Source organism: Danaus plexippus, chromosome 14 (assembly GCF_018135715.1).
Source record: "Danaus plexippus chromosome 14, MEX_DaPlex, whole genome shotgun sequence".
NCBI lineage: Eukaryota > Metazoa > Arthropoda > Insecta > Lepidoptera > Nymphalidae > Danaus > Danaus plexippus.
Genome location: NC_083546.1, coordinates 642,422 through 930,779, shown reverse-complemented (window position 1 = coordinate 930,779; position 288,358 = coordinate 642,422). Strand labels below are relative to the sequence as shown.

Here is a 288,358-nt window from a genome sequence, read left to right as displayed (position 1 = left end):
AATAAACCTTTACTCTCATAAAGATCTAACAGTTTGTTATGATAAGCACGATTTATGTTATAAGTATACATAAATGCACACTCAACTCAACTTCCGGTTTCTAAACTATATAATGTTAGAAGCGATAAGTAAGAACTAATATTGTATTACGTTAAAAAATGCGTTGAAAACTATCATAATGTTACCTTATTTAATAATGCTAACTTAAGCATCTTCATTCTCAACATTTCTTAAATAATAACTCATTATTTGCTCCTAATTGCGTACTTTATATTCCGTGTCATTTCCCCGGAATGGAATCGGCTCCTTTACCTGACATTACCATATTCTCGACTTGAATTTGTTACGAATACAACGAAATCAGTGAGACAGAGACTTGATTTATAACTAACACAAATGAACCACGCAACTGTCTACGTGTCAGTTAATTTGCAATTATAATTTGTTTGTGCAAAGGAAACTTTATGTAATCTTAAAAATTTCGTTGCGTAATATTCCTTTTTAAATTCTATGCGTGGAGATTTTTTGTTATATAAAAGTTTAAGGAATTTTTTTTTATGCTATGGCTAATGTCAACGTTTTTATTTGTTGGACGAGTTGTAATCTTGAGTACTGTGTGGAGGAAACACGAAGGAGTTTGTTTAAGGAATTTTATAAGCATCCGTTTTTTGGGACCACAAATCCATATAAATCAAATTGCATCAATTAAACACCTTTTCCCATGTGTTCAGAATTCATTAACTATTACTGTATCATGCAATTATTATTATTATTCAATAATTACCTAATACCGACTACCGACTTTCTCCGCGTTTATTGGTACATTACAGAGTTTTTGTACGTAAGAAAACAGAAGGCTTAGCTCGAGTTTGCATCAATACATTACATAGGAAGCCTTTCCTGTTTCTCATTCAATACTACCTTAGTACTATAATGTGTACTGTATAGAATAATGAATGATAAACTGTTACTGCTGCGTATTTAGTGACGATCCGTTCATACGGTCAGTCTGATCGCGCGACACATAATGCTTATATTGTTTTCTCTAACAACTTCATAACGAAATCGAACGTAGTAAGTCACTTAGAAATGATATCATAATACCTATATATATTTATTAGGTTATAACCTAAATACATCGCGTAGTTTTAACGTGATACAAAAACAAACTTCATTTATTTAGGTATATACAGATATGATACATTAAACAAAATTAAATTCAAATATCAATATCAATGTTAATGTTACTGAATCGAAATTAATGCAACTCATTCATTGAAACCAACAGCTAATTAGGATTCTGAATTGTATGCCGCGTGAATATTCAACGTTGAAATACGCGGAGAAAGTTTTAATATTTATGTATGTATATATTATACATGAACCTCGTAAACTCATAAATAATTATAAGAATATCTCAAATTCAGTATAGCAAAGCAGAATTTAAAAAAGAAGGAAAATATATACATATGCTGTACCTATTTAAATTTACCTATTAAAATGTAATAAATATATATACGTATTATAAAACAAAGTCCCCCGCGGCGTCTGTCTGTCTGTTCGCGATAAACGGAAAAACTACTGCACCGATTATCAAACAGTTATCACCACTCGATAGCATGCTTCTCGAGGAAAGTTTTAGTATATAATTTGTTAAGTTTTTGTATTTACTTGTGTGTACATTAACGATATTTGTTGAAGATGTCGGAAAAACATCAGCCGTCTGAGAGCTTTAAACGATAACGCTGCCAAAAGTCTTTGAGATATAACAAAATAATATATGGTGGAATTGTGTATCTTGTATAGGTCTACAGAAAAGTCCAGGTTGGCATATATCTATACTTTAAGGATAACATACTATAACCATTTTACAAATTACATACTAATTACTTTTAAAAATTGTCATTCCTAAAGCGTTTATTGGAAAGCTATTTACATAAATACGGTATGAAGTCTTATCAAAATAAATTACTTTATTTTCAAGCCTACATCACTATCTGTAAATTACTTTTTAAATCATTTAAATCAGGCATACCCATTTTAAAGTTATCATAATATATGTAAGTTAATATTTCTCAAACTTTAATAGGCTATTTTATATTTCTTGTAAAGCGCCCGTGCGAAGCCGGGGCTGGCACCTAGTTAGAATTATAATATAAAAGCCTGTACCAAGATCTGATCTTAACAAAAAATATCGATAGGAAAACGATAAGATATGTTAAATCTTATCATAAGTGGGTCAGTACAAATCACACGTCACATGTCATCGAGCAATACGTCGATGTAAGTCGTTCTTGCAGTACTTTCTCCTTTGTTCTCAGTACAATAAAAACTATGAGACATGAATCTCTATGTGTCATATTTATAAATATACTAGGATTTACAAATAGATCTCTTTTGTTCGACTAGAACCTACATTAAGAGTTATGAAATATGCATATGCTTTTCCTGCGACTTCGTTCGCAGAAACTACGGCATTAGGCTTAGAGAGTGTGTTTACTAAAACTGTGTGTTAAAACCACCCTTTATGGTCACCCTCCTATAGACATGTTTATAGCCTATGTCACAGGACTTAATATTTTATATAACTGGTACAATCCAAAATAATTATTTAAAAAAAATCTATGTAGCGGATGTCCATGGGCGACGGTACTACCTCCACCAGGTAGGCCGTCTGCTTGTTTGTCTCCTTTGTCATAAAAAAAAAGTGCTGATTAATGTTTAGCCTGTAGTGTTGTGAATCAACGAAATTACCGAAACTACCGATTATTTGGAAACATTTTTCTGATGTATGCATCATATATTAAGATCCATAAAGCTTCCTGGAAAAGTTTACTATCCCTTCCGTTAATATCCGTCATCCACTGATTCAATACTTGGTTTTATGCCAAGTGTGTTACGTTACTCATTCATACCACTTCAAAACAGCGTTGGTCTGGAGAAAAACGATCTAAAATGTACGTTACCTTTTATATTTATATATGTATATTTTCTATGATATGATACCACAGCTATATCCCTAAGTTTCGTCAATATAATCTACATACTATTTTCATAAGTAGGTGTAACCATAAAGCTGATCTCTCTGAACATTTATACAGCCAACCTTTTATATTTCAAATCGTAATATTAATTGCGAAACATATTTATAAAGTCTACTATTAAATAAATAATAAAATATTTCTTATAAGGTGAGTCCAGTTAAAATAAATTGACATTTAAACGTCAGTCAATTGTTGACAGATGTAGGATCCATCTGCCGGACTCGTGCCATAACTCGTTTAAAGTGGCGATTAATAATTTTTGAAGTATTTTATTACAATTCCACATATTTGCAAAATTTACTCCATATAATGGAAACTGCATAATTGACCCTATTTTTATTATACGTTTGTAATATTTTTAGCATTCAGGTTAATTTAAATAGATCTCGCATGAAAGAGAAATATACAAACACATTTTGATTGAATGGTAAACTAGTATAATTATACAATATTAATAATATTCTTTGAGTTTTTTGTTGTAGCGTTATTAATCATGGGCTTTATATTTTACAAGACTCATTATTATCGTCGGTGCTTCTGTGTTAAAACACCAATTAAAAATACACAACAAGCTCAATATTCGCGTTTCCCGTTAGCGCGACTTTTAACGCTAAATATAACACAGGTGATTGAACCCGTTATTTCGTCTATAAACAACACGAATATTTGTAAAATAGGTTTTTAGTTGTGTCAAAAATTTTGACATAAATTCATATTTGAAGTTTATCGTTACAAACTTGCCATTTCTGACCTCCTAACGGTTATAAAGTATAGTTAAAATGTAAATGTCTTCAGAAATATAAAAAATTGTCAATAAAATAGGGACTGATATTAATTTCATTTCTTAAATATAATGATATAATGTCGCAAGTGATTATGCAATTGAATTCCGTAGTGACTTTACGATATTTGACAGCCTTGCATCCACGGCCGATATTAATAAAAAAAAAATAAAATTGTAAATTACAACGTAACCTTAACTCAGTAGTTTATTATATTTATAAAATATAATTTTAGTTCTTGACGAAAGAGCTCGTATTTTATATTAATAAAAGTTGCCAGCAAAAAAATTATATATTTTCATCATAGGAAGTAAAATGCCAGAGTAATATTTTAACGGTTAACGTATTAACTGTGACCTACTTGGTATATGTGCAATTGGAGTGTTAATGTATGTTTGCTTGCGGTTACCTGGCACTATTTACCAAACTTGTTTTGGTAGAACGGAACTAAGAAGAAAGATTATTTAGTTAGAATGAGTCACTGAATTTAAAAATGAATGAATTTAGAAGTCTGAATGATATGATTTAATATTATAATTATAGTACGTCTGCGTGCAGTCTATATTGTTCATTACCCGGTCATTCACTCAATACCTTCATTCAATGTTTCAATTGTTATTTATGAGTCGACGGGACCCGCAGCGCAACAAACTGCCCGACCAAGCGTCCCTTGTAAATTGTAATTAATTAGAGACGACTTAAACAATTGCTAATAATTTAAAATGTTACAAACACAAAATTACTCGTAAAATTATTTAAAATTTGCTTACATCGACGTGATTAAAATCAAGAAAATATTAAAATAAATCGTAAAGAAAAAATATCGTTTTCACGCCAAAGGGAGGAATAATCTTAATTTCATATAATAATAATATTTAAAATAAACTTTCCCAGGAGATTTCCGTCGTCATCTCATGGCCCGTCTGCTCTCCACATGGTCACGCAGACGTCATTCAAAACAATTGTCACAAACAAGGTTTTCAATTCACAAGCACAAAAAGACACTTAATACGAGCAATTTTTAAAGTGAACTTTACAAATAACATTTCACGGAAAGTATTAAAATTTTTTACAAACAATCTATGTGTTGGTGTCAGATTTGTTAATTTTTTTGTCGAAAGCAAGTCAACTGGGTGCATTTAAAATTTATTAATCTTTTACTTTCAAGAACATACTATTATTGTACTAATTACATTTTCGCTTCAATCAGATACTCAGTATTTGTAAACATACATAAAAGAATACTTTACAATTGCCACTAAAATGTAGGGTTGCAAGGCAAAGAAAATAGTCTGAGTCTAAATTAAAAGTTATTTGTATTAGAAAAGAAAGTTCTCAGCAGGTACCGGACACATTGCAGGGAGAGGAACTTTAAGAGTGCCTGAGACTTGCGACCCAGGTGTAGAGTAAGGCTTGCTGTTTGATTTTATAGCCCTAGTGCCTTCTCTCATTAAACCTATTGTTCGCTCGTTTGTGGCTATTTCTTTTTACGCTCTAGCTACCGAAAGACTAACCGCTTCACGTATGATTTCTAGAACCGTAACGTGGCCACAAGAGTATTGACTTCTATCTAAGAGTACCCTACATTCCACCAGCAAACGCTTAGCAGTTCCAACCGCGTTCCCGCAGACATAACAAGTTATTTCGGTATCTTCACCCCACCTTACTAAATTACTCTTACCTATCTGGTAGAGTCGTTTGGAACGCATTGAGCTAACATTTTAGCAGTGCTGGTTATCAACCATGAATTAAAGTGCTCCATTTTAGTGCTAATTGCACTTAAATATCTTCTATGTCCAACCACTCGTTCTGCATATCTAAACTCATTGCATGGTTTTTATATTTAATATACGTGTCTTGAGCCTTTTTACTTGATCCTAACCCTACTCTGGTAGGTGATAGTATACTAATGGTAGGTAAAATTACGTAATTGTATACTGTATGGGAACGGAAAAGAAAATTTGGTATGTTAAAGACCAAAGAAATTCTGCTTTTACTTCCGCTATTTATATTCAATGTAAAAGTAATTATGTCCTAAAAGTTAAAAGTACAATTAATTAAGTGACGAGACTATCTGACTGTATGCTTCACACGTGTTAAGCCAAGCGTAACTTCCTATACTTGTAACGATATCAATACTAGCCGAATACAAATTGTTATACATCCTAATGTATATGTAATTTTATTGTAAAATCACTAATTGCTTTATTCAGCTTACAATCTAATGTAAAAAAAATACATTATATATGAAATCTTCAAAAATAATCTTCCCATAACAACATAGAGTGAAAACGACTGATATTTAAATCTAAGAAATCTTTAAAAAGCAACAGAATACAATAAACGTAAAATATAGACAAAAAAACTTTAAATTCGTCCAAGTTAGAGTTTAATTTACAGGATCAAACAAAGGTAAAAGTGTTTTAAATTTGATTGTACATTTGCAACAACTAGTAGACTGCTTCATTTGAACCGGCAGACCCGACAGAATTCACCAGAACGTTTAAGAAATCTATAATATTGCTTTGATATCTTAAACAAACGTCTGTCGTATGAGATAAAGCCAGCGTCTGTTTCTAAGCTAACGGTAAGCCAAACGTGATTCTCGATACAATCTCCTTAAGCGACCAATTGCTTTAAATAAAAAATATTTCCGCATTTATGGGTCTTAAATTCTTATCTTGTTTCAATTAATTGACTTTCAAATGTGTTGAAATTTGTACTACATTTCATACAAAGGAAATTAAAAATCATTTGTTATATTTAGACATTAATAAAAAAAAAATTTGATATAATATGTAGAACATAAATTAATGATGACTTACGAAATATATATATTTTTTTAATTCTCTACCTAATACAACACGACAGCTACGTTGTTTCAGCCAACACACTATATTTTATTATGGCAACATATTTTATATGACTAATAGACTACATCCTATTACAACCAATTAAGTCTGTAAAAAAATATATGTATATGCAAAAGCGTTGAATTATCAGCGGCAATGATAGTAATAATAATATTAAATCAACGTTCCAGGGGTTACCTTTTGGAGGGCATATCTAATGTAATAATGTCTGGTCATTCATAGATGTGGGAGTGGAAAGAGAGAAGCCATGTCCGACAGAGCGAGCGAGATTGCATTCCTATATAACACATATAATGCAACGACTGCCACTGCGCCTCTTATAACCTTACGACCTTAACATTATCCTCATAAAGCGTCACTAAAGGGCCAGCAATTTAAGCAATAAAATTACACAATAACCACAATAGTCATAATAATTTTGTGATTAAAATATCTATGTAATACTTTATTAATTTAATTCTTCTAATATAGAAATCATCTCAGGTAACACAAATATTTCATAAACCAGTTTTAAGTTTTAGGTGTCCATAGCTAGCCACTCTGCTAGCGGCGCCGCTCACTTGCGTACGCGCAGCGTTGGCGTGCGGACGTGTATATAATTACGGTGGCAACGTTCCCGTACACAAGACAACAAATAATTAAATGTGACGTCACCGCAACGAAATAAGTTCTCGTGAACCCGTGTCAGTGGAGTGTAGTGTAGTGGAGAAACGCCGAGGGTACTTTCACTGGTCTGAAAGTTTTTAAACATTCATTCGGAGCTTCTTATTATAAGGATACAAGGAATGCGGACGTAATAGAGGTGATTATTTAGGTCATTATTATCGTAACATAATATATAAATTTTTAGTAAAACACGAAGCTTTGAATAAACAAATAATTATGACTAAAAAGGTCTCAAATTAATTGCGTGTAATAATATGTACATACCAAGATTAAATGGCATTAATTACAAGTGAAACGCGAATGAAAGTTATATAAGCTGAGACGATCTCTGTGATAACAGATTTAATAAATGTATGAAAAACATATTAAAAATGTACATTACCATGCGATATCACGTTATTTCACACAACGGTGTAGTTCACGTGCCTCACGACACTCTAGCCTTAGTACGAGTTGGGATAGCAAACTTGATGCTGCAGGTTCCAAAGAAAAAACTCCACTTAAATTAATTTTATTGTATCGCTAAATTGCATTGATTCTGTCAAATTTTTTTTATTGTTCGATAAGTAATAAATGTTATACGATAAAATATGGTTGAAATGTGATAAAGGAGATTTATCTAACAAAAATATTATCAGCTGTCACGTATTGAATGGCACAGCAACACTTCTTAAATCAAACAATTCCCACTGACAGACGATCGATACATACAAACATACATTAAATAAATTCATATAAAAAACATACAATCTACATAATTCTTGAAAGCAAAAAATATATACTTAGAATTAACATCGAAATCGATATCATAAAGGCTTTGGTAAACAACGAAACCCATAATGTTTGCTTTATAATTTTCTACGTGCAAAGCGTGTGATATCGCTAACGAGAAGCTAATAACTATTGAATTATACATCAAAATGAAATCAGTTCCATATGAGGTATGCTTTGAGTCATATACAAACCAATAGCATTCTGTTTCTTATAGATTCAATACGTATATATGCGAGCCGTACAGATGTACGTTTGTTACTTATTTGCGTGGAAATTACTTAACGGATATTGTCTAAACTTTACGGTTATATAGTTTAGATATCAGAGTAAGGCATAAGCTGTAGTTTATCTAGAATTTTACTTCAATTACCGCAAGATCAAGTCGATTACAATATCTATTGTTTTGATACACTGTGCATGTCTCTTTATACTTAATTCCGAAGTCCACGCGAACGAAGTCGCAGGCAAAACCTAGCTTTTTATTAAAACACGATCGATACTGAGTCGCATGTATATATCGAAATAATTTTTTCTGAGTGTCCTCTTAAAATCACTCATCGAATCCGTGTCAAGATACTATTTAATTAAATAAACAAATATAATATTTTTCCAACCTATTAATCTAGTTTTTTTTTTACAATACAACGGAAAATATTAAATGACGTCATGACATTAACGTCAAGAATTCAACTTTATTGGTACATAAACATTTATACCGTTATCACATTTACCCCATGTTACGAAATTGTATGCTGTGTTTCAACACAAACGTTTCCTGTTTTAAAGATCACTTGTCCTAAGTTCAGTTTAGTTACAATCAATGAGAATAAAGGAATAATATGATAATACCAAACAAAGGGTGAACGGATTTATAACAAAGAAGTGTTGGTTTTTAAATTACGACATAATTTAGTTTCAATCAAAAATCTGTCTGAAATGAATCCAATAGGTACACTTGAACTAGGTTGTCCGTCTATTCTTATTTGTATATCATCGTACAATATAGTAACATAGGGTACTGAGTGAGAAACGGGAAACTGTTCGTATGTATTGCGTCGATGAACACTTGTGGTCAGCATACTGTTCACTTTATCGACCGTCGTGTGATTAAGTTACGAAGTTGATTCACAACGCATTAGATGAGATAATCGTACAATAAATGTCTGTTTTAATAGTCACAGATAAATATATTAAAATAATGGTTCATAAAATTAATTAAGATCATTTTAAGGTATAGATTTTATTTAATATCAGCTCTCTGTCTAAGGAATTTTATTAGATTAAGTATACAAAAAGATTGCAACGTAACAATACATACGGATGACGCCCGTTTTTCATATAATAACCTAAGTTAATAAAATATGCGATGTTTTATGAATGAAAAAGTGTAAACGCTAGGTGTGTAGTGTGACGATGAAAACTTATAGTAGGTATATACAACAAAGAATCGACAATCAATAAAGGTATCAATCAATAACTCTCAGTCTACGTTTCAGTCTAATTGACAAGTTAAAACTGGCATTTTTTAAACACGAACTCACAAAAGTTTCAAATATGTTAACTCTACCTTTCATAGCACTTATTTTGTTAATATTAAACAGTCCAAGTGTTGAGAATGTTACTTCGTTTGTAACGTGTGAAACTTTAAGCTTGGACATAAATAAATCACAAAGGGTCTGTTTTGTTAGCGACATGTGTCGTGAGGAACGCTCGGCGGAGCGTCGATTCGGTTTTTTTCTTGCGAGATCTATTCACAGTTTAGAAAGTCTTAAAAAATGTACATTTCCTTTTGATGTCGCAGAGAAAAAAAATCAGCAATTGTACAAAATCTCTGTGGTCTCACGTAAATAACTTTTGTTATTTAATTTCTAAAATATTTTATATATTTATAAGATTCCGGACCATTGTTAGCCGCCATTGTCCATTCACAAGGCCCTTAATGGTCGATGTATTGTTCGGAGCCACACAGAATCGCACGTTCGTTTTGCTTAAAACTAAGTTCAAGACCACCATATGATAATGTAGAATATATTGCATTGAAATTACTCTTATATAAAGATGGTTTTTGTTCGTTTTCGAATACTATTTCGGTAAACCGTTACGAATATGAAGTAACGTTTACTAAAGAAGACTTGTAAATAATATTTTCGGATGTACTATAGGGCTTTTAATTACTTTAAAACAAAATACTCCAGACGTTACTTTGCGGCAACACGTGAATTTTGATCTCTTCTCTTCTCGTCTCCTCGTAGTATATACGATAATATTAGTTTTATTTAAATGAATGCTTGTGAAAGTCTTCGATATCATTATAAAGAACACTTCATTAAGAAATAGGATTCGGTAATAAAATATTCTGTGTTTCGTAAGTCGTTTACGAGAGGATGTTAATAAAACGAGGATCTATATCGCATCCAGCTACAGAGGGGTCAGTAACATTAACTAACTAATTATAGTTTGAGCACATAAATAGCTCGCACTTTGGGTGCATATCTACTGTTATTTGTTGAATGTAATAAATCATTGTTTATTTAATCGTCATTGCGTAATAACGTTGTTAGTCGGAAATACGTCACCATAAAAAAATATTGATCACTCACAGGAAACTGTAAATTGACATCGATGACTAATTCATGACGGCTAAGTGAACCTGCGATAATACGGACAATATCGATGTTTCTTAGTCATCAAGCACTACATTTATCGATAAATTTCAATGAAAATTAAAATCTCCTAATCTTATCCGGTGATCTTGCTTGCAGCGTGCAATAACTTGGTAATAATTTATATATGATCATTAGTTATAATATGAATATAAAATAAAACAGATTAAAAAATACCTTGATTAAAAATAATCTTGGAAAGTAGAAAGAGACACTGACCTCTTTATTTTTGTCTACTTTAGTGCCATTTCTAAAAATACTTTTATATATATATATAATGAGATCTAAGATTTTCGAGAGTATTCATTTAAATGAAACTAGTATTATTCGGATTTACTACGCGGATTTTATTATTTAAAAACTACGTAATCCCGACGTTTCGGTTACTTTGCAGCAACCGTGATCACGGGCAGACGAGGTGTATATATATATTTTGAAATATCTTTATCATGTTACTTATTAATATATATTTTGGAGCAATATCGTGACAATCAAATCAACTTTTAATAAAGTTATCAAAGATTATATCACTAAACGGTTTCATAAGGTCCTCGGAGAGTTACACACAAAGACGTAAACCATAGATTCATAAAGTAATATATTTTAATAAATTAATCATTTAATTGCGTAAACTGGCAACACTATTTATGTATAAGCGGAGATATGCTTATTACAAGTTTCTCGTCCAATAATCAACGCAATACGTTAACGTGTAAAGATTTTTGAATGAAGAACCGTTAAAACTTCGTATGCAGCGTGATATATTCACATGCAGTAAGCATGTTGTTAATGATAAATAGTTACTATTTATTTGTAGAAAAAAAATCGTGACAACTGTTATGTCAGATGAATAAAGAAAACGTGTTTTTTCAAAGGAAACACAATCATTGTTACAGACTGATTCATTGTCGCAATGCTTAATGAAATAATTACAAAACAGTACTATTAATTTAAATTACTTCATTTAAATATAATTAACAAGTAATTTATTTGCATATGAAGAATCGTTTGAAATGACTCAAATACTGTTGTAATGTTAACTAACATCGAAATCCAATATATTTCTCACAATTTGTTCGTCTTTACAAAGCGAAGATTCCGTTAACTTGAAATATAAACCGTCTTATTTACTCCGAGATCTCTGTTTCATACTTATGAGAGATTATTTTGTAATTTTATATTTAGGAAGTGTACCTACATGTTTTATAAAATGTTATTCGTACTGATTGACATAATTGTGAACTTAATTTATTATTTATTAAATCTCCCTTAGATTAGTTATATCAAATTAAATATTAATAATTTCGAATATGCTTTGAACCTAAGTCTTCTATGATATCTAACGATTCACTTTAGCCAATTATCCATCGCTCCCTTACGCTACTATATTTATAATTATACTGTACAGAATCATTTCACAAACAATAATGTTCAAAGAATTGTGTAAAAATTATAAAATATATCTAAGGAATCTCAAACGAAATCGCAGCTTTATAAGAAAAAAAAAATACATTTTTAATGTCAGCCCGATCAGGTAGTTGTTATTAAAGACCTTGTCGCCAACTTTTTATTAAGTGACGTCATTTCGGCTCAAGTTTATAAATATTCAGCCTAAGTTTTTATATATCGTAGTTATAACCTTTGAATATGCACTCATTCGATTACTTAAAACGTTTATAAAATGTAAACCAATAACGCTAAGTCGATTATAATTTTTATTAGCTCTTAGTCAAATTCAATATCCGTAGCAATAATAGTGTGTATTTTTTTTTTTTATAATCTACAAACTGTAATTAAATGGCGCGGTTATTCGATTAAACGAGGTCCATGTTCTTAGACTACACCTGCCTAACAATGGCGTACGGTCATAACAATTGGAAGTCATTAAAGATTCAGATTGTTCTCTTTTATGAAACATACTTTATTAATTCGTAAATACATTATGTAATGGCCATGTTTATTATTTTAATTGAATTAAACGAATCGAATGGTAGAATATTTGCTTTCTTATTTTAAACTTTCTAAAGTTTCGTAACATTCGCCCAGCCATCGTTATATAACAAATAAAGGTCAAGCAACAATAACAATTGTAGATGAAATAACAAAAGATCTTAGTAGTTATATGAAATAAAAAAAAATAAGAGAAACAATATTTTTTTAATTTATTTAAAATTTAATCATGGATTTATAACGTTCCATATTTTTTATTTAAAGAATAAATTTCTTTAAAGAGGAATTGATGTGAATCATGATATTTTTCTGATAGACGGACATATTGGGAAAACAAAAAAGGTTTTATGAGTTCAGACGACTGAGGACGGTTCTTCGGCGACATGTTTACGTTATACAGAAAAAAAAACCCTTTTTATAATACCCGCAGCTAATAAAAAAGCTACTTCTACACTGATTTAGGGTTATAAAGATATTTTTGGATTTCCGTCTCTTACTTAACTTCTGTATTGATGATTCCTTATCCTTATATATAAAAAATAATGCTGCTACATTTTTTCCACGAATTCCTAGTTATTATAGAATATTCTTTTAATACGTTTTCAATGTTCGTTGTTAAAAAAACTAATTGGTCTCTTCTTACAAACGAAATCGTAAATAGGAAATGGCTTTTATATTTTTTAATTTCCACTTCTTTTGTAATAAACTTACCCTTAACTAAATGTATGTTATAGCAACACATACAACATATAGATGTACTATATGGAAATTAATGAAAAATATTGTTTTTTATTTGTTAAAACGTTTTACTATTATTAAAATTTATTTAAATTAAAAAAATGTTGTTGAAACTTTTTAATATATAAGATGAAAGAATACTACTTGTAGCACATGTTTTTTTTTAAATTCTACAGAATTTCCCATTTGTGTCAACTAATTTGCGGATTTCTTTAATTATAGAAAATCACTTTCGAAATTGACATATATATGAATGTCGTCCAAATTCGCAAAACTACATATTATAAACTAACTATATATGTTTTTATTAATATAAATAAGTATATCTGCCTTCCACACCAATCAATCAAACTGGAAAGTCTCATGAAAGCGATCTGTCAATGCAACTATATGTACACATGTTATACCGATCTTGCCATACCAAAGGTAAGAGAATTATTTTTCCAACCATAAATATGAAGGTTTCCCTTCAACAATCCGGTTTTTCCGCATAACATGAATGCATCCGGAGCAGAATTCAACTTGCATCTATATGAGAAATTAGAAATGTTTTGAAACACACCTCACCTCACGTGTCTTGAATAAAAATTAGGAAAAAAACTTACAATTCCAAATAATAAACGCTTTTACTTAAATCTATCCTGAGCGTTAAGAATTTTAACTTAACTTCATGCAGAACCATTTCTACATTCACTTATTTGAGAGCTATTATGAGTTTTGGCAGCTTGAACTCAATTATCAATTAATAAAATTATAAAGACTGCATTTAATTATGTATGAAATACCCTTTAACGATCGTTTTAAGTAACTTAACTAAAACCGCAATACCAAATGCACTAATTTTAGTCGAAAATCCATTAATGTATTCACTTAACCGTGTATGTAGTATTAGTGAGAAAAACTCCTAAAAAAACTATCATTCATACTGTACTATTGTTATGGATACCAAAACACAAATAACTAAAAAATTTTTTTATTCCTCAATTCATATTTTCGCCTCAAATAAGTATAACTTTGTTTTTTTTTTTTCACAGCAATTAAATAATAAAATAAGTATAATAAAGACATCCCGTCATTCAAAACGTAATACGTGTAATATTTAAGTTAGTTGGAATCTACATTAATTTGGATTGTTACTAAGGAGAAAGTAGACAGGCTCAAGCAATTATTCTTCGCCGAGAGAAATGTTGCCCTTACAAATAAAAAATATAATGACCACTTAAGAATATACTGAGTTTTTTACGTAGAATCATATTTGATGGGACATATCTTATTACATTTGAATGTGTTTTTTATAAATTGGTTTAATATCCGATGATTTTTCATGTTTTTTTTTTATGATATTCTCATAACAAACGTTAGTGTACCAATAACAATCTATTTTGAATTCGCGTAACATATTACAAAAGTAAACAGAAAGGTGTTAAAAACAAGCGTAGAGACGGACCGACATGTATATATTTTATATTAACCGCTTATTTTTGAAAGTCGAACATCATTTTAAGAATGTACACTTCTTGTATGATTAAAAAAAAAAAACACTGGCCAGGTTAGGTTTTAAATGTGCTGTATAGCAACTTTAAATGTTAAATTCTAAATTCAAAACCGGTTAAATGATTTCATCAAATTGCATATGATGTGATGGCATCACACATATTTGAATATATAATTTTTTCTGATTTTAATATTTCATAACTTAATTATATTTCTATTATTTAATAAATGAATATTAAACGCGTCGTGTGTGGGATGAATCTGAAACTTTAAGCCGCTTACTAAAAACCATGAACTGTTGACATTAAAAATGACATCATTTTCTTATGTCAATATCCTTTTTTAATCCAAAACAAGAATATTTTTAATATAAGGATCTTGTCAGACGCGGTCAGTGACAACAAAAATGATTTTATATTCTGTCATTATTTATTAATATTATAAAATATACTTATATTAAGGATTATGGTTATTTATATTTAATAAACTGACACGATGTCTTGAATTTAAATAAAAAATATGTACAAACGAATATTTTTTTATAATTATTCGGCTGTCTCAAATTGAAACATTTATCTCAATAGTATTATTAATAAAAACATTACCTTATTATCAATCAACATAAAAGCAGACTAAGCATACATTAATGTCATTGACCGAATTCATATAACATGTGTGATCTACTTTATCACAATGGCTTTTATGCCGGCTAAATTTCTCCGCCAATCCCAGGTGTGACGACCCAAATACCTTGGGCTCTTATAAATAATTTAACCATACAGTATTTAATTATATATATATTTTTTTATTAAAATTCATTTACTGTTATCCTTTGTAAATATGAAAGGAAATTTAACCGGTCAATATCGGCCCCTCCAACTTCGACCTCAAATGAATCGGGTTGTAAATCGTACACACTTTTATACTTTTCCGTCAATCTTTTTGTAATGCCGGCCAAGGATGTGGTGCGTTGACCTCCATACAACACAAAGAGCTATGTATGAGCGTCTACTTACATTTATACAATTATGTACAAACATAAACGACCTTGCAATAAATATTGTGGATATGTTACAATATATTCCGTACGGTAAAGCTGAAATGATTATTCTCGGCTAGTATACACGATTCTCGGTTGTGGCAAAAACAATATTAGAAGCTGGTATTTTCTTGCTATTTATTAAAAAAAACAAGTAATCGGACGTTTTAGAAGGCTTCTGTTATCAAAAAAAACCAGCAAAAAGTTAGGTATTTTATTTTCAACTTCTTAACTTTATATGGTTTAACAGCTTTATCCTATATTAAATTCATAAATTTTTCTTTTTGGGTTGGCTCAGACCAAGTTTTTTAACGTTAAGCTAAAGTCAACACTTTTCCAAATATCATTTGATCTTTAAGGTTTCGTCGTTATAGGGGTTTTTTTACATAGGTAAAGGTAAAGGTAGTATACTTACTCCATACAGACTTTCGAAAATTTCACAACAGACTCAAGGAATAATTACAAATGAAAATTCAAACATTTCTTTCAGACCTTTTAAATTTTTCATCCGTTCTTCATTATTATTAAATTTCAATTAAAGTAACAATAATCAAAAAAGTACTAGATAGCCGAATTTTCGAAGAATTTACTAACAATGGATAAAATATCAAGTCAGATATCTAATACTGAATTAAAATAGAAAAACGTGTTTAATAACAACTGTTTAGTTGTAAGATGAGTTTCTAAACGTTACAATTATTTGAAGTAGTTTAAATTAAATTTTCAAAACTTGTATTATTTAAAAAAAAAACTCTCACAGCTGCGAATAAGTAATTAATTTTTTTTGATATTATATAATGTACTTAATATTCTTACTTTTCATTCAAAACCCACACTCACATCTTTACAATGACAGATGTGTCAATTTCACTTCAGACAAACAAACGTCAAATGTGAACCTTAGTCATGTTTTATTTGAAAGTTTTTCACTTCTTATAACAGCAGACAGATAACAATTTTAACTAATAACAAAACCCTGTAATAAATGTCTGCAATTTTCATATTTTCCCTTGTAAATTACAACTGCAATTAAAATGCAAAATCTTTAGATAAAATCTCGGTAAAATGTTCAGTGCATACATTCCCACGGTTAAAAGATATTAAATAGCTTCATATGGCTCTACATAGATGGCGTTGCATAACTGTTAGGCACTGACCTTGAAATATCGAAAGATGCATTGCACAAACACCCAACCAACATAATATAATAATATATATATATATGATTATGGTATAAATTAATATATATAAAAAAATACTTCCTAGAATCTTAATCTGTTAGAATTGACAATAGTTATTTAATAAACACGGTTTTGACAAGAAAAATTGTCTACAAAAAAGGAACAAAAAAATATATAACTCAATATAAGGTCAAATATTTAAGGTTGAAACGATTGAATAAACATTCTTTTTTTACAATCGCATAAAAAGTCTATGAATTATGCTAAATAATATTGGTTTCGAAATGCTCGACCAACCCAAATACCGCAAAACTATCACAGTGTCGTGAGAACAGAACGGAGTCGTTTAGCCACAGATGCAATAAGCAAATCACATTTTACAGTACACTATAAATCCTAACTGACTACTATCAAGTAAAATTTAAACAAAAATATGTATTTGGATGCGCCAGAGTCGTTATCTGGTACGTGAGTGAATCATTTTGACTAGAAGGTTCCTCGCATTCATCGCGTAAACCGTTACAAAAGACTTGCAGAATTTATATGTAAATAAACCAGCACGAAAATCAAGCATTCGCTTAAAACTTATATACGTTTTCATCCTCAAGTAAATACAATCACCATATCAAGATATACGCTCGCCAAAAAATGCCCTTATAACAATAAAAAAACTATCAATATTTATTAGTTTATTTCATGACGTAAAATATCTTCCTTCTAACAATCATTGCATATTAGAATCTTATAGGACCTGTTTAACAAAAAACCAAAAAATTGTCGAATAATACTTAAAATCGAATGTAAAATATAATCATAACATGAATAGGGCTCTTCCTCTTTTAAAATTGATTAGAGTCATTATATATAATGTGATTAATTACCAGTTTTTAGGGTACTTCAATTACGCCTGACTGCATGTCTTTTTACTACGGACTATTGGCTTAACACTGGCCGTTATGTTACTGCAATTTAATGCTACAGATTAAAATCACGAATTATTTGCATGTCGGGTGATGTAATCGTTTCTTGTTGAATAAGTTTCTACATACGTGATGTATTATTACGTCGCTGTTGCATTGTAATAAAATCTTCTCTTGTTTGATAACGGTTTTGTACATTCCGTAGAAGTTTATTCTCCAATCAAAACACGAAGCCGATCACGTTATAACAGTTTATGTAACAGTCACTATCCGTTTTGTTAATTACGACGTCTTGTTGGTTGTGAACCGAATTACTTCTTATTTTCTGTTTACTGGAGAACACATCAATTTTCTAATTTTAAAACATTTCCATTCCAGAATGCCGGTTATGTAATCAACAGACGCTACACCAAGAGCAAGATGTCACCGGTTTGTCACAATTTCGTACAAAATGCGTGGAAAAAAGATTTCTGTTCGAATTGTTTCAAATCACGCGAGGAACACGCCAAACAGGAAAAATCTACAGAAGGTAGTAAATATTTAGCGACACCCTTCCAAAATAGAGGTGCGTTCTTCAAGAAGAATCCTCAGAGCATCCTTAAAATACATCCAAAGAAAAAGGGAAAGAGAAACGTTCGTTTTCCCGAAGAAGTATGTAGTGTTATAGGTTACGGTGGAGACGACTGGTCGGACGACGAAGAATTTGAAGTTTCAGAAGATAATGGCGAGGATGACACATTCCCAGACACAGAAGAAGAGAGAGAACTACATCGAATAACGAAATCTAACACAGATTTTAACACAGTCAAAGCTAATTTATTGGGCGATTCAATTGCAAAGTCCTATACTTCTCTACTATTGGGAAAAGTTCAGACAGATTCCGATGGTAAAAAGAAAACGTTAATGGTGTCCGTGACACCTTTCGGTTCAGATAACAAAAGTCCAGCTGTAAAAACACACACGAGAAAACCTGCCCTAATAAATTTAGCTGAGCAAACCAATGAAACGGCTAATGGATACAAAACTAACATAATCCTTTCAACATATATCAAAGAATCAGAAACTATAATAACATCAGAGGGGTCAAAACAATCAGATGGCATATTATGTACTGAAAAATCGTTACTCGAAGAAATATCAGAGACGTTACAACAAAACAGAATAGGGGGAGGTGATTTTAATTTCGCTCAGACTGATTGTAATAAACCTTCTATAGTAGAAAGTAAAGTGAAACAAAGTATGCAGGATGAGTTTGACAAAAAAGAGATGACGGAAACGAAAAAGAACACGATTGTACGTAAATCTCCTTTGATAAAAACTCAAGAGAGACCTAAAGTTAACCTGAGTCGATCAGAATTTAAGTTTTGTAAAATAAATATTGAAAATAGCAGCGTCGATTCTGCTGTTGATACGTTAAACTCTACAGCTAATAACTCTCTTAACTCAGACGACGAAAGTTTCAGTGGGCGGACTGATTCCGATAATGATGACAGTGGTCATTTTTCTGAATTTAATAAAATCGAGGAAACAGTAAAAATTAAAGTGTTTAATGAGGACAAAAATATCAAAATGTCTCCTATTGGACAAACGAGGAAAGTTGAGGGAAAATCTAGCAATGGTTACTCCACATTCCAAACTCCTATTATGGACATGCCTCCTATAATTCCGAAGGAGCCAGAAACTATATTCTCGGCAGAAGCAAGTCGGGAATTAGCAGGAGAACCTGACGGTAGAGCAGATCCAGATGATATGAGTGAAGCACCTGCATTACCTAGCAGTCCAGTGCCAACTATGGACCCTAGACCATCATTCTTGCACGGCATGATAACTGACATAATGCAAGGAAAACCGGTCCCACCAGAAAAACCTAAGTTACCTGTCAAACCTCTTATGAAACAATCTAAAAAGAGCGTTACAACACAACAACAGGTTATTATGCACGTTCAGGCTATAAAAAGGGAGGACGAAGAAAATTCTATGAGTAGGTTTACAAACGATCACGATAATAGCGAAATTGCTGACAATAAGTCGGATTCGGTTTATTACGCGAAACCTGTTCTTACCAAACAAGATAGCGACACGTCTTTAAGTAGTTTATGCAAGCGTAAAGCACCAACTCCTCCATTATCGCCAACTGAAGAATACTCCAGCAACATTTATCAAAGAAATCCAAACGGCTTTATGAAATCTGACTCGCCAGTTGTAAGAGAAATGGAGAAACGTGAAAGAGCTGTTATGTCTTCTTTGCCAAGGGTAAAGACCACAGATGACGAAGCCAAAACATCAGAACATTTTCCCGAACCCGCTCCGAGAAGAAACATATCACTATCACACGACAACCTCCTATTAGACGAAAAGCGGAAAGGGAAACTAAAATTTTCAATCAAAAAATTACTTCGTATTGGCTCTTCGAAAGATTTAGACAAAAAAGAGTTGAATGTGGCAGCTGTCGCTAAAGTCGCGAGCAAACCGGAGGAAATATACGATTTGACGCCCAAACCGAAACCACGACTCGTCATCATACATCCGTTGGACATTAACGGATCAAACGTGGAAGTCGTGAAAACGAATTGCGATGTATCTGATCTGCGTCGTTTGAGCCACGATGATGTGTCTATATACAGTGGAAGCAGTTCGACAGATGACACGCAACAGAGAGTCGTCAACAAACCTCCTCCGCCTCCAAGAACATCAAGTGAAGATTATAAAACTTCTTCGAATTTCCCAAAACCAGCGAGGCCACCGCCACCGAAATCCATCGCTTTACAAAAGAAACAAAAACAACAAATTTGGACGCCTGTCCCAAAACAAGATGACAACATTTACGCTAATTTAGGTAAATACATATTTTTTTTATATATTTAAAATGACAGTCGATGAAATTTCTTTTACTATTCAGTGAAACATTACATATGGCGCATATTCCATGGAAGGTTATACAAAATTATATATTATATATTTTAAGGCGATTAAAACAATTATTTTGCTTTCAGGTGAGATAAGATCAGCGCTTGCACCGCGGAAACCAGAACGTACAGCTAGTATGAGAGAACGTGAATCACATTTGGAGCTCATAAAGAGGAGAAACGAAATCGATGATGAGAAAGATGATGATGAACACCAGGAACTAGTGCAGGCGACGAATGATACAGTTATACATAATTACGATGATGTTTACAACAACGCCAAATACGACGAAGAAACTTGCGAGTCAGCCAAAAATAGTGACAGCGATTACGAGTACGTCCACCACGCTAGATCCAGCTCGCCAGAATGCGATTCCAACATCAAACACGAAGCCGATAGATCTGAGAGAAAGACTGAATCGAACGTCGAATTCACAAAGTATTCCAACGGTTTTAGAACATCTCTACCTTACTGTGGCAGCGAAACTGAATCGGAAATATATTCTCCCTACAGCTTCTATAGCTCGAACGACAATATGGACAGCCCTTCAAATGACGATTACCAAAACGACATGACACCTAAAAACACAACGAACAAACTGCGTGTCAGAAAAGGAAGAAGTGTGGTTCACAAAAATCTTGAAGATAATTACGGGGCGGTCGTCATCGCTAACCACGAAGCGTTAGCCCAGGTTTTAGAACAGGTAATGTATTAATACTCTAATCACTTCCATTTTCATAATCTTGCGTAATTTACACGTTAATATAAACTAGTAACTTACTCCATAGAAGTCCAGTTACACGAAACTTTAGTTCATGTTTTAAAACAGACTATACTCTGAATATTCTCCGTCTTGAGTTATATATTGCTTGACTTTTATGTTTATAAATTAATTTATATATAAATTTAAATGTTTGTTATTAACTTCACAGTTTTTTATTTCGCTAAAGAATTTAGCCACTTTAATGACATAATGTTTAGACAGAGTCCAATGTTAGTAACATTATTAACTTCGTAATTGTGGAATAATGGCGAAATCAAATACCGTTTTAGGATAGAATTCTAACTGAAATTTATCTTCATGTATATTACAGGTCCAACAGAGCGTTACTATGCAGCCTTCTCTGCGTGGTTTGAAGACGTCAACAAACCTTCGCTTTAAAGACTTCTCCATACAGAACAAAAGTTTCAGTAAAGCCGGCAAGCGATTCTTCTATCCGGCGTTGTGGAACTCCAATCAGGGGCCAGTCAACGTGACTCTGATGCTGTCCAAGGAACAAATGGCCTCGCAGATAATCTGTCAGTCCGTACATCCCCAGTTGAGCCTGAACGCGATCACTGAATTTAGTGATTTAGTACCTCTTCAACAGTTTGGGGAAAATGGTGAAGATTTAGTGCAAGGTTAGCCTATCTTTGATACTCCAATAACCAATCTACGTTTCGTTAAGTCTAGATTTTTTTTGCATAGAAATAATAACTTTATAAACATCCATATCAATAAATTCTAGTGTTCTATTGAGTAGAGACAAGAATTTAAATTGAACTATAATTTTCAGCAACAATCGTAGTATTAGGTCCTGCTAATATAAACACCATACAGTCCTACGAAGACCAACTGCTAGCAACCGAAGAAAGTGCACAGGACAATCAGATACAATCAGATCAAACTCACGAAGCGATATTCTTGATGCTGCAAATCATAAACGGCTTAAAATGTCTCCAAGCCAGAGGAATCGAGGAAATACCAGAATCTTTGACGTCCTTTGTCATAATGAAGGAGGTTCAGATTGGAACCACGACCACTGAGGATAGGTTGAGTTCGTTGTCGGCGCCTAAAACCAATTGTTATGGAAGATTATGTATATTACAAGGGTGAGATTTCAAATTAACGATTATATTCTTTTAAGATATGAAAAAATGTAAGTCAATACAATAATAAAACATTTTATCAATCATAATTCCCTAAACTTGAAAATAACAGAAATGGCGTCATCGTTATTACTTAAATTCAAATATAAATAACACTTTTCGTAAATAAACGTCGAAGAAAAACTAAGACACATCTGCGGTATATTCGTCTAGCCAACAAAAATTTCAAAACAATAATGTATTCACTCAACCCAGATTTATTGTATATTTTTCATTTAAATCTATACATTTTTCAGTTTAACTGACGACATGAACAGCAAATCTACCGAAGAGGATCTGACATCGCTTTGCAAATGCGCGATTAGAGCTACAGAGATATTGTTACCGAGAGAGAAACTGACGCCATTGCTGAAGGAAATATTGCAGGAGGAACGCGCCGTGACCTTGAACCAGGCGAAATCCGTGCTAGAATTCATGTTATGGGGCCCACTGGACGTGGTGCAAGGGGTCCCCGTCGATGAGAGAGAATTATCATTACAAAGATGGTTGGACTTAGAGCGAGCTACGGTCCTTCACGGCCTCGTACGAACGAGGGTCCAGTTAAATGTTTTCGAACAGCTGCACCTAACTTTCTTAGTAAGATCTACGGCCAAGGCCATGTGTGATGCTTCAGTGCTATTAGAAAAGGCGAACGTATATTGAGTGTGACATATAACGCTATATTATAGATAAAGACGAAGACATTTTATGATTTTTTTATCTGTATTATACCCTCGAATATTTTTAACATTTTTAATCTGTGTTATTCACGTAAACCATACGTACATTCTGACTAATGCAAAATCACAAGCGCATTAGTTAAATAATAATTTTAATATATTAATATTTTGATATTATATAGGCACCGCTAATAATAAAACGAACTACGTAATATTCAACTAAAATGTTTGGAAACTATTATTATTTTTTTATTATTATTATTTACAATCAAAATTTTCTTGCCGCTGAGCTGATCGTTTCCTGTGTGACTGTTAAAGTGTGTATATTTACACTGCCAGCGGGTGCCTCGTGTATAATACACTAACAAATGTACATTAACACTGTAATTTATATTATATATAATTAGTTATTAAGCTCTAATCTACAGTTCAAACGAGTCTGTTTATAAGAATACCATTCATTGTATATGAATAAACAAATTACTTATGAAATATGGCCTTTTCTTTTTTAAATTACTTGAGTATTCATAAAAACTCCTTTAATTGTATATTTATTTGGAATATGAATAAAAATTTGTATCGAAAGTTTTTAATTCCATTAGTATAGATGAAAAAAAAATTACACCAAAATGTACTTTTGGACCATAATTCGATAAGAAATATATGAGTTGGGCACTATACCGCGGTTTGTATTAGTCCAACAATCAAAACTGTGATGCCGAAAAGGGATAAAGCAATAAAAAATTCAGAAAGGATCAGTGTATTGATAGCCACGTTGCCTAATTTCCAAAAAGCTGCGTGTACTCCGTAATGGACAGAAAGGAACGGAACCCGTCGCTTTATTTTTTTCCTTTATTTGCAAAACTTCAAGGTCAAGGTCAAGGTCACAAATGTCCACTTTCTTAAAATCAGTAGGTGTCGGTAACTATTCGTATAGTACCTTTCTAAATGTTAAATTAAATTCATGGAATAAACACTCCTCTATCCTCCGCTGATCGCGCTCTCATTCCGTAAGACGAATACCTTCAAGAAAGTAACAAACACGTCCATACCTAACTGAGTTTTAATTTTCCGATATACGAAAGCAGATATTGGGAAATCTCTTTTATCCATTTCTTCCAGAACTGTAGGATTTCTTGATCATTATTGAGCTTCTGTACCATTCTTTAACAATGTCTTGCCTGTAATGACTCACCTAAGAAGCATTTCTTACAGCCTGGACGTTTGCTTACATTATCCAGTTTCCTGAACCGGGTAACCCACCATCACCATCCAGCTATAGACCTATCTCTATTCTCTCTATAATTTCTAAAGTTCTTGAAAACATTATTCACAAAAAACTTTCTGCCCACATCTACCACAATAATCACATATTTTCTCTGATTGTGAGCGAGCTCTCTGATTGGATGGACACATCCACGTGGTTTAAACAAGGCTGTGTTTTATTGCCAGAAGAATAAAGGATACTATTTTTTTATGTTTTTCTCCCCACCATCTCTATGCAGATAATTTTCAGCTCTACAAGTATGCCCGTCCATGCGAAGTAACGACTGCAATCGAAGCTATTTCTATACATGAATGTGTTAATGTTAACGGTCTGCTAGTTAATGCCATTAAATCATAAGCAATAATATTTGAAAGTAGGCAATTTTATAATCAAATTAATTTCAATATTTTGCCCTGTTCCGTAAACAACGGTGTTACAAATCCATTTCTATATAAGAACAAAATAGGTTTATTAATGTATTGTTAATTGTCTCGGATGGCTCACGTGATGAAAGTAATCAAGTATATTTCTTACACTCTCTTAAACGTCTATAAAACTTCCTTCCTTTCAAAACAAAAACTATTCCCGTGCAATCTCTTCTTTTCTTACTCTACTCTACTTTCTACTACTTACTTACTTACTTACTTACGACTACGGTAATGTTTGCTGCTGTTGAGCTACCGAATAAATATATCGGCTCCAGAATTTATTCATTCATTAAATATATTGCTTGCGTATATCTTTTTTTCTTGGAGATACATTATACGTACCAACACCACAATATCTGCACCCGTTTCATTCATAAAAGAGATAAATGATGGTTGGTTAATTTCTTTTTTATAATATTATCATTATTTTTTAGTATAGAAAAAAAAAAGTTGTCATGATTGGAAGAGAAGTAAATAGCTAATAACTTTTTTTTTTATTTCACTCTACACTCATTATTCATTGCAAAATTATTTTTTTTTTAATTTTTATCTATATGCAGGTTTTTATTTTTATTCTACTCTATACTTATTACGAAAAAAATATTTTTTATTTCCATTTATATGCAGGTGTTTTAAATAAGTATAATATATATTTCATCGTTAATACAGACAAACAAACTCATCAAAAAACTGTATTAACTTAAAGATAGAGTTAAATAACTTCATATCATATACTTTGTTGATGTTTGAGATACAATTATTATGAGAATCCTTTTATAATTATAATCACATTCATAAAGTGTTCATTAAACAAACTGATATATATTGATGTATAAAACTAGTTTTATACCTCGGCTTACCCTGAACTAGATTATGGCATTATTGTTTTACTATCACAACAATGCAAAAATATTATAAACACAAAAGTTTGTGTGGATAAATATTTTACGCTACTTTTTCACGCAAAAACTATTGAACTGATTTAAATTAAACTTTTAGTGTAATTTAAATAACAGAATAGGACATAAACTGTGATTATCCCTTGTTAAGTTACTGTTTAATAAACGCATGACGGATGTGTTGTGTATGACGTCACGTGACGCGCAATGTACTGTCACTTGTCAGTGTCGTTTGTTTGCCGCCAACAGTCAACGTGGAAGGTTGCTGAAGTTATCGACGAAATTCCTAAAACGTCGAAATCCCTGGACTTTGTTTAGTTTGTCATTCATAGCTAATAATATCTATATTAGATTAAACTCACTCTAAGTGAAAACGGCAATTAATTTTTTTTTCCGTTGCCAAAATAACAAAACCAGCGTAATATCGCAATAGATTTCAATAATCTTTAGGCAACTTACAACCAGAAATTTCTGTGTACATTTTTTTCATGTCTAAACTCGATCGCACGCACAATATAGACTTTTATTGTAGGATTTTACTAAGAGAATAAACAAAAAACGCAATGACAGATGTTTTTTTCAGTATAAGACATTTAATGATAGTGTGAAAAATTTTAATAAAAATTTTTCACATCACATTTTAAAACTTCTTCTTATGTCACTAACGTTGCACTGAAATTATTTTTTTCTAATGAGACCTTTCTTCTCTCGTTTAAGGAGTAACTTAAGTGATGTTCCAGTAAACATGCATACATTTTGAACACGCTGTATACATTTCTCTCTGAGACAAACACCGAAGTCACGAGAAAGAGCTAGCATCAAAAACAGGATCGATCAATAATTAAATAAGAACAAAACATACAAAAAACTACAATTTATTGTCTTTTTAAGCGATAAATAAAATAAATATATAATTAAATAATTTCAAACGCATTGTCTCATAACAAAGTTGGCGCAGCGACTTTTATATCACATCTCTAATACAGATCACAAACAAATTATTATTATACAGAGTATACAAAAAAATCACAGCAATCCATTAAAAAAAAAAGTAAAAAATTTAAAGCAATTTAATTTTATAACAAAAGCATTTTGATATAATAACCTTAAAAGAAAATAAATATTTAATGATTTTTTTAACATGTATATGTATATATATAAACTATTTACTTAATATATGTATATAAAGATCATTAATTTGACAGAAAAATGTAAGAAAAACATAATTGAAATCGGAATGTTACAAAAAAAAATGCTCACAAAAAATCTGCAATAAACATCATACAAAAAAACACTCTTAAACCTAATTCATAGTATTGGTGGCATTTATACAAAATGCTGAAAAATACTGACACGATGACAACAAAAGAGATTAATGAGGAAAATTATTAATGAGAAACAATATAATTGATGACTACAGAAATTAAAATAATCAATAATATAAGAAAAAATAATTATATATAAAAAATTAAGCTTAGGAAAATTAGATTTCTATGGATTTTATATAAAAAAAAGCGAAAGTGAATATATGTATATGTATGACCTAACAGCTATCATCGGTTCGACTTATCATGTATTTATTTAATTCCTAAATCTAAAGGCCTTTGTTGAAATAAACGTATTCTGGCGGCTTGCCGTCTGTGTTCTTCAAAATTTCTTCATATCTGTCCTTTTCAAAGCGCTTTATTGTATCAATTGAGAGTTTACTGGAAATGAAAATAAATTTTAATCAATTTATAATTATAATTCATTTACGGCTAGATTGTGGCTAACGATAGTGAAACTGTGGCTAATGATGGTGAAACTGTGGCTAGATTAAGTCGAATATTTTTTGTAAGCTTACCATTTCTGTGGGAATATTGCACAAGCGGTTGGCACCATGAAAGTTAAGCTGAAATAAAAATGTTTAGAATTTATATTACGTTTTAACATCGATAATTTTTTATTTCGAACCAAAATCTAAATAAAAAGATATTATTAAGTGATTTTCCATGATTCGCTCAGTCGCTTATTGTTATTCCCGTACAAGATATAGACATATAGTCAGTAATTTTTCTATTCATTGAGTTATATGTTATTTTAACGATAATAATACTTACAACATTCCAACGATTCCTGTTTGTATGCCGATGTGAGCCCACTTAATTCTCTGCATCCAGGCTTTGGGTTCTATTTTCTCCATTATAACAGGCAGTAACAGCATGCCGGGCGCGCACATTATTATCCTAATAAATAATTAGTAATGGTGCCTAAGATTTCCGTGTACAGATTTAAATGAATTCAACCTTATCTGATACTGCGACGTTTTGTATTATATTATATATATATGATCACGATATTTCGGTTCCTTTACAGCAACCGTGATCACGTCTCGTCTGTCCGTGATCACGGTTGCTGAAAAGTAACCGAAACGTCGGGATTATGTAGTTTTTTTTTAATAGTAAAAATCCGCGTAATTTATCCAAAAAATATTAGTTTCATTTAAATAAATCGAATTAAAATTGAAAACTGAATGAAAATATCATATAAACGAGAAGGATTTGAGACTAGAACCGAAATATTTCGTTATAGTCTCTTTAACAACTCAGCTATTATAACAGTACTGAAGTGGAACGTAAAAACACATTACATGAAATCTTCTTTCAATCAATATAATATTCTCATCTTGTTATTCAAATATGTAATTGAAACAAATAAAGATATATTATCACTTAATATACATGAACGCCTTGATTGATATAAATATTTTAATTACAGCCGTAATCATTAATTTTCCACATACCTTGAAGTTACAACTTGTGATATTCCCTTGACGGGGGCTATTTGGGATTTTCCAATTATTTTACCGTTTTCATCGGTCACATCCAACCCTATAACGTGACAATTCATTAATATAGCGGACTATTATTTATGGTCAAATACTGTAGAATACATATACAGGATTACCTAAAACTATTTCATTTTGTCTCATTAAGGGTATATTGACCCAGTTGGCTGCTGCGACCGCAGCGAATGGCACGAATCTCTAAAAAACATTATATATAACACTATAAACGCTACTCGTTGGATTTATACTAGATAAAATATTTAAATTTGAGTGTTTTATGAATTTGTGGCTAGATCGTAGATTAATAATTAAATTGTGGCTAGATTGTTCACTTGTAATTAAACTGTGGCTAATATGAATGACTTTAAATTAAAGAGTAATTATAAGTCGACAAATAATTAAAGCATATTTAATATTTCAATAGCTTGAAATTTCATTAATAATAAAACTGTGACCAGATAGCTGACTTATAATAAAAATATGGGTAGTTGACTGCATATATCTTACAGCGAGTATTGGATTCTTGGCACGTTTCTGTATGCCGTATTTGAATGTTAGTGCCGTGGCCATAGCGGCCGATGTCGCTGAGATGTAAGCTACACCCATCTGTGTCGTTGATAGAGGAGAGTTGGCGTTTCTGTTCGTGTAGTTGACCAGAGCGTTGAACGACTGGTTCACCCACTGCCAGAACACTACCGCGGTTGCTGTTCTGGTTACATGTATAATATGTTTAAATTCGTCTTACTCTATATGCATTGGACTTAAAATAACATTTTATTAATATAAGTATCATCATCAGCCTATCGGTGTCCGCTGAATTAAGCCTCTTCTCACATGGAGAAGGTTAGAGCATTAATCACCAAGCATGTTGAAGGCGGATTGACGATTTTGAACTTATAGTTTGAAATTTTTTGAAAAGTCCAGGTTTCAACATTATGTTTTCCTTCACCGTCTGCTAGTGGTGTTTAGATATTCTTAAAGAATACACATGACTCGTAAAAATCACATCGGTACTTGCCAGGATTCGAACCCAGGCCCTCATGCACGAAAGACCAGCCTTTAACGTCTAGGCCACCACGAAATTTTATTATAAAGTTAAGTAACATTTCTGTTGTATGTATCCGATAATATATGTAAAGATATTTGAATTGATTAATGTATATAGTTTTTGCATCCGGTTTCGCTTGCACGTTCTATCAAATCTTATATGTATTTTTGTAAGATATGTATATAAATAACGTATAAAATTTTATTGAATATATTTGAAATTTTATTGATATAAATTGTCTAGAGTTGAGACGATAAAAATAATATGTTTTAACGTAAAAATTACTTATTATTGAATTCGATACGAATTGAAAAAAAAAAACACAAAAGTTTTACACAAAAATAAGATTAAATTTATCTTACTTTAACAATTTCTAGATATGCAAAAATTTTATTGTCTGTTACCAAATCAACTTGTAAGTTTTCGATGAGCCGACCTGATTTAGTGACTTGAATTAAATACTCCGCTATAAAACTCTGAGCTAGATCGTCAATTTCATTAAATAGTGATGCGGCAATATAATTATATCATTGATATATACGACGATAATTTATCGACATGCTTTTTGGCTACGACATTACAACTTGGAAGCCCTCACTAATAACTTCGCCTGGGATCATGTGAGACAGAAAATAGATAATTTAGTACACAAGCGGAATAAACTCAAGGTCATTTTAAAATCATCGTCGACCTTCCTCAAAATATATCGTTCAGAATTTTAAGTAGTTAGTTCAAGTCAAAATTGTTTATTTGACACCGTCAGTGTGACGAACACAAAAGCACAATCGAGTGTTGCCTCGTACAAATAATAACAATGTCTGTAACACAATACATACACAACAAGACAAACTGACACTCTTAATAGAAGCCAATTAACAACAGACGGAAACAGATACAGAATAGTTTAATATATATATACATATATATATATATATATATATTTCATTTCATTCAAATCAAAGATCGTGAAACTTTTATTTCGTAGTCATTTTTTTGTTCATCTATCGCATGTCGGATTACTGATGACTGAAGAGGGGTTACTATAAGTGGAACGCTAGTAACAACTAAAGTTAATATTTGTATAACTTTCCCGCAATATTTGTAATTTTATCTTAATTATTCTATATATAATATGTATAATCTGCTTTAATATATTGAGTGAAATTAAAATTTGTGTATGTACATAATAGATTATATTAATTCTCAATATCATACTAATACCATAATAATTTCTATAAAACCTTTTCTATCTTTGTCTTCTTCTTTATCATTTATTTTAAAAAACGTCACAGGAGTGCTTAGTCTACAATAATTTCCAATAAAAACAGAGGAAGTGAATCAATTATCATATTATTAACTGATGTCAAAACAAAAATTGACTTAACAATTAAATATCTTCATTCTTCATACCATACTTGACCAGTAATCATTACATAATTTAAAATAGAAGTTCTGTGTTGTAACGACTCACCTATACCATTGCAGCATAGCCCCAGTTATTAAACAACCTCCGGGCATTTGAAACGACATCCTGCCGAACACATTCTGTAATTCACCGCTGTCAGGGTGGAAAGCCGATTCATATAGCTGCTTCGCTCTCACAACTTGAGTCAACTGAGTATTCGGAGGTTCCTTACCTTCCCTGTGCGAATTACAAGAATTTACTAACAAAAAAACCATAAATATATACATAAGTCACAAAATAATTTTCAATAATATCATTTGGCACTTGTAATTAGTTTATTTTTAATATGTATATTCAGGTGAGAAATAACGAATCATACTTAAAAGATTTTTTACATATGATTAAAAATTTTGTTGAAACCATAAACAAAATTTATTATATTTTTCACATATATATGCTATTTAGACCATAAATCATTGTTAAATGACATATATAATAATCACATGTAAATATAATTAGTATATATTTTTTTGTTTTATTTTAGTACACACTTATATTTAAAATATAATTCCTTGGCTTCATAAAGTTCTTTTTCCGATGCCATAGACAATAATGGGTTTGATATGAAAGCAAAGTGTCGGAATCTTCCGACAAAGGTGCTCTGATCCCACAGGGGTTCTGTTATATCAATTCTTTTCTCTGTCATGATCTGCAACAAAAAATACACTATTTATGAAAGCCATAACACTGGAATATGAGTTTTATCACTAAGAAATAAAGTCTATAGTCAAATACAGTCAAATTGTTATGTACACAAATTAAATCTAAAAGAACAACATTGCTATCATAAAAACACATACATTTAACAATGTACAAAAATATCTCCCATTCGAAAAGTAATTACTATTTAAATATAAAATGTGTAGATTCAAATATAAGTAAATTAATGTTGAATAAATTAATACATAAATGGCATTTTGTTAACGAAAATTGTTATCAGGTGAAAAAAAAAAGTGATAAAACATGGGATTTCCATATTCAGTAAGTTTTGCTACATATACAGTGTAATGGCTACAATACAGAGATAGTGGGATATTAAGAGGTTTTTTTAAATCAATTATGTAACATAAGTACGAAATAAAATATATCCACAATAAATAATTACTTATATTTGACAGAGACAAGTTAAGAGGAAATAGCAAATAGTGTTATTCCTTAAATATATAGAATACAATAATCCTATACGAAATAATAATTAAATATATAAAATTAAACATAAAATATTTCAGAGATTAAATTATGATATTAAAAATTAAAGCCATCTATGATACATTAGATGTAAGAATTACCTCTAGAAATATTATTTACTAGAAATCTTTTATCCTCTAAAGCATTTATCATGTATTGATGTGACATTTACTGTGTGTTAAAAACCTGTGCAAGGATAATGCTTTGACGAATATAAGCTTCTGAGACCTTGACAATAAGACAAACTTGTTAAATAAAACAAAAAGCGTAATAATTATACGTAATAGATTATGTAAGAAGCATAAAGAAATTTTAAATACAAATATTTTTTAATAAAACAGGAATATCATGAGGATACTTACGATTTGTTTTGTTGATGTTCAATTTGATTTTAACTGACAATAGTAGTTTTTATATGCAAAAATTATCTTACTACTGTGATAATGGATATTTACTGCTGATAGGAGTTGCTCGTCATACAACTGTCAGCGACACGCCGTAGCGGAATTTATTCGAATACTGACATAAGACTTTGTCAAAATGTACACTGGATATCATACTTTTGAAATAACTCTGAGAAACCTATACATTAATAAATAACACTATTTTTGCTATTAAATATGGTTTTCCAATGATTAAATAAAGATCTGATTTGATTACTATACCATAGTACTTTATTTATATTTGAAAAAGTATAATCCTATCCTTAATTTAGGAACACGATCGTTAAAATATTGTATTTTATATGTTGACAGACCCTTTCATTATAATGTTTGTTTCCTTTGTTTTTATTAAAATGTAGAAAAATTGTTACAAAAACCTATTAGAAATATATATTTTTTTAATCAAATTGTCTGCCTATGGTACTTGAGTCTGTAAAGAATATGGCGGCTGTCCTTACAACAGCCGATATGACCATTCAAAAGAATTCTAAGATTTTAGTAAATGTTGAAGAAGCATTAGAAGATTTAATTGTAGTATCCTATACAGACGTAAACAAAAAGTTTCAAGGTGTACTACTAGATTCTAATAAAGGGTATGTATTATATAAATAAATATAAAAAATACTATTGATTATTTGTTATATATTCAATATTTAACAATTTTATTTATAGAAATTTACCTTTCGGAGTATATAGTCTCCATCCATCGTTTACCAAGCAAGTTGAACAGGCAGACAGTAAAGATGAAAAGTTACATTCCGTTAGTCAAAGGTTTACTTATCAAGATCCTGAATATGAAGACGTCCAAAAGTCAAAAAAGCAGGGTTCAAAATCCAAATCCCAGGCGCGACAAAAGATGACAGTGAGATTACGCCCTAGGAAGGTGTTGTGTTCTAATTGCCAAGGTATTTGTAACGAGAATAGTGAAAACGTCGACGTGTCCAAGAAGCGAAAACATGACTTGGATGACGATTCACAGAGGGATAGTTCTGAGTCATCGAAGTTAGAGAAGAAGTACCTCATGGGTGGCATGTTGATGCCTAAACTATCTAAATTACAGCCTAATGATATTACGACTGCTACTAAAGCGAAAAATACGTCCAAATCTAGTGACAAAGGTAGAAGCTTAAAGAGATCTCACAATGATGATGGACCAACGAGGGAGCTTGCGTTTGTTAGTGTTTCGGACAATAGTGATAAAGAAGACGTGAAGGATGGCGAAAATGCATTTAGTAATTTATTTTCTAATGCCAGGACACTCAAAATAAGTTTCGGTGAGGGTGAAGGCACTGTAGTTAAAATACCACCACTGGCTGGTGATTTCAACGAAGACTCTGGTGTATCCTGTGATATGGCGAAACCAGATTCTAAAGCAGTTAAGAAAGCTTTGAAAAAGGCAAGGAAACAAGCCAAAAAGGGCAACACTTTAGAGAAAACTGTTAATCTGTGGATAGAAAAATCTCCAAAGCATATAGGGGCTCTGTCCCCACGAAACAGTGTTTGTAATAGTCCACCATCACTGGATTCCTTGGAGAAGAAGCATAAACACAAAGTCAAACATAAAAAGAAACATAAAATACAAAAGAAACGAGACGAAAACACAAGTAAAAGTGATGCCGATTCCTTGGATTGTTTCAGCAATGCTCAGGAGGAATGTTTGAAACAGAAGTTATCCATCAACCTACGTAGGCTTAGTAGCAATTCATATGAACATAGGACTGAAGAAAACGAGCTATCCGAAGACTGTGAAAGTGAAACTGTGCCGGATTTCCCAGCCAGTATAGAGAGTGTTGGGGGTAAATTGCTTAGGGTATCCGTGGGTGACATAGTGTGGGGTAAAATTGTTGGTTTTCCTTGGTGGCCGGGTAAAGTTATGAGTGTGACTCCTTCTTCTAGGGCCCATGTATCGTGGTTTGCTTCTACCACATCATCGTTTATGCCCTGCGAAAGTTTGAGCCCTTTCCTGCAGGATTACAAGGTAAGATAATTTAATTACCACAAAACACTATATTTAACTTTATATTCGAAAAAACAGTTTTTTTGATAAATCAAACAGCAATTTGTTAGAGTGGACTGCAAAAATTGTTACCAAACATTTAAATATCTCTTAACTTATATATTATTAATATATTTTTTAGCCTTCCTTACATGACAATATTAACGAAACATATATTATTTTACTAATTATACAGATACGATTCAACAAAAAGAAAAGAGGTCCATACAAAGAGGCCGTCAAACAAGCTACAATAGAAGCGAGAAGAATTGAATCTCTGAATGATCCGCTAGCAAGTCCAACCCATATGTCCGACCCCGCCCCACATACAATAGACGTGTTCTCGTAATTGTGATTAAAATAAACAGCCGAATTAAAAATAATGTGATATTAAAGTTTGCACAAACTATTCGACCATTAGTTGTAAGGATTCGTTTAGACACATTACCCTAGTGTTAGCATAAGCAAATGTGTATTAGTTAATAAAAGATAAACATTAAAAGGTAAGAGATAAGCATGTTTATGTTAATCTCAATTATCAAAGATGTAAAGATAAAATAAAGAGTTGAAAATAATTAAGGCCTAAAAAATTAAGTATCTGTCAGTTTCATATAAAGCTGAAGAGGTTTTTGTTTTGGCTATATAATTTTTGAGTCAATTAATTCGACAGTCCTAGTAGGTCACGGTATTCAATTGTTGTACTGAACCTTATAAATTAATTAATGTGCAATATAAAGAAAAATTATTAAAAAAAAAAACTTGCAATCCCATACAATTTTATTAAATAAACATAGCATAGCTTTATAAGATGAATCATAAAAACGTTAGCCTTTATAAAATTTTCAATGTTAATATATTAGGGTTAATTGTTGCCATTCCCATTAATTGATTATTTTTTTTTTTTTGTAAATTAGTTTATGGTATTTTTTTCTCTTTTATTCGTCACCAAATTAGTTGATTGTTATTTATTTCTAAGAAACATTGATTTAATATTATAATTTGTTGTTATATTACCTTTGTTGTGCATCATTATTATTTATTATATGCATCGATTATGAAACTCATTGTACTTACATTAATACTATTTATATAACAAACATGTTATTTAGACAATATACGGTCCCATAGAGATATTTTACTGTGACTAAATGTGATTCATAAATAAACTGCCAATTTGCGAGATATATCCCGAACGTTATATTGTTATACTTCATTAACTAGTGAAAAATGTTTTAAAATAGTAATTAAAAAAAAAAAAAAGTAAAAATGAAGCTATGGTTGAATTTCTCAAGTATTATAACATTCTGAGCTTAGTTCTCAATCTATTATGCCAAAGGTTAATGATCTTTGTCTTTGACATAATTTAATAAATATATATTTTATTAGATGCGGTTATATGTAAGCTCTAACATTCTGCTGTGTAATCAGTACAGGAATTGTATTTTTAATAGACGTGTATAGGCATTGCGTTGTTTGATTTATTTCATTTAAAACACTCATTAAGTGTCGGTAGCCCTGACAGATTGTGTCCACATCTTAAAACGGACTATCGCTACACCTTAAGACCTACCTTATACCTCAAAACCTTAATTATAGGGCGTTGTTTATAGTACAAATAGAGGTTTCGCACCCGGACGAATTTTCTAATCTCGTGATAAAAAAAGGATTTCGGGATTATCCTCAGATAAACACGAGATCTCTATATAGTCCCCGTATTGTGTTAGTAAAGGAGAGTAGAGTATGGTAACAGATATATTAAAACACACCTCTAACAATTTATCAAAATAAATCTTTTATTTATCTTTTAAATTTATGATGACATTGAATATTTAAGTTTTCAGTCTTAAGAAAGGTGGTTGAACAAATTGTGGTCTCTTATACAGTAGACAGACGAATAATTTTTCATAAATAATAAAAATCAAAAAATCAACTTGTCTAGACTACTTTAGATTACTATAAAAAAGTATATGCTAAAGAGATCAATATCTATAAATATTCATATTCTAAAATTAATTATAGATAGAGACATATAAATTTTTTAACGTATTTAAAACTTGTATTGAGCCGGTAATAGCCTGGAATTGTTCGTACCTATGATTTTTTTACACATTATACAATTTCACTAGCGACCCGCCCCGGCTTCGCACGGCTGCGATACTGATACTAAATACACTACAGAAACACTGAAAGTTGTATATAAAAACATAGCGGCCCGCTCCGATTTTGCGCGGGTACCAAATTTAAATCATATGCTGTAAAGGGCCATGTAGATCTGTATTAAATCAACAAGGTATTTAATTCGATAAGGATTAATGCTATATTGGTTAAAATCGCTTAGAAAAACCATTATTTGTAGCAAAAAGTCAATGACAAAAAAATGTTAATTTGTGATATCCATAAGAGATAGTCATTACCATCAAGGAGTTGTCTGTGTGTACAATAGGTACTTGGTAAATTATTTTGATCAATCTCGTAGGTCCAGCCTGCGTTTGCAATGTAAGCGGAAAAAGGTAATTATTTACGACATCACATTAGAAACCTCAAAAGCAACAGTATTTTTCCACTATTTAATGGATATTATTGTACATATAAAGCTACCTCTTCAATCACTCTATTTATTTAAAAAAACTGCATCAAAATCCGTTGCGAAGTTCTAAAGATTTAAGCATACATAGGGATAAAGGGACAGAGAAAGCGACTTTGTTTTATACTGTGTAGTGATGATATATATTACGCCTTCCGAAGGGGATGTTGGCTCCCTTTAAAAGTTGTGCAGCGCAAACACCCGATACCTAGTGACTAACATTTTGTCGAAACATTTTTTTATTAAATTTAAAACTAAGAATTATGATTATGTTATTAAAAAAAATAATAACAGATCGTATCTACCTTTTTTTAGTATTATCAATAGTCTTTAGTCAATAGTAAGTACACTTCAATTACTTGCATACTACAATAAAATATTCACTACAATGGTTATTAGGTTACTATTGAAATAAAGATTTAGAAATTGTCAGCGATATATATCCATTTAAGTCTGTTCTGGATACAAATGAAATAGTCTGCAGAGAATTGTTACATCTGCAGGTTTCCTCCTACGTTACACGATTGCTTTTGATAAGAGAGTAATTAAGAACGTAGCACAGAAAGATTTAATAATAAAAAATCTTTTATGATAAAAATCCTCTGCTATATGATTGAATCATAATTAATTGAGATAGTATGAAGTACTAATACGAGAAGTCAACGTTGAATTCTTAATCAATAAAATATTCTCTAGATAAAAAGTGGTTGTGTGCTGATGTTTAAAAATTGGGCACCAAGTCTCGCACTATAACATTTATTAGTGATATCAATGGTAGTATGAGGTGGTCAGACCACTGTATAGTGACAGTGGCAGCGTGGAACACTATTTTAAATGTTAGAATTGATAGTGATGTGCACTGGTCTGACCACCTCCCGCTTATAATAGAATATAATTTAAATTTAATGATTTCAAAAGTTCAAACGCCAGATTATATATGTAATAAAACATTGTGGCACTCTAGGTCTGATACACAAATTGAGCGTGACATATGCGTCATGACATATGCCGCGAGCAGCTCGGAAAAGTCGATTTTATATAGAGCTACTCTTTCAAAACTTGTACAGGTGGAATGTATCGTGATGTCGATCATATGCATCTATTGGTTGATTTGTACTCTCAAATTGTTGCTACTCTTAGCGGAGCAGTTGAACCTACATATGAGGCCCCTTTAATAATAAAAAAAACGCGTAATCGGCTGCAATAAACATGTACGTGAGCCATATGAGAATGCACGTAGTATCTTCCGTGATTGGTTGCTCATGAACAAACCAAGACACGGCCGGGCTTGGGACGACATGCGTGAGAGTAGAAAGATTTTTAAAAGTAAATCAAAATGGAGTCTAAAAGATGAAGGCCAAGTTAGAATAGACATTATTGCCTCACACAGGTCGTCTCATAGTTTTGTTCAATTTTGGAAAGCAACAAACAATTAAATGTGAGGACAGGTCGACCTGCGAATATAGGAGGTTACAGTGAGCTAGAAGGAATCGCCACGATGTTCAGAAGTCAATTTCAAGTAACTTCTCCCTTGGGCCCCGCGTCACCATTGAATGATGCGGAGACCAGTACGGCCACACCTTTGAGTTTTACTGCTGCTCAGGTAGCAGCGACTATTAAAACACGACGCGCAATTTGGATTTAGACCTGAACTCTCAACAGAAAATGTGTCTAAAACAGACTGTCAAATACTACACGAGCAGGAGAACACCGTTGTATGCCTGCTTTTTGAACCTCTCAAAAGCTTTCGATTTAGTATCTTAAGATTTGTTATTGACGAAACTTAGAGAAGCGGGTTTACGGCCGGAAGTTTTTTTTTTGGTACCTAAACGAGGGAAACCATGTAAAGTGGGGTGAAACTATGTCAGACTGAATCGTATCGGTTGAAATGCGGGGTGAGGCAGAGGGGTATAACCTCGCCTAAGCTGTTCCACCTTTACGTAAACGAACTAATCGTGGGATTCAGCAGCAAGCCAGTCGGATGCTGGATAGACGGTGGTTGTATCAATAACCTTAGTTACGCAGACGACATGGTTCTGTTGGGTAGTACGGCTGGTTATATTCGGTGTCTCTTAAAGATGTGTGACAAATATGCATTAAAACCTGGTCTTACGTACAATGTCAAAAAAAGTGAGTACATGGGTGAGTTGCTCGTTGTAGTAAAGAGGTTAAAATAGCTTTGTTTAAGTCGTATTGCCAAACATTTTATACGTGTGCCCTGTGGAACTGTTGCACCAAGAAAGCCCTAGACGCACTGAGAGTGCAATATAATAATGGACTCAGAGTTTTGTTGGCACTTGGACGCTTCCGTAGCGCGTCCGCCATCTTAGCAGAGGCGGGTACAGATGACTTCTTTGCTATAATAAGAAATAGAACTGCATCTCTACTTAACAGAATGCGAACGAGTACCAACAGGATTCTGAAAATGTTCAGTGCCAAGCTGGCCGAGCCTGCGCTTCAGCACTTTGTCAACGTGCTGGTCAGGCAGGGTAGGCTAAGCAAATAATCTTTTTTTATTATGTTAATTTTTCGTCTAATTATTATTAATTATTTTACTAACATTGTGGTAAGGGTTCTTTTTTGTAACTAACAAATGGACTGTAAATTATCTGAAATAAATAAATTATTATACTTATTAATCGAATCTAGAAAAACCTAAAGATTCAAAGATTATCTGCACTAGATAAGATATAATTCTGGAAACTTAAATTGTAAATCTTCTTGTTATTCATATAGTAACCGGATACTATATATTTAAAAGAGTTGAAATAATTAACAAAGCGTTGTTTGGTAATGCTAAATTTATGCTATGTATAAAATAAGACAAATTCATTACTGCGAGGTTGATGCTTATATTATTATCTTTTGTTTCTTACAACTTACACAAAATTAACCATGATTGATATAAAATTTTATAATTAAAAGAAATTAGAATTTTTCTGTTATAAAATTTTTTATATCAACTAATTATACTATATTAAATTAATTTCACTATACGTTCCAAGTAAATGTTGTTTGCCATTAATCAAGTGATTTTTTTTATTATGTCCTCAAATAATCTTTTTGTTGTGCCCCGGCTTAACGCTAAACGCCAGTTACAAATGTTAGGAACTTAAGCCTGCTATTTATATAGTAACATGAGAATCTAAAACATTTTGCGACATTTTCTCAGAAGGATGTCATCATAATAACATAACTAAATTATATTATAAGGCTATAAATATATTACTGATACATTCTTGATCGGGTATTGAATGTATTTTCAACATTTTTAAACCTTTCTCGCTGTTTTATAATCTATGCAACAAACTATTTTTCAAAAGTCAATTTCAACAATATTTTATCTGTAGTAAATCCGATTGTCGATTTGAATCGTTTGTTTTTAAATGTTATGATTTGTTATAAAATGCAAGTATTAGAAATAATAATTAAAAATATATACTAAGCTGTTCAAGATGAGACGAACATATAGATCTAAAAAGGAAACCGCGGGTGCCATAGATCCCCGAGATGTCTTGTTTACGATCGACGCAAAAAGTTCTGTTTTCGATGCCTTTTATATTCAAAATATCAAACAAACTAAAAGAGATATGTCTGTCGGAAGTACAATGCAGTTTGCTGCTTCAAATAAAGTACGTAAAAGGAAATACGTTAAACGACTCAAGGAACAAGAAACATTGTGTCGGACAAGGGAATCAACTTCGAGCTCAGCGTTTTTAACCCCGGATAAGTCTTTCCGAGTCAATAAACCACCAGATTTATTCGATCAGTTACTTAATTCTTCTAATAACACACCAGAACCTGTACCGTTATATAATAAACCAACATTGTAAGTTATTTGATTAAGAATATCATGTTTTAGTGGCTTAATGTTTTCAACTCAATTTATCATTTCAGCCAAAGAAGGACTTATATTAAAAAGCAAATAAATAAAAATAACATAAATTACTCTAGCAGCGAAAGCACAGGTATTTATTATTTAATTAATTTAAAATACCTATTAAATATTTTATTTAACAAAAACCCTACTTTTTACAGATTCCGATAAAGAAAACTCGTGCAGTTCAGAAGTTAACAAAACAGCTAATTCGTCAGACATTAAAAGTCACAAATTATTAATTGAAAGGGAAATCAAAAATAGTCCCGAATATAATGACAAGTCCATAAATGACGTAGTAAATAATATCTCAATATTTTCACATCTGAGAAATCCAACACAAACCCCCAACACTAAACAAAAACATCTTATGCCATATAATAAAATTACCCAAAACTCACCTTTATGCAGCACACCGTTCCATGATAAATATAGGGGTGCATCCATATATAGATTTTCACCTATATCAATAAACTTAGATGACAGCCCTAAAGAAAAAACTGCCATCAAGAATAATGAAGAGCAAAATGATTTTTCATACAAAGAGGAAAATGTAGACAATATTGAACAAGATACAGAGGCTGTAAAAATTGAAAATCCAGAATCTCGCAGTTGTCAAGATAGTATCAATGAAAGAGATGATACTAAAACAAATACATTAAATGAATCCCAATATAAAAGTATATGTCCGACAGATAATCATTCACCAATATTGTCCAACCCGACCATAACTAAGAGAAATCGAATAAAAACTATAAAAAATTCATTAAGTTTCCAAACCACCGAAATTGAATCATTCCACGGTTTCGGTGACAGCGACATACATTGTAATGATTTAGATGCTATCCGTGAGAAATATAAGGAAATAGAAAATATATTAACGGAAGATAATTCTCATAACGAAACATCTGAAACATTACAAGAAGATGAAAACAGTCATGCAAATGGTTCCACAAATTCAGATTCCGATGCAAGTTTTATTTCCGGATCGGAATCCAATTATGATACTTGCAATAGTGAAGACGATTTCAATGAGTTCAAACAACTCGGTCAACCTGTAGTTGTTGTCGAAAGACTGAACGATTCCATATTTAACAAATATTATGAATTAATGCCGAAATCCGAAAGCCTTAATTCAGATTATAGTACAGATTTTAACGATAGTTACAATAATTCTAACATTACAGACTCTTTAAGTGTATCCGACAATTGTGATGATATAGATTTAGTTGAAAATGTACCTGATATGACTAGCATTAATTTATCAGATTGTTCGAATACATGTAACGATAATAAGATGGACGAAGAGGTTTGTGTTAGTTTTGTGACAACCAGAAGAAGGATCCTACCAAATGATTCAATTATTTTAGATGTAGATAGTTCTGTCACTGATTCAAGCGGCAGTGATGCTGATAAGACTGTACTTAGAAAGAGTGTAGATGATAGTAGTAATTTACAATTAAAATCTGAACATGCAGAGAATATGTTAGATAATAATAAAGAAATAGAACGAGATGGTGCCGTTAGTTTAAATTCAGAATTACATACTGAAGATGTTGATCAATTAAAAACATTGCCGGAACCTCCAAGAATGGTTACCAGGAAAAGTGCTCGGATGATTCTTAAAACAGATACAACCTCCATTAACTGCGCAAGAAACATTGAGAGAAATTCGAGAATTGATGGAAATATAAAGGATATGAGCGAGACCGAGACAAATATACTAAACATATCCAAAGAAAAACCGTCCATAGTCCTACAGCCGGGGAAGAGGTGGGAGCGGTCATTAAGCATATACAGAAGAATGACAACAATGGAAAACTTCGACAAAACGATCTTAGACGAAGAACAGTTGCAGAATAAAGGCAGGAAATACAGGCAGAGCGTCATAGCCACCATGGAATTGCAGGAAAAGGGTATATATATATTTTTTTACATTCCAAATAAAACCTCTTTGGTTGCGACTAAACCTCCTTATATAAAAAAAAAATAACCGTTTGACACCGATTAAAGTCTCAGTGTAATGTCAGGTTTATATATTTTTTTAATTCTTTTTATTTGTTAGTATCGATAGTGAATTTTTGTTAAACTATTTAATTTCAGGTTCACTACACAATGATTCGATTAAAAGTCGCAGGAGTACGTTCGTTTCAAAACCAAGCCGGTCAACCATTAAAATTGTAAGAGTGAGTATATACAGACATAGTTTTACATAGAAAAATATAATAAGTAATACATACTAATGAACATAATGCAAATAATAGCAAATTGCTGGTATGTTTGTAGGACAGCACACTAAATATTTATATCTAACTTTTTTTTAATATGGCCTTCATCTGTGCAAAGACGTGCACAGTATATTCTGCCAGTGTCGTGTAGAATGGAGGAGACACGATCTTTATAAAGCAAATAATTATTGAAATATGACTTGTCTTTCATAGAAATATATTATTATATACTTTGAAGATAATCCAATTAATTTATTAATTGGTCATTAGCTAATTTAATACATTATATGAAAGTCAGTATTAATATATAGTTTTGTTGTAAATTAATTGTTTTAAAATTATTTTGCTCCTAATGATTACAAATTCTAATGCCATAACTGCGCCGAAATAGTCTCGTCAGACTCGACACGGACAGTTATAAGTTTTTCGTTAATATATCTCACGTATGATTAACTGTTTTTTGACGATGCAAACTAGTGTTAAGGCCGATGTCGAAGTTATTTCGAATTGTACGACTATTAAGGTATTTACTTATATTTTATTTCATTAGATTAGCGGTTTATTATAAACGAAGAGTAGTTATTTCATTGCATTTTATTTAAAAAAAAATGGCTTCGTGTTACAGGAGCACTATATTTTATGTATAGTGCCCAAACGATATTTTATATATTAGACAGTTGTAAATCTATTTAAAAATATTAATTTATCAGCATATATATTTATGTTTTTTTTTTATTATTCCTTTAGTTAGTATACCGGGAAAAATCTCTCATCTGTACAAATAAGAAATTTGAAAGGGTGTTGGACTAGAAACGATATTAACCTCAAAAATAGTTACATAAATTTTTTTTCGAAAAAATATGTGCATACAGACGAATTAGGAGTATTATTTTTTTAATCATTTAAACACTGCAAAAAATACGTATATTGAATAATTTTATTTATAAATATTTATGTGTAACAATTTTGACCTGGACAGTTTTGATATAGTTCTCTGGAATTATTTTTGTTTTTATATTTGCCACAGTTCATGAATATCTTGTTTTACTCTTTCGGTTTTTAGGCTTAATTTTAATTTTTATATTGGACGAAACCTCATGAAGCCTATTTCCATTCTGGTCGGAGTATTATCTTCACCTTTGAACCTGTCCGAGCTTATTTCATATACTTTTGTCTCTTTTTTATACTGGAATTGATCAAAAAATAAATATTATTTGACTGTGAGAAAATAATAGCAAACGTGTTTAACGTTTTTAGTGATTTTTCTTTTATTTTAGGAATCTGATCTTTCCCGGGATAGTTTGTGTTCGACCATAGTATGCGAAGATTTACAAGGTATTTGTTTATATATGATTTTTATTAACTATACTTATTATTGAATAATATTATTTGATTACTATTCATTATAATGTTTCATAATTGTTGGAATAAAAAGTAAAATTAAATAAAAGTATCACGAAAACATCTTTTCAAAACGGGGTGTAACAATAGGAAAAAAGTTATTTTTTTAATAGTTTAGTATTAAGAACTACCACATATTAATTTTTCATTCTTTATTTCAATATGGTAGTAATTATTATAGTTTAGTTTTATATTTTTATTTTAAATAAAGTTTTTAAACCTATAAATTGTATGTATACGTTTAAAATGAAATTATCATAATATTTGCTACTAAATGTAGGAATGAAGTAGTAGTTTTTTAAAAAGAGTACATGGCAACACTGAAGAAGGTTTGACTATTTAATTTTATCATCTGTCTCAAAGGCGACATTCGTTCGCGAAAGCAAACGCTGTGGTGTCGTTACTGTTCATAAAGTTAATTTTTATTTTTTTGTTCTTAACAAATTAGTAGTGTAACATTTACGTTTCGTAGTGTTTTTAATTGCTGCTATTGTTAAACAATAGCGGGACATTTTATAACGTGATAAACATTGTTATTGACTCGGACATTTTGACTGCCATTTGTTATCCGTAACGGGATAATAGCTTGGTCTCCGCCTTTGTTCAACTAAAGTGTCTAAAGCAGAGTGCATGCATCTTTCCCTGCAATACACAGGTAAAAAAATAACATGTGTTTAAAAAAAAATAGAAAGCTGTGTTCGTTTTACATTGATAGCGTGGTTTCACGATTCTACGTAACAAATTACTCATAGGGGAAAGTTCGTCCATCGTCATCTACTTCCTAGTATATGTCAAGTCGTTAGCATTAGTCGTCATATCTTTTTCAGGATTTTTGGGCGAAGACTGTGATGATACGATTGTTGAGTTATCAAAACTGTCGATTGCCGATTCGGAACACGAGGTCACTCTCATAGAGAAGTTTCATGATACTTCTAACCGTATAGCGACCGCTCGCGATTACGTCCTGCGACGGTGCAACCAGACAGATGTGTTACTCTTCGACGAATGCTATCCCGATCCGTGAGTTGACTTGTATTTGTTAGTCTTTAATTATACAGTATTAGTGGGTCAAGTAAAACAAAGATGGTGGATTTCGTTTAAAAGATACCCGTTTTGAGCGTGTTGTATTTTATGTTTACATATCATTTTAAATCTATGAATTTATCATCAGTGTAGTTGTTAACATTAAGTATAAATTAATAATATCGTAACGAGTAAAATACATTTGTGTAAATAATTTTAACGCGTCCTAACATTTTTTTTTATTTATACACGGCAAGGCATTGTGAAGTAATCCTTGGCCTAGAAATATTTTTAAGATTTTATTGGATAAATACCGCCAAAGTTTTCTTCTAAATTTTACTCTGAAAAATTTCTTACCAAGATGTTGGTTTACTGTGATTCACATCATAATTAACGATAATTGTATTATAATAATTTGTGTTCCTAACTTTTTAAATATCAGGCTTTTGAAGAACTGCCGCAAAATCGGTGAAGGTGTTTATGGGGAAGTGTTTCTGTGGCGAGCTCGTGACGGAAGGGCTCGTGTCTTAAAGGTTATACCAATCGCTGGGGACATCAAAGTCAATGGGGAAGAACAGAAGGGCTTCCATGAAATTCTCTCGGAGATTGTGATTGCTATGTTAGTATTGATCTTGATGATAAGTTTTCCAATTCATTAATAATATTATATCATCATATGTAGATGCGAAAATTTGTGCAAATGCTTTTCTTTACCAGTCATTTACAATATTTTGATAAAAAGTAGTAAAAGTTCTGCCTTATCTATAACAGTAACAAGAAAAACGTAGAATATCCTTACTTCTAAGTTTTTTTTTCAACAAAATGTTACATTTGTATACATAATACCTTTCAATATTTCCGATTCATACTAATTGCAACAGTTTTTGTTACTTGTTATGCAAGAAAGACATTGTCCCAGCTTATGTAAAGTGTTTTTCAGTTCATTGTTTCAAGCCGTTATGTAACTGTGAAAGTGGTTCCGTTTTATTCTCGACTGCAGCCATTGAGTTGATTGACTTATTAATACTATTAATTTGGCTATATTTTTAAGAAAATTTTTGATAAAAATATAATTGGTAAACAAGTAATTATGTGACATTGTTTTTAATTACACAGGACAATGAACTGGCTCGCTTTGTCGTCTGGTCTTAGATAAAATTTTACAATATCAATTTAATGTCGTTCTTAACTTTACACATATTATATGTATAATAACTTGCATGCTACTGACTAACTCATTGTTGCTGGTGTGAGTCAGGCTTTACACGGAATTTTAATGACATTCTTATCATGTGACATTGAGATATCTTCTTCATTCTGAAAATTCAGATGTTATTAATTTTGTGCAATGTTTTTGAGTGTAAAGTAATGGTTTTTTGTATTTTCTAGGGAATTGAGCGCACTACGCGCTCCAATAGCAGACATAACGAATCATTTAAATGAGGGCAAGAGCTTGGAAACATTGGATTTACATACTGTAGAAAATGCTACGGATGTTTTTAATGAGGTGAGGTTATATATGATTATTAACTTAAATTTATTTATATATATATATATATCTGTTATATGTGTTTTTGGGTTAATGATGAATAAATTAACATATATATATATGATCACTATTTAATACTAGCTGCTAGCTGGCCATTGCTCGCGGATATGCCCGCATGTATACAATATTTTGAAGTACACATTATCGTTATTGTGAGTTTTCATTTGATTTCATGGAAATTCCCTGATTAAAATCCGACTTGGTTGACATTGAAACTAGCTCTGGAATATTCCCCTTTGGAAGTAATGCTTTACAAAATCGGCCTTTAACTGCTGGATTTATATTTACCCTCTCTTTTTTATTAAGTCCCTTAAAAAGTAGCTTGTCACTCTTCATAGTTTATCTACCTGCAAGTGAAATTACTATCATAATCTGTCCAGTCTTTTTTGGTGTAGGTATCTCATGTATCTTTCATAAGCATTAAATGAAAAGTTAATTTGTAATAACCAACAAACGCTTCATTTGTTTAGTACAAAACATGTATGTCTACAATAATATATCTACAAGATATCCATAAAATATATCAAAATTATTATAAAGATATGACAAACCATAATTTATGGATAAAACAGTATTAAATTATGAATGTCTCTATACATTTACTGAAATGAATCACTCCATTCAAAGATGTCTGTCGGCTGATAAACAATTGGGTCATGTTATATCTAAATTAAAATTGCCTTTACGTAGATAACGGTTAATACTGTATTGTTAGTGTATGTTGATAATTGATATAAGGATTTGAAATTAACTCACTATAAATATATATATATGTATGTAAATAATCTTTAAAATTTTCGATCTTATCTTTGATGGAAACTCGGAAGTGAAATCGCATACATTTTAAAATATTTGTCTTCCTTGTTCATTCGAATAGATTAAAAAAAATATACGTAAAATATTTAAAGAAGATTTTATTTTTTTATAATTTCATTGAGAAACGACAACAGATATACTGATTTTTTAAGCTGAAAGGAGGTTTAACGCAATGTTAGGTCAAAATCTATAATAATATATACATGTATCGATTAATATTTATTAATTATCTTCGTAGATAAACTAGTTTTATTTCGATAAACAGGTCAAATTTTCATCAGTTAATGTATTAAATAGAACAGGTACCGAGGTCCGTTACGCGCGCATATCATTACGTAAACGAGTCGCGCGTGTGGCGCTAGTGACGTGACTAGATCACACTGACGCGTTTTGTTTGAATATATGTATATGTATATATTATTCTACAACACATATATGTATCTGTTGTGTGTTTATATACAGTGGAATCCCCACGTTGTTTATCTCATTTTAATGTTTTTTTTTGCCTAATTATTGTTTATCTCGGAAGCTTCTCGGTACTTTGATACTCTGATTGTTTACTAAGACATATATTTTTTATTTATATGTGAAATGATTGAAGTAAAATCATAGTCAAGTCTACGTTTTACATACTTTTTTATTATTCATAATATTTAGACATAACAATTTTCGTTAAGAGAAACAATAATGACTTACATATATCTTCGAAGGTAAATCATTTCGTGTCTTTAATTGTAATTTTTTCTAAATGCTAATGTGTGATCAAAATATGTTACCGTCCAGGTGTTCCGTCACAGGAATCTAATCTTTCAGACTTTAGGACAAAAGATCAGAATCGACTTTTTTAAATTAATATTCGATACAATTTCACTACAAATTTATTAAATTTACACAAAAAACCAATGTTGAAAACTATCAAACAATCTCGAGTTAAAATGATCGTGAAATCTATTAATTTATCACACCCACGCGCTTTACGAACGACAACAGAGTTCCGATCCTTTGACAAGGATTATATGTCGCGTTACCCTTCTCCTTTCCTCTCTTATTACTAAAATATATACCTATAATCTATATACAATAATACAAATTTCGTTGCAGGTGTTATCAGTACGCTGCGTGACTGGGGGCTATCCGTCCAGACTTCTGGACCTCTGGGACCTGTATGACGAGAGCAAGGGCTCGGAGAACGACAACCCAGCTGTTCTGCCGCCCGACCAGCAGTTCATTGTGCTGGAACTGGCCAACGCTGGACAGGATTTGGAAAGCTATCAGTTTGTGAACGCCGAACAGTCGTATGCACTGTTCAAACAGGTTTGACATTTTATATATAAAATTAACTAAATTAATTGTATCTCTATGTTTGTGTGGATTTATATAAAAAAAATGAGTTTCAATAGTCATTATAAGACATACTAATATCGATCCCACCATCGCAACGAGAAACTGACTTAAGTAATGTCCTACATGCGATTATTTTTATCATTATAACCTGCATTCTGTATTCGCTGTGTTTACATTTCATTTTGTTTGATATTTTTTTTGTTTTTGTTATATATCTGTATATTAATGTGTTTAATCTTACCGTCTGTTTGTAGTGTCGTTCCGGATATTGCATGGCTGTTTCGAAAGACTAGTGAATGTCTAGCGTCAAGTTTCGACATCTTGACTAGATTTTCACTTGTCCTTTGCGACGGTTCCGTCTGCTTTTTTTTTTATTCCGAGCGGTTTTATTTTTGCATGTGTTTATTTTTTTCTTTCTTTGTTTTTTTTTATGCGGTTCATGTTTAGTTTAGTTATTCTATGTATGTATATAGTATTGTAATATTTCCAGATCGCGTTTGGTCTAGCCGTAGCGGAGGAGGCATTTCAGTTTGAACATCGGGATCTTCACTGGGGTAACGTGCTCATAGCTCAGACGGATCAAAAGGTACGCCGTTATCATATACTATATATATATATATATATAGTATATGATAAAGTAAATCAAGCTGCGGAAGCGCTGATTTCAAAGAATATTCTAAATATATATATTATGTAATACTTTAGATTTCAATATATATATGTTTGATATAAATAAAACTAATAGTTTCTGATTACCAAGCGTTATTTGTTCTCCTGATCGCGTCGTGTGTAGTTTTAAAAATAATAAAGTAACGCGCAGTGATCTGAACACATTTCATATAAATGAATACTCGCGAATATGTCGGATCATGGATTTTGCTATACATATTTAATTGTTATTATTCCAGAGTTCGTGTTTCGTGGTTCGCGGTCGCGCCTTCAACCTGCCGAGCTGTGGAGTGAAGGCTTCCATCATCGACTACTCGTTGTCCCGGGCCTCGGTGAGCCGTGGAGTTCTGTACTCTGATCTGGCCCAAGACGAAGCCCTGTTCGAAGCCCTGGGGGACTATCAGTTCACGGTGTATAGACTCATGAGGGATAAGCTTGGGTATATATATATATATATGCATACATTAATGTTCTGTTTTGCATATGTTATGTGTACTATAGTATATGTGACGATTATAATTTGTTACAGTAATGATTGGAAGAATTTCGAACCATACACTAATATACTGTGGCTGCATTACACTTTGGATAAGATGATAACGGCCCTCCGTTACACAAGGACCAACACTAAAATACACAAGCACTACATAGCGAAGCTGAAGGAGGTGAAGAACAGGATCCTGGACTACGGCAGCGCCGTTCAGTTTGTGCTCACAGACAACGAAATATAAAACGAATTATCATATATTGATTCAAATATTTAATGAAAAAAAAAAACTGTAATCTTAAATTCTTTTCAACATGAACGATATAACTATTAGCACTATGTGGGATTTTTATAAAACTATTGACAGGTGTTTGGACTGTGTCAGAGATACTCGCTTGGACAAATTGGTAGATGTTAGAGTTATTATTTACAAGACTGTCGCCGCATCCAGCCACCGGCGGGCGGCCGACACACACGAGGTGCCTTTGTTCACATTAAATAAATTCACATACCATATTAATGAGAATAGTTTTATTTTTTTTATTATTTATCCTTGTTGAAGATGTTTTTTTTTATATAGGACAAGGAATTGTTTTAAAATTTTTTCGTAATAGCGTACAACGGAAGCTATAATAGCTTGGTTAAAAATATTCACCGGAAGTTATTCTTATTGGTCAGGTGCTCGGTGTTCACGCGCGTGACACAATGAGGTATTTGGTATTTAATATTAATGCGAATTGCAAACGGGCTTCTCGTTAACGCGTTCCTGTTTGGGACGAGAATGTTAATATGAAGCATTACTTATATATTATTTTGCGTTAATTTTCCTCAGTGCTGTCGTTCCTCTGGAGACGTTTTAGAGCAGTCGAGTATTTATTTAAAACATTTTCTTATCATTCAGAATATAGTGAGTTATCAATAGTTGGAATTTTTTTGGTAACTTCAAATTCATTACGATTACAATTGTCTTACTAGTGTTTTGTAAGAAATATATTGAAATTTTCCGTCTTCGTGTACTTCGTTCTTTGCAAAACTTTTCTTCCTTTAAAATTTTGGGTTCTAGGGAAAATAGGCATATACGTTTGGTGCATAAGACTGTAGACAAGATTTTATTAAACTATTCGTAAACGCTCACTGTCTAAATCTGAATGTCAACACTGGAGTGCATTCAGGTCTAAATCATTGGTCTTTCGATGTTTGTGAACGCAGTTGTAAATAGAGTTGGTGAAGCAATGAAATGTTATATTTCCAACGATTTTTTGACAAGATGTTTTTGACAAGATGACAAGGTGTTTATTGACAAGATGGTTCGATAAATATTCTGCCGGAGAGAAACATCAGCTTATATATTCAACTTTGAGCTGGGATGGGTAAAAAAAAGTTTCGATGCTGGCTTCTAGATGCTACAAAGTACCTACTTAGCTAGAATTTTTAGCAGATACGTATCCAGATAATCGGCAAGAACTACTGAATATTGATTCACCAACCTTGTGTTAGGCAAAAGATGACTTAGGTCAGTCTTAAAACAGTGCCAAATATGAATAATCTGAACTTTAATGCCAATTGCTTAAGACAAATCCTACTTCTAATTACGAAGTAGAAACTCCATCAACAGTCCGCGGTCTTATTAATCGTATAATACACAATGCCTTCCGTATGTGCTGTCAAGAAGGCAAGAAGTCTAGCTTTCAATGTGGAAATTCTGCTTTTGTTAAAAAAAAGTATTTTGTTATTTTCAGCTCACGCGTGTGTAAAAGTTTCGTCGAATGTGCAGCAAGAAGGGTAAATAACTATACAGAATCGTTCAACCATAACACTTAATCCGATTGCTTGCTATCAGAGTAATTTTTAGACTATATACTGTACGATTTTCATGAGTTCGGTATCCTAATTCCAAGTTGGCATCAAACTCCATGCGAAGCTTAAGTTACACAACCACACATGGTTTCTACTGAAAGTTGCTACTATGAATATATTTAAGTGGCCATCCACCTACAGCAGACCAAAAGCTACTTCAAAACAATTCGCTACTAGTCCCGCGCTTGCTTAATTGAGCCACCTTCATTGAATGTCCTACATATAATACATATAATAATATGTAATAACATAGATTGCTATGACAGTGTGATGTTTTATATGTTGGCTGAGGAAATACAAGCTATTAAAAATGTCGCGGAAATTAATCATTTTTTGAGGAATGTATGTGCATTTATTTTTCGTCCTCAAGTCGATTTTAGTATTGGTCCGTTTCTCCAGAGAATTTTCATTGGCCTCCATACAATCTCATACAATGCGTTATCCGATGTCCTCATATTCATAAACATAAAAAAAAATTGAAAGTTTTGTATTATTGGGTTACTTGCGTGTGTGAAATTGTATAATGGCAAATATCCTGCGATTTTTCGATATAGCCATTGTCATGGTTTTACCATAAAAATCATCGTTGTTGAGAGCAATAAGGTCCACAAACCGCAATGGCTTAAATTCTTTGACTTTTCGGCGCCCTGATATGTTTTTCCTTGCATATGATTTTTCTTGCCACAACAGTAGGGTACAAAAAGTCAAGGGTAGGAATTTTCATAAATAAAAATAGGAAAGTCAAATACGGAATAATTATCATTACAAGTTACCAGGTAAATTCCTGGAATAAATAATTATCTATGAATTTTAATTTAATGAAAGCTGTCAGATGTCAACTGTCAAAAGCAGTCACGGTACCTACCTAATTAGTTTTCGCATACCTACTTAGTTAATACTAAGTATACTAAAGACTTTAATATCACAAAACAGCTAGTCGTAAAATAAAAATACATTAAAATAATAATATAATAATATGAGTCATATATCGTGTAGTTACACCAAATAATTTAAAACATATTCTATGGATAATTTATGAGTTTCATTTATCCATATATCAATAATCATTTCGCGGAGTATGCAGGCCAGTAACGATTCTCTCTCTGGCAAGTGAAATAGTTTTTACTACAATTAAAAGTGCATCCATTAATATACAAATTATATAAAGAAGTGAATTCTTGTTTAAACTGACCGCTTGTTTTCAGTCATGCCTCATACTCTGGGCGGATCACCCGCTGTGTTATTAACCCCTGGCCGCACCAGAAACATCGCACAAGACATGGAAGCCCTCAGATTATCTCGCCAGGACAACCCTTATTTACAGGTTAAATTACTACGTCTTATGATTATTAAAGAGCACACACATATAACGATGTTAAATAATGTTTGTTTATGCAATCATTCCAGCAAGTGATGGCGAGTCGAGAGAGTTTGATAGAAAGTCATGCAGAGACTTGTGAGTCTGACGACACGATATTAATGTCACAGGTAAATATATAAGTTTTTATTAATATTTACAATAAAGTAAAACTTATTTGAAAAATTATTTTTATCATACAGACATTCAGAGTTAGTTAGTTGTGCAAATACATGTATTTTCTATACATTATGAATGTTTTATTCCTGACATAAATATTAAAAAAAAGGATAGTTTTGTTGTTCTTTATCAATATTTATATATCAGTTTTGTTATTTGTCCCTCAGAGGTATAACATAGAACTTTCATAATAAAACTAAAAGTGTGGCAGACCTAATAAAACAGTCTAAACCGCTATCAGTATGTAAATATTACATTATGATATTGAAGATTTTGTAATAATTTTCCAGGAGTTTGGAAGTACGTCGCTAGACTTTGTAGAAGACGATCCGATCACTCTTAAAGAGGTTCACGAACATTTGATAAGATCTCCACCACCGACCAGCTGTTGGCCTCACGGTATCAAAATACTTACCAATACATTAACATTCATCTCTGCTTACCACTACAATATATAACATAAATGAATATATGCATTGAAATTATACACTTTACTACAAATAACTCGAATATGAAGTTAAAATATATATTTTTAATATAATACTGTAATAAATTGTGCATAAAAACTCATTTCTCTACTCACTCTCAATATATATATATATACATGTACCATTAATAATACTAACAATTATCTTCAAGATAACATCTCATATCGAGCGGCAAGCGCGTTTGACTTCACCGACGCCGTGGCTTATAGTGTACCGCAGGTTACTAACTTTATGCATTGCTATAGTTAGCCTTATAATAGTTAACTGACAATATAATCTTTTCTTAATAAAATCAGTAATGCATGGTTTCACTGCTTTGATAATAAAACGCTTATCTCCTTACGATTCCTAATAGTTATCGAATTATTGCACTATTGTGGTAATAGATTTTGATTTTTACTCTAACTGATAATTTATTGTACTGGTTTTAAATGGATATTTTATATGTAAATAATGAATAATATAAAAATCAGGATCGTTCCCCACATCGGAACAAGGAAGACATCAAACCTGCTTCGAGTCGGCCGAGGTCATCTCGTTCGGTGTCCCCAAGATCTCATGATGTCACTATCTGTGGTAGACCATTATCACTACCAGGTAAATAAAATATATATCTTAATGTATAAACACAAAATAAAATAATAAAAAATAAGTAAGATTCCATTCAAAAGCCTTTCTTTTAATCATAATGAAAATAATTTTGCTGTAACATATAAATATATATATATGTATACTCTAAATTTGTCATAGATTTAATATGAAAAATGTTTTGTCATAATCAGACCATGTCAATATATTTCCAGGTGAAAGTCACCTTCGTATCGCCCTTAGTAAGAAGCCAACACAGCAGTCGGACAGGTTCACAATGTTACAACATCCTAAGCCCCTGAGACGCACCAACAGGAGAGGAGACGACAGCATACAGCTCGTACAGAATGATAAGTAACATTACACACATGGGCTGGTTACAGGTGTTGCATGATTCTTGCTTTTAGCAACAATACTTTTGAAGAGATTTTGGAGTCTTGCTGTGAAGGATTGTTGGATTCTTGAAATGAAAGGTTATTGGATCCTTGCAACATGGGATTGTTGGATCCTTGCAACACAGGATTGTGGGATTCTTGTTACGATGATTACAGATCATGATAATCGATGGCTAGTTAAGAATGAGAATGATTTTCATTTACCTTAAGCTATTATAGCTTCTCGTATACACTAAGTTAAGAATTTATTTGTGAGCTACTTGTCAAATATTCGTTAAAAAATAATTATTTTTCTTATCTAGTCGATTATGTCAAATATTTATGTATATGTACATATTTCAGTGTCACAATTATTATTATCCTACCTTATTTACTATACTGTGTTATACTATCTTTGTAAATCTCTTTCGATGATGCTATTAGCTAGTTTCATAGTGTAATTTAAATTTAGCATAGTTATATATAGATTTGCTTTGGCTTCAATAGTCGTGAATACATGAAGGGTTGTATCTTACTGCATTATGTTATTCAGTTGTAACGCCTGAAATTAATTAACTCTTGAAACTGCTTCAAAAGAAAATTATTTGAAATATCTTTGTCAATTATATTATATGTTTGTTGTATATAACATACATATGACAGCAGTCTCATAACGATATCACATACATTTGGGTTATTTATATTAGAATATCAATATAAATAATAGATTGGAAAATTCTTCAATATGAGTAGGGTTTGAGTATGTAATCTTTTCTAGTAGAGTCAGTGGATTCATTAGGCAAGGCACGATAGCTCAGTGGTTAAACAACTTCAATTCTATATACCGTTGGTTGCAGATTCAATCTTGCTATTAAGATGTGATTTTCACCCCATATTTTCTATTTGAACTTCAATTTAAGCTATATTATATTATGATAAATTTCTCAAAAAAAAAATTAAATTAACTGAAGCATTTTGAAAAGTGAATTAAAATAATTAATTTTCTTTTTGGTATAATTCAAATCAAATGTCTAATCGGAATTGTTATTGATGAAAATTTACTTACTTATTTATTTAGTAGTGCTTCTGAATGTGACCAAAATAAAATTTAAACAATCTTATTTGGAACAATATTCCAAAAAAAAATACCTGATTATTACCAAATATTTACCTGTCGGCATTACCTTACGTAATGACTTACCAAAATGTTACCAAGTCATAATAATATCAAGCACATGATAAAAAACAACTTTAATTTCGTTCTTTTGATATTTCAATTAAGTTTCACAAAAAAATTAATCATTTTAAACGCTTTAGGTTTAAATCGTTGATATTAAATTATTAAATAAATTAGTCTAGCGTCAGAATGGAATTGAATTTCTCCTAAGAGTATTTTAACGTAGTACTTATATTAAGTGAATAGTAATAAAATTGTAGTTAATAAAATAACCAAATAACCGAAAAATTAACAAATAACCAAGAAAAAAACCAAATGCTCATCTTAGTATTACTTAGAGGTACTTAGTTATTTAGGATAATAATTTTGGGTGAAAATTATAAATCAAAGCTATCTTAGCCAAGCCGGTAAATATATTTTGCCCTTAACTTTTAGTTTATCTGTAAAGGCAGTAATGCACCTTCGCCTTAAATAATGTTGTCATTTATAAATCTACGGTAACATATGTTCTGTGTATTTAATTTGTATATAAAATATATTAATTTTAAATTCTTTATATCATTAAGTTTAATATCAGAGGATTATGTATATTAAATTATTATATATAATATTGTTGTGGATAATAATCGAAATTAAACTTAAATAAATATTTATTTTTTCTCTTATATTAATACTTTTTGTTTGTTTTTTTTTTTTAATAAATAACTTTAAATTGACCAAAGTTTAGATTAATGTTGCAACTTTATAGTCAAAGCTGTTTTAAAATGTTAAAATAGAATTTGTTTTGTATTAGATAGTTTTATTATTATTATTTTAATTGTTATAATAAAATTTAACTTATATTTATTCGTTAACTCTATAAGTAGATGTTCAAAGCACAAATCTAGGATAAAATTGTATAGAATAATCCGTTAATAATATAACAATTGTATAATCTGTTTCACTTTTTTTTATCTAGGTGTTAGTGATTATTAGAATTAAATGTCATTTGTGCCATCATTTGTGGCGGTGTGAGATATTATCTTGAATTATAATTAATTTCTGATTTGGAAGCCGTTTAATGGATCAGAAGTCTTTGGAGACAAAATCAGTATTTGTCTTATACTGATATTTGTATGAAATAATCAGGTCAAATAGAAAAATGTTAATGAATTTTACTAATGTCATGATATAATAATCTATTATTATTTTGATATCCTTTTTAGATCTTTGTTTTCAATATAAGTTCGTTCATCGCTGGTCGATGTTACTGATACATTCTATGGGAAATAAATAATTAAATTGACAGTAGTTTTCATTTCATCCCGAATTAAAGTGTATGATGTATTTAAAAGTGTTTTTTTTTCTATCGCCTCATTCGTACAGGAATCGTGGAATATTTTGCCAAGGTCGCTCTTGTTATATATAATAGAAATGGTTTTAACAGAAAGAAATACGAGAATAGACAAGCAAAGAATTGATTTATTTTTACTGGATGGACTATCATTTAATATTGTCAAAAGATACTTTCATCTTATTTACTGTAGTATTTGTATAAAAAATTAATTTATTCATATTTTTTTAAGTATTTATAGAAACGTATAGATACGTATGAGAAACAATATAAAATCACAGACGATATTTGTAGGTCAACGTTTAGACCAGACATATTGCTGTATTCGCGAATTCTAAAGAGCGTTGTGTCAATAGAGCTTACGGTTCCTTAGGAAACCAACTTTCCTAAAGACCATGCCATCAAAGTCAATAAGTGTTATGAGCTAACTATGGATTTAAAAAAAAGTTTAATTTGTACTTTTTAGCGCCATCTATGTTTACTTCCGTGTACTAAATAGCAGAAAAAAATGCAATTTTACTGCTCAGTTATAGCTGATATTCATCACAGCCTGTTGAATACACTATAGTGCTTGTTATAATCGGATCTTTTTAATTTTTTGAGTTGGTTAAAGTTCAAATAATTATGATCATAAACAACTTTTTATATAAAAGGTGGGACAACATAAACGAGAATCATAACCTTTTTTTTTAGTTACAACTAAACTGGTCACACAACTTCCCTTTGTAATTCCCAAAAATCAAACGATAATTGAAAATATACTCGTAATTAATTTCGTTAAATACACATCACCATTACAGAGCTCACAGCTATAATTTTCCATAATTCGTTCATAAATCTACTCATAACTTAATTGAATATGCAATTTCGAAAAGGGCACATCTCTGAAAATTTAAAATGTTTAGGAATTGAAAAAAAAAAAGTGGTTATTTTTCAACTAGTGCAGTAATTTTAAAAGTGAGTATTGAGTTATATTTTGATGTTAATTATCTTTCGAAAAATGCTTAATTGATTTATTTTTTATTAAATATCAATGTGTTATTAGATACTTTATATTTGTGAGATGTGCCCTTTTCAAAATTTACTGACTTGAGTACAATAAATAGAAAAAAAAAACATTTGAAATATATGTAATTTTCATTTCTGGAATCTAAAATTAAACATATTATTAATATTAATGATGAGGAATGAATTTTAATTAAAAATCTTCTTCTGCAGGCTCTCTTTGGGTAGTAGTTGGCCATTGTAGAATTTCTTCATAAAATTCTAAAAATTCTGCCCGTAAGCATTGTTTCACTTTTGAAACGTCAGCAATTTTTAGATGATTTATAGGTACTTTGCCACTGTGAGCTAAATTAACTTGGTTAGGTTAGCTATTACAAGTATCTTTTACTTTTGAAAGAATGTAAACTTCTTGGGAAATGTCACTATCTATATAGTTTTTTGCGATTCCTTCACCAGGTTTTTACTTGGGTCAAAAACAAATTCATAACAAGTCGATACTTGAAAAGTAACTTTTTGATTTTTCGGTACAGCTTTTCCGTAACTTCTCAACGATAAAGGTTTGGCTTTAAAATTTATTTGAGCCCATTTCTTAATGTCTTCTGTATTGACTTTTTCCACGTTAAATTTCGCGTTATTGCTTGATTTTATAATCAGATCAATATATTGATCATGACTGAACACCCGATCTTCGCGTCTTATTTTCCTTTTGACAACAGAAAAATTTCTTACGCAGTCATTAAATGAATGGCCTCGGACGGGAAAATATATTTGGATCATTATTTATTGATATAATTATCCAAGAAACTCGACACTTCGTTTGGACCTTTCAAAGCTTGTCCTTCATGATAAGAAAAAAATGTTCCTTTGCCAGTCTTCATGTTATGTATACAGAATTCGTATAGCAAAGTTGTCTATAATAAAAAAAATCTTGAACAGGCAGAGTAGGCAAAGGTAAATTTTGCATATAGTCGAAAGACAATCCTAAAACCGTTTCATCACTGCCACATTTTTCTTGTATTTCCTTAATTTTTTTATAAAATTTGCTTGCACGACGCTTGTGCACTATTAATTCTGCAGCAGCTGTTCTCTCAGCGCCATCATTTAAATGAGGATCCCTTATTTGAACAGTCAGTTCTTCGCACTTACTGCAAACGTCGATTTGTGGTCAATCAATTGACAAGTCAAAATTTCGATGAAAATATTGTCGAAAAAACTGATAGTTCATTTTGTCTGTCATTTCAGGGAACCGGCTCAAAAACATGTCATGTATTTTTTTGATATTTAAAGAGGATGACAAATATTGTTTTGTAACATTGTTAGAATAATGGATTTCCTTCTTATTAAAATTATCTATGAATTCGTGAATTTTAGTGCAATATTCACCAGGAATAACATTACTTCTTGAACCTTTTGCTTTGCCTCTCAGGTCTTGTGGTATTTTATTTTGTTTCTTTAGTTCTGCCAAACGTAGACATCTTTTAACGGTTATTCCATGTAAACTTACGAACGCAGATTTACAAACCTTTTTTCTTTCCCTGCCAATGTCGATAAAATATTTGCAGGAAATCATTTTAGGTGTTATCTTAGTCTGATCCTCGGTTGGTTTTGAGGCGTCTTTAGGTACAAATAACTCCATCATGCCTTGAAGATATATATCTTGTTCGTTTTTTGTCCGAAAAGAGTTGATTCGTTCAATCAAGCTATCCATATCGTCTTCAGACATTTTCTCAAAACATTTTAGGGGGCATCGGCAACTCACTCCTGTTTGTCATCCTGGTACTCGTTTCCCTTTATGGTTTAAATGAGGTAAACCTTTGATTTTAGAAGTTTTAATGACAACATGTTTATACTTCTCAGTATTTGTAACACCTTTCTTTTTTTTTCGGAATTTCACTGTCGGAATCATAAGAACTCATTGTAAAAGCACAACGTGACGTGTTAGCTAACTGCTGGTAAAACAATGACTGACGCAATATTTGGTTGTATTACGACATACCAAAAAGAGAGAGAGAGAGAGATATAACGGTCGTACTTCTAAATCAAAAAGTTCGAAAAGGGCACATCTCTCAGAGTTGTGTCGTTTTCGAAATTGTTTATGAACAGACGATGACGTTTATAATAGAATTAATACCAGAGATGTGCTGTTTTCGATCTTAATTATAAGCATTTACGACACATTGATATAAAAAAACGTATTAAACAAAATCTCCAACACGTGCTCTTTTCGAAAATGCATATTCAATTAAAACATATTCACTTGATCTTGGAAAGACAATAATAACAAAATGGTAAAAACAAAATAATAGAACAGTATACCAACAAATTGAATAGTCGCTTTTCATATGACAGTTACTGTGAATTTTCAAACGAGTAGGGTTAAGGAAGCAGTGCCTCTCGAACGCTAGCACATGCATAGGTTTTGCACACACACACATGCAAAAATCTTCTGCTTACAACACGAGATTTGTAGATCGTCATTGAGATTATTTGTATGAAATATAAGCGCAGAGTAGTTGTGCTTACGGCCTCTTAGGCTGGGAAGGTTCAGCCGCTAGCAGCGGCAAATCGAAAATGTTAGTTTGTACGCTAGCACTTTTAACAATTTTACCACATCATGGATCTAATGACAAATTAAATGTCGGTAAACATTCGTATTGCGTAATGTATCATTAAAAGTATCTAAGGAAGAAGTAAGCAATGTAGGTTTAGTTGTTGTATGGGTAGGGTAAGCAGTGCTTATTTTCATCTATGGTATGCACTCCACTGTTATGTATCAACTTGTATTTGAAACCTATAAATTCTGGCTTCAGCCATTTTGTAGGACATAACTGGAAGTAACGCTGAACATTAAAAATCAAGTCTGAACTGTACCTCGAACAATTCTGATGCTTACAGATGTTTTGTATGATATTTATTTGACTTCATATTTATTTGAATTTAGTACTTATATATTAATAAATATTGCATCAAAATCTCTGATCAGACCTCCATCACTTTTTTAATGTTACTTATTTAATTACACTTAAAGTTACATTACAGTTGGGATACTTAATACAATTTGTTTCTGATGTTAATATCTTTTTGCGCAGATATAGTACAATACTTAAGATAATCATTTCATTTGATAGTCCTTCCAGTGGAATGAAATCTCTTGCAATACCCATCGAAAATGTCACAAGGTTTAATAATAATACCACACGTTTTTATTTATAATTTTATTAAATTAATTCTATAACTTTTTTTTTACATATAGTAAATTATATGTGCTTTTCGTCAATTACATAGAATAATGCTGCCAATTCACATTAGCAGTAGTCACAATAGTACCTAACGTTTGCCTCTACTATCAGACGACGAACAATGCGTGCTGCCAACGCCAGTCAATTTCTTGAAGCATCGTACACATTTGACGTCTGTCAATTTGACGTAAAACGGCGATGCGTTCGGAAACACTGAGCGTGAGCCACGCTGGCCCCGGCGACTCCCGCCGCTCCTCCGTCAACTTGGTCCAAGAATATATCTATGAATTTTGTATAAAAAATTTGCTCCAAATATTTACAATCAGTGTTATACAACGCCGGACTAAAATTTACAACGACTAAGTTGGGTTGGTCGCGGAGCGGCGGCAGAGGGCGGACGGCTGTTTATTGTTTATTGCAATTTGTTTCTAATAACACTTTCTTATCTAATGAGATGCGCGCGCGTACAGTGCGACGCATCGTCTCTAATACCCTATCGTTACAGTGATATACCTGTATTACAACACGCTCTACGCGATCGGTATATCTACGAGAAGAAGAGACGGAAGATATCGCAAAAAAAGTCACTGTAGCAATAGGATACAGATAATTTAGTTAAGGAAGAGACAACACCAAAGGCAGAGCTGCACCCCAGACGACTGTCGCCCGCGCGCTTAAATACTAGCTTCGTACTCTGACGATACCTTCTCCCTGTTTCGTGATTAAAATTAATGTTTAGAATTAACACTCAAGTAGGGGCTTATACAGAATTTGTACTCTTTAAGCGTCCCGTCGCCGCTTCTACCCTTGTACACTCGGTCGTAAATAAAAAACATGAGCGAGACCTCGCTAAGGATATGGTCGGGGGTCAAGTATTGTCGACAGATATGCGAAAGCAAAACACCGGTAGGTACGTTACAACGAAGAATCGATAAAGCACTGTCCTATAATAAATAAAATATAATTTGTGATACATTAAATAAAATCCAATGTTTAATATGTTGAGGCAGGATATGACGCCGCTAAGGCTGTTTAGTATTTAACGCTAGTGATTGCACGACCGTCGTGGTATTTGATACTGGCCTTAGTATTCTGTCACAGAGTTAGCGCCATAAGCTTCGTATATAAGTGATTCAAACAAGCATGGGGGCACATCGAATCACTCGAGAAAACCGTGCCGAAGTGATACCGTTGTATACAAAATTTTAAAATATATATCTTTCCGACTAGAAATCTTCGAAACCGATAAATAAATAAAACCGAGTATTTAACTTATAAAAATAATTTACAAAAGTTTCAGTAATAAATAATCATAACAAGTGAAAATTGTACAATAAATCTCTGAAAAATATAAAACAGGGCAATACAAATGTCAGTGTCAAACGAACGGTCACAATGGCGCGAATCGAAACGCGACAGCGTTCCGACTTCAGACTTCACACGAGCATCGCGATGCCGTGACGCATTATCTTAAGAGATCAGACTGTCATTTCAATAATCATACATTTACAACTATACTTATAATAACATACCTAAAACAATTTACAAAATCAATGAATCCAAATAATGAGAAACACATTCAGTGCGGCCGCGGCTGGGATGTCGTCCGAGCGGCCTCCGAGTGCATCCAAACATACATCGTAAAATGAATCAACAATTTATTATTAATACAATAGTTCATAACAAAAATATATCGTGTATTCCTCTAGATGTCCGCCAGCGTCGTCGGCGACAAGGTATGTATTGTCCGGCTCTCGTCTCGTTACATATATATTATTTTTGGTATGTGATCGTCGGCGTACATGACATGCCGCGCGAGCAGTCGACCCGCAGCGGATATTGTATCTGGCAGACGACCGCCGCTGCTGAACTGGCCTGTGGGAGGGCGGTCGGTTGCTCGCGCGGGGCCAGAGTGAGATCATAGACTTTCATTAATACTTAACAATACGATGTTAGTGAGCGCACGCTTTGTTTGAGACTCCGCCGATGTTTACGCTATTACGCCAGCTTTCAAAAAGTGTTCAGAATTTAATAAATTACTTTATGCGATAGATAGATTTGTTTTAGTCTGTATTGGACTTTGACTCTGACCGAATGTGTTAATATTTTTTATATTTTATTCAGCGTATACATCGATTGAGTTAGCGTTATTCTAACAGAGGGTCCGGCCGGCATTGACGCCGCTCCCGATACCGACTTGTTAACATTTTTTACAACTTAAACATTTTTAAAGTGTCACCATAGAATGGTTCTCGAATTAAATAATATAAGTATAATTTCGAAGCGGTCGGTAGACAGTAGACGCGCCCAGATCTAAATCTATTTGATTAATTTATACAAGAAAAAAATAAAATAAAAATAAAATTATATACAAAATATAATATTGATATCTGTACAACATTCGCCTTCGGCGTTTCGTGGAAATTTAACAATAAGGACCTAAAGTATTTGAACGGCTCCAATGAAGCATAAATATTGAGTAATGAGAAGAAATATTTAAAATGAGATTGGGGGGGGGGGGCGTTGGTACGCCTTTGTGATGAACACCGAACGAGTCTAAAGCGTAGAAGAGGAAATATATAAAATTTTTTTTTGGCAATTTTGTACTCGGTTCGTGAGGCGAGTGGTTGCGGCGCGGGCGCAGTTTCCTTGCACTCGGGACTTTAAAACTTCCGTCCCGCACTTAGAACACGACCGTCCATCAATACAGTATTAACAAAATGTCCTACTATCCGTCTGTTGTGTGACGCGGAGGCGCGCGCCGCGCAACGCTCGCCTGGAACAAAAGGTGATCATTAATTTTCACTAACTTAACAAATATTATGTTAGAGTGAACAATACCAAATATATATAACCAACAGTAAGAAATTAATCGATCCTTACTCAAATAATAGTTTTTTATTTTACATACAAATTATTGTTGTAATGGAAAGATCTCGCTCGGATGGAGGCCTTACATTAACTAATTGAATTGATTTTATTTTGTTCTAAAACCTTTATGCACCTAAAACCTTGAAATTTTTGATTTAGTTCTTTAATAAAAACTTGCTTGCACTCACCTAAACCCTAGTATATCTTGGCGCGCGATGTTTGCGCCTCGTACGCCTTCCTGAGCCGACTCTCACCCCGCTGTCTCCGCTGTGCCCCGACACCAGCGACTCGCTGTCACTTTGGTTTGACGTATAACCTATTACGTCAACCTCATCTGAAACGAAATACAGACTATATAAATACACGTAAAACCTTTTTACTTGTTTAACAGAAAATACAAAGTTGATCGCATTAACGTAGGAACAAATTGTATTGTGTATAGTGATTTTAAAACTCGGCCTGGAGCCAATGCGAACACAATGAGAGCGATGTACCAACAGTAGATCACATTAATTAGATATCCATTAAGCAGAAAGAGCGAAATGGAATTTCAAAGGGAAAAAAACAAGCAGAACTAGATTCAAACAAAGGCCATTAACGGCCGGTGAGTTCAAATCCTTCTTAATCCATTCATCGCGTAGTATAAATTCCATCAAAGATTTATGGTATATCTATTGAATGTTCTACAGATTATCTACATAAATCTAGACTACAACGCTAACGTACCCGCCCATATACTTCCCAACATGATGGAATCGATAACTTGATCCCTAGGGAATATAGGAATATAGCCTGCGTGACAGTGTGTGCTGTCTGAGATTCGTTTCAGATGTTAGCTTATAGTCATGTCAATGCGATCCTGAATGAGGTTTTTATTGCAGAATCATATTTGATAATATTTTGCTTGGGTGATGATTGTAATACGATTATTAAGTTGAGCAAATAATGTGTAATTGAAGACCGAGATCAGATGTAGTACACGTGGAAATAGAAGTAAGACGCTCTGACGCCAAACTGGACGTTTTAATTCCGAATGTGTTTGTTAGTTTCTTGTGTAAATATTTTTAATAAAAGTCGATATCAGAGCGCCGTCGTTGACCAAACTGCGAAATTGCGTTGACCCGTTTATCCAGCGGTCCGTGAGAACATGTCTCGTTGAAGATGTAGAAATATCCACTGCATCCATAGATGACTTGATGGCAAGTCGCCCGTGAACTTTGCTATATACCGAGCTATTATAAAATAAGTCCTTCAACATTCAGCTTTAGTTAGAAATTCTGCTTTATTTTTACTTATATTATAAATAATCGTCTTGTGCTCTGGTCTTAGGATATAGGTATTCGAGGGATCGTATACATTATACGAGCTTTGGTGTAAAATCACATCCGATGTTGCTTTTAATTTTCTTATGAGACGATTTTTAATTTTTTCTTCATCGTATGCTCTGATGTGAGTTCTACGCCCTAAAACTTCTCCTCAACTGTGATATTTACCACTGAAATGGAAATGTCATCTGCACGACACCCAACGTAGTGTTTGTTAAAAAAAATGAGATACAACTTAGTTTATTCAAATCCTTGGAACAAATATACTACTCGCAGATACTGTATCATCGTTTTGAACAAACTTTTGCGATTTAAACAAACAACGTCCGAATAATATTCAATAAGAATTGAGAACATAAATACAACAAAATTTTCAAGCACCCGTCCCTGTCCGTAATTCGCTGTGGATGTGACTTTCCTGCTATCGGCAGTTCATGATTGAGTTGAGGAAACTTCACAATGTTTTAGTCTCAACGTATGCCATTCACTCGGAGCGATGCGTGTTTTCTACGGCCTAAAGTTACTCCATCACCTGAGGGCTGCAGCCGTATTTTTACTAATATTTTTTATTACATGTCGTTTTGCTGCACACGTAGATTCTATTTCAGGGACATGCAATTTCCTTTATCTGTTTGTGTTTCGAGAACGAATTTATATGAGAATATTATTGAAATGTTCCATGCATGTTTACTTGTGACGAACTGCGACCCGACAAAGACATCGTATCAGCCGAAGTACATTACAATATTCAGTGTCACCATTCAAATTTATATAAATTTCCACAAACGCGACATTCTTTGTTCTGTGCAATGTGAAAGTTCCAGTCATTTTTGATGCAGTGAATACAAATGATTCCTTCTATAGAATATAATACACGGATACTTTTATTGTAACTATTTCTCTATTTATGGACGTGTGTGTTTATTCAAAAATTTGTCTACATATATATAAATTAACCATTTTAGATTTAGGTAATTTTACTACAGATTATTAAATGATATGATTCCATCAAAAAGCGATACTTTACATAACCGTCACATATGATAGATTTAATTTAACGAAATATAATTAATTGTGTTTTTTTAAGCTTCGCATCACAATAACCCCGGCTTCGATGTATTTTCCATCAAATATATCAGAATTTAATACTTTAATAGACTAGAAGCGAGCGCACTTCTATTCAATATCTGCCGGAAATAAATTTTCTGCTGAAATAGTGTTGGGAAACTGAAAACCGGTGAAGGTTTCCCCGCGCTTTATTGAACCGGATACCTATATGCGGTCAGCTAGTGATGGAAGCGATTCAATAACCTCAGTATTAATACAGCGGTAGATTCTCCACGAATTAATGTACAGTTAATAAAATTCATACACGGAATGCTCCGAATAGTTATACAATAATTCGCTGTTGGAAGTCGGAGTGCACTTCGTCGAATTATGCTCATATAATCCGATTTGTCTACGAGCGGGTGTTTGTTATTTGAATAAAGGGAGTTGTTACTCTGTGGTTACTACCAAAGAGGAACATCTTATATTAGATTTCGACAAATTAGTGAATAGTTGAAATTGAAATTCCATTGTAACAATCAAACTACGGCATAAAAGCTGGTATTTTAGTACCACGAAAAGTTATTACAGAACTAATATAAATAAGATAAACTCGTTAACATTTATAATATGTTTATGTAGAATTTACAAGACGAGTATACAATAATATTTTTCTTAAATATACCTCACTGATTTCTAAGAGAGATATAGATATGAAAAAATACTTTTTCTGTCCTAAATCCTAGGGACCTAAAAACAAAATACGATGTAAAAATTTTGTGACTAGATTAAATGTAACATTCATATTTTATTTTACGAAATGATTTCCTTTTTGATATACAAAATATATTTCAACCAATCACAGAAGCGGCCGAGTGGGTGGCGTGGGGGGAGTCGGGGTGGCGATTGGCGGCCATTTAACATGTATTGCAGGAAATTGGTGCGAACGGCGCCATTGCAATCCAACGCTGGTCTCAGTTTGTGTAATAATTAGTCGGAGGGTAGTACCAAGTCCCAACTACCCTCGCATTCGGAATTATGTTGTGTCTTTGAATGCAAAACCTTCTCATACACGGGCATCATTTAAATTGAACATCCACATATCCGCTGCAAATTGGAAACGGGACTTTGTTTTGTGTTTTGCTCTCGTGAATGCGTTACTGAGGACTTCATTCATGGCCGTGTGTTCGTTAAAAAAAAATATAGTTTTTATACGATTTCTATTATATAAAAATAATAAACGTGACGTGCTTAAAATTAAGAATTAATATTGTATTAAATGTCGGTCTAGTTTCATGTTGAGCGAGGTAATGCCTTGAGGTTTTTTTTTGCCATCGGTTAACTAATGGGGTTAGGTTTACACAGAAAATTAATAATCGATATATAGCGATCCTTATATTATAATAGACATTGATTTATTGTTAGTAAATTCTGTTGCCTCACCGGTCTATAGGTCAGACTTCGTTGATATAAAAGAATTACATATAAACTAACAAAAATGTTACGATAAATATAATAAAATTAAATCGCAATATTCCCTCCATAAGATAAAAGCACATAGCGTTTTCGAGAGTCGTAACTAGATTAACTGATCTCAGTTCAATTCCCGGACGAGAATTCAATATACATTTGTCGGTGACTCGATGACAGAGTAATCCTTTCTGTTTCCTGTTCATCCGAGCAAAACTCCCAGAAGTGGTATCATAATCCTTCCCGTTATATTCAAAGTCAAATTCAATTATATATACATTCATATGTGAAGCACAAACAATCTAAGTTGGCAATGATCGGAACATCTCGTTTAGCGTTAAGTCGCTCCGCTGAGCACTCCTTATAACTACTACCGAAATTTGATACTACCATTAATAATTCAGCGTTAATACATTCAAAGTTCTTAATAAGTTAGGATTATACCGGGACGAGAGCGGTTCGCGGAGATGCGGATTAATTTGAACTATCTAAATACACAATAACCAACATTGAAATTAAATAAATTTATGGCAACGTAAAGAAATTAGTTAGTGTAATGAAACAGAAGTTGAGATAGTGATTATGTTTAACTTTCTGAAATATATATATATAAAATGATTGCTTTTCTTCGGAGTCCTGTTTTAGACAACATGTAAAATATTTACGGGTGTTGGTGAATTATTTATGGAACACTTTCGGCCGGCAGTCGGCGGCAAATCGACGTCACCTGCCACGGAAAAGTACTAATAAATCTCTAGCCGACAATTTAGGGCTCTCATGCGTCCGGGGCTATACGGTTATGGAGAATTAAGTTTTATAACTCGTTGCTGATGGATCGTAATAAAAAAATCAAGTCAAATATACATAGATATTATTTAATGTGCGATCATTTTGCTAAATAGTTTGCCACTGTTAACGATCATTAGTGTCCATTGCTAGTCCCCATCACAAACTATATATTAATCACTGGGTATCTTATTTATCTCATTTTGTCTAACAAATTTTATCACACGCCGATTGTTGTCAACCAGCTGGTTATGTAAATAATGAATGTGAGTCGTATTGAGTAACATTATCTATTCACAGTTGAAAGAACATTTGTCGCAAGTTCTTTACCTACTGAAAATGATTTACTGCAGTAGGGAAAATGTTATTGATTGCTAGAATTACTTTCCATTACACTGTTTGTGACAATTTTAACAGTAAGTAATGTATTGTGATATATATGTGCTACTATTTTGTATAGAAGGTATTGGCAAAATCTGATAAAAGTACGTAAAGCTATCCAATCGTTAATTCTAAATAAGTTTCTGTCATTGAAATTAAAATGATCCGTCGGTAAAAATAATAGTCCTTTTCGCATATTTAATATACTATAACCTCTGGCAAATGGGAGATGCTAGGATTTATTAGTCTGGCGAAACAATAGCCTAAGTGAATCGTTATTGAAAGTAAACTGGCTGACGTTGAAAGAGATTTAGGTCCAACTTTGCGCTTTGATACAGAATGATATTATGAAATTCAATCTTATTACGCTATATTAAAGTTTACTATCTAATGAATGATAACTGGCGATCAAAGTTTGTACCATTCTTGATAATAATGTTCCGCGGTTCTCTTACAGTCGTATAAAGCTGTCGCGGATGACATCGATAGGAAATCGAAAAAGGCAGAAGGTAATTTCGCTAAAATTTGAATCTCATAAGACACTTGACGCGTAGAGAAATTGAATTCCGTTCAAATTGGAAGGCAAATTAGATTCTACATGTAACCGTTGGATGGTAACGAGGGGTGATAAAAAAATAGGGAAGTGTTCAGAAACGTCTATGATTTGTGTGGACGTGGTTTTCACTGAGCCATAAGATCAACGTTAGGCTGTGTGACTTGCGACCTTGTGGTCCTGAAAGAGATAGTTATATAGGAATTCACTGATCAGACATAAACATTAAAAATGACCTTAATCCCTTAACTTTGATGAGATTCCAAGGTTCAACTTTATATAAAAAAATACCATAATTCTGAAGCTCTCAATGCTCCATCTTTAATAAATACTATAAAATTAATATTAGGCACAACAAGGAGCGAAAAACATCGAGCTCCAAACGGAATATCGATTTTTAAACCAAACGTCTCAGTTTTACAAACGAATATTTCATTTTTGTTTTCGTTATTTTTAATCGTCTCTGAAGCGTGCATGCACGATAGGGCTTCTGTCAGCTGAATTTTATGCCTAAAAATGATTATTATGCAAAATGCCAAACCGCTCCGTCAGCGTTTAACAAAATATTTGATAACGCCTTGTTGCTTTTGCTTGTAATAGATTATTGTGTGGAAATAGTGAGCTACGGTACGAGTGACTGAAGGGTTGCACGCATATAAAGCTCGCTACCAAAGACACTTCAAAGGGGTGAAGTCATATAAGGCGCGCAGCAAGACTTTAAAATGTAAATGGCCGTATGTAACAGTTGAAAGTTACATAATGCTCGAAATCTCGAACAATTTAAAACGCAGAACAGCTACCGGGGTAACCTACCGCTTGCTATAATTAAAGTTGGATAGTTGCAGCAATTAGCAAGCCCCGACAACCCCCGGCAACCCCCGCAGACCCCCACAAACCCCTAATCCTGATAACAGACGAACACGGAAGGCTTATCACCGCCTGGCCTAATCTATAAGCAATGTTTACGTTTCCGTGTGAAAGACTTCTGTTGCCTTTTCGGAAATTTTGTTTCCAGGATTGTCTTTAATAGTCCACGTAATATGTACTACGTATATTCTGGTATTAATTGTGTGTAAAGACAGGGTTTCCACGTGTTTGTTTTAAAACTGATGGCGTGGTTTAATTTGAAATGTATTTTTTGTTTTAATAATTAATGTCCATAGGAGGTATCGTCACTGGTTATGTAAATTTTCACTAACGACAACGCAATGCGGTAAATGACTGACTTGTTTCACTAGTTACTATCCATGAGTTCGTTAGTTTATTATTCGGGATTTTAATTTTGAGAAAAAATAATAATGTGCTCATAAATAAAACAGACATGGTAGCGACATCTATTGACAATGTCATGTAATTTTATCCAAAATAGAACTGTTCCGAACTGATTACGTAAAAAGTATTAATTGAATTATCGTCGATACGTATCTGAAATTGTTTATTAATAGATAATAAACAAATTACCGGATTTATTGAACTGGGATGAAATCAGGTTAACATTCTGTTTGATTATAGTAAATCAATTAAGATAATGTTCAATCTCAGCATCTCCAGAGATCAAATATCATGGGAGTGATTGTTAGCTGTTACGAGACGCATTTAAAAAAATGTGTAGCTTGCGTTTTTGGGCGAAATTAAGTCAGCCTAAATCTTCCTTAAAATAACGGCCATTAGCTTGTAAATGGTCCATCAAACATCCACCAGATGGAATTTTTTTTAATATTTCCAGGGCTGTTCCGTAACTCAATCAGTAAAAACGGAATTTGTAGCATTTTTTTTTTGTTTATCCGTCAAGATAAGGACAAACAGGCAGGGTGGCGGTAACCCTATATAAGCCTCTTTCAGATTTTACTACGCCTACTTTATTAATACATTTTATTGGACGTTTTGATTACTTTGAAGTAACCGGAATTATGGGAATCTTTAGTACATAGAACTATTGAAGGATTTATTTTCTTATATGTGGTGCTTGCCAATGGAATAGTGTAAATCAAACTTCCCAAAAAATTTTATCCAAAGATGACTATTTTAAGGCTCTTCAAGTTATTTTGGACTTTTAAATGGGAAAAAATTCTAGAAGAAACTTCTCATTGATTTAGAATCACCAGTTACGAAAAATACAAATAGCATATGTAAAGAAAAATACATGGATCGTAAGTTTGTAATGACGTCACAAACAATATCTTTATGTGATCAACGGCAAACTTAGATGCGCTCAGTGAAGTGAACGCGACTTATATCATTATACGGGGACATAGTTTACAAACGGCAAAATTAAGTTCGTTCCTCCATTCATTTCCCTAAACCTAATAATTTATAAATAGAATTATAATGATAAACTGACCACCGCCTTCTGTGAATTCGTACGGAATCTTTAATATTATTTTCATTATAAATTTCATCTTTATCAACTGACACTTGATATCTCTAAGCTAGAAGTTATCTCCTGCTGAGTTTTTTCATTAATTAATTAAAAAAAAATAACAAAACATCGTGACGCTTTATATTAAAAGACGTATAATTTTATTTTTTTTGTTATATTTTCCTTTCATTCAATGTAAATCTTAAACAATATAGTCGAAGAGCCGTTACTAAAAGGCCTATTAAGTTTATGGCTAGCTTTCCCTATACAATAGAGATGCAAATATTTTTTTTTACGAGGCCCGCATCACCATATAAAATGTTGTAGATATCTGTGCGTCAGACGTCTCTCATATTGTTTTTCGGTATTTATGACACGTGACGATGAAATATTTTTGTATCAAAACAATGTTGTTCCCCCTCTGAACTTTGCGATTGTGATTTTAGTTATTATTAATCTATATCGCCCAAAATTTAATATTGTTCTTTGAGTTTAAACTGTTTTTTTCTTATATATACTTTAATATTTATTTCATAGCTATAAGTGATATTGTTTGATTGACCAAACTCGAGAAAAACTATCAATTAATTTTGAAAACTGTATTTTTATCCAAAACCAGCATTATGTTTGTTACTACATATACATATGAAAAACATTCAAAGTATTGCGAGGTTTAATCAAAGACAGTTAAATAATTTAACGGACAAAGTTAAACAATACCAGAGGTCGAGTACAAAGTATCCAACTGTGTCCTCAATAAGATCTTTTGGGACTAAAGTCGCGGGATTTAACGTATTAGATGGTGATACGAATTGTTTACTGACCATTAATGGCTAGAGAGCATATTATATATAAAATATTTAAGTGAATTTAAGTCATTATTAAAACTAAGTCAATTAATTAAGATCATTTAAATCAGTGACATGTATTGCTATAATATACTTGATAAAACTATCATACGTATTAATGATTTTTTAAATATTTCTCACCTACACTATTAAATTTATAACTAGAACACAGTTACCGTCTATCCTTCTTGTAAATATACTATTACTTACGTAAAAAATATTCTATTCAAGAAGAATATATATCTTCTCATTTAATATCAAACTTAAAACCGCAGCCACTAAGCGGCCGAGTCAATCCTGGTCCAAGCCTATGGATCCTTTGTGAGCAAGGCAGTGTATGATAACAATGAAATGTGACATTCGGCCATTATGTATTGTTTCGCATTCCACCGACACTGACAATTGTTTAGCCCTTTATGGCATTCAGATAGCAGGAATGTTTAATTGGTGTTACTTGAAATTTGGCTATGAAATGGTTTTAGAGGCGAGCGTACGATTAAATCACATCAGATGGACAAAGGGCTTTGCATCCGCAAGGATTAATTTAGTTACTAGTTTATGCACGCGATTAAGTGTGGGTTTCGGAATTGGGTTTAGAGAAATTGCGTAAATTCGTACAGGATGATGATGTGGGCAAAAGTTATACGAATCTTGATACCAAACACGACATCGACTACACGGATTTTTATTATCTGTATTTTATTCTGCCGTTTAAATTGCATCACTGAAAGTTTCATCAAACGCTGTTCAGTATATTTCACTTAAACAGGACACAGGACAGCGCGACCAGTTCAATATGAACAAGTCACATTCACGTATAATAAACGCAATGAAGTTAGATCGTCCACTAAATGAACCAAGGGCCTGGTCAGAGTGACAGGATCTTTTGAATTTGGAAGGCATAAGCGTTGAGGTAGAGATTGGGGGAGAAGTAGGCTTAGTCGTAGGCTATCATGTAGAGTCATTTTTAAGGTGGTAGAGTCTAGCCGTGGTCAGTCACTACAGCTCGAACATGGATCGGTTCGACCGGGGAACTACCACCCTCTCACAGAGGATCGGCGTGAAGTAGCCTTTAATGGCTGCGTTTCGTCAAATGAGTGAGAGAGCCGGTTGCCGTTTCTCACCCTTTCCTGACATTTCCTTATTCCAACCCATTTCTCTTCCTCAACAATCAAGGTCGGCAACGCATCTGTAACATCCCTTATGTTGCAGGATGTCCATGGGGTACGGTGACTACTGCCCGTCAAGTAGGCCGTCTGCTCGTTTGCCATCTTGCTCATAAAAAAAGTCTAGACTGATGGTGCTGGTGTTCATTTGTACAAACAAACTGTGACTCACCGCTCTCTGAGACGCTGGACGGCGACCTCTCCGTGGAGACTCCGGAAGAAGACTCCAATGAGGACAGCGAGTCAGCTCTGGTAGCATGCATGCTGTTATCAATTCTAACATCTCTGCTCGTCCGAAGCTGAGCCAGCCTCCGTCGGAGATAACGCTGCTCCCTCGCCAATTGCTCCTTATGACTCGAATGTCGCTTCTCCCGTTCTTCTAAGTTCTGCAAACATTATTGTTTTATAAACTTTTGATTATTTCATAACAAAGTTCAGTGGAGCTGTTGTTAAAGAAGTCAAGCTGAAAATTTCATAAATAGTATTGATAAAACCAGCTCAAGTAAGCAAATGTAAATACTATATTATTAACAGGTATATCATTTAAAATCCAATCAGGTTTCAAGGATATATCCGTACATATAATATATCTGAAGAGCTGACTCGTTAATCGATATCGGTTAAATTCACTCTCAGTTTTCAGATTCATCTTAATTCAAGAACGGAGAACCTTCAAACACAAACGTACTTATAATTTTCTTTGACTAAATCCTTCAGGTCCGTTTCGAAGTGTGATTTTAGCGAACGTTTAAGATAATAGAGCCTTACTATAGACTAATTGACGAGGTTATTTTAATAATATCTTTTAAATAAAACAAATATATTATTGGTTATCAAGTTTAGTGTGAAATAGCTCAAACCGTTATTAATACAGACAAGTTATAATTTTCATTCAATTTTTTTTTCTTCTCATTCGAAAGTCGATAGCAGACAATGCATTTATATGCAAAAATATAAAAAACGAAGTCTCGGCAGACATGACGCGAGCGAAGGAGTTTCGATACACTTTTTTCCGAACGACCGGCCACTGGCGAGAAATGTGCTCACATAGAAATATATGATCAATACACCTCTAACGAAACATGAAAATAATATATATATAAACATGGAATATAATATATATACATATTATAAGTTTTTAAATTGTATTGACAAATATGTTGAACAGAAATCATAACTGAGCCAAAGCCCGAATTATTCGAAGGATTTTAAAGTTAAAATCCATTATTCTGATCAGATAACGAAAAAGTTTCAGTTCGTGATGGGAACATCAGATCAATTTTAATCCAAAATTATTCTGTTTATTGAAACGATAAAAACAATATGGAGAGAAATCACGTGACAAATCGCTAATGGGATTGTAGTTTTGATAGAATACCTAATAAATTTCTTACGGGGCCAATTTAGTCTGGGGTCGGGGGTCGATGGGGGACCTTGGGGGGATACAATCCACCGATACCTAACAAAGACGTCATAAATATTACCTGGAATAAACAAAATGTAGTTTAACAAATAACACAATATCGGAAAGATAAATATCACCAGCTCGGTGCACACAAAAATGCTTTTAGTGGACAAAATTAACGAAGAGAATATTTTAAGCATCTCAAAATAAATAATAAGTGAATGTTTTCAACTGGTTATATTTCAATATGTTTCACGAAATCTGAAATATATCTTACACGATACAATTTACCGGCATTATTTAACATCCAGCAATTTCATTCGAACAAACAAATATAAATACATTTAAATGCACCAGATGTAGGAGATAGAATTATGTCTGAAACTATGTTTTTAATTCACGGAATATAAAACATATTGATACTACATTAATATAGTGTGCAATCGCCCTATCGAGGGGGAGGGGGGTTATTGGGCGGAGGCTGAGCGGACGGGATGAAATATCCCCCCATAAATCTGCCACGACGCATTTCCATCCTGCCTCTATTTTGTCCTCTCCGAGAATTATTTTTGGGAAAATGAAAAAATAATGTGCCACTCCTCATGTAATGGTTGCTTTAATGACGTCACGATAATATTAAATCCTTCACTTACCAGAACAGAACTCGTCATATAATTGAAGTAGTGCTCTCGATTAATATGATAAGCGAAAAGATAAAAGAAAGGTTTGTGTTCAAATCGGACTAAACTCAAACGTCGGTACGATCAAATGCAAATCCTCTGTATATTAATTGGTTATTCCAAGTTTTTCAATCTACATCCATAATATGAATTAAAATGAATCCACTCAATCTAAGTTTTTATTTTTTAATTTCTTCTAAATATATATATAAAATTTTCGAAAATGAGCTACATATAAAAATAGTTAATTATATTCAGGAATTTTCTGGAGGGCAAGTACATATACTTATTGATTTTTTTTTTTAATATCTTGTAACGCTCATTTTCTCCTGTAGGACGTAAAAAACATGATTATGAAATGTACAATGAGGGACTGGTATTTAGTTGGGCGTTGTTTTAAAACAACGCAGGATGGTAATATATATATATATATATATATATATAGATTATGTATATTAAAATCATTCTTCAACATAATGGAGGTCCTGTATAAAGTGAGTATCTCAATCATTTTATTTATGAGGCTCAGTGATGGACAATTCTATCTTTACCCAATCACAGAACCTGCTCGTAGCTCTACTTTAAACAAAAATATAAAATACATATTTGTCTGCTTATTATTTTCCCTAAAAGAAACTTTATCACAATATTTTTCTATTTTAAAATTTCAGTCTCCGGCGGTCCACTTTCATCTCCTTTATGACTTAAACCAACGGTAAAAAAATGCTAAAATACCTAATTTGCTTTTATAAATTCCGTATAACAAAATTTCATTGGCAATACTATTTACTATGGATAAACGAAAGTGTATCACGCCCTTAAATTCCTTTGATGTTACCGTCTGATGTTGAGATAAGGCTTTATTAAAATATAATCATTTTGATTGATATTATTTATCCAAGTTAAATTATCTCACCGCTAATATATAGAGGATTGATTGTATACGCGTTACACGGTCTACCCAGAAGTAATTGTCGTTGCAGTGCTGATCTGGAATAACGAGTCTACAAAGTGAATTTCATAGTTTTTAATGACACTATGTAGGTGTTAGTTAAGAAACCTGATTTATGCTCTACTTGCAGTTCGAGACAAAGGTATATACACATCGAATATATTATAATAGGATCTTTTACTTCATAGCAGTTACTTTCCTAACCCTTCTCGGCTAATTTCTGCTAACAACGGCCCAACATCGACTTCTTGTCATGGACTATGTCGTTACCCCGAAAAAGAAAGTGGCCGAGAAACGTAAGCCTCGCATCAGGTGGTGGTTGCTGAATGGAACGATGCAGACCAGCTTTCGGGCAGAGGTTGAGAGTCAAAATCTGTCGACTAATACCGAAACTGCTCAGGAAGTTTGGGATCGAGCCCAGTCAGCAATTATCACAGCAGGTAAACGAGTTCTAGGCCTTTCTAAGGGAGGACGGGTCATTGACAAGGAGACATGGTGGTGGAATGACAAAGTGCAGGAGGTGATTCGTGAAAAGAAGACTGCCTTTAAGAAGTGGCAGCAATCAAACTCTCCTGAAGACAGACTAGAGTACATAGCAGCGAAACGTGCCAGTAAAAGGGCTGTTGCCAGAGCCCGCAGTGATAGGTTATCACCATTGTATGATACACTTGAAACTGCGGAGGGGCAGAAGCTCATTTACAAATTGGCACGAGCTCGGGATAAGGCGACGCAAGATATCGCAAAATGTCTTAGCGTCAAAGATTCCCAAGGCACGTTGCTGTGTAATCATGCCTCTGTGAAGGAGAGATGGAGATGCTACTTCAAGGAGTTGCTAAATACTCAGCACCCGTGCAGTCTTCCAACCGAAATACCTCCTAATCTTGGACTTATTGCCCCGATAACACCTGACGAAACTCGGAATTGTCTTCGACGCATGAAGAATCGGAAAGCGGTGGGACCTGACGATATTCCGATCGAAGCGTGGAAATCATTGGGCTCTCTTGGTGTGCTCATACTGACGGACCTTTTTAACCGAGTCTTGAACACTGGGACTATGCCACATCAGTGGCGTTATAGTTACATTACCCCTATATACAAAGGCAGGGGCAGTGTTCAAGATTGTGGTAGTTACAGGGGCGTTAAGATCATGAGTCATACCATGAAGCTCTTTGAGCGTATGATCGACCTCAGGCTCCGCCGAGAGTGTACTGTCTCGGAATGTCAATATGGATTTCAGCCAGGATCGGGCACCTTGGACGCCATCTTTGCCATCAGAACTCTCATGGAGGCTTACAGGGAAAAAAGGAGAGCTCTGCATGTCGCATTCCTAGATCTGCAGAAGGCCTTTGACTGCGTTCCTCGTCAATGTATCTGGTGGGCATTGCGATTCAAAGGCATCCCTGAGGCCTATATTGACATCATTAGAGACATGTACCGCGATTCCGTTTCAATGGTTAGGACTGCTGTTGGCGATACAAAACCCTTTCCGATCTCAGTAGGGGTTCACCAAGGCTCGGCTCTTAGCCCCTTCTTGTTCAATGTAGTGCTGGACACTGTCTCGGCTAACATCCAGGACCAGCCTCCATGGCTGATGATGTATGCCGATGACATAGCGCTCATTGATGAGAACAGGTTGACGCTAGAGCGAAGAGTGAACCTCTGGAAGGGTACGCTTGAGAACGGTGGTCTTAAACTAAATGTGACGAAGACCGAGTACATGGCTTGCGGAAGCCCGGACTCTTGCACTATCCATATAGGTCCTGAACCAGCCGTTAAGTCGGAAAAGTTCAGGTACCTTGGATCTATTCTGCATGAGTCCGGAGGCATCGATCACGATGTCCAAGCCCGGATCAGCGCTGCTTGGGCGAAATGGCGTGAGGTCACAGGTGTGGTCTGCGATCGCAGAATACCTACCAAGCTCAAGGGAATAATATACAAGAGCATAATCCGACCGGTTCTCTTATATGGAAGCGAATGTTGGCCAACACTGTCCAGGCACACTCAGGAGCTTCACGTCACGGAGATGAAGATGCTGAGGTGGATGTGTGGCGTAACGCGAGCTGACCGTATACGTAACACATTTATCCGAGGTAGTCTTGGAGTCCGTGACGTAGCGGATAAGCTTCAAGAGAGTCGCCTGAGATGGTATGGTCACGTTGCACGCCGGCCTGAGAATTACGTCGGAAAAATTTGCCTTGATATGTCGGTCCCTGGAGCAAGACCCCCAGGACGCCCAAGAAAGCGATGGCTGGACACCGTGAAACAGGATATGAGAGCCAATGGACTTACCACCGCGGATGCTAAAGATCGTGCAAAGTGGAGGAGTTTAAGCAGGAAGGCAGACCCTGGATAATGCTGGGATAATTGCCAGGATGAAGAAGAAGAAGAAGAATGGCTCATAACAGAGTTATTGTCCAACTTTTATGTTTGCTATATGTCTGTTTACTAGAAATCTGTGAAGAGGCGAACTCGTTAATGTTTATTGGAGCGAAAATACAATTACGATTCAATGTTGACAACTGACGAGCGTCACTCCAGTTTAGACCTTTTTATTTATAGTTGATATAATAAAAAAGTTTACCCTTTAAAAAGGTCGCTTAAGGAAGAATCTTAAAAAACGCTACATCTCCGGGTGGTTCGAAAACTTTTGATCGCCACTTCAAATTCTATTCGCAATATAAAACTTTTTATAGATTCCATAAAAAAAATACACACAAATATAACCACTTGTTGTTACTTAGCTAACGACATTGATCAACTTTCTACATAAAAATGGCATAATGGCGAATATCATGGCAGTTCTGCCGCAACTGGACATCGGACTGGTGATTCTGAGAACGTCCTAGTTTAATAAAATAAACCGAACAGTACCTATGACTGCGTACGGCTGTTAAAAACACTGCGACATGTCATACAGACAGCGGGTTGGAGTGAGCATTCGGAAGACAAACAATAAATTCGGATTGAGCGAATCGAAAATAGACTTGTCGGATTGAATCCGACTCGGAGCGTGTGATGGTGTACGTTAGGATATAATAGTTTTATCCGTAACTTTGACAAACACTTGATAAATATCATTTACAAGGAACAAAAACTAAATTCCATTTCATTTCCTTTAGTCTCAGCATTGCAGCTTCCAAATGAATTAAATAGTCACGAAATATGTACTATAGTTTTGTATATTTTTCATGATAAAATTATAATTTTAATTCATAGCATTATAACTATATTCGATAAGATTCAGCCGTAAGCCTCTGAGAGTTGGTTGTTATTGCGCAGATCGACGTTAAGCCGATTTACGATTGTAAATATAAAATCGGTCAAATAAAAAATATATATAATAATAAAATTATTTATACATTCACATCAAGTTGTTATTGAAATCGGATATAACAGTGAGTTACGAGCGTCGCGATTTATATATAGAATATTAAATTTGGGTTTCACAAAAAGTTATGAAAAATGAAAAAACGTCAAAATGTAGGAAGAGAAAAGGTATAAATAATTAAGTATTAATTATTTCTTACATAAGAATTTATTTTCAAAAGAAATCTTATGTTAAATGACAAAACTTTTATACAACAATCGATACTAAATATTTAATGTTTTCCGTGGAAAAATACGCAGTACTGTAAGTTTCATCGTTCAGTAATGTAAAATATTCAGTCAAATTTAATCACAGTTATAAACCCGATAAAGATACTCAACTTTTCGCTTCATTCGTTAAGGCTTTACATAAACATGAACAAGTTGAGGAATTTATTTCGTTATCTCTTTATATATTAATACATTATTATTATTAATCATATTAAAGCTTGAAGCCTTCTCCCAAAAAAACACAACTTCGACACCAAACAAAATAGAATCTTACATAATTCATAGAGCATTAAGTCTGACAGTTGGGCGATTTTGGACCTTGTTGCATCAAAGATAAGATGTATTGGATTACACTGAGATAGATTATATTTTGATCCTTATATCAATGCAATAAAGCCTATAATAGGTTCTAAATATCGCCACGAAGTTGACGTTAGTAAAGGAAAATATTGTAAGGATGTTCCACCATTTTCGTGTTTCAATTTTCGTTTGAAAACGTTAACTATTTTGTGCATCGCGTATTTATAATAAATGTATATAGGTGGATGTCTTATCTGGGACGTTACTTATATAACATTATATTATTTATATGCGGGATGAAAATTTGTTCATAGCCGGTCCACGAGATTTCACGGGACATTTTTATTGCTTAATAAAAAATAACAGCCACATAGCATCCTGTTCTCTGATAACTACGATAAAATACCTTTGTTTTTGGGTTACATGTAACAAACATACCGTACATATTGTCATAAACTTTCACATTATAAGATTCTCTCTATAAGCGCATTTTACTTGACTTATATACTAGTTACGCTTATAACATCAATTTAAATTATTTCCTCAATATTTCCTTTCTATTTGTTTGAGTGAATTACCGTTAATTGAATAGGACATTGATATTTATAAATACTATAACTAATAGCCTAGATCGCATCTAGTATTCAAATATAAACATTAAACGTGAGAAAGTTATTTTAATTCCGCAATTCTTGACCTCCCGACCTCTTATTAATCACGATAATTAACCGCAGACCTCAGGAGGCATAGCTCCAGGGGGCAACCGGACTCCAATCTCTGTCCGCAATAAATATCAGCTGTAATTAGAGGTCCAACAATGTCTCTGGCGGAGTTTTAAAAAATATTCCCAACAACATTATTTCATATAATAACAACAGATCTTAATGAAGATCACTTAACCTTGGCTAAATTACAGTCTTAAGGCATCCAGTGTAAGTAACTTAAAGTCTAGATGTGTTAAAATGTAACATAAACCCTTGTATATTCAAGAAAAAAATATTTTTTATTGATCTACCACTTTAAAGTCGTTTCAATACAGCAATGTATATATAATTATACGTACGTATATAATATACATGTATTTATGTAACTTTGTCATATTTTAACTAAACCGATTATAAAAAAATAACTCTCTATCCATACGTGAAGGTTATATTATACCTTTCAAATAAAGAAAGGAACTATTCCCGGGAGAAACAAAAAAATATAACTCAAGTAACATAAGAAGTCGAAGGGAATCCCTTCAAATAATCAGATAATTCATTCGTTTCACTTTATTTAATTTCAAAGTAATTTATTATTCGCGTGTTTAACTAAAAGCGTGAAGTGCGATCCGGCGACGATACAATTAAATAAATTCATTAAATCTTCACTGTTTACTTATAAACGGATGTTTAGGTGACAAGTTTAATTTCGTTAGCGGATAAACTTATAAACGGTCCCGATGATTTACAACGAGAACTAAACTAATTCTCAGATAACTTCTGGGCACTGGTATCAAATATAACGAGGATTTTGTTCAGAGAATATTTTATGAGAATCACGATCTGTATAAAATATTTCCTTATATCTATTAATTTAATGAGTTATATTCTACCTAAACAAGAAATCACTGCCACGGTACATGCTCTACTCTTTTCAATTAAAAGGACTGATATGAAAGTATGCTCTACTGATAATTTAAACATATTTCGTGTTACAAGACGTCGCGCACACGTAATGGCATTAACCATTACGTTATAATATAATGGACATAATTAGCAATCCCGTTATATCACAGGATGTCTGTGTGTGACAGACATTGTTTTGGTCTTGTTAGTACGGATAGACAAAACTATTAGTTTTATTTATGACTCCAAATAGTTGTTTTTAGTCATACAAAGCTTTTTTTGTAAACGCACTTAGATAAAAATAAATATTGTTAACGGTATATTAGACATATATATTAAAATTTAATTAGTTTAGAAAGATTTATTTCTTTCTAAGTTCAAATCAATATGTACTAAGTCTTTCAATAACTCGCAATACACCCACGGTAACAAATTAACTCTACAAAGATATCTTATTGATTTAAAAAATAAACATACATACTAAATACCTTTAAATTAAAACTAAATCAAATATTTTTTCAAAAACCAGGTGCAATGTTCATTAGATAAGTGAGACTGGCCATCCATCAAATTGTTGACCGCGCTCGTAAACCCTTAACACGCGATTGCATTAACCAAAAGAATGGCCCGTTTAACGCAATCATTGACCCTGTTCAAGTATTCACGTTAAATAATATACATTATTAAATTAATTAATAGGTTGGGCGCTGCCATCGCCGAAAACGGGCATTTTTTAATTTAAAATTGTTTATAAAACTTACCATTTTGGTAGGCATAGACAATATATTTGGTTTTGTCAATCACGTCATTGTGAGTTTTGAAAAGATTCCAAAAAGTTTTTATATATAATAATTCTATTGAAATATCAATAATTCTTTGTGAAGGAGCGTTCATTAAAAATGCACAATTTTCGGTTCAAATATAACTGAAAGATAACTCCTGAGTCTAGAATGTTCCAAACGTTTCAGTTCGGACCGTTCCAAAGTTCAAAATAATTGAATGCATCGGAAGTTAACTCCGAATGAGCTTAAGTAAGAGAAGCAGCGTCTTTGGCAACCTGTAGATTAACTTGTCCGAACTTTGTTTTATTCGTACAAAGTTAATCCGGCCGGACGCCCACGGACTGACTTAACTTCCTTACGTTAAGGTATTATAATATACTATAACATTCAAAGTTTATTTTCATACAAAATAACTAAAATTCACCGTGAAGCGTACGAAATACCTAAATAATCTTTTCATTTGTGTTACACAAGACCTTGCAAATATAGTTCGGGATGCTTTGAGCATAACGCATATAGCGACGAAAGGTAAATACCAAGTTTCCCGTACAGCTCGCCGAATGGACTTATAACTCGGGACTCGTGAGGCATTCTGCGGCGTAAACCATTGTGATAGGGACGGTTTTCGTTTGAAACTGTTCTGATATCCTTAACGCGACACCAGCTCGCTGTGCACACAAAGCTGTGACGAATGCCTCCTCATCCGGTGTCCGGCCATCATTCATAGCGTGGAAGCTGCTTTATTTCGCCATTCGGCAGACTTTATGACAGAAATTATGGATAATATATTTCGTCGCTCCGAAAATACCTCACACTGGTAGAATTACAAATGGCCTGCCTTCTTTCTTTCTATCAGATACTGAAATCAGTGAGCATTTTAACCTGCAACGCCTGAACTCTTATCGAGATAAAGCCCGAAAATATTAATCGAGATGAAAATCTTATAAGCGATAAACGTTTCAATATTTCCGCTGTAAACTGACTTTAGTGTATTTATAATGAAACAAGAGAACGCCCGACATTCAACATAGTATTGTTACGGCAACAATGCCGACTCCTAAAGCGAATTGAGATTTAATTAACGAGGAATTCCGTCGACGTGTCGTGTGATTAAAAATGTTACGAGGAATTGTCTCAAAAAGTGGAGGAGTTTTATAATAATGTAAGATTTACGATCAAGACATTATAATATTATAATCTTCGCAACACTTTTAAGGGGACGCATATAAATCTCTCTACAGTGAAGAGGTGTCTGGGGTGTGAGCTGAGGGATGTTCGTGGGTAGGAAACGGCGGCAGGAAACTGTTGAGGCCTTTCGAGACCTTTGTTTGGTGAAGCTGGTTCTGGCAAGGACGGCGGTTCACGAATTCGCCGTATTGTCTTTTTAACGAATTCAACAAAGACCGTGAGCTTTATTGTTTACTTTGAACGTGAATTCGTTTGATGAGGAGAACTATGAACCAACTTTATGCACTATATAGTCCCTGACAAGACTTTTCTAGTCATTGAACAGTAGTGTCTGAATGCGTTCTTCTTATGTGTCTCTATCTAAAATTAAAGCTCGAATATTACTCAAATTATCTCCAATGAATATTGAATTCAAATTTTTATTTTATCAGTATATATACAAACACGGAGAAACGTTTATGTAATGATATTACATAATAAATAAAATAACGTAACAAAAACAAATATTCTCATTCTTTTAACTTTCAAAAGACGGTTTATCCGGGGCTTTCCTTTAGGAGACCAATGCCATTTTTTTTACAAGACAAAAGAATTTCAGTCGGACATTTAACTAAGACGTTAAGGTACTCGAAATGATTTTGAGCGGAATAACACAAGTATATCGTGTAAATGTTATACAATACTTACCTTTATAAATCTTTTGGCTTTTGTTAATAATCCTAATGTTGTATGTCGTGAAGCTTCGGGGCCTAGAGGTACCATATCCTTTAATTTCTCCAAGCAACTTCTGAGGTGTGCCCTTCTGTAACAATCGACACATGCTTATTAATAAAAATCAATGAACAATAGACTTGAAGTAAAGTAAGTAATGTATGGAACGTTGTTTTCGCTTCATCTCAGACATGCATGAAGAACCGTGGAGGTAAAGCAAATAATGAAAAATATAATCCTCTCGAGGCCGCTGGGAAAATACTCATGAAGAACAACTATACTGATTTGTGTTGTTAGGAAATGCACTTATATATTGTAGTACATAGCATTATATCTGTCGGTATGAAGGAAAACAAAGATGTCAATTATTTTATTGTCATTCCATATAACAAAAGATAAAGTTGAAATCAATGTCTTTTGTTTCTTATCTTTATATATTTCTTTTTTATCTTTTATATATATATATCCGCCCATCTCGCCAGTATTACGTTACATATACGCTTGTTTCACTCGTAGCGTAACAGGACTAGCCACAATTTGTGACCGGCGCCCTTACCATTTGTCATACCTAATTATAGAAAAAATATTATCATCGAAAGCTAAAATGTCTTCAACGAAAAGACATTGTAATTACATAAATTGATATCAAACATTGTTTTAAAAGTTAAATATATATCTAAAGCAAATAAATTTAAATTCTAAGTATATATGAATAACATATTAATTTATAAAAAAAAATGTTTTGAAAATTACGTTTTAATTCTAGGTTTATTAGATCGACAACAAATGGTAGTGACCAAATAAGCTCAGTTAGCGTCGCGGCCGTTGTAATCAGCCGGCTCACTGGTTCAACAACAGCTCTTTTCAATGTTCTTCAACAGTACCAGTAATCCTATTCATTGATCAGCTCTAAACACACGCTATATATAAATATCTTTTGAACATTATACTCATTTAATTTTGTTTTTGTATTTTCAATACACACGCATTAGAATTTTACTCGTATTTTTAGCGGCAATATACTTATGATATGGCAATATTATTTTTTAAACTATTTATATTCACTGTATGTTAGAGATTTAATGTTTTTATGATACCTCAACACCAACATATTATATATGTTTAGTATATTATTAATCTTTCTCAGCCATTTCTATATTCGTCCGTCACTTGTAGGTTACAAAATACAGGCTTTATTTTATTTCAGTATTTTTCTATAATAGTATTAGGTGGGGAGGACCTTCTCTGACGTTATTTACTAAATCTGTTACTTCCAATATAAATGTATCCCGCGTCGTCACGGGGTCTGCGGTGGTAGCTTAGAGGGTCCATTGATTTGTCATCAAAAGTTAAATTTAGATGTTTCAACCATCCATTTAAGGTCTGTTTATTTAAGAAGATCAGCTTACGATAGCGATTTCATATTCAAATAAACTAAAAATAAACTAGCTATATATTTTATACAGTCGTATATTAATAATTCTAAACTTATGTATAAGAGTTTGGAGTCAGTTAAATAATGAGGTTATTAAACTATAGTTAGATTTGAAGAGCTAAATTAATTCTTTTTTCCTTCCGTAACCAACTAAGTGACTGAGGACGATCTTACGTTTAGTTTTCACGTTAATGAAAGGAAAAATAATGTTTGATTTTTGTTTATAGAATGGTTTGATTATTGTTAGACTTTGTTGGTTATTGTAAAAAAAATAAGTGTCGTGTTGATTTGAATGAGAAAATAATATTGTCTCCAGGTCGCGTCCGTTATTGCTTTGGGATCTAGAGACAGTGTTGAGTAAAATATACCGAACTGACAATGGTTTACATGTTTCTATAAAATATAAAAAGGTTTATAAAAAACAAGTGCCTAAATTAATTTACGTGCGTTTATTTGATACGGTTAATGAAAAACAACATTACAATCCACTGCGGGCCGGAATGATTCGTCCAAAACAAATTAGATTCCGCAGCGAGCGAGTAATGTATATTAAAATGACGTGTCACGTGACAACGTGCCCGAACGATCTAAATAAAATGATACCCAGCAGACATCGGATTCAACTGATAGGTACAATATAATAGACTATGATATATTTATTTATTATCTGTATATAAGCTTTTTATTACAAACAGCTCCTGAAATTTTGTACTGTTAAATGGTACCCCCGAATCTGTGCTGGCGTCCTGGATAAAGCAGATATTATCTGTGATATATAAAATATCGGTTTGATTGTATCATCGATAAATAAATTTATAAGTAAAATTAATTTGATACGATTCAATAAAAAAATGGTTGTAGATAATAATGTCTATTGAAACTATTGATTACCATGTTCAACCAATGGCGAGAAATGCCTTGATTTCTATAGCATTCCGCGCCCTTGATGAAGGTAGACATCGTATAATGGGAGGTTTCTTGCTGGGATCAAAAAAAAAATTGCTAGACCATTAAAAGTCGAACAGAATTGAATTTTATTGAACACCTATTACTATAACAGACAATGTATAATATAAGATGATTAAAGCGAGTAATAAATTAATTCGTACAAACAAAACTAATATTTTTCGGATTATACTTAGAGTATTTTATTATTTTAAAAAACTACATACTCCTTACGTTTCGGTTACTTTCTGCCAATAGACATTCACGTCTCGTCTGCCCGTGGTCACGGTTGCTGATAAGTAACCGATACATCGGGACAATATGAAAGTTAATTTGTAGATATACGAATTTTAAATATGCAATTTTGATCTCCAAACACAATATGTATTTTAGGAATTTTATACTTTTGACTTAACTAGCTACAGACTGGATAATAAATTCGTCTAAACTGAAATTTCTGTATATAGGAACGGTATACAACGGTAACACATCAGTGAATAAAATCTTTGCATAATAAAAGTTTAGAATAAGTTTGGAATAAGTTTAGAAATCATTACCCCCAAGATAGACGGGTATAAACAAACTATTCATTCATTTTGTGAGCAGATTAATTTTAATGCAAGCAATCATATAAAAACTTCTTTATCATATTAGGAATACTAGTTTTATTAAACATTCGCCTGTCCTGCAACACGCCGGTGGTGAAGAGAGTGAAGACGTAACAGTTAATACAAATCGGTTAACTGCACAAACACCGGTTTAATTATTATATAAATTAAACTCAGGATTCACCAAGACGTCGGTTATTTCAAATTAAATTTACCAAAGCAGTGTTCCCTGAATTCATTCCCCGTGTTTATAAATAAGATCTGTATTGCAGTAAACAAATGATACATTTGTTATAATATATAGGACTGCTAATTTTAAATTCATAATAGTATTATTTATCTTAATCAAAATTTGGACATGGAGTTCATTCGCTTTACATCAATAATGTCGTGTAAGAATCTGTTCCTTAAACTTCCAATTCTTTGTTGTTCTTCCTCAATTCCATCAGCCCGGCGGCGATAGCCACCAATTATCCCTTGGGTAAAAGCACATAAAATGCCTTAATGATTTCCATTCATCATCACGAGAACTGTCTATCATTTAAACTAGACATAGACCTAGACATCAAATGATTGTTCAGGTTATCCTACATGAATTATAGTTGGCATTTGTTTATTACTGTTCCTAAGCTGGCGTCTTAACGCTCGAGGAAGTCAGTCACATGCACCTAGACATCGGGAAATGAGAAATTTAATTAGAATAATTAATTCCGAGTTTCCCCAACAGTAATACTAATGTAACTGTATTCTCTTCAGCATCTCGGATCTGTAAAGGATAATCAACTACTTCTCAGCGACCGGCTTCAACTTGAACTTTCGGAGCAGAGGCTTTATTAAACGTCTAGTGAAAGATAAAATTAATCTTGTATTTTGTTTTTCTTTTTCTTTGCAAACGTGTCTCTTAATGGCGATATACAAATTAAAGTTTAAGAATATCCTGCCTGGAGAACGCAGACAATAAATGTCTCAGCCGCATGTTGTCTTATGTATAGTTTGATATTCAAAACAAGTGTTGCTGTTTAAAGTTTCTTAGCAGGGGTAACGCCGGCTAAGCCGGGGGTAAGGTCGGGGGTGGAGGGGGTGACGGCGGGTAACATTCTGTTTAGTGCTTGCTACTTACATTCTGAACAAGCAGAATAATTAATCCCTGAAATATTCAACAGCTATTTTAATTTAATTATACATCAAATATGAAAGTAATATGCTTCTAAAAGATAGACGTTTCCTTAAACGAGTACTCGGTAATATTATGAACTTTCACTTTTAAGGTTTCCTATAAAATGAGAAATTTATAAGAGGATTAGTTTTTTTTTTTTTGTACTCAACTTATAATTTCTTTGATAACTCAATAATCATTATTCAATTAATTATAATTGACGTTTGCACAGACGATCGCTAGCTATTTCATATAAAATATAAAAATATGAATTGAAATAAAAAAGCTTTTTGAAAAAAATACTGTCGTTCTTATAACAATGTATGTTTATATAGAAATTAATTTATTTCACTAATTTCTACATAAATTGGAGACCATTGTTACAACGTCATTGAAAATCGTTAACAAAGTTTTGTGTAATGACAAATTCTGTTAGAGTGTTCATTCTATTCCGTTGTTTGACGCGTTAACATCAGGCTTACAAGTACGACTGTATTTATTGATTATTAATGAATCGATTCATAATCATTTCGATGATTTTAATGAATTAAAAAAAAAAATGCAGCGAACTTATGCTATATAACATTCTCATCTCGACTTTCCACGAACACGTGATCTCGTGGCTGCTGAATATATTCACGTAAATATAATAACAAAAACGTTACACTAATCAGATTATAATACAGTCTTTATTTAGAATCTTACATTATATTGCTTTATAACGCGAGGTCGGGCGGTCGTATTATGAAATCTTTTGAACTAATTAAACCCGAAACACTTTATCTACCGAACGGCAATGTTAGGAGCATATCTCAACGTACGTACTCTAGTTATCAAAGGGTACCGCGAACGTTTACAGCCTCGTAAATTACGTACGGCTGGAGAACTCGTAAAAAACTCATCAAGAGAAAATTGGGCGCCCTCCACGATAATACGCACAATCGGAGCGGTTACGGCCACTGGACAACGCTAATAAGATTTTTAAAAGGACCAACCCTGAACCGTCAAGGGTTTAATGTGTTAGGAAACGAAGGAAAAACACCACAGTCGCAATATTTATGTCACGACCGGCAACACAAATGATTTGTCATATTAATGACACGTTTTAAAACCCATTTCAAATAATAGGTTAGAAGTGTGATCGCCAAATCTCAACTGATTTGATCGATAGGTCTCTTTTTATAATTAACTTTGCGTATTATAATTAAATATTTTTATTAAGGTAGAGACGAATAAATTCAAAGCGTGTGTGTTTTGTTATTGTCACGACGTTGATCGTGGCTCGTAAAAAAATTCGGACTAAAATCTACGACTCGATAACAACTTTTACGATGCGACGTTACGTTACGGATACGATAAATACAGTAACGATACGATTCCATATCGTTAGTTGTGATGGCTCATCAATATTAAGAGTCCAGTTGTGGACATTACAAGAGAGAATAGTTTGTGTGTATGTAACAAAAGGTACATACATATGTTAACTATTTAGAACCTAACGCGTTAGTTAGTTACTTATTATCATTCTAGCTTTTAATGTATATGTAAAATTAATCTGAGAGAATCTTCAATATAATATTTTATTCGTAAAGCAACTGTAATACATATCATTTAATTTAAAATATAATTTGATATAATAAATGGCCGCCAAGGAAAACAAACGCGATGATAATGTATTACCAGCGTTTTGTACATTTCTTTGTGAGGAGAATTTTCTTAAAACGACACATAAATCTAGTGTTTTAGTTCACCGCGAGAATGTAATGGCTTCTGAATGTAAATACCTGTTAAGTTATTTTATGCGAGTGGATTTTGTTTCAACAGTTACGTTTAAAATGTAAATCAAAGATATCTGACACGAAATTCAGTTTCATCTTTGTGAATGCAAATATAATTTTAGCATGTCGTTTTATGTGTTTAATACATTATTATGAAGCAAATTAAAAGTTCCAGCCGACGGTTAAACGCGAAGTAATAACCTGGCGCGAAAACTGAAAAAAATATATCCTAAGAATTTGTCACACATTTAAACGTGACGTTAATTAGGGTTCATATAAGCAGGAATATCTAGATGTTATTTCTATCTAGGGTGAGCTTCCAGGTAGTCTTTTTGGGTGTATTTTATTTAGGGTGAGAACTAAAACATGCGATTTGTCTCCATCAGAGATACAGTCTGTGTTCATTGTTATTCAAAGCCTTCATTAATGATTTATTTGAAACTTCTACGCTATTGTTTTCATGGACCAACCCCAATGCGATATCATTAGGATCTTACGGAAAAAATAAAAGATATAAAACGAGAGAACAGATCATTTGGAGGAGCGGACGATATTTTATAGCCCATTCCCACAAACGTATGATTGAAAATCAATTCCACACACATACATACATAATTCTGTTGAGCGCCACCGACTGCGGCATTATTCAGGACGCTAACAAGTCGGGATCAGGTCTTGAAGCACGTCGCAAACCGAAAACAAACGCATCCATGAATACGTAAACCGTTCCAGGGCACATCTCCGTAACCAGATGCGTGGTCACTTCAATCTGTATGCAAAACGCCCCTCGGGACCCCGGGCCCCTTCCCCGGCACACGACCCCGGGCCCCTCACACCCAGACCCTCGGACATCCGAGCGAGACATCCGTCAGTGCGGTTCGCTGTTGTCCACCATAACTTTTATGGAGCCCCCGCACCGTTTGGATACTCCTTTTGTTTTATTAATGCTCTATTTATTTAGATCTCAAGAAGCCCACGCTCCTCTGTTTGTGATGGGCGTGCGTTGGTCTTTTAGAACTTTGCTACGATAAACATTGCTCTGACAACGTGACGGCGGCAAATAGTTTCGAACAATATTGTTTTATATAATATAATATGTTTGTATTGATTTTGAAGATTAGAAATATGAGTGAATGACGAAGTGTGAAGTAATTACAGACAAATATTATTCAACATATGAAATGACAATTCTCTAAGACATAAAAATTTTAATTATTATTATTTTTTTATATTAAAATCTTTTCTCATATTTTTGTGAGCCAGACGGTTTTCATTTTTTCAAACGAGTTCAGTTTAAAATATTATTTTGCTTAATTAATTAAATACGAATGATAAAATCTACACGCTTAAAAACCTTTAATGATTTTAATCGACTCTTATAAAACGATCTAACACTTTTATTTATATTATAAGAATTTCAAACATAGTCAATGTTGGAAGTCGAAAATAAGAACAAAAATTTTCGGATTAAAAGTTATTTAAATTGGTATTAAATTCATTAAAAAAACTTTTATTACGCCAACTTGAACAGGGACGATGTAATTTTGGCATTAAACGAATCGCATGAAGTTCGGAGTCGCGAAGTGTTCTCCGAGAGCCTCTTCAAAGCCTTGTAAATAGATACGGGATTATATCGTATAAGTTTGACTTTTACATTTCAAGAGCCGTTTTAATTTGACTATACTACGTTAATGTTTCATATTTCTATGTTACAACATACAAACTCGATCCGACTTTTCGTATCAGTCATGGTTTAATTGCAAAAACCTCAAAAAATTATCTAGATTAGTATTGAATTTAAAAGAAAAAAGTTTTAATAAAATAAACGTAGAAAATTGTAAAATTTTTTAAAATCAAAATATTATAAAATGAGATTGTGAAGCCGACACAGTAAATAAAGTCGCCGGTGAGAATTTCTTTCGCCGGCCCTAATATTTCAATTTGTTTGACTCGCTGGCACTGAATCCAATTTCCTATGAAGTTAAATTAACGTAGGCCACTCTGTATTGACCTTTGAGTTCCCGTGAGCTGTAGTAATTCGCTAGTTGGCGGAAGATTCGGAAGGATCAAACGATCTAGACGGAATATAATAAAATTATTATATTATATCAAATAATTATATATATTAAATTTTAATGTTTTCGAAAAAGTAAAATTTCTATCAATTTTAAAATATTCTTAAATAACGTTAGCCGATAAATCGTTCAAGTTTTTGAACGGGGAACATTAAATTTACAGACTTGAATATAGCCAACTGATAACTGATATCACATTTACAGAGAACATAAATATAAAAAATATAATTAAAAAACGGTTTAGAATCTTTTATGATTATAGATCACACCAGTACACTTCGTCGCCGACATCGCAAAGGAAATGGGCTTTCGCTATCCCTGAATCAATCTCTCATCGAAACCGAAAAAGTCCTAACGGAATGTTAACGTTATTAGCATTCAATAATTACTCGTTTCCAACCCTCTTTTGAGTTTCAATTTTGATTCGAAATCAAATAAAATTGCTTGGAATCCGTATAAAATATACCCGCATATATATAACATAAAACTACGTTTAGTTAATTAGATCCGAGACTTTCGCGAGCTAGTATTCATTTAAATAAAAATAATATTTCTCGGATGATAATACGCGTGTTTTATTATTTATATTTATTTATAAAAATATAATAATATTAATATTTTAAAAACAAAAAATTACGTGTAGTATACTCCGAAAAATATTCCTTTTATTTATTATTTGGTTATATATAACGCAATCCAGAATTCTCTACCACAATGATCACACAATAGCACAGTTTCGCGACTTCTATTCGAGTAAAAGCGAACGGATTAAGGAACTTGAATTTAGTTTATCGCAGTCTTAAAATGTAAATCATCTCATAACGCAAGATGCTAGCAATCCGATCTCAAAGTCGGGATCGTAAAGACGCTCCCATGACAAAAACCGCTTCACACGAACCGAAACCTTCGATAGATACACGCGACTTTGTTTACTTAAATAAACAGTTTAACAACTTATTAAATAAACAAAAATTTAACCGACATTAATGACGTTCATGATGAAAATTTTGAGACTATTAAATGCTCGTAGATCTACAATTTTAGCATACTTATAAGTTATCGTAACCAAAGATTACCGTATGATTACTAAAGATTACCATAATACATGACTATTACTTAAATATATACGTCAGAGACACGACGATAGTGGGCAAGTATGTAACATCAGTGACTTTTGCGCCATGTTTGATTTTAAATCGAATAAACTACTTCGTAAACACTCCGCAGAAAACTCGCCTGAGACTGAGACAATATTTAAAAAGACGAAGACTTTTCTATCCAACTTGATATAAGTATCAGTTAAGTTATGTTAATATTATAACGAACACTTGAAGCACTGAACAAAACAAAGATAATTTTCTTGTTAAGAATGTTTGGTATGGAAAATTGTTTTTATTTAACACATGAATAAAATGTTTATCACCAATAAAGCTGTATTAAATCCCTATACAAAAACCAGATACTATTAACCTTGAATATACTTAATGTTATACTATCCATTTAGAGGCTAGGTTATAAGAACAAAGGCTGGCTTGGACATAAGGAATCGGAAAACATGGTTAAAATATATCTGTAAACAATCAACTCGAACTTATTTAGTAACAGTTGAAGCTAAGGGCAGATTAAACCAAAATATAAACAGGAGTAAAAATTTATTTTTTAATTAATAAATAAGTAAGTATACTGTCATACTTTAGCTGATTCCGTCAGTTATTCCTTACAGTTAGTTAAGTTATTAACCTTACAGTTAGTTACCTTAGTGACAGTTCATTTATTTTTAATATGTTTTATATAAAACACTTTTATTTGATTCATTGCAAGCGTTTGCCAGCAGCTAACTATATTAACTGAGATATAAGGTTTCAACTGCAACATTGGGTGACATTTTCATAAAAAAATATTAATATTGTTCACACACGACACGAGACAAACTCACTTTTATATGCGGGCTACCACTACACGGAAATGATTGAAGTCTAGTAGACTGACTGTATACAAACTTCTGTTATAATTGATGCTGAACTGAAAAAATAGCGAAATAAACTGGACTTTAAAAACCTTGGAGATACAAAAATTTACTGTATAATATTGTTTAAATTCACTTCAATACCCGCATAAAAATTTCGTAGCGAATTAATTCTAATAAGATACATAGTTTAATAAAAACATTAAAATGTTTTCGTGGCCATTCATTGCTAATATTGTTATATATAAAAGCTCAATTAATATAATGTAATTTACAAGGATTTTACAACAGGACGTCCATAATGTGATTACGTACTGAGAACGTAGACATTGTAATGCATAATGACAGAACGATTACAGCCACCCAAATATGAAATATTATTAAAAAAAAAACATTACAAAAGAATTTATTTACTATTCCGTATACAATAAATGCTCTATCTGCTTGAAAGGTTTCTCGAGTGGAGTCAACACGTCAATCATAATAAGAGACGTACAAAATTGAAATTTCCAAGTTAAACTCTCGCGTCTCTTCAAGTGTTTCAGCGATAGAAACATTGCTTTTTTATTCATATATATATAAAGAGTCTTTAAGATCTTTATATTTAAGACGGATGTGATCTCATATTAGGCATGAAATAACTTATTGTAATTTAAGTTTCCTAAACTAATACAGGAAATTTAGCTTCGTACGTGTGACAGCTTGTATGAATAAAGATCTATTGAGAGGCTTAACTTTAAATAATATAGAACAAGTGATTCTTTAGATTTTCTTTTTGTATCGTAAACATCAAGCTTTTGTATCGTATTGAAAGTTTAATGCCGTTACAATAGAAATGAAATTTATGACTGAAAGGAGGTTTGTTACGCTCACAGTCGTTCACATAAAGACATTGTTATTTAGCACAGACCACTAGTTCTATTTAATTTATTTGAAATTTTAAAGTACCAACTTAAAGTATAAAGAGTGTAAAATGACATATTTGTTTTACGCGTAAAAACTTTAATGCCAAGATATGCTTTTAAAAAACTCTATTTTCGGAAATTATTATGGTCGTAGAATAAAATAAAATTACAAACATACTATGAACATGTATAAAAGATATTAAACAATATATTAACTTGATATAATATTAAAAATGATTCTCAAAATTTGTATCCGTGTTTATGAGGTCACATCTCCGAGTCATAAACACTTGTGCCCGCACACGAACCCTCGAACTTTTATGGCAGGTAATAACAAAAGACTAAAAAGCTATCAAGGGAATTAAATTTCACTTAAAACGTACAAGTAATGTTTGATATTGAGGGGAATAATTAGCCATAGCATAAAAAATGATGGGAAAAATAACTATGAAGCTATGACGTAACGACGCCGGTCGGAAAAGTATTTGTAGTGATTACGGTAGGTGGTTCATCTTCAATTTCCGTTTAATGCCTCTCCTTGGCGTCCCCCTATTTTATCTCCAACTATTTCGCTGATTTCCCTAAATAAGGGTAGCGATTTACAATCACACAGACTATGCACTTTTGTTATTGTGTACTTTATATATGAGAAATAAATATCTTTATCGGTCTAATCTGCTAGTGTCTTAGCACTATAACTTATAAGGAAGAAGCTTTTGTTTTCTAACATATTTTTACAGAGAAACTTTTTATATGACACATAACATTTGAATGTAGATTATAAAAATGATATTTACAGTTAACGACATATTTATATTAATACGATATCGTTATCATATCGTGTGGTCTGTTGAATCTCGTTCTGTATATTGAGTGCATACCTTTAATAAATTGGCGCGAGTTTTAACGAGCCGACGAAGCCTCTAGAGAGTGATAGCACTTGTTAGATAGCGTTATGTGTGTGTTTAATGACACACACACACACACCCACACACACACACAATAAACATATAATGTATATATACGTTTAAATTTATTATACGTATATAATAACTGTATGAAACGATATTGTTATTAGAGATGGACTGAGAAGAATAAATCAAATTTTTATATTTTATGTGAAAAGTCCATAACGTTAATGTAGAACCTTTGTGATGCAGAACCTCGTCCCCGGCGACCATCTTGTAGAAGCGGATGTGAATCCGGATTTCAGTGGACTCAAAGCCTGACTGAACCTGCTACATTTACTTTTGGACCTCACTCGAAGCTTCGTGCAATGAAATTACTCCGAAACTTCTGCTTCTATGAATATGCTTGATATATATCTATATCACAATAAAGGTTTGGTTTCAACACAAAAGCCAACATAATTTTTGACATAGTTCATATTAAAAGTTATCTTTCAGTGTAAACAGACGAGATACAATCCTGTCAGCGGGCACGAGCCTTAACTTCTCAGACAGGTATTCATCGAGACCCTTTACTTGAGGGAGAATCTTTTTATTTCAAAGGACACCTTTATTTCATTAAGAGACAAAAGATTTGAACCGTCAACACCGAGGCTTCATTACGTTAAATTATATGTAAAAAAACATACAAAAATGCTTTTAACTGTACTCGAGGTTACCGGCGTGGGAGTAGGAAGCGAAAATATCATAGAGAAATATTAAATATAAAATTCTTTGATATTTTCCCTGTCACAAAGGCCATGCTTAGTTCATAGCAAGGAATAAACAGGATGCGTAGAGAGTATGAGGTCAAAGGAGTAATGGAAATATAATTTTTAGACTACGATGAATGTTTTAAATTTGTCTTCATACTAATAAAAAATTTAAAATTTACAAGGTAAGTCTTCCTGAAAATGGCTTAATACAAAAGTTTGATTCGCATTTTTTTAAATATAAAATATTTTTATACTCATTTATTAAACTCAGTACCTACAAATGAAAAGCTCGAAATATATTGATCGCAATAGCGTAATAACCGAAGTGATTTGTGCTGAGTGCACAACTAATCACTGGTATAGACGTTGTTATTTCTATATAAATGTAATTATCTTAATCTTCCACGAAGCAAGAAAAAAAATATTTTTTTAATTAATTTCATTTAACAATTCATGAATATCAAATTCATAGCTATGTCTATGAGTTAAGCCTCTCCGTAGACAGGTGATGAGCGGTCGGTATTATCACGACTTTGAAGCTTTCAAATTATTTTGATATTGCGAATTTAATATAATATATTATTATTAACTTATCGCAATATCGGTACCTGGAGTGACAACTTTATCAGCTTTTTTAAGAGAATTTGATGAACTTGGAATTAACACAGACAATGTTTATATAGAGAAGAAGTACATAGAGCTGTTTTATTATATAAAATGTGTTATAAATACATTAAATTATTTAATTATAATCATTTCTCTGACACACTTATAATACATCAATCGGTGAGCATCCCTCAATGTGTGCTGTCACTAAATGTCAAACCTAATGACATTTGTCAACTCTAATATTGAACTCAAAATAATTAATTGATATATATGTACATACATATAGATTATACAAATGATATTGTCATCTATAAAATGTAAGTTTTTCAATACAATAATAGTAAACATTTTCAACTATAAGAGAGATGTTTTAATAATCAATCCATGCAACTACGCCGCGCTCACACCGGACTGTAATTGGATAGCGTACACAGACGGGCAAATTTATCTCCGGGACGTCTATTCGGCACGATCCGGTCCAAGTTGCAGCCTTTATAAAGTCTGTATTTAGTGGTGGAAAAATTTTAATGCACCCCATAACCGTTCCTCATTATTTGATATACGATAATTTTCAATTTCGCTAGTCGTAAAGTATTTTTATTGCTCGCGTGACAGCGATTAAGTTTTTTTTACATTTTATCTCTTACGATTTAAATCTACGAGCTTTGTAGTTGCGTTTTTAATGTCTTTTTAGTCGTTTGTTATGACGGGGACACTACGTTTGTATCATTAAATGCAATCAAAGCTGATAGCGGATATTCTTTTAAAATGAACTACATATATCTGGACGGGTGTTATAAATTGAATTAATATTATTATCAGGATATTTGCGATGCTAACCTTTCGTAGAAAACTTCAGGATACTCTTGAAATTATTGGCAATCGGTCAATTTATAGAGGCGGAGGGGAGAGTGCACCTCTATAAATATAAAGACGCAAGCGGAGCGGGGAATTTATAGAGGTCAAGGTTCCCCGCGTCCTAACTTTAGCTAATCCAACAGTTACGTCGACATATTGAACGCATCACGTAGATTTATTAACGTAGATGCAATTTACTCAATATATATTTACGATTTAAATAGAATTAAAACCAGAGAACTTATTTAACAATATTCCGGACGTGCAAGTTTTTAATCCTGAACGATTTGATAAAATTTTCATTCGTTAATTCCTTTTTTAATTCGAGTGCATTTATACTAGACATATGCTGGGTGCATAATGAATTCTGTTCGTATGAATTTTACTAAATTAACAATATCGGAGTACAGAAATAAAAACATTTAACAAGTATAAAAAGAATTCCATATATAGGTATAGTTCAATAACAAACTTCTGCAAACAACACTTATATGGCACTCGGGGGTACTCCACATGAAAGTGCTTCAGCCGGGAATCGAAGCCGGTAGTCACGTACGGCCACGTAACGACTGCTAGTTCTATATTAGCATCTAAATTGCTTCCCTGCGCCACTGTTACATTAATTATGTCCTTTTATCTGATCAGATAGCAAGATCTCACGTTATCTGAGCTGGAGAGAAGCTGCACAGCAGTTTGATTTAGAAGCTAATTTTATCGTTCCATCTTCTATGGAGAAGTTTCTACAGTGGGTTTGTGATGGCATTTCTATATCAATATTATTATGTTGTATATTATATACATGATCAATTTACACGATGCCCTTCATAATTATACATATCGACATGCCAAACACAGTGTGACTGTATACTAGAACAAAGTTTTTAATTTTGTTTGTTTGTCTTTTCGTTCCTGTTGATCTCCGAAACGGCTGGACCGATTTTAAAAGCGAATTCATCCGTAGGTAGCTGATGTAATAAGGACTTATAAGCATTTTCTATTTAAAAACTATTAATATAAAAAAAAATAACTACTCTGTTACAACGAAGCGCGGGTAAAACTAGTTTGAGATATAAGTTACGATGACGTCATTATATATATACACATTACATATTATAAAATTTAAGCTTTGTACATAACAGTGCATTTAATTAAATTCTATATAAGTTTCAAGCATCACTGTATCAATGCAGAGCTGTTACGTTACTGGACGGAAGCCGGTCTCATTAAAAAGTGTTCAAAGTAAATCCAATGAATGGTGACATTCAAGGTCGTAAATAACGCATTACGCTCGCCAGGGAACAGAATTTGAGGATTTATCATCCGACTGCCGCCGACCGATTACGAGGCTTCTACTTACGCTTTAAAATTAATACTGATAATGTTCTTTAGCTGCGGATATAATATATTTTTATTTCACTACAAGTGTTCCATTTTTATTACGGTCAATAAAGTATTTTACGTAATCAAAATAAAACTAATATTACGAATTTACTGCGAGTTTTAATTTATTTTTAACAGCATACACCCGACGTTTCGCATCTCGCCTGTCCGTGATCACGGTGGCTGCGAAGTAACCGAATACGAAATAATAAGTATTTATTGAAATAAGAAAAATATTTCAATGAATAAAAACGAATATCTTAGATCTAGTTATACGGAATTATTAAAGAAATATCAATATTAATCAATACGGCGTTAAAAGGTTTTTAATCGTATTGTCTTCTGTATGTTCTCGTGAAATCTGTAAAAGTGTTTGTTTGATTCAAAATGTTTATGTATAGAGGGCGTTGTAATCGGCTTAAAAACAACCACTACCCCTCCATGGGTGACCAGCAAGGGTTGGAAAGGTCAGCTTAAAATAGTCCTAAAATGATCAAAGCGCTAATGGCCTACATGTCCTGCATTACTGAGCCTATGTACGAGGAAGGTCACGTGGAAGTTGTTTATTTATAAATCACTGTCAGTTGAGTTACAACGATTTTTAATAAAATCAATATTTGTAATGAACATTATTTTAATATCAGATATACATATACAAGCATATTATATGTATATTTATACAGATGGTCACAAATAAACGAGGTTACATTTGATAGTAAAAAAACTTCGAGAATATTTACGAAAGAGACATTAAGTACTTGACTCATCCTTACCATTTGTCTCCTGTACTGTTACCATGAGTCAGATCGTTAGACTAAACACAGACAGTTACAAGGTTTTCATTCATAAATCTTCGCACACAATTGTAGTAACTTTGGATGTGAATGAGCAAACGTGGAAACTGTCTGTGTGTAGTTTGTCTATGGAAACTTATGATAACATTTCAGAATCCAATTGTGAAATATGGCCTGATAAATTATAACATTATACAAAACTTTTGGCTAAGCAGTGACGTATGATAGTTTACGTAACATTACTACAAGTCGAAGTATTTTAATCTAGTTGATAATCACAAATAGTTAAAAAAAACACGAATAACATCTCCTACCTACCAAAGTAAACGGACGAAAGATTCCGCATTTGTTTTATTAATTTTTTTATTATTTCAAAACTCAGCGAATTAGTGTTGTGCCAAGAATTAAAATACCAGAACATTAATTTTCGTTTGCGTGTCCAAAATCTGTAACAGGGTTAAAATTAATGTGTCAAAAAAAAAAAAAACGTGACCCACATATTAATGTAACGCGCCGGGACGGGAGGCTGGGCGGAGCATTCGTTAGGATAGCTCAAGAGATTTTCATGTTAATCGAAGATATTGAGGAGATTATTGACAGTATAATGCCTTTTCAACATCTCAATCCTATTCATATTATATAGACTAATGTTTATGATGTATGGATGTTTGTTGATCTTTAACGCAAATAATTCTGAAACGATTTTGATGAAGATTTATAGTAATGTAGCTTAGACCCCATGATACGATATAGACTATAATTTATTCCGAAGCGTAGAATCACAGCATAATAGTTGTATTGTTTATTGAGTCACGTGTCACAGACTATTGCTCTCGCTGCCGCTTGGTTGCCATATATATTTATTGGCTTCTTATTTATTAATACTCTTCATAAATTTTTCTTTGAGACCTATTCGGAAGTCTACGCGAACGAAGTCGCGGGCTAAAGCCAGTTACATTTAATTGTAAACACGTAACTGTTTAAAGTCAAGAGCTATTCTGTGCGGAGTGTCATAACACTCTGCCCTTTAATATCAAAGCAAACACATTGTACTGTAATCATTGATAGACAGATGGGGTGAATGAACTTCGTAATTAACACACTCGCAAACATTTAATTTACAAACATATAAAAGTCATTCATAATCAAATTTAATTGAAAATATACCTTACTGCTTTGACACACGTACGGTTATAGCATGACGGTGGGTTTGTGACGGAAAAAGACATAAATCAAGGGAAAATTAAATTATACAAGGTGGTAGTTAAGCGGTACATATAACATCACTATCGGAACTACACCTACAAAATAAGTAGGAAACAGCTGGAGGGTGTGGCCGCATTGCTAGCGACAGAATCGCTGATAAAAATAGTTTCAACAATAAGTCGACTAAAATGTTGTTATTATAGCTCACTTTGTTGTTCTAAACAAGGATGTTCTGTATTATTTATAACCAATACACTATACTGTTGTCTAAACTACATCACCTGAAAAATTTCATCAAAATATCTTCAGTAGTTCTAGCGTGAGGGAGTAACAAACATTCATACATCCATACACAGTAGCGGTCGGTAACTCCAGTGAACCCGCTGCAGCCGTGGCCGCGGTCTGGCGATCGCGTGTTCACCTTTAATAAATATATTAATGTGAATAATGCTGCATGCATTTCCTGTTTTTTTCTTTGTCCGGGGCAAATCACGAGCGAACGGCCTTCTATAACCACCAACGGGAGCCTTTGTGACAAACCAACACAGCGATATACGTAATAAAAATGGCTATTCTGTGACCATGTCGTTAACAGTCCGTTATGTTACAGGTAGTTTAATGATAACGAATATTTATCTCAAAGGTTAATATATAATTCATATAATTTCAATGTCTCTGAAGTTTGATACTTTTATTGCTTGTCATTTCGTCGTTAGGACACAACATCCGCCGCACGGCCCAACTTCCAAGGACGTTCGTTTTAAAATATTAATGTCACAATCCAAATTAAATTCCTCAAGTAATCTCGATATCGCGAAGCTTTTAAAATTCAACAGATGAGCTATCTCTTGAATATTAAACATATTAATAATATATCTGAAATACTTTTCTTCATTACTGAACAATCGGAAAGACGGTTCGCTATGATTACAGAGTTCATGAAAAAGAAAAAAGATAAGTTATTAAAAAAAAAAAAGGTAAAGGAAAAATTCTGTTCCCGATGACGCTCTGTAATTAATTAATTGCGGAAAGCTAAAAGAAATTCTATGAAAGCTGTGCCCTGTAATTTGAGAGGCGAGTGATTATGGACAATCATGGCGTGTTCCTAACTAATGGCGTCTATGAGTTTTATGAGACCACGGAAAGTGACGTCCGTGTATCGAGTGCGTGTAGCTCGTGTACTAAGTAGGGACACGGAATGCAAAATCGATGTATGAGCAAGTTTCAACCGAAAGACAAGATATAAGTGCTCTACCAGGCTAACGTGTAGCGCTCTGTTCGGGCGAGGTATCTACACGTTTATATATAAGTTCAGGTGTATGTTTGTTGTAACAAAATAAATAACTTCCCGAGTGCTTATAGCACAGCTATTTACACGGCAGGAGGAATTTTTGTTCAATATTTCGTCTCTCTGATCGGTATAAATTCAAAGTTTGTTCAACATATGTTCATTACATACACACTCGAGCTAATCTCATTAAATATTAAATAACAATTCATCAGGCTGAGCCCACTGCTGGGCAAAAGCCTCTTCTCACATGGAGAAGGTTAGAGCATTAATCACCACGCTCGCTCAAGACGGGTTGGCGATTTCAATCTTATAATTTGAAATTATAAGGACAGGTTTCCTCATTATGTTTTCCTTCACCGTCCGTCAGTGGTGTCTTAATACTGTTAGAAAGTGCATATGACTCGGAAACTCACGTATACTCACGTATGAGAAGGCCCGCCGCCTTTAACCTCCACGCCACCACGACTTCGAATAACAATTAAAGACTATTATACAACTGATTGGCTTTAATCTTATACGTTAATTGAGATTTTTCTCTAAATACATATGTACATACATTTAAAAAACAAAACTTTCTACGTGAACAGTCGCGTTGGTGGAATCTAGTATTATATTGTCTAGAAGTTTAAAAGAAATCTTACGTCTGAAATACGATTATATACCGGCAACAAACTGCCAACAAATTACCAATATATTTATAATATTATTGTTGCTATTACATCGCAGAAACAAATACCATGAACTAAAGCTATCTTTGACATCAATGACGACAAAGAAGAGTATTTATGCCAGTTATTTCTTTGAGTTGGAATGATGGCAACATTAAAGTGAAATGTTGGTACATATGTAGTTAGATTTTTTTCTTTTGGGAAATGTTTTAAAATTTTATTTCGTTTCACCAAAAAATAATACACCGGTTTCGTGGAATGCATCGCAGGATATAGAAAATATACATTGGCCAACATGAACGGGTTTATATACCAGTAAGTGATTAAAATTTTAAATCCACTGAAATAATATATGACGAATATTACCGTGTTTCTTTTTAATCGACGTATATAAAAGCGAGAATTATATTTATCGGAAATATTGTATATGTGTATTGAAGTAAAAAGAATTAATAACAAAACAAAAACCGTTGTTTAGGACCTCAGGCTTGAAACTGACTACAGATTAAGGCATACTTATCGTTCACATATCGACTTACAAATATATTTAGATAAAAAACATTAAGACCAAGTTAAAGATTTCATTAAAAATCTTCCAATTAAAATCCAAAATAAAGAAGAAGTTTCATCCAAAAACGTCAAAAGGCCGTCTCGGCCTCATAGATGTTACCGACTAAAACAAACAGCGCGAAATATGAAGATGAGTCTCAATGAGACGTCTCCAGAACGACCTACGTATTCTCAGAGTCGTGTGATTATAACACATTTATATTATGAAGATACGCAACATCAAAATAATATTAATTAATATATACAAAAAAGTTGACAAAATTTTAATACATTTCTAAATACTTTCGTACAAAGTTTTCTTTTATATAAACATTCGCGAAAAATTTTAAATTTAAAATATAAAATAAAAATTCATGAACGAAATATTAAATTGTATACAGAACGTTACTTTATGTCCAAGTTGTGAGTGAGGAATATTAAAAACGTTATTGAGCTTATGTTAACTTGTCGGATGCAAGCGAAGACAGATAACAGATACATAGTTAGCTATACACGTAACAAGCTCTGAGTTATTGAATTATATTGAAGTGTGTTAGTAATCGTCGGTTTATTTAAAACCTCTAAAAACGAAACTATAAAAATAGGGTAATTTAAACCGAAAATATTATTACGTGAATTAAGAAAGATATTTTAAGATCTTGTACTATAAGAAAGATTAATCATTTATGAAAACTGATTACACTATGTATATATACTTAATAGATTAATAAGTATTTTTGTATTGACTGAAAAACTTACACGAAATATAATATTAAAACAGAAGATTTGTAGGATTTTTTTGAATATAACAGTAGACCTGAGGGCATGTCATGATGATTCTACTAAGAATATATTGGGGGCGTTACACTTATGAGAAGAACGACTACAATACACTACACTATGAGAAATGACCGGACACTTGTTTCCGAGTTAACCGTACACAAATAAACACACATACAGCTTATTCAAACGAGCTCTACATACTATTATATAGTGAATGTAATATTTTATATAATAATTAATTCACGCTTCGGTTCCCAACATCTTTAAACTGTTCATTATTTATCACGCTCGATGTAAAAACGTAATAATTTTTCTCACCCTCAATATAGATTACTTCCTCCAATACGTTTACCACGAGTGCACGGACACTACATATATACAATTACTTTTAGTTTTTCATAAAACTACACACATCGTTAAGGTCGGTTACAGAACGAGAAACGTGTAACGTTTAATATGGAGTGCGACTGCAAACTGTGCTAAACTTACTGAATACAATATAAATTTAAATGCTTCTTTTTTATTATTTTCCAAAACACGATATTTTAAACTTATAAGAAAAAAATTGTGTAGACAGCATCATTGACCTTAACTGCTTGCTGTCTATAGATTGCTTCAGTTAATCAAATATAAGGGGAATTATTTATTATTGTAATTATTTTAACAACACACAAATTAACATTTAAATATACATTTAATGTATTTGTTAGATCAAACTTTTAAAACGGATAACATCTAAGCTAAGATAACTTCTTGTATAAATCATCAAATTACTAAACGCAACACATAGTTTTCATTATGAAATCTATTCAGTAAATAAGTATATAACACTCCACACATATTAACGTTCTCTAAGTATATATACAACACATACACATATATATGTGCCTCTGTATATTTCGCTCGTTGTAACAGTCGCGTGCGTTCTCAGTCGTCAGCGCGGGTTGAGCCTATTCGCTGAGACATTTCGAGCTAATCGATTAAATCGTGTTCACTGTTATTACCGAATATAATTATAGTTAAATTTCAAATCTATACAAAATAACTCGTTGTATTCATTATAATCAATGTATTGAGTGACTCACTTTAAAACTGAGTCAACAGAATTCAGTCAAAACAAAACTACCTACATTAAAAAATGCTATTTTACAAGTAATATATAGATGTGATATGAGAGCGTCGAGGCCAAAATTTCTATCCATCAAAATGATATATTAGTATAGCTATATATATATATATATATATGGGTACCTCCTACCTGTCTGTCTGTAACACGTACGAGCTCCGTAAATAACATTAAGCTGTGTACACAAAATCGCCTATTTCGGTAGAATTAATTATCCCGCGCTAAGTAAGCCCGGAGTCTTGTCGGATACATCTGATGGGGCTTTAATAACACACGGCAGGGAATTTCTAATTCGGAATAATAAGAATACTTAGCGATTGCGAAATATCCCTTACTGATGTTATGTGACGACAGACAAACCATTCAAAATGTTTTTAATATATAGAGCATGAAAACGTAACGAAATTGTAATCAACGAGGATTATTGTAATGGAAAATATTATTACGTGATAAAAGTTGTCGTTAGCATTGATTCGTAAAATGGTATGTTTGAGTCAAAATTTTTCTTGTTTATTAATTTTTTGATTCTTCATAATATATCGCGTCTTTATCCAAACTTGCTTCGTTTAATTAATAATATAAGGGAGTTATAAAGATCTTATTATTTAATTTACCCTTATATATATATATAAATCACAGCCCTAAGTCGACCGCGAGTTTTAAATCTATCGGACACTTTAACACATCCGAAGCCCTGCGAATTCTATATCGGTTTAATTTCGTACTAAGAAGCCAAAGAAATGTGGGATGTGGTCTCACTGACGGCGCACACTGTGTACAACCACATGTGTCGACCTAATCGCTCGTTACTTTAAAAGTTATGGATTTCTAATACATTATAACACTTGGAAGGCGTCACCCGCCATCACCTGCACCACGCATTTACATACTATAGGTAGAGTCTGGAGTGAAATTGTCAGGTGAAGTCATTAATACACACTCACACACATAGACATATATATACTGTTCGTACTTTTCGGTTGAATTCTGAACCGCTCCATAGTTTTTAATATTTGATTTGTTAAATCCGCTGCAGCGCGGGTTGATTAAAAAATATATAAAAATTAAAGAAGAAAGCTTAGAAGATAACATTGTCATAGAGTCGCATTACAAAGATGACATCCTGCATACAGACATCATTTATTAAGTTGCCGTTACAAAAATATATAAAATACATATCGTTCGAACACATTATTTGCTTTTAGCCGTAGTTCATGTCAGAGACAATTAAAGGAGGGTTAAGTGGAGTGGGAAGTTAGCTGGGAAGTTAAACAATGAAGGAAGTTGGTTATTTTTCAGTTTGGTTCCGTATATAAAGTTGGAGAATAGCGCAGCCTCCGCGGAATAACAAGATAAACTCACTAAGGTCGGGTGGACACGGTGCGCTTGTGTTTGGTTTACTTAAAGCTATAAAAACAATGTTATTGTTTGAATTTCCTTATTAAAACATTAATCTATATATTCATTCATATATATATATACATATATATAATTACTAATATAATTGATACTCGTATTTACTTAACTGCTATCAAGGTTCATCTCCCAAATGTGTAACAAAGTCGTCTGACTATATCTAGATTTCATACTTAATAGTTTACGCTTCGTATCACGAAATTACCAAACGCTACCTGGCGCAAACAGACGAAGCGAGCCTTGGTAATCGTAAAATATATCGCAACGATCACTTCAGTATACTATATTTTTAGATAGTTATTTATGTACATGCGTTAAATTTCGCATGTTTTCCCAATCTCACAAACAAAAGGTGTGATATACTGAGTTCAATAAAATAACATACAAAGCAACATAAGTACAGATAAAGTAACAAAAGCCAGCCGGAGTCCACACTCATTTAATGTCAAACAATAATGAACCTTATTCCGTTTGGTTAAGGTATCGGTAATAGGATTAAAGCGTTGTGTACGATTCAATGGACGGGACGTAATGAATGGAGTTTAATATTAATTTCTATCTTTAAGTCACGTTTGTTTTGTGTTGTGTGGATGTTGGCTGTATGGGTCGAACCGTTGCCATACAAATAATATACGTTTAAAAAACATATCGGTATATAAAACCGTTTTGCTACTTATAAGGCATAAATAATAAGGATGATATATACGAATGTTTTATATTTTCTCAATAAGAATTAAGTATGGTGTAAATAAAATTTTAGTTCATATTATTCCAGTAACAAATTTCAATCAATATTATAATGTAAATATATTAATGAACATGAAATAAATGTTTCTGACCGTAGCGAAGGGTTAAAGGCACCGTTTGTATGGTCACAAAGACAAGCTTAATAATAATTGCGTTCTTTTGTGTTCGACTTCAGAATTAATTGCTCCAGATATATTACGTGTTAAGACCAAGAAACAAACACTCGACTAACAATATGTCAGTATTATGTTAGAGAATTTAATAAATATAAATATACATACAAAACATCCACAACAAGAATTTAGTACTCAATATTCCTGTACGACATGTCTACCCAATATTTTAAATCGTTTTTAAAAATGTACTTTAAACGCAAAATATACGCAAATGAACATAGCCGCGAACTAAGGAATTAACATTTCCAGACATAAACGAATTACTATGTAGCACATCCATTACCTACAGCGAACAACACGCGTACATACTTTAATGACGAACCAGCAATGTAATGTACGCGTCATTTACCCCACTTGTATAATCGTCGAAGGGTAATGGAGCGTAAAACAGATACCATCGACCCAACGCCGTCGGCTGTCTCGCTCTAACACACAACGTTAGAGAGAGACGGAGCATGTAATTAGTAAAGTGTCGATAGGTTAACTTCAGCCTGTATTTTTGGGCAAAGATTTAATGTTGTTAGTTGTTCGCGACACGCGACTCATAGGATACGTGTATGTCAATGAATCGATTAATATACAAAACATTATAATAAAAAACATAGAGATGAAACGGAACAATACAACAGACGCGACGGAATTTGGTTGGCAGAATAAAAAAGAATCCGTCAAACGTCAAACAGCCCGTATTTGCGCGGGGCCGTGAGTACACCGCCACATGACACTAGAAATGCATTTTTTTTATCCGCAAATGTTTTGTGTGCTGTATGTAGTAAGCTTTGAGGGTTACGCGTGCGTTCGGAAACCTGTATCATGACCAATATTATGTTTACGAACGTGCATTTATAAACATAACTACGAATGTTGTAAAGATCTGCTTACATTGAGTTTGGCCATCAGTGAGACGTTTATTTAGTCCGAATTGTAATCCTAAGGCCTAATGGCTTTCATTACCGAATTTTAATCTATAAAAGTACCGGATTTCAGTCGAGATCTTAAGTGCTTCCAGTTTCGTAATGGCCGCTAAACATCCCCAATGTGGGTGTTCCGACTGCCTCTGCTAATGACCTAAAAGACGATATTCAAGTGAAAGTGTAACATACATAATAAATATTAAACATAACACGCCTGCACCGGGTTCATTGACCCGCTTTTATTTTATTATCAATACATTACACAACACAGTTTATAAATAAATGATAAGAACATTATTGTGACCTTTATTGTAATATTTAATTAAAGTCTTGTTAATAATTTTATTGGTATTTCAAAATCAGTCCTGTTCGTGTTACCGTTGAAGTAATCAGTGGTACTCAGTTCATTTTGAAACTGAAGATAGTTTTTTCATAGATCGAGAAAATTCGCTTAACAAATCTGCTTTTATATTAAGTATTACGAGCTCACTAACGAAAGGTTCGTTGTAAATTCGTACGCGGTAGAAGTAGGAGCGAGATAACAGACACATCTCTCTATACTTGCTAAAAGACTCAGGCCTGCCAAGAACTAACATCAGTTCATTCTTGGAACGTGCGTCGAAGGCAGTCCTCGTAGGTTCGTTTAGAATTTGGTTAGGTAGAGAGAGGAGCTTGGACAGTGGAGGTGAGCGTTTAACGCGCGTTAGTTAGGGGCCCCTTAAACGTACACCTGGGTCTCAAGTCCCGGGCACTGTGGAAGCTCCTCTCCCTGCAACACGACGGACCCGGCACCCGCACGGTGAATCCATGGAATGTTGAGAGGTTTCGTCTCATCTTAATTTTAAATGACATAATAGTATAATATTAAGTTAAATAAATATTAATACAGCAACTGATATATTTTTTAAAGAAACCATCCATCATCCAGCAGTCCTCTTCAGCGAGTCACGCCAGTTTCTGTATTAATTGACTACCGATATAATATATTATTGTATATAGATTTTTTAATTCAATCAAACAAATCTATGAAGGAAGCGAACCACCCGACGATATAATCTTCGGGGTTTCACAATAAATCCTAGCAATATCAATTGTCGCAAATCCTTCACATAATAACCGTTGAAAAAGCTGCGGATCTCGATGGCTGCGGATTTTATTAAATTCCGTGTTTGCGTTGCGGATTTGTGGGGCGCGGGCTCCAGGGCTGCGAGGGCGGGCGGGGCGCTGTAACGCCGCTAATAAAATTGCAACTGTCGCTTGTTCTGCTGAACGATAGGACGCCGTTAGAATATACAAATAGGAACGTTTATTGTGTAATTAGTATTAATCGTCATTCATTTTTGTGACGTATGTCCTATTTAATCACCTTGAAATTACTGCGATTTAGGATAAGATGTTACGTGTTGACACAGATTATTAATCGAGCACAGTAATCTTGGTCTCGGTGTCTGATGCGATGCATATCTATATTACACCTAGAGGATAGTTAGTGTTTAAATTCTATTCCATTGTATAGTATCCGGAGTAACCGTCGCCCGTCACAGTCGCGTCGTAAATTAGTCCGCCCACGGAATTAACATAATAAAAAAGGAGCATTCATAAGGCGGCAGTAAATAAAGTTTTATAGCTGCCGCTGTAATGCGGCCGAAAATGACTTGCGAGGGGTTCCCCGTTACGTGTGTGACAGTGTTCTTTGTGCTCAGCGTAATGAGACGTGTCGCCGTGATAGCCGAACACAATAAACGCGCCCGGGCCGAGATTAAGCCGGGACCCGAATATATTAAGTTTTATTGCTTATTAAAAACATATTTCTCTAAATCGGAAGCCAAACGACCGAGGTTCCTTTGAAACCGACTTCATCAATGGGATTTTTTATATTTATTCTAACACAACCGAGCTCTTTATATTTGTTCATCAATGTTCCGTGTAAATGCTAGCGAATGTTTAAGAATTAATGGAAAATATTTTATGAAATGCTAAAAGAAATTGTTAGTGAATAGAACTCGTACTTTACCGATACTTTTTTTACACATTTTATAAAAATCTTCTTCAATCTGCAACAGTTTGTTAATAACCGATAAGTTATTTAAAATGAGAACGCTTCATTAATTTAAAATACGGACTGGATCATAATATTTCAAGGAACTATTTCCATTTACTTATTTATTTGTTGTAGAGAAAAATAATACAAGGAGTTTTGAAATCATAATTAAATCTTTTCAAAATCACACATTTGTAGAGTAAATGAAAATCATCAACTTTATTCCGAGGAGTTGGTTGGAATAAACACTTCTAAAATGTTTTAATTTCCCTCATCATTCCTTGAATCTCTCATCGAATGTCTCTTATTATTCGTATATATAAAACACGTGTGTAGTCCTATAGGTCACGTGTGATAGTGAACACTTACCCCCCCAGGTATGTATTCTCAAAGGCAAAGTAACAAACGTCGGACATAGCGTACGTGCCTGGAAACACAATTATGCATGCAATAATCGTACCTATTGCATTCTGGGAAGTATCGGAATAGTTTGTCCTAATTCCAAATATGTAAGCTTTACAGTGTGATCGACCGTACCGGGACCCGGAATGCCCGGCCGTAGGGCTGGGAGTTTCGTTAGTTTTTATTCTAATATTTTTTGTATTTCACATTTGACATTTGTTAAGCGGGTCGTGAATTTTGGCACGGAACTGAGGTCATAATTCGTGAATTCGTGTAGCGTTGCGTGACCATATCTCTAAACCGGTCCGCGCCGTTTGTCTCCTAGGAGTTGGCTCCAGCGCCGCTTGATACTGGCATAAGTAGTTTTCTAAGATTTAAACTACCAAAATTGTGTGATGAATATTTTAGTCCGTTTGACCTTACACTGACACAAATTTATCGTTTCATAGAAATATCAAATTATGATCTAAAACTAACAATTCAATTGTAAAAGTAATCCTTAATACGTAATATTTTTTTTAATACATTTATGATTGAAATAAGAAACAGAATATATTGTAATCTCGTAATACTGAAAATGGACTTAAAATACATTAAAATAAACAAAGCAACGAAACGTCAAATATAATCCGGGAGAAGATTAACACAGCATGAGAAACAAAGACAAAGACATCCGAAATGCGAGAGATAAAACATATCACCGTTAAAAAATTTATCGCAGTAAAAGAATTCTTCATAAATTCGTGCAATTATACTTACACGAACGCTACCTAGCCGGCTTCATTGTGATATAACAGGAGTTACGAAAAAAACATTGCGCAGACAAAGCAATTTGTACAACGCCCGCATCCGAAAAAAAAATACGAAAAAACCGACAGACACAAAACACTGACGGTCGACAGCCCTGGCAGCCCTGGCGCGCGATACGTTTCTTCTGCACACAATTTGCGGAATTTCCACATCCGCGCAATTCACAAGATATAACCCAAAAATATATCGGATGAAGGCATTCACGGCGATATCTCTATAAAGAATTTATTTAATTCTTTCAGGCGAGAGTTCTTAGAGTGCCTCCCTTGATATCGGTTGCTTTCTCGACAAAGAGCCCTAACTCGAGCGGGAATTATAATTAACAAAGTTAACATCGATCACAACAGCGGAACAAATTAAGTCTTTGACATCCGGATGAAAATTACCTAACGATACATTGTTTCATATAAAAGTTGTAAAATATCAACATTAACTTCGTTATCATTAAAACCTAATATATACATGATAAACACACATTTTATTTCACATGTCAACTCACCTCGACTCTAAGCCAACGTGACAAGGCGGAACACTATACCAATTATTAAAAACCCAATAATTCCACGAGCACTCCTCGTGGGATATTTCATTAAGACCTGTGGCTTACGGTCTTTGTAATTTGACTGGTCCATGACTCCACAACTTCAGGATGCCTGTCAATTTTTTAAGCTCCGGCAAGTCATGCTGAACTCGGTAGCAGGGCCACCCGCCGCACAATATCACTTTCATGAACTGTTAAAACATCACTCATTACAACGTCCCGGTATATTGACGTAACATTGATTAGTCAAAATAAAAACTATTTAAAAATCTTTAATATTTCATTGACGAGATATATGTATATATGTATATATTTTTTTCAATATTTTACATATTAATGAATGTATATTTTCTAAACACTTTATTGGTACAGCATATTTGTAACATCACGCATTCGATTTAACGCTATAACGCAGCCCTGGTGAGTAATTTTTGTCGAATGACTTGCGAATAGCGTCCATTTGTTTGAAAGTGAAATGCTATATTAACTCTGGCCCGAATGCGCGAACACAAGCAGCCAATTACGTGAGTAATAGATAACTGGTAATTACGATCGCCTCTTTTTTTAGTCTCCAGCCATTATTCACTACGGTAACGTTAAAAGGATTCTTATGTTTGTAAATGATGTAATAAAGAATTTCTAAGTATATGTTTTCGCTTATTTTTATATTGTTAGACCAAAAAACTCGAGAGATACCTCTTGTTTTGTCTTAATGGAGTCACCGTAGGGTCATAGATTTTTTTCATTTACCGGATATACGAGTTTAATCAAAGATAAAGCGATCCAAGATGGCTACCGTCGTGGATTATATAGAAGCTACCCTCATGTCCATATAAGAAGATTTAAAACGAGAATCGCGTAAAATTAAGAACAATCAGGTGATATTTAATCTCCACAATCTGATATAAAACCCGTCGAAGCCTCTTTATGGTCATGTGACATTATAAACCAACATCACTATCACGTTACTCAGTTTATTTTAAATGAAAAATCGAAAATTTAAATACAGCATTAAAAAATATCACTGCGATGATTCAACTCCAACTTTAAAACAATCTTTGTGGGTCAATGACATTAAAGATTATATATCACCGTGTAAACATAAATAAAACACAACCTTGGCGGTGGATATCACATGCGATTGTAATAAAAGCTTTTAACGAATCATCTTAAAATTAAACGATTTATAATCGAGTAATTATAAAACTCAGCTCTCGAACGACCACGCGGCTAGTTTGTTTTGGACATAAAATACAATCTTTTGGATGCATGTCCAATGAGTGCCCGGTATCGTACCCAGTTCAAATCATATAAATCTTGTATTTGCATAGCGTACGTTACGCCAGCGATTAATACCTGACAATAAATATCGCATTTTTATGTTCAGAACGCACCACACATTTTAAAGTTGCGAGGTTTTAATAAAAATAAAATATAAGTTAAAATTCATTTAATAATTTAAAATCGCGTGAGTGAATATTTTAGGTTTTGTTGTTTTTGTGTTGCAGCTCAAAAGTAAACATATTTTCAATGTTACATACGTTATTATTATAAATGTTTTTTATATTGGGAATCGATTTCGGTCTCGAACGATTGTTATCTTCAAACGATCAATATGCATCATCCGAGACGTCTGTGTTTTGCATTGGTAATACTGTCGCCAACTTGCCATAATTTTATGTTAATAATACACTGCTTAAAACTTAGGAGATGTGTACAAGACTACTCGTGTCGTAGTGTGACTCGCGTTTAAATACAAATATTTAACAGTCTCCAAAGAGATACATTTTCAGTATTGAATTAAGAAAGCGTATGTATATTAATAGATTTACCGATAATAAAAATTATATATGTATTGGCTACAATAAATGTTAAAGTGTGTAAGAGTGAATATTATATTTGTTGTAAATTATTTAAAATGCATAATTCGCCGTCAAGGCACGATAGCGTAGTTGGCAAAGAAAGTGGAACGCAATATAAGGGAGGTCGCTAGTCACATCTGGTAGTATCGATTAATTTATAATTTTATATATATTCATTTTTATTGAAAGACATATAAATAAAGTCGCATTTTTTAAAGAACAACAAAAAAAGACTGTCAACCACCTGTAATCCATGAACTCTTGGACGTGTTCCAGGTGTTATCTCCTTAGAAACTAGAGGAATAAGCATGAAAAATATTTTTTTAAGACGAATGAACGGCATATGCAAACGAGGAAAAGTAAAATAAACCGTCAAACTACTCACAAGTGTCACAAAAGTTAGCTGTTGTAGGTGCTGAATACAGAGGTGATTCTGGCTAGATCGATCCAGCTAGTTTACTAGCTGAAGACTTCACTCTACTGTTAGGCTTCACTAGAACCAAAACCATAAAACAACAGCAGAATTTAACCATAAAAACAACAGCAGATAAATATCTAGGTTAACGGACGAAGCTGCGGCACGCTGGTAGTATGTGATAAAATGGATATGATATCTGTACTCCATACATCTTGTTCAGGCCATTTGACGCTTGCATAGCTTCCGTCCCTAGCCATTTATAATCTACACTAGGGCTGACCCGACTTCGTTTACACCAATAATAATTTTGAGAAATCGTTATACAATATATAACATGTAAGTTTTTTAGGTGTGCTGATTTAAATCAAAATATATTTTTGGGACAAACTTGTATTTTTCTCGTCCTCCCTTATCGTGATAAGACTGTAACTAAATGTTGGGTAAACGTGAGAAAATATGTTTGACGGACATTTTAAATACACAAACAAACAAAATACTACTTCTATATTAACAAGAACATAAGAAGTGTACACTAAGTACGGGAATTTCTTATTGTCATCTGTATGATATATGAGTGGAGGGATTCAAACCCTTCGCTTGTCTTTTATCCTAAACCTTTTAAGATAATCGTCGAAAAATCAAACGTTATGATGAATGTTTTTATAGCAAACTGTTTTAATATTTACTATTACTATAAGAACGAAAATTATATCTGACTCTTTAAATACACTCCGGCTATTGAGGCATGCAGCCTAGAATAATGTATACGTATTTATTTATTTGATAAAAATAAATGAAAAAAATACAAAATAATGAATTCTTCTTTGACAGGACATTGAGAGTGCTTTTGCTTATATCGCCTTTGCCTTATAGACTGTGTCCAGCTGAAGTATATAACAATATATTTTTAGGTGGATAAAGAAAACCATGACTATGCCTGTATGTCTTAATTATTCTTCTGATTTCAATACACAGCCTCACTACCGTTCCAATATTAAGAGCATCAGACTTCAACACACCGTTATTATGTCAGATTGTTTCGTTGTATTTTTTTTTTTTTTTTAGATGAACGTTGGGCCTCGAACTAAATTGTCAATTTTGCTCTGTTCGGTGTAATTTAGATTGACGAGTGTCAATGAACCCGGTTTATCGATTCGCGGATATTTTATGTATCTTGTAGTAGACATTTCAGTAATGAACCTATTTGATAATACGACAAAACATGTCACGAGTTGAATTCAAAGTTCGTTCACATTGTACAGATATGGGACTATGTTTATAATCTGTGGTAATTATTATGTTTCTAACAGAAATATTAACAGCGAATGAAAAAAAATATGGATGTAATTGATTACGTTTAAGTTTATGTAAGATGCGATTCAAATTATGTGGAATTAGTTTAGATTTAAAATACTATTTTAATAGTTGATATCAACGCCGGATAGAAAGTGGTGTTTTAAAAAAAACAACCTTAAGGAAACACAAATATTATACATAAAGAGTGAATATAGCCAGACCCAAAGTTTAGGATCAAAAAGTGGTCCCGCAGCAAAAAGTCCTAAAAACGTTGATTTATTGTAAAGTTGAAGTGGAAGTTGGTATTTAATTCCGGTCAATAAGTTGGCAGCGACCCTCGAGCCTTCGGATGCCAAGTAATTTTAAGGGTGGAAAAAATCCTGTCCAAATTAACTGTCTCGGCGACTTCGCTTTAAATTCGCCAAAGCAGAAGGATCGCAATTTTTATTTCTTCAACCTTCACCGGCGTTATCCGAATCGGTCTAAACAACGCTTCAACTTACAGACTGACGTTAGTCAAGACGCCGTTACCTGGAACAATAACGTAAACGATCACACCCAAATCACAACAACCATAAGATAAATTGAATAAAAAATAATGTAACATCTCCCCGCCCGGTGATTCTTACACGTCACGAGCGTGAGACGGGTATCAGTAACCCAGTTATCACACGTGCGGGTTCATTGATCCGTTTCGCGAGTTGTTTTACAATCGCCAAGGAGGGAATTGTGCAATAAAAATAACAGTGGAGTGACGCACCGACGTCGCTCTCACCGGCGGGTATGTCATCATAAATATGTTAATATATGTACAAACCACAGCTGGGTTCGATTTGAGACGAAATACAGATATATTGCACAGGAACATTTGTATACAAAAATACTGAGTTTATATCGGCAAGTACATTATATGGATGATATAAAAACCCTCAACAGGAGTCGAACAAAAAATCATTTACGTCAAAAATGAGGGTTTAGTTGGAGTGATTGATTTAGACTGACACACCCAAAAACTAACGTTACAGAACAAATTCCATTAATCGTGTATATAAATAATATGTTCGCTCAGGATGAGGTTATATAAAAATAGCCACGAGTTTCCCTAAATATGAGAACGTTCGAGATCATTTTTACCATAAATATATGCGTGAAATTTTCCGCGAAGCAATCTCTCACAGGCTATACGTTGCCGTTTAAAGTAAATAGCTTCTTATAAAAAATCAATCTATAAACATTAGTTGGTAATCGTCGTATAATAAAGACGCCTTTGATGATGATAAATATTGCTCTAAACTCTAAAGGAGAGCGGTACGTTTCGACAACGTATGTGCTAACGTGAATCGGACTCTACATTGTAGATTTTAAGGTAAAAAATCCTATAAGTCACATATGTCTTTGTATTCTGAGGCTCATGATAGTGCAGTTTTAAGAACGCATTTCAATTTAACATTACTTTATCTGTTTGTGTTATTTGAACTCATCTTATTCGCTTCATGTAATTATTATAGGAATGTTTTAATTTAAAAAAAAAATTGGTTTACTTTGAGGACAGTAATTTTTACAATATATTTGAAAATAATCAAATTCTGTGCAACATACGGGCGTACATTTCGATAGTGGCGTCATGGAACAGCCTCGCCAAATTATTATCACGCCGCAAACAACCATTCGTGAGTTCAAACGAAATCAGCTGTTGATCTGTTTATTTGACGTAAACGTATTGCGTAATGCATTTCAGTTACCTTCAGGTGAGTTTTTTCATAAATATAAACACATAATTATAACATGTTAAAAAAATTACTTAGTATCGGAAAAATATCATTATAAGAGTGTAACACGTAAGGATATCTAAGATCTTCGCGTGTTCACATTTAAATGAAACTGAATTTTTCAGTGACTAGACCTCTTGTATTATTTTATATCTACATTATCCAGCCGTTTCGGATCCTTAACAGGCACCATCACGGGCAGATGATATGAAAGTTTCATAACAATAAAAATGCGTAGGATCAGAAAATCTTATTAAATTAAGCGAAACGTATGTTGATATTGAAGGTTTTTATAAATTAGAACGAATACTTCTAAGTAACCCAGACCGAGGCCAGTAAAGGATAATTTATATGTACAAAAATCAAAATCACTGTTGTTATATTACGAGTGAGATTAGTCCGTTTAAAGACGATCCTGAATGCTATATACTATTCAAGGTAGCGGAGGGTGAGACTCCAATCGGAAAGATCCCTTGTTCTGTGCCGCGAACTCGTGATTTAAGCGTCTGCGTTTTGTCTGTGTAAGTTGTCGTAAGTTAAGAGTAAGCAGGAGTAAGTTGGTGTAAGTTAAGAGTAAGCAGGAGTAAGTTGCTGCGGATTATTTTGCAAGGGATTTAATGTTATCGAACATCCGAAGTGCAGATGTGAAACTTGTAAGCGTTATGTTGTCAGACTGTGGACTCCGTTCTGGGAATACTTCATGTACAATTAGAGCGATTCAAATGCCTTATTGTTAATGTCATATATTTTATATCAATTCTTAATATACACATATTTATATTGAAATTAGATTTGATTATATTAAATGTTGCTGATAAAATAACGTAAATAAAAAATACATAACGCAGTTTAACTTTAATATCCGTGTACATAAGAACGTTATTTTTTTTTTCATTACTATTTATTTCACTATCATTTATAAAGATATTATGTTAGTCGAATTCCGACGCTTTGATAATTTTCCTTTCAATTAGGTACAACACAAATCTAGCCATACCTAATCATACAATTAAAAATACGAGACATTACGTCACACACAAACAACCTGCTCCTCATATTAATAAATATACGCAAAATACACACTAGCACAAAAAATATAAGTAAAACAAGGCGCCCCTGTGTTTATTCAACGCCCTGAAGTGCTCGCTTTACAGAAATAAAAAACCAAGACATGTTTGTACTTGTAATGCTTGAGTCAACACTAGCGGAGAAAAGATTTTTTTAGGGACATTCTCACCCCGCGCTAATAACAGGTTAGCGGTAATGGCGTCGTATGGATTTTGAGTATTGATACAATATTTGTACCGCTAAGTGTTATATATCTGTAAACAATAATATTACGTTGTAGGTCACATAACAAGAAACATATACAAGACTATTTACTGGCTTAAATCAGTTACTTTGTTAAGTAAAAATTCAAGTGATGTAGATAAAAGTGAACTCTTTAAGACATTGTCTCTATCTACTAGTATTGGACAAAGACAAATTGATGGGGCCATTTTATATATATTGTACTTTTATCTCCTCCGACGTTAATTAGTCGGCCGATGGTTTAAGTTCTTTTTTTAAGGATTACCGTCAAATGAAAAAACAATTCCTTTACAGTCCACATAGAAATAAAATTTCTATTTAATTCCAGTGTCATTAATTACTCTGCCGAGTTCATGTACCTACTTTTGTTTTAAAAAAAAGTCAAGCATTAAGTTGACTTGCGAAACGTCAATGTCAATGTCAAAAAGGACTCGACATTTGTCATTCCAGACAAAAGAAAAAAAAAACGGATGCATTAATAGGAACAAAGTAAAATGAACCTTACCGTATTGAACGAATGAAATGAACGAACGATCACTTAGACCAGCTGAGTGAATGATCAATCACAATCCGAACGACACGATTTGGTTGTACTCAAGGAAATGGAATAACAGTTAGGCGTTAAAAAGGGGGCATACACTAGGGGTAAGAGTAATTCAAATGGATTAAAGAAATAATGATGGGTGAAAAGAAACGTTTCCGTGCACTCGGATGTTTGTTCAAGTGTTTTATAAATGTTTATAATTTAGGGAAGTTAATGACCCCCGAATTTCGTGGATGTTAAAATAACGAAGAGGGGAAAAAAAACAATACAATGAGCAACTGTTTTGCCAATCGAATCTTGTGTCTGTGTACGATGGATCACTCATTAATATTATTAACAAGTCGATCGGGTAACGTTTTCTTAAATATAATCGATTACAGACTATGTTATATTTAATTTATTAATATCCTTTGTGATATCACGACTTCAAGGGACTTCATATCGATAGCATCGACAATAAGCGACATAAAGTTAATAAGTATACATTTATAACATAATCAAATGTTATTTTCCACTTTAAAACGAATCTAAAGTAATTCATAAAGAATTTAGCCGTATATATTACAAGTCTGAAAGCACAAAGGCCAGCATTACAGCACGTAACACAGAAACGGAACTTCAAAGAATTTCATACATTTCAGAGACAGAGACATTCGCACCTGTGAGAAATGTTTTCCAACTCACTCTCAATTGTAAGACGGGCATTGAAGATTCGTAGCACACGTGCCCGACACAGTGTCTTACAGTGTCGACTGTGCGCGGCCGAAAACTCGTGTAACGACTTCATTTACAATGTATGTATATGAAAATGTCATCTATTATAACATACCAATCGATCAGTTCACTGAGACTGCAAAAAATATTAAAAAACACAAAAGAAAACGGACGTTATATATATGAGGTTAAGGTTGAATTATTAGCGGTCCAAAAAATTACCACGCGACTTGAAACAGGTATTAGGACAGGACATAGGACATTATTGGTATCCAGACTATATATAGACCGAGACAATAGTAGCGAAAAACGGCGAGTCTAGCGTAGTAAAAATAGTATACAACAAAGATATAGCAGACTCTAGATCATTACTAATTAAAGAGGGTATTCTGTTAAAAATATTATGAGGCAGGCGAATAACAAGCGTAACAGTTCAACGATTTTTACATCACAGATAAAAAAAAAGTTACGAGACGATGAAGAGATATAAGTTTATCCGGTATATATTTTTTGTAAACGAAAGATCATCAGCAAGAGTCTTTGTTGCGATAATTTTAAACATATATCAAAGCTACTTGGATATTGTCAAACAAAATAAACATTCTGAACAAAATTTACCATACAAATCGTCGAGCAGCAATCAATACAATGTTGTCTATTAGGAATCTATATTCATATATTTTACGGCCGTGTTCTTATTAATATGAAACAATAAACTAGACGTGACGGCTCAGAGGAATGACAGCCGAGGGAACATCTACAACTGTAGTTGAAGGAATGAATCTTTTACGACTTCGCTCTTCTAATGTGATGAATGCGACGACGTCTGCGCCTTTAGTTTTGTAGGTTTTTTATTGATGTGTTATCGAACCTACACACATACGGTTCTCGCCGGATCTATTACATTACTTTATTAAAACTTAGCCGACTGTACACGGCCAACGTACACGGTTCAGCGGCTCTGTATCATGCGTCTCAATCGATATCTGCACTAGTGACATACGAGTGTATGTAGAGCAAAAAGTTTCCAGCGGCATCTGTTCCGGGATAGCCGCCACCTCTACATTAATTTGCCGCTAATAAATTTGGGTATTATGCTAGTGGTATAAATTAGAGCGCACGCAGGTAAGCGCGGCCGTGGCAAGTGAGTTATGGTTTAAAATGATTTTCATCGGGTCCCCTAGCGTTTATTACTTCTAATACGAAAAAAAATTACCTCCTACAAGACTATTATAATAAACTATATGTATATATACATATGTCAGTATAATCTGTGTTTCAAAATTTAATTATCTGAAAATAAAATAAGAATTTAAAGTACGTTTAAAAAACTCTGTTCAGTAACGACATCGCATAACAATAGATATTCCAAAATCTCTCAAGACAAAGCTAAACATATTTTCCAGAAAAAAATTATTGAAATTAATTACATTCTCCGATACTGTGTTTAATTTGCGATAAAATAAAAGACGTCGCTGGTGAGTGAAACTATAATAAAATTAACCGTTACCAACGCACTTAATATTGTATAATTATGATGTGTTTTTGATAATATAGCGTCATTGTTTTTATATATATTTAGTATTGAAGTTATGGCGTTATTTCCACGTGTAGCCCGGGCAGCGGCGAATCCAAGGTCGCTGTATGCGTCACTTTTACCGACTTACACGTAAGCATCTTGTGTAACTAAAAAAAAAACAAGTCCAATCCAAAACAATACAACGTAAAATACATTTTATTACGTAACTTCATACAAACATTTTCACGGCAATAAATAGATGGGTTTCCCTAAGAAAAGTGTTTTATACACTATAAGTGTACTCGAAATATATTTAAAGAATAGATAGTTATATTATAGGTAGTAAGTATCTTTGGAAGTAAGTACAACATTTGGAGAATGAAAAGATTGTTTACATTTTGTACTAGGCTTCTGTCTTATCACTTATTTGATAGCATATCGAGAACTTAGCCATAACAAGACGTACCTATGTAATAGGCCTGCATGTTTACCATGAGTTTGTATTATCATACATACGAAGCGTTTTTCGTTTCTAACGCAGAAACGTTTTTAAACGACGTACGAACGCTTATGAATGAGAATCTGTTAATGTTCTACGTCTGCTGTGACGAAGTAAAGTTGAGATAAACATAGTAATGTCTAGTCCACTTTAAACCCATTTAAAACCTTTAAAATTTTAAAAACATTTGTTTCTCATTAGCAATATACAATGAATGGTATAATAACACTATGAAATGCAGATTCTCGAAACTGTAGACAAACGATTGATTGATAAAAAACTTCATTTATATATACTTCTTATTTTTTCGTATATTCTATAGTAAATTCCTGTGAGTCGGACAAAAATTTAATGTCGGAAGTCATCATCAAAATACTCAAACGAGTCAATATATATAATATATATGTATGCATATATACAATATAAGCAAATAAAATAACGTAAAAGTTTTAACTGGTAGTAAAAAATAAATATATTTATAGAGTATATAATATTTTAATATCAGAAAACGACATTTCAGATTGAAATTAACCAGACGTCGAATTATTAATTATAAAGCAATCGACTAAAGTAGATCACGGCGTGGCTTGACATCAATTAAAATTTCGAACCAAACGGCTAAGTTATTGACGATGTTCATCAAGGTATTATTGAAAGACGTGTGATATATTTAGTATAGGCTTGTAATATTAGTATAAAAAAACGTCACGTGTATCCCACAGAGAAACAAAAAGTTTTTACCATTTTAAAACTAAAAAAAAAAAAAACATCTTTATGATTCGATTGTTATAATTTTAATATTATTTTATAACTAATCATCAATTCTGTACGTAAACAGTGAGAAATGAGTCAACTGGCGAGGCAAGGTCACACTGTTGTGAAGGGTGCATGTCGACTGTCACGTAAACAGTGTAATGTGATGACTGCTTCATAAAAAAAGACCTTGATAGCGTTTAAAAATCATTTTTAATAAATAAATAGGAAGCTATTAAAGTGACTCCTAAGTGAGGGTTATTTATGAATTTTAATTAATTTAACTTACCAACTTACATTCAGTTTCGTTGTATTTTGTTGTTTCGTTACGCTATTCAGTGTTTTATGCATTTAATTTTATTTGATATCACCAAACGGTCGACACTAAACTATAATTTATTGATTATTTTGAGTTCAATATTAGAATATAAATGTCATTGGGTTTGACATTTAGTGACAGCACACACTGAGGGATGTATACACACTTTATATAATAGAACAGCTTTACGTACTTCTCTATGTAAAGTTTGTTTGTGTAAATTTCAAAGTTTTCCCATCATGTATCCCTTTGTTTATCGCCGTTTCCCTTATTGACAGCAATATGTGACCAGCGTCACGTAGGTCAAGATACATGCATGAATATTATTACCATATTAAATTCGCATTCCGTTCAAACGATATGACTAATCAATAAAAAAAAGCAAACATGATTTTTTCGGACCTTCATTATTTTTGAGCATCGAATTTAAATACATTTTTAATTTCGTTTTATACACGTGATATGTTTTATAAAACTGTTGGGTTTCCCAAATAATAGTATCAAAAAAAATAAACATAAAATCCTTGCTTGACTTTAACATAAGTCATATTTAAGTGCATTAAAATAAATACAAGTATTTGTGAGCAATAATAATGTCGATGTGTGTAAATGTTAACGCAATGTCAATGTCAAGGTCTCCGTGACAGCTGTTTAGTGCGAGCATAGACAATTTCATACAAAAACAATTAACATCATAAAAATTGTGTATGGCCTTGTAAAAAATATTTAACTTCGGCTGTATGAAATGTACACACTTAAAATTTGCTGCTCTTACGGAGCGGACAAATTTTGTCCCCCTTATGTTTCTACCAATACCTTGAAGACCTCTATTTTTCCTATGTGATTTTTTATAGTTGTAAATATTAAATAATATCATCCGAAATTATTGCATTTAATTTACATAACAATCGTCCCTGATATAACCGCGCGGCGTGAGGCGAGCGACGCTGTTTTTAATCATTTCTGTTTGTGAATAATTAAAAAAACAGCTGTCACAACATAAACATCTTAAAATAGTTTATCAGAGAATCAACATCACAGGACGTCCTCTCGGTACTGATAAAACCTAATCGGCATCCGATATATCGGATTAAATTTTATAAGCCCGACATAAATTAAATAATATATTATATCCATAAAGCATATAACAACATCCTTTGCGTTCAAACTAAAAAAAAAATAATCAAGGAAGTTTGAGTTTCATTTTAAAAATATATATTTTTTAATTAAAAATATAAAATAAATATCATAACGACATCACAGTCATTACGTGTCATTTGTAAATTTTTTTTATCAGAATAAAGCAGTCCGCTTTGAGCTCGGCGCTTTTAAAACTTAAAGAGTAAAAAGGTAAAAAATAATAATAATAATACCGAATATACTTTTTGTGCGTGTTTTAATATTTGTGTACAAAACCCGATGTTTTTATATAATAATATTGCAATTTTAATGACATTTGTGAGACGGACGTATTAATATATTTTTTTATACGACGATAGTTTTAGTTAATATGAAGAATTTATCGTGACTATAAATTATCAATATTCGCATTTACTTAGCTAACGTCTGTGTTCGATTCTAATTATAATTAAATTAAAATTATCTATTAATGGGTAGCAAAGACGTCTTATTGTTTTAGTGCTATGGATAATGATAAAAATTTTGTAGGAATAAACGGGACAAGAAAGAACGTCTCGAATATTTATATAAAAAAATCAGGCATAATTAGAAAAAAATAATAATGTCATATATATAATATAAAATGACAAACTTTTAATAACAGACAATATATGTTCAGTGTTGGTATATACCTTATTATAATGTAAGGCGGTACGTTAATATAAATGTAGAACAATTCAGTTCATCTCATGTCTTCATTAAACTTAATTTCACATCACTCATGCAAATCAAAACATTCATGGAATACGTTCTATAAACAAATTACACTGTCTGGTCGTACATCAACATTACTAGAAAACAAAAATATAGGGACATGAAGCGAAGAATCAAGAGCTGGAAGGTTATTCCTCTGTTTTATATTATTTGATTAAAAATATATAGAAAATACATTTAAATACATCATAACGCAAGCGGTAAGTGAGTATTAATCGTGGAAACGTTAGTGAGTATGTAAGCACGAATGACTAACAGCACGGCGAGGTCACGTAACATATATATAGCTGTGATACGTAAATGATAGGTCAGTTATATTAGCCGAGTCAGAGCCTGGTGTGAGCTGAACGCGCCATCCAAGAGATCAGAGCAGCTGACTGCGTCACCAAGACCACGCAACCTCGACTCCACAGATGTCTTAGTTCTAACCTTAACGTCTCAAATCTTTTTATAGTATAAAAAATATCTCCGTGCATTATATTCTAATTCCGAGTCGTTTGTGTAATTTGTGTCTGGAGTCTGTAATGACAGCAATCAGAGCGGACTGTCGTCCGTTAATTGCGTACTAATCATTCCAAATTCTCTGATTTAATACAGTAAATTGTATTTTTTGTACGATTGCTATTGTGATCAGGATAAATAAACAAGATTTCTAAGTTTTTAGCGCTAAAACGTCATTATTTAAACGCAACAACAACACAACGCGCACAAGAAAAAAAACTACATAGAAAGTAGTGCCATCTGGCGTAGCATTACAAAAACAGAAAACAGGCAAAGGAATACATAGCGAACAGCCTAGAATAATTTATTTATAAAATTTTATCCAATAATTGCTTTAATAGCAATCTAAAGCAGATATACAATAATAATGTACACGTATTTATTATAGACTATCTGTTAGTGACGAGTGACGTACAGAGTTTGTTGATGAATTCAATTTGAATGTCAAATCTTCTTAAAATATAGTTCGACTGCATTTAGGCGACGTTGCATTACCTTGATAGCTGATACGAACCGGTTCTGTAGCGTCGAGGAAAATAATACAAAATACTACTGCACTAGTTTAATTTTCAAAGCAAAAACTAGGAATAAATAAAAAAGTAACTTTTTTTATCAATAATTTTAATAAAATTGATATTGCAGAGCCGAAGTTGAATCTTAGCGACAAGTGGCAGATGTGAGAGGCAATTATTTAACAAACTCGGTCATGACCGCTGCGTGGCCTTGATTAAACGTAGTAGATCTATGAATAATTTCAATATACGTAACAGGCTTTCACAATAAACGACAATAAACGTCTTGATATGACAATGACAATGTTAGCATCGCAGTCGTTAAGAGATAAGATGTCTGCTGATACCCGTAGGTAGGCTGTTGTGAAATTATGTCACTCATTTAGCCTATGTAACATAATTATATGTAAATATTGCTTTTCGTTTGCTTTGGAGAAAAATGAACTCGTAGTCTATAAGCGGAAATTCTTATAGAAAAATAATATTATTTTAGTTTTTAGCTTAATAAATATTACACAAACCATATCATGTCCCATTATAATGACTGTTCAACTACTTAGTTTCATACAAATTGCTACAATGGATTTTTTGTTTAAGAAACAATAAACAAACGTACACATAAATAAATCTATTTTAAGATAATCAATATATATATATGTATGTTTAATGTTTATTGTCAATAGAAAATTACTTGAAAAAATTTCTAATTGGGTATTTTTTGAAAATGTTTTAGACGATACATATAAAAACTTACACAATATACTCAGAGGTTAAATATATATATAAATAGGTTCAACAATATATTAAAACGGAATAGGGTTTCATTTGTTTCAATGAACGGCCAGCTGTATATAAAAATAGCAACTGTTAGGTAAGAACAACTACGGAAAACGCAATAAATTGACCACAGGATAATTGGTGGGCGGGCATTACGTACAGACAGACAGTACGGAGCACATTAATGAAAAACATACGGCGGCCGCACTCCACTTGTATATACGACAAAAGATATTCAATTCGGTCTATGTTATTGCACTTCCTCGACATCACTCAGTCATATACAATTAAGTGCAAGAATCCGCTGAAAACATAGCGAAGATAAGGAAATACCATCTCTCATATGATCACGTTGACCGAAATGCAAACGGAACGTAAAGTGAAATGAAAGGTAATATAAAATACACGACTTAAATCAAAAACATACTCGTATACCAAGGCAGCATATTAGATATGAATTCCGCGTATGAATTGTTGTACGAAGCAAGGAAATGCCGCGCCAATTAAATATTGTAGACATTCTTAAAGTCCGTGTATCCGTGTGGTTCACTCACGCATCTCTCTCCTCCCCCATCTCCCCCATCTCCCTCCCCAGCCTCCTCTCTCGGCAGAACACTCAATTATTTCTGTCAACTCGACTGTTATAATACGGTGTTTTAAATTTTTTTTCTCTCCGTCACATTTATGAACGTTAATTTGTATCTGGTGGTTAACAGCACCTTGGTTATTGTTCTAAACTTCATTTCACGTGTGACAGTTGGGTGCTGCGAGTTTAACAGATGTGTGGGACATTTGAGGGCACTTATTTTCGAGGAAAACAAAAATAACGACATTTAATATATATATATATATACATATACACACACACACATATATATATATAATGTTTGTGTTATTATTTCAATGTTAAACGTATCCATACAAATTTGGTCTGGTTTTGGAGTCCTAATAATATCTTTATCTACCCAATATGAGTGATTCAATTATAAAATCTCATTAATATCTGTGAAATTAATTTGGGAGTGACGTCACAATTGTGACGCGACACTAATGCCGTCACGATCATCTTTAGCTTAATGGGATATAATCTGTTTTTTCATACTAAATAAATAACATTTTTTATATAAATAATGACTTGGAGACTTTTTTGTATAAAATAATAAATGAATGAATCGAACAGAGCCTCGTGCGTGGGCCCTGATTGATTTCTTTGATGCCTTAATTATGGAAGCTCTATAAATACTATTTGTATAACACGGTTATATATATGAGTGTATTTAAAACACCCGAATTCTATTATTAAATGCAAAACGAAACCAATCAATTTTATGATATAAGTTAATTGAAATATAAATCACACAGCCGGCTTGTAAAGAAAAATTTTCAACCGTCAACCCTAGAAAATAAAACGTAAAACGTTAAACGCGGGGACAATTATGCAAATGCATTAAAACCATTGTCTTTGACACGTGAACTGGAACCTACCAATTACGGATACTAGCCCTTAACGGCATACAAATAAAGATTATTTTGGTTTGCTTGTAATGTTAACAATAAGCTTTGAACGACTACAAAGAGTCTAAATTGTCATAAAAAAGCAAGGGTTGTGCGTGCTAACTGTATTGTCTTTAGTTGGCACTAACATTAGTACTGGAATTATAACAATCGATTTACATATTATACGAACATTTAGTTTATTAAGATAATTAATAACATGGAGTCAAATTATAGGGAACAAACAAAATTAAGTTGCATTTAGAATTACACTGAAATTACAAAGAGCAGATATGTCATTAGTTTTACGATAAAATTTATATCGAGCATAGTATATTGTTATGCACGATATATGGAATACATCGTAGCGTGTATAAACCGTAGCAAGCCACAGCTGATTGACAGCCTCCGCAAGCCAGCTACAAATTCGTAATTTTATATGCACATTGTAACCAGGCTTATTACGTGCTTATAAAAAAAACGATTAGATTAACTTATTGTTCATGAAAAAATATTGCGAACTCTAGAAATAATCATTTAAAACTAATTATAGTTTCATTCATTCATTCACTTTATTCATTCGTTTCATTCATTCGTTCATTCATTCATTTCATTCATTAATTCATTCATTCATTCATTCATTCATTCATTCATTCATTCATTCATTCATTCATTCATTCATTCATTCAAATTATTGAGTGAAAAATAACAAAATTTTCGTAAAACTTTGAAATCGATGTGCATCGCTTGATCCTTTTCATGAAATGAGCAAATTGAAATTTAAAAAAAAATCATATATTTTATACACGTCATACATTACCGTTTTAGTTAAAACCTCACAGACTTCTTCAAGTCGTCAACAGCAGTGTGTCCGAGCGCACTACATTCATTCGTTTCGTAGTTTATTTCAGACACAGTTCATGCGAAATACTTTGAATGTAACATTATTTTCGCTACAACCAGAATATTCAAGCCGACGTCACGCTAAGGATTCATTTTGTACGTTTTAAAATGCGCTTACTTTTCAACCGCCGTTGACTTTATGACGTTCATTAGTATGCTTTTTTTAAAATTGTATTTATTCAGTTAAAATTATTTTAAATTGTATAAGTATTTAACACCGAATTAGGTTATTTTATTGACTTACCAAATATCTAATGATCCACATTGTATATGAGAACATTAAAATCAGAATGAAAATCAACGGACAGGCAGACGAATTATTATGTATTTTTATATCGTGAAATATCCGCTACCGCTCCCGCTTCATCCAGCACTATGATATAGGTCCATAACACAGTTCTATAAATATTTCCCCCGTAATACCTCGGAAGGAACGTTTCCCCTGATTAGACAGACTACTGGTTATTACCACGATTCGCTATTGTCTAACTGCTATGGCTGTCATATAAAAAGAAAGCTAATAAATAACATATATATGTAATATAATAAATAAGAAATCTATTTATATATATAAACCGACGGCATTATGTATATATGTCTATAACTGCAAGGGTGACACAATACGGGTCCTCCAAATGCAGTCTCGAAATTCTGAAGTACCATCATGGACTAACGCATCACTGGATAGAAGTATCACAATATATATATATATATATATATATCACATTTACAGTGAATCCATTGGGACAAAGATATAGTGTTACAAAAACAGAAAAAATACAATAATATTACATAAATTCATCAAAGAAATGTATTAATTTCAGTCCAAAGTAAAGCAAGTTACTTTTAATTCGAGAGCCATTTTTTACGCCTCTATAACTGTGGTTTAAAATTTACACTGAAAATATCTTAAGTATATCTTATGCTTCATTTGTATATATATTACAAAATAAGTCACTAAGTAAATAGCATGACTTCATTGTAGACGATCTCTGAGTATGCTTTAGTTACAACGGAATATGTTAGTACCAGTAAAAACGAGCACACGTTTTATGGTCACGTCAACAAATAATAAGTTATAGTAATTAATATATTTTTGATATTTTTGGGTTAATGTTGTGTTACTCGTTCAAACGAGAGCAGGTATATTGAAAATCATTTAATGTAATATGTTCGTGTGTGTGTGTGTCTGTGTATTCATTACCGTCACGCCCCAACGGGTCAAGCCGCGACCTTGGACCACCGCAGATAACAACAATCATAGCAGATTAACTAATGTCTACAACACAGATTCTAACACTTTAACGGATAAGTAATCTATAGTAAAATTAATTTATATTATGAAACCTGCATTGAAATGTTTATATTTTGATGTTAAGGAACAGTAAGGAAAATTTTTGTTTTAATAATTTCAAATTATTATATATACTGGCCGTGCCCGCCACTTCCGCCGCGCCGACGATTTATTTTGATTTTGGTATAAATTAAATATCTTAAATGAAACATCCTAAGTGACTTTTTATAGCATCGTCAATCTGCCTATCAAAATAAGTGCAGCTGTTTCAGAAATGAGACGCCTGAGAGAGGCAAAAGTTGAAGTAAATATAATTTTAATATATACACCAAGTACACCCCCATACATTTAGTAAACAGTCAAACAAACAAACGTTCCAATTTAGTTATCTTAATATATTATTAGCACGGTGTATAGCTCTGTTTAAAATTGCTCTGCACCGTGTTGGGCCATGCGCAGGAGTTGCCGAAGCGTGTCGTCACATTCGCAATGTCAAGGCCGGAACAGAATTAGCCCCTCAGAAATAGTCGTCTATACATGCAGCCGCTTGCGCTCAGTTAGACCTATATACGATGAATATATTAAAGATAAGTTTGGAAACGTTGTTAGTTAGATTTGAAATATTTTCAGTTTAACTCAAAGTCATGTTATTGGAAGATTGATTGCTTGAAAATAGTGTTATAGGCGGTTATTGTATGATCTGTCTTCATCGTATGTTCAGAACAAATATTTATTTTGTACTAATAAGATATCCTATCAAACAGAAACATTTGAATGTTCTTTTAAAGGAGCATCGTTTTGAAAATGGTTTCAGGATTATCAAAATACAGAAATCTTCTAATTTACTGCATATATTGAGTGTACATGTTATTAATCTCGTCAGTTATCTGAAAGGAGTCGGCCATCTTGATACATTCAGACGTAAACACTGAACATACAAACATATAGATTGATCAAATGAGCCGATTAAAACTGGCCCCGTTGGTGTACGCTAATGCAACACGTCATATCAATTGTATAAAAGTTAAATAACTTGGTTAAAGTGGCATTAATTGGAATGTGAAATTAAATATTTTATAAGTTATATATCAGAGTAGTTAAAATTCAAAATCCAGATCCATTAACATGAAGAAACTATACCCTAAATAGTACATCTAAGTTGTTATAGCGAGTGGAGTAGTCAGCAGTTAAAAGGCAGGCTTCGCATCAGATCCAAGCCAATCTCGCAGCCGCCAAATCGTAAAATCGTACTCCTAAAAAACTCCATCACAATCGTCTGTATAAGATCAATCTGAATCACAGTAGCACGGATATCGTAAAACTGTTACCATAATTTTTCCTCAAGCCATACTTATTAATGGAGATCCCTGTTTTACCGTTCATAACTTACGGAGGTTATGGTTCAGAAGTGCCTGATAAATTTTCATCAATAGTTTGTCTCTCGCATTCCGTGTTATGTTTAATATAAGACTGGACATTTTTTTCGTTTCATGCCATTACATTGTAGTAATTTGTATTTTTGTAATAATATCTCTTTTACTGAGAACGAAGAAAATGAACGTTGAAGATATTTATATTCCGCTTCATTCGAGATAAGTAAATGACATCTATTTAGAGTAAACCGGCGGGAGATGTTGTAGCGTTTGGGATGCTGGGGTGCATTTTACGAGCGTCGCCACCTCAGTCATCGTAGCGTGAGATAACATCTGCTAATACGAACATTACGTTTGAGACAGTCCTATAATCTGAGCTGGCTCCGTATACGGATCATAATATGAACAGAACGAATTAACGATGAAATTAAACCTTCAAATAACTTCAGAAACGAGATGAGAGGATTCTTTGTATGGGAATTTCTTTGGAATAACACGTCTTTGGTTTTGTGGGAAACTGTTCTGTGTAGCTATTAACAACAAAGTTTTGGGAGAAAATCACTCTATGAAAAGAAAACGAGTATCAAATAATATAATTAAAATAACCTTCAAACTAACGTTTATTGTTGCGCAGCGAGCCTCGCATCATATTACCCTGATACGACGAGATTTTTAAGCTGATCTCCAAAATATCGATACAAAATTTACATCGAGTGTGATGTGGGACGATTATTCTAATCAGAATCGAGGAAAACCGAACAAAAGATCGAAGAAGAGCCGCGAGGGAGAACATACACGAACACGACATGCGGTTTAATATAGAAAATTATAGAATTATTAAAAACGATACGCGTAAGACGCTATTAAAGTTAACTTATGCATTGGACTGAGACCTTTGATTAACAAGAACCATTCGAGTTAATATGACGTCGTAACCATCAAATGATATACTAAATATCGCATTACAATCAAGGATGTTATTAAAACTTCACCTCACCACTAATTCCTATATATTTAACACAAAACGAGGAATTCATTGGGCCATAAAGTTTTTATAGTAGCGATTCCGTCCTGATACGTCATTTCGCGTGACTGCTATTGTGATGGGAACTGTTCAATAAACTATATAAAGGCTATAAATAAAGCATTTATTTACAACAAAACGTCAAATGGTACATTAAGTTGTTAGGTGACTATTCATTGTCTCGAGATTTAAGGTGTTCGTATCACTTGAACGCTTCGCATGTCTTAATGTAGTCTTAAATAAATTAATTTATAATATTGAATAACGTAAACGTGAACATATGTTACACTAAATGACATATACATTAAAAAAAACTTTAATATTACTATTCTATAGTATTAAAAATCTAATCTTCTTATTTTTGGTCAGAATTTTATTTATTAAAAATTATCGAATTTTCATATCGTTCGCTCGTGACGACTTCTGTAAAGGAACCGGTACGTCGGGATCATATTATGTAATGTAAAATAATACAAAACGCAAACAATCCAAAAATATAAAAAATAATTAAATGTGTACACGATTTGATTTTACGATTCTTCTACATATTATTATCAATATTAATTCATTTCAAAATCTCAGATTATTTATAACAACGTTAATAGGTTTTAATAAGTTACAAGTCGATATGAGACGAAAGCTCTCAGCATTCCATGGATTCACCGTGCGGGTGCCGGGTCCATCGCGTTGCAGGGAGAGGAGCTCAACAGTGCCTGGGACTTGCGACCCAGGTGTAGGTTTAAGGGGCTCCTATTTAACGCAATAACAAATACACAACATAGAACTTTACTATAACATAAACCGATTTAACGTACAATTAATATAAAATAAGTTACAACGTGTACTCATCTCCGAAGCCAACTTTATTTTCAACCGTGCGAGCTTTTGGCACTATGTATAGATTAAATCAGAAATACCTTATTTACAATTGTTCATACTATGATTAAGATATAACATGATGTGATGGAAAGTAAGACACTAACAGACTATAACAAGAGACATCCACAATTTTAACTTTGGCTAAATAACTTAACTTGGTAAATTTAAACGGAAAATAAAAGTAAAACGTTATATACTAAAGACATTACACTTAAATTTAATTACTCATTTATTTAAAAAAGGCCGTCCTTAAAGCATCTAAAAGCATCCACAATTATAACGTTAGCAGTATTTTAACACGGAACGGTATAATAAGAACAAGCTATAAAATGTCAAATAAAATAGTTTAATATTTTAAACTGTGTTTAAGTGTTAAATTTAAATTATTTATGGCTGCCGGTGTCGTCTCGAGTGTCGGGACACACAATATTTCCTGGAAAGCGGGTGAATTTCTTAAAAACTACATTACTTACGGCTTACTCACACTACATCATAGCTTGAGCACTAACCGGAAATAGAATGTACACATTAATATACACACGAGAATATTAATAAAATTAATAAAAAACAGATGATCGTCTATACGACTAAACTCAGTTGATGTGTCCAGTTGTCGTATTAAAGAGAACCGCTTTATATATATACCCGATAAAAGTAAAAAAAATATATAATTTTACACAACTCATGTTCATCTGTATGTCTGTTTGTTCCAACTGATGTCTGAAGCCGGACCGTTTTCCACGACTTCTACGTTTTTTTACTTCCAATTATTTTTTGTAAATAATTTAAATTATAAAAAATCGCTCGTCCGAGCGGACGGAGTCGGGGACACAGCTAGTTTGATGATAATATTGTACCGAGACATCTTATTATATAATTGAAATAAATTTCATTTTATAACAAAAAAACACAGGAAGTCATTTATGAGACTCGTGTCGGAGGTCGATGAACTCCGAACAATAGTAGCCTGTAATTTAATCTAAGCGTTTAAAAATTACAGAATTTCGGATACTAATTTGTTAAATTTTGATATAATGATGGTATTATTTACTTAAATCATATGTTATCACTCTACATCCACATAGATATAGTAGATTCTTATTAGTATAATTTATAATTGAGAGATTTTATACTGCCTACGTCATGTTAATTTTAAATCAAATCACTTCGCACGCAGTTTGTTGTTTGCCTGTATGTGATGTATTATTTGGTGCATATCGTTAGCTCTAAAACATATTTACTCATACTTTAATAATGACTGAACATCCATGGGCGCGATAGGGTCGCGGAACTTGCCTTTTAAAAAGATTTATAAGCTCACAGGGCCGTTTACATAATTCAGAAAAGTGATTCCCTGTGAAATATAGTCATAGTTTATGCGAGGCATATTGTACTTGTATGTAGAGTTGTGGGAGGCTTACTGAGGCTGCGGAGGCTGAGAGAAACAGTAATTCAATAATGTATAGCCCAAGACGTCACGGAACAATGCTTTAACATACCCGTTTGCATAGATTTCACTTTCTGAGAGTTGTCGTACAAATCCAACTACAGTTAACATATAGCTATGGATGTTATGTATTTTAAATAGCACACTTTCAACAATTCTCGTACGGAAAATAAACACAAATGCAAAGTAAGATGTCTGAGTTGGTTGTGTACAGTTGAACAGGCAGAAATAGTAACTCGAAATGCTTCGGGCGGGCGGGCACGTACTTCAATAAAAGGTGCCTTACACTCAGATCAAAATAGATGAAAATATAGTGTATGGGAACATATGTGACGTCACACACTCCACTCTATATACAACGAAGTGTTGCCAATCCGATGTATTGCATGGAATATATAATATATAAAAAATTTGCAACACATTCTCATGGATGCATAGTGGAAGGCTTGAAGTAAAGATTATATCAATTCTTCTTACAGTAAAGTAGTTGTAAGGGCCATGAAGTGCTGTATCTAGATAAGTCGACTTAGTTCGTGACAGCACAGAATAAATTGTTGCAATAATTATACGACTCGAATTTAAAAGTCAGATTTTATTTAAAAAATTGCTTCGTGCTGGGTTGGTTTTATATTTGTAGTGTTATAAGAAGAGACCTGATTTAGTGGACTTTTGGAAAGACATTCGATGTAAGTCGTACATATTATTACAAGAGACAATTCATAACAAATTAACTTGAAATAGTCTTTAAAATTTTTACATTGTTCACTTATACAAATTATTGACTGACTGACAATATTTAAAAAACTCGCTGACTTAAAATACACGATACATAAAAGTATAAAGTGCCTCATAACTTTCGTCCCCTTATACATCGAGATATTTTCTTAAGAGTATCAAAAATGCGAAACTTTTTATCAGAACCAATTTAGCGAGGGTGGATTGTGATCATCTTGTAAGGGTGAGTGCACACGGCCATCACAGTCTTCATCACAATGCTGCCAGAATGGCCACGCTTCAGTCCTTTAGAGTTTCATAATGTTAAAGTTTCAGATATTCTAGCTGATGATATATATTATATTTTATCATATATTATACGTTTTTTTTTCAAGATATATGTACTTAAAATAGATGCTTTTCAGATTAAGTGTTGATGAACCGTCGGTTAGGAAGCTATAAACATTCATCACTGTACCCAAATTCACGGAGCTCTATCAAAGATATAAAATTATTTTTAGTTGTGTCTGTACACAATATGTTCGTATCATCACACAACAATTAAATTCAAACATTTATTTATAATTTAAAATACAAACTGATAAATTACATGAAAAAGTGCATATTAATAGGATTCGTTTCGGAACGTTTATACATATATAATGAAGAAAAATTATAAAAAATCAATATTATGTACTCAAAATGCTATATAACAATGTAGATAACGAGGCAGGAAAATAAAATCACGTGCTCATTTAATTCTACCTCCAAAATGACTCTCAATGCAACTCGTTTTACTTATCATTGTTTTTATTTGATGGAAGTTGCTATTCACGTGTCACATATAACAAAAATAGCAAAGGGTAATTAGTAATAATTAGGGCAGATTGTTCTGTATCATCGTCACGTGTTGAGCGTCGGAGTATAACACTCACAACGTTAACGATTTAAACGAGAGTTATTAAAAATCACGTTAGTATATGTTACTTATTTATAACGACCACATTGTTTGTTGGTTGTAACAAACAAAAAATATATTAATTATACATATATATTTACAGGAGAAATATCGCAATAGCAAAACGCGATAAAGAAAAATAAGTACGTCTCATAAAATATACATTTCCCTATTAGTTAAACTAGAGGTTGTGATTTAAATTAAATTAAAGAATCACGAAATTTAATTTAAAATAAAACATTAATGATGTTATTTGTATTATACCATAAATCGATAAAGTTTGATCATAGTTAATTGAAACCGGCTCCGTCGAGCGTTTTGACACACCCGCCGTACAATAACGGCTGTAACGAAGCTCGGACATACATAACACTATAATATGCTACTTATCACAAGCTTTGTACCTACAGACGTAAATAAACTTAATGATTCCAAACATTTGGTCACTTGCAGTCGCCAGTACAATGTACTACATATCATCTATACGAAACCTAACGTATCGTACACGTATCGTACGGTAAACGGAATAATATTTAATAAAAATGTATAATTGAACTTCGTAAAACAATATCGCATGAGCCAGCTGAGGAAATCTCATATAAAATTTGAATAATGTCCGGCTCGCTCGGTCCGCGGCGCTGGTTTAAAACTATCGCACTCCGCCCGGGGCGTCTCGTATTTGCAGCACCGGGATTAGGCTCGTTTGTTAAAAAAAAAAAAACAACTGCGTATAACGTTTCATTAATATTTTAAATTAATTCTAACGTCAGTCGATGCGTTTCAATCTAACAGCTGACGTTTGACGTGCTTCAAACAGATTACTGATCCGTCTTCACGTTAGACTGCTTTTGAAATAAACTTTCCCACTAATCTGTAGCTATTATATATAATAAGTTTGATTCGTATTTATTCAAAGGGACTGATAAATGAGTATATACATACATTTGTAATTCCTTCTAATTTTGCTTTTAAACTGATATAAGCCTTTACCATGAAATTTTACACAAACCAGATAGTTGTTTTAAGCCAGTCCAGGTCGTATGTAAGACATAGTTTTATCAATATAAGCTTAGCTTCTCAGTGGTCGGTAATTCACACTAATTCTCGTCTCGCGCCAAAGTTCATTCGGTCGGAGTGCTGAGTATTATCAACCCTTAAGAGACCCTTCCCTAACTTACCTAATGAGGGCGGTGACCCCAAAATATTTTAAAGAGTTCAATATCGAATGATCTTAGATTTTACATTAAGTTTAAACAAGATCGTCATAATTAATTTCACACATAAAGAATCAGTCTATTATTAAAGACAGTTTAATCGTTTTTGTTTTGAAAAATAATTTTAAATCATTATCGTTTCTTTTGATAATACAACCATTACACATAAATTGTCTGTACACGGACGGAGGAATCCTTACTCACAACTTATTTGCTAACTCACTAACGTCTCGACGACAAGCTAGTCCATTCACATTACTTAACACATACCAAATAAGTAACCTTAATTTTGATAAAATAAATAACTAATGTTGAATTATCATAGTTATCTTTAATCCGAGAGCAGATGATTTTGTTAGTTTAACTAAGTTAAACTCTCGCCAACCCTGAAAGTCGGCAAACGATTCCTACTGTCCTAAATATACACGTCATATGTACAACTACAGTATTCGGTAGAGGGATATTATATATGAGATGAGATAGAAAATGTGTGTAGCATAAAACACGTACATAAATGTTATCTCTACGGCAAAAAATTTTTATATATAAAATATATATATATATATATATATATATATTAATGTATAAGGAGTGAGTACATAGTGACGTGTTAGTATCGCGTCGATTTAACTAAATTAAAAAGGGCCAGCCGTCAAATCGCGTTATGGAGGCAGAGCGCGGTATAAATAAGTTTCAGACGGGTGTAAATCGAAGGTAGGTGAGTAATTGGCTGGCGAGCGAAGCTGACAGGAGCTGATCATCCAATTGGTGTAGACAGCTATGGCCCCAACCGAACTGGATGACTTACAAGCGACACTATATTGTTTGATACGTTACATTTGTATCACGGGTTTTCATATTTGCGAAATTCAAGTAACTAGCATAACTGTTTTAACATTGAATAAATAAATTAAAATAATACTACCTAAACTTTAGTTACTTCCAACCGCAGAACAGATAAAATTTTGGAGTAATCTTGTAATATCCAGACACTGAATTTCATAATAGATTCGTGTTTTGACAAATAGCAATGTTGTACAAACTATGTGTTCGGTTTAATATTTAATCAACATTAGCAAATCAATCGATACGTTACAGTCAGCTTGCCCAAAGTTTCGCTGAGCCCGCTCAACTATTCGTCTTAGTTTGTAACGTGGGGGCTCCGGAGGAGGTTGAAGAAAAGCTTATCAACTAACTCGAGGGTCAAATAACGATAACGCCGTAATAAATACTTAAATTATACGGAAACATTTTAGAAACGTTATTTTTAACAGAAAATTTACGATAAGCATCATCCGACTGTGGACTGAAATCAATTAAACTCGGCTTAACTATTTAAAAGAAAATCTTTGATATAGAACTTGATCGCTCATCAACTTTACACGGACTAAAAGCTGACAGCCCTCCGCCATTTTGTATTTCATTTTAAACAAGATGGAGCTGTATACATGGTAGAAATATATACAAACATTACGACACGTTAACAACTCTATTACATCTATAACCAAGTTTTAGAAAATAAATACGAATAAAAATGTAAGTCCTTACGCCAGTCATTGTAAAGATACACATTTGGGACCGCCATTTTTATTACGTCTTTGTAAAAAAAAATATCACTCATACATGTAGGTGGCTCTCAGACATGACAGTAATTTAGATATTGGATTCAATTAGATTATTTAAATCGCGGATAACCGAGAAATCAGTTTCACAAATAAGCCTAAATATGCTATTTTAGAACGTTTATGCTAAATTAATATATTTATGCGTTTGTTAGTTCCTAAAACGGCTTATTATAGACGTAGCTAAACAAAGAACTATCATCTAATAGTATGGTTTCAAGCTTGAAGTTTAAATCGATCGTTACTTACTCGCGATCAAATTTATAAATGACGAAAAGTAAAACCAGTGAATGAACCTATGTTATGACTAAACCGGTTAACTCCATCGTTGGATTGTGAATAAAAAGTTTAAAGACGTCGTCTTGAAGTACAAACCAACCAGACTGAGTCCACAACATGATAGCTGTTGAGATATAAATATTTCATGTCACGTGCTGGGACGGGTTTCAGATCAGGGGGCAGGTGGACGGTTATCTGTACAGAGATTTGTGATGCTGTGCTCTCCGGCTAACAACTGTTACGTAAACTGCTGCGAACACTGAACAAACTTTCGGCGATTTCATTCTCTTATTAAATTTCACACCAATTTATCATTCTCCAATCATAACGATCGGAGCCGCTTGGGATGTCAACTATATAAACATATAAAGGACAAAGATTTAACGAGTTTTTTGTGACGCGCGGTGTCGTTTCAATTTGCCTAAAAATTATCTCGCCCTGCTGAACTTGAGCTCCATAAATATTTTTAGGTCCACACGAGGAAGGTAAGACTTACGCTACGTCATATTTTGTATATTTTTAAACAAAATCCTATGGAATTATTCACTCGAGTTGTATTATAATATTTTTTTCATATATTTATAGAAATAGCCGATGTATCAGACAATGGAATGGTAAATTTTCTATATAATATTTTCCAAATATTACCACTATGTTGATCTCAAAATCATAAATCGTTATGTTGTCTATGGAGGTCTTTATTGCCGAAATCTTCGGTAAGATCACCGAATTAAATCGCACCCGGCTTAGCTTTTTAATAACGCGTATTAAATATATGAGACTTAAGAATGTATCAGTGTGACATTCAAAGCATTTTCAACCCTATACATGCGTAATAAGACACAATTAATTTTACATTTGAATATGTCAAAGGGCGTGTATAAAATTTTTAATATCATTTGTATATAAGCATTAAAACACATCGTATTTGTTGAAGTAGACACGAATTCTTTTGAGATTTTCATAAAGAGACGTGGGAAGTATTCTGAATTGTTCATTAAATGATTTCGTATATTAAATCTGTTTTTTTCACATCAAATATTAATATAACAACATACATACAAAGAAAAGTTTATAGCGTTATTCTATACATACAATTCTTTTGGTATAAACGGCTAATCGAAATAAACTGCTCACCTGAAACAAGAAAGAAAAAATTACAATTATATGAATAATAAAAAATCTATTTAAATTATAATGTACAGTTTTAAATAATAATATTCTAAATAGCGTTGAAAGACCAAAAACAAGGCAGAGATTATTGAGCAACGTAGACGGACAATGTTACACTAATCCATAGATAAGAAAGAATTTTAAGTAACCCCGTAAAAGGGTAGACCTCACGACATCAGCTGTGTATGCGATTGTAGCTTTTACGCCCTCGTCATAGAGACTAAGTTCCGGTAACTTGTTCTATGTTAATTTTATCAACTAAAAGTTTTAAAGGCTTCAAAATTAAGTTCACCTCAACCTAGCAAACATTCCCTAGGTAAGACCTTATGTAACATTTTTTAAATAGCATCAATATTAAATATAATTTACGAGATTTATTTTTTTAGAATAATTAAACCAAAAATATTTGCAATTTTTTGTGTATTAAATTAAAAAAAAAAAACTGTAAAATATCCTTAAGGTAAGACATGGGAGCCACACGTTCACACTTTAAGCGACCATAAAAAAACTAGCATATCAATTAAAATGGAAGCAGCCTAATTGCACAGCACAGGGAACAAAGAGCGCTGATTGTTATCGATCCTGCGCCCTCGGCCTGCGCCCCCGGCCTGCGCCCCCGCCCTGCGCCCCCGCCCAGCGCCCTACGCTTACGATTCGCCGCGATCGGTGCATTCTCACCCGAGGAGCCGCGTCAAAAATATGTGCAATTATATTTGATATATGCAAACTTTTTTCACACGTATAAAATCATAACATTAAAGAAAAGTTCTTTAGAATTAAGAAAACCTTATTATTTTTATATTTATACACACACTTACGAATGACAGATATTGATAAGACCGTTTAATAACAATTAAATCATATGCATTGAAGATATTTACCGTCTGTTAGGAAGGAAACTAACTGTTAGATACTGTTTATAGAAGCGTGTCTATTAATAACCAACAGTTTACCGTTCGAGTGACACAGTTTCTGATTCGCCGTCTAATAAACATCATAATTAACTTTTATAATTTCTTAAAATAATTGTTTCGAAAACAACATGTTTACAACAAAATATTTAATTAACGTAAACAAGATTATTAATATTATGAAAGTTTTCCGATGTCACTACATCGATGTCACCTTGGTAATCGCGTAATGTTATATATTTGATTTCAGAACACACCCCTATTTGCATAGCCGTTCGCGCCTAACGCAAGATCCGATTCAACCGACGTATAAAATGCACCGTGTTTTATCATTATGCATTCTCAAACAACCCTCCCAAGTATTAAATATTTAAGGGCCATTGAGCTACCATTTGCGTCCTTTATGTATGTTTACGTAGCTTTGTTGCCATCTATACCTATTACCGGATCGGCATTTCAATTTTTAAGGCCATGCCGTACACACAGATGTTGTACTTCATATTTTGTTACATATATACCATTATAATATAGTACATAGAAAACAGAATACGAGCGATCTATCGGATAATTACTCGCATTAAAAGGAGCAGGTTGCTTTGACACATCTTATTTTCATACGAAACAGAAATAAGCGATAGTAGAAAATTCTTTCGAGTTCTTTTGTTCGTAAGCGTTATCATTACCGGGCTTACATAAGGTTGTATAATGAAGCCGATTTTGGAGAAACACGCGAAGGATACGTTCCGCGCGGCCGTAATTACTTCTAGATAAGATTACTTTGATAGGTGTCTGTGTTCAAATACGATTAGTTTTATTGAGAGGGAGCTTTATCGCGTGTTAGTTTCTGTGGAAAATAATTGAAATGTACGATATCACACCGACGCATTCTTAACACACAACACCAACTATTGACTTGGAAGCCGCCGTGTATTTTACGTCACATCTGCCAGTTACTGCACACATCTTACTAATTATACAGTCACGAATAAAATGAAAATAATATTTACTAAATAAATTAGAGACGAATCGCACTCACTACAGATAACATCGGACCGAAATAATGAATTTAATTTAATATATTTAACAGTTCAGTTGATTCTTCTTGTTTTTGTAAACAACTTCAAATGAGAGTACCCTCTCGAACAATGTTTGAGAGATTTTATATAGAATGCTTCCATTCTCATTGTAAATCATATCACGTGCTCTTATAAACATCCACTGGCCCTAATTTACTTATCGACGAGATTTTAAATCTACTTCACCGATCACACTGAGACACTTTTATATTTCTTACAATGCATACATTTACGTTTATGGTGATATTTAACGACTGTTATTTTGATTTCATTTGAAATGAATAAAAATTTCACGATAATAAGCAAGAACATCATGAATCGTTGAAGTGTCTGCCCGCTTTTATTTATTTTTTTCATTTAGGACAGTTTATAAAACAGATATGACTCAGCGGAATGTTGAATAACTTTATATAAAAAGTACTAAGGATATAGTATATAGTAAAACCAACATGGAATTAGGGCTTCTATCAAAGCAGAAGGAATAAACAGTCAAAAACTAGTCCTAAGTAAACTGAACTAACAAACTAAGGTAATCTGAAAGGTCGCGTCCATGCAAATGTTTGACGTCATCTCATCACAGCTGCTCCAACTCGTCTTGTTAACATTATAGGGTTGGCGTTTTCTGCTAACATATAGCGACTTTCATTAAAATCTGCATTACAATTGCATTAAACACTGCACACCCTTAAATGGTTGAGCGTGTATATACATCTGTAGTTATTTTTATTTATTTTTCTCCGACACTTTCTCATTTAATAAGCACTACTTAAAGCGGTTTCTCGACTGTAAATTACATCTTGACCCAAGGAAATCTCTTCACCTACTAACAAATCTCAGCGAGTAAATAACTGTGACGTCGGTGAAATTATACGTAACAAATATTAAAATAAATTGAAATAATATTAGTATAAGGAAACTTAGAAATCTAATATTGATGGAGGCCAATTAAAATATTCCTAATCTTGGCAAGAGTGCCGGATGTATGGACAAACAGTTGCTAATATCTTATTGCATAACATGTTTACGCTGATCGCATCGCCGTACTTGCTTACTGCACTTACAATATACCATACTGTAGTGAAAGAAATACATTTACAATATCTATACTTAGCTATTATACTGCTATTACGTAGAATATAAAATTTACAAAAAAAAATCTTTGAATGAGAAAAACAAATAAATATTGAGGTATTATCTAAAAAAACAAGTTACCATTTACGTTTCAAAAATATAACTAAAAAAAATGTCGTATAACTATATATCTATGTTTTAATAATTTATCTCAGAGAAATATATATTTTTGGAAGGTCAATAACCTACACATAATTAACATTATTAAGGCTGTAATAGCAATGGACTCTAGGCTACGGATACGATTATTCGCTAAAACTGACGAGGTTCCGATAATTGCCACTTTGTGTTGCCATGGCCCGATAGGCGTTTGAAAGTTTCTATGACTATCACACACTGTGTGCCGTTAAACAGTTTAACTAACGAAAAATATATATAATTACCATCGTGAGAAATTAGAAAAAGTGGTGTTCTTGTAAAATTTTTAGCAGAAATATATGTAAATTAAATATAGACCCCGCGGTGTTAAAGTACAATATAGCCAAATGTTGAATTAAATCGGTGAACGGCGGACAGTAAATCTCCAAAAGTTTAGTTGGTGCCATTACGACAATAGAGGCAATTGTTATCAGGATGAAGTGTGGAGTGGGTCTGTAGGGTCCCATCGAGGGCCCTCGACATATTGGCTTTACATTTGTTTGAAGCCAAAAAAAAGTTTTAATATATATTACATTTTAACGTTCGACAAATTGAATACTCTTCGCAAAGCCGATGCTTTGTTACATAAATAAACATTAATATGTTTTTTCTCCGCACCTCATCCAACGGAAGTCGAACGACATGAAATCAAAAACTAAGCCCAGGTATAAACGGAAACTGTAATTCTTAATTCAGTGTAGAAGCCGCGGTGCGAGTGCCGAGTGCCGAGTGCCGAGGGCTGAGCCATTATCAATTATTCCCAAACACTACGAACTACGGTCGTTAGACGGTCATTAGTGGGTGCAGTTTACACACGATTTATCTGACGATATCAGAACTCGTTTAAAATTGTTTACACGCCTGTATTAACTCGGATTTATATTTACAGAATATTCTATGACCTGATCCATATTATGTGATTGCTTCGGACTTGTTCGCGTAGCTCAATTTTAACACAATTATAATTTTTTCTCTGTCCATATAATTATACTGCGATTGTTATAAAGTCATATAAATCAAATAAATAATGGGATCGCCTTTCGTTTGATGTGGGCGAAGGCTTTGTCGTGACAAACGCCTTATACGGCATCGGGGTATTGACCTTGTGGATTTTTAATAAAATATTACTTTTAAATATAAGGATAAGATCTTGACGATTGATAATAAAGCAAAGAATCTTCTTTTTTATTATAAACAATTCCGAATACTTTCACCGGCAGGATTTGTTTCGTCGGAGGTGTCGCTTCATAACCAGGCCTCACTGTCTCTCAGTGATCAATAACTTGTAATTAATCACGCAGATTATATATTCAATCGGGACGGGAAGTGTTAATGAAAAAGACAATTAAACTATTCCAGTTAAGTTATTTATGTTAGATCATTAATAACATGCCGTCTGAGAAACTTTATCCATTAGACGGTCATTACGGTCACCCGCTTGGTGGTGGTGGTACCGGGTTCGGACGACCCTCGATTGAGACATTGTTATCACGATGTCAAAAAGATTGACCTCGAAGAGCTAGTCTTGAAATTACAAACAAACAATCTTACAGTGTGATATTATAATCAGGTTTTAATTCCTAATTATATATTTTTTTTGTTACTATATATTGATAATAAATACATAATATTCTGTTATACATAAAGTAAAATACACCTGCGATCTATATACATAAGAATATAATAAAAAATGTATGAAAACAGTAACAACTAACTTCAGTGACATCGTAATATAAACTTTATTGTTGGCAAGTTAAGTTTATATTCTCGTAAAACCCCGGGGCACATTGTGACTAACTGAAAATTGTTCAAGTTGGGGAAAATATCTGGACTCGAGTATAACAAATAGTTGTATATTTATAGGCATTGTGTAAAGGAATGAAGGTCCTGAAAATCTGTCTTTGTTGTTTTTATTGGAACCGGTGTCCTACTTCGAGGTCTATACAAAAAAAAAAATATTGAAAGGTAACTTTTGATACGATACCTTCACTGCTAACAAAAGATGGGATACATAAATTCGTTATACGTTCTCTTTGACAAAGAATAGTAGGGAAGATACACAAATGAATACACAACAATACCGTTTACTTCACAGTATCAAATCTCTACTATCAAAATATTTTTACATAATAACACGAAACAACATATAATGTAATACTTAACGCCTCTTCCATAACTACAGCACTGTCCTGACGCACTCGCTGGCAAATATTTAAAATTCTCATGTCGCAAAACTGAATTATATGTTTTGAGCCAAAATATTTATGTCATCTGTTTGAATTGCAGCAGTCACTTGAACGTCACGACGGTAATAATAGTAAGAGGATTACGTCACGGGAGTTATTAACGTAAAACAGGAATTAATGAAGAGATACAACGTTTAAAGAATGAAAACATTCATTACGGACGCTTTATAATTTTATTCATGTTTTTCGAATGTACAAAAATATCTCGCAATGTTCAATTTCATTTATTTTTTCATTAAATTAAATTTATATATAAGGGTGCTTACAAACAAACTGTTATAGATTAAACGAATAAATAATTAAAGACTTATATCTTGTATGAGTACGGAAATGATGTGATGAGCTTTTTTGATGTTGTTGATAGCCTTACTTATAGACCGGTCGAAGGGTAAGCCAGAATATTATAGCCTTATAAAAATCACTGCAGATAATCAATATATATAAAATATATTACACGGTCGGATCGATTTAACATAGAAGGTCGGTTATTTCTGTTAACATTAAAAACGCGAACGATCTAGAAGTTTCTCATACCTAAGCTTTTATATTTAGTCGGTTTCACCTCTATAACGCGAAAGTCACGGCGGAAATAGGTTAGCGTTGCGTAATAAATACAATTTACCAACACACGTACATACATACACGTTGCTTACGGTAACTCTGAATACGTTTATTAATCCACGAATTATATTATCTAATCAAATGACAAAACAATACTTAGATACTAAATTTGAAATATCTGCACATATTCTTTACTAGTTGTCATCATCATCATCATCATCAGACTATCGGAGCCCACTGCTGAGCAAAGGCCTCTTCTCACATTAGAGCATTAATCACCACGCTTGCTCAAGACGGGTTGGCGATTTCAAACTTATAATTTTTGAAATTATGAGACCTACTAGTTTACCAGTCTACTACCTACTAGTTTACTAGTTATACCAAGATAAAATAAGAATTTGAAGAAATAAATTTATATATCAAAAACAAAATGCCTAGAATTTTAAAATAAAATCGATTTAAAAATGAACAGTTAGCTATATAACGTGGATGTGTTAACATTATTCAAATAAAACTTCTTTTATCCGATCAATAGATCATGAATCAATATTTATAACAGGGCATTGTTTATGCGAAATGCGTCCCGTAGTTTAAAGGATCTAAGACGTTCCGTTAACGTGTACGGTGTACGGTGTAGGGGTCAACGCACGGACGTGTCAAAACTAGTTATGTATTTTAGCATTAAAGTTGGATGTAAAAAATATGAAAAATGTGTTGAGAAAATTATTATAATATATATACATTTTAAAGTTTAATTTGAATATTATTAATATAAATTTATTATAATATCTTAAGACCAGTTAATATTTTCAAACTAAAAGGAAACAATGAAACACTATATAATGAAATGTTGTTGCGAAATAAATCAACAAATATTACGTTGTGATGTAAGTAGGTAACATTTGAAGTTAAAAGCCGCGGATAAAGTGAGTTCATTGAACTCATTACGTAAAGATCATGACGAAACCTACGTTTTCTTACTTAATATAACATCAACTTAAATTCATAGACTGTATTTGTCTTTGTAATATTACGAAAATTTATATGAGACACATAATGAATTGTAATAATTTACTCATAGAGTTGCTCATAGAAATATTCTCGACAACAAACTGTATCAAAATAAATACATTTAAACATATTAAATTAAATACAATCAGAGAATAATTAGGCACATTCAACGCTCACAATTCTTGCATTCATGCCAAGGAAATCCATTGAGTCTAAATAAGTACACAGACGGTATTCAAAATAAACAACTAATTACAATTTCAGTGCGCGTAAAAAGTATTTAGCGAATTCAAATCTGACGCATAGCCAACAACAACATATAAAAAACAGATGCAAATGCAATCAGTTACGTTACAAAAAAAAAAAAAAATTAAAAATGAACGAAAATTACGCTAATTTATTTAAATCGAAGAGACGGAACCTGAAAATGAGCTCGCTGAATGTATACATGTGAGGCGATACGACTAAAAAAAGGCTTAATCTGCTCGTATCCCGATACCGAGCTTCGACCGGCCCCTGAATCTAAAGTTTTCATCGTACGCGTGTATTGAGATAGGCGCGATCATTGAACCCGGCGCAGGCGCGGCTATATATAGAAGTGACGTCACTTGTTTATCGTACAAGGTTATACGCACGATAGTTCGCTCGACGCTATGAGATTTTTTTTTGTGTGAATTTTTTTATGTTTAATCGCAACTCGTACTTAATTTAGCGGAGAAAATGTATTTGACGTGTCCATTTGCAGGTTTATTTTGAACAGAAACCACTAACTAACTATATAGACTACTTCGCCGTTGTATGCAATACCAGTGAGATAATATTATTGTTATAGATTTTCGATGTATGATAAATAACAGCAAAATGTTGATGAAATATAGTTAATTAATTTATATAAATAATTATTTTTTCAATTTTTTTCACTGATTTTAGTTAGTTCTTCAATGTGCCAAAAAATCGCGTATCCACAGATGTAACGTAGAATAACTAGTGTTAGTCAATCATAGTTAAATAACCATACAGGGTGTATATGTAGATGTATGTATATATTCCATTATGGCAACATTTCCCTGGCCTAGCTACCTCCCGCACCTATAGTATAAACTAACCCTTAAGGCCTCGCGGACAGCGAGCTCGCCAAATATTTGTTTTAGTTCAATTATCTGAAGCGTCGAGTTAACCCGAAGTTACAACAAATTATTATTAAAACCGGGCTTAGCTGACGGCTTAGAACGCATACAACATAAATTCAATACATAAAAAAATTAATTACTTCAAAATTTTTTGGAACTGAGCAAGGTTCGAATCAGCAACAAACTGGAGATGTCATCCCAGTAACTTTTCCGATTGAGCTATTGAGTCCTAACTTACAACAGTAATCTACACATTTGATTTATGTTTTTGACTGTTTTATCAGGACGAAGATGTGACTTTACTTTGTAAAACTTTTTAAGTATTTTAGAGATGACCGAGGTGATACTAAATTTATAGAATAAATTTTAACAATTATTTGTTGGAATGAATATTTCAAACTAATTGTTACTTTAGATCTCCATCAAAAATGATTGTGCTTATTTAAAAATTACCGTTTCTTCTACCCTTAATGATATCTGTTTAATTTCAAACTATTAACTTATTATACATACACAGTGTCAGAAAACTAGCGTCTGAAGAAATGTAGTATCTCTTTTATATCATTATCTATTGCATCCTTTAATAATGACGAAACGAATGCTAGAAATCAAATCGATTACATATCGAATATAATACAATTATTGATTTTTTTAACCAACAGAATTATGTTAAAAAAAAGTTCCTTTACTTTAAATAGTTCAGACTAACTCCAGTTGTCAAAAACCTAAGCATTGAATTATTTGATGGACACGGACGCCTGGATGCTCAAATGTTTTATATTAAATTTTACTTCAAGAAATTAAATTATCTTCAAAGTATTTATACGTCTATATTGTTCTACATTAAAATTATTATATTTATCAATGTAAGGCTTCTGAGAATTTTTTTTCATTTTTGTATAACAGCAAGAAGACGTTCATGTAACATGATTGCAAAATAATTAATTCGTATATATATATTTCCACACACTTTTAATACAACTTCCAATATTTAACATTAAAGTATACAGCTAGTTAAAAACCTAGCGGATTTAATATTATTTAAAATCTGAAAAAAGTATTCATCGCAAGCAAGTCTTTGGGAGATCGTATTCTCTTGTAATAGCCGCGCGTATTGACATGTGCTCGTTTGTGAGATGGAATTATTTTCCAGAACTTACATACCCTGGACAGTTGATTTAGTTTTCATATAAAAAATGCGTTTAAAAACAAAATTATCCCATTGAAATCAGAGTTAATTTGACGTTTAGAAAACTCTAGATATATTTAAATTTAATTATAAATAACAGGTAGATATTACTTTGGTGTCTAAGTGGCTGTTAAAGTCTCGCGACTTAAGTTTCTTGAATAGTTTTCTTTTACTGTTAATATACGTACAAGTGTTAATTAAAATCACATTAACAGAAGTTGCTAATATTATATATGGGTATATTTTTTTGTGTATTTATTGTCTATTCCCAGTTTTTTCTTGTCTGAACAAACTTAAATGAAAATCCTCTAAAAATAAACAGCGTATCGGTAAAGGACAGAGGTTACTTTTTAAGGAATAACTGTTTCCTTTTCTGTAAGGTCTGTTTATCTTTGAAAGCGTCTTAAGTGTGTGTAAAATAATCTCTATCATATAAACAAATGAATTGACTTTTACATCCCCATACGTATTACGTATCCAATTCGCAGTATTTTTTGTATTTGTTATTTTGTTTTTAATTTTTTAAAAATTAACAAAAAAAGATGCAATTTTTCTCTCTAAGCTTTAAGTGTGCCAAAATGTACACTTGTTGTACCTACTTTATGTTGCCGACGTCAAAGTTTTGACTTGTATAAGAAATAAGCATTTCAAGAAATGTGAAATTATTTTTAAATGAATTTCAGCATTAAAATCACATCTGTTATTTATTCTACATTTCTATTAATATATAGAAAATGAGGTTATTATGGCATAATGTAATATTCACATTACTGAGTCATTAAAAAATTATCATAGCTAGCTAGTTACAATTATCGCAACTAGTATTTTTTAATTGAAATTAGTTAGTGCAGTGTAAGGCCATCTATACAAAAGAGTAACGATATATTGTTAAATCTATCTATTAATAGTTTATAAATACATACATATATATATATATATATATATATATATATATATATACGTGTGTATAATAATTCAATATATACACGGATAACAATCCAAATGCCACTACAATATATACAAGTAGATAATGGATTTGAAGTTAACCTAAAATGATTACCTATCGAGATTTCATCCCAAACAAAGAGGATAGGACAAAATAACATTACTCTTAGCTGATCCCAAATATACAAACTCAAGGTTCGTTCAACTCTGAAACACCGAATTCAATAAGGCCGCTTCTATGTAATCTTGTGTAGTTTGTAATTTTTTTTTATTAAAAACTAGTTTATGGAAGCTACGTCTATTAGCCGACGTCTGAATTTTGTTATTCTTACAGCAACATACCACTTTAATTATACTTAACACACATATTGAACAAGAGACTTTTGTATTAATCTGGACACGTTAATATGAAGGATAGATTGGACAGTTATTTTTTCTTTAACTGCTTCATCAAAGTAATTAATTTATTAACAATTCATTAACTAAATATATCCTTTACAATGGTTTAAATGTCCAGGTCCACTAAAATGACATGCTATTTGATATCTAAATAGTTCCATATTGAACTCTATATAGATGTTGTCCGTACGTCCGTTGTCTAGAATGTAGAGTATTCTGTAAATATATTTATGTTGTATAACAATGAGATGTTCTCAGTTAAATGTAAACAGTGTAATTGAACGCAATCTTGAGGCGCGATCCACTCGACCGGACGCTTTACGATAATCCTCACCAGATATAAAAGGCGGCACTTATTACACTGTTTTCATACTGGGAGATGCTTTGTTTTATGTATAACATTCTAAGTATATATTTATATATATATATGTGTGTGTGTGTGTGTGTGTGTGTTTAAATGATTCCCATATCACAACAGTCTTTAAGTTTATATATAGAAGCTATATTACGGATTATTTAGCGACAAAATATCGGCATTTAAATCGATGGCTTGTACTTCATAGTCGATTCCCACAATGTAAGCCGTTCCAGAACCTGTTTCAGTTCCATATACATGTATATAATCTCAATAACATGTCGACGGTATTGATCAACAACTAACATCAGAAACACAACACAGACCGTTCGTATGTCGATCTACTTAATATACGTTCTCTCCAGATACAATAAGTTCATAGAGATCGTGTCTCACCAATAAACATAATATCAGAAAATTTCACGGTAAAAATAAACTTCAAAAGGCCTTTGTACCATTGGCCGGGCAATAAGTAATATCTGTCACGTGCAGCCCGCACGGATATTGAACTGCCCGGCTATCCCAGCACAGCCCAACAATGGGTTAAGCCGCTGACTTTAATAAGATTTTCATCCCACCGCCGATGGCAATCTACAGACCTAAACCGCTTAACACATATTTAAGACGCATTGAAAGAACATATTACCAATAGCCCTTTTGAAGTAGAACGCAATAAACGTTACGGTCCAGACGAAATAAGAAACGAGTGTGTTCTGCGTCTTAAAGAAACGTGAAGATACTATCACAACACACAACGTGAACCGAGCGACAATAGTGTAATTATAGACGTTAGTTACCCGCTCGCAGTGTGTCAAGGCCTTTACAACGCAACGTAATGCTGCGTAATTACTTTATAAAATATTTTCCATTGCATCCTTAAGAGTATTCCAATTGCATTGAAAAATATTACAGAGAGATAATTAGATCTTTACTTTGTTATTGTTATCTCTTTAAAGGATGCCGTGCAATTTAAAATATAACTTGACTTAGGGCAAAAATATAAAGAGCAAATGAAATTGTTTGTTAACATAAAAATTAAATACGACTAGTAAGTCAATTGCAATAGAAATGCGGACATAGGAGAGCAGTATATTTAACAGATTTTAGTTCTTTAAACTAAATGTCTGTTTGACATCGACGAAACTCCGATATCTCGAGGTGACATAAAATATATTAACAAACATAAAGTATAAAAAACAATATTTTTCAAATTACCACGCCTCGAGATCTCGTCAGTCCGTGATCAACGGTCGCTGCAAAGCAACCGAAACGTCGGGGTATGTAGTTTTTAAAATAATAAAATACGCATAGTAATCCGAACATAAAAATATATTAGTTTCATTTAAATGATAACTCGCAAGTCTTAGATCTCATTATAATATTATTTAACGCCATCAGCGTATTTTTATACGTCCGGATGGTGAGTTGAGGATGTAAATTAAAAAAATACCTATATATTCTTACCAAATCATATACATACATATAAAAGTACGTCAAACGTTACAAATATAAACAATTTAAATGAAATATAACAAATATTTTTAGAGTAAAGTTTGGTGTAGTAATGATATCACAATTCATTTGCTCTAATTGTTGAATCAAGTGAAGTTAGATTGCGTGTCTCGTTCATTCCTGATTTGTGATTACGTACCATTGCTTTCAGTATACATTTTTAATTAAATAGCAATGATGCTATATAATGATATTTGGATAAATTTTAAATAGCCTATACATACACATATATGTATATATATATATATATATTTAAATATATAATATATAATATTTCAAACAAAAATATATTTCTTGTATTTATTCAAAAATCAGGAAACGTATGCGAAATCAGAAAAGAACATTCACAACACACAGGGTTAAATAAATTTCATTTTCTAAAAATCACAAACCGAAAAGCAAAATACAAATGAAGTTGAAAACAGAAGCGAACAGAATGACGTCAGACTCAATCAGATAATGACAGCCGTCCCGCGAGGAAGAGCTCTGATCAAACATCGCGTTAAAATATGACTTGCTTACACAATCAAACGAAAAGTACTACGACAATGATATGATAATGATATGATGATGTCTTTGGATCTCTTTAATGTCGTTGATACTTTTAAATATGACATTACTATACATGTTCTATAGAGCGGTGTATACGTTCGTCTGATTATAAAAACGTGATATATCATTGCGCACAAAAACACAGACAAACAAACAATCAAACAAAGCTCTTAAACGAGGAATTTGTTCACACGACGAAGAAATCAGTTCCGACAGTTACGCCGCACGCCACGAGCGACCACTGCAAGAGTTTCTAATAAACTTAATGCTATTTTATTTATAAGATATAGATTATTATAATTTACATCGAGACATTGTAATTATTGTTTCATAAAAAGTAGGTTCGTGTGAATTTCTTTATTATATATATACGTATGCACATGAATAAATACACCGTTACATGATAAGACACACATACCGACAATACAATTCCATATTATATGTTAATAAAGATATTCTCCCATTGAAAACAATGTAAGTTTTTATAGCCGCTGAATATATCGATATCAGTCGTTCCGAACGGAATAAATGTCGCCGTTTGAGGAATTCATTTAAAGCGACTATTTTATCATCGCAATTAAGTTCATTGACCTCATTATGTATACACAAAATTTTGAAATAATTATGTATACGTAATGTCAGTGTCTCATTTGGCCTCCTTTTGATACGATCGATTGTTCTAAATAGTTTTATTCTGCTATGAGTATATATATATATAACTTTTTAAAACTATATATTCATTAAAAAAAACTGTAAATGTTTAATGTCCAACTACTTAAGCTATTCGAATCGGTTCACATGATTTTATAATATGTTTTATTGATCATGCAATATTTCAAATCGTTACAAAGCCACGACTTCAGCTGAGTTTCCTTTCTTTTTCTTATGCTGGCATTAAATTAACTTAATATTTTTCTTATAACAAGATCCATGAATTCGTATACTAATTGAAATACTGTGACAGACCAATATAGACAATATTATAATTTATAGTAGGTAGGTAGGTATACAAAATAATAAACTTGCGAACAGATAAAACTATATATATATGTAAAAAACTCTGTATATAAAAACTGGCTGTGCAACGAGTAAGTAAATAAGAAATTATCAGTTATTAAAACCGGTTAATAACATATTAATTAAAAACATTGTGTCGGACGAGGCGTGGTCGGTTTTGCAATCGTTTTGCGAAACTCATGCGATGCGTTGCGCACGCGCACACAGCGGCGCACACGACGGGGAATCAGTTTATACTTAACGCGTATTATAATGCTGCCTCACATACTATTAGATATTTTAAAACGCGACTGTACATGTTAAGAAAGCATTAAATATTACTTTCTTCAATGTTCTTAATATTTGTTATTAACGATTTATTATTCGGATTGTATGATATATTATATCCGAGTGAAATCGGCTAACGTGTGACTAGAGTATTTTCTTTTTTTGTATGAAAGTAAATTTATATATGAAACTAGATAAATTATATAAAAAATCACGCCATACTTGCGTCTACGGGCTTCAAAGCGCCATTGTTTGGAGAAAACCAACCAAAAAGTTTCTAAATCCAACGTGCTGGTCGTATTTCGTGTATAATCTCACACAGTAATCCTAATATTTGAACCATCTCTGTTTGAACATAGTTCAGATGAAGCAAATCCATATAAAGATAAGGAACTACAACCGTTTCGACGCAAACGCAAACTAACGGGCCCGTAAACAATTACTAGGCCGTCGGTGGGGTCAACGCACCAGCTACTATTACCAAATCGCGTGATATATTATTTGCATTTTTAATTCTACTAGAACTTATATAAATGTTTGTTTTTCTATATGTTACTATGTTAATCGAAAATTACTTTACAAATTCCTTTTAAATTGATAAACAATTTTAAAACTTTGGTTCTCTTTTCGATACTGTTTCTTGTTTTTTTTTTTGAAGAGTGTGACGTGGATTTATGTCAGTGTATTATCAGAAAGATTTTGATATAATAGATAAAAAGAAAGGCAATCTCTCAAGGGCAAATTGATTAAATTGAATGTGACATTGAAAAATTCGTGACAGACAATAAACGATTAGAGAAAACGGTCTCAAAAACACTTGGAAATAAGGTTAGTAATACAATACGCTGCATTAGCAGAAGTCATGATTTATCAAAGCTATCCAGCGATATCTTATTATGCACGGGTTCATTGGCCTGGCGAAGGCTATAGATTACGCAAAGATCCATACACGAAAACAAAGCGATTAAACAATAAGCTGTTCAAATTTATTAATGTATCCACTCATTATATGAGACCACGCGTACCCAAATCGTCATCCTTTAAATCAGTTTTGGCTACAACATTGTCACGTGGGTGACGTGATCTTAACAACTAACTTCCCATGGATATGTCCGACGAATTTTCTCACGTTAAACAACTGCAGTCGTATCGCATTGGAAAGTAAATATTTGTTTCCATTTTAGTTGCTTTCAGACTAAAAATGGTATAGCGTATAATGATCGCTCGGAGACAGGACACGTATCTTTAAATATTTACGCGAGTCTTTAAATATTTGGTGGTAGAGCCAGTCAACTTGACGGACCGGTAAAGGCGCTGAGCGTTTAACACATTTATATATAAAAACTTTCTAAGCACATTCTGCATCTGCTGCTAGAAATACTGCGCCTCTTTCATTAAAACAAAGATTATTTTAACTATTCTGCTTTAAATTAGCTTCAAAGAAAAGGAAATTCAGTTGACAAACGATTGTCTCCTGTGAGCGGATATTCAAACACTTGTGTTAATTTTTATTAGCGTGGTCAAATCTAAGGAGGTCCGTTATAAACGTAGCTTATATCGTAGCCGATAAATAAACAATCTGTTTTAGAAAGTAGTGAACCCGGGCGCGTGCGAGCGTTGAATAGAAATCGTCCGCTTGTATGATTGGGGCGCGGCGTTTGTGATGACACGGAAACTATTCTTCAATAAATACACTCTCCTGAATGTAATTAGGACAATGAAAACCAAATTTAATACGCTATTAAGATATATACACTATCTACTAGCGTGAAAACGGTGAGAGAACCTTTAAATTTCATTACACTCTTTAATCTATACGATTCTAGAAAAATAAGTGTCTATCAGAACAGTCGATATGTTTTCAATGCAAAAAACATTTTTATATTTTGTTCAGCGTGATCTCTAATGAGATTTAAGACCTCCCCAGTATTCATTTAAACGATACTAATATATTCGGATTACTACACGTCATTTTATTATGTGAAACATCTCGTCTGCCCGTGATCACGATTGCTGTAAAGTAACCGAAACATCAGGATTATGTAGTTTTGAAATATAATTAAATAACGCGTAGTAATCCTAAAATATTAGTTTCATTTAGCATGACCGCTTCTTGATCAAAGGCGCACTACACATCACAGAACAATGTCAGTCAGAATCGTCTTTGAATCCTTCATAGGCGATGATATTTAACAAGTGTTAAGTGTATCGGAGGCTGTTCAATCTGATTCATGATAAGCCATGGTGCTTCCAAGGTTGTAATTACATTAGCATACAGAACAGAGAAACCAGTACCCGACTAGTGACTACCCTGGAACTCGAGGTAACTTACATTTTGGGCGGTTTCTATCCAGGGCTACTTCTGTTTGAGTTTATTAAAACGTCCCTATTTACATTAAAAAACATGATTTCATTTAAATTAAACTATGTTTACGTATCGCATGGATCAGATATTTTAGTACGGTTCATTTCTATCAAACTACGTAATGATTTTTAATATAGATATATTAGATCTCCGCTATTATGAAATTAACCTGATAAAAACAGAAATATATAAAAATTTACATCATATTCACCAAACACTTGCTTATAATAAGTTTATTGTTCACGCAGAGCCACTAATCACAGATAGTCACGTAATTAAAACAGATTTATCAAACATTTGGCGAATATGAGACGTTTTAATTTAGTTATACCGATATATCTCTGTGACTAGAGACATTAATCACAGCGAAGGAATCGCTGGCGTCGGAAAAGTTTAATAACCTGTTAGAAATAAAACCAACAGTAATAATAGCAACTAAATATTTAAACGAAAAATTTTGAAATTATGTACCCCATAGGTTTGTTGAGATATTTTCAAACAATTTAATATTTTTTATAAGACAGATATTAAATACTAAATTGATGTGAATTGTTATGTTATTAAGATTATTAAAATACATAATAAAAATACGTTATTTGTAATCACAAACCAATTATGAACATTCAAGACGGGCGTGGGCAATCGACTCGACAAATTACAACTATTTAGATACATACCTATTTGAGGAGAGTTCAATGACCTATTTAAGAGTCCCGAACAATTGAATCGTCTGTATGAGACCCGAATTTCACACTACCACCAATTACGGACGATTTAATGTATCATACAACCAATGTTGCCACCTAAATGGTGCTCATTTAAAAGTGAAAATATAGTTATGAAATAAAATAGTCCGTCAAAAACATAACAATAAACTAGAAATAATGTGATTTATTGAAAAAAATAATTAATTAAAAATAAATAATTCAAATAATATATATGATGAAAACGCAATAACGACCTCTTAACCGATTTAAGAGAGGACAATATAAAAATAGATCTTCCCTCAATCACATGTGAACCGACTTCCTATTATAATCCGATTACATAGAATTTAATTTGCTATCGGGATTTCTTAGAGGATTATGGCAACTCCGGAGATGACAGGAATCAGATATTATAGGTACTAGTAACAGGACGAGAAATTGTCCGATACTTAACATCTCTCTAACCGTGTGTTACCACTTTCGGTACACAATTAACATATTATTTATACAAATTAGGGTATTTTATTTGAATTGGACGTATTATGTCGTGACTGTCACTCATCTCCAGGCTGAAATTGAATTTAATAAAAGGCCCATAATAAAACTAACATTGAAATAAAGTATCCAAACTTTATCGACACGAGCGGGACTCGAACCCACAACCACCGGTACATGTCGTTCCAGCTTTACCTACTGATCTTTACTGATCGTGTCTCGGAAATGATGAATTTTCATTGTATATTCTCTCATAAAAGTTTTAGTTTCAACATTGCTTTAATGTGAACATAATTGCACTAAACATTCATATTATAATTGCGTTTCTTATATATTTTAACACATTCAATGCGTAAGCATCAAACTTTATCATTGAAGCACAAAGATCTTTCATGTGAGTAGAAAAATAACAATTTTACTAACAGTAATATATACCTACACTTAAATATATATTCGTGAGTCTATTGATCTAAAGTAAAGGCCTATTTTTGTTGAACGTATTCGAAGCAGAATATCTCTTATTTGTTTACAAAACATTGGAATCGTAGAATCTAGAAGAAAGTGAAGAAGAATAATCAGAACGATGAGCCGTGGCAAATATCAAATGAGTTAAAAAATATAACGATGCACATTAGATTTAAATAAATAGATAATATTCTATGCGCTCAGTCAAACAATACAATCACGGTTTTACGACAATGTTTGTGTTGAATGATTTTTATATAATATTTAATTTAATAAATTAATATCAAAAATCTGAAAAAAAAATACAACTTTAAATTCCTATCTTCATATATTTGATAACTTATTACATTTTAAAATGCTCGTATCAGTGCATCGCGAACTGATAAAGTTAACAGAGTCAAACGCTTATTTACCTACAACTGTCCACACTTTTTATTGCTTACATTAAATGTATCTGTTAATTTTGTCTTGAAACACGGCTTTTGGTTAGAACAAATTTTTTACTTAAATATGATTAAGAATTAAATTTATACCATCCATGCTCCGCTTACGTTATGGGATCCATAATATTGTTTACAGTACAAAATCGTGTTTTTAATGTCACAATGACACCATTAAGTAGCTTTGATCACTGTCAAATTAAACCACACCATCTACAAAAAAATATAAAGTCAAAAGAACTTAGTTCAATAGCACATCTAGTATACTTATACATATATATATTAATGTTATTTTATTATATTTAAAACCTACACGCTCCCGACGTTTCGGTTACTTTCCAGCGACCGTGATCACGGACAGACGAGGTGCGCATGTAGTACCTAATCCGAAAATATTTGTTTCATTTAAATGAACACTCACGAAAGTCTTAGTTCTCATATATTATATAAAGCTTTTTAATAGAAATACAATCATGTTTGTTTTAGAACATAAAATAATTGAAAGGAAATATTTATCCGTAGTACAAAATTACTAACACTGCCGATGATATTAATCGTAAAAATAACAACAAAAGATAATAACTACATCAAATCTTTTTCTAACAAATTAAAAGTTAATGATAAGTTGCGTCATCGAAATCAAGGCCTCGTCGCTTCACGTATACAAACAGTGTGTGAAAAAACCTTCTATATAATAATTTATTTCCTTCAGAACGTCAATGCAGTTTCTAAATGTTACGCCAAACTATTGTTACGCGATGCGCACGCGCACCTCGCATTGCCTTAGACAGCTTGACGACCGCGAGTGCACGCCGCACTGTAATACCGACAAACCATTATCAGCCTTATCATACAGTCAATAGAGTATATTAGTGTGTGTAATTATATGCATAACAATATAATGTGATTGCCGTTGTAAGTGGATATGAATTTAAATTTGCCCTTTGGTCTTTGTGGTTGAATCGTATTTCAAATTACTCACTCGAAGTAATCCGCATTTGCATGTTATCTATTGTTATAATAACATTTAGATCGTAAATTTAAATAAAATATTATATCTGTGATACATCGGCTTTCGGTTCGTTGAAGCGCGATAGTTCAGTATCAAAGAGGACTTCACAACGATAATAGCGTAATGTTTAACAAATACGTTTTATTATGTAAAATACTTAGAAAGTAAAAAAAAACAGACCACAATTAATGTTGAAAACTACGGAACAAACAGTGTATAGTATAAATTGTTACGTAAAAGTAAGATTGTCTTAAATCAAGATAATAATATTCAGGGTAGAGACGAAATTCGCAAATGTCGTCAGTAACCTTATGATAAAAATCAAATCGAAATCGGTCTTTGACCGATAACATCCTTTTGAAATAGTATATGAATCGTTATTGCAATAACAATGCCCAATTATATAACCGATTATATATATTATGATAAAATAGAAAATTAATAACAACTTACATAAACAGAGCCGAAATAACAAATGAGCGAAGTAATAGCAAATATTTTATTTCAATAAACCTTTATATTTCATAGGAAATATTTCTTTCAGAATTTATATTTCACTAGAGGTATCCCATTAGCAGATATTGCCTTTAGCAACAGAACTACAATACAACATTTTAAGAACAAAATCTTTGTTATTCTATCAAAGTAGAATGTACACAGAAACTGGATTGAAATGAGATATAAAATTAGGAATATTAAAGGAACTGGTATGATAAATACAACTTGAATATTATGAAAAAAAAATACCTTTTGTTAAATAAGTAATACACTCATTATATTATCGAGAATAACATAACATGTTAAATATTCTGATGTTTGTAAGCCATGGATAAAATGTTTAATATCTTTAAAACTAATATGAAAAATGCTAAGGATTGAATGTTCTAAACGTCCAAACAGATTGCTATTTTTAATTTATAGTCACGCTCAACATATATCAGAATAGCACAAGAGCGTCATTTAAACGCATTGCTGGATTACCATAATATTTTCACGGGAAATGTTTAACGAAGGGCGTATTTTTGTATCGAAGTGAAAATATATCAATTACAACTTTACAATTCACCGTAGAGAATGACCCTTTACAGCCAACATAAAATGAATGAAAACAATTAATTAAGAGGGAAACGGTCCTTTTATTTTCATGGGATGTTCTAATGAAAGACGGGAGCGAAAGCAAATATTTTGAGTGTAGCGTCAAAAACAAGACGAGCCATTGACTACACTCATTATTCCAGACAAGCAAGTTTAATGGGACACCGCAACTAACTCGTAAACCCTTGCTTTGATTGCTTCCATATAAATTAATTTCCTGTAATTCGTATTCAGTTCTAAATGGATTTCATGTCTGGAAACGACGGACGCGGCGCGAGGCGTGGGGACAAGAGAACACGGAGAATCAAAGGAGTATAGACGAACCATTCCAATTGTCCTAAAATTTCAACCAATGAGGGAACCTAGCACGAGTGGCGCACTCGAACCGCCGGCACCGCCGTACTAGCCGTGAACGCTGATGACAAACCAAAACAAATATCCTTGAATAAATCAACGGTCTGTTTAATGAACGGAAGCCGCGCTCACGCAAATTAAACTTAAAATCATACCGACACATTACCCCGTAATTAATCGCGGGACCCTAACATCATAACGTTTTCATAGCGCACATCACCCTGCATGAAACGATTCACTCGTACTGAACGATTTACACAAGGTGTAGAATCGCTCGGCACCACATCCGCCTCTGACTCTCGCCCTTTGCGACACACTCAGGAAAGATATCCATGACGTCACTAGTAATTAAGAAGCGGCCGCGTTTCGTGTCCCTTGGGGATGACAGGGTTCCAGTGCCGCGCCCCGCTCGCATCATCTCCTAACTGCATAATCGATAACAGCTTGTGACTCTCGTCTTGTCTAGACTCTGACAGGCTCGTTCGGTGTTCTGCATCGGATTGCGTTTCAAGTGGACTCGCGTCACGAAGCTCGCTGCTCGCAACTCGAACGTTCCCACAACTCAGCCCCGATTCCCCTGCACTGTCTTAAGTTATGCGATCATCCTTTAAGATCGACGGAGCGCAAATACGTCTCCTACAGATATTTCCAATTGAAACGTTGAAACTCAGCGGGCCGTGATCGACTGTGGCAGAATCGAGCGTTTAATTGACAATGAATGTGACAGTATAGGAACGGGTGAGGGTTGACAGGAGTGAGACGAACGGAGCGCGTCTTCGCTAATGGGGTCAACGATATTGAGAAAAGTGTAACGGTACAGTGGATCCGGCGCGGATTTATTTCAGAGCGGGCCTCGCAGGACCTCCGAGATGACCCTCGTCCGCTCGCATTCGGTCATGTCGATACGGGAAACAGATGAGCACATTCTGAACGGCGGATGAATAGTGAGAGGACGCTCTATCAATGGAAGACATTCCCCTCCCATTTCAAGAGATCTCGTAAACCCGGAATTAATAAGACCATTTGTATTCGACTGTGTGGATATCTCTTCGTCTTAGTTGTCTCATTAATGCGTACATATTCATTGCAAATGTTCCTGGGAGGTAACCGCGAAATCCGACTCGATGTTACGGTCGTGAGGGCTTTATTTATAAGAACTATAAATAATTAATTAGCCATGCCGTGCGTCCGGGGGGGGGGGGACCGGGAGGGGGGCTCGTTCGTTTTACCCGCATCAAGCCTGTGACATTTTAATGGCCTTTTAAACGCACACGCCACGTGAGCGCGCCTTTGTATAAACTGAGTGTGCTAAATATGAACACGATAAAGGAGATAGGGTAATTATTTCCGCCTTCAATACTCGCATTCGTATGCAGGGAGCGACAAAGCCGGCGTCTGTTACCTAGCAAATAGCCGGCGGCGGCGAATGGTAGCGGGAATCAGTGCATCCAATCACGGACGGCGACGGTAGTTGGGAATCAGTTTGCCACTATTGAATTATACGAGCAGCCAAGATGTCATACGACCAAGTTTAATCTGTCGGAGACACGGACGGGCTTATTATTCAAATAGCGAGACGGCTTGCACATCTTTCCGTCACGTGTGTAGCAATACGCTGTCTGTGAGCACTGCGATGTGGACGCGAAGAGAACTATGGACGAAACGCTCTCATTTATAATACACGGTAACACATGAACAATACACTAACACGAGATACATTATGACTGAATGAACACGTAAATTTATTAAATCGACGAAAATCACACAAACCGATAAGTTGTTAAGAGAGCGTCGGAAGCTGGTGATACTAACTCGTTCCTAAGATCAGGACTCCGTAGAGCGCTAATTAAGCGAGAATCGGAACGTAAAAGACCGAGCCCGTTTTATGCAAATGCGCCGAAATTGACTTTCGTGTCTGCAGACAACATTTTTAACGTCCGAGACGATTGTTTGGATAGCATAATTAGAAAAGCCACTCGCAAATAAATTTGTTATTTACTTACAACATACATTTTCTCAATTTATCTGATCACAAAGTAATTTATAATGTATGGAGTTTTAATTTTCATTAAACAATTAATACATACGTTGCTCATAACCAGTGAAAATTACGTAATATACATTGAAAATTGTTATTGTATGGCTAACGTTATTTATCATGGAATAACATATTATTAAATACATTTTCAAATAAAACTTATAAAAAATATCATAATTAATAAATAAATGAGAAAAATAACCAAAAATATACACACAAACTCGTTACACTCATAGCATTAGTGAGGTATAAGTTTTCCATGTATTATGACATCATAAATTAATGTCGCTCAATGTATCACGTTAGCTGAACAGAGAATTAGTGGATCGCATTAAAATGAATAATATAACAGCTTCACGAAGGTACAGAGCTATTGCTTTATTGTAAGTTGGATGAACGAAATTATAATCGCACAGCTCGATCTGCATTAGCCTGTAAAACTTCGTAATATTCTTAAAAATTGACTCACATGTTATATACATACAAATCCAACCCAACACTAGCCGCTGTGCCCGCTCGTGTGTAATCTCCAACATTACCGTAAGGCTGGCTAGGTGACAATTTGTCATGTATAGAACGTATTCTACGTTTTATCGACGTAGCCGTAAACGTCTGTACCTTATGACGTGGTTATAAAGCATAAAATGAAATAGCGCATTACTAACAAACATACCTACGTGTATTGCGCTCCCGTCGTAATGGACAAATAATGTGCACCTAACACATTATAATTTTAATGTTATTCGGCCACGAGCAATTATTGTTGATACGGATTGTTTTCGGCCAGTTGCTACGCGACTTTTCTCTGGACGTTCTTACCATTACGATAATAGCGAAGTCGTTTGTATATATTCGGAAACCTGATTGCGGCCACGTCATAGTTAGCTGAAGATTAATACGTCGTTTGCATCCTTTGTGTTTGTTTTGTATGGCACATTCAGTTATACGCTGTTTGGTTAAAGCGTGCGACATAATTTAGTCCATGAAAGACTGTGTTGCCAAGCTTCATAAATAATACACGCCTAATTGATTAGTCGCTGAATGTATTATTGGAGACATTTTAAGCACACATTGTTACACAAATTTGGCAACCACTTACATAATAGCGAGCACATAGGAATTTGAATGACATTTGAATGGAATACGTGTTGCGTTACGCAGAACTATCTTTAAAAGGACGTCCTTCATAGGATATGAAAATGTGTTTTTAATCTGTGTAACGTTCAAAATTATCATACATTTTATTCATAGAAAGATACAGCTAAAAAATCTATATACCTATAATCCATATGAGATGGTAAATTTTCATTAAAATTCCAACCGCCCGTATAAAGTTGTATCAAAGAAGTTGGCAGCGTTATTACTGAACTGAGCTTTAATGTCTCTCAATTATTTAAGATATGATCAGCTGTCACCAATTGGCAAGGAGTTCAAAAATAAGATATAATACTTTGTAACACACACTACAAAGTTACACAGCGTTCAGACACCGAATATAAGAGATACGTTACGTATCGACCGACTGTCTTTATTAAAATATATGTTGAAAACAGTTCACGTGGAGTTTTACTAACAACTATATTATCTAATCTAGAAAAATACACATCGGCTGGATTTCGCACGTGAACATCCGCTGCCAGGGAACGAACAATATAACCAACGCCGGGGTATAGGATTGTATACGTTGAAGAACACTAATTACAAACAAGACGAAAGCAGGGGAGTGACAATTATGAATTCAGCACAGTTCCTGCACACTCGACGTGGTTTTCAAAGGAGCTACTATTACGATGTCGGCGTTGAAGAGACCGACTCCTTCCGCGGAGATTTTTATTTGTACCGCCGCGTTTAGGGTGTCGCCATTTGAGAATATTACAGGCTTATAAAGATGGAAATATACTGTGTATAGCTCGCGGCCGCTCCGGCTTATGTATAAACTGTATACATCTCATAGTTGTGAGGTACGAGCTGGTGAGTGGGGAACATTATGTAACAATTAATAATTATAATGGATCCTGGCTAAATAACTCCGGATTCATTAATCATATCATAAAGATAAATCAAAATGTTATTCAGCCCTAATTATGATTATTATAAATGAGTGTTTCGTCGGTGTATGTAAAAGTTTACCAAATATTTTTTACGAATCCCATAAGTAGGGAGATGTGTTCGAATAACAGAGGCTATTTCTTATTAATACTTTGAAAGATGACGTAAAGATTAAGTATATGATAAACCAGTTTCAGAATCGACGTCCTATTTATAAATTTAATAAATATTATAAAAGGCTCGGTAAAAATTTATAAGAATCAAAGAAACGGTTTTACCGCTTTCGAACACGAGCTGTAATGTTATTTTAATATTTTATATTCATATAATTAAAAGCAATAATTACTACTATAGTAATAAATATAAATATCTTCAGTAAGTATTCGCTATTCATCTAAACAATACTATTATCACGAATAACATTTGACACTTACAGATACAACACGTTTCAGACTATAACTTGTTAATGATAAAAACGTGTAATAATTATTAAAACTAGTATTGCTACGAAATTATTTTAACATTTTTATTATGTATATACATATATCATTGAAGATTAATTGTTAGTCTGTTATTATGATAGGAGATGGCGTGACTCCGTGATCCGACACGCGAAATGGCCACGTGGCAACAGAACACATTTGTTATTGTCTGTGGTCATCCAAAAGTGTATTCAATCATTCCACAAACAGCTGACTCAGCGTCTTACGCAACACGCCAGGTGTTGCCAGGCACAACGTGTGATATAAAAGCAAATATGGCAACACTGGCTGTCACGGCCCCCTCATTACATGACACGAAATATTTATACTTAAAAAATACATCCAACCTTATTGTTTATGGCTGTTATCCAGCGTTACTAACGCGTAAGGTAGCGAAATAATTGACGGGAAAAATTTCACGTATATTCATTTCATAATAATGATATGGGTAGAGTTTTGTCTGAAGAATATTACCCCTTGTTACTTGTTACCCTTAAAAGATATTCTTGAAACGAATATTCTGTTATTGAATATTCTGTATCTCTAGGTATATATACATCTGTAGCAAAAGATCGCTCTTGGTTCAACCTTAGCCTAGATTTAAGCATACTTTATCAAAATAGGTAAAATCGTTTAAAGCTATGTAGGTATAGGCGAGGCTGAGATCGTTTATGATCGACACTTTAATATAACATTAGACGGGCAAATGTAACACAGGATCCTGGCGTTTTCGGAAAGTGAGCGACTTCTGGTATAATGCAAACGTCAGATCAACGTACCCGGCCGAACTCTTGTCATCCAAGAGATCAGATTGAGACACGGGAATTCTATCGCGTTATGAATGACCATTTTAAACAAACCGACAGCAAAACTATGGGCCAGCACCGCCCTAACATTACATCTCACTCTATATTAATATGCACTTTATCACATTTACCATTTACCTTCCTATATCTGACCGAGTTTCGTCTTTTCCTGTTTATTGCTGAGCGACCCGGCCTAAATCCGTTGCAGGTTAAATTTGCTCTTTGATGTTCCTTGAAATCCTTTATAGTAATTTTATTTCTTTATTTCGTAAACATTGATAACGTCTCAAATAAAAAATTGATGCAACAAATGTATCTATCCCCGGAGTATGTTAAGAGCTCCATGTACTGATTGAGGCACACGCGATCCCTACAAACCAACCCCTTATATATATATAGTACGTGTTCACCTGACGTCTGTACATTGTACACAATATTAGGACGTGACTCCACGATTCCCATCTAAACGATTTTCATCTAAACCTTGCGAGCTTAAAATAAAAAACATGTTTACCGCATGCCTCATATTGAACAAACGGCTCGGTTTGTGTGATACTTATCGCTTACTTTGTTTGAGTTCACTGTACTATTTATAGAGAATAGTTTCGTTTGAACACGGACGAAGCCATATAGGTATAGAATTCAGCGCGTTTTTAGATCCGTTGTATGAAGCAGGAATTCAAAGCTCAGTGAGCCTCAAGTAATGAATGCAGCGCCCACGGAGCACTCAATCATCAACCCCGCTAGGGTTGCGCCGGAAGTTTCGACTCGGCAGCCCTTTACGTATCCCCGAAAATCACATTTGAACACACAGAATGAACATTACTAAGCTAGTTGCAATTTTTTAACACTGATTATTTGTAGTTATCGCCGTATGAGAGGCATAACTTCAATTCAAATAAATAGCCACAAAAATTATAATCAAATAACGAATGAAAGATTCTTACTGAGTTACCAAAAAAAGCAGTGTTGTGAGCACACAAACATACAAGCAATAGATAACAATAAAAATGAAATAACCTCAGAACACAACACTGTTCCCTGTTGAGGGAAAATTAGAAATGCTTCAATGAAACATTAGAGTAAATGATGCGATAACTTTTATACCTTTAAAAGGAATAAATGCAATTGTTTTGGTTTTTAAAAAGCGTCTATAAATGACATTTACAGGACGTGTTAATAGTTCCAAAACGACTGCGGACCGACGATTGATGTTTTGATCAATAAAAACGGTCGTTATGGCCTCCATTATGGCACAAAACAGCAGCGTTTCAGCATTCCCTTAATCGTATCGATAATCGAATGTATTCTGTTGTTTGGTAGACAATAGAGTTGAATCCGATGTGCATAGAGTCACAACGGAAAGCAAATAAACAGATTTATTCCCGATAAATACCGGCCGTATATAGACAAGCGACGCGAGCGGGAGAGCCCGCGGTGGTATTTTTTAGAATCCTCCAATTAACAACGGAAGATGGCACAAAGATACTAGTGAAGAAATGCGGATTTTGAAGACAATAGCTGTAATCAAGACGGGAAAGACAACCCCCGCCTTCAACCCCTCCGAGCCCCCCTCAACCCCCCCCCCCAACCCCCACGCTCCAGAATTTATAAGCTTGATAAACAACTTTCAAACAATGTAACAAACACTAGGAACCTGCTGTATTAGAACGTTGACGGACACGGACTCTATTTAAAAATCTCATAGCAGATACTTATTAGATAATTGATCATTGGCATTACATATGACATATTAAGGATATACATTGTAACGTATGTAAAATGATATTTATATAATCATATATAAGAACCGTATGAGACTGTAATATGAGTACTGAAGTGTACTCAAGGACGATGTTGATGTTAATTTATAAAAATAAAGTTTTTATTGTTCATAAGCTGATTGTGATATCGAAGTTTTCAAGCAAATTAAGGTAAACAGTCATCGTATATTTTTAGAGGAAGAGACATAATAAGTACACAAGTATGAAAATAAAACGGAAACTACAAGAAGAAAATAAAAGGAATCACGTTAAAAAGCATCGCGACCAAAAAGAATGAATAAAATCAAAATGTATATACGAGGCACAAATTCAATTTGCAAAACTCCCCGCGGGCAGAGATAGAATTACTTTACACAATCACCTTAACGCATTACGTCATCCCGAGCCGAATATTGTAACGAGAAAAAAAACAGTCAAGGCCGTTAATGCAGCCCGTTCACTTGCGTTTTCGTGGATCTGGAACGAGCTGAGTGTGACTCGCGCCAAAAGTCAAGGTGAACCGGTACATCCAGATAGCATCGGTTCCATGGACCCATTACGAATCGATACCCGTCCACGCGACCGACTCGCTCGCGTCAAAAACTATGCGTCTATTGATCACAGCACGTGCTCGTGACAACTGATCGTCTCCGATTGCACGATCGCGAACGAGGTCGGAGAAACTGGCCTCAGAATTTCCTTGCAGTTAACAGACAGCTGCCTGCCGAGTCGGTTTTCACAACAATAAAGTTCGAGTCCACAATAAATACGTGACAGGTTGCTAGGCGAATTAACCCTTCATACGGTCGGCAGGCATAAACACAATGAGATAAACGAGGCGGTAATTATTGACGTTGTTGGTAAACTTAGAGAATATTGATTTAGGCAAGAGTATTTGAATAACGTAAAAAAGTGTTACAAAACAAATAGTAAAGAATCCATTTAATACATATTGCTGAAAAACTTATTCTCAACATTCATAACGCACGAGATAACTTGATGACAAAAATAAAAAAATATAAAACAAGAGTTCAAAGAGTTGTAATAAGTTAGAACACGGCCTCCGTCAGACTTCTTTGTTAAGTTGTAAAAGGCGATGGTGGGCAAAAAAAATACCGTCAAGTTGGCGAAACAACTCCAGCCACGACGGTGAAAGTTAAAGTGGGGGGGGGACAATGAAACAAAAAAACTTAGACGCACATATTGAATCACACACAGAGATTTCATTTGGAAAGTACTTAAATATTAATATACGGACACTATTTAGTACAAGTGCTGGCAAAAAAATCTAAAATACTATTCAATGTGGGGCAACAAACGAAAATATGATGACACGACTACATTGTGACTCACTATTGCTTATTGTAAAATTCTTATACGAGTAAGGACACATCGAGTAGCCTGTAGCCTGTGGCGTGCAGTGTTCTGAGTAAACAATATTGTTTACTTTGACCGAAACTGATGTCTGTTTGACATATCGTTAAAACGACGATATCATTTAGAAAAACATAACACGGGAGGCCTCACGTGTAGTGTTACTTGGATATTAGAGTTCATTGACTTCAAAAGCTACACGTTAAAAAAAAATATATTTTTTGAAATTAATAGCACGTACTTATGTTATAAGTCGCATAAGGACGTTAGAAACATATAGTAAAATTGTTTTTTTTTTTACTTTTTACGCCTGTATTTAATTGTGATAATAGCTGTTTTGTTCGCGAGCGTCGAACTGGTCTCAATATGATATTTTATTGAAATGCCTTTAACTTCTAGCTGAGAATTCTTTTAAGCTCTGTGCGGCTTATTATTGCAGTCCCAACATAAATCTCGTCTGTTGCAATACATTGAAATATTTATATAGAAAATTACACAGCGGTAAGTGAAGGCGTAGTAAAAAAATATAAAGAGGTATAGTTTAAGGCGCATTATCTTTACTAACTCACTGACATGGTAACGAGGTAGGTAGACTTAAACAACTATGTTTATCTCATTAACATTTTTTATCATTCCACTAATTATAGTTAAGTAGAGCGAGAGACAAAGCGTCTCTGTAACGACAGGATAGTGTTACAATGTCAGTCCTAGTGACATACGCAGCGGTGTAATGATCACTGATACAGATCCACAGTCGTGATGTAGTTTTAATACTAACATGATACTATAAACCCATATTTTGTAACAATCGTTTGTCACGTCTCAATTCATTTTAACTTCTCAAATCTATACAACCAAAACGAATAAGCTAACCTGTCTTAAACTTAAACGGCTCCACCTACAGATACTCATGGTAAGTATAACGAATAGATTTTTTTATCTGTGTGACATTGTGGTCTGCGTCTGCTTATTTAATATGTAGGTTGCAGTACACCAAATGATTTAATATAACTCGTTATGGTAAGGCCACTTCAGATATTGCTTCGCTAACACCAACTGGCACAGTAAAACTTCATTTAAGTATTCTTTAATATTGCAGCTATTAAATTAAGTCCCCTTTATTCTGTGTTCTGTTTAATAAGAAAGCGAAATTTTCATTAACTCATGTGTCGAATATTACACGAGCCGGCAGAACGTAACGGTATTTTACGAGAATGTTTGCATGCTCTATCTAGATGTTTAAACCATTATCCCAAAACTGTGTTTAGTGTTTACGTTTGGAAATAGTTCGCGAATTCAACGCAGCCTCCCTTGCGTCTCAAGCGAGTCGAGCGGTAGCGTTTTAACGATATTTCCTAACACTCATATTATTTTATTAAATCGCCACATCTGACAAAGTGCTTTTGGTACATTTCGTCATCAATTGAACTTACTGCTTCCTATGTATTATTTTGCTTACATTTCTTCTGTGTAATCGCTACATAGCCCGCTAGCACTCATCAGCGTCACTGTGAACCGAGTCCTGTCGTATACTTTGGATTGCTTCCAAGTCCACCTGCATACCTTCTCCGTAATATGAATATTATAACTGCCAAATGCAATAAAGATTTTATACTAACCTATGTCATAAAGGCAGTTTTAATAAAGGCCGCGCGTATGCACCAGACAGATGTTAGTACCTTTGTCTATTATACTGTATTTTGTAACATTGCATACACGCCTGGCCAGACGTACACTTGTTTTCTACCCAAATTGACTCTACTCTAACGTTTTACGCCGAAATATTTCACGTTTATACTTTAATTGTCTTAGAATTGTGAAGTGATTTTCATAACTTATTTAATAATTTTGACATGACACATCCAAATCTATCTTTTAGTTATTACACAGGCACATACCTTAATATTCTTGTAAATCCCTAAAGATAACAGTTAGAGAATGCATCTTAGCATTAATACTAAAACAAATCTTATCGTCCTTTTGTTTATATATAGAAACAGATCCTATTTAGGATAAAACAAACAAAAACAAAGGACATTTTTGATGTCAAAAACAAAACAAATAAAATCAACTACTAAACATCCCAAATTTCCCGAGCGCAGCATCCCTAAGGCTGAATATCAATAAACCTTATCATAGGTATTGTCATCGAGGGAGAGCGAGGCACTGATAGTGACGGGCTTCCACAATTATATCTATTACCAATAATTGAACTAAACGAAGGACATTTTTATCTCAACTGACTAAATATCGCTATATCTTCATTCAAAGACATCAATATTAATACTCAGATATATTTAAAGCCTTATTCTCACAAACGATGCAATTCAAATCGACGTCTTCACATTAGTCGAGACTAAAGTTACTTTTAGCTATAAACTATGAAAATAGGTGTAGTTGGAATACTAAATTAGTTATCACCATTTTACGCGTCTGTTAACTTGAGGGGACTATTATTGGAGATCTGGCACATTTTTGTCGAACGAGTGAACTCGAGAGGGTAGAAGCGAATATTTTGGGTCAATATTAAATATATTGCGTTATTTCACGCCAATCCGATGGGTATATACAGTTTTGAAGCACGTTTTTATACCATAATTGAAGACAATATCTCTGCGGAAACGTGCTCGCGATGAAACATGACTTTCTAAGACGCAATTTCACTCCGTTGACAATACAAATGCATATATAATATATAAGTACGCGTTCAACAAATCTAAGCAATTATTCACACAAAGTAAACCTCAAGTGACTGTCTCGTTGAAGATTTCGCTATTAACAGATCTGTAGAGCCATTAATTGCAAAGTTTCAATAGTACCGGGAGGCCGAACTGAACAATGAGACGCTAATTTATGTCCTATTATTACGGCATTAAGATGTAGATTACTGTGCATTTACGAGTGGGCTGTTAAAACTGATTGTGAAGATTCTTATATTTACCGAGTCGATCTCAGACACCGATATATCACTAAAGTGTTTAAGGAAAGTTCCTACTAACTGCAAAGATCCATTACTCTTTATAGTTACGGTAAATTTGCGTTGTAGGTCCCTAACAGTCTACTTCCGTGAGAATTACAAGAATATTAATAAAACGTTGAGTAAATTATATAAATAATGTGTCATTAGTCTCGACAGGATGAGAGTCGATATGGTGTATAGGGTAAAAATATAACTACACTGACACGAACGAGTCCATGGATTCCACTGTCTTGAATATTCTAGAAGCATCTTTAAATGTTTACCAAGTGACTCCTTAACATTCCGCGTGACATTTTAAAGTACCAATAAAAATAAAGTATTATAAAGGGAGTTAAAAATCACGTTTGCAACATGTTCAACAAGATCTGATATTACGACATATATATTTATATATATAAAGCTGTTTTTACTTGAAGCAGTCTTCATATCCTATACAACCTGTCCGCTGATTGGACATGCTCTGTCTACACTAGAACAGCACTAGGCCATCGACAATTCAAGTTAGAATTATACCGTTCTAACAGCAAGAATGCCAAAACACTGAAGAAACACTCTCCTATACCTCATAAAATGTCATACTTCTTTTCCTTTAAGGTATATTCCAACTAAAATAGGAGAAGCATCCTCTAAGTGTTCAAGCAAAGGCCTAACTATCACTTGTGAAAAGGAAAATACTCTTTACGATTAATATAATCGTATAAGTAATAACATAGTAACCCGCGTCACCGACTTGAACACCGACAATTCATACATTTAATTCCCGATTACATTATAAAGCACAATAATTGTGAACGTCAAACTGTCAGTTTCAAGGTTAACGATATAAGATAAACGTGATGTAAGAGTTTCGCTATATTTAGCTCGTATGTTATTCGCTTGTTGTCGTACCCGTGGGTGGTATTAACGAAACAATGTAAGGAAACACACGAACTGCGGTTAACGTGCACAAGTAAATCGCTGGTTAGATATCAATCACGCGATACTGATAAGAGTGACACAATTAAAGTCTTAATGTCCGAATCCTCGCGTCTGAATGTTATAAACTATACATTAACCATACTTTTGTATGTTATAAATAATATGACAAGTTTCTTAAGTCTTTAAATCAGTCGATCCTGAACGTTAGACAGAAGTAAGGAATAACTTATCCAGAGAATACATTGAAGGTCTCCAGTTTCCCAAATGTGTCATATATCTTAACACATAAGAGATATATATGGAACACTCAATCATCATGCAGATCACGCCTCACCGTATCAACTTTAACCATCGGTTAGCGTCGACTTAACCTTTGCAATGTCAAAACATAATAGAATTAACAGATTCACATCTAAAACAGATAGTGATGTGACATTTGACGGAAAATTCCCAACAGGCGCGTCACTACTCACTCACGAATTATTTACTTATCGATATAAACAAAATAATATTACTAATTCGATAAATGTCTTTGTTCACACGTTTCAATGTAATGGAACGTATTCTCACTGAACTGAAGTAAGAACAGATTAAAAATTCTAATAATAGTTTAAATTACTAATATTTTAATTTTAATCATAACACCATTTTAATTTTTTTGTAAAGAGAAGAGTTATTTGATGTTAATATTTTATTAGTAAAATACGATTATTTTGTAAGCAAAGATACGACAGTGGTTTTTAACGATAGCATGAACACATTCAGAAAAACTTCAGCATTTCATGGGTAGTATAATTAAACTAATGAGCTTATATAATGTGTACCCTCGTACTAATATGCACCATAAGTGATTCCAAGGTCACAATCATGAGGTATCAGCTGAGACTCGGCTACCATCACACTTGATTATTTTCAGTCATATCACGCCACCACACCAGTTGAGGGTTTAGCCACAACATACTGATCACAGTGAATCATTACAAAATATATGTGTTAATAAAAATCAAGGTTAGAAAAACAGTTACATTCACTTGTCATTGTAAGTCGTAACGAATTACATAGTACAATGCATGTACTACAGCTATTGACGTTTACTAGAAATACGAAGGTGACCTACAGATCGATATTCGATTATACACATTGTCAAAATTATCAGAATCACAAGTCGACATCGAGTGGAGAAACAAAGAACCGGGCTTGAACATCTCGACTGTCAATAGAATATATACACAATAATAACTAAATTCATATCATACAAGACGAACTGAGCAGAACACGTGACATATAGTGACAGAATACAAGACATAATTAGTTAATCATTTCTAATGTACTTAAAACCGTTTTAGAAATAACTCAAATTAAAATACGTAAGATTTAGTTAGGAAATTTAATTTTCTTAAAGCAAGAACTCTTTTTTAACTAGAACGGTTTAAATGTTTTATTACACGGCTCGGATCGAGTGTTCAGATCATCGTCTCGAGTCACAATCATCATATTATTTGGAATGACGTAAATATTTAATGTATTTTCATACAAGCAACTTTTCTTAGTCACTTGTATTGGATAGCGTCATTATTATTTCCTGTGCAATCGTTTACTTCGACCATTGAACAATTAACAAGCCCACACGAAAACTGATTCTGTGACAACATTATACATATTTTTTTTTCAACGCGACATAACCAACAGAACAGCTGATTGGTAAAAACATTTGTTTACTCTCCAGCAACGTTACACAGTCAGTGATAACGACTGACTCACTAATTGTGTCGTTTCGTACTTGTATATTAACAAATTTTTTTCGTACGTGTACTACAATCAAGGTCGCTAGTGTATACAGTTGTAAACAACTCACCTGTTTTTTTCCAATTCGTTATGCGTGGTCCTGGAACAGAAAGCATACAATTGGTAACGTCCACGCGACACTCACGACACTAACTCGAACAAACACTATGATAGGGTATCACATCACACTATCACGGCACATCACTAACTCACCTGCTGCCCTGAGATTTCTTCGTCTTGGGCCTCCTTCCCCCGGTCCGGGACTCCTCGTACGCCGGTAACGAAGCGTAACCGTGTTCAGATTCTGCAATAAAAAAAACTGCAATTCCGTCAAAATCAGCTGATTACGACGAGGCAAAAATAGACGGGAGCCATGTTGACGTGTGCGAGTAGTGCACTCGATTGACAATTCAAACAAAGAAAATCCAATTCACCTCTATCTCGCCTTTCGATGTATTCAGCGGCTTGGATCAGGTCAGCAATACTCATATTTATAAAATCCCGTTATCACACTGGTGTTCACGAACGTAACACGAATATATTCAATTAAAAACTATAAATAAAAGTATCTCTATACGCTCCGAAGTTCACGACTGCATTTACCGATGTCAAAAACACACTAGGCGAACCGAGACGCGGCCGGCGGCCATACTCGGCGGCCGTTCGGGCGGACTCGGCTATCTTCGGCGAGCCAATCGGAGCGAGCGATCGCACAATAAAATACCTAGGTCAATCACGTGAACTTTGTATTTCAAAACAAAACATTTTTTTTTCTATACGCAAGCATTCGCAATGTTCTGTTCTGTCTATTATAGATATTTAAATAGACTTTAAACTTAGATTGTGACTAATACTATTAATATATCTAATACTTATTGGAATCTGATTAGTCTTGTAATTGGATGATTTCATTTTATCAAATATAAAGGAGTGCCGGAAGACAAAATAAATACTGTATACATTTGTGAAACGCTTTTAATGTTTAATATTTTTAAACACATTTTTAACGTATCGTTTAATATTATAAGCATATGAATTCTCGCAAACATTATAGGCAGTAGATGTTTTCTTGGTTCCTTAAACAAGACAAAGATTAATTCAATATTTTTATTCTATATAATAAAAACGAGCACTGTAAATCTGTGATAATCTGTATAAAATTATAATTCTCTTGTTTATGCTACATATTGACATTTTTTTTATTAATATTTTATATAAATATTAAATAATCTTTATATTTTAGTAAATAATTACGTAACTTACCGTTAGGATCCTGACACGTCTGTAATACTGACTGAATACTTTGACCATTCCGCTCAGAAAGTTACAAATGAGGTGAGGTCGGAATTCACATACACCATTCATATCTACAGTGTTTCTTATAAGAGACGCCACAGCCATTATATATGTGAATATAATACTCCATTCGTCCTGTTAAAAAAAAAATTAATAAATCATAATTTTACATAAAAATAATATATTATAAAAAAAAATTTTTTTTGATCAATATATGCAATAAGATAAATAGCAAAAGTATTTCAGCATATCAGTTCCCACAGCATATATGTTAAATCTTTGTTTAATAGCTAACTTCATACAATGTTATTTATTTAAAAAAATGCTTTTACAGTAATAAATTTGAGAATAACATAATGAGATCTAAGATTTTCGCGAGTATTCATTTAAATGAAACTAGTATTTTTCGGATAAATTACGCGTGATTTATTTTTGTAAAAAACTACATACTCCCGACGTATCAGTTAGTTTTCAGCAACCGTGATCACGGTCGCTGAAAAGTAGTTTATCACGCGTAGTTTATCCGAAAAATACTAGTTTCATTTTTTGAGAATAACAATTACCAAAAATCACTTCATTGTGAACATGATAACTGATAGCTGCTTTCCAAATATTATGACTTATAAAATATATATGTTTTTTTAATTAATTCTAATTGTTATAAATTTATCAGCTAGTATTTAAATAATCAACAAACATCCTTATTGTTTTACAAAACTTAATTTATTCATATAAAAAAATTTTCTTTGCACGCATACAAATGTTGCAGAAAATGTTAGTTTAGTCATGTGCATTATCTATTAGCAAAATTTGCATTATCTATTAGCAAAAATTAATAAAATTTCCTTTATAAATAATATTATATGTAGGATTATGTAAATAATGCAGTATGTACTAGATTAAATATCTAGAAAACTACTTAAATACCTCATTATATTTTTATATGCTATACATAACAATATTTTAAATTCTGATTGATACTTTATATTACCTCATCGGTCAGTAGCGATAAGTCTACATTATAGAGGCTCGGTAAATCTGGATAGCTGCCGTCCGCAACCCTCTCGTTGAACGTACGAATCATGGTTTCCAGTCTGGCACAATTGTACAAAATGAATGCTGCGCCTGAAATTGTAAAATTTTATAATTAGAGAATTTATTTAAAAGAAAAGTCGACCAAATATTACTGTATATAATTTTTATATAAATAAGGAGCCGTTATTTACAAATAGATATGTTTTTTTGGTTGTAGATTTATTGATAGTTGTAAAAATTTAAATAAATTATAATATTGTGTATGTTATATTATTACTTCTATACCTTAATGAGATCTAAGACGTTTCTGAGTATTCATTTAAGTGAAACTAGTATATTCGGATTACTACACATTATTTTATTATGTGAAACATCTCATCTGCCCATGATCACGGTTGCTGTAAAGTAACCGAAACATCAGGGGTATGTTGTTTTTAAAAATAAGAAAATAACACGTAATAATCCAAAAGTTTCACTTATTTACCTTTACTGGAGCCACCAGAAGCGTCGAAGTGTACCTTCACAGGGCCGGATGATCTTGTTTGTAACATCTCAAATGCTACGGCCGACTCCCCTAAATGTGCTATGAATTCCCTCCATTTCACATCAGTAGAAACTCTCACACCATACTTATGTTGAGCAATTAATGTCATCTCATCTTGTCTTAGTCTGAAAAAACATAGTAAATTATTAATAAAATTAATAAATCAGATTTGATTTAAGCAATTCAAAGTGTAATTTTCCTTTTCATATATTCATCATTGCTGTAGAAAGAAAAGGTTGAGGTTAATTTTAACGAAACTCACTTAATATATTCTTCGGCTGTAATTAAATTCTCCTTCAATCCAGTTTTTGAATTTAAGACAGTCCCGCAGAACACTGTCCTGTCATTATCATTATGTCGGCTTGTCACTATGATATTATGATCTTCATCAATATCATTTACCAAACATAAGTTCTTAACTACTTCTGTTAAATATTTTAAACGCAAATATGTTACACTACTATCTTCAACGCACTTTGGATCTACTTTTACTAAATTTGTAACTTTATTTAGCTTATGTAAAAGTAAGTTATTATTTTTCAATGCGGACTGTAAACCGATGCTAATAGCTTTAGTTCTATCCAAAAACAAATAAATTCGGTTATTTAACTCCGTAGCTTTCACCACCGACATTTCCCAATTTTGAGACGCTTGAATAACGTCCGAAACATTTTTGTCAATAAATTTCAAGAATGTTTTGTCTGAATTATTTTGTAACTCTTCAGCGTTCAATAGCTCTTGCCATGATTTCACAGTGTTAGGAAAACTCAAATCACCCAAATTTACCAAGTTGCCGGAGTGTTTTTTTATTAAAAGTCCATGCACATAATCGTCCTTTCCAACTAGATACTTGTATAAATTACTTATAAAAACACTTATATCATCTTGTAACATTGTTATAAGAAAGTCACGATATTAGTTTATTAAAGATCATAACCACATGTTTCTTATTTTCAAACCATATAGTATTCAAGTTTCAAGTCCAACGTGTTGTCAATACGCAATTTTGACATTAGTTCAATAAAGATTTAATTTTAATTTTTTAGTTTAATAATTTTAGATTGTTTTTAGACCAAAAAAGGCACATTTTAAAAACATTTTTATAATTATTCTTTTAAAAACAAATTTTCGTAATTTTGCTTTCGACGTGACTGCTCAATCACATAAATTAGCTGACGTCGACATGACGTTGACACTTGACAACATTTTGTCCAACAGTGACAACCAGCTGTGCTCTTAAATAAGTGATACTATAAGTTATTTAAAAACATATTTTTTTAAGAAACTAGTCATATTTATTGCATTTATTAACACAGAATAGAGTATGTTTTGAAAATGCCTTCATATATTACAAGTTTAATTTTCACATCCTTAGTATGTCAACTAACAGTGGTTTTCGCTCATGACCACCTACTCGAAGGTATTTATTGTGGTAAAGAAAACTGTTATAATGTTTTGGGTGTTACAAGAGAGGCTACTAAGAGTGAAATATCCAAAAATTATAGACAACTGGCGAAAAAATACCACCCAGACAAACATCGCGGTGAGCAAGAAAAAAAAGAAGCCGAGGAAAAGTTTAAAGAAATAGCAACGGCTTATGAAATACTAAGAGACGATGAAGAAAGGTCTGATTACAATTACATGTTAGATAATCCGCAGGAATATTATGCCCATTACTATAGATATTACAGACGCCGCATGGCCCCGAAGGTCGACGTTCGAATTGTTTTGGCTGTGACTATTACTATTATATCTGTAATACAGTACTACAGTGCGTGGTCTAAATATGACACGGCCATCAAATATTTCATGACAGTACCCAAGTACAGACACAGGGCATTAGAAAAAGCTAAAGCTGACAATATAGAAATTCAAACAAAAGTCAAAGGCCCTAAGAAAAATAAAGTTGAACTAAAAGAGGAGCAAGATAGGATAATAAGAAAAATTATTGAAGAAAACATGGACATAAAAGGTGCTTACGCTAAGCCTGAGATAACAAATATACTATGGATACAAATTATAATACTGCCTTACACCATAGCTGTGTTCATATACTGGTATCTTAGATGGTTCTGGAAATTCACGATATTAAAGCATCCTTACGGGGAGGAAGAAAAGTTATATATTATTAGAAAATTATGAAACTCGGCCAGTATCAATTTAATGCTTTAGAAGATGACGAGAGACAGGAATTTTTAGATGAGGAATTGTGGATAAAGGAGAACTTTGATGTATGGAAGGAATTAAAAGACGAGGAAACCAAAAAGGCCTTAGCTGATAACAATAAATATAAACAATACAGAAGGTATATTAAGCAGCACGGAGTCGGTCGAATGACCTTTGACGACTCATGATATTCAATATTCATATTTTTTTAATCTATATAAACGTTGAAATGTTCATTAAATTTTATAACACAGACTCACAGATAATTAAATTGTTATCGGCGACAGAATACAAATAAAACAAATTTTATACACAATTCAATATTTTATTTTTTATATCTATCCTTCAACGTACTACAATGATGTAACCAAATTCACATTCATCATAAATTGCATGGTAAGGCTTTCTAAGATCACACAGTCAAGCACACAACACAAAAGCTATGTGTCACAGGTGGAAAAACAACATTTTAGTTGACTGAATGAAATAAAACTAATTTAAAGTGACATAACACAATTGGTCATTAATTATAGCAAATGAATTTAAAAATAGCCCACTCAGTCAACAAGTCAGAAACCAGAAATGAAGTAAATAATGGTACTATTTTTCAAAATCAATAAAAAATCAATTTTAATTCATAAAAATAATAATCTCTCGAGCAAACAATAATTAGAAAATAAGTGGCAATAAAAAAATTCTTACAACGAATAGGCCAATAAAAAATACATCGAGATCCTTCTATTGTTTACCCTTCACAACACACCTTATACAAATTATTATTTTTTTTCCTTGCAATGGCAGTGCATTTAATATTAGTTCATTTTAATAAAGAAAATTTTACAACATTTATATCAACTAAATCGTTGTAAAGTAAAAATAATACCGTTTAAACATATGGAATGATTACAACCGAAAACAAAATATATATATTATGAACAAAATAACTAGCGCACTTATTTACTAAGCTACATGTACTTCTGCATTACACATATTATGCCGATCGCAACTATAAGACTCGTATCTTATATAAACGATATGACAGAGCAAATTATTTCATGAACTGTATTGTATCTTCACAAAACTTGTGCTCTATATTAAAAATCGTTTCTTTGTCACTTTAGTGTAAGCAAATTGCTAAAACTCGATGAATTTATGTTGAAATAAAAATATGCTCGTAATTAAATGGCAACACTTAAACGATTTCATTTTACCGTAAGTAGAATCGATTTTATTTGTACATACAGTTCGATACTTATTTATTTACAAGTAACTTTAACTTTACACCGATACACAAAATACAATCGCGTGTAGACATCCCGCTCTATTTCATTACTTTATAAAAATAAGAGCGAGTTAATTCCATCAATTCATTTCTATCTACATATACAGTATACACAAAATAATGTTTCTAATTTCGTGATCATATATTGCTTAAAGTCGCAGAGACATGTAAATCGATTTTCTTTTAACTGTAAGATGTCGCTAGTTAAAGCACCAAACGTCTTTGTTTTCACATATTGAACAGTGATATTCTAATGTCTATCTATACTGTTGATTATAATTAAAGCTTTTAAAAGGATATTGTTAAGATGCTATAATATAGTTATTAACAGTAATATGTCGTGAATTTAATCAACCCTTTCAATAGCTGCGTGTTCCCGAACATTCTCTTTGAGTTAAAATACTTTCATCTTTCTCTTATTTGAAAAAAGTTTCCCGAAATAACAAAATAGTCAATATTCACAATTTAATCTATCAAAGTTATATATCAAATCTTCATAGTTTCTCAACCTTACCCGAATTTAAAAATTTAACTTTCTATGATATCTACGTTGATGTGATTATGTACATAGTTTTTTATCACCTTTTAATTTTTATAAAAAAGTTTTTCTTGGGTAATGGTCTGTTACAATTTGAACACCATTTATGTATAGAGACATATACAGTTCGGTTCACGTCGTAATAATGTTCGTTAATATCATTACCCTCGAATGCATGTATGCACTAGCGATCACGGTTCCGCGGTTGGACCGCTAGGTGCAATGCTTGCCCTCAAACGGGTGTTTCGTGATCTGTTTCGTCGATTCGTCCTAAACGCCACGCGTTCGGATCTGTCGCTAAAAAAAATTATATTCTGTGAATGACAGCTGTCAAATTTGGCGCCATGCCAAGTGGTGGGTTAACATAAAAATGCGAAATTATTGTGAAACTAGAAGCGGCAAATAAAATGTGATGAAATGCGGTTTCATAGGATATGTGTTCAACTAAACGGGATTAAACTTAAATAGAAAAACAAATTATGTACATATATTTTTTTTTCAACTTGCTTTTTGTGAGATATCAGCAAAACAAATCTCATTTTTTTACTTTAAATCGCTGGACAGCTTCTTGTGATAGCATTGCATTTGGTAATTAGTTAGTGCTTCATTATTAGGACGTTTAATTGAGATTTTGTGACAAAATAATTAAAAAACAAAAAAAAAACAAAGTTACCTGGACATTGTCGATCTTCCAACATGCTTACGGATTATGGACTTTAAGGATGGGGCTTGTAGGATTATAATTAATTAATTATATTATAAAGCTTTAATTATACCTTAATTTAATGAAATGAAGGTAACAAGATTTTTAAAGCATCAGGATCAGGTCAAGATATACAAAACTTGTTCAGCCATTTTGTTAAGTTGAAAACTTTATAGCAGCCTTAATGATTTTTATTCAATTCTTAATCCAACAAGAAGCAAGTTGAAACACTATAATCATGATAAAGCAATTGTGCAAGGTTTACAAATATATTCTACCAACAATGACTAAGCCAAGCAAGTTTATCTCGACCCACATATAGTACACAGGTAATTAAATATAACATAGGACTAGGAGAATACATGCATATAAATATTGTATCTGCTGCCTTAAATACAGATAAATATGATGTAGCTGTTTTATAACTAATATTTACCTTAAAACACTTTTTTTTTAACACCTAATAATACTATTTAATAATATGTGCATTTCTGTTTTTTTTTTTAATAGATGATATAATAAGGAGGATACATGATGTTATCTTTAATGTTATTATATGATAATATGTTGAATTAAGATCTGTAGAAGTACTGATTAGAGATATATAAGTCAAAAATATTTTTAGGGAACAAAATTGAGCAAAAATAATATTAGACAAATAATATCCAAATATATCACGAATACACTTTATACATCCTTAGATATGGAGAGGGACGGAGTAGGATTCAAATAATATAAAGACAATCTTAACATAACATTAATTCAATGAGAGAATTATATAATAATTAGGTAGATGTCAGATTAATAAAAATATATATATAAATTTATCAATTAAGATTGTCCGAGGCCAATATGTCCATAATTTCATTTTATTCAACCAAAACCATTTATACTATGGGGCATGTCGGGAATTGTTAGTTATATAGCATCGGGGGTTACAATATGGGGTTGGGTATTGTAGTGTGGGTTGGATATGAGGGGTCTAGGTTCAGATTGGGGGTTCCGTAGTTCAGCAGGCGTGGGAGGGCGTCGCACGCAGGAGCGGGGCGTGTTCCCCTGCCGTCACACGAGCATACAGTACAGATACAAACGGATACAACACATTCATATTGAATAACATAAAAATTTTACTAACAAGATTTATATTTGACACTTAAGGCTTTACAAAAGTCTTTGGTAATGAAAGCCGAATACTGAAGTGTTTCAAATCTTATGCTTTTGTCATTCGTTGTGATATTTCTTTGATTCTAATGTCCATTACTTATACTGGATAACACATTATTTAAATGTCATTCCACATGAACGTGTCTGATAAATGTAAATGAGACTGAAGCCACTGAGGTTACTGGAATGTATGAGCTGAAAGAACTCTGAGCTTTTGCGATTTGTCTTATATTTCTAAAGCATTTATTAAAACCATTCAGTACATCGAATACCAAAATACTATGGTCAAATAAGTTATCATGCGAAGCGTAACAAAATATTATAGTATGTCGTTAATTTTGTTTAATATATTACTTGTAAGGACATCCTTATTAAAAATATAATAAAATAAAACTTCTTTGAGGGTAGTTTGGTACTAATTTTGAAAAATATGAATTCTCAAAGAAGTTTTGCTAAATATATATATAATTAAATGTTTATTTTATATATGTATTCAATAAAGTCATGCACACTTTGAACTACACAATGATATATGTGTTAAAATTTTAAATCTAATACAACTAGATAATAATATTAAATGAAGCCAAGCAATTAAAGATACCCTCATTTATTTATCTTTTTGAATCACACAACTAACTCTATATTATTTATGAAATAGACAGAGATAGCAAATCCCACAACCGGCAAGTCAATAGACTATTCTAGAACTGTTAGTTTACAAAGCACCGAGCTAATAACGACTTTATTGCATGAATTTAAAGATCATATTACTTTATAGATGATATTTTAGTGAAGGAACAAGATAAAGGCTGGACTTAAACGAGAATAAAGTCGATATTACCATGAAGCTTGAATATAAACTCAATAAGCATGTACTTGGCCGTAGTGAAGCCATTGTACGTAAATAGTTTGACAGCGACCTTATGGTGTAAATAATAAGTGTCATTTTACCTTGCAGCTGTCTGTTCAATAACGCGGTGATTCCAGGTCCATCACCAGCTTTCTTCACAACCAGCATGGGTTTATCCTCTCCCTCCTCATAGCTGTTAGGTAAGTGACCGTTACTGACAGACATTGTTTCGCTCACCTGGAAATATATTTAGAAATATTTAATATTGTGTTAATAGAGCTAGAGAGTTACGGTTCCTTGGGAAACCAACATCCCAAAAGACCATGCCATCAAGGTCAATAAATATTACGAGCTTACTAACGATTACACTAAGAATAGGTTCGTCTAAAATCTAAATCTAGTTAAAACCCATTAAAAGACTTGGTCCTGTCCAGAACTAACATGAATTCGTTCTGAGAACGTACTGCGAAAGCAGACCTAGTAGGTTATTTTCAAATTGGTTAGGTCGAGAGAGGAGGTTGAACGGTGGAGGTGAGCATTTAACGAGAGTTAAATAGGGACCTTAAACCTACACCTGAGTTGCAAGTCCTAGGCACTGTTGAAGGTCCTCTCCCTACAACGCGACGGACCCGGCACCCGCACCGTGAATCCATGGAATGCTGAGAGGTTTCGTCTCTATAATATGTTGGACATATCTCTGTCTCTCTCTTTCATCGCGTGCTCATGACTTAGGGACGTGATCGTCGCGGAACATATCTAAGTGATGACAATAATACCACGTTTTGCAAGAATTTGCGTATAAAGGTTCTACTTAATAAACTATAAGTTTCCTCAATATTCAAACATTCATCAAAAAATACATATTTTTTTATTATAATCTTAAATTTGATAACTGGATCAATTGTTAGTTAAATAAAAAAATTGTTTTGATATAATTAGAAACTATAGAAAACAGGTTAACGTGATGATGCAACAACGTTTTAAATATTCAGGAACGAATATATAAAAAAAATGTGAACTATTTATTTGCCTTTTTGGCCAAAATATCTGCAATATGGCGCAGATCGTGCAGATGTTGAAGGTCGCAACTTTCATCTCACCAAATAACGTGTTGGATAGAAATTTAATTGGCATACAATAAAACTAATTTTAATTGTACTTACATTATTATATTAACATATAAAATATTTTATTAGAGTCAGATCTCACTGGACTAAGATAAAGGCATTCGTAATTCATCGCTATTTGATATATGGCTGTCATTTCATCAGCACAACTTACGCGTATGTAGGTCTGTCCAAAAATGGGAGTAGAAAACAAAGCATACTGCATCCCATAACGATACAGAGAAATGCGTTAGTGTGTGTACAGTGTACAATGTTTGCGTGTGTGTAGTTGATTGTGTAATTTTATTCTATAGAATAAATTACTGACGGTCCTTACACCCAAAGTTATGTATGTTAAATTAAAAAATATATTATGTAATAATATTTATCAAGTAATATTGGAGCACTGAATGAAAGGGTGAAATAAAACCACTAAAGACCTGTCAAACATCCCAGAGGAATGTTTTCCTTCTATGTTAACTTTTAAGATAGTTACACTATGGACATATTGTTACGAGCAATACTTTCAATAAAGAACAGTTTTATATAAAATTATTTAGTTTCGAACAAACAGGAAGAATCTTTTATCTATATAATAATCTCAGGAGTTAAATAATCCATTCATCGAGGAAGGCTAAGGACCTTATATGATACCGTTAGGACAAATGAAGCTTTTGTAGCTGTATCGGCGTAAACTATTGATATTCATAAAGTGAGTAAGAAATGAAACGTTGTGATGGACCAACTACATCAGCGAGGGACTCCGCGGTACACAAGCAGAGTTAAATACCTGCATGAGTTTATGAACGACGTCCCTCCCTAGAATGTGATCGAACACAGCCTGCAAGAATCCGTCCGACATGATGGACAGCTTCAACTTGTCGCGATGCCAAACCAACACACGAGACTCCTCCATCGCCATTATAGACACCTGGAAACATACCAGCTTAGTGCAGATCATTTGTTGAAATTGGTACTTCTTCTATAATGAACCACATATAAATTTTGGCATCATACCAAAGTTACCACACTACGATTATAAAAACGAAGATATTAATAAAATACTGAAACATACGGAAATGTCCAAAAAAATGACGCGTCGGTAAAATGATGCTCGGATAAATTTCATTTGAAAGTTAGTTTATAAAATGATACACTGATTTAGCTCTCAAACTAGTCAGACGGAGTAGGAAACAACTCATCAAAGGATGGCTATGGATGGGAAATGTTAAGATTATCTCTGTTTACAAAAAAATACCTATTGTATTAAAATTTTAGAATACTACATGGGCTATTAATCTTAGTGCGGTAACCCACCCAAAGGTTCAACTTATTTAGCACGGATTTCAGTCCACAATAGCGAAGTGGCTTCCGATTTCACGATACGTCAACCTCATAGCTATTCATTTTAGATTAAAGTTATCGTGAAAACTTTTCGTATTATTTGAACAGGGAATTCATTCGTCGACTTTAAGCTGTATTTAAATTACAGAATTTAAATCCTTCACGTTTATTTTTAGGTTAAAAATTTAAAAGCCGTACCATTTTAATTGCCAAAATGGGTTTTGTGTCGTAAAGTAGGACAAGTAGGTCATATAAAGTTTTCGCTAATAACGTAATCCTTTAGAGGCTTTTTGGTAGCAAAATGGTGAAAAAGTTTCGAGATGCTTCACTCTCATAGAATGAGAAATCAAGTACTAGAAGCTGAATATTGGTTTTTGGAATGACAATTTGCTGAAAATATATGAAGGCTATATTAATATACCTGGAAGAACTCATCCGTCGAAACCCCAAACCACTCGGGAGAGTCCAGGAAGTGGTGTGGGAACACGATATGCAGGGCTCGCTGGTTCTGAGATACCACCAACCTGGAAGGAAAATTAAAAAATACAGACCCTAGAAATATAGCCATGGCAGTTTTTACTAAATAAACACTTACTATATAAGGATTAAACTGCAATATCGCAAATAAGAAAATTGATTAAATAACTTGTATGTTTTTTTGTTACCATGTATTTTCGTGTCTATCTCTGGTAACATTTTCTTTAGTTTGTCTGAATATTTAAAACTGACTATTGACGTATAGCTCAGGACACTAACGAATTCGGGTAGTCAAACCAAACATAGTAAAATTTTTGTTTATCATTCACATATTGTCGTTTTCAATAATTTGAATCTGTCTGTGTTCAAATCTATGATACAAACACAGACGGGAGAAGATTTCTAACTGTCACTAGGTGGTCAAACAATTTTAACAGATTTTTATATATCGTTGGACAATTTCAACGTTAACGAACGAAACAGCTGATGTTTACAACTCCTCACGTCAAAGGGTTGGTTTAGAAAGCAACCAATATCGGTATGTGTTTACGAAACTCCTATATTGTATTTCATTAAAGTTAAATCATTATATATAAACTTAAATAGACAATATGTAATAACAAACATACTGGTCCACTTTGCTGGAATTATAGTTTGTGATGTTCCAGAAGTTACAGGTCCAAATGAAGGTCGCATGGATGAACTTTTAGGTGCGCGTTTTCTGGTTGTTTCATACACGATTAACAGGATCGATCAGGATAAAACGAATCCAAGAGATTAATATTTCTAAGGTTATTGAACTGACTTTTCTGCTCGTTAATCGGTCATTTAAACACTTCCATAGTAATCCCAAGACAATACAACTCGTTATAAATTCTAGTACAAAAAAATAAATAGAAAACAAAACATCATCTCGGTGTAATCTAGCCCAAGCGCTTTGTTATTATAAAAAAAATACATATTTAGCAAAACAATAAACTATAGAAACATAATGCAACGCACTTATGAGGTGTAAGCAACGCCCCGCTAATTAAAATGAGAATAAAACAGAAAATAATAAAATTAAGCGTCCCCATGTATATCATATCCAAAGACAGCTATGACAAAACAAAGGGTAAGCTTACATTTACGTATTTGATAAATAACAAGCACCGTCGAGCTTTTAAGCTCATGAAATATACTGAAATTAATTTACTGCAACAATTTTTAAACAATCTATTACATATTTTTAAACAACGTCAGACGCTAAAAGATATATTTTTCACATTTCGAGATGTATAAGATATGTTACGTATAAGTCCGGATGAACAGACCGTGTGGAGGATGATTGGATGGATGGCTGTAGGCTGCGGTTATAAAAATAAACTAAACGAAGTATCATATAACATTTGCATGCTTCATTACCTGAACCTCTTGAAGGTCAACGGTTCATGTAACCCCGCGTTTAATAAGCAAACTAAGCCCGAAACTTACAAAATAATTATATTGTGTATAACTATATACTGGTTATTAAAACTTATATTTAGAGACATGTACATTGTGTGTCTGTACATATCAAAATCCCTCGACATATATGAGATCCATGAGGGCTTCCCAGTCAAGCGATAAAAAGTCAAAGGTCGAAGTATCAGGAATCAGCGATCTTTACCGAACAAGAACATTTATTGAGAAATTTCTTGGAATACTCATATTCAAGAGTGATCTAGTAAAAAGTTTACCAATATTTATAAAAACATTAAATTAATTTAAATAGTGTATATACGGGAACAACAGGGTTCTGGTTGTCCTGGTCACAGGTAATACAATATATATATTTAAGGAAAATATGTAATTAGGTTTTTGACCGTATTCATATAATAAGATATTAACAAATATATACTAATAAAAACGGCTTAGCACGAGTTTGTGTCCTCTTACTTCATATTAGGCGTTTTATGTTTCTCACACAATAACCTAGGGATATGCTATAAGGTACAAATGTATTAATAAAACCTATTAAGTGTCCCTACTCACTTGCTGGATGAAGCAATCTGAGAGTATTGAGCAAGGAATTATAATGTATAGATATTGAAAATACAATCGAGATATTTCTGTCTATAAAAAATATAAACTATATCGAGGTTCCCCTTAGAAAGCCTTTGTTAAACCTCTCGTGTTCTGCTTTCTTTATCATTATAATTATTATTCATATAGAAAAACTTATATACATTATATGTACATATCGCGGTGTCGCTTCTATTGAATTGTTATTTAGATTTAGGCCACCTGGGTAGATTTTATTTCTTAGATTATTGACCTTTATCTAAAGGAATTCGACACTTTCATTGTAAAGAAATTTGTAAAATATTTCAGAAATAGGCTTTTTATAAGACCTCAGTGTTCTGGGAAGTGTTTTATTGTCCATGAGGAAACTTTGGTGATATACATAATAAAGTAGACGATGTAGCGGGTAAGGCTAGTTGGACCATATAAGCAAATATTTTTTACATTATCCCTGATTGGAACTTGTCAAGCGAACATTTAAGGATTCTATTGTCCATTGAACTTTTATAGAGTCCTGATAAGTTGTTTTATATTTAATGAAGGCAACTGAATATCTACATTATTAATAATGGATTGATTTTCGATTCAATTCATTTTAATTACTATGTGTGTATATCAACAATAACACTGACAGTTTAAAAGTTTCCTAAGCAAAGTATGTCTGATGATAAATGAAACAAATACATTAAGAAATCGTGTCTGCTAGAAGATATATAATTAATATGACATTTTTATTTGAAACTTAGGTTTTTCTAAATAATAGATACTTTTAATAAGAAATCCAAAAACTCCGTACTATGTGACTTCTCCGCTTAAGACGTTAAATCTCTATTGACCTATAATCTGAAATCTTTATTGTTATATAATCTATATTTACATAACATCCAGAGACACACAAAACAAAATTTGTCCAAGTGTACTTTTTCAAGAACTAAAGATATGTTAAAATGCTGATAGTTTCGTAACTACCCACTAATTTGTTCGTTGATTACTTCGAGTATATCAAACGATCCAGATAGATTTCAATTCTAATTCAAGAGCCGGGGCTTCATACGTATTTGTTTACAACACCTCTAGGGTTTCATCAAAACACAAACTTAATTAAATCTATCGCAGGATTCGTTCCGATCACATGTTACGTTGGCTGAATAACATATCACGGATTCATTTTGGACTAATAAGATAGAGCAATAAATTATAGTCATTGTATACAATCATTAAATACACTGCAATATAATGGTTTGAAATTTAGATTTATTTATAAGTAATTTTTATTATAAGAGAAGACAATACTTTGTTTAAAATTAATCACGTATACATCGAATAAAACTATTGCGGGTAGTTTTAAATTAACTCAACAATTTTTAATAAATTATTTCTAAGTGAGTATCTTTTTTATTCAATCTTACAAGTGGCACTGAAGAATTGTTTCTGTTTATGACTTTTGTACAATTTAAAATTATAGGGAATAATTTGAATGGTGGAAGTATCAAATAATTTCATGATATTAAAACTATGAAAGTGAGGTCCATCATGTCCTTAGTTCAACACGGAAGTTGTAGAGATGTTATCAAGAGCCTCAAAGTATTTGGGCTCTGATGTTTGCAACGATTACAAAGTAAAGTTTCCAGGAATAAAATCTGTTTTAGCTATAACATACGTAATGGAGGTAAAGGCGAAGGAAAGATAATATAATATAATAGTATAGATACTTGAGCCTCCCCTTTACTTATACACGCTATATGAAAATACAAAGTAATTTTGATAAAGATAACACACATAATGTTTTTATCAAAATTACTTCGTCTTTTTCATGTTTTCTAAAATATAAAATAAGATTATATTTACAAATTTCTCTTTTAAACTACTTCTTAGAGAAGAATAAGCTATGCCAAATACTTAACTTAAATATGTAGTAAAAATAAGTTCATAGAAAACAAATAAAAGTCGTCACTTAAATGAAACTAGTATTGTTCGGATTTACTACGCGGATTTTATTATTTAAAAACTACATAATCCCGACGTTTCGGTCACTTTGCAGCAACCGTGATCACGGGCAGACGAGGTGTGAATGTCTGCCCGTGATCACGGTTGCTGCAAAGTGACCGAAACGTCGGGATTATGTAGTTTTTAAATAATAAAATCCGCGTAGTAAATCCGAACAATACTAGTTTCATTTAAATGAATACTCGCGAAAATCTTAGATCTCAAAAGTCGTCACTTCACAACTATATGTACATCTCTCCTTCTGACATCGTTGTTAACAATCAGCTAAAGAATTATGTTGATAAATTACAATTAATTGAAAATTACGTGGAAATAATTAAATATTCTCCTTATACATTCGATAGAGGTGTAATGAGTTTATTGTGTAATTAATAATTCACAGTTTTGGGAATGTTTCACATGACATCGCTTCAATTTAAATTATTTTACAGGATGAGTATCAGTCAACAAAAGAATTCACAAAACAGCTTTATCTTTATATAGCATTGTATAAGAAATTTTATTTTTCACTGCTTCAAGGTACAGCCAGACAGAGTAGTTTTTCTCGAAACCTTTACGTGTTTACGAGGGAAAAATCTTGCCTATCGGAATTCTAATTTTGTGATTGAAGGGCGATACTTCTAAGAATACAATCTATCTAAGAGCTACACAAAAGCATATAAAGTATGTCTTTAAAAAAAAACAATTCAAATTCTTGTTCTTAATTACAATTTTTCCTTCATGATGTTTATAAAGATTTTAATCACATATATTTAACTACAACTATCGGTTCATTACGAAACATATATAACAAGCGTTTAATTTGAACGCGTCATTGCGCAATGTAATAACTCACACAGCCAGTATTTCGCAACTAATCTACATAAGGAAATCGTTGTGGTCCAATTGGTTTGGTCAATGACACCTTCTTTAGGCACATGAACCACAACATTTCACATGAACCACAACACTTGCAGATAAGTAGTTTTTTCAATATGAAAGGCATAAAATGTTTTATGTTCACTTAAACCGTTTGCTGTCCCTACCCATTTCAATCTAGGGGAGTTTCTAAAGCTTTTGTAGTTTTAATTGAATTCATATCCAAATCAAACTTTACTTACCAAAGAAATTGCTGATAAATTAAACTTAAAACGATTTTAATATAAAGAAAATGAAAAATAACAAAAAGTTATTTGTGAATCGAGAAATTAATATTGAATTTTGTAAGAGCTTGTCTGCTCTTCACGTTAAACTTGTATCGCTATATATTTTGATAAACGAGTCTGCGAGTACAAAGATTTGTTAAGATGATGTCTCCGGAACGTGTCAGGTCACGACATACGAATGAGACGGTTTAGTACACTACAGATACTATGGAAGTATAGGATTAACAACACTATGCGTTACTCATTCAAAGTGTTATAAAACATCCAATTAACGAATTAAAAGACCTTTAAAATTGTAAGGATGGATGGAATCTTATCACACCTTTCTTAAAAACTACAGATCAATATTTTCAAGTACTAGTTAATGTATTATAAACGTCAGAATATCAATCAAAATACTTCGTTTCAATTATACGGTATATTTGAAATGAAAAGTCCAATAACACAGACTAAAAAAAATCATGACAACGAGCACACACATGTATGAAATTCTCGTTTCATATTATTTAGTAACGTATTTAACTCATTATATTTTGAATGTTCACGACATGCATTGGCTCACATATATTGCTGATTAGTTATGGATGGAACCGTCGAGCGCAGTTAATTACTTCAAGGAAGTCTTTGTCGAATAAAGAATTCTGTGGAGTGCAGACAGCCCAATGTGAGTCACAATTAACAAATTCATTGCGTTGTATAAAAGAAAAAGGTGTGGTCCAAGTTACGATCGAATCAATTGTCATTTCCCAAGGTGATAGAATGTTTCATTGAGGCTGTATCCAATAAACCTCATGTGTTGGACTACAAAATACATATATTAACTCAAGAACTCGCTCGCTTGCTACAATTATTACGACAACAATATTTTGACACTATTTATAACAAATACGTCGGTTATACTGAAGTGTACCAAGTACCGTCTTATCTTCTCTTGTCAACACATTTTTTATTATTTGACATCGTCATTGTACAAGTAAGGTGCGAGGGCGTCTTCAAGTGCTTAAAATTTCGGTTCAGAATTTTGAATAGGCTTCGAAAACCTATTTTACTTTAAAAAAATATACATTTTTTTAAAATTTATATACATAAAATTAAATGGCAAATGTTTTTAAATTAAATTAAAAAGACGATAATAGAGCATTTTTTCTATTTATATATGGATAATGTAAATGTTCATACCGTACCATATGATTTTAAATCCTCTTTAAATCTACACAGATCAATCAATGTTTAAATCAGCTTTGTATTTCTGTGGCTTCGACGTTTGTGTTTTACATCACGTTCGACCTACACAGGACGATGGGTGTCAATTCATATGTTACAGAACAACAATTTGTAATAACATCTCAAAACAATACTAATATATTTAGAAATTGTCTCGTTCGAGATCGTGTGTTATCCAAAAACATATTCGGTGCAAATTAAAATCAAAGACAAACATTACAAACAATATAAAGCTATTGAAATTACAACACATCCCAATTTCAATAGAGAAGATGGCTGAAATGTATCCAACACCTGGCACCCCCTCCTTAAAAATATAAAATCCCATGTCCGTGACCTCACCGCAGGACCTCGTCACAACGTAAGCGCATTTTGCCAGTAGAGCGGTACGCCAGAAAGTTAAGAAATCGATGGCTGTAAATGATAAATAACAGGACTAACTGACGGACATTCACATCTTGTCTGCCCGGACAGACATTCGCATCTTGTGATCACGGTTGCTGAAAAGTAACCGAAACGTCGGGAGTATGTGGTTTTAACAAAAAATAAAGCACGCGTAGTATATCCGAAAAATATTAGTTTCATTTAAATGAATAAAACTCGCGAAAGTCTGAGATCTCATTACAAACAATATGTAGTAGAATTAATGCTCACCTTCCTTTTGCAAGTCGGTTAAAATTTATTAAAGAAAACGTTACCAGAACTAACGTTTGAATGTGTGATAAATTTTCATTCAGTCACAATGACCAGAGACACGCAATACTTATAATGATTGCTTTCATCTTCTACCGGATCGTGATATTCGTGTTCATAATAGAAAATATAATAACTATTATTTATATAGAAAGCGTTAAAAATTACAACGTGAGCATATGCGATCTAGACTCATTTGAGCATTTTCGATCACTCGGGAGAATCAAAAAAAAAAAATAAGATATCAGGAATTCTCACGTTTTAATACAATTCAGGCACATTTGACCCAAATCGCAAGCACAAAAATCACCATTGTTCCATACATTCACGATTCAAACACTGTTAAAATACTTTGCAGACGATTAACAGCGAGCATTCCAACTTGGTCGCAAACACTTGACACGTTACTGGGAAATACTCACTTTTGTGATATAGCCTCAAAAGTTTCTGTAAAATGCATAATGACCGTTCCCGACAACATTAAGCAATATTTAAATCATACATTTTAAATTACGATATACAAATTGATAGAAGAAATAAACTTATTAATTAATTAAAAAAATTACCGCAAGAAGGTAGTTCTAAAATAATATTTAATCTCAACAATCTAAAGCGGTTATTACAGAAGCTTCTTCTGATTAGGATGTACTTTGAAATGGCAACCGAAGAGGATTCATCCATTAACCCATGACTTATAAATATGGGTCGCTATAAACCAGCGAGTAACTCGATACAAACTCCACATCAAATAGGCAATTATAAATATTACACGACCTTGAGCGAATTCTTTAACTAATAAGATTAAAAAAATAATATTAAGTTAATTCTCTTTTCCTGCGATTTATTTCTGTAGAGAATGCAGACTCGCATACAAATTAAATCTTTTGATTTAACTGGAACTTGATGAAGCTTAATCCTTTATCCTTTAACGAAATTAAAATGGGACGAACAAGGAAACTAATTCTATTGATCAGAGAAAGAGCGATTTGAATCTGTTCGATCCCGATAAATATACGAGCTACGTGTAGACTGTTATATCATTGAAATAAAACAGTGCATACATATATACCTAGTAGCCATACAGATTATGGTCAGCTGTATTTAAATATGTTATATATAATATTATATTTATTACCTAAATAAGTTAGAAATGTCCTGTACGGTGTGATGGATGCTAAATAAGGTGCTTCGTGTTAATCTGGAAATCACGATATAACTAACACCCACCATCTCCGACAGTGACAGAAATTTTAAACGTAGAGACAATATTGACATTTAATTTAGCACATATTTTGATCTCGTGAGATTTAATTTGGTACGAGATCGCTTTTTTTTTTTTTTTCTAAATCATCCTCTTTTCTGTTGAAACTTTTTATTCCGCCAGCCCGTTCCTTATGTTCTTTTTAACACTTCACCTAAATCGGTCGAGTTGTGAAACAAATAAAAAATAAACTTTTATTACTACTCCAATGGGAAAAATGAATAGATCTTAAACAATAACAATTTCCACGGGGATTTTGTAATTATTTTTTACAACATCCAAAAATTGTAGGGTTTAAATTTCGAGTACGAAAATATTGATCAAAGGTGCAGTCATGAAAAATATTCGAAGATTCCGATTTATTTAATTCATTATTTTTTCTCGTTCATGTATGTATTTGTAAAGTTTTATTTCGTCGTTTTCGTAATAATGGAGTTAACAATGTAGGTGTGTTTCGGGGGGTAGTTTAGCAAAAAATTCAACACACGACAAAAGCTAGTTAGTTCGGAATTTTAGGAATTTTTAACAAAACCTAAAACATTATTAATGAGGTAACGTAATGAAAATTATATAAAATCAAAAATATATACATTAGTTATACTTACTGTAATTCTACTTTTAATATTTGTTGGTAATCACCATTCTTAACGTTGTGGTACAAACCAGTTACATACTTTATACTGAGTTCTAGTTGGAAGCTAATTTCTCCTTATCACGTAACTTTTCATAGCATTACAAAAATAAATTTTAAGATAATTAACGTAAGCAAGTAAGTGGTCTGTGAATGAGCCCCGATTGTTATCATGAAATTGCTAGGAACTGATATACCGTGTAGAATAAAAATTTTAATAAACCCAATTTTAAATATATACTGGCCATCTAATGAGATCCGAGACTTTCGCGAGTATTCATTTAAATGAAACTAAAAACTTTAGGATTACTACGCCTATTTTATTATTTTAAAAACTACATACTCCCGACGTTTCATTTACTTTGCAGCAACCGTGATCACATCTCGTCCGCCCGTAGGTTTTAAAAATAATAAAATATGCGTAGTAATCCGAAAAATATTGGTTTCATTTACTGGCAGTATAGTCAAGTAAATATACGCCAAAAATACCTAACATCATTTTGTAAAAGTTGCTCGTCATACATTGGTGGACTGATATTAGCAGCAATAATTTAAGAGACAACACAAGGAAAATGATTCTTTCAACTGAAAAAAACAGCTCGAAATCGGTCATTACGTTTCAAAGCTACGATGAAACAGACATACAGGCAGCAACGTCAATCTTACAACACCGTAATTTTGAGTCTTTTTGAGTTTTTTAAATATTAACTTACCTTATTATACAAACAATATGGTGAAGATAATTTCAGCATTTAACAACTTAACTTACTTTTAAAAGGCTCTTTATCTTTAAGACAAATATGTTAGGAATATCTTTATATTTAATTATCACAGACCATAAACATCAAGCTATAAAAAAATTCATAATAAAAAACATTAACCTCAGTGAGATGCATATAAATAACATTAAAAAGTATCACGAGATAACACGAAGATGTGTATCTCCGGACACGAAATATCTTGAAGCGAATCAAATAAGCATTTCGATTTCTTGGAATACGACAATTAATAAAGCCAGAGGCACGCGGTTCTGACGTTCTCATTGACCAACAAACATGGATGGATCTCTACTTCGAAGCTCAACGAATTATTGTACGAATCGTTCTGATTATATTTCGCACGCAATTATTTCCTCAAATGATAACATTTTATTTGCTCGTTCATTATGTAATGAATTAAGACCTTGAGATAAAATCCGTCATAATCTCGATTCGTGTGAACGTTATGAGACGGAATCATTCGTATTTGAATACTGGGATCGGAATGAAGAACCGATTTACATTTGATACAAATACATACACATCAAGATGGTGTGACTTGAAAAGGGAGAACCGTTTTAACAAACGCCTCCTCCATAATCTGATGTAAAACGAAGTATTCTTGTAGCACTTCCAAGTACAGATTGCGGTATTTAAAACCAGGTAAAGAAACATGGTGTTTAATTAAAAAAAATAAGAGGAATATGTTCTTGGTGATTGCCATAGCTATTTGATCCCAGGACCTTTAATATTATATAAGAGGCTTTTTCTTCTTTAATGTTTTTCTATTTCTGCTAATGGTACTAAACAAAAAGAGCAACCTTCAATCTGATCCATGATAAATCAATAGGTTATTTATAATAGGTAAAGTCCTGACTTTCGTTTCTGTAACGTTTAGTAGTTATACAAAAATAATGTACGCTTGAAGATATTAAACACTAGAAATTACTTAAATACGAAATGATTTCAAATTCAAGGCATAAAATGTTTAGCTTAGATTTACATTAAACAAGCCACCAGCATAGAATAAATAAATTCTACATTCAATACACTTTTTAAATGCGTAAGAAGATATTTTAATGTAATTGTGAAGTACAATATTATTCGTGTCCTTAAGAACCTTAATGAAACACTACCTTTATAAAATTTATAAATTTATAAATATTATATTTATCTGAATATAGTTCATACAATTATAAAGAAACACCGTCCGAGTTGTTTGGGAAGAATAATGTTTTCACCTCATATAAGGTTTTATTAGTCTAATACACAATCTATTTAACTGTAATTTATTTAAAAAAAATGTCCAAAATTTCAGTAACGTCACATTAAAAACATGATCGTCTTTTTAGCTCCAACAAGAACTGTTATCGCTGTTAGCTTTGCCTTAAACTAACAGCCGTTAATGCATTGACTGATTGCAAGTACTGTTGCTTAAACGAAAAAATAACTACAGATCGACAGCAGCTTCCTGTTTGTACGACCACACCAGCTCAGACGCACCCATTTTAAGGGTGATCACCTCCTGTTTATAGTTGGATGCATAGACTTGTTTCATTTATGATCTGTTACAAAAACATTATAAACACGCGCTATTTACATTAACCCTACATTATTAGTCCTATATTCTTTCTCAATTTAGTGCTCTCATACGGATTATTGAAAATATTTCAACTACAATTCAATAGTGAACCGAAGTTATGTGATAGTTTATATATCGAGACAATATTGAAATAGTTTAATATTTATCAAACAAAACATCTTCATGCTCTACAAAGTATACAAATAACTAATAGTTCTGGGACAATTCATTTGATTCCGTTAAATTTACTCGGTACTATAAAATGGTGCGCAATAAAAACATTGCGGTTATTTGGTCATTACAAGTTATAACACGATATAACATTATGACGACCGCAATAACAACGAAACACTAACTCCAACATAGTGTTGTATTACACTGCCTTTATGTAAGACTGTATCACTGAGAGGGTAGTTCGACATTCCTATAATAAATAAATTCGGGCTCAACTTCAAATTTTATCGAGATTTATATTGCACCTCCAAAGATGAAGACGAATTTAAATCCAATAAACTAAGTGTAACCCAAATCCAAACCAAACAGATGTAACTCACTAAGCCAAAAATTTTAAGACAAAATCCCTAATTTATGGCGCCGGAGGCAAACAGACGAATCCTTCAAACAAATTAAATGCAAACATTTGCCAACTTAAGTCAATGACATCATAGTCTTTAGAGGGACGGTGGAATTTCAACTCCACTTTTTTTTATAGATATAACGATACCTCGTAACACGGACATTTCTAAAGTACTTAATAAGATAAAGTTAGAAGAGAAACAACGTGAACGGGATAAACTTCATTAAAGTACGCTTCAAACTAATAACATGCGACCATTTAAAATACGAAAACCACTAAGAAGTAACACAGAGCATTAACGAGTTAAAAAATTGGATCAAAAATTCAGACAGTGACAAGTTAAACAGCTAAACTTTCTTGATTAACCAGCATGCTAACAGTAACACAGTAATATTTGTCTAAAAATGAACTTATAGAGTACTGTGGCGTTACCTACTTTTCATCACTATGACTAGTAATATATTTTAATTGTATTGATAAATAAAACGAGTGGGCACCATACCGGTGGAACGGTTCAGCATGTGAGAGCTATTTGCGAACTCGACATGTGCTTCTTAGGAAAGTGACTCATTGAATAACTATCACAGCGAGTTTACTTAATAGCCAACTTATTTTACGATGTATATATTACATTAACAACTATTAATTTTAAACATATCATTATATTAATTTTTATTGTCTTAAAAACAAATAACGTTCAACTAATATGATTAAATTTGGCAGAAGTACATATTTATTTTTTAATTCTCTCCCCCACACAAAAGCTATTTAACTTTAATTTAGGAATCTTCGGAATAATTTCCAAAAACTAAATAATCCAAAATTTGTAATTGAAACACTTATAACAGGCAATAGATTGAGGATACGGCAAATGCATAAAGTACTATAGCGTGGAAAGATAGTGACTTAACGTGATTAAAATACAACGCAGATCTATTATTCAGATTCAGATCAAATCAGATCGATTTAGATCCGATCGTATTTACACACCCCACTACTATCAAGAAGTATACATTTTCCAAGTGCAGTTCCCAGAATTAAAATACTATATACGTATTACGATAATCAAACATCTCATAAATAATTCACATTTTGACAAACCAATGTGACTTTCGCGACTTACAAACTAAACCCTGTAATAGAAATTCAATGTTATTTAATTTAAAATATCCTTATCTATGTTTTTTATTTCGAATCTTTCGTTCCAGGGGTATTATTCATAATGACAGGGGTATAGGCGTAAGCGTGAACCGTCATCCTAAAATAGATCTTCAAACTCAATCGAAGTGAAATCAAGTGCACAAACTTTAAGCTAAGAATAACTGCATTCATACAAAAAAACCAGAAGGTACATAGAATACCATTTTGCTTGCTGGTTTTCTGGACGTACTGTGACGCCACGCCAGCAGACTCGAGTCAAACACTGAGATCATACCAATGATCCAATGGGCTATTTGATAACTTAATTTTCCGGGCGAGTTGTCAGTTGTATAAATGTGAATTTTATTGAATCCAGAAATGAACTGTATCGTACAATGAGATGCAATAATTTGCGGTTTATGAAGTATTGTGAATTGTAGCAAAGTTTGTATTCTTCAGACTCCAGGATATTAGTGTGGATAGATAATATTTGACATTCGATAATCCACATGTACCAATACAGAAGGTATTTATATAAGTAAAATAACTACACTCAAATATCACAGTTATCGGGCTATAATTAATTAGTTATTTTTTATTCCTACAGAGAAAAAATCTATAATAATAGTAACAATAGGACGGGTAGGAGAATTCTTTACGTATTTTTCTATCCCAATTACTTAGCAATGGAAGGAGTAAAAGTTAAGTAAAGCCAGCAGAGATGCTCTAAGTAAATTACACAAATCAATACATATAAAAATAATGAAATAAATATTAATACACTTGTCGATAGAACGAAATCAGCACAACGATCTATTTGATACGGTAATTAACAAACAATCGATACATCATTATAATCACGATGTTAATGTTAAATATATTTCCGTACAGTTATATTGTGAGCCATCATTAATAAGTGGAGACCGACTAAATGATGACACAGTAATTAATAAACGAATATGTAATTATGCTACACAACAATGAAATATATAGCTGTTCGTGTTGACTGAACAACGTATTGAGTTATAAAAAGAATTTTCTTGCAAAAAATATTTAAATTACTATGAAAAATACCATATACTGTTTATCCATTAATCATGCCGAAGCATTAATGCCATCCTGTCATCGAACTCATACCCTTTCTATAAAAACTGTCATTAATGGAGGCTCTGTCTATAATAAGTTGTTTGTAATTTTATCTAACAATAACTATGTTACTTACACTTTATAAACAGAACAACAAAAGTATAAGCCGTATAACATGGAATATAAAAATTAAATAGAAGACAGAAATATTAAGAAACATTAAGACGATCTGAAATTAATTTTAAATTATACGAACATATGTATATATGAAAATGTGTGTGTGTGTGTGTACTAGAACTTCGTAGTTTGCAGATAAGTTTTAGCTTTAATTTAAAAACGACCTTTTTATATAAAAGTAATTCTAACCAAGGAATCCTTAAAAGCACTCGCATTTATTGTTTTAAATAAACAGAACGTTAGCTCAAGGCAACATTCTGGGACCGCAGTCCTTTCTCGTAGTCATCGTAAATAAAATTAATAAATGGAGATATTGATAAATGTACTCACTTTCCGGAGAGCACCAGCGAGAGACTGTCCACCTTGGTGACCTTCTCGTGGGCGTACAGTTCGTGACACTTGAGTTGTCTCACGTTGCGCATACACATCAACACGCGACGGAACTGAAGGCGGGACACTCGCAGCGGCTTGAACAACGCCAGGTAAACCTGCAGACAACAAGACCATGTGTAACACACATTGATTCACTAATCAATCTCATCACTATAAAACTAAAACATTTTACTAAAAATGATTAAGAATATGACCGTACTATTTTAAGCCTTAGTCTTGAAATTCTATGCTAACGTATACATAAAACAAAACGCTATTCACTATATGATTCTTCTTCCTTTTATTCCGAGAATTTACGTTTTGACAATAAAAGTGAGTACGTGGACGTAATTCCAAACCTCAAAATATAGAATTAACAATAACATGCTATTAAAAAGATCGTATCAATACGCCTGTGCGTTCGTAAAAGCCTGAATTGTAATAGGACTCCTTATGTTACATATTAATGAACAAAGATGAAGATTCTAGTGAAAAACAAAACCTTCGTATAAACAAAACAAACAAGATTCATCGAACAAATGATTATTAATTCTATTCCACATCAAAGAAACTTTGATAAACACCTGGTCCGTACCACTGAACTTCTAAGAACTGACACATCAGTTTTAAAATAACCAAAAAAAAAGAGTTGATTTCATTTTATCGTTATATTGCTACTAGCAGAAAATTAAATTTATTAACTGTTGGCCTCTAATGTACAGTTTACAGGGAAACAATCAGATAATTTTTTTGCAAACTATAATATCAGAAAAACCGCAATAAAAAACTACTCAACATTAGGTCGATAAAATATGTGAAAATTTTAAATTTTTCGTGACCTGAGCTCTTTCGCAAGAAATCTTTCATTTTGCAAGCTTCTTTTTCAAAATTATAACCCGCATTGTATTATTCATTATCGGCTATCATTGTAAAATTTATTTTGAATATATTTTGTAGGTCAAATATTCAAAAATTATCCACGTGGTATTCATGACACAGAGCTTCCTGGATAGTTTCCAAGTGGGATTGTCTTTGCCAGATTTATAAGAATACTTGTTATTCAATCAATTTCGATTATACAACGAAGCAATGCGGTAGTTCTACTACACCTTACAAAAATACATTTTCACTTGTTTCACTCTAATATGTGCAGCGACGCTATCGTCGTCGCTAGTTACGTGCTTCGACACTTAAAAATAACATGTTATGATACGCTTAATGTAATTAATTGCAAAACTACAAGCCTAGATTTATCTCTAGGTATAGTAAGTCTCTATTTTTTAGGATAAGAGAAACACGGTTTAAAGATTTTTTCTTTACGAGTGACTGAATTAAGACTCCAGATCTAAAAAATGAGCATTCATAGTCTTTAGACTGATTAGTTGTTTTTATTTTCGACTAGACTCAAGTTTTGAAAGGAAACTGAACATTTTAAAGTCTTTAGAAAAAAGCTTTTTTTTACTGAAAAAATTATAACAAACTCATACTCTTCGCAACCAGTTTCACATTAGAGATAAGTTGAAAATACATGATTTTATGTGTACTGATTTTTATATTATCTTGTTATGGAATTATTTGAACTGTTTTCTTCAATTGAAACCTTCAATATTGTCAATATTTTATGTCTCTTGGAAAATGAACATCAAAATTTAATTAGTTTTATTATAAGTCAAGAAAAAAATATTGAGGCGTTTGCGATATAGCTTTGTGAGCGGCCTGAGGTAGACAGAGCTGAGAAGAATAATAGTCCTAACAGAATATCATTATTGTATACTTTTTTTATAAATCCCTTCTAACTTCTAATTAGTATGAATAACCAAATACAACACTTTCAAAGTGTAAGTAATGTACATTTAGCAGCACGTAATTTTTAAACAAGACAATGGTTTGCATTTCGCTAAGAGCACCTCGTACCCTTTTGTTCGGATCATAGCTCTCAGATACTTACAAAATGGGAGACACCATTCTAATATTTATGGGAAAACAATAAGTTACATTTCCCCGTGTCCTACTTTACAGTTGGGAGTGGCTCGGAGGTATTGTACTTGGAATATTAATCCTACAGATGGCTCTGTTTTGTTCGATATCCAGAAAATTATAAGAAAAAGGAAGACAGGTGTCTTCGATGAAAATAATATTACGTTTATTAAATATATCCGCCATATCAAAAACAAACTATATTTAAAAATAGTCATAAAATTATCGTTTCTGAATCATGATTTATAATCTGTTGCGATGGACGTGGCTGTAATTGAGAACAAACGACGTCAATTAAAAACAGACTCGTTTCAATTTCATTTCGAATATAAATCCTTCGTTAATACTTTTTAATGTATGCACGAAATAAAGTCTAGCTCGCACTACCAAACATTATACTTGCCACTCGTTTGCATTGTTAAACGATATAGATAATTTTCTATCTTTCATTAATATACGTTGAACGTGTCGTGTGCATGGATTTAGAAATCATAATCTGGAATCTATTAGTATCTAGTTTCACCATGAAAAACCGGTGGTAAGGTTGTAGGTTTAGAGCTTGCCATCTTAAGTATAGGACAATAAATCCTTTTTGTTGTTTTATTTGCGGCCTCTGTATTCTTTTCTCGAAAAATAATCGAGATTTTTAATTAATTATAAACGTGTTCCTATCAGGTAGTTACTTATAAACATGAGTAGGAAGAATTGCTAAACATTAAATTACTCCTAACAATATATGTAACAATATAATGATTTAACTGGCTATTAGCTAATCTTATAACAGCAGTCTTCTATCTTATAACAAACGCCTACACAGAGACATTTTATCAACGGAATTGGAAGCAAATTGTTCTTAAATTACATCTCCGAAAAAGGAAACGGTTCATAATATATAGAGCCAGAAGATAACATATTTGACGATATAATGACATAGACCCATTAATGATAATAACTAAATTTATAAACAACCAAAAAGTTTTATGTAAGAAGTATTCAATCAGATCAGAGATTATGAACTTCTTAGTAAAGAGCATTAAAAAAATAACTTTCATAGTCCTCTTATAATAGTGATTAAGACCGCTGCTATACTACCGATAAAAAGTTGAGACTTGTCTGTGGAAATTGTGTTCATTGTGTATCGATCCTACTAAAAAACGGTTTTCCCTCAGGGGTAATAAACGTACAATACCTCCATTGAAGCCTGGGAAACTTACGAACCGATACGTACTAGTTGCCAATTCAATGAAAAACTACTCCTTCAATATGAGATAATCATTGTGCAATTTTCACACAAGAATATACGTCTTGGAAATATACGATTATGTTTGTAAAATGTATTAATGTTTTACTATAGAGGATACATTTTAAGGGTCCCATAAACATTATTACTATCGACAATAAACTCGTTGTCAGTTATGAGTATTTTTTTATCGATATGGTAATACTGTAGGTCTCAGCCTTACCTATGATTTCATACAACATATTTTCAAAATACCTCCGTAAAATAAGATATTTATTTAATATTATAGATTTTTTTTTCACTTAACATATACTATAAATAGCATTATAAGTTCCAAGCCGCAACACTCGATGATAGCTAAGAAAACTGAATTAGCGACTTAAATGCGACTCACCAGCGTCTGATGCGGCAGATTTTAAAATCTGTTTCAACTTCAGTATTGAGTTAACTCGTTGACCTCGTTTAATATCGCGAGATGAGAGATTAGAGGCGTTTAGCTTACTATTATATTTAATTTTAAATTCACAATACGAACATGGCATTGTTCAGAACATATCTTTTATGAAGCTCTGATATAGAGCTTCCAAAAACGAGTGTGTATTTATGAAGAATGAGATTTTCCAATATTTTTATCGAATCAGCTTTCGAGCTTCTCAGTTTCATCGTAAGTATATATATATTTAAAATAAATGAAATAAATGTATGTAGTGTGTGTGTGTGTGTAGTTTATAAAAAAAAATGGGTCTTTTGTTTGTTTGTGATATTTATTAGTTGCAGATATATTTTTCATGCTATCGAGTAATCAAAACGTAAAAAGTACACTACCAATAATGAAGGATACGGTATAACATACAAACAGTATTTTTATTGATATAGTATTTTTTTATATCTATACGGAAAGCCGAAACGAATTAATATTTTAAACGAATTTGAGAAACATTAGGACAGAACCAGATGAAGTTACTTTGAAGGCATCAACCCTACATGCTGAGATACTGCGGACGAGGACCCTTTCGCTCCTCCAACATACGCCAGGATATAACATACAAGTACATAAAATATTTACGTCCGAACCTGCCTATTAACTATTGACACATTAGTAACAAACATTGAGTTGCAATTCCATAAATATCATAGAAACCTTGAGGTTCAACGAACTGAAACTATCAATCATGGCGACATCTTGGTCCGACATCAAAACAAAGTATGATATCACTGAAAGACGAATAACAAGGCATTGATTGAACCACAGGAAAACCGTAATATTGGCTCGCTGGTGAATCGGTGAAACACTTACAAAATCGATAGCATACAAACAGCAAGCCCTATTTTTGTTGAAATTTTACACCCACAAAAACTTATCATTCAAAGTAGATTATAATACGAAACCAAAAAACTACACACATCAAATAAATAAATAGCTGAATGTCAACTCAAGTTAAATTCGATTGAGATATTTTTATAAGTTAGACTAATAAAATTAATTTAAACACAACATTATTCTCAATTATTACGATAAACTACTGACGAATAAACTAAAATTTATATTTTTTTGTGGCCGTTCAATAGGGAAAAGCCGCGTTGATGTTATTTACATCGTACAGATATATATTCTATTCGTTTCCAAACGGTGGCGTTACCGGGTACATGTGTGTTAAACAGACGGGGACGTCTTGAATCTGGAACACGGCGGAGGTAATTGAAAAGCTAAAACAAGCTTTTGTCTCAAGTAAATCTTGTTCCGACTAAGTGATCGTCAAATGAGTATTTCGTTATTTTTATTAAACTTTAATGTAGAAAGAAGAGTCAATTTTTATACTGTTTTCATAATAAATTTACACCTAATAAATGGGTTAGGATAAAGGAAAATTTATTAATTACTTACTAACTTTTGAGATACGGTTTTATTTCAATGTTCAAAACGAAAGCATCTTTACGTATAGATGAAAAAAAAAAGTAGATGTATAACATAGCTTTTAAAAAATATTTATATAGTAATCTAATAATAACCTTAACAACCTGCTTGCATCGATACCTGAAACTCTTTTATCGATAAATTAAACAATTATCATATAAACGAAATATATTATTGATAACATTAATAAAATTCAAACTGTTAAGTCAAATCAGAGCTATATTATCCTCGTATATAAATGTTTTTCTTTAGAGCAGTTTAAAAAAATATATTTCGTTGAAATCAAAGCAACTCCCATGATGTGTCGTAATGAAAACGTAAGACTGCTTATGAATGGACCAACGACATAACGAAATTACTGAGAAAGTTGGTAATTTAGTACTCGTAAGAAGAAAAATAACTATAATTTACATGGACCGCGGAAAGGAAAACTTGTATTATGCGACACTTGATTTTTTATTTGTCATATGTAATGATAATAATTCCATCGGATTCTTACAATTCAACATTCTTATTTAAAAAAAATAAGCTCTTAATGACACAGAAGAAAACTACTACTACAAAACTACTGTTATTTTAGATTGAAAATAGGACCTGGTCTACGGAAAAATATAACAAATGTGGAATTATATTAAAATGAAAATGTTTTAAATAATCTACTTATTTAAATAAAGCGACCTTAGCACTTAACAAGCACAGTTTTTGTTATTTCTTCATTGAAATATCACACACGATGATACTTTAAGTATCTAGTGTATACACTAAGTTTCAACGTAAACGAAAACCCATCACTAAGAATACCTTAAGATCAAAACAAGCGAGTCTCGTCACGTAGTCGTCTACGATTTACGAATTTTACGTTGGTGACGGAAGTGTTCCTGAATATTAAGTTGTGTTTCCAACTTGATAAATTTTAATTTAATATATTTGAATCAAATTATATGGATATAACTTGTCACCTCTCTTCACCAACCGACATTTAGACCGATGTTTTTGCATTGTGCCAACACTAATTAATGAAATTCCTACAACTTGACCTTACTCATTATTATAATTACTTATATTATTTTTTAGATCATGATTTTCATTTGACCGCTGGTTCACGTCAGTATTTTATGTTATAACAGATTTATAGCACTGATTGCCAGCGATCATGCGATGTATTTTGAAGTTATGTTAACATAAAAAGTGAGAAGGATTCGATTCGAAATACCGATGTTATTGAGTACAGTAAGAATAATATATATATTAAAAAAATCTCGGATGAATATATACAAACCGCAGTCTGTATAAGGATCTTTACAAAAAAATATAAACTGTCAATGTCAGTTTACGTGTCTTTAAAAGAAATGAGCACGTGTTTCACAACTCTGCATCAAATTGCATGTCCCTATATAGTATCATAGTATCCCAGTCTGAGAAGGCTGTATGTACTCGTACACTGAGTCCTTCGTAGTGGTGTCAGTGGGCCAGGGTGAACGCCCCGTGACGTAATCATGTCGGGGTAACATTGAATGTTCAGATATAGATTAAAAACAAATCCACAGCACTAGAATATATCATATACAAGATTTAGTCATTATTATTATTATAAATAATTCACTTTGATTTGTAAATAGAATGTTAATAATTCGCTTTACACTCACAGCTCTTACCTGACACGTATTTGCTATTAAATAATAAATTATATGGCCGGTAGAATTTTTTTTTTTTTTAATTTCAAACAGCATTCTTTTCATATCATTTACCAGTATTATATATGTAAATTTATAACAAGAAATATATAAAAATAAAACTTGTCTCCGACTCCAACGTTACATTGATTTATAGCTTTAATTATCATATAAAGATACAATAACATATAACATAATATCATTAATTATATATGATAAATTTCTGTTAAAAACCAGGTCAATGCTGCAACTGTCGCCGGTTACAGCTGCGAGTGGAAATCTCTGGCGAATGGAAGATAAGTGAATGAGTGCTATTGAATTATTGGGTGAGAGTTATCATTCAGTGTCGCACTTAGCATTAGCAATGTAACAAATTATCAGATAAATCAACCATGATTTTGATAATTATATATCTTTGGATCAGAATGTTGTATGCTAATTTACTTTATACGGATCAAGGTCTGTCTGTAATGTTTTCAAGGCAGAAAGGATTTTAATGAAATTAACAAAATAGATATAAATTTAGGACAAATTATATAGATATTTTTTTTTAGGCCAAATAAACGAAGTCTAGTTATCCTATATGGCTACAACGTAAAAATTTAAACGCAAAAAATTGGTGAATATTTATTATGTACCCTAGTAATACTATCGTCTCTTCATACAGTATACATAACGCTTGTGGACTTGTATATTTATATAGCAACTGTGGAAGACAGTAAACATGTATGAGGCGTCTCTGTGCCGGCTGATAACGGATTTTCCATTTCCTTACATACGATTCATTTCCGACTGAAAAGGTTTGTGGGTCTGTGACGACGTTCATCGAGCCCTCATATCCAAGGATAGCATACAATCAATAAAACTTATATGAGTAAAAGTCGAATTAAAATATTTTTAACCATTGAATCAATAGATATACTATTGTATTATAGAAACTGAATAACAACTGTTACGTCATTAACAGGTTGTGACGTCACAACACTTCCTAGAACCTTTCAGTTGACCCGCGATCTTTGCTTTAATGGGACGAAATTACTGAGATAAATCGGAATAAAATAGGAGCTTACGTTACATGCATCTGACACATTAATTACTCATATATAAAATGATAAATATTTTGCAATAATTATCACATACAGACGACTTATTACATAAAAATAAATAAATTTGATTGTCCGTCTGTTACTACTCGAGCACCCATTTTTTCTGAATCCATATATATATATATTATATTATATATATATATTATATTATATATATATATATATATATATATATTATATATTGTCTCTCTGTCTGTTTGTTACGATAAATGTTTGACTGGTATGGACTAATTTTAAGGGAACTTTCACGATCATATAGCTTATGTTCTTTTATAGTAAAGAAAAGTCTAATCCGTGCGGACAAAGTCGGGGGCACAGCTAGCTTTAATATATAATTATCTATCAGAATTCACAACATTTTACCGTACAGATGTTACGAGCAAATTAATGTTGCATTGGGAACAATTAGCTTCATTTCAAAAAACAAGTTGAAGATGAAAGCGGTTAAGGAACTATATATTAAATATAAGATTAGATTTGAAAAAATATTAAAATAGTTTAACTTATTTATCACGTAATAAAAATGTATATTTTCCTTTTAAACACTATAAATCAAAATTTTGTTGCACCAACAATACAGTGTAACAACAAATTTCAAAATGCCACAATCCAATGGATTATGTATGAAGAAAACTGCGCCTACCACAAGTTTGCATGGCCATACGTAAACCAGATTACAGTTCGTTCAAAAGTTACTGTGTTCCACGAGGCTATATTTTAAGGCTGCAGTGCCATTAGAACGGGTTCATTTCACCACATACCGAGCGTTTCGAGTTACTCAATAATAAACCTACGCTATTGCTATCATATACGAAGTTTTATGAATGAAAAACTAAAAAAGCTCTGTATGTAATGACCATGCAGACATATGATAAGGTTAGTTGCATTACGAATAGCATTATAATGTTAAACGCCTCGCAACGCTCCCCCCCCCCTCCAGACCTATCGGCTTTCGTAACGCACATGAATCATTGTTGTACCAACATTCGTAAGGCTTGCCAAATATTGGTGACCTGTAACCTACATATGACGTAAAGGTCAAGCGACACCGATTACTGATTAAGGACTTATTTATAATTGGCCAACAATACGAAAAAAAAAATAATATTATGTAAAAAAAATCATTTAATGTGATATATTTTAATGTACAACTTATATCATTTCGTCTCGTTATTGCATGTCGCATTACAGCCCTTCCTGGAGAAGGGTTAAAGTGATAAGAGCTTTGCAAAGCCCTGTTATTCTTACTTGTTTATATCGCACATAACATATTCTTTCAGATTATGTATTTCATTTATACCAAAAAAATATATTTGAACTGTTCCATTGAACAGTTTGTTTGAAAATATTTTATATAAAATCGTAATTTTCTTATAAGTGATATAAAATTGTACTTTTTAAATTTTTTATAAAAAATATGATATCTTCTTCAATCAATCAATGAAAAAAAAACATTTTGACTGATTTAAAATTATCTCATGATGAAAAAGTTCAAAGCCAGTATTGATTTCAATAAAAAAAAAATATATATGATGTTGGTACATCCAAGGACAACTTTGTTAGTTTTACCAATTATCTAGATAAAAATAAATCAAAAGACATTATTATGACCAAGTAAATAAAATTGTTGTCAGGAGTCATTACAATGGAATGTTAAGACTTATAATGATACTGTAAAAGTGACCCTTACCTCCTCAATATCCTTATGGAATTTTATTGGCCTCAATAAGTAGAACTGCACGGAGAAGTATACAAAGTTGATGACAATAAACACACAGTTCCACACAACAGCGTCTAGGTAACACTCAACACTCCAAGCCCACAATCCTGAGAATGAGCACCCCAGGATAAGGGCTACTCGTAACCATATAAGACCACTTGGAGTGTGCGGTGCAAGGAACGACAATAAAAAGAACACATTGGCCGTCTGAAAAAATATATGGTTAATGGGACGCCACTTCGGGCAGTGATTTAAGTACACATCCCACATGGAGGGTCTCTCTTGTATTGTAACATTCACAAAATCATTAGGGGTGGGAGCCCTCGATGTAGCCTCCAACAACCCCATGTCTGTGGTTGACTCTACGTCACTCTCCGTCGTGGGCACCTCTGAGACATTCTGTAAACCAGTAATCATCCCGATCGCTAAGGCACTGAGAAACAACATAGTCCCACCGAATAAAACACTCCCAGTCCATCGATGTGTTACCCACAACGTTTGGCATTGGCGCGCTATTTTATTTTCACTCTTACACAGCTGTTTTTAAATATTTTTTTATTAACATGAAGGTATCTTCGATTTTTTTATGTTACGTTTTGTTCCTAAAAAATAATTTACTAAAACACAAATTCCTACAACACAACTAAAATTAGATAACCTATTGCAAAATAATGTAATTAAAACGCGATATAAAAATAGATACAACAGTGAAAAATAAAATATTAGAAAACAGTGAAGCAAACAATCGAAGCCTGCAGAATGACAGCCTAGGATCGCTGTGATCGCGCTTGTAGCTTGACAAGTTTACAAAATTTACAATACTATGACAATCAACCTCAGTGTTGTCCACAGAACATATTATTGAATAGTACTATTTTTTCTAACGATTATTTCTATATATTTAAAAAAAAAAAGATTTTTTCTTTTAAATACTTAAATATATGGAATTTTAAATATGTGTAATTAACTTTTCTTTTTTGTAAACTACGTATTTGTGTAACCCAAATAATGGTGTCAATAAACAGTACTACGGTTTGGGCAATGGATTTAATTTAATATAGTGCATAGACTATATAAAATACTTATGAATATATTTTACTTGTCAAATATAATTCTAAATCTGTTGTCAAAATAAATGTTATACTTGAGTGTAGTGGCGACTTGTTTATTTTTATTGGAGAATATAGTTTAAAATGTGTCCCTAGATGATATACTTACAATGGCTGTTGTTCCTTATGAAATGTTATTACATCCAGAGCTTTTACCTAATGAAAAGTTAATTCAAATCATTCATGAGGTAACCCAATTTTCTTTAATATTTTTATTGAAAGACTTTTAAACATTTAAGTGTTGGATAATAAATTTCAGAGACATCTACGAATTCCGAATCTATCAAATATGTCAAGGCCTGAGCTATTAAGATTATTTCATCAGTTTTGTCTTCCTTACGGTCAAAGAAGGTATAGAGATTCTGGAAGAGGCAAAATACTGAATAAGTGCCGTCAGCTATCTCCAGATAGAACAGTTACAATGGCTATAAGTGATAAACAAAGAAACAGCCCAACATGCTCGCAAGTGTCAGATAATGGCCCAAATAAAATATTACATCGCTCAAATGAAGATCACCCTGAACCAGCTCCAGATCTACTGTCGGGTCAGATAAAAAGAATAAAAATTGATAGATCAACACCTAACGGTTCAGGTGCGAAGAGGAAGTCAAATGTAGATCCTGTAAGTTGTGTTATTGATGACTACAGAACGAATTCAATGTTGATAAATGTATATGTAATGGACTAAAACAACTGCTGTAGAAAGTTTTTATTAAATATCATAAAAAATCATAAATTTAAATCTTTCAAATTCAATTAATCAAGAAATAATTTTTTTGATTACATTCTTAAATTTCAGCAATAATAAAAACATTTTGTTTTTGCAGGTAAATATTTCTTCAGACTGTCCGCCTCCGAAAAAGAATAGAAAACCCATTACATGGCCATGATTACAAGAAAATTTGTTTCCTTTGTACATATGTATAGTATTTCTTAACTAATACTAAGGATAACCATGAAATTAAACATGTATTTAATCAAAGTTCTGCACAAACAATGTCCTATTCCTTTCTACTTTTATCTTCAACTGTGACTGACATAGAAATTGAGCTTTCCAGTTTATCTGAATGCTTATGGTATATGTTCGCAAGCTTTTTAACTTATACAACTAATTTAATAGATTTTTTTACTATCGGTCTTTTTATTATACTCTCAACTACAGGTCGACAAAGGTTGAACTGCTTAGGCCCCAATTTAACTAAACCAACCCAACTGTTTAACTTTACTATCAATAACAGTGTGCTCGGTTTTAATAATTTACTCATATAATATTCATGAGCTCGTTTTAAAAATAATTCACAATCTGTAAGCTCTGGCTGGTTATAATGTCAAAAATGACATATGTTTATAAAAAAAATTATATATTGATATTCAACAAAACAAACGTTGACACTGACAAAATATTTCATGATTCTAGTGTGAATGAAGCCATAGCGCAAATATATATATATCGACGTTTTAAACGAGCAAATACAAAAGCTATGAACGACCCGGTCCCTAGAAGTGTGAAGTCTGTAAAAAGTAGACTAGACACGATTAACCAAAGCGAAGATTTTGGAAAGAGACCCGCTAATGTGTCGAGGGTTCAATCTCATTTCTTGGTCCCGTCCGACAAACTGGACAAAGTTACCAGAAGGGTCATCGCGCCTTACGCGCAAATAGAAAGGAAGGGCCTTAAAGAAGAAGAAGTTAAGGAAGGGACTTATCTAGATATAAATCGGTTTAATGTCTTTTTGGAAGACACCGTCGACCTTGAGTCTTTGCTATACGAAACTGCTAATGTTTTAAAAACAATCACCAACAGCTCAGGTTTGGGGGCCTTTTAAGTGTTCATTAGCTTTTAAAAGTTTCTTTTTTTTGGTAAATGAAATGTACTTAGGCTAGCGACTTTGACAGCATCACCAGGTGACGGGGGCGGTCAATGACACCCGTATGTTTTATTGACATAAGACATTTCCTATCATTTTAGGTGTATTTTTATACATCGTCAACAAACTGAAGAATGAAATCGTTTTAATGACTCAAAATACAAAGAACCCAGAGCGCCACGAAGTTAACATACCGATTGGTTAGCAAATACAAAATATATATTATTATCTTTTTTATCATAGGAAGGAATATATTTTCGAAAGGAATATTTTGATTGATTAAATTGAGTTTTTACAGCGATTTATAAACTATACACCGCTGCTTAGAGGCGTTGGTGGTTATTTCATTAAACTAATAAATTCTGTCGAATTGTAGTTAACGCATTATTTGGCTGATATTTCCTTTTTGTATAAAACCCTCTAAAATGAAACAGAAAAAACAATAGTTGTGCGTGGAGTCCCTGAGCGCGGAAGAAATGAACCTTCGTAATGTTGTTATGAAAACAAGAAGGAGTAGAAATAGATTTTTAAGGAATTGTTAGTTTTTCTTTAAGACAAACTTTATTAATTCCAAGGAGCGTTACACGTTTAACGCAACCTTGTCAGATGTCACATAAGAAGTTTCACTTCGTAACTTGTAATTTATGAGTGACCATCAATCCGACTCAACATTTATTGTAGAGGAAGGGAAAATAATAGCAGCTCATGTAGCAGCCACCAAAACCTACCTTCACGTAGAGGACGTCCAGCGCGATCGAAGGTTCTCCGAGGGTCTTAAATGGATAGACGCCAAAGTGGCACTCTGCATGCCCGTCGTCAAACCAGATGGAGACTGCTACGCTGTTCTCGAACTGTACAGGAACTACCCTGAAGCTTACGATCATGTGAGATTATGATGGACAAGAAAGCCTTATATATGTTGTTTTTTTTCCATTTAATATGCTGCATAATACGATTATTATAGTACCTAGCTATTCCGGGTACAAGTTTAGAGTTTTGGTATTGAAACCACGGTTTAGCTGAGAACTAAATTTTATTAATATTGCGATAAGAGTTCGAAATTTCCATTTATACCTTAATAACGAGGTTTTTAACTTTTTATTATATTTTCTCATATATTTAAAAATTAGAGTATCGCGGACGATTTATAAAATAGTAAAGTCTAAACTCTAGCCTTCAAGTTGGCAATTCAAACCCATTGATAAAAAGTATTTCACATTACTATTTTTCAAACACAGAAATATTAGATAGAATATGTAACATTTACTTTCATGTCGGCTTTACTCTTATTTGGCCAACATTTACAACCCCACTTCAGGAAAACTTTCATCTCTAAGAACATTCTTTTAGAATGTAATGTAGAGTCGATTTTTATTAGTTATTACAGCGAGATACCAACCAGAGATCTGTGAGTGAGGAGAGGCTGTATAATGAATAATCTCATCACTTGACTCTTCTTTTTCCCTTAACTCGTCTCCCTCCAGAACATAGTTTACACAGTTATAAGTGTGTCGTGCTGGGCGGGTGCCGCGGTGCATCAAGCGCAGGAAAGGGTCACCTTGCAACGGACCGCTCATCTTAATCAGGAACTACGAGCGTTGCTTCACAACTACTTCTGCGACCTGGCCTCGCTCGACACCATGCTAACTGACATGCTGGTGAAATTAATAGCTTTTTATTTGACCCCGAGTAATACAATACTTATTTGTGGTCTTTAAAATTAGAGCAATGTTATATTTTAATCTTTACGATCAAAGAATGTAAAACAATCTTTTAGGCAGTTATAAAATCTTTCGTGGGAGCAATGCGCAGCAGTTTCTTTATAATAGATAAAGAAAACGTGAGCGGTAACTTGCTAGCGGATATGTGGGATGACGGCTGGGGAACAGAACGGTCCACGATTCCCAGGAAAAAGATGAGAGTTAAGTTAGTATCTGATACAGGACCCAGACCTTAGCATTAGCTAATAATCTCCGTCGAACTAAACACGTAGCGTCTCCAGTTTATTCATAAATATCTGAACTTGATAGAATTAAATATTATAAACGAAACGTTCACTTCTTGAAATAATAGCTTTACGAACTAAGAACAAAATCATCAACGGTTAGTAAAAAGTCTTTGACGACGATCTGATCTCAGATATTATGTAAAATAAACGTGACATAAATTATAGTATGGATAGTCTATAGCAAAAACAAAGACTTGCTTTGTAAATAGTCTCAGTCAAGAGTTGACCCCAGCGGGTCTTGTCGCCAAAACCGGCGAAGCGATAAACGTTCGTGACGCATACAAGGACCCACGGTTCTCTAAAGAGATCGACCCCACCACCGGGACTGTGGTCAGGTCGTGCCTGGTGTCACCCATTTTGGACAAAAAAGGAGTCATTGGTGAGTTAAATATGAATATTTATAATTTAAGTCGGTGTGCTGTCCCTGTTGAGACTGAATTTAATTCTATTTTCCTACTGAATTTCTTCAAAAATATTTATAGAACTCAATCTCCTCAGGTGTAGTCCAACTGACAAACAAAACAAACAGCCAACCGTTCTCAGTCGAAGACGAGGTGGTCTTCGAAGTGTTTACGAGCTACTGTTCCCTCATCGTCCACTTCAACAACATGCAGCAACAGAAGATATATCACGTGCGTCAAACATCCCTCATACGAGACGACTATAACATAACCCCGATAACTTTAAAATATATACAAAACAATCAAAATAATGCTGTGGATCCAAAATTTCATAGTATTGATAAATAAAAATTTATATATATTTAATTTTCACTGAAGGAAAACCTGAACAAAGTGTACAACGACCTCATGCATCTACATTTGAGTCCGTGTCGCCACGACATGGACGAAATAATGGAGACCAACGGAATAATCTTGCCGCCGAGTAATTTTAAAAGGTTTAACAAACAATACACGGTTTATTGCTTAAGTCTCCTCTCGGTGAACGGTCCATCATCAAATATATATGAATGTAGTTACAACTACCACATCAGCGAGGGTAGCAAGGAGGACATGCCGGGGCTGGTGTGTCACATGTTCGTGGAGACCTTCGCCGACAAGAAGTTCGAGCGCGAGAGCCTCGCCGACTTCACGCTCACCATCCTCAGCTGCTACAGGAACAACCCCTACCATAACGCCGAGCACGCGTTTTGCTTCACCCACACCATGTTCCTGATATTGACCAACAATAACGGATACTTCGACTTCGTCGAGGTCAGTTCTGGTTCTTAGAACTCAATTCATTTTTCGACACGCGCGATGTGTTCAGCTTACATCAGTAATTCTTAGGTTTTGCATATCCTGGAGCAATCTTACATTGATAACAATGATAGGGAGCTCGTGCAGTGATGTTCTTATCATCAGAACAATGTTAAGCTGATTCTTAAATTAAAATTTAATGTTATCTAAAATTTAATTCAAAATACTTATTGACTGAAAAAAGAGCAAAATTTTGCTTGATTAGGGATTTTCTTTGTGGTTTCCAGACATGTTTTTAGCATGGTCATCTCAATCAATTGAAAACATTTATACCCTGGCATTCCGCCACAATCAAACAATGAGGGCAATACATATACCGCCTTTTGATGCAAGTGCCATCAATAGCAAGTTATGGCCCCGCACCTAGCTATAGCATATTTACCACCGGCACGTACGTTTAGACGGCAGCCCTGATGCTATCCGGTCTTTGTCACGATCTGGACCACCCGGGCTACAACAACAACTTCCTGTCCCTCTGCAAACACCCCCTGGCCCTCATGTACCGCTCGTCGATGTTGGAGTATCATCATTACTTCCTCGCCAAAAAAGTCATTGAAGTAAGAAGCGCTTAATTAAATAATACAAATAATGCTAAATGTATTAGTTACGAACTCATTAATTTCAAAGTCTTTGTTTTTGTAGACCGGAGTTTAATTGACAAGTAAAGAATCTTTATTTTACGTGAAGTACGGTTAGCATTCAGAAAAATTAACCGAGTGATAAGTTTAACTATCTCCTAGGATAAGAAATTACTGATCAACGTGCCCCTGGCCGACCGGGAGCGCATCTTAGAAGAAATGAAGTATGATATCCTGTGCACGGATCTCGCTATATACTTTCAGGTATTTTTTATATGTTTGCCTCATTCAATAAATTGGTTCTGACAGAATATACAGATCCTAATATCAAATTTACGAGAACCAATCTCCGCAGGTCAGAGCTCAACTCACGCCGCTAGTGGCCGAGTGCTGTTTCGACTGGACGGACAACACTCATCGCAGCTTACTCAAAGTTAATACGACATGTGCTCGCAGTTCGAGCTGCGTCCGTACAAACTTAACATGATATATTCATTGACACGAGCGCGGTCCAGCCGTTTCTGGTTAGCGGAATACGCATTCTCAATCTCTGTAGTCACATCGGGCGGACATTTGTTAGGTTTTTTGGTTCCCGTTCTAAGCTCTTTAATTTAATTCACAAGTTCTTTGAAGGTCCGGTAGTTTATTTGGCAAAGTGACTGTAATTCGAATAACCTAAAGCGGCAGGTTTGGTCCAAGTCCGTGTTGATGGATATCGCATTCTATGTTTTCTATCGGGATTTTATTTTTTAGTGAATTTTGATCAACTGACTAATAAACTTAATATATTCAAGGGAATTTTGATGACGACGAGCGATCTCTCCGGCTGCTGTAAACCATTCGGTGTGTCGAAAGCTATCGCCGAATCTGTTTACGAGGAATTCTACAAGCAGGCACAAACATTCAATTTATATTTTAAAGCAAAAATAGTTTTTTTGCTGCTAACTATTTATGACTCTATTACCTAATGACTCCAAACACGAGCGAAATGAAACATGGAAGTCTTTTGCAAATTGGCGAAGCGGCGTTCGTGTTGCAGAACTGTACGTCCTTTAACCTCTTGTGGGATTTTAACCATGTTAATACAAATAACTTTAAATAAGCAATGCTTACAGTTCCCATTGTTATGGATCCTAGTATATTTAATAACGGATACCAGAGTTAAATTAATGTTCTGTAGTAGTGAATTACGCTCAGCAAAGACTTGGCTCTAAATACACGGGGAACCGTTGTGTTGGGCTCGATACCCAACAGTCAACACATCCGTTACAGAACAAATGACACCCTGTACTGTAACTCTAGACGTGTAGGCCAATGACACATCAATTATGTAGGGTGACAAAGAGAGGCGTATGGGCTACACTCCCCTCAGCATGATGGACCGCCGTCGCTCCGTCAATCAGCCCGCGGAACAGATACAGTTCCTATCAGTGGTGGTGCTGCCGTGTCTGTTGCTGCTGCAGAACATCTTCCCCAACACGGCGCAACTCACGGAGAACTGTCGGTAAGGGCCACACAGACTTCTAAGTAAACTAGCACTTCATAGTAAGTACAGAAGTTGTAAAAGGAAAGCTTCACAAAATGTTATTTATTCTAAAACTTATACTAACATGCTGGGTCCTCGCTGCTAACATGTTAAGAAGACAATTATGTCATGATCTGAAATTAAGGGTTTGTTCGAACTACAGTTACAGATTTGTTTTTCAATGTTCTGTGTTACTTCCAGTAACGTCCTACAAAGTGGCTGAAGCCAGTATTTATAGTTTTCAAATAAAAGCTGATACTTGAATGTTGCCAGTAGAAAATTACAAAGGTTCAGTATTATAATTAATTATAACTAGTCCTAAAAGTAATTCTAAGGATTGTAGTATTTCATAATTAGTACGGCACGGATGGCACCATGTGTAACATGTTTCTATGTAGCAAGACCCAAGAAGCTTGGCACGAAGAGATCGAGATACGAGGACAGAAGCTCTGGCGACAGGACGACTCCATCGGCAGCGCCAGCAGGACGCGGCTCATGCTTAAAGCCGACAGCGAAATCAATTAAACATGTTGGACTATGTTACGTCCTATGAAGATTGAGCTGTCCAAGGTTTTTGTATCGTGTAATAAAGAAATCTACGCTGTTTATTTTTACAATTATCACTTCGCATATTTTAATTTAATGGACTTCAATAGTTACTAAACAATTAAAGTAGAGAATAAACAGATAGTTTTTCAATTTTCGATATATTGATTTGACTTTATATATCTTTATTGACGTTTTGGAAATGTCGTTTGTCTCAATTTTAATCCGCTAACGATCTGTATACAACTCATGTCACCTGACTCATAACGTTAACAAGTCAATAACTAGTCGGCATTTTTATTATTGTTATGCACAATTCGAGAATGTGACGTGACGTCTGACGTTTCGTTTGAACTTTGACGTAGGTAAATAAAGTAACAAGTGTCATTTTGTATTTTTTATTTATGAATATTTTTAACTTGAATAATGATAACACCGGTGTACTGTGATATGACCTCTATTGCTAACGTTGTCCTCCCGATTCGTATAAAATAAAACTATAGCTAATTTACATCTATATATTTATTATAGATTTCTCAAACGTCTGCATCGCAACACATTTTTAGTCTTATAATGGCAACATTATTATGAGATACATAAAAAAAAAATACGAAAAATAAAATGGTGTTAAAAAAAATCATTTTGAAATAATGTCACCATACCACTACACCAAAGTGAAGCACCTTAAACTATCGATCGAGTTCCTAATACACAATAAATACACATGTAATTTTTCAACTTACAATGATTAAAACAATGGGAGTTTAAGCATAAATACAAAGTTACGAGATTATTATAAATATATTCCAGCAACGAACACGAGTAAACAATAACAGTCATAATGCCTAAACGTTAAACTATTACTCAATACTCAATAATTTGTTCTAAATTTACTCAAAAAGCCACCAACAATACATAATGTGAACCGTTTTATATTTTTCGTCTTCAGCGGAATGAGTGCGTGAATTTATTGCGGATTGTGATTTTATTCAAAAATATGTTTATTTTTTTTTTCTCCTAACACTTAAATGTTAATTTGAAAACATTCAATTCATTGAACTTTAAAACGACTTACAAACTCACCCGAACAAATCATAATGAGGAACGGCCTCGGAGATGATACAGTTTACAAAAGTACTCGAGCAATTTCATTGGATTTAATTAATTTAAACATTTATATAACACAAACGTCAACAGTATATTTGTCTTGGACCAGCCAATAGGTGAGTGTGAGTCATATTAGAGTTCTCAGTATCCCGGTTATGGGTTCCGAATCTTGCCGGGGACATAATTCTTATCAATGGATGGTTCCTGTAGGAACATATGCAGGCATCTCTCATTCTGGGCCAGCGGGTGGCCAGCTATTTTGTTTATAAACACCTCAAGACCTGCAAAAGAAGGTCACAAATATATTTTACATATAATCATATTGTTAATCATTCGAGAGACGAATTTAAATTCATATAGAATAGTTATTTTTTTGAAACGAGTCAGGGTGTTATAGGTTAATATCTTAAGCAACTGAATTACAATATACCGTAGTTAGTAGGTTCTAGTCCTGCTTGCATACATTTTTCGGTCAACTTTGCATTTCAATGTGAAATTATTGCAAATAAACTTTACATTTTTCTAAATGATTGTTTAGGTACTTGTAGTGTACTTGGACAAAAAATAGTTTAGCTTTGAAGGAAACTATATGTAGAAATACTGAGTTCTTAGTAAACTAACCGACACATTATATAAGGTGTTCTATGTATAGCAAGACTTGGGGATACATAATAACTTAATAAGATTACGCATGCTGTTGAAAGACGATATATAAAATATAAATATGATTTTCATACAAAAATAAGTAATATTATGATTTTTAATGATAGTTTTATGAAGAAAAGTAAATGATAACATCAAAAAGCAATATAGCCAACTAGGACTATACAAACGCCACATAGCTAGCATTTTTATATTAAAATACATTGAAATGATTCACTCGATGACATCACTAGAATGTATTTTCTATAATTTAAAGCATACTAGATTTAACGCATGGCTTTTGCTAGCATTTCTAATGTTAAAATTAATTCAAAATTCATGATACAAATTGTTCAAATTTTTTGTTAGAATATAATGAATGCTTAAGTGTATATTGTTTAGTTATTATTGTAAGTTATAAGAATGTTACTTATTTACATCACGTAATAAAATGTAATAGAATTAACTGCTTATAGCATGACAACAAAAATGTCTCACCCTTTCTACGATCTTCAATGAATTCCTCTTCAAATATGCCATCGTCACCTCTGAATGGGAGTTGTCTTTTTAATGCTTTGCCGGGCAAGGACGGAACTACAATCTGATATATAAAAAAATATAAGTTCTCCAATTTTTTTACGATATTTTAATGCATTTTTGAAAAAAAATATGACTCATGCATTAAATGCAGCGAAAAATTACCAAAAATTTATTAATTCATTTTTATTTTGTTTTTTGACAATGTCACATTATCTAAAACCATTGTAGCAAGCATAACGCACAGCTTTGTGTAAATGACAAGCTTGACAAATGAATCACACGAAAGTTTAATAGTTTGATAACAGAATTTCACATTATCAGTTCACAGCACAAACCTTACTGTCTCTTTCGAGTTCATTTCTTAACCATTCGAAGTCGCTGTACCGTCGTCGGACGCTAGACTCTTTCACTTTAAACACCGGGAGATTGGTCTGGAAACGGGAAATACGAAATGTTGGTCATTATCGACATTCGGCTATCAATAGGCCTCACAGTTACGCGATACGCCCACCAAAACGACGAAGCGATGGACGACTTCGCGTGATCTTCTAATCCAATTATGCTCTAGTAACTGCCGATATCCTGCCACCACTTACCCTCATGCGAACTTCATAATCCGTAAAGCGTTTTTTTCCAACTCCCATCGTAACTGGATTCACCACGTCGATTTCTAAGAAGTTCGCGGGGGCAGCGTAAGCATCGTCCAAAGTTTGTTTTTTAACGTTTAACCGCCTGGTTGCGTCGGCTGTCGTATCTTCAGCCATCATAACGCTTTTTGGACAAACAATTACAAACTAATAAAGACGGTTCACTAATCAAAACGCAAATGAATTTGACAAGAATGCAACATAGTTGACGTTTGTCATGACATATATAGGAGTATTGCGTTCGGAAACAGATTTAATGATATCATTAGAATAGATATTATATTATTCAAGTATACAATTTATCTTTAATATTGTGATCAAGCAATTTTTTTTTTATTTAATTAAAACGAAGACGTTTATTGTTTAGTATGAAAAAATATTTTTAAATTTGCAAAAATACAAATACTGAACAAACGAGTGCCCAGATAAATTGAGGATGAACTATAATAACGATGACTAAGTATAAATGCGATCATGATCGGTTTTTAATTTTAGAGTAACTTATCAATTATATGTACTACTATATTTTATAATCTAAAAAGAATGACGCTTAAAAAAATGATATTCTTAACATTGATATATGCATATATTATTGCATGTGACAATCTTATCTGTGTTTTATTTATTTATATATTGCCAGAATTTATTTATATAAGAAAAAAGCAAAAGGAATAAAAATTTGAATCCACAGCAAAAAAACTGGTCTTGTTCTAATCTGTGTTGAAAAATTATAAAAACTCTTTGGTTAAACACAATTTAATTATTCATGAACTGTAACATCGGATCTTCGTCTCGCTTCCTCTTCATCATGTAAGCTTCCAGCTCGTCCTGGCTCGGCTCCTTCACATCGAACATGCTGTTATAGGGACGTTTCCTTTCATCCATTGATAGCAGACGATCAGCGTTACGCTGATTGCGTTCTTCCATCTCGAGAGCCTGGTGGTAAAAGTGATACATATTATAGCAATAATATTCTTGATGGAAAAAAAATTACTTAAATAACCAATAATGACTTGTGTCTAGTCTGCGTGTCTATTTAAAATATTTCTACTACTTGAATAAAAAAAAAATTGAATAGTTATTTGTTTTAATCGACTAACACGGAGATTTATATTGTAATATTTAAAGATAGATGAAATGATTGAAAACCTTACTAACATATATAAGCCTTACTGACAAATATACAATACATATAACATATAGAAAAAGTTACGTTAGTTATGCTATTTATAACTCAAGAACGGCTGTACGGGTTCGGCTGGACATTGATGGAGAGGTAGCTTAGAACCAGGGAAAGGACATAGGATACTTTTCATCTGATTGAAAAAGAAATAAGTTGATCAAAACCAAAATCTTCTTATGTACTGCCTTTATGGAGGAACAGAGTATGCCTGGTCAGCTATACATAACTTATTTTTAAAGTAACGCAGACGAAGTCGCGGGCAAAAACTAGTACACAATATAATGTAAGGAGTATGTGTACCTTGTATGATTTGAAATTATATTTAAAAAAATATTTATTTGTATGGCAATGTTGGCTGTATGTTGTAAACAATCAGTTTCAATACCTTCTTTAACTTATCTTCGTTTTTGTCTTCTTTCTTTTCCGTCTTCTTCTTCTTCTTAGCTTTCTTCTTGTTTTTCTTCTTTTTGCTGGTTTTCTCTGTTTTACTTCTTATTTCCTCTTCTGATGAAGACGAACTGCTCTCCGAGTCCGATTCAGATGCAGATTTTACAATTTTGTCTGAAATTTTTCAATATATATCAGTATAGTTACGCATATATTTGGGAAAACATTATGTATTCCTATGAATTTCTGTGAAGAGCTCACCTTCTTTGTCTTTTTTACTTCCCAAGCTCTTATCTGGATCCTGAACATCCGCCACGTGTCCAGATACAACAGATTTTCCCGCTTCGCCAACACAGTAAGACATCTGTAAATATAAAATTTAGGAAACTTTGAAACAAGAAACAAATTAATCGTTTAATTAGAAATGTATTTAATAAAATTTTAATGTTCTTAGCAAGCCTAAATTAATAACTTTTTGGGATATAAATATATGAATAATGACAGTTGCTATATACAATTAATTAGTAATTAAAATATATTAAATACCTTTATAAAGGAGTGGCAACACTTATATCCCCACTGTCCATCCCTCCAGTAGGAACCCCAGACACTTGTGTGATTGTTGATCAGAACATCTTCTTCATATTTGCTCCTGGGAAGATTTATATACATTATATATATATGTGTGTGTGTGTGTGTGTATCTATTTTTTGCTTATTGTATAAATGGAGCAGATTTTATTACCAATACAACAAAATAGTGATTTTGCCCAAAAGTAGGGTGGTATGTTTTAAGGTAAAACTTGTAATTTCTACAACTTGTGTCCCTGGACTATGAAACAAACAATTTTACCAAAATTTTCTTAATGATAATTTCATACTTAAAATGAGTAATCTCAATTGTTAACATAATTTTTACCACTTACGCTATAACATTACACAATCTCATGTATTGTGTATAACATGAAATTCTTAAAAGACTAAACTAACTGAGAGATGACACTCTTAATATATCCCTGAACCAGATTATCAGGTGTCTATACATCACGTCACTAACTTGGCCAGTTGTTTCTCAACATCTGAAGCCAGGGTGCCGTCCCTGTTGTATCTTAGGAACACCTCACTCTGAGCCAAGAGCAGTTCCTTGGGAGGAGCCTTCAGATGCTCTTCACCACCATACTTGTCTAGCACTGATTGTTTCACCTGCGACAATATAATATAATTCTTATAAATATATATAATAATGTGTCCTACATTTCTATTTTCTACTTATGACCATTCTAATATAATGTCCTCGGTCAAACCCACATCATTAGTATCACAAACTCCACCTGTGTTTTGAACTGTTCCTTTTTAGCGTCGTACTCCTTCTGGAGCAGTTGTAACTTGGTGGGTTCAGCCAGCAGGTGTACATCCAGACCTCTGTGATGAGCGTCCCATGCGAACAACTGGGCACTTGCATGGGAGCGAGTGTCTCCGCTGAAACGGACGAAGTTTTCACCGGCGTACTCTGACCTGGAAGAAAGTTTCATTCATTTGGGTTCAGACGTATAAAACAATCGTTCAGTGAGACCGGTATGGTCCGCACGGAGCTAATGATGCTATTATTGTAAACCACTTACTCATCACCATTCGGATTTGGATTGTCCCTCATGGAACGTGTCTTCGGATCGTAGTAGGCTGAGTTGATGTCCAGGTTCCGGAGGTATTTGGCTGTGTCCTCACGAATACGGAGATTACGGACTGTGATTCGTTGTTTTGAATCCACCTAGAAATAGTATTGATTTATGGCTATATACTGTAACAAATTAATTTTAGACAGAAATTTTCAGTTATCTTTTACTAAAGAAAATGAAATTCTTATTTATATAAATTTGACCGCGATTGATTTTATTATAACATACATAGATTAGTATGTTTCGTAGTTTTCCTGGAGCCTCCGGTTGCCACCTTATATAATTAACTTTAATAGTTTGTTTAATAATATGACACATTAATACTAACCCGGCAACCTGACTATATCTCAGGTGTTATATCACGTGTATACATACCTTAGTCCCCGGCATGTCCACTTCATCAACATATTTATCCTCGTCCTCACCCTCCCGATCATCTTCCTCCGTCGCTGTCGGGTCTGAAATCAATTATATCATTTTATATGTATATAAGTAGATATGTTTGTTTATATATTACATAAATACGAAAATAACTAATTTGAATATGGAACACTGAAATATAATTTAGATAGATTTGTTAAAAGTGTTCTTTATAGATGTGTACATTGGGTAAGCTTAAAATAAATGTTCTATCGTTAATGATGATACATTACAAGTATACATTCAGCTTTAGATGGATGAACTGAAATGCTGTGAATCATCAGTGGCTAGGTAACCTATAGACATCATTTGTTCGAGTTACAGTTTGTCTGGATTTCTAAAGTTCAGTGTTACTTCCAGTAACGTCCTGCAAAATGGTTGAAGCCAGTATTTATAGTTTTCAAATAAAAGTTGATACTTAAATGTTGCCAGAACAAAATTATAATGATTCAGTATAATAATTAATTATATCCAGTCATAAAAATAATTCTATGGAATAATCCTTACTACAACTATAAAGTATGTTATAATAAGTACAGCACGGAGAGCGGTGATTGTAACACAATACCTTGTTCTAGTTTTTCCGCTCGTAATTCTCTCTTGGCGTCTTCAACTTTCTGATATTCCTCAATAATGGCCTTGTGTTGTTCTGGATTGTATCCATTCCACCTATCCCTTTTGCCATCGTAACTGAGATTGAGATTCGGTTGACTGAACTCGTCCGGAGCTATGCCGACATTAGTGAATTTTGCCCCAATCTACAAATATACAATACATGTAACTGATATGGGAAAGAATATATATATATATTATTGTAAAACAGTGTTCAATATAAATGTTAATACAAACCTTTCTCGGTCTGTCCAAGCAATCCTTTTTCTTGTGCGTCATCGCACCACAGTTCTCGCAGGCTCCCTTTCTATACTTGGTGGCGGCATAACCCTGTAAGTTGCCTTATCTATTAAGTCACATGTGATATTCAGGTTAACTAAATGGAAAAAATTATTGAAAAATTCAGAAATAGGTTTGTAAGAGTATAAATGATTCTGGAACTGTGAGCTGTGAGGCATTATCTTAAGTTTTTACTATGTATTTAAGTTTGATATGTTGATTCATGAACACGATACGTTATTTCGGCTAATTTGAACAAAAATTATTAATAATGTTCATATTTTTTTTGTATAATTTTCAGTGTGTCATAATATATGTGCTTAACTTATACATTTACATATGTTGTTAAAACTTACAGTGACTCCTTTATTGTAGTATGTGTCAAGTTTAGTGAATTCTGCTTCTCTATCCTCTTGAGGTCTTTGATGTTTAAGAGTTGGACCGGCTGTACCATAATACCAAGGTGCAGAGGAAATGTACTGAGGTATGTGAGGGTTTATGTCCTTGCCTGGAAAGAGTTACTTAGTTAATACGATAGAGTTAAAATAGTTGTTGATTCAATGATAATTTATACAGATTATAGACGAAACATAGAAGATCTAAGTGTGATCTTTACATAATATATACCTGTTTCATCAACAGCAGCTGGGGCTGTTCCGGCTTTTCGAGCCTCCTCCAACTCTTTAGCCTTTCTCCAATCCTCACGAGATTTCTTTTTAGGTTCATCCTCTTCGTCACCAGTGTCGTCTTTATTTCGCAAAATTTGTGAGACCGCCACTCGGGTACCAGTTGTCATCTTTACCGACTTTGATAAATAAAATCTTCCAAATAATTAAATGTATGAAATTTTAATCAACTGCTATGAAATCTTTAATTGTAATTACGCGTAAATATACAAGTCACAATAGTATAACCCATTTAACACATCTTGTTTGTTGTTAATGTCAAAGTCAAAATGATCTATTAAGTGTGTTATTTTTAATGAACGAACTGTTTCTGCCTTGGATTCTAGGCATGAAAATTCTTAATAATTGAATGATATTCTTATTTCAATTGTATTCCTTGTTTATATTCAAAAGTATTCTTTGATCCCTTTCATAAATAGTTTATAATGATTAAATATAGGAATACTTTGATTAAAAACTCAGTTCATTTAATCATTTGTGGGTATAATGATTTAAAAGTTTAAATCTGATATTTCTAAAACATGTATGAACATTTTTAGTTTCTATCGCATCTAAAATGACACTTGTATTTTTACTACTTACATCTCTTCCGCCGGTGATCATAGCCGATATTAAGTAAAAGAAATATCACGTAAAATATAAACCAAAAGCGCATAGTATATTCGAAGATCACTTTCGGTTCAAATGTGCACTCGCGAAAACTTTAGATGTGTTGTTATTATCTTTTTAATCTATACTTTAAATTTTAATACTGTTACTCAATTATAAACAAATTTCAGGTGAATTAAATTAGTGATATTAAAAAACTTAAAAAATTGTAAAATTTAATTCTGTGACGTTATTAATAAAACTAACAAGCAAAATATAGAATATTCTTTATTACGTCTCGTTCTTGCATTTTTCTAGAAATGTCAGTGTCATTTAAGTTGAATATTCAAATAAATAAGGTCTTAATTCAATAAACAAAACATTTAATATATAACATTTATTATCCACAATGATCGTAGTATTGTTCATAGTTTGCGCCTTGCCCGCGGTCTGTGATAGGAAGGTCGCGGTACACACACTCGTTCGTTGCTGTCAGCTTGTCCGCTCTCGTCCAAAGGTTCGGCGCGAGGAGTGAACAGCTTCCGCCGGCTTCGAGTCACGCTAGGACATTTTATATGCACTAATCTTACTAATTAATGTATTTTATCATTATTTTAAATTATTTTCAGGTTTACTTTCGTTTTTAATTATTTTGTAAGATTAATGTGACTCTGTGTCTCGGGCGAAATTGGCGCGAATAATGACGATCTCCATTGAAGTTTGGTGACAGAAACAGATTATAAAAAAGTATTTACGTTGTTAGTATTAATTTAAATGAAATTTATGTAGAATATCAGATATTGAGATAAAAATAAATAAGATATATACTTGATCAAATGACAAAATGTTAGATATAGAAAGTTCATTCTTACCGTATGATTTTATATGCTGGTAAGGTTGGGTTGGGATACATTCCAGTAACGTTTATTGCAGGTATACTAGTTTTAAGCAGACAGACAGGCAGAAGCTGTATTTATATGCAAAAGCCAGAGTAGTAGAGCGATGGGGAGCTGAAAATAGTGTTAAGATTACCTTTTCGAAGGACAGCTCTGTATACCCATCATCGGTGGTAGATTTTCGTCATCTTTCTCCGGAGATGGTATATCTTTGTTCTTCTTGAAGGGCGCGGGCATGTCCATGGTGACGTCCGAGAACTCCGTCTGTAGATTCGCTATATCTTTGAATTTAATTTCCTTTTCCGAGTCGTCGTCCTCCGACTGATTTTTCCGTCTCCGCAACCTCAGGTTCCGCCTCGTGGGCTTCTCTTTGTCTTTCCTCGCATCGCTTTTAGCCGTTTCAGTCTTCTTGTGACGCAGATTGTATTTAAGTTCGCCCGATTCTTCGTTATTGTTGCTTCTGTTGCCGTCTTCGACGCTCGACTCTCTGACCTCCTGCGACACCAACAGCTCGAACTCCGTAGCTCGGGGTGCTGTGATATCTTTATAAATATTGTCAAATTCTTCCAAGGTATTGTTATTTATATTTGTCCGGGAGTCGTCAGTCGTTGGTTTAACAGTATCTATATTTTCTTCAGTTCTCTCTATCTTTATGTCAGCTGCATGTGATATGTCTGTAGGGCTTGCTTCTGTTCCTGTTGTTATTTCTTCTGTTGTAGTAACTTTATCTGTGAATATTTTTTTAGTTTCCAAACTGTTCGTATTTAAGTCGTCTGTATGTGAGTCGTCAGCTTCATTCTTAACGCACTTCGCCTCATCTCGTGGAAGATTCATTTCTTCAACCAGTTCTTTCTTTGTGATTTCATTTCCTCGATCCTCGTCAGTACTTTTCAAGTCATTATTTTCAATATTAATATCGGTGCTCTCCATAACGTTTTCTTCTATCTTTATGTCTATCGGTACACTACAAGTTCGTTTGTTCTCATTGCCCACTGTTTCCTCGACAACAGCGTCGACTTTATCGACTACAACTAAATTAGCAATCGATTTTCTAATAGTCTCGATATGATTTTCGATCCTGGCAGGAATTTTAGGGGAGTCTTCAAACAGATCGATGGAATTGTGGTTTTTAGGATAAATCCTAACTGAATTGATAGCTATGTTCCTAGCCTGTCTCTTGCTGTCTCCGAGTAACTTCTTGATCATGCTGGGCGTGAACTCCACCGCGCCCTCCTCCCTCACTATGGACGGCGACCTGTCATCGATATGCGTTTTAATATCGTCGAGAGCAGTTTTCGGCTCCGCGTTCAGATTGTCGAAGAAAACCTTCCTCTCCTTGGTGACGGGCGACTCGCTCGGGACGTCGAAGAAACGTCTCTTTTCTTTTAATATGTTTATATCAGCGAAAACTTCGGTCGCATTCAAATCCGTGCGACTATCCTTCGTTTCCAGCTCTAGGCGTTCAAACTGCGCGAGTGAGTTATTGCTATCTGAGGTCGACGCCTCCTTGATGGAACTTATAATTTTATTGACGAAAGTGTTCGGCTTCTGGTCTTGCGTCATTTCGATGTCCTTTAAACTAAATCCCTTCTTTCCGCTGTCAGCAACACCAGCGTCGTCGTTATCGGGCTCTGGATCCCGATCCGTTGAGTTCAAACGATCTTTAGCCAAGACATCACAATCCGCAACACAATACGTTTCCCTGCTTACTTTAGCGCGACCGCCATCTTCGCCCTCATCATGACCTCCAACGTAGTACGTGCCACGTACATCAAGCTTCTTCACGGTGCACGTCTCGCTGCCTGCGTCTATACTGTCTCTGTCGCTACAATCCGAGTCGCTGTCATCTTTGTCTTTGCCAGTTTCGTTACCCAGGCTCTCGTCTCTGAGTGTGTCGCTGGTTTTATCGAGCACACTATTGTCAGTCCCACTATCTTGATCCTGGACGGCGCTTTGTCTGAGAAGTTTCGACCTATTGATGTCCTCCTTCCTGAAAGTCGGTTCAAGACTCTCGTTGCAAGGGTCGTCCTCACTGTCACTGTCACTGTCAGTGAGAGACACGTTCTCAGATACGGGATCTTCATCAGGTTTTTCTAGAATTCAATATTAGTATTAATTAAATTAATAACTATATATTACTTGTATATAGATTCAGTTATTCACCGACTTGAATAGCCGCTATCTAATGAGGCGAGCGAGTTTAAAACGACATTGTATACTACGTTCATACGTTCGGTATAAATTTTCTTTGGATATTAAAATCTTCAATAAATAATGAACAGACAAACGACCAACCGTCTCTTTCTTCTATACAAGCTCTTAGATGCTGCACCTCTTCTTCAGCCCGAGCTCGTGCCAGCTTCTCAGCTTGTAGTTTTTCCTACAGCACATTATATAATATTGATTTTATTTAACTTGAAGTCATATTCACTACATTAATGTTATTTTGTCGTACAACAACCCTTTTTTATTTACCTGTAGTATAGCGATTTCGGTCATGAGGTGGTTGACCTGTAGAGAGATATATATTGGTATTATAATGTAAATAATTAATATTGTCATTAATATGGCTTTGTGAATCACACACTAACAGAGTCACACTAATCACGCGATACGCAGTTTACAGTCCTTACAAAACTTAAGATTTATGAATGAACAGCTGAAAGCGATCCGTGTGTGTGTGTGTATGTAGAGGTTTAATGTTTTCCGAAAATTTGAATTACGTCATATATATATATATATATACATATATACATTTGTATATTCTTTAACGAAATATGGACTGTTTCCAAACATTGAAATAATATAACAATAATATTGTATTACAAATTTACACTGTTCGTTCTTTTTACATATAATTTACGTTAATGTAGAGTACCTTAGCGTCAATATTTCGGGAAGGTGTTTCTGGCTTACTGAGCGGCGCTGCATTCAATCTCGATTCATATTCTTCTGCCATTTCCGCCATCTGATACAAACATATTATTTTATTGTTGCAAATATTTTTTTTCAAACTATAATAATTAATGCAAAATTTGATGAGGTATAACGACATCGGAACGAGATAAATTTTGTAAACAAACAGATTTTTAGTGAATTTTAACTATCAAATGTGTATTTTTATAAATCATACGTAAGTAAAAATATATTTAGTCATTATTCTGTTTGAATGTAGCAAAGATAATACTAAGCAAGTGGCTAGTTGGATACAAAACATGTATTTCGACCATTATTCTTGTATATTCTTGAAAATTATTATAAATGTAAAAAAATTATTTCACAAACAAATATCGACTTAAATTTCGTGACAAACAAAAAACAAGACAAAAATAGTTCTTAATATAAATAACTTTAAATTTCACGGTGCTGTATCTTACTTTAAAAAGTTAATAACTTGATTCGTCACAGCTAGAAAGCATCTAGTTAAGATTATGTTTATAAATTTCCAACTGATTCCGAAATTGGCGATTTCATAAATGTCTATATTTATCAATTATTATACATATAGCTGAATTTTGCGTAAAATTATATATATATAGTAGGGAAGTTCTAAAAAAGTATAGCAGTGTCCGACAGGGATTCCATGTCACTTCCCAGTTGTCGGTCGTCGAGGTGACCTCGCTCAATGATTTAAAGTGTTAATATTGTGTTAGGAATTAGTTTTAAGACTATTTTAAGGATATTACTCTGCAAGTAGTTTATTCGTTGTTGTACAAGTGTTTGCAGCTCATTGTTTTGTTGTTCATTTTAATTAAAATCTCTTTATCAAATGTCATATAGTTGTTTTCTTTTTTACAAATGCGATCAATTGGAACGTATTTGGAAGGAAGCCCTAGCAGGTTCGTTTCGAGTATGGTTGGAAGAGAGAGGAGCTGGGACGGTGGAGGTGAGCGTTTAACGCGCGTTAGATAGAGGCCCCTTAAACCTACACCTGGGTTGTAGGTCCCGGGCACTGTTGAAGCTCATCTCCCTGCAATGATGGACCCGGCAACCGAACGACCCATGGAAAGAGAGGTTTCTCATAATGTATACAATCTATCCAGGTTTCAAAGCCCTGTACCTCGTCTCTGAGAGATTTAATTTGTTCTTCATAGTAGTTGGCTGTGATCTCTCTAGCCTCGGAGACCAGTTCCCTCATAGTTTCAGCACCCGCCGCCTGACGTTGTTCCATGTTGGCTAGAAGCTCCTTATTACGTGACTGGGCTCTGGAAAACAAAACAATTTCTGTTTTTTTACAAAGAAAATATTGTTTTAATTTTTAAATTTTCGATCTTAATTTCTTCTACGATTGAAATGTTTTTGTATGACAACACAAAACCCGGCCATTTTCTGTAGCGTCATATTTCTCGAACATTGACAGTGCTTTAGAAACAAAATAGCTTATAAGAATACAGGGATTATTTTCTTTGCAGACATTAAAATGTTCAGTTGTGTATATAATCCATACATATAAATGATATTGATGTGTCTGTGTGTAATATTGTAAGTACCGTTTAGTACCTATATATATATAGTAAGTACACCAAAATATTTTTTTTTACAATTTCCGTCTGTCCGTCTGTCTGTTTGTTCCAGTTAATCTTTTAAATGGCTGGACCAAATTTGAAGGCAGTTTTATCGGCAGGCAGCTGATGTGAGAAGTAACTTAGGTTTATCCCGATCCCGAAAGGCGGGGCGATTGCGACGCTTAAGTTTTTAATTGTTTTTGTTTTACGCAAACGGAGTCGAGTGTTACAGCTAGTTTTTTATATTACCAATATACTTCATATAAGTATATATATATATATATATATGTATATATTCAGTAATCAGTTATGTTTATTCTCCAGCAGATACAAACTTACTGTACTAGTTCAAAGTGCAGTCTCTCGTTCTCCGACCTCAGCCTCATGATCTCAGCGTTGAACCCAATAGTCGTGTCTTGCGAGGTGTCCTCTAAGGAGCTCGGATAGTCTGATATTGTGTTGTTTATCTCTGGGAACAAATTAATTCTATGAAACATCAATCGGCATACATTTCTCAATAAATAATAATACCTTCTCCGGTCATGTAAATAATGCTTGTTCTTTGTATCAAACATGATTTACCTGATTTTAAGTTACACACTACACAATACAACATTTTTCCATATATATTGTTTACAATAAAGCTATTAAATAAGTGACATCCGGTTGGACGAGGATGTATACGAAATAAGATTACTTGAGAGTTATTTAAATGACGTTTCGGTTACTTTTCAGCAACCGTGATCACGGGCAGACGAGATGTCTCGGGATTATGTAGTTTTTTAAAATAATAAAATCCGCGTAGTATATCCAAAAAATATTAGTTTCATTTAAATGAATAAAACTCGCGAAAAGCTTAGATCTCATTACTTGAGAGTTATTTTTGAACGTAGCTGACCAAGATGGCATGTTTTGTAACACTCATTATAAAGAAATTAATTATTATAAATAATCTTACGTATGTCTTTGGCGACGGCTGCCAGTTGCAGCACGTGTCTCGTCTCGTTGGCGTATTCTGGGGACGGATTCAGGGTTACCACCATGCTGACGGCCTCGCCACGCGCTCCCGACAACCCTGACCCCAGCAGGCGAGTCAACTTGGATTCCCTGAAACGAAATCACCGGCACTGAGTATACACACAGGATATTTTGGTAAAGTCAAGCGTTACTTAATTATCTATAGCTCCTAGAAGGCTAAAAACACGTGCTATCTTATATTATATGATTTTAAACAAAGTCATTAATGTTTAACTCCACTTCTTTTTTTAAATAAACAATACAAATTTGGTATTAATCCCCGTCTCTATATAAAACTAGTTCCGTAGTAATACAGACGTTTGTATACACTAGTTTGTTTTTCAGGATATCGTTTGGATTTCAGAATTCCGAATGTAAGCGTGTTAAAACTATAGACAACGTTAATGAAGCCTCAGCGAACGCTGTCGCGCGTGCCAGCTGACTTCACCCACAGCTGTGCGGCCTTGTCCTGGTGCAACTACTCTGAATTATATGTTATATGTATATATCCGAGCCACACCTATACGGTATGACCAGTCGCGTTGGAGCCTTCGCCCCCTTCCGGCGGAGCGCCCTTAGACACCTCTCCAGCACGTGCAGCGAGGAGTTGATGGCGCGGGATTCGCACATTCGGGCGCCCGTGTTGCGAGTCCGCGCCGCTCGTTCGCAGCCCGCCAGGTCACAAAGGCGGACGTGAGAGACGCCCACCACGCCATCTAGAAGTACAGACAGGGTCACCTCGATAGCTGTATATATTGAAATTCAAATAGGTCATACGCAACGACAAAATCATCGACACGATCTCATTCTGTTTCTAGAAATTCCAGTTTGGCTGCACTGGGGAATTAAAATGCAGTCTCTTAGGCTGTCCTTAGAGAGAAGCTCATAGATGGCAGCTCTGTCGCGGCATGACGGTTAAATTGATCCAGCACTAATATCCTTTGGATTTAATACCGGTTCCTGATTATTGAAAACTACTTACCTTGCAGCGACCGCGGTGCCCGTGAGACATTACTAAAGTACTTCCGAATAATGTTAGTATCATTTCAATGAACACTCGCGAGTCTTAGATTTCATTACGACGGCTATATAGAAAAATTAAGTAACCGACTAGAGTGCGGCACGACAGCTTAGACGACCAAGTGACTGGCGCGCTATCCCGGAGGGTTGGCGGTTCAAATCCAGATCGTGTAAATTAATTTTTCTATACTAATAGTTAATCTATTGTATATATATTATTCTTAGTGAGATATTTAAATATTATGTTAATTACGTCAAATGACTATATCTGTGTTGACTACACAAAACGTTACACAGACAGCAAAAGTGTGTCCTGATATAAAAACAAGAAAGAAACTTTGCTCCTCATGCATTTTATCTTATTTACATATAAGTATATAGCATACAACATCACATTACATTACCTCCCTCTGTGAGCATGGTTATGGTGAATATGCAGTGTGACCGTGATGACTGAGCGTGGACTCCCGTAGCGGCCACTTGCAAGTTGTGTTTCCCGGCCACCATCACGTCGTAGGCCTCCTCACCCGAGCGCACAAAGGCCTGGGTCGCACCCTGATGAACGGGAGCTTCATGTTATCCGTTAAATTAATCTTAAATATTAGGTATTTCAATCTATTTGTTATACGACTTTTATCAATTTCTTTTGTTAAAATTTTACAGAACTACATAGTATAATATTTTTGATCTCATCAAAGCGGTGTATTTAAATCCTATCATGCATGCTTTTAACACTTCAGATTTATAAATTTATTCAAATGTCGAACAAATATATTAAGACTATTTTTTTTTATGAGATTTTGTTAAAAAAATAATAATTTTAGTGATGTCATCAACTAGTGTTAAGATAATTTTTAAATTGTTGTCTACTTATAATTTAAAAACATGTAATTTACTTATAAAATATAAAACATATATATGTATTTATATATATTTACCTTAACATAGACATTTCCACTTGAATCTTCTCTTATAGCTAATTTCTGAGCATTCCGTCTCTCGCCAGGAGCTAACAAATCATATATGCCCTCGTTGTAGATTTCTATGAAAGATACCTAAAGACAAAAAATACATCAGCATTATAAATAATGTAGAGCCTAGCTGGGGTCAGAAAGCGCAGCTCCAACATAGGTCTGCTTGACCAGATAAGTACCGCCTTCTCACAGACGGTCAGCGTGAAGTAGTCTTTAATGGTTTCTTTTCGTGTGATAATTGAGAGCCCTTCCCCTTTTACCACCCTTTCTTACCCTCTCCCTTGTCCCACCCTTTCCAATCTTACCCTTAATTGTGGAAAAGGTTCCACAATTAAGGTTTTCAATGCACCCACAACATCCCTTTTGTTGCAGATGTCCATAGACCATGGTGACTACCCCCTCCAACCAGTAGGTTGTCAGCTCTGATACACAAATGATTAAACTCACCCAAACATAATGTCTGTGTCTGTTGCTTAAGTCGTAATGACTCGTCAGATCGTTCCTCAACTGTACACTCATCCTGCGATACTTGTCTTTATGCGGAGCCGACACATGTAATCTTTTCACCCACTGTAAGTTTTACATACAACAATATATTCCTACTTGCGCTATATAAACATTAATGTGGTTATGTAGTATAATTAAACAATAAAATTTTATTAAAAATAATAAAATTAATAAATAATTTATATAGATACTAATCATATAACTTTTAATAATTTTGATGTGATTGTTTTATCAATTTAAAACTACTGACAAAGGTAGTACTCGAATTCTTTTCTTTTCAGTTGAAACATTACAACGATGATATTATTTTAAGTGACTGCTATAAGATAAATGTATCATCAATATTTATCATCAGCTAATGAGTTTATATTTCTACCTTTCCGAGTTGCATCAATAATAAACAGACCTGTAATTCATATTCCTGTTGTGCATGACTCAATTTATCCGCTCCGCTCTCTGATGGTTTGTATACTGGAGTTTGCGCTGCACCGACGACTTTGAACACGTACTCCAAAGACCTCGGCACTAGCCCCGGGGACGCCACTGTACCCATTAGGGTGAATGTCTTCCCCGAACCGGATGCTCCATATGTGAGGAGAGTGAAACTATTACCCTCAGGGAGCTTCTTCAGATTTTCTTTAACGACGTTCTCAAATATTTCCTGAATTGAAGTTTCAATGATTAAAATCGTTCATTTTATACTTAGAAATTGTTTTGTGGAAACATCTTACTCTCTGACTAGTATCCGGTCCGAAAATATGTGAGAAAGTAAACATTTTAGAAACATTATGCTGGGTTCTTCTACCGTGACCAGCTGTGGTTGTATCCAACGACGTTATCAGATGACGATCAGAACGAACCTCGTATAAATTACTGGGATTATTACATGGTTTTAATCTTAAATAAACTTGCACTAACTCAGGTTCTTCACACTCTGAATCTTCTTCGAATAATTCCAATAGATTTGTACCCTTTTGTGGCCTCGGTCTCATAAATGGATTTGATATTAATGGAGGACGAGGTTCTATAAACGAAGGTATATCTCTTCGAGAGACCTCGTTGTCAGAATATCTAGAGTCCAACATGATTAATATAATTTATTCTTGATACACATACAACGTTAATCTACTTCATAGTAATTAATAAACAAGTAACAACTAACAACGACAACGGCGGTTGATGATTTTAAAATTTCGAATGCTTTTTTTAATACCGTACGTCATATTTTGTCATGTAATTGGAATCTGGCTATCTAGCAATTAATATAGTAAATTTAAAAATAAAAAGTTTATTTTAATTAAAGAAAGTTATTGGTAAAACAGAAAACAATGTATTAATAATAAAAATATTTTTTTGGAATAAGCATTCCCTTTTTGTAAAACAATATTCAAAACCATTCATTTAAATTTATCATTCGTTCAATGATCAATCAATCAGTCATTTCTACAGAATATGTCGGATGAGTGCTTGTGTGTTAAAGAATCACTTTTGTTTATTTTTCTATTTAGACTAAATTAAATGTGCCTAGAGACATGTACCGTACTTGGGTTCCTTAATTTAATGTATACAATATAACGTCCGCTGTGTGATATTCGGAGAGTACCATTGACGTAATGAAGATTTTGTGAAGATGTGATTATTATTCGTATTTGGCTTTGTGCCATAGAAGTTTTATGTAAAACAGGCAAAATGAAGAATTTCGCGATAATAGTTCTGTTTTTATTGATCGAGGGAGCGTTTGGTTTTTGCCCGTCGTTATGTTCTTGTAAATCGAATAAGTCCGCCGATGGGCCTCCCTCGGAGCCCCTTCCCGGCGATTTCTTGAGATTAAAATGTGGTGGAAGTCCTGCACAGATCACTGAGCTTAAAGAGATAGACCTGAGCAAACTGTGGACATTGGTCGTTAGTCTGTGAGTACCTTATTTCAGTTTCTACTATGATATCACAGTAGCTTGGTATTGCTCATTAATACAAATACTGTTATTTGACAATATTTTTATCATAATTCCAGAAATCTATCAGGAAACGCCATATCTACATTATCAAGAGAGCTTCATTTGCCTAATTTACAAAAATTGTAAGTATTTTTAATAAGACCACAAGCTAAGCCTTCACAATTCTGTATTGCTTAAGAAAATTCATAGAAAGCTTAATCTTCTGCTGACAAAAAATAACAAATGTATATGAAATCTTCTTAAATATAATAAGATTATAATATCTTTTGTAATTTAACTGTTATTTAATAAATTTCCAGAGATCTCAGTAGAAATCAAATAACATTAATAGAGTCCGACGCCTTCTACAACATGACTTCATTACAAAGATTGGATTTATCTTACAACCAGATCAGTCATATTTACAAGGAAATGTTCAAGGGTATGGTGAACTTGGAGAGGCTTATGCTCACTCACAACCATATATCGGTGTTAGCGGCCGGAACTTTTGATTACCTTGTCGGACTTAAACAATTGTGAGTTGTTTTGTTAATATTATAATGTTAAGAACATTATATTAATGTCACGTTTTAGTTTTGTTAAAAAATCGTTATAAATTCGTATGTTATTTTTAAGTTTTATGTAAATACAAATACACCGAGAAATGTGATTTTAAAATAATTACAGAGAGATATACTTGGAAAAAATTAAATCTCATATAATGCACTTGTGTCCTTACAAGTATAAAAACCGAGTGGCTCTTTGTAAGTTAAAAATCATAGCTTTTAAAAATCAAATTTAACAATCTAGTTTTTTCTGTCTAATCTCTGATGTGCTGAACCGACTTTGATGCGACTTTCTGATCATAGCTATTCTATTCAGACTTCCAGCTATGTATTGTAATATAGAGTATCTTTATTTATTTTATTTAATTAGTTTATATAATGATAAAACAATGTTCATTGCCGATGAAATTGTTGATGCAGTTTAGTCAATATAAAAATCACTTCCCTTATTCATCAGTCTATGGTCTTGTCAGCATGTATGTTGAGCGATCCTCGTATTATAATCAAGAAATCCTATAAAAGATAATTTCATTGTATTTAATAAAAAATATAATTTTTGTCAAAATATCAGAACTGTATATAATGAGATCTAAGACTTTCGCGAGTATTCATTTAAATACAACTAATATTTTTCGGATTGTACTCTGCTTATTTGATTATTTAAAATACAACACACACCCGACGTTGCGGTTCACGTCTCGTGATCACGGTCGCTGCAGAGTAACCGAAACGTCGGGAGTGTGTAGTTTTTAAAAATAATAAAATACGGGTAGTATAATCCGAAAAATATAATTTCAACACTGTATACTTCAAAAATTAAAGCTGTTAGCAATCTTGTAGTATTTTTTCATGTTCAGGGACAGAAATACCTGATAACAGAGAAAAAATAAATTAAACACGACTTTTGTAATAATTTCTGCCCTTGAGTTGGCATGATAATAAAATCAAAAATTTTATTTATTTACTTCAGAGACATAGCTGACAATCCCTTGATATGCGACTGCGATCTGCTGTGGGTGGGAGACTGGTCACGGAACACGAGTGTCAAACTTGTCGGGAACCCAAAGTGTGCCTTCCCAGAGAACATGGTGAACAAAACTGTAAGGAAGCTGAAGATATTTTTGGATCTATCGGCCTGTGGTAACGTGCTGCCGTCCCATAATCTACTGGTGAAGCCGAGTCACGATCAAGTCGTGTTTGAAGGTGACACGCTGGTTCTCTCGTGTAACGCTCCCTTTGCATCCGTTATGGCAAAATATGAGTTGAAATGGTACCATCCCATGTTGGAGATATGCGACGTAAACATAACGAACACGGACATGCAGGAAGAGGGTCTGGCGGAGACCAGTGTGTTCTTCCCGAATATAACGATTCATCATATGGGCAACTGGACATGCGTGTACGGAGACCAGAACCATCTGAGGCATAATCGCACGGTGCAAGTTTTAGTGATATCAAACCAAACTCAGTATTGCAAGACGGAGCACACTATCGACAATAAAGGCCTGTACTCATGGCCGCAATTGTTGCTGAACCATACAGCCAACGTGCCTTGCCGTAACGGTGAAGGTCTGGCCTATAGGAAGTGTTACGCCAATGCCACCTGGGGCCCGGCTAACACAACCGAGTGTTCATACATCAGTAATATAACGAAATTACTACAGCAGTTCGCCTTGTTGAATGTGAGTTTGGTGCAATACTCGGCCTTGAACGCGACGGAACGGCTGGCGATGTTGATACGGGAGAAGACGTACCCGCTGGCAGAGATCACGGACCCCGATGATGTAATGTTCATTGCCAAAGCTATAAGGAATTATATGCAGCATATATCAGAAGAACGAGATTTGGGTATGTGCAGTACACCTGTATTGGACAACTAACAATTTTTTTTTTTTATACAACTACATATAGATTCGAATTGATCCAAACATTCTTGAATTGAGATAAATTATATAGAAAATAAAATAAAAAAATGTATATACTATGAATATTAAAATACCACAGGTTCCACACTCCTGGATGTGATCAGTTCGGTGATGAATATATCAAGCGGGGTGATGGTGAAGGCGGAAACCTTATACCAGTCGTGTACGGACATTGTGAAGGCTGCTGAAGAGATATCAGCTTACACCAGCAACGTTCAGGGGCATAAGGTTGGTGAAAAGTATATAAACATTATATAAATTTGGGACTAGCAGCAAAGTGGATCAAGATTTAGGATCTCAATAAAGTGTTACAAATCTATAGAAGATAATTATTGTACTAACATATATTCTTAGAAAGCAGAAATATTCTAGCAGCGAAACGTCTAGAATGTTAACTTTGACCTAAAGTGACTGAGATATTTACACATTAACAGATTCAAATTATATTTTAATGAGCCGCATGTGGTTTTTTCCTTTCTGACGGTCATCTGGGAGAGTAAGCGATGTCACAATCTACAATACATTCAATCTCATAGCAGCATGACTTGATGAAGTTCGTCTGTTGCATTATGTTTCTGGTCTCTCGTCAGTAAAGATGCACAGGTTTTGCTAAATTTTCTTTCCAAATTATAATCGGGAAGTCTTTTAACTTGATACTACTCCATTCTACAAGACTTCTACGACACTGTCAATAATATTGTAACACAGAAAAATCTCGGTTCATTCTCTTTGCGTGAGAGGAAGTTGGATAAGACTTTTATAAAAATTATATGTTTTGTCCGACATTTTACTTGGCAGGGATTTTAAATGATTTTCTTCCCAAGGTCAACTTGGCAGTGGAAAGGTTTCCCGTCCGCGAAGGTTTCAGCGGCGTGACCTGTGTGTGGTACAGCGTTTCTCGGGGCCTACCGCCGCGCCTCCACTGTTCCACCACCAACAGGACAGTGGCGCCACTGCTGACGGTCAGCGACGCTCTCATACATGCCAGCGTTCAGGTTAGCGCGTGCACGACCCTGGTGCTGATTTAACATTAATAGTGTCCTTGGCTAGACATGAATGGTCTTGGCTTTGTACGAAAATGTCAGTTCTGGCAACCCATGAAATGTCTTGATGTACCTGATTGTGTTAACGTGAAGGATTTAAACACGAGCTTCATCTAATGTGACTTGCATTGGTACTTGATTATATTATTGCCTTACCAGATATTGGGTTAATTGTAAATTGTAATAAGTAAATATTTGCCGGCACGTACATAGACAAGGTTTTGGAGAATAGGGATGAGTTTGCGCATGTACACTTAGTGCAACAAAAAGTGGTCACCTTTGATGTTTATCAATAACAAGACCTCGTAACGGTGACAATCACAATTGGCCCAATTTAAGTGCTCGCAAGTGTACTCGGGAGCCAACATACCTGTTATATCTAAAAATTTTGCACATCTATCGTCGCCTGCCAAGTTGAGTGCCGGTTACTACAGCATAGTAGAATCCAGTTCATACACTTATTACATCGGGTAATATTGATTGGAAAATGCGTAAAAATTGGTCCAAAATCTGTGTCAAAGGGAGATTCACATTGTTTCAGATACCACAATCTTTATTGTACAGGACGACGGACTCTGGGGACGTTTTGCAGAGCAAACCTCAAGATCTGATTGTTTCTATGTATGAAGATGCTTCCCTGTTTCCGCTTCTGCCCGCCATGGACGACAGCCCCATGCCTGGACACCGCTCCAAGGATTACTATGGCAGGAGTACTAAGAGGGAGGATATGAACATGGAAATTACATCACCCGTGGTCGGATTCCAGCTGAGTGAGTCATGCTATTGATATCGTTTAATAACATTGTTAATGCAAGGATTTATCATTTTTGTCTTCACATTTCCTAAATACCGAGGACTATATTTACGACACGATCAAGATTTTCAGCAGTCATTAAACGGTGACTAAATTTTTTCTGCTCTAATTTAACATATTGATAGATTATGCCTAACGAAATAATATTAATTTGTTCGTGTATATAAAGTTAAAAGTCTAGGTGATGGTATTCCACAGGCGGGGGATCTTTACGTGGATCTTTATTGGAGCCGGTGATAGCTACCGTTCGCGCCAGAACAACTGGCGGAGAAGATGGACGTGCATCCACCTGGGACCAGAGAGATCGGATATGGATTGACAATACATCAGGTCAGTAAAAGAGCAGGGAGAGAGGGGGAGTCGTATTGAGGGGGGGGGGGTGAATTATGAAGCTGAAATCACAAATGTCTAAGCAAAATCAGTGCACACATCCAGCAGGCACGGATATACTGCTGACAGTTATAGTGACATGGACAGTCAGCTAAAATTTAACCTCAAATCAGTCATGGAGGTATAGAAGCTGTCAATTAATAAAACTAATGACTTTATAGGTTGATACCAGATACTATCTAAGATATATATAATGAAGGTAGTTTTAAATTGTAGAATGGTTTGAGATAGAAATTGGGGGTAAGACGATATTAGAATAAAAAAAAAATAATGTGATATATAGCAGATGGTTTTATTTAGGGAACGGGATGAAATATTAAGTCTTTATGACGAGTGTAATTAATGATAATAAAAGATATATGTCACATCTTCTTAGAAATATCTCGGAGCACTCGATATGTAATGGTTCTAGTTATTAGAAGTTGGAACTGAATTATTTTTTAAATATACTAATTAAATATATATATATTTCAGATTGCAAAGTGTCGCACGTGGTGTCCGAGATGATAATAATAAGTTGCACTCGTCTAACGTATGTTGGTCTGTTACAAAACGTCGAGACGGGCATCTACGGGGCCAGAACCGATGGTGCGAGGTTTAAGGTCTCCCACCCAGCGGTGTACGTCGGCAGTCTGATACTCATCGGATGCGTCAGCTGTTCCACGATAACCTACATCATGTGCTTCAAAGCGGTCCAGATGGCGAAAAAGACGAAGCACGCGCTCATTAACACTTGGATAGCCATAGGACTGCTATGCTTTCTGTACACGCTTGGCATATATCAGACTGAAGATGTGAAACTCTGCCAGATTTTAGGTCTTCTGATACACTACCTGTCTTTGTCGTGTTTGTTGTGGATGTGCGTTTCCGCCAGTAATATGTACAAGTGGGTCACCAAGACCCACAACCCTGTCAGGACACCGGAAGACGATTTACCACCGGATGTGCCGATACAGAAGCCTATACTGGGACTGTATCTTGTAGGTTGGGGGATAGCTTTGATCGTCTGTGGTATTTCCGGTGCTGTCAATTTGAAGGATTACGCCGGATATTCCCAATGTTTCCTGAGCAATGCGCCGGCTTTGAGCGCTCTTTTCATACCGGGCGGTATCTTGCTAATGTTTTTAATGGTACTGTTCCTATTGATACGTTGTACTATACGTAATATGAACGTGCAGTTGTCGGAGGGTACCCAGGCCACTGAAAACGTTGACCTCGAGATGTGGGAACCGAACCATGCGAATGATGGAGAGAGGCGTAGCATTAAATCTGTAGTCGACTCTGAAGTAGATGATGTGGAGCATACACCCATCATACAGCTAAGGGCGCAAGTTATTGTCTTGTGCCTGTATTTGTCCGTGTGGACTTGCGGTGCGATCGCTGTGTATAGACCTCTACCCGCTTACTTACCCTACCAGGAAGACATTTGCAGCATAATCTACGCAGTCTGTGCCACGGTATTGGGAACTTTCATTCTGTTCTTCTACGGCATCGCCAGGAGCGACGTTCGAGCCCAATGGTCATTAATGCACTGCTATTTCCAATCAAGCAAGCAATGCTGTAGGAACAGAAGCGTTTTCGATACAAATCAACAAAATTTACCGTCCGGTCAAGGCACCACCAACTCGCCCCAGCGTGTCATAACGAACGATAACAGATCGAGATCCGGTAGTAGAAGTTCCAACAGGACTAACACAAAAACTAATAACAGCGGCACCTACAAGGCGGCGGCTGAGCTCAATGGTCAAACGCATCCCAAAGATCTCAAGAACACTAATGGAAAAACTCCCAATATAAACTTGGTAGTTCTGCATCGACAGCAGTACAGGTCAAACAATTCAATGATGACGTACCCAGAAAGGGGCTCATTAGCGCCCGAAGTGTTCTACAATCCTAACCAGATGAATGTCGCTAAGAAGTTCTTCAAGAAACAAAGGCAGAATATGAAAAGAAATTGTCTCGAACTGCCCATCAGGAGGGATTTGGACGACGAGTCCCACGCCTCTCTACCGCTGCCGAACAAGGAAGCGTACAATGTCGCTAACTTCATAAACGGCGGTATCAAGTTTAATAACACCAACCAGCACGTGGAGAGGTCGGCTAACGGCATCAAGGAAACCAGGAACGCTGGCAATCCGAACCTTCTAGAAGACGATTCAAAAGACAATATTGGGAATTATACCAACGATCAAAAATCATGGGCCAAAAAGGACGATCCCAAACAGGGTAGAGCCCAGATAATGAATATCTACACGAACGTCCCGGAGACGAGAGTACCTCAGCATCAGGTTGTGAAAGCGAACGTCAACAAGAACTTGAACGGTCAGAGGAACAGCGTGTCAGAGGAATGCTTGCAAGCGTGTGAACAACCGGAAATGCGGACCATTTCCCAACAGTGCAGCTTGGAATATAGCTCGGCGTCAGAAATAGCCATGCCTCACACGTGCTCTGACCAGACCTTGAACACTCATTCAGAAATGACATCGTTCCAAGAGAATAGTGCCTTATGTTCGACCAACGAAATAACCGACACCGAAAGCTTCGGGCAATACATAGACTACCTACAACCGAGTAAACCCCTCGACGGCAAGGAAGTCATCGATAAATCCCTGCAGGATATATCAGAGGAGTGCACCATGAACAGCGACGACGTGAACAGATCCGGCACGCCACAGAAAGCCGATAGCGGCTCCGGCGAATTGGACAATTTGCTAGAAAATCCTGAAATCGCCGGATCCAAAGACAAGATGGAGGAAGATAAAGACACATTCTTCATGGCGAAGACGACATACGACTTCGAGACTTGCAGCACGAACGCCAGCGAGCAGGGCTTCGAAAACGAAAGCGACATATACTGTCCCAACTACCAAATGTCTGAAGTGAGCATCCGGAGTCACGGCTTGTACGCGCCATCGCCGTCATCCATGTGCCCCAACGAGATAAGCTTCAGCAACGAGGACGTGTCAACGTTAGAGAGCCAGTACGTGAACTACGACCCCGGCTGGCGGAAAACGATAAAGAACAATCCGAAACTAGGCAAATACGTGCCCACCCCGGCTCTGAGCTGTCCGGAGGTCAACAGAGACAGTCCGATATCGTTCACGAGTGAATTAGACGAACTTTATACTCAAATAACTAGTAGGGATAAAGACAGGACGCGGAACAAGGAACATGGCTTCGACGTCACGGTCAACAGTGACGTGACCTTGAAACCTGACAGTGACAGTTGTGTCAGTGAAGCCGTGTCCGACGTCGACGTTAAGAAGGCGACGGTCTAAAGTCAAAAGGATTTATAGAGTTATATGTAAATAAAAACTTCTTGTTATAAAGAATGTAACTCCGTTGATAGTGATGTATTTTAGATTATTTTTTTCGACTCTAAAACTGAACTGCCACTTTGTATCGAGGCATATCGTGCCATTATTGTAGATTTTTTTTATAAGTATTTTTTAATCCGTAGTCTATGTGTAAAGTTATTTATTTTTAAGATTTTCATTGAAGATAATATCTACACGTCTGTAACGAGTGTCGCATGAGTGGCCCTTTCTTAGAACGTTAACTGTAGTCCCGATCTCGAATACATTGTCTATTGTAAATATTGTTTTGTGAGCGCTGAATGTTTTGTTACTTTGGGACGGTGTTTGTGCCAAATTATGACGGATTGTTATAGGTAGTTATAGTTCTAACGAAGTTTTCTATGGGATCCTGTCTGTCGAGTCGCCGGCCTCGATTCTAGTCCGCTTTGGCATTTAAATATCAACAGTGTGAAAGTTTTTATAGTACTATTTGAAGGAAAAAATATAAAATAATCACAAATCAATAATTTTAGAAAACAATTTCAATACATGTATAATTTTAAATAAAAACGACTGATTTTTTCTACGACCCATGTTAGAATTAGTTATTTTTCTATTATCCTTGCCACGACACAAAATAAAACATATATGGTAATGCGGATATTGGTTAAAGAAATTTTGAGAAAAATCTATACAGATTCTTATATACCGATAATTTATCTTAAGAAATATTTCCCGATTGTGATCGTAATACAGAAGAAATTTATAACTTTACGGTGTTAATTAGGAAACGAAGGCGTTGTACGGAGCGTATATATAATGTGTATATGTATGTACATTTGTATTATATATTGATATTGAGAAAGTTATCAAACAAATCTCCAGCTTATACGAGCATCGTGCATAATAAAATGGCATCTGTATGCGAATTGTTTTATTCCATTACATTATGAACATATAAAAACTCTTTGGTTCATTATTACTTATACAAGAATAATAAAAATTAAAAAATTTAATATATATATATATTAATTCTATAAATCTTTTAAACATATCTTAAAATATAGTTACATGATAAGGAACGTGAGTGCATGTTATTTATCTTGTTGGAGTAAAAATAATGTTATCGCTGCACTCTGTGTGATGTTGACCTTGTGTGGATAATTGAAAATACATGCTGTATATACACAAGAATATTATTATATCAGACAGTAAGAATATCTTTGACCAGACAAAGAATTTTTAAACATAGGTAGTATATGTGCATGATATATATCCCTAAGATGTATCCGTAATCTCTGTCTATACACACTCCATAGCAAAATAATGAAGTCTTGATAAACCTAATCCCTGTGTGATAAAATATTGTAAGTACAATGTGTCTGAACATATTCTAGCTCGATTCATTGTATGGGAAACCGTTCTGTAGTGGCTATGAGGAAAATAGATTTTCAATAAAAAGTATTAAAAAAAATAAATAAATAAGTATAACCTTACAAATAACTTAATATATGGCATCTTATTCATGTGGAATGTATGAGAGCATCATAGCTTTCATCATGCGTTGACTGGTAACGCTAAACGGGCAGTGAGTTCTCTTCCCCGGCCAGCCACAGCACCCAGGACCCGTCCCACTAAACCTTTGGGCACCTCCTCTGGTAGTTTTTGCTTTCCTGTAATGTTTATATATATAATAACTCAATTTATATAAAAAAAATTAAAATATCTTGGTTAAAATATGCTTTAAATATACATATTGCTATATTTTGGCCTTAGATCTAGAACCGTCTTCTCAATAGTTTGAAATTGGGAATCATAGCTTCATCTGATAGTGAATGTTTTCTTCATATTTTGAATAACATTAAGAAAGAAGTCTAAAAATAAGAGAATTGAAATGAACACACAAGTTAGCTTGGCTAAGGCATTGTCCATAATAAACAGAGAGCTATAGACAAATAAGTTAATACTTTTTTTATTAATTAAGATACTTTGTTATTTTAAAATATGTTCTTGGAAATAAGCAAAAGTTTAGAAGTATGACTGAAAGGCCATTTAAATTTAATTTTCTCTGTTTAATGACTATTTCAAAGAAAAGTTTATCTGTTATGAACACAGTTTAAATTTAATTTTATTTTAAATCTACTGAATAAATGGCAATAATTATTAACTCACCGACAAAGAAGTCAAGAATTAATTGAGCTACTTCTGTGTCTCCGGGGCCAGGTTTCTTGACCATTCTGAGCGCTGGATTGTTACAGTACTGAGCGCTGGTAACGAGTTGAGAAGCGCTGTCCTTGGAACCGATTAAGAGTCCTCGGGATGTGATCTTATGATCTGGATGGATTCTATACCATGCGGCACCTTAAAAGATTGTCAGATTCAGTAAGAATCTTATTTCAATATATATTACATTAATAAATATATATACATAATTATAATTTAATTATGCCAAAGGACATTAATTACTGTATATTAATAATTTATGAAGTTTTGTCATGCCCTTGTATTGATGTGACAGTATAGGAGTAAACAATGCCAGTCTAATTTACTTTTTCAATGTGTCAATTATTGTTAATATATAACATTTAAACGACATTTCCCAGTTGAACATAAATCACATGTTATCAAGGGTGTTATCATTTTTATAAAATTTTATATACATACAATGTGTATGAATAAAATAGATTTATATATAGATATATTTTTTTAACCGTCGACGCAAAGAGTTTATGTATGAGGCATCCTAATCCGTGTCTCTCAAACGGAGAGACCGATTTCGATCCGTTTTTTTCATTTGCAAGCTAGGTCCAGTAGAGTATGTGTTTCAGCCCTTCATAAATGATGCAAGACATTTTTTGGCGTGTAACATCAACTAAACGCTTCACACGATAGTATATTTGTTACGTGACAGTAAATGCATGGGTTCTTTAAATTTATAACATGAACAAAATATATTTAAACATTAATATCTGTTATAGCTGTTAATATTTCGTCACCTCTGACATAGTTGAGGGCTCCGCTCCAATCCCTGGCCCTGGAACTCGTCCATTTGGAACCTTCTTTCAAGGTCCCCTCGGCCAACCAACGTTCCGGGAATAACGGCCACTGATGAAATAACAGAAGATATTGCTAAACTATCATTACTTTAATTTAATGACACGAACTTGTAACGGGGACGTTATTGGATTTACATTAGTATTTTACCATGTCTACATAGCCGCTAAATACGAGCATTCGAAACTAAAAACCGGAAACGTAACGTCTGTAGTATAACGGGGAAGACTCGTGCTAAGAATACAGGGGTATTTAATAGCCTTGTTCACATATTTAATCTTAATGGAAACTATGTTTCATACTTATTTGAATTCAAATCAAATAAATACAATGAGAATGTATTAAATATAATATTTATTATTTTACCGTTTACACTTCTACAATACAATATTTATAGAACATAATGATCTGATAATATACAAAATCCTCAAAGTAGTATTTATGATATGCATAAAATATTTGGGCAGTATAATACTGTGCAATTTATTATCTGATCCACAGATAATCTAAAGCAAATAAAACTACCTTCCTTTCTGGGGCTATATATATTTCTGTCATTTGAATTTTTTCTATATACTAATAAATATTTGTAGTTAGCAAAAAGTATGGACCTACTTGCATAAAGTGGAGTGATTGCTGACAGAATTCAGCTGGTGGATGTTGCCAATACAGGTTGGGATGTGGAGCTGATATGACTGCAAACTTGTGTATCAATACTCCCTGACAGTGGACTACATACCTGTTACAGACAAATAAATATATATTATAACATCAAGAAAAACTCCTTCATCAGACATTTAATAACATTTTTAGGCCTAGATATAATTAATCTATCATTATATGTACTAAGCCATGTAAATTGTATCAATCAGATAGTATAAATTGTAGTTAGTAATGTTATCGGTGACGGTACATTATTGAAGAAATTATTATAAGACAATGAACTGTTTACAAATATTAAAGTAAGTTTTAATGAAGAAGACAATAGTTTCTTGAATATGAACTCACCAAGTTAACATACCACCGATTCCAAAGCCGACCATCAGAGCTGGGTTCTGTTCTGATGTTCCGAGGGCTTCTAGTAATGCTGTTATTTCCTCCACAGCTCTTGGAGGAGATAGATCACTCCTGTATCCGCCCTCACTTGCTCCAGTACCTCTTAAGTCCAGAGTCACTACATGATGGCCGGTCTCAGCAAGACGTCTCACCACAGAAGACCAACTCGGCACCCACAAATTACGTGTGTCGGGGGCGTCGCCGAGAATTAAAACTAGCTTGCCGTATTTAGGGCCGGTTTCTACATAGTGATATTTAACACCCTACAAGTTTACAAGATCTTAAATTGAAACAAATTTATAAAATAACGATATATTTATTTATTCTGATTCATAATATAAAAAAAGAATTAATATAAGACATTTTGAGGAAAAAAAAATATAGAATACATAAAAAATATGTTATAAAAAAAATACAATTATAGGAAAGGGTATGTGTTACCTTGATTTTAATGTAACAATGAATACCGATGGATGAATCCACAGTAAATTCAACCACGGCGCAATCCTTAGATGATTTCTTTTTCTGTCCTTTCCATAACCTTTTCACCGAGAGCTTTATTAATTGCCACAGTCCGATAAATAAACTTTTCAATATTAAATCTACCGCCTCCCAGCCAAATACCACTTGCAACACTTTATTGCTATTCACACTCATTATTATAACTAAATACTTAAAAACTTAACGATATCTTAACACGTAAGACGTGTTCTATAGTTAACTGCGCGCGGCATTCTTATCAGTTTTTAATATTTTATCAAACAATTTGAAACAAACGGATGTAACTGTAGCTGTCAATGTCAAGCTTAAAAAGATGTGCGGTGTACTCAAATCAGTGGCCCAAATGAATTGGTATTACAAAAATTAAAATGAATTCCTAGCAAAAAATGTAATGATTTTATTTCAGCTCAGTTTAATTAAAAGCTGTGAGGGACATGGTTTGATTCTGTTTATAGCATTAGTATAAAACATAGTTTCAGATACAATTTTTATTAAAATAATTCGATCTGATTTGTAGTTTGTACTATTATGTTATAAACTAAGGATATTAATCATAATCATGATTCATGCTAAAAATGGACAACTTAGATCGTCTAATGGAAAAAAAGAAAAAAAGGATAAGAAACAAAAGTCAGCACTTAACCATGCGTAGTTTCCAATGGATGTCTACTGTCTTCGCTTAAGGATTTAAAAACAAATTAAGGTACCAGACAGGGCACTCAAGTAGTAAAACCATAATGACAAACGTAGAAAGGCAAGTCACTGTACCTAACGACGAGCTAACGAGTCCCCAGTACGTTTAAATCTGCTCGTTCAAACGCCTACAGCTTTGTAAGAGCAATAAAAGACTTTAATGTTGAAAAATTGCCTTGTGCATGACGTGGGTTATATTTATATTTTATAATGAGCTTTATACTTCGTGTTTTAGTCAAATAATTCGCTTTGATCTTTTGCATGTAATTACTTACACATTAATCTCAACAGATGGCGTCAGTTGTGTATATAGAGATCGATAGGTTTTCATTTACAAAACTAGGTTCTTCGCTGAAATCGCAGGTTAGTAAAAAAAATGACTATTTGCGTTTTTAAAAAAAATTATCTTTTCGTTAAGCATAACGATTAAAGGAATGTCATTATGAAGTGACATAGATATGTTTTATATAAATTACGATCCTATACACATATTTTTTTATTGTATGAAACATGATTTTGTGTGACACAATCCCATATATTACATGCTGTTAGTAAAGACTTATATTACAAAATATCATTTCTTTCGGTATATTTAATATTACAATATTTTATATACTTTATTCAGTGAAAATTAAACAAAACTATTTATGAAAATACCTTTTATAACAATTGAATGTGACATAGGGTAAGCTCTGAGGTCCATAATGACACATGAAGTGATTATTCTCAAATGTAGGTACATAAGTCCTCAGTTGAGAAGAGCGATCTTTAACAAAACGTTCAAGTGTTATTTGAGAGTTGGAACGTGCCGCAGCATCCCTACGATTCCCTCGCTGATATGAATGATTGTGGTTGGATGATTATCTTATATATTTGGGTAAAAAAATTATACATACCCATCCTTACATTCTTGTTGGTGCGAAAATGATAAGGGATATACGTAAGGTCACAGTCTAGTGAATGTTTTAAGATATTTTTGATTTCATTTCATAATAATTATTATCCTACCACCTCGCTTCTGGTCTTGATAGAGTAAATTAAATAATTATGTCACTATTGAATTATTTATCAATATTTTATTGAATCATTTAGTATTCTTAGAACAAATAAAAATCGGTAAGTACAAGAAATCAATCTAGACCGAGTTGGTGTCATTGAAATGTCACTGATGGTGACGTTAGCTGACGTTTTACAAGCCGATACTCGTTATTTTTTTATGCTTTGTTGATGAAAAAAGAATTTTTATATTCATAACACATCAATATGATAGGGCTTACAAGTATATTTTTTTTATTAAAAAACACCAATATTATCTGAAGATACTCGTATCTTATTTTATAAGGATCAAGTTAAGTTATTATATAGAAGATTGTTTGTGGAAAGAATTATCGGATCTAATTTAGAGGAGTGACTTATATTTAGGATATTCACCGCTATGCTTAGTCCAAGTTGGCATCGTCACACTACATGCGAAGCATTTCTTGTATTTTCAACAGAAGATTTATTTATTTTTTTGATTTTATTTATTTATTTATTTACAGGTACATTTAGTTTTTGATTTTATAATATTTAGGTGACTATCATGATGCTAGACAATTTATAAGAAATATAAAATAATAGACAATTGGTGCTCAAGAAATATATAAATAGAATATCAACTACCCTCGTATTACAGATTATACGTAATTCGTAATTATTTATTGCGTTTTATCCATAAAATGTTATCTGTATTATTTTATAGTATATAATATATAATGGTGATAGAACAATGTAAACGAAATACATTGACAATGAAGCTAGTGACTGTGTATTGTATATAGCGAGGGGTGTTATTGTGATGTTAATATCTGAACGGGGGCGACACGGACACGACGGCAGACTGCCATGAGGCACGCCCCGCGTCGTGAGATGATTAATAAACAGACTATGTATTGAGATCGAGACTACATTCATAAAACCATACGGACATTTACTTCTTTACATCTTATGTAAATTTATTAACATAGATAATAAAAAATATATTTTCAAACTGTCAAGCAAAAAAAAAAAACTACAAGTGACAATTCGATTTAACCACAAGCCCGCATGCAGTACAATGGCTACCAGTCTACCGCATTCGACGCGTCATACTAAATGATATTTGAAAGCGTTCGTTAATCTCATAAAAGCTTTAAGTTTCAAAACGTAATGGAGATATTTATCAAATTATTCGTTATAATGCCCCAGGTACGAGGTGTCGTGTTGCCATCCATTTTGTAATAGGACGCTAGCGGATCGACGGAGCGCTTTTTGGTCGGATTTGGGCATCCGAGAGCGCAGATTATAGAATACGTACCTATATAAATATATTTGGCAGAGTATAATAACGATCTACAGTACATATTGTATTACAAAAGCTTTTTTGAACTGTTTTTTTTTTATACAAAGCCATTATTCTATACACAAGATCATGTTATGGTATGTTCAAGGAATTATAATTTAAAAGTCAAATTGTTGAACGTTGGCATCTTTATATACATACAGAATTCATATATGAAATGTCATAATGAAGTTTGTATTAAAACTGTATTTAAATGAAAAAATTACCCAACAGAATTGATCATTGCCAAACCGAGCACGAACTGAAAAAGAAAAATCGAATCGAATACTGACTGAGCTCGGACATTGACTTAACTCTTGTCAAGTCTTTTTTTGGACTTTTTCCGGATTTGACTTTTTGTTTTTTTTTTGTTGTCGGACATGACGTTTCATCGTATGTCCGTATCCGATGAAAGCACGTTAGCGTCTACATCGCACAGCCACAATGGAAGCCACTCGTTACCTACTTGACTGTGTAACTTCATTTATGCGTCTCGTTCAGGGATGTTTACTATTGAGGAAAGAGGACTTTTATGAGCACTTTGTTACTTCCATTCTGAAAGGTTCATGCTAAAGTAGTTTGCAATAGCTTTGACGTTTTGCTTGTCATGATTTTATGCATGCGATGCACAAATATAAAATGAATATACTACGTGCATAGTAAATAGTTATATTATGTTTCGTACAGATTCCTATGATTTTCTTATACATACGTGTATGGCGTGTAATAATTTTACTATGTGCCATCAACGTTGTTTTGAAGAATTTTGTTTTGGTGCTATTTAGTACTTACAATATATCAAGGTCATTTCTGTTTTGAGAAACGGAGATCAAAAAGGTTAGGTATACTTATAGAAGCGAGATAATGGTAAAAAAATACCATTACATACTAACAAAATGTCCAGTCACCTCCTGTGCATCAGTCAGCATTTTGATTTCTATTGAGAGGGTGCGTCACGCGTAGCTCGCAATACCTATTATCGCGCCCCTACAAAAAGATTCATTTAAAATGTTATTTTACACCCAGGCTATGTACTTCCATTGTGCGGACGCTATTATGTGAAAATGTAATTGTAATAAATTACAAAAAGCTTTTTGTACGACTATGAACTCTGTGACTTCGGCCATGATGAAAAAAATATTGTCTATAGCAATTACGTACGTTGATAGGACGCCATTTTGTTCAATCTGGGGGTGCATTGCATGTGACTGTTATTGAATCCCGCTATTCAATTACATTGAGTGGTTATATTGCGAAGTACTTTGAATATTGGTAGCCGTTACGAATACTTTAATAAAAATAACAGAACGCTTCAAGTATATATGCGTGTTAGAAGTAACTTTGAATCGAGTGCGTAGTCAATTGTTTTACAACTGTATGTGAATACTATATCCGTGTTCAAAGATAGAAAACGTTTTGGAGACTAACCATCTTTTATATAACGACAGTCAGTGCTCGACTGCATTTAGTTTAAACTTTCCTGAATAAAAATCGCCACATTCCGTTATGCCCCGACCGGCTAACGAAGGCAATTTGAGTGTCCGTAATGAAGTGGCAGCGCTTCACGCCAACAATTAATTCACTCCATTTTTATTTAATTATCTGTCTGTCATATATCTAATTAATATTTTATATCACTTTATTATTGTACTTCGGCTGTTTCGATGTTTTAATATTGCTTGTTGTATTTGCTATTAAAAGAATACGAAAAATAAGTAAACAAAAAGTATATTACTCCTTTAAATGATAAAATATGTAAAGATATAAACAAAAAATACGAGTTAACAAGTTTTAAACTGTTAAGACGTTAAACCGTCTGATCCCGGTGTTAAGATTTCGCAGATAATTTATATTTGAATTAAACGAATGTTTAACTCAGAGTTTATTAACGAAGGAGGTCTTTGTCTAGCCCGCTAATTACGAGATCACAATCGTACAGTCCACAGCCCGCGGTTTACAAATTAAAAAAGTATTTTATTATCTGTGACGGGCAGGTGCCAGTTGTGTAAGTGCCTTCGTTAGAGAGGTAGCGCGTTCTGGAAAACTGCAGACAATTATATACCTCCGAGAGCGCTAGAGATAAAAGCGTCTAGGTATTCAAATTATAGTTTAAATATCTCAAGGACCTCTGGGTTATTTATTAATGGTGTGACATTGGGACATTTTAATAAGAGTTGTACAAATGTAGTTATAAGAACAACAAAATGTGTGTACAAAAGTTTTTTATATTGTTAAATAACTGAAATGTCATTTGCCTTACAAGTATAACGAAATTGTAAGAACAATTGACATATCCTGTAGCTATTGAATATTGATATAAGTTAGGTAATCGGTAATTATCCAAGATATGTTTCCTACCTTTATAAATAATCGATTATATATGTGGCATACTTTTGATCTTTTTTATCATATAAAAAGCGTGTTAAAAATAATCTTGGGAATGGTGTATAGATATAAATTATTTTTTCGTTTTAAAATTACGTTACACAAATTATTGTTTCGTTAAATGTGTGTTCATATTCGTTCGGAAACACGAACCGAGTTAATGCGAAGTAAATTCTGTTATACTTATTGATAATACGTACCTACATAAATTTTAAATCGAGTGTAAAAATTTTCTTTTACTTCACGTAATAAAATGTGGTGTGGTGTTATTGAATCCGCAATTTAAGAGAAATTTTTTTGGGATCGCGGCTTCGTTTTGATGACACGAATACCGCAGAAACTCGAATGAATGAGATAATACGTAACGTTACACGGTCAAGTGATGCGAGTCATGGCGTCTCCGTGTTACCGAACGGCTTTTACTTCACAGAGGCTGTAATGCAACATGCAATAGACCGTCGGATTTAATGTTATGAAAATTTGTCTCTAATAATGTCACTAAATTCAATGCTCGTGTGTTCATGTATCGTGTCTTTTATATGAATTTCATTGAAGCCTAACATTTACATGACATATTGATTAATAATTTAATTTGGGTGCGTATGAATTATTTCCGAAGTGAAAGTTTTTATCGTTAATTTCCAATTTTTTTTTCTGTTCAAAAATCGTTCGCGATACGAATATATATAAAAATAAACTAAATTAAAACGTCCGTATTTAGATATCGGATGTAAATTAGTAATTAGAGTATGAAATAAAAATACCTACAGTAAGTTTAACATAAGTTTTTACCGTGTGACTACAAACTATGCGTTGCACGTTTATCAAAAAAAGAAAGTTTTTCAATCATTAACCTCGGTTAATACTACAATTTGCAAAAGATTTATGATTGAAAAACTGAATACTCACTGTAAGTAGTTCGACCACGAAAACTAGTAGTAAGGACAAGGATTATTATAACCGTAATAAATACAGTTACAACAGAGTAAAGAGAGCTTATTATTAAAAAATATATAAAAACATTAACGATTTATTTGAAAAGAAAATAAATAAAGAGTGTATGAATGAGATATTATTTTAAGTAAGTCATGGATAGTGTAGCTCGGCGGGTTGTGCGTAGTCTTTGTTATCAGTCACGTACATCCAATGTATCGTCGAGATGACCATCAGGACGGGATGCTGTGTTGTTACAACTGGACCATCCGATTGATGCGAGATGACGTGATGAATGCTTAATTGGGTTATATTTGTTTATTATCATAACACACGTGGTTAGGACCAGATTTTTGTTGGTCAACTTACTGGTTATGGTAATTATGACTGGCCGTAGTGAATATTGTTTTTCAACTTATAAGATACGGCGAGGTTTGTTTGAATTGTTAATTTAATTATGATGTTTTGTCTCATTTTCGTATATTTTTTACTTAATTTTATGTTTAATAAGGGCAATAAATAATTATTTATATATTTGTTGATATAAATTATACATGCAATGATATCAATACAGTTTTTTTCGTATATTAATTTTAACTGTGTTCATATCGTAGTAAGGTTGAGTTATTTCATTTTCTATAAACATTGACTTGATGTTATTAAATATGTGTTTAAGTAGAGCTGACGACCTGGTGGGGCGGAGTCCCTGTCCGCCAATCCAGTAACTGATACCAAACTTCCTTTGACATGGAAACAACGTAAAAACCTACTCTATCACATCATTATAAGAACCAAAATCGTATTCCTCGTGCGGGGACCTTTGTAAATGATACCCCTAGTTCTTCTAATGCCTGATGTTGCAAAGTAACTTTTATTACATCCAGCGAAGGTCACATTCAGCTCGCTTCAGTCGTGTCATCGATACGATTGAACTCAATTGGGGCTCTATGTACCGATAAAAGATTATGTAATCATCACTTTGGTGTTCAGGACTCTGATTTTTTACATATAAGCAGTTGTTTTGACTTCTACAGGTTCTTTGTATACAACAATGATGTCCGCTCAAAATATTTTGACGTCAAAAATATCAAAAATACAGAAAACACAGAGATGGGGCAGATAAAAAAAAATTGGTGAAATGTAAAAAAATAATAATAAAAAAAACATGGCGCACCTGACGCCGGAAGTCATTAGTAAATAGACACAACGGTCGATCTCCCCGCTCCGAAAATTACACAAAACAAACAAAATCCACCACCTACCACCTCCGAGCCTCTGGTTGCCGCCGTAAGGTCGAAAACGGTTTTCGTTTGAAGCAAATTTAAATTTGTGTACATGTTAAAAGTCTGCTCCACAATCCACCCCACAATACATTATCTATTGTAACCATCTACGAGATGCTTCGGCCATACAGAACGCTCTTACTACGGCTAAGTAATTTCCGGCGGACCTTGCTCCTGATTCACCAAAAATTCTGTTTTATTATGTGACATCCTACGGAATTGTGTTTTGAAATTATTTGCGTTCCAGTTTAAGCAAATTATTATATGATTTTTTTTGAGATCAAAGATTTTCGCGAGTATTCATTTAAATGAAACTAGTATTATTCGGATTTACTACGCGGATTTTATTATTTAAAAACTACATAATCCCGACGTTTCGGTTACTTTGCAGCAACCGTGATCACGGGCAGACGAGGTGTGAATGTCTGCAGACAATAATACTAGTTTCATTTAAATGATTTTTTTTTCAAATAACATTTTCAAACTGCCACAACACACAGGCTTATGTGTTATTCCGATATAAGTAATACTAAGGATTTTTATTAGTAAAGATCTACTTTCGACTTTCGACATTATTTTTAAATGATCTTCTTCGTATATTGTATATTTCATTAAAAAAATTATAAATATTATTGGGAGGAAATTTAAATTTGGACAGAACTTTAAGAGTATTAGACTAGCTCTCCCAGTCCTTTGTGTGCAGTACCTCTTAGTGACGTGAATATTTCGAGGGCAGCCCGACCCCCGCTTATTAACTTACCAAAACCAACAATTGTGATTAAATCGCGCGTGAACTAATAAAATAATAAGTCTTCTCCTAACGCTCCACGGACAGACAGGGTCTACATGACGCCAGGACACGAAACTTTGTTAGCTACATAAAAAAATACCTACCTATTAATGTTCAGTTCGGAAACAACTACTCGAAATAATAACAAATGTATTTTCATAAGACTTTAAATCAATACAACTTTGAAATGATCATTATTTTATAATAAAAAAAAATCTTTTCCTCGTCTTATAATAGAAGCAATTATATTATTATTATTAAATGGCGATTAAGTGTTGATTGAGAGAAGATATAAATTTAAAAGGTTTAAAAAAAAACACAAGACGTATATTAAATGCGATGTATTCTAGAACATGTAGCCACAGCGCAAAACAAGCAGAGACACGGGAAGGGCTTTAATTTCATTACAATTAGCTGTCGCAGTATGAATAATTCAGAGCCCGTGTCGGAGCGGCCGACGTAAACATTCAAGGGTTAGAATGACCCGTTTGCTGTTTGTCGTTGCCGCGTAATCAGCGTTCATCAACGATTTAGATTTGTAACAAATTAACGTTCAATGATTTTAATTGTACATTTCACTCGCCGCTTGTTTGGCTGCTGATGTTCAACTGTTGTCCGGATAGCGTTCGCATTACACCTGAAATTTCACTGTTAATTATCAATGAGGCAAGTTCGTATCGTTAATATAGTTGAGAGCTTATCTTTCTACTCGTTTGTCGTTTTAAGTAATCCTAGCTTGTTCTAATATGTCTAAATATAATAACCTCAGTGTGTAATCTCATCTCGGTCTAAATCCAGTGATGTGTCAACGCCGTATTTCAGTTTGACTGCAGACATACGATCACCTTTCAACCCCGCCAGAAGGATTCGGTTCAAAGAAATACAAACTATATTATTTGGATTTACTTTTGAATACGTCTATACTCGTCAGTTAAAACCTAGTTGAATTTTAGTAACTTTGAAAGGAGAAATATGGATAGAAAATGCAATCAAATTCAACTCAGATAAAAAAAATCGCACTTGTAAGTTGCTATTGAAAAACGTGCAATATATTCGCGCGATATCAGTACAGTCATATGACATTAGTGTGACGACACGTCACTGACAAATTATTTGTAAAAGTCATAGACAGATTATAGATAATCATTGTATATGTTAATGATCTGTGGGTATGCCTTGAACCGCTTTCTCTCACTATTTAAATCTTACATTTCATCAGCGACGAGTGACAACTGGCGACGCTCACACATCCGACTGTAACACAACGCCCATTTACATTAAACACCCTAAACAGTTTTAATTATCCAGTGATTTTTGTATACATCTTGGATATAATTGTTTATATTGGTTTGTGTTACGTTATTATTTATAGATATTCAGGATTATTATTTTGTCAATTTAATCAATTTTTATTTGTATCAAATCTAACTCATCTGTGAAATCTATTTTTTTTTTTATTTTTATCTTCGAAGTAATTTTGATAAGTTTTAAACGTAATAAATGCGTAATCTTTCAATATCCGTGTACTGTATGATGTTTATTTTTAATATATCCGGGGATATATTAAATTCGTAATTCGTAAATTCTACTTCATTGGTCTATTCGACTTGATATTCCGGGACATATTTAAACAATCTCGTCATATAACTATATTATTTTGTACCCACGTATATATATTTTTATAAGTGAGTTTCAAGTTTACAAAACAAACATTACAGCGAGTATAATATTTGCGAGTGAATTTCTAAATATCGTCCATTACATGATCCTAAATAAACAGATTTACTTCCTCTTTATAAAAACGGCGCCAAAACCACCGGAATATAGAATTACGGTGTATATTTTGACGTTTTTGAGAATTCCTATTTCCCATGCGCCGGCGCCATGTTTTTATGTTGCTATGATATACAATGACTTTGTCCTTCGAAGAAACAATTGAGAACTCTGTGACAGAAATACAAATAAAATACGATTAATTTATAAAGAATTAATTATCAAAAAAAATTAATGCAAATCTTAATCGACACAAATGAATCAAGTTGAGACTTTAATGATTTGACAGTTAATTCACTGCGGTGCTGCCATCGCAAAAAAAAAATAACGGTCAAAAATATATTTCAACCCTCGTATGAAGTCATAATGAGAGTGTTATGCAAAAAACTTAATCTGTATTAAATTAAAAGGAAGTAGGTGAATGAAGTCATCTCTTATAATTATATGGGGTCGATGTCCACGTGACTTCATCACACCTGCCGTAAATTACTTGACACCATTCATAATATTATTCGATAAAAATATATGAACACTTTTATTTGATTAGTAAGAATATTGAAAAGGTTATAAATAATTAAAAAATGAATAAAATTTACGTTGATATTTTTAATGATCCTTATTTGTTACAAATGTATGTATTTATTGGCTTAAATGATCACTTTTATTGAGCCAGTGTTGTGGTTGTCAACTTTCTGCCTTTGATTGTTTTGATATAAACTGTATGTGAAATACATAATTTAACAACAAATATTTTTTTATAACATAATTAGTATACAACTATTATTAAGTTTCGTAATTAAATAAAATAAAGATTGATTCAGACCGTCTCGTTACTTTTTTTTTGTTGAATACGAGATTTTAATGTTCAGTGAAGTACAAAATTTAACTAGCTAAATCAAATTTACTGATTAAAAAAAATTTTAGTAAAGGTCACTTATTTATGAAAATACATCTTTTTATTAGTAATTATTACTTATATTGCATTAATTGACCTTGCATTAAATAAATTTATAAATAAAAATATATAGGAGTGCTAAAAACACTAGAAAAAATTATATATATATATATATGAATTACTAGTGTGTACTATTAACTTACTGTGTGAATTCATTCGTAGTTAAAAAAATATCCTCTCTTAATACAAACTTGGACTAGTGTTGCAACTTATAAAGTATGTGAGTACTATGTGAGTTATTAAAAGCATTCGTTATTCTGTACGCCGTAGTGTCGATAGAATGTGAAAGACTAAAGTATCTTATTATAATCTATGGTTATATAATTTGTTTTAGCTGTGTTCAAGAAAGGAGGTTAGCTATTCCACTATATTTGGGCATAATTTATTTATTAATAGTTTTTTTTCTTTAATGTTTCTACAACGTCTTGCTAAAATACATCTAGGGATTCTTTAATTTTTTAACAATTCATTATTTTCGTATATCACTCGCAACTAATCCTCAATAACAATTTTTTATTTGACATTGTCTACAATATATTTATGCTCCTATATTCACTCATACTATTTTAATGGCAAAATTTTAAGATAGTCCGCATTTTTCATGGACGTGTTTTGTGAAATAGAAAAAGTTGTGTCTTAGATTAGGTACCTAAATTAATATTATTTTATTATAAGTCATTGTAACGTTTAAATGCTAATACTGTTTCGTTGGAAACAGCCACCGTGAATACATATTCGCAACAATAGTTTTTTTGAATTAATTAAGCGTTTTAATACGAGACATAGGGATAAAAAAACTTTTAGTGACAAAGAAAAAATTTACATATTATCTTTAATTATGATCCTTAAAGATGTGAGTGTATATTAACAGCATAAATAACCATTACATCTGCTTAGTTAACATCTGCGACTTTAGTTTCAAACAGATACACGTATTACCAAAAACGTTGTTACGAATTAAATGTGAAGAGATGTCTCTATGTTTTTAAATAAGTGATAAGCAGTATTATTGTAAAATTACATGTCAATATTGTGGGTGTATGTTTTTTCTGCCGTCCCTGTTCGCATGTTTGTTCGGAGGCGCCTTGTCAGGAATTGTTTTTAAACCGATCCCGGAACCCGATACTTTTATTTATATTAATATTTACTCTGTTTTAAAGACACGCTGACATGGCGTCTAGCGATGGCAGGGTTGCTATTTATAAATTTAAATAAAATATATCAGACGAAGACAGTTATAGATTTTTTTAATACATCATATCGTGTAGTGAAATAACTCGTTTGCATTCACACGTCCTGAATAAAATAAGACAACGTGATTAATAATTTTATTCATAGTGGGTCTAGGAATGCTACAATTAAATAAAAATGTAGGTACCTTATACAGTTTTTGTGTCACGATACAATAAAATGTAACGATAAGCGGCAACCCTATATAGTATAGTAATGCGAGCCACAGATATTAAGTACTTGTTTAAAAACATTTCTTCGACAAACACACGGACAATCTCAACTCTCACAACACATGTGACATGTTGCCATCACCTTTCTGATTGTATCATATCGATGTAGCTCGGATTTAATCGATTGATATCGATTTTATTCAGAGATTGAAGCTAACCGCGTTTTGACTGCTGTGACATTTTCTAAATGCGCTTTTTTAGCTTAATTATAATAATAAAAAAAATCTGTCGGTAACTAGTCAAAATGGTTTTCTATGAAGTCATTTCGGATGCTATGCTGAGGCAGGTGGAGCAGTAATATTATATCAGATCCTACTACGATGGTTCACACCACTCGTTGACCTTTTAAATAAATCGCGACTCCACCATTACGGCAAAAAGCGACATGTTGGAAAAACAATCAAAAGGCGCCGCGACTCGGATCAGAGAGGCCGACATGCGACAATTACTCCCCCGTACCTACCCAAGGAAACTCATTTTCCAAAGACTGCCAACCTGAGTACTTATTATGCCGACGCAAACATAAACTAACCACCTGCTGTTTGTTCCATAGCACTTGTTACAATCGCACAAGGTTGGAATTACAACGTCTGCAATATATTGTCTGTATTAGATTTTTGTAACTCCATACTGCTACCAACGAGGAGTTGCGAACGGTGGACTACTCTCAACTAAATATAGATCCTATTGCTACAGAATAAAGTTCCGTATGATAGATTAGCATAGTTTAGTTGTTAAAAATACTTTGGTGACGTAATCCGCGCCGCGAATCGTGTGTCAATCATCTCGCGATCGAGGACTGACAAAGGAAAAATCCTTTTAGGAACGCGAAATTATTCGCGTGATCAAAGTGTTCTGGAGTCCCCGGGAACAGACTCCCGTTGTTTCAATAACACTGTGAACGCGACCTGACGTCGCTCGACTTCTAACAGACCAGTTTGACGTACATTGATTGGTTGGCGTTACTTGATACAAGCGATCCTTTGAATATAGGCAATAATTATTACAGGGTAGGAGTGTTGACTCAAAAACCAAACACGTATCGATCAATATTAGTGAATCAGTTTGTTTTTTATGTACGTGACGTATCATGTTAATGTTGTCTGTCTTTGTAGATCAGTCTGGTGTATAAATATATTGTTTGTTGTAATCCTAATTTAAAAGCGGCAGTCGGCGCGATTTAATCGGCTGATTGATAAAATGCGCCGGATATTCGCAGTGTCGAGCCGGCGTGCTGAATGCGCTACCAAATGAGCATATAATGCGAGCTGTGATCGCTAAATAAATACACAAAAAGGCTAAAATAATAGCCCATTGTGGGGAGGAAACGGAGCAAGGAAACGCAGTATTGTATGCCGTCAAAGAGCGCCGATTTCTATTAATTTCACTGCGAAAGATGATCAGCGATTCGGATGGTGAAATTGGTAAGGTTCAGCGAGATGAAGGGTTGTCGAGGACCAGCTACTAATCGTAAAGAGCCCTCTGTATTCGTCTTCGAGTGTACATTTAAATAGCTTCAATTGACCCGGGTATCGTTTAAATTGTTCCACATTAATTTTCTGCAGCTCGAACCTCGCATAAAGCATTCTCCAGGAATATCATGTCACGCTGATTGCATTACACTAAGTCTATAATGTCGCGACGCTGTAACCCTTCGTCAATGATTAAGACGACACGTGACCAATCATTACCTCCCTTTGTTAAGAACGGATTAACCAGATGCGTTCGAGTATCGCATGAATATATGATTTTTTCTATTGATATATAAATAACATTTATAGATTTAGTTTTTTGTGATACATGTATTGCAAATCCAAAATGGTGGACGTCGATGACAACAGACAGAGAATGCAAGTATGACACAGATACATAGTTCTTTATTAAAATGGTTTCTTTTTAAATTATATATTTTTGTTTGTTTCTGTAATATAATCGCTACTGGATGTAACGAAGGTATCTTTTTCCGATTCTCGCCCGACCTTTGGATAATTGTCAAATTAGCTTCGTCGAGATCAAAAGGATTCGACGATTTGTTGCTTTTTGATAATGTGATAAATTTCGCGCCATTACTTGGGGGACGTGACCCTCCGAATAGACTCAATTTAACAAACTTTTGATATTTTATAACTTACCATATTACAATATGTACATATTGATATTCACAAAGATTATTATTTCTTTATTTAAGTCAGTATAACGTATCACTTCTTCTGTTAAAAAAAAAAACATTTTATTATTAATTATTCTTTACTTTACAATAAATTATTATATGTCAATAATTAAAATTAATTAATACAAAAGTAATACTTACATAATTATTCTATTTTATTGTTAACTTATATTCGCTTTTAATATTAAATATTTATATTTAGTTTTATATGTGAATGTTTAATAACTTTATGTTACATTATTTAGTCTAATTATATCATCTACATACATAAACAGTTTCACTTTAAAAACCGTATCGAAAAACCTTTCGTTTTTGTGTTTTCATTACCACGCCACTGAGCTTTGAATTGTTGAACTTCAATAGTATGTTTATTTGTATAACAGAATATAATTTCCGACCGTTGTTTCAATTAGGGGATACGTTTACGCACAATAACGTAAATAAACGGCAGGTTCTTAACACTTTCCTAAACAGTCGAGTCGTTAGCGCTGAGCGTTCAAACCCGCTGACATGACAACAATGGCTGACGGCTACTGCTCGCTACGTTTATTCAGTTTTATTTAGTTTTATTTAACCGCCATTGTATAGGAATGAGTCGCTAGTTTCCGTTATGGTTATTAAACTTCTATGGGATGCCCTATTTGTGTTTGTAAATATAAATACACTTTTGAGTTTTCGTAAGTCATGATCAAGATGTCGTCGGAATAAAGTGACGTTTGACGTTTTGTTATTGAAGAAATATTTCAAAGTTAATTTAATATATATTATTAAATTATTTATACTTGGTTATTTTTATTTATTAATATTATAAATATATATTGTTTAATTTTTCTTCAAATCGTTTTATTATTCTTGGTGTAATTGAGGTTTTTTATTATCTGTGTGAATTATGGTTTTCATTGGGCTGTATTTAGAAAATTAAACGTCAAGCTGTAGCAATAACGTCGCTTATGTCTTTATAATTGCCTCATTAATTTCTTTAAGTATAATTTTGTTATTTATACGGTTACAATTATACAGAAGGGGTACATGTATTTAAGATGTTGTATAATGAATTTACTTCTGTAATTATAATCACAAATAACCAATTACCTTTATTAAATATAACGTAGACACAGAAAAAATATGGTAAAGAAATTTTTTTTACGTTTTATTTATCATATAGAGTACATGTTATGAGTAACATGCTATTGCAACTTGCTACAAACTAAAATATTGTTAACTATAAAAGTGAAATGAAACTAATATTTTTCGGATTACAACCGTACTTTATTACTTTAAAAACTACATAATCCCGATGTTTCGGTTACTTTGCAGCAACCGTGATCATGGGCAGACGAGATGTGAATGTCTGTCAGTTGGTCTTGCAAACAATGTCTATCGCCAACGAAATCTTAATTTTCTGGCGTACAGCTCTGGACGCCGGTAGAATGCGCTTACGATGTCATGAGGTCCTGTGGTATGGTAACGGACCTGGGATTTACTATTTTTGAGGAGGGGGTCCCAGGTGTTAAATAAATTCCAGCCATCTTCTCTATTGAAATTGGGATGTTTTTTAATTTCAAAAGCCTCGCGGATTAACCTCGGTATGTACCTGTCTTCATGAGCGAGGATTTGTGGTTTATCAAATCGAATGTAGTGGCCTGGTTTGTCCATTGCGTGTTCACACACTGCTGACTTCGACGCGCGCCTATTTTTAATGTCTGAGATATCTTCCTTCACCCTTGTACCGATGCTCGTCTTTGTCTGTCTAATGTATGACAAGCCACAGTCGAGTTTGTATACACCCGCTTGTTGTAAAGGAATGGTACTCTTGATATGTCTCAAGAATTGGCTCGCTTTCTTGTGTGGTTTGTATATAGCCTTGATCGAATAGCGACTGTAGTCGCGGCCACGACCGCGGGATAACGAGTTTTATGATTTAGGTATAATTATAAAAATAGATATGATATCAAAATATAATTACTCTACGTTACTCCTTATAATACCTCCCATCTCTCAACGAAAATCCCGTAAGAAACAGTTCAGCTGTTTCAGAGATTACCGGGAACAAACAGGAAGACAGACTAAAATTGTCAAAAAAAGGACCATGTATAAATACATATAAATGTTGATAAATTTGTATGTATAAAATATATATACATAAAGACAATACCTATATCCCCACCAAGGAGGCTGGCTAATAAAGATTGACGCTGGCGAGCGGCATCCGCCAATAGTGCTGATAGCATCCTCATTGTGGGCAGGATGAGAGCAATCTGGAACCAGAGACCTGGGCGCGGATAATGAACGGTACTAGATACACACGACAGTTTGGACTTAAACACTTAGAAATACTAATATAAATACAATGGACAGACTATAAAACATATTCCATGTTTAATTTTTATTTATCCATTGTCACGATTCCATTTTCAAGGGCCTCTCGAAATAAAATACATCCGAAATCATTAAAAATGTAAATAATTATAATCATTGTTATGACAACGAATTGTTGAAATTCGTATCGAAAATCGTAAATGTTCTAACGCGACGGGAAAGCTAAATAATTTAAAAGAAAGAAAAAACAATTTAAGCTGACAGAAGCTCATTGAACAGCAAAACGTATTCAAATATCTGAAATTGTTGACAAATTAAGTTCCCTACCAGGACTCGAACACCCTCACCACTTGAGAGCGCGACTCTCCAATATTGTGTTGAGAACAGCGTTCCGGGCGTAAGTTCCTTTTAACATTGACACTCTTATTACAACTAGTTAAAGATCTAACTCAACTGGCAACTGTTTGTTTGACGGCACACCTAACGTTGCCTCAGTGTTCGAAGGGACGGGACAGAGATGTTCGTTTTACTAGTTACTCAATTAGGCCCTTTGTATTTATTTATCTGAGTTTGTATAGTATCAGAGCGAGACGCATATATAAAGCGTCCCGTGCTAGAGAGGGACAGAGGATGCGAAGTAATTTGAGACAGTTCTTTTCACGGGTAATACGTTCCTATTTTGAATAGCAACACGAACTGGCGGGAAATGCATTTACAAATTGTTCTTTTTTTTCTAATTCGTAATGGCCGCTGGATTTTCTTTGATACGTTCGGAAAGTTAATGGCATTGATGGATTGGATAACTTTGTCGAATGTTTTTTACGGCTAACGCTATTTTAATTGTAATGAAGCATACATCTATGTTTGTAGATTTAATAACTATACTAAGCGATACTTTACAATTAATAGGGTGACAAGCTTGTCTTATGACTTATAGTAGGAAGACAAAAAGATGTTTATAATTTCATTTGGAGAGTACCAAATTTAATTAATCCATTAATAAATAATAATTGTAATGCCTATTACGTATATTACGTATATTTTTTACAAATCTCCGAAGTAGAGTAGTATAAATACGCCAAATAAGTAACAGTTCATAAAAGAGTCATATAGTTTGTATTCACGCAGTTACCCGTGATTGATCAAATACGAGGTGACTGCTATCAGACCGATGGCGCGTGAACATGGATCAAACGGGATTGGATGGGGTTATGTAGCAAGGAAATCATTGAAGAAATTAAGACGAAATAAACATAAATATTGGATTTAACAAGTAGTTTATATAGTTTTTAATTCGTATAACTAAATAGTGATGACGTTTTTAAATTGACAAATTGGCATCATAGTAATAAATCTTCTACAAACTTTTTTGTAAATATTTCTTTATCTAAATTTTTTTTGTTCATTAGTTAGTTATATTTGTGAGATGTAATATAATAATATTATTAGGTCCGTCGTACAAACCGCCATCCATTTATGCATAACCCCTCATATTCTTCGCGCGGGGTGCTATAATCAACTCTTTTAAGCTTTGGACGGCTGAATCCCTTTAGGTTGTTGACTTTAAAATAATACCATTTGATTTATCGAATTTCAAAAAGGAGGCAATCATTTCTAATATCAATGTTTAATATAAGCTATATTAAAATAAAACAAAATTATTTAAATATTGTTAATTTTTATTATGTCATAGAAAATTATATTTTTTATTGTTTTTTTTTTTATTATAATCGTTGTAAACGATAAATGTTATTATTAATTCAACGTTAGGTACTGCTAATTGTTTCATAATACTTATATATCCGTGGGAAATATGAAGTCAGTTAGAATAATGTTATAAAACCTACTTGATCGCGATCGATTAAAAAAAAAATGTAACATAATACACAAATGTTTAAAAGATTCAGCCGACGGAGGGTTGTTTGCAAAATACAATTTAACAGAGGCCATTGTTTCTGAGTGCTGTTAGGCCTCTCGTGAAGGGTTCTATTATAAAATAGTTACTTTGGTGGGAAATTGACTTGTAATTTTGACTTTTAATCGACTCGAATTGTTTTAATGACGATGACCTCAAAGGGTCGCGAGTGGTTCGCTGTTTTGTGTGTTCCTTGTTTCATTTTTATAACGGGCTGATTTTTCTCAGCCAGCTGCGATTTTGTATTGGATTTGAGTTTTAATATTGTAATAAGTTGCTGATTGTATTCGTGGGAAGTTTTCTGAATAACTCTGAATACTTTCACTTTGATGTTCTTAAACTACCAACAATTGACTGGCCCTACCAATGTTACAATCGATTCCTGCACTTCATATTAGAACACAGTTCTCTTGACTTTCCTTTACTGAAGCAATTTAATTGCATTTATTTAAATTCTTTACCTACTTGTATTTTGAAATACGTAATTCTTATATATTATTTCATATTCCCAGGAATTAGAATAATGATAATAATTAAATTTTATGATAGAAAAACATTAAATTATGTTTGTAACATCCAAATATTCAGTCGTCCAACATGTAGAATGTATTTTATGTAAATAACTATATTAATTATAATTTGTTCATAAATTAAATGATAAATAAATAATTAAAAGCTAATTATATGAAATTTAAAATGAAATATTAATTTGTCATTTGAATCGTTTATAAAATACATTATATTATTATGTAGTGTGCTATATAAAGAAATTTGTGTTGGTTTATTGAAAATACAATTAAAAATATCTATGGCTTTTAAGAAAATACATTTTTTGAATGTTAATAAACGTGCTCGCCGGAGCATCGAACCCCGTAACATGATAATTCTGCCCCCGAAACTAATACAACCCGCCGCAGCTACAAAGACTTCATTACGAACTCTCTCAAGCATCCATTATCAGCTCGGTATCCTCACTCCACCTTACCCTCAGTATCATCGATACCAAATTTCACGGAAAGCATGTAGGTTAGTATGTATGTTTGTATTATACTATCTATCGTAATATATATATTATAATTTTATACCAAATTATGTTATCTTGTAGGAGTTATTTCATTCGATCCAATAATTTGTTATTAGAAAGAAGAAACGATACTTTTAAATAAAATGACGTTACATATATTATCTGAGTGAATTTATGAACAAATTTATATTTTGTAGAAGTGGTCTAAAAGCTAAAAATACGTTAGCATCATTAAGTTTCATTACAATTCAATTGTATTTATCATTAATTATTTCAGATTATAAAATCATCTAAACGTCACTAACTCTGCAAAATTGACTATCGCCGAGTGAGTGTTCCATTGAAAGCTCTTCCTCTGTTTCAACACGAACAGGAAGACTAAGAAAAATGTTGAAATTATTAAAGTATCACGTGATTTAATATAATTTCTTCCTGTTTAATATATTTATTATAAAAACACAAAGGTGTATATTGTTTTTATTTACATGTGCAGATTTTAACATTTAAATTAATCTGTAATTGAAAACTACGAAAATCTAGTCCGCGCAAATACCTACCATCACTTCATTAGGTTATTTCATAGTTTTAGTTTATTTAGTTATTAATATTTATTATATTGGGTTGATTGTTATTAAGTAGACTATCATAAATTCTCAAAATACGTCCAAAGAAACGAAAACAATCAAATTTTCTTACAAGTTCCATCGGTTTTGAATCTTAAGATTTATCCCGTGTCTATAACCCGGTGTACATCGGACCATGAATATTACCGACTGCGAGATTGTATCAAGTAAATCAAATCAGAGTCGATCCCGAGGACATATTGTCTGGTAAACCTCGCCGCACTCGGTTGGGGTGGATTTGTTTTGTGTAGCGGTCATGCATGAGATTTTTATGACTAACTTTACAATATATATATACATACACAAACTACATGTCTGTATTAATTATAAGATTTATATTAGATCACTAGGTACAGAGTAAATTTTCATTCAGAGGAATTGAACTCAATTCTGCTAAAAAAAATGTCTCTGCAGAGTTCATTCACCTACTTATAGTTATAATATGTTTTAAACCAAACTGTTTATTTATTTTTATGTTACGAAATGTTTTCGCTGAAAAAAAAAAATATTTTTTATTTAAATGTAACCAATATTAATCTAAACTATACCTTAAAATATTTTGCGAATCAAATAATCTATTGGCAACTGAAAACTTTTCTAAAGCTAATGATATTTAAACGATTATCAGTAGAATATATATATTTCGTATTCACAACACAAAGGAAGTCTCAGTGCAGAAAAATAATAGCTTCGCTCGCAGTCCGGGGAGTTACTGGAGGCGTAATAATACGATAATAGCAGACTCTATCAACATTCGCAATTAAAATTAGTCGTATTTTTGACAGAACTCGCTTCTAATAATATTTTCCGCGACGTTGCTCTTGTCTTTGTTCACTTTATATATTTTTTCGTGTTTATTTTGGCTGATTGATAATTTTATTATATGACTGAAAACGCGAATGACAAATTAAACCTTCTTTACTTTTAACTATTTTGTTTTAAGTGTCTTTTTTTGTTCCGGCAACACTTGGACGCCATTTTGGTATAAAAGATTAATTGTAAAAAAATAATTATTTTAATATTTTCTATTGTCATTTCTATATTTGTCTTTTTTTTTCTTTGAAGCTTTGAAGTTCAAAATAAATGTATTCATTATAAAGATTAAAAACATGTTGCCAGTAATAATCATTAAGAAAACTATATATTTTATTATGCAAAAAATATAATCTAAAATTTATATTATCGTTACAAAATATATATTTTTATAACATTTGATGGCCTTTATAGATTCAGCATGCCTTTGTATACACATATAAGTTACATACTCCATGTTTGTGCTAAAAATGTTTTTAAAGTTTCCGTCTAGAATAAGATTAAAATAATGTATTGTGTGTGGAGTTCTAAGATTCACTATCGATTTTGTCCATTGACATAAATATGGCAGACTTCGCCCGCGGCGTCATACAACCCCAATGGGTATCCGAATGGGGTTTGTATAAATGAAGAAATGAGAACGAGTGTCTGCAAGATGTGAAGTCATTGTAATATTCGTGTAAACTTCATATCACTTCAATTATTTTGGCCCTTTTTTGCTCACAAACAATGTTACTTTATTAAGTTATTCATAAGTGAAATTTTTCTAAATATTCTCGCTATGGAAGTTGAAGAAAAATTATTAACAATTGAATTGGCGTGTCTTAGTATTCATGAAATGCATAAAACATGTATCGCAGACGAGTATCATCTCACGGCCCTGAGCGGCATAGCATGCATGCATATTTATACAACAAATGAAGATATCCTACTTTATTCACGCCATTACAGATGCGGTTAGTTGATCTTTTTTCTCTCGATTCTTTACCAAAAACAGATAATGAATAAACCGTCAAATTTATAATTAAATAATAATAAAAGTCATAGGAAAATTACTATAAAATGATCTCAACTCCATATCTTGTAGAATGATCATGTTATAAATAACAAAATCGGCAGGAGCTTGAAATTCTCATCAGAAATTGGCTTAGTCTGTGTCAGCGGAAGGAGTCGCAGCAGGTTCATAATGGCTGGCCTCGGGGCTGCTCCTAATTGTTATTTAAACGCCACGAAGACAAAGCAGTTGCGATATTTGGTCGTGGATAACGAACTTTGCTTGTCGGCGGGTAAATTACAGCGTAATCGAATTCCTTCAAAGCATCCCAGCTTTGACGTTACAAATATGCTGCCCAGAAATATCACGTGCTTGTTATATTGAGAGACGTTGAGAGAAAACAATATGAGGATTTTGTTTCCTTTGATTCGTTTATAATGAAAATATAGTGGAAAATGTTACTGTCGTAGCATTTTTTCGTCCTAGATTTTATAAGATAACCTCAAACATTCTTCATTTATGAAATTAAATATGACCTACATATATTAACTTGTGATCGGATTACTTTATTGTGAGCTTTTCATTTAATATTAAATAATAATATTATTCGTTCATTCAAAGATTATGTTGTGTTTAAGTCAGCTATCTACATATATTTTTTATATAAAATCTCTTAAATATGTTATTTCTGTATTAATTTATACTGTATACCAACTCTTTTCATATTTCTTTAGCTTACGATAATTCTTATAACAGTCGTCATAAAAATAATAGCATTTATAGACATATTACTAATGTATTGTATTGATGATTTAAATATAATGGTTTTTCTTTGCAAACATGTGTTTTATACGGAAATAAAATGTCAGGTTTGATTGGAATAATCAAGTTTTATTTAAATAAATTTATATCCAAAAAAACAATCAGAGTCCCGTTATAAGTCCGCCGCGCAGCGTCCCCTGAAAGCCTTTGTTTCCTTGTATTATATCGTTATTCGATCACGTCTCCGCAAAATACAATTTCGTGTTCATCTTACTCCAAACTCCAATCCGCGAACATCCAGAGCTTTAGGATGGGGTTTTATGATACACAACTCTTAAAACGTTAGACGCGTTACAAGTTTAAATATAACTAGTGATGTCTTAGTCACATTATAAAAAAAACCTTTTTTAATTTACGTTTAATGTATGATTTCACGGATATAAATCCGCTTTAATTTTAGAAGAATTTAGTTTTAAATATATGTGCCATCAAAATATATTTAAATACTAACTAAACAGTTTAGTTAAGGAATTAATATAGTGATATAATTTTGAATATAAGTTATTTAGTCCAACGCACGTTTCAGATAACTTTCATTTCGGTTATCTACAGTTAACGGATTTTATTAAAAAAAATTGATATATCTACGATGAGACTTTACAATGAAACGAGTATAATAATACAGATTTTGTTATAAGTGGTTCTGGAAGTGCTAAGTACTCTTAATAACTCTCAAGAGCTAATTGTTGACCCTCCAAGGCGCATTGACGGCTGACGATTAAATGACAACTTGACATCGTTTAGCGGGGTTAAAGAAATTGGTTCGTGTCCTTTTATTGTCAGAGCAATTGCTGTTTATAATGTGTTATAATAAATTCATTCATGGCGTTACGTATTCCGTAACGCGACTACGTCTTTTCGCATTATTTACGCAAGAAAAATACAACGTCATTGGAATATGCATAGTGATAAAAGAAATCATCAGAATTTTACTTATTTGGTCGTTTACAGTATTAACTATAAATTTTACTTTTATCGCTCATTAATGCCGCAAGGTGCGACAGTAAATTTTTTTAATGTACTTCAGAAATTACAATATTCCTTGCTATTTGTCTCATGACGTCAGAGGTCGTCCTGGTTACAATATTTTAAAATCATAATGACGTGCTCTCAATTATTTTAGAAGACAATCCTATAACTATCAGCTTCGTATTTGACACACGAAAATATTTTGTCATATTTCTTTACAAAATTTGATGAAATTTATCAAAAAGCACAGATTACGTGTCTGCTTTACGACTTTGATTTCTGTCTGTATTATCTGTAGACAAGATAGATATTTAATAGGGTCTCCCAAACAAAAAAAAACACAGTACGCAGTACAATGACAACCGTAATTAATATTTAAATGTAATCGCTTCTTTAGAATTCTATCAGAATTTTCTATAATGGCAACATTGATGTTCAAGCATGAATATTTTATACTTTCAAATGAAAAAGGAACTACTGACAGAAGACATTATTTGGTAACTTGTTGACTCTTATATGTACAATTAAATTTTATATATACATTACATGACTTCCGAAGAGGTTAAGAGTTCACCAGGGATAGTGCAGGTCCCCAGATGACTATGCTATTTCTATACCGGTAAATAAATTACTAACACATACGATCTATTTTTTTTATTTATACCCAATACAAACAATGCAGTAATAGAAGATAGGTAAATTTAGTTACAAATCATGTTAATGTCACTAATTTAATACAATTTTATCGTCGTTCCAATATTTGTAGTTTAATTCTTAGTTTTTAACTAATAGTATTAATGCATTGAAAAACTGAAAACGATCCGTGTGTAGTGTGACGTTTCAAACTTGTAGTATGCTGTCCCTGTGACTGTCCCTAGTACAGATAGTTAATCATCGATAAAGAAAATTGAATACCTATTATCATTAAAAAAAAAATGTCATACAAAGAATGTATGATAATATATACTTACAGCTTTTAACATAAGCATTCCTATTTGGACGTCACGTTAAATTAAATTGATACCTGTCAACATTTGCAGTGTTCTTCCATATGCACATTGTAATGTCAATATTTCTCAAATTGATTACATTAAATGAGTGAAGTCGATAGTAAAAATTAATAATGTATTTTTTTTATATTCTACTCCTGCTAAAGAATGTTAATTAATAGGTTTTCGAACTAGAATATGATGCTGTTTGACTACATTACAGGGTTTTGTGCGACCTATTAATCGATCAAGACGTTACGTGTACACCATCTCGCTTTTGACAGCTTAAACTATTTAATTTCTATAACAGTATTTAAATTATAAAACTTAAAAATCTCAAGCGATTCCTAAACATTTCATAGTATTATTGTAGTGGTATGATTGATATCGACAATTTAAATACAGTGCAGCCAACATTCGTGCATGAACCGTCGGCAATTAGTTCAGAAATGCCATATTTTAGAATTAAACCTGTAATTTTGTTAGTAAAGGTGTTAATAAGAGTGAAAGACGCTCTGAGCGATAACCGTTCCACATACGATACTTATCAAATGATTTAAAAAAGTTTCGATACAACGTCTCACTTTAAAGTTAAGTAATTTTGTTATTTACTTAAGAATACTTCAATGACAGTAATATAATCTTCATTATTATCTAAATCTACTTCATGTCACGATAATATTGTTATTTAGTATAAATAAATTACATTTATATGTTATAGAAACTTTTTAAATCAGAAGCGTAGTATATTCATTTGTATGCACGTATCAAATCGTTGTAACAAAAAAAATAATCTTGAATAGAATACGTAATGTTGAGGGAGCGCGGTGGTAGCGCTGGGTGTAGGGAATTCGTTTTGAATTCGTCAAATATTTGATTTCTGGAACATTGCGAAACGGAAACTCCGAGACGTCACGCGACGAAATAGCTCAATACACAGCCGGTACGTGCTCCGGCAACGTTTATAAAGTAATTAACCAGAATAAACGTTAAAAAGTTCAAAGGATGACATTCATCATCGACGCGTTACGGCAATAAAGCGATCCGCCCCAAAGATACGATTAATTTTGTTAATGTGTTAATAGACCAAACTCGTCGTTAGCATTTTGTTTTAGACGTGTAAACTATCACTCCATTCAAGTGTCCTTATAAATATTCTTTTGTTTGTCTATCGATTGGTTATTTTTTGCAGACTACGCTTCATTGCAAGATATTTCTACTTTGTTTCGCAACCTAAAATGTAATGTTACATTACACGGTCCACAGATTGTATCAGATGGGCGTGGCTGGGCCGAAATCGATATGATTTCTTGTAAAATAATAAATACCTTGCGCTGCCGCCGCGGGGTGATCGGGATTTATTAATCACGTGATAACCAAATCGCTTCATTAGCAAATGTATACTTAGCTGAATTTGAGTTGCCAAAATTAAGGTCATATTTGACTTGTATAAATATTTGTCCTTCTATTTTAAAATAAGTATCATAAATATTGGATTATATTAAGAATATATAACACTAGCTTTGCCTCGTACGTTTGACTTGCAAATTGAGCGCAGAGAGAAATGTCTGATGTGTGGCAACACAAAAGACATGGTTAACAGCCAGCAGCGACATCTATAGTCTATGTGACGTGACTTCATACGAAATGCAGCTACAGTTTTGACATGACTCCGAGGGAACTATATGAAATTTGGGGATAAATTATGGTTTGCATGTTCTTCTGAGGCCCGAGCTACAGAACTGTAGAGTAACGACAAAATCCGTTCAATAGTTTTTGCGGGAGAGCAACAAACATCCATACATCCTCAAAAACTATCAAATATATAATAATAGCAAGTTAACTAAAAAAGTATGGAGCTACGTAATAGAAAAATAAGTGAATCCTCGATCAGTGTAAAGGAAACTTATCATTAATTGTAATTACTAGCACTTACTTAATGAAGAATCTGGATTAAGACATCGTAACGATTTATATTGACCAATGGCAGCCATTATGCTATTACGCACAAGATGGCGGCTACACATGAAATGGCCGACGATATAATGACGTTTCAATTAGTTAGGTCTTTATAATATTTATGTTAACATATTATTATACTATTTTATTTACAACTGAAATAATCTTGACTTTTATTTTATGAACGAATTAACCTAAAACTGTCATTAATTTTGATAGTTATGTCAAAAGTAAAAGACATAATTGTCATAATTCTGAAAAACATTTAAGAGCGTTTATTGGAAAATCTAATTGTGTTATCTGTTCAGGGCTGAGGTTGACGCTACTGGGGCTACTTAACAATGTGTCAGAAAAAGTTGTGTCCGAACAGGATTATGTCATTATGAGAGAGGATAGTAAAAAATTAAATAGTATTTGAGTATGCGATGATACAGGGCAATTAAATGCGATGGGTTCGTAGCCGCGCGGGCGCATAGCGAGCATAGCGTCTTTGCCGTTGCCCGCCGTCCGAGGTTCGGTTCCTTTCATTTTTTTCGTTAATTGGTCGTCTGCAGGCTGCACTCGATCTCCGTCTGTGCCTGTACCGGACTCATTTTACGCGTTAAGAATAAATTGATTTTTTTTTTCATAATCGTCACCATTGTTTGGGATCGTGTGACCTACTTTATATATTTAAAGATATTCCGATGTCATGCTGTAACTAAACAATCTTATGTTTATTTGCAAACTCCTCGAAGTAACTTGATTTGGTTCCATTGACTAGCTTCTAAAACTCATTATAATATTCCTTTACGTATAATTCTTCGTAGCAAATTCCCTCGTTGTTAAATTTCTGTTTTGTGTCATCATCCACAAAGCCGGAATGTGACGGTAAAAGCGTCTTTTACATAACAACGACTTAGCATCTCTCAAAAAACGTGACTGCTGGTTCCGTATGAAACAATAACTATATTTCTACTCTTATTGCCGCTTAACGTCTTAATGATGTACGTTTATGATATTATCTCCCAATCAGAGGGAAAACTGAATACCGAGTGTGTAATTATTACTATTTAAGGTGAAACGTAAGCGGCCACTCTTGCTACAAATTAACACACAGCGCGTGAAAAAAGTCCACCTGTCATTTTTATTATTAATTTATAGTTTGATTTTTAGTTTTAAACGATATTTATTTGCACATTAGCATACATTAACGTCCTCTTCATGTCGTGTTAGTGAGAAGATTTATTGTTCTAATGATGCATTATGCTTACCGTGTACATTACCATACAAGTTTGTGTGACTCGTTGCATGCGGTAAATAGTTTAATTGAAGACCTGGCAAGTACCAATGTGATTTTTTTCCGAGTTATATGTACTTTCCGAGAGTATTTGGACACCGCTGACAGGCGCTGAAGGTAAACATCGCGAGGAAATTTTGACTTATAATTTCAAATATTAAGTTTGAAATCGCCAATCCGTCTTCAACGAGAGTGGTGATTAATACTCTAACCTTCTCCATGTGAAGAGAGGCTTTTTATTTAGCAGTGGGCTCCGAGAGGCTGTTAATGTTAGATAATGATTATGTATTAAAAAATAAAAGATATAATGTGTAAGCATTTTGATAGCAAATACCTAACTGTAGATTCAAGTCCTCCAGGACTAGTGAATGAATCGCAGCTGTAAAAATTTTGTAACTTTTTGTTAATCTTTTGTGATTATATTATAGCTAGATTATAGCTAAAATGATTGTCACCTGAATTTAAATTAAATGAACTATAAAAGCATTAATATAGTTATTATACAAGTTTTTAAAATGTGTTATTTGCCAAAATTCAAGATAGAAGGAGAGTTATAGTTTTACTGTATTTTTTTTTTTTCTTAAAAAAAACTGAAAATCTAAAAGCAAGTTTATCAACCCAGTCAAATGAGAAAAATAATACGAACACTAAATTTTCTACAAGGAAGTTGACTGTGATGTTATATCATTATAACTTGAGTTAAAAATTAAATAATGTTTAGAGAAATGAAAAACTAACCTGACTTTTGATGAATATTCCGTGTTGTTTAAAAAATTATTGAAAATCTAATTAAATTATTTACCTCGTCGCATTGACTCTGAAACGTAATTGATTTATTTATATAAAGTTTTAAAAAAGCTGCTTCCATAATTGTTGTTTAGAAGTTGCTGTGAGATATTTTTTCTGTCATGAATCCCTCGCTATATCTGTTCTTTGTTTATTAAGAGATTACGATACTTCGTTAATTATGAATTACTTTGTCATTTGGGATACGTTTGTATATTCAACTAAATGTATACTATATTTCGCACACGTTAAGATGTACTCGCTATTAAGTTATTGTGAATGCTTGCACCTACCCACTTTTCTAAGTTTATTATATAACGTTTGTTTGTGGTAATGCTCGATCATTCAGTATTAATTTAAATTATGAGCAATTCTACCGAATTTTATCTATATTGTATTACGTCTTCATACGAATGGTTTACTTAATTGTCTATATAGAATGTTTCTGTGGCCGAAAAAGAAATGTTTTAGTCATAGTTACGGTAGGAAGGTGCGGTATTTGTTTTCGCAAAAACTTACTTTACAATAACTGGAACCAAAAATAAACTTGATATTCGTGGCTTACTACAGCAAAAAGTATAATATATATATATCTTTAGTTTATTAGAATATTCGAGTGAGTAACATAATGACGCTAGTTCTTAAACTTAAAAAAAAATATGAGAAATTAAAAATCTGATCGATAATTAAAAATAATGGTACACAACTGTACTTATTACATATTATGTTATAATCATATTAATTTTGATAGATTAGACAGGGCCTCTTAAACCTACACCTGGGTCGTAAGTACCAGGCACTGTTGAAGCTCCTCT

General features: G+C 33.3%; 16 protein-coding genes across 24 annotated transcripts in view; 8 read left to right on the top strand and 8 right to left on the bottom strand.

The window, feature by feature from the left end:
* Nucleotides 1–24,111, top strand: part of LOC116769400 (uncharacterized) — a 42,807-nt gene extending 18,696 nt beyond the window's left edge. For 3 of the 4 annotated variants that reach the window (XM_032660471.2, XM_032660472.2, XM_061522623.1), the window contains exons 2-6: nucleotides 18,503–20,960; nucleotides 21,118–21,734; nucleotides 22,126–22,432; nucleotides 22,588–22,903; nucleotides 23,197–24,111. In XM_032660471.2, the coding sequence (XP_032516362.2) occupies nucleotides 18,503–20,960; nucleotides 21,118–21,734; nucleotides 22,126–22,432; nucleotides 22,588–22,903; nucleotides 23,197–23,602 (4,104 nt within the window). In that variant the 3' untranslated portion in view covers nucleotides 23,603–24,111. Of the gene's footprint in view, nucleotides 1–7,258; nucleotides 7,502–18,502; nucleotides 20,961–21,117; nucleotides 21,735–22,125; nucleotides 22,433–22,587; nucleotides 22,904–23,196 lie in introns of those variants that run through there. The other variant, XM_032660474.2, reaches the window with a different exon arrangement.
* Nucleotides 24,112–27,720: 3,609 nt separating this feature from the next.
* LOC116769621 (sideroflexin-2) lies at nucleotides 27,721–34,007 on the bottom strand. Of its 2 annotated transcripts, none has more exons than XM_061522520.1 (9): nucleotides 33,865–34,007; nucleotides 32,045–32,202; nucleotides 31,560–31,730; nucleotides 29,548–29,749; nucleotides 29,160–29,238; nucleotides 28,996–29,083; nucleotides 28,313–28,438; nucleotides 28,057–28,104; nucleotides 27,721–27,919 (listed from the first exon to the last, which is right to left on the bottom strand). In XM_061522520.1, exons 1-9 carry the CDS (start codon nucleotides 33,889–33,891, stop codon nucleotides 27,808–27,810), a joined length of 1,011 nt encoding a protein of 336 aa, XP_061378504.1. In that variant the 5' UTR covers nucleotides 33,892–34,007; the 3' UTR covers nucleotides 27,721–27,807. The 2 variants fall into 2 exon arrangements, with proteins under 2 accessions (XP_061378504.1, XP_032516649.1); XM_032660758.2 differs by lacking the exon at nucleotides 33,865–34,007 and adding an exon at nucleotides 33,104–33,265.
* Nucleotides 33,611–36,644, top strand: LOC116769615 (PWWP domain-containing protein 2A-like). The gene is made up of 3 exons (XM_032660753.2): nucleotides 33,611–33,777; nucleotides 33,857–35,162; nucleotides 35,377–36,644. Exons 1-3 carry the CDS (start codon nucleotides 33,626–33,628, stop codon nucleotides 35,527–35,529), a joined length of 1,611 nt encoding a protein of 536 aa, XP_032516644.2. The 5' UTR covers nucleotides 33,611–33,625; the 3' UTR covers nucleotides 35,530–36,644.
* A 4,560-nt stretch (nucleotides 36,645–41,204) lies between these two features.
* Nucleotides 41,205–51,678, top strand: LOC116769820 (uncharacterized). 2 transcript variants are annotated; one of them, XM_061522539.1, is made up of 12 exons: nucleotides 41,205–41,593; nucleotides 41,662–41,732; nucleotides 41,803–43,557; nucleotides 43,745–43,821; nucleotides 45,147–45,204; nucleotides 46,098–46,290; nucleotides 46,736–46,912; nucleotides 47,683–47,800; nucleotides 49,760–49,972; nucleotides 50,493–50,588; nucleotides 50,911–51,110; nucleotides 51,201–51,678. In XM_061522539.1, the coding sequence occupies exons 1-12, from the start codon at nucleotides 41,220–41,222 to the stop codon at nucleotides 51,400–51,402; spliced, it is 3,534 nt and encodes a 1,177-aa protein (XP_061378523.1). In that variant the 5' UTR covers nucleotides 41,205–41,219; the 3' UTR covers nucleotides 51,403–51,678. The 2 variants fall into 2 exon arrangements, with proteins under 2 accessions (XP_061378523.1, XP_061378522.1); XM_061522538.1 differs by having other exon boundaries at nucleotides 43,745–43,827.
* Nucleotides 51,679–53,872: 2,194 nt separating this feature from the next.
* On the top strand, nucleotides 53,873–57,055 carry LOC116769570 (uncharacterized). The gene is made up of 7 exons (XM_032660705.2): nucleotides 53,873–54,121; nucleotides 54,221–54,339; nucleotides 54,423–54,503; nucleotides 54,843–54,951; nucleotides 55,192–55,259; nucleotides 55,514–55,637; nucleotides 55,844–57,055. The coding sequence occupies exons 1-7, from the start codon at nucleotides 54,094–54,096 to the stop codon at nucleotides 55,984–55,986; spliced, it is 672 nt and encodes a 223-aa protein (XP_032516596.1). The 5' UTR covers nucleotides 53,873–54,093; the 3' UTR covers nucleotides 55,987–57,055.
* A 5,662-nt stretch (nucleotides 57,056–62,717) lies between these two features.
* Nucleotides 62,718–180,889, bottom strand: LOC116769527 (max dimerization protein 1-like). Of its 2 annotated transcripts, none has more exons than XM_032660650.2 (7): nucleotides 180,693–180,889; nucleotides 180,472–180,577; nucleotides 180,329–180,358; nucleotides 86,764–86,878; nucleotides 75,735–75,948; nucleotides 65,816–65,961; nucleotides 62,718–65,532 (listed from the first exon to the last, which is right to left on the bottom strand). In XM_032660650.2, the coding sequence occupies exons 1-6, from the start codon at nucleotides 180,745–180,747 to the stop codon at nucleotides 65,816–65,818; spliced, it is 666 nt and encodes a 221-aa protein (XP_032516541.1). In that variant the 5' UTR covers nucleotides 180,748–180,889; the 3' UTR covers nucleotides 62,718–65,532. The 2 variants fall into 2 exon arrangements, with proteins under 2 accessions (XP_032516541.1, XP_032516542.1); XM_032660651.2 differs by having other exon boundaries at nucleotides 180,472–180,562.
* LOC116769822 (DALR anticodon-binding domain-containing protein 3) lies at nucleotides 180,878–184,194 on the bottom strand. The gene is made up of 6 exons (XM_032661012.2): nucleotides 183,396–184,194; nucleotides 183,074–183,258; nucleotides 182,546–182,679; nucleotides 181,522–181,689; nucleotides 181,212–181,334; nucleotides 180,878–180,982 (listed from the first exon to the last, which is right to left on the bottom strand). Exons 1-6 carry the CDS (start codon nucleotides 184,025–184,027, stop codon nucleotides 180,878–180,880), a joined length of 1,347 nt encoding a protein of 448 aa, XP_032516903.2. The 5' UTR covers nucleotides 184,028–184,194.
* A 134-nt stretch (nucleotides 184,195–184,328) lies between these two features.
* On the top strand, nucleotides 184,329–185,615 carry LOC116769725 (dnaJ homolog subfamily C member 25 homolog). The gene is given in 2 exon segments (XM_032660910.2): nucleotides 184,329–185,267; nucleotides 185,270–185,615. Coding segments are annotated over 2 exon segments (1,017 nt in total). The 5' UTR covers nucleotides 184,329–184,468; the 3' UTR covers nucleotides 185,488–185,615.
* Nucleotides 185,604–217,897, bottom strand: LOC116769445 (blood vessel epicardial substance-like). Of its 2 annotated transcripts, XM_061522591.1 has the most exons (7): nucleotides 217,061–217,897; nucleotides 207,418–207,575; nucleotides 192,708–192,810; nucleotides 191,733–191,873; nucleotides 189,938–190,073; nucleotides 187,793–188,878; nucleotides 185,604–187,416 (listed from the first exon to the last, which is right to left on the bottom strand). In XM_061522591.1, the coding sequence occupies exons 1-6, from the start codon at nucleotides 217,535–217,537 to the stop codon at nucleotides 188,832–188,834; spliced, it is 1,062 nt and encodes a 353-aa protein (XP_061378575.1). In that variant the 5' UTR covers nucleotides 217,538–217,897; the 3' UTR covers nucleotides 185,604–187,416; nucleotides 187,793–188,831. The 2 variants fall into 2 exon arrangements, with proteins under 2 accessions (XP_061378575.1, XP_032516433.1); XM_032660542.2 differs by lacking the exon at nucleotides 187,793–188,878.
* A 303-nt stretch (nucleotides 217,898–218,200) lies between these two features.
* LOC116769824 (uncharacterized) lies at nucleotides 218,201–219,331 on the top strand. Its single transcript, XM_061522484.1, has 3 exons — nucleotides 218,201–218,387; nucleotides 218,459–218,821; nucleotides 219,027–219,331. The coding sequence occupies exons 1-3, from the start codon at nucleotides 218,310–218,312 to the stop codon at nucleotides 219,087–219,089; spliced, it is 504 nt and encodes a 167-aa protein (XP_061378468.1). The 5' UTR covers nucleotides 218,201–218,309; the 3' UTR covers nucleotides 219,090–219,331.
* Nucleotides 219,332–219,438: 107 nt separating this feature from the next.
* LOC116769498 (cAMP and cAMP-inhibited cGMP 3',5'-cyclic phosphodiesterase 10A-like) lies at nucleotides 219,439–226,370 on the top strand. 2 transcript variants are annotated; one of them, XM_061522482.1, is made up of 15 exons: nucleotides 219,439–220,008; nucleotides 220,169–220,267; nucleotides 220,749–220,951; nucleotides 221,552–221,725; nucleotides 221,845–221,993; nucleotides 222,285–222,454; nucleotides 222,574–222,707; nucleotides 222,855–222,973; nucleotides 223,052–223,289; nucleotides 223,736–223,891; nucleotides 224,075–224,176; nucleotides 224,268–224,345; nucleotides 224,707–224,955; nucleotides 225,247–225,416; nucleotides 225,836–226,370. In XM_061522482.1, exons 1-13 carry the CDS (start codon nucleotides 219,525–219,527, stop codon nucleotides 224,878–224,880), a joined length of 2,280 nt encoding a protein of 759 aa, XP_061378466.1. In that variant the 5' UTR covers nucleotides 219,439–219,524; the 3' UTR covers nucleotides 224,881–224,955; nucleotides 225,247–225,416; nucleotides 225,836–226,370. The 2 variants fall into 2 exon arrangements, with proteins under 2 accessions (XP_061378466.1, XP_061378467.1); XM_061522483.1 differs by lacking the exons at nucleotides 224,707–224,955; nucleotides 225,247–225,416; nucleotides 225,836–226,370 and adding an exon at nucleotides 223,977–223,995 and having other exon boundaries at nucleotides 224,268–224,287.
* LOC116769500 (sorting nexin-12) lies at nucleotides 226,368–229,116 on the bottom strand. The gene is made up of 4 exons (XM_032660615.2): nucleotides 228,869–229,116; nucleotides 228,608–228,703; nucleotides 228,231–228,333; nucleotides 226,368–227,371 (listed from the first exon to the last, which is right to left on the bottom strand). The coding sequence occupies exons 1-4, from the start codon at nucleotides 229,037–229,039 to the stop codon at nucleotides 227,244–227,246; spliced, it is 498 nt and encodes a 165-aa protein (XP_032516506.1). The 5' UTR covers nucleotides 229,040–229,116; the 3' UTR covers nucleotides 226,368–227,243.
* A 543-nt stretch (nucleotides 229,117–229,659) lies between these two features.
* Nucleotides 229,660–234,421, bottom strand: LOC116769553 (pre-mRNA-splicing factor Slu7). The gene is made up of 12 exons (XM_032660686.2): nucleotides 234,103–234,421; nucleotides 233,832–233,983; nucleotides 233,434–233,526; nucleotides 233,153–233,342; nucleotides 232,540–232,622; nucleotides 232,111–232,256; nucleotides 231,820–232,003; nucleotides 231,546–231,691; nucleotides 231,036–231,141; nucleotides 230,751–230,853; nucleotides 230,488–230,663; nucleotides 229,660–229,855 (listed from the first exon to the last, which is right to left on the bottom strand). The coding sequence occupies exons 1-12, from the start codon at nucleotides 234,269–234,271 to the stop codon at nucleotides 229,676–229,678; spliced, it is 1,728 nt and encodes a 575-aa protein (XP_032516577.1). The 5' UTR covers nucleotides 234,272–234,421; the 3' UTR covers nucleotides 229,660–229,675.
* A 598-nt stretch (nucleotides 234,422–235,019) lies between these two features.
* Nucleotides 235,020–244,849, bottom strand: LOC116769669 (kinesin-like protein KIF20B). The gene is made up of 14 exons (XM_032660826.2): nucleotides 244,400–244,849; nucleotides 244,075–244,329; nucleotides 243,609–243,731; nucleotides 243,126–243,242; nucleotides 242,592–242,742; nucleotides 241,688–241,883; nucleotides 241,109–241,257; nucleotides 240,490–240,619; nucleotides 239,706–239,850; nucleotides 238,524–238,613; nucleotides 238,121–238,156; nucleotides 237,941–238,025; nucleotides 235,782–237,738; nucleotides 235,020–235,310 (listed from the first exon to the last, which is right to left on the bottom strand). Exons 1-14 carry the CDS (start codon nucleotides 244,751–244,753, stop codon nucleotides 235,175–235,177), a joined length of 3,924 nt encoding a protein of 1,307 aa, XP_032516717.2. The 5' UTR covers nucleotides 244,754–244,849; the 3' UTR covers nucleotides 235,020–235,174.
* A 248-nt stretch (nucleotides 244,850–245,097) lies between these two features.
* Nucleotides 245,098–254,559, top strand: LOC116769383 (adhesion G protein-coupled receptor A3). The gene is made up of 9 exons (XM_032660450.2): nucleotides 245,098–245,578; nucleotides 245,680–245,745; nucleotides 245,923–246,138; nucleotides 247,139–248,016; nucleotides 248,173–248,321; nucleotides 248,918–249,088; nucleotides 249,678–249,906; nucleotides 250,149–250,280; nucleotides 250,815–254,559. Exons 1-9 carry the CDS (start codon nucleotides 245,358–245,360, stop codon nucleotides 253,616–253,618), a joined length of 4,866 nt encoding a protein of 1,621 aa, XP_032516341.2. The 5' UTR covers nucleotides 245,098–245,357; the 3' UTR covers nucleotides 253,619–254,559.
* Nucleotides 254,560–254,621: 62 nt separating this feature from the next.
* LOC116769384 (uncharacterized) lies at nucleotides 254,622–258,547 on the bottom strand. Its single transcript, XM_032660451.2, has 6 exons — nucleotides 258,188–258,547; nucleotides 257,699–258,009; nucleotides 257,306–257,429; nucleotides 256,633–256,741; nucleotides 255,809–255,997; nucleotides 254,622–255,309 (listed from the first exon to the last, which is right to left on the bottom strand). The coding sequence occupies exons 1-6, from the start codon at nucleotides 258,401–258,403 to the stop codon at nucleotides 255,194–255,196; spliced, it is 1,065 nt and encodes a 354-aa protein (XP_032516342.2). The 5' UTR covers nucleotides 258,404–258,547; the 3' UTR covers nucleotides 254,622–255,193.
* Nucleotides 258,548–288,358: the final 29,811 nt, after the last annotated feature.

Coding starts and splice junctions, on each gene's coding strand:
- LOC116769615 (XM_032660753.2), top strand. CDS start 33,626: ATGGCGGCTGTCCTTACAACAGCCGATATGACCATTCAAAAGAATTCT. Junction 33,778..33,856: donor CTACTAGATTCTAATAAAGG/GTATGTATTATA, acceptor TTTTATTTATAG/AAATTTACCTTTCGGAGTAT. Junction 35,163..35,376: donor CTTTCCTGCAGGATTACAAG/GTAAGATAATTT, acceptor CTAATTATACAG/ATACGATTCAACAAAAAGAA.
- LOC116769621 (XM_061522520.1), bottom strand. CDS start 33,891: ATGGATGGAGACTATATACTCCGAAAG. Junction 29,084..29,159: donor ACAAAATGAAATAGTTTTAG/GTAATCCTGTAT, acceptor GTCACGTTATAG/GGTTGGATGTGACCGATGAA. Junction 28,105..28,312: donor ACAGGAATCGTTGGAATGTT/GTAAGTATTATT, acceptor TTTTTATTTCAG/CTTAACTTTCATGGTGCCAA.
- LOC116769820 (XM_061522538.1), top strand. CDS start 41,220: ATGAGACGAACATATAGATCTAAAAAGGAAACCGCGGGTGCCATAGAT. Junction 41,594..41,661: donor TTATATAATAAACCAACATT/GTAAGTTATTTG, acceptor TTATCATTTCAG/CCAAAGAAGGACTTATATTA. Junction 46,913..47,682: donor TCGGAGATTGTGATTGCTAT/GTTAGTATTGAT, acceptor TGTATTTTCTAG/GGAATTGAGCGCACTACGCG.
- LOC116769570 (XM_032660705.2), top strand. CDS start 54,094: ATGCAGGCCAGTAACGATTCTCTCTCTG. Junction 54,952..55,191: donor GACCAGCTGTTGGCCTCACG/GTATCAAAATAC, acceptor ATTATCTTCAAG/ATAACATCTCATATCGAGCG. Junction 55,260..55,513: donor TGGCTTATAGTGTACCGCAG/GTTACTAACTTT, acceptor TATAAAAATCAG/GATCGTTCCCCACATCGGAA.
- LOC116769527 (XM_032660650.2), bottom strand. CDS start 180,747: ATGAGTATTGCTGACCTGATCCAAGCCGCTGAATACATCGAAAGGCGA. Junction 180,359..180,471: donor AAGAAATCTCAGGGCAGCAG/GTGAGTTAGTGA, acceptor TTTCTGTTCCAG/GACCACGCATAACGAATTGG. Junction 86,879..180,328: donor AACGAATTGGAAAAAAACAG/GTGAGTTGTTTA, acceptor CGATTGTTACAG/AAGGGCACACCTCAGAAGTT.
- LOC116769822 (XM_032661012.2), bottom strand. CDS start 184,027: ATGTTACAAGATGATATAAGTGTTTTTATAAGTAATTTATACAAGTAT. Junction 181,335..181,521: donor GACGTGTCAGGATCCTAACG/GTAAGTTACGTA, acceptor GTCTTGTTTAAG/GAACCAAGAAAACATCTACT. Junction 180,983..181,211: donor GCGTTTCACAAATGTATACA/GTATTTATTTTG, acceptor TGATTGACCTAG/GTATTTTATTGTGCGATCGC.
- LOC116769445 (XM_032660542.2), bottom strand. CDS start 217,537: ATGTTGTTTCTCAGTGCCTTAGCGATCGGGATGATTACTGGTTTACAG. Junction 192,811..207,417: donor TCGCTGGTGCTCTCCGGAAA/GTGAGTACATTT, acceptor TTTTCCTTCCAG/GTTGGTGGTATCTCAGAACC. Junction 190,074..191,732: donor TCGTTCATAAACTCATGCAG/GTATTTAACTCT, acceptor ATATATTTCCAG/GTGAGCGAAACAATGTCTGT.
- LOC116769824 (XM_061522484.1), top strand. CDS start 218,310: ATGGCTGTTGTTCCTTATGAAATGTTATTACATCCAGAGCTTTTACCT. Junction 218,388..218,458: donor TAATTCAAATCATTCATGAG/GTAACCCAATTT, acceptor AATAAATTTCAG/AGACATCTACGAATTCCGAA. Junction 218,822..219,026: donor GGAAGTCAAATGTAGATCCT/GTAAGTTGTGTT, acceptor TTGTTTTTGCAG/GTAAATATTTCTTCAGACTG.
- LOC116769498 (XM_061522482.1), top strand. CDS start 219,525: ATGTCAAAAATGACATATGTTTATAAAAAAAATTATATATTGATATTC. Junction 223,290..223,735: donor GATACTTCGACTTCGTCGAG/GTCAGTTCTGGT, acceptor ACGTACGTTTAG/ACGGCAGCCCTGATGCTATC. Junction 224,346..224,706: donor CTCATCGCAGCTTACTCAAA/GTTAATACGACA, acceptor AATATATTCAAG/GGAATTTTGATGACGACGAG.
- LOC116769500 (XM_032660615.2), bottom strand. CDS start 229,039: ATGATGGCTGAAGATACGACAGCCGACGCAACCAGGCGGTTAAACGTT. Junction 228,334..228,607: donor AACTCGAAAGAGACAGTAAG/GTTTGTGCTGTG, acceptor TTTATATATCAG/ATTGTAGTTCCGTCCTTGCC. Junction 227,372..228,230: donor CATTGAAGATCGTAGAAAGG/GTGAGACATTTT, acceptor CTTCTTTTGCAG/GTCTTGAGGTGTTTATAAAC.
- LOC116769553 (XM_032660686.2), bottom strand. CDS start 234,271: ATGACAACTGGTACCCGAGTGGCGGTCTCACAAATTTTGCGAAATAAA. Junction 233,343..233,433: donor GCTTGGACAGACCGAGAAAG/GTTTGTATTAAC, acceptor GTATATTTGTAG/ATTGGGGCAAAATTCACTAA. Junction 232,623..233,152: donor AGCGGAAAAACTAGAACAAG/GTATTGTGTTAC, acceptor AATTGATTTCAG/ACCCGACAGCGACGGAGGAA.
- LOC116769669 (XM_032660826.2), bottom strand. CDS start 244,753: ATGTTGGACTCTAGATATTCTGACAACGAGGTCTCTCGAAGAGATATA. Junction 238,614..239,705: donor TTAAATCTCTCAGAGACGAG/GTACAGGGCTTT, acceptor TGTTTGTATCAG/ATGGCGGAAATGGCAGAAGA. Junction 238,026..238,120: donor CCGAAATCGCTATACTACAG/GTAAATAAAAAA, acceptor AATGTGCTGTAG/GAAAAACTACAAGCTGAGAA.
- LOC116769383 (XM_032660450.2), top strand. CDS start 245,358: ATGAAGAATTTCGCGATAATAGTTCTGTTTTTATTGATCGAGGGAGCG. Junction 248,322..248,917: donor GCAACGTTCAGGGGCATAAG/GTTGGTGAAAAG, acceptor TTTCTTCCCAAG/GTCAACTTGGCAGTGGAAAG. Junction 250,281..250,814: donor ATGGATTGACAATACATCAG/GTCAGTAAAAGA, acceptor TATATATTTCAG/ATTGCAAAGTGTCGCACGTG.
- LOC116769384 (XM_032660451.2), bottom strand. CDS start 258,403: ATGAGTGTGAATAGCAATAAAGTGTTGCAAGTGGTATTTGGCTGGGAG. Junction 256,742..257,305: donor AATCACTCCACTTTATGCAA/GTAGGTCCATAC, acceptor TTATTTCATCAG/TGGCCGTTATTCCCGGAACG. Junction 255,998..256,632: donor AGCCCTCAACTATGTCAGAG/GTGACGAAATAT, acceptor CAATCTTTTAAG/GTGCCGCATGGTATAGAATC.